Source organism: Anas platyrhynchos, chromosome 6, assembly GCF_047663525.1.
Source record: "Anas platyrhynchos isolate ZD024472 breed Pekin duck chromosome 6, IASCAAS_PekinDuck_T2T, whole genome shotgun sequence".
Taxonomy (NCBI): Eukaryota; Metazoa; Chordata; class Aves; order Anseriformes; family Anatidae; genus Anas; species Anas platyrhynchos.
Window position 1 is genome coordinate 37,595,088 of NC_092592.1, and position 243,793 is coordinate 37,838,880.

At 46.7% G+C, this 243,793-nt stretch overlaps 5 protein-coding genes and 2 long non-coding RNA genes across 17 annotated transcripts; 3 read left to right on the forward strand and 4 right to left on the reverse strand.

Annotated features, from left to right (window-relative positions):
• The first annotated feature begins 7,136 nt into the window (after positions 1-7,136).
• Positions 7,137-16,079, forward strand: LOC113844068 (uncharacterized). Its single transcript, XR_005266537.2, has 3 exons — positions 7,137-7,505; positions 12,411-12,542; positions 15,364-16,079. It is a non-coding gene; the product is annotated as an uncharacterized lncRNA (long non-coding RNA).
• Positions 16,080-111,082: 95,003 nt separating this feature from the next.
• Positions 111,083-123,243, reverse strand: OAT (ornithine aminotransferase). Of its 3 annotated transcripts, XM_072039891.1 has the most exons (11): positions 123,119-123,151; positions 122,396-122,505; positions 120,002-120,228; positions 119,281-119,505; positions 119,042-119,137; positions 117,218-117,345; positions 115,566-115,688; positions 114,354-114,482; positions 113,371-113,484; positions 112,178-112,322; positions 111,083-111,281 (listed from the first exon to the last, which is right to left on the reverse strand). In XM_072039891.1, exons 3-11 carry the CDS (start codon positions 120,198-120,200, stop codon positions 111,121-111,123), a joined length of 1,320 nt encoding a protein of 439 aa, XP_071895992.1. In that variant the 5' UTR covers positions 120,201-120,228; positions 122,396-122,505; positions 123,119-123,151; the 3' UTR covers positions 111,083-111,120. The 3 variants fall into 3 exon arrangements, with proteins under 3 accessions (XP_071895992.1, XP_027316091.2, XP_071895993.1); XM_027460290.3 differs by lacking the exon at positions 122,396-122,505 and having other exon boundaries at positions 123,119-123,243; XM_072039892.1 differs by lacking the exons at positions 122,396-122,505; positions 123,119-123,151 and adding an exon at positions 121,538-121,647.
• Positions 123,244-131,189: 7,946 nt separating this feature from the next.
• Positions 131,190-136,698, reverse strand: NKX1-2 (NK1 homeobox 2). Its single transcript, XM_038181460.2, has 2 exons — positions 133,703-136,698; positions 131,190-132,842 (listed from the first exon to the last, which is right to left on the reverse strand). Exons 1-2 carry the CDS (start codon positions 133,935-133,937, stop codon positions 132,286-132,288), a joined length of 792 nt encoding a protein of 263 aa, XP_038037388.2. The 5' UTR covers positions 133,938-136,698; the 3' UTR covers positions 131,190-132,285.
• Positions 136,689-199,730, forward strand: LHPP (phospholysine phosphohistidine inorganic pyrophosphate phosphatase). 2 transcript variants are annotated; one of them, XM_027460746.3, is made up of 7 exons: positions 136,689-136,865; positions 146,817-147,004; positions 147,297-147,450; positions 149,994-150,057; positions 150,978-151,070; positions 158,294-158,385; positions 159,053-162,658. In XM_027460746.3, the coding sequence occupies exons 1-7, from the start codon at positions 136,720-136,722 to the stop codon at positions 159,084-159,086; spliced, it is 771 nt and encodes a 256-aa protein (XP_027316547.3). In that variant the 5' UTR covers positions 136,689-136,719; the 3' UTR covers positions 159,087-162,658. The 2 variants fall into 2 exon arrangements, with proteins under 2 accessions (XP_027316547.3, XP_027316546.3); XM_027460745.3 differs by lacking the exon at positions 159,053-162,658 and adding an exon at positions 199,310-199,730 and having other exon boundaries at positions 136,692-136,865.
• LOC110353762 (uncharacterized) lies at positions 139,989-142,888 on the forward strand. The gene is made up of 3 exons (XR_011810175.1): positions 139,989-140,652; positions 140,769-141,240; positions 142,021-142,888. It is a non-coding gene; the product is annotated as an uncharacterized lncRNA (long non-coding RNA).
• Positions 199,731-203,893: 4,163 nt separating the features above from the next.
• On the reverse strand, positions 203,894-233,615 carry FAM53B (family with sequence similarity 53 member B). Of its 7 annotated transcripts, none has more exons than XM_072039896.1 (8): positions 233,340-233,615; positions 230,552-230,674; positions 229,665-229,725; positions 228,693-228,820; positions 224,133-224,346; positions 221,959-222,010; positions 214,753-215,504; positions 203,894-204,347 (listed from the first exon to the last, which is right to left on the reverse strand). In XM_072039896.1, the coding sequence occupies exons 5-8, from the start codon at positions 224,199-224,201 to the stop codon at positions 204,039-204,041; spliced, it is 1,182 nt and encodes a 393-aa protein (XP_071895997.1). In that variant the 5' UTR covers positions 224,202-224,346; positions 228,693-228,820; positions 229,665-229,725; positions 230,552-230,674; positions 233,340-233,615; the 3' UTR covers positions 203,894-204,038. The 7 variants fall into 7 exon arrangements, with proteins under 7 accessions (XP_071895997.1, XP_071895996.1, XP_071895995.1 ...); XM_072039895.1 differs by having other exon boundaries at positions 230,552-232,666; XM_072039894.1 differs by having other exon boundaries at positions 229,665-229,741; positions 230,552-232,666.
• Positions 233,616-237,523: 3,908 nt separating this feature from the next.
• On the reverse strand, positions 237,524-243,436 carry EEF1AKMT2 (EEF1A lysine methyltransferase 2). 2 transcript variants are annotated; one of them, XM_072039899.1, is made up of 6 exons: positions 243,288-243,436; positions 242,949-243,057; positions 242,404-242,518; positions 240,271-240,378; positions 239,153-239,369; positions 237,524-238,329 (listed from the first exon to the last, which is right to left on the reverse strand). In XM_072039899.1, exons 2-6 carry the CDS (start codon positions 243,050-243,052, stop codon positions 238,232-238,234), a joined length of 642 nt encoding a protein of 213 aa, XP_071896000.1. In that variant the 5' UTR covers positions 243,053-243,057; positions 243,288-243,436; the 3' UTR covers positions 237,524-238,231. The 2 variants fall into 2 exon arrangements, with proteins under 2 accessions (XP_071896000.1, XP_071895998.1); XM_072039897.1 differs by having other exon boundaries at positions 242,992-243,057; positions 243,288-243,377.
• Positions 243,437-243,793: the final 357 nt, after the last annotated feature.

The following is a 243,793-nucleotide window of genomic DNA, read 5'->3' on the forward strand; positions in this document are numbered from 1 at the left end:
CGGTGCATAGAGTGTATCTCCCAGGTATTGAGCAGCTGCCAGCAAAGTATTCAACAACAACAGACCTTACCGGGGTCCATATGTGACCACAGATTTTAAATACAGACATTTCCTTTTTCTTTTAAAGTTGAAGTTAAAATTCAAGAAATCCTTGTCTGCATTATCATGCATTCAAGAAGCAGCCTGAAGCCAAAAATGAATTTGTTTCATATTATGGGTGAAAAACAGCTTGTTCTACAGCTCAGCTAAGACAGATTGCTCAGCATAAATTCCCTATATTAAAGCCTCTGTTTCTTGCTACCGGTACAGAATTCTCAATAAGAGGAAAACATTTTTTCCTCTTCCTCCTCATTCCCACATTTCACAAGAGGTGATGCCTAAGCATATAAAAGCATTTCTATTTCAATATTCAAGAGGAAAGATTAAATGAATAGCTATTGCAGCAGGCTCCTGTAGTGGTGAAAAGGCTGGACTAGAACCACACTACTTAATTACACTCGGATATATTCACATCCTGCCCATCAGAGCTGTATAAATATTTGAGTAAGATCTTCAGTGAGTTGACCTAGCCACTGAGAGGGTGATGCCAAAGAGCTTATCTTTGGTGTCTATCCGTGGAGTATCTTCAGCCATGGGTCTGAAAAATTGTATAAAGGACTGCACTAACACGGAGATGAAAAGGAAGCTGTCTAAGTAGCTAGAGCAAAGCAATGAAGCATTCTAGGTCTCAGGATTGACCTCTCTTTAGTGCTGCTTTTCCTCTGATAAAAATTGCAACAGGTTACTTCCCCTGGGTCTGAAGAAGAAGGAAACGCAGGCCCAGTGCTCATGAGAAAGGACCTACAGTGTCACCGAGTCCTGCCATGAAAACCAATTAAAATTCCTTCATTGGGAAAACAACTATGGGTTGTTGTGGCTTTGTTTTGTTTTGTTTTGTTTTAGAGTACTATTATAAATAAGAGCAAAGAAAAACAAAGTTTTTAATTTGTGCAAATGCTTTGACAAAGTCGTGCTTCATCCTTGTATAAATATTGTTCCTGTAACACTGCCAAGAAATGGCCTTGAGTGTCTGTAGCCAAAACACCCAGATCAGCTCCCATCCAAGTCCACGAGACCTACAGATAATTCATGTTTATGGCTGGCATTCCAGCTCTTCAAAAATTGTCTATGAGCACTTCCTGACAGGGAATCCAAACTGCTGGTCTCCGACTTCTGTGCAGAATTTCAGGGGTGGCTAAGGCAAGTCTGGCAAGGAAAAGTACTTCCCTTAGACAAACTGACCAAGCTGGAGAGAAAGGGCAAGCTTTCAAATGAGCAGTTCCTTTCTGAACATTTGGCCTTGCATGCCTGGGTGCTTATTTGTTCTTTTACAGTGATCCAATAGGAGATAAACTTTCTCCTTCTAAAAGCTATTGCCTGACTTCAACCCTAGATGATCATTGTTGTAAAATACCATAGCTAACTACAAAGATGATGACCAAGACAAGAAGAGAATCTGTTTAACTGAAGAGGAGTAACTTTATACAGAATGATGAGAAATGTAATCGCTCTATCATATAACCTGGCTGTAGTCTTCATTTCAGGTTCTCCAGTTGGCTGCAGCCTGCATTCAAGTGGTGGAGGGACAGAAGCTACAGGGAAAGTCCAGTTGGAGGTGATACTTGTAGGAGGTGTCTCAGGTTTGAAGTTTCCATTAGAGCTCTTGCCCCTGTGTCTCATTCAATATGAACCCTCGCTCAAGCACGAGACTTTTTCTGATGCTTCTGGAAATTCTTTGAGGGTTCAAGTAGCTCTCACGAAAAGTGATGTGAGAATAAACAAAAGTCAGATGGTGCTGGAAAATCACAGGCTGAAGCTTGAAAAGCTGTAGGCATTTTATGATTTTCCCATTTCATTACTCATGAGTTTTAGATTTGCAGATAAAATTACAGGTGGAGTTGAAATTAAAAATCCCATTGGACTAGCTCCTTTTTTTTTTGATGAAGTGTGAGCCCAGATGAGACTTTTCATTTCAAGCTAATGCTTAGTTACACTCTAATCTAAAATTTGGAAAGCTACACATAGGGTGAACTGCCAAAGAACTACCTATTTTCCCAACCAGGAGAACTACTTTCTTGTACACATCAGAAGGCCAAGGAGAAATCTCCAATAAAGCAAAAATATCTTCTAAGTGGGGCTCCTGAGTATGCAGTGTATGGCTTGGACAGTTCTCCAGCTTATCACTGCATTTAAAAGCATGCCTTTGTACAGCAGATACATGCAAGCAGTTCATCACTCAGAGTTATCTGCAGAGGGTTTTGTGATCATAAAATCTTGAACATAGGAAGTTTCTGAACATGCCTTCTGGTGCCAAGGAAGGTAAATGCTTGGGAGCACTGTCTGCCAAGGAATCTGTAGATGCTCTGTTATAGCCAGTGCTTTTAGTATATCTGTTAAATAAATCAATAGATATTTTAATGAGCAGAGTTGGCATTACCACATCCTCCTGCACAGAAAAGTCTGTAGGCATGTAATGATGTGTTGTTTTGGTTTTGGTTGCTTTTATTTTGCTTGTTTGTTTTTGTTTTGTATTGTTTTGTTCTTTTCCAAATCTCTATTGTCCAGCTGGGGGGGGAGAGGAAGAGGAAGAAGAAAAAAAGAAGGGAAAAAAAAATGTTATGGCTCACTGTAACACTTGATGAAATACTCCTGACTTATCTACAAATTCTGGTAGTCAAAACTAAAACAGAGAGAGAAAGAGGGAAGAGATCACTGTAACACTTGATGAAATACTTCTGACTTATCTACAAATTCTGATAGTCAAAACTAAAACAGAGAGAGAAAGAGGGAAGAGAGAGAACTATTACTAGCTCTCAGGAAATCTGTAGCCCACAGGAAATCTGTACATACAAGAGAAAGACAAGGTAAAATACCCACTTATTTATTTGATTTCATATGCAACCCAGTCTCACTCACGAGTTCTGTGAGATCCCAGAGAGTCACTCCCCAGAAGCCAGGAAGGAAGGTTTCATAGCTATTGTCCTTGAACTTGTTTTCTGTGGTAGTCGCCAATTTCTGAAAAAGCAGGAGAACATACACAGGGCTCATCCCACAATCACTTCCATGATTCACATGTATAATTTTCTGATGTAATGCAGTTGGGGGAAATAAGATCAGTCAAGTTAAAGGAGTCAACTTTTCTCAGGTTAAAATGAGCTGTAAGTAATGTCTGTATGAAGTGGAAATCTCTTATCCATATACAATAGACTAGGACGAGTAAGAATATAAATGCCAGTTTGAGATCTGAGTCCTGTGCCTAATCCAAGCACTTCTGTGTCCTATCAATGGCTTTGCCATTTAGACTTGCTCCTCACCATGCTCTGTGGGCACATCCTCCATCACTGACTGGTAAAACTTGACACTCGTGGTGGATTGAGGTGACACAGAATACAGAAGTTTCACACAGAAAGGTGCCACACAACAGCGAGGTCTTTCTCTCAAGTCAAGTATTTAAAAAGAAAAAAAGAAAAAATGTTGGCAACAAAATTTTGAAATTTTGGCAACATGAACAAAAAAAAAAAAAAAAAAAAAAAAAAAAGGCCTGGATCACAGGTGCTTAGACACTGATATTGTATTTCTGAGCATATGAGGAACAGAGGCACGGGGTTTTTCTCTGTCCTGTATGAGCATACCTTCCTCTGCTACACCTCAAGCACTGAGACAGCAGTTCTGTTCACACAAACGACTCGATGTACTACTACATGTCTGACACGTCTCTGCCATTAAAAGCATTTGCTGGTAAAAGCTAGAATTGCTAGTGAGAGAGCCATGCTGACAAGCTTTAAGTGTGGGCAAGCTCTTAGCTCCAAGTTATCAGTAGACGTCACTATGGCAAACCCATTGAAATAGTTAAATTATTCTGATTTTCAAGGTCAGGAAACGGTGAAACAGTGGAACTGTTGCAGGAAAGCATATTTTACATAATGCTCTTCTCAGCCCTGAACCAAAACCTCTCAGAATAGCCTGGAGGAGATCAGAGTCTTTCATCCGCTTCCAAGAGAGTCTGGAAGCACTCACATTTAAATTTGCTAACCATCCTTTAACCTTTATTCCCATTTCATTCCATCGACTGTGGTCTCTCCACATGCAGCTCCTTCCTGTTTATTAGTTTGCTTTCTTTTAATAAAAGTCGGGGATGGCTGTGATGCCTTCCCCCGGCCTCAGTCACTTGATAAAGGATTTGCGATGAGCCCGAGCACCTCGCTGCTAGCTGCCACTGGTACTGCTCCTATTGACACGGGAACCTGCTACGCATTTCTCAGTGGGTGTGAAATCCTCTCATGTCACGCTTATTGCCGATATTAGTTATTGCTTATTGCCTATACCTGCTGCCCTGGGAGCAGGATCCTCGCTTTGCCTCCTCTCTCCCCGTGCAGCCTCGGGCAGGACTCCTATTGCCTCAGAACAATAAAAACACAAAACTGACAAAACCTTCTGTCTTCATAAAGTCTTCATAAAGGCTCAGTTTTCGGTCCCTCATGTAATTTCAATTCCAGCCTTGAAAGTGGGGAAGGAAGCTGGTTTTAGAGCAGTATTTATCCTCCAGGGCAGGGGACAGGTCTGCGGTGGGACAGAGGTGACGAGCAGCGGCAGGTCCCCAGGCTGTCCCTACACCCAGAAGTGCCAACGCCACCTTGTCCTGTCCCCTAACATGCTGTAGGTGTGCAAGCAGGGTACAACCAGGGACCGAGGGGTGACCGAGTCAGCAGCAAGCCCAGCTCGAGCAGTAAGCTGCCAGGCAGCACACCAGGAGGCATTCAGCTTGGTTTTCTTTCTCAGGTAGCACTTCCCTGCCAGGGCAGCAGAAGTAAAAATTAATTAAAAGGCAGCAGGATATTTGATGGCTGAGCTGCCACCGAATGTGTACGAGGCGCATCACTCTGCAGAAAGGGTTGCCACCTCTTACACGGCTGCTGCTCCTGGTTAACCAGCTTTTTTAACATGCTGGCACTGTTGCCATTGCCAGTGCTTTTCAGTTCCACTCATAATGTTTTGCACGTTCGTGCATACACAGGGACACTGCCCTGAGGTGCTCATCACAAGAAAGGGTGCAAGAAGTCAAGATGGTGACAAGGACAGGGAGAAAGTGTTTTCTTGTGGAATCAGGCAGACAGCAGTATTGCCATGTCCCCTGTAATTAGTAGCACTCCATCTCGCTTGGGTGTGCTCATCGGTTCTGCAGTAGGTGGGAAAGCAACAGTGGGGAAGGAAAGGGCAGACAGGGTCCAGCTCAGACCTACTGTGACCCAGCACCCATCAGCAGCACCTGAATGAGGTGGCCACATACCACAGGATGCAAAATGGGGGGCACCCAGTTCAGGGAGCTCTGGAGCTGGGAAAACCCAGCCTTATTTCGGTGCCTCTCACCCGATCGGGCAGGGACTGCTGTTGTGTCCTGTGTTTGCTATGGCAAGTTCTCAGAGCTGGATGTGCCCGTGGGAAGCTGTGTTTGCTGTGGGAAGCTGGAAGCCAGGAGGGAACCAGCTCCAGCTCCTGCCCAGGCACTTTCCGAGATCGCCCCAGGCAGCAGAGGCTTTGCTTTCAGTCGAGCCAAGCGCACTGTCTGCAGGCTGACCTATAATTAAAGACCTGCAGTTTCCTACTTACCTACTCTTAAAACATCTGTAAGCATAATTACAGTGCACCATTTAAACAGCTTAATACGAGGCAGGCACTCTTCTTCGCTGGGAGATGGCTTTTAAGGGCTGGCTGCATGGTAGGCTCTGCAGCGAAGGCCAGGAGTGCACCCAATTATCTCTCTGCTGGCAGCTGCTCTACTTAAACTTACATTTTCATAGCGGGACACGAGGCTTTTTGTTTTGCTTCATGATGATTCCCATCCCTACTAATGCTTAATACTCCATGCACCTCTTTAAAAACTAAGGATCCAGCCTTGAGCTTGGGCTCCTGCTACCCAATTAGCTGCGAATAATGCTGCAGAGCCCAGTGCCATCTCCTAACATCTTCCCTCCTTATTACCTTGATGGGCACTGACGGCACTCTGTGTGAGCTGAGAAGTATATTTAATATCTGTTTTGCAGGAATGACTCCACTTTTGCCAAAACACACGCTGTTTGCACTGATCGTGGTGTCTGTGGTGTAGCAAAGGGTATTTGGAAAGAGGCTGAGAGTGATTCCTGGCCGAAGCACAGCTCACATGTCTGCAGCCTTCAGCTGTCCTGTGCCTTGCTGCACAGCGGTGGTGGGGGGCTGTGTGATGTCTGCGTTTGCCTGAGACATGCTTCTCATTTGGGGGATTTTTCAGACTGGAAAAAGAGATTAAAAAATCAAATCAATGATGTCTAAAAATCTGAGCTCTTTTCCAGGGACTTTATGTTTTTAACTGTTTTTCTGTTCTCTTTCCTGCTTGCCTGAATGATCACCCCATCTCTGCCATGCCTCTCCTGGGGTATTTGCAACCTCCAGAGGAAATCACAGCCTCTGATCTGAGGTGTCTTTGCAATATAGTGCCCAAAACTGGGTTACTCCAGGTGGGGATCATTCTGGGGAGGAAGGAACCAAAGTTTCTCAAGATAGGAGCCCAGTTTTAATTCCAAATAGGACTGTATAACCCCCTTTATCTGTTGGGTAGACTGGGTGATCCCATGAGAGCAAGAGGATCTGCAGTGTCTCCCATGTCCCCTTTTCCTAGGCACTTATATACATGACAATAAAAAGTGGAACTGTAAAGGTTTCTTTACACACAGTCTGAAACCTTTTTTTTTTTTCATGAGAAAGAGGCAGAAAGAGAAGAGCAGCTGCCTGAATAAGGAACTAGCTAGGTGGCTAGGAGGAGCAAGTTTTATGAACAAGCTTTTGCCATGCAGGGTGAGGTCAAATCTGGGCTGGGGAAGAAGATACTGAGAGAATTAAGTCAGAGATGTTAGATGCTAATATGCATGAGCATGCAGAAAGAGAAATAAGAAATCTACACGTGAAAATGCAAGATGAAAATACATAGAGTTAGAGGGAGAGGACATAGATGGGCAGAGGAAAGAGTCTGGACACATTTCGTGCTGCTCCTTCTTGTTTGCCTGCTAGGCGGTGAGTGCTAGGCGAGCTAAACTTTGGGACTGACGTTCTCCAAGCACAACATATCCCACTGCACCCAGGAAGCGTAGGAGCATTGGTTTGGATTTACGGCTTTTTGTTCCTCTCTCATGATAACAACCACCTGGTAACAGCTTTTCCCCTGGGGACTGCGTAGACTTCCTGTGATAAGTCATCTCTTGCATCTGCTTCCCCACGTCACAGCCGAACGAACTCTCATCATCAGGAGAACAAATTTCGTAACCCAGGCCCCGGAAAAGCCATTTTTTTCCAGCTGCTCGCTCCTGGCTGCGTGTGACCCGGGGATCATAATGACTATGCACCCACCGCCTACACAACCTCCACCACCACAGTCACTGTCCCCGCTCTGAGCAAGGATCCTGATGGCACTGTCAAGAAGAGAAGTCATGTGTGAGGTGAGATGGCCTCCTTGCAGCTCTCTGTAATCAAACCAGAGCCCTCAGAGGAGAGCATCAGGGATCCTGAGGCTTTCAGCACCTCTGCTCCTCTGTGTTTTCAATATACATGATGCCCCGGTGGTCCGGCTTGTGTTCTTAGTGAATCCTTCAGGCCTCATCCAGGCCACCTGCTACAGCACGGGGCATTCCATGGTATCAATGGTCAGGAAATTAAAAACTGGGCCAGACAGTCCTGGTGCTGCCTGTCCAGACTCTCTTCATGCTCTTCTGCCTCTGGCAAGGACAAACTTCTCTCCTACTTCAGGTGACCAACACTCAGCAAAGAGTTCAGGTTTAGGCTTCAGTGGGAGATAAGGATGGTGGAAATAGCACAGGGGAGAAGTTCCTCTCTTTCAATTGTATGGAGAGCTTAAAACATGAGCTTACATACAAAGAAATATTTAGTATCTGAAGCTAAGTTAGACATGGGTTGTTTTCACTTGTGTGCAACACATTGTGTTTGCTTTGTCCCCACCTACCAAAGCCTCAAAGTGTATGTTAAAGATGTCTTTGTCCCCTGGAGTTTGGAATATCAGAACTTGCATCCTAGTAGCATTAATAAGAATATTTCTGTATAGTCTTGCATTAAGTAAATACAAATTTATTATATTTCACTGAAAGATTCAGACTATTAGAAATCACACTCTCCTGTGTCTGATGGTGAGCCACATTTCAATGTGTTCTTCCAAATAACAGAATATATAGATATTTTATTTTCATCCTAATCAAATTGGGACACTTTTTCATCGAATCATTTTTTGCCTGTAAGACCAGCAAAGGCCAGAAAGCACCTATATACATTTATCTTAATAGCTGAAGTAGTATTTTGTGCAGATTCTGTTTGGAAGCAGATGGTTAGGAAGACAGGACTTTGCAAGCATTTAAAAAGTATTTATTATAATAAATGTCATATAAATAAGACATGCTTAATCTCTTGCTGTATTCTTGCAAGATCTGAATTGTGTTGTGGTTCAAACTACAGGAAAATAAAATTTTTCAGAAGAAGACAACATGTCTTCTTCATTTCCTACTATCATTGGCATCAGAAGCATTTTTAAAATCAACTTTTCTTTTTACTAATTCATTACACGTTATTTTTTCTAAAAATGTTTTTCTGTGTCAGTTAGCCCACACTAAAACAGGATATTCTGCAGATATAAGTCCAGTTGCTTCTCCCAGGAAAGATATATAACAGTTTCAATATAGGTTTGGACACCAAGTGGTCTGAATCTGCTTCTGTACCTGTTTCTGTCACACTGAGTGACCTTATGCAAGTCAATCTCTGAAACTCAGACATCTTCCTTGAAAAATGAGGATAATTCCCTCCTACCTCACAGATAAGTTACAAGCTCTAAACAAATTGGTTGAGCAGATATCAGTTTGAAGAACAACAAAGAAATACCCATAAAAGAACAAATTCAGTCCCTCAGACTCTGGAAAAAATCAGTATTGATCTCAATATCTAAGAAATGCAGAAGGGAAATTTGTCTGTAAAAGCAGAGAAATGCATAAACATCAGTAGCAATATAGTTTCATAAAATGCTGACTGTTTTTCAAAGATGTAAAGAGAACATTCTCTGCAGATGTTTTTTGTTCCATGATTCACATTGTAAAAGGCTTATTTGCAAGCCTTAAAGAACAACTTTGCTTTATTTGCATGGTTTCATTCAGCTATATGTGAAGAAAGAATTATCATCCACCAATTTTTCTTGGCTATCTTTGATCTGGGAGCTGCAGTGATCCACAGGGTGTGCCACCTCTATTCTGCTGTAGTAGGAACAATGCTCAGTTTTGCTAGGGATCTGGGGGTTTCATCATTAAACAAGATAACATTAGCAAAAGGTTAATACTTCTAACTTATCTGAGCACTGAGGGCAATTTGTGAATAAAGACCTTCTGAGGCAAGGGTAAGACACTTGTGCCTGCTTGTGAGAAGGGTCGTTGAGAGTGATGAAACTGAGAGCACACAGGCAAGGAGTCCATGGGTGCACTGAACAATCACAAGAGAAATTGCAGTGGCTGGTAGGAAACCATGAGAAGAGAGGAACAAAAAGATGAGCAGAAAAGGGGCTGAAAGGCTTTATGGTACAAACATCCACAAAAAGTCAAATTTTAGCCATACAACATAAACAGAAGCAGCTAGATTAAGATCTGTGTCAGTTTTGCTAAGGGAATAAATTGGTCCTTGGACTTTGCTAGCCTGTACATAGAAATCAGTTACACATGCTTTATGAAAGGGAAGCTGAATAGGAACAATTTGGGAACAATTGCTTGAGCACTTTGAACTATTCAGGTTAATTGTACCTCTAAGAAATTTTTATGTTATTGTGCAACAGTTTATTACAAAATCCTTCTATGTAACTTTGAACATATACAGAAACTGCTCAGTAGGATATTTTATCAGGAAAAACAATATTAAATATGAACTGTCTTGAATTAGAGATGTTATTAGAAAGGAAATCATATCATGATATGTGATTCTACCATGAACCAATGGATTAAGTTTCCCCAGTCAATTATCTGAAGTGGGAAGTGATTAATACAGCTCACACCATGGAGATGAGCCACACCAGTGCCTGGTGGCCACAGGGTGAGCTCTGACACCAACAGCCACCGCTTGTGGCATGGCTGGTTCCCCCAGCAGTTTGCTCAGAGCCAGACAGATAATGCAGTAAAGATTTCTGAACTGGTAACTTCTTTCCTCTTGGCAGAGTTACAGTCATTCCTCTTCCTGACCAGTCCAGAGAGATTTTATTCATGACCACACGTTTCACATTAAATATTGGAAGTTATTGGATTACAGCTCTGCAGTATGAAAGGTCAGCCACAGAGTGGACTCTGAGCAGCTCTGTTTTTGTTACACGTCCACATAAGGATGGGTAATCAGATAATTGCTATGTGTGGTGCTTTTCTATGATTTCTACTCTTGCAGTTCAAAGTTATGTGTAGTTTACAGCCATATACCAGTGCTCTTGAGAAAACACTTAAAAAAACTTTCTCTAAAGTGAATCTAATATTTCCATGCAATTTTCCTTTGGGTCTGAAATGTTCTGTGGCTGTGGAGGTTTTCTTGGAAAGCCGAAGGGGAAAGTAAATTTAATTGGACTGTTTCTTAGTTACCTGACCTTTCACAGTCTGTGTGCACTTGGTCTTTCCAATACTCTAGAATCCTAATTAGCTTCTGCTCTCATAATTATCGTTTTTCTTCCTCGATCCTCCTGCAATCTGTTTGGTTGCTTTCAGAAAGCTGGAGCTGAGGTCCTCCAAAAAAAATCAAATGTGAGAAAATCTTCAGCCAGTGTAACATGAACTGTCATTTTTGACTTCATTTTAGCCCAGTATTCAAATAAAAATTTGGAAAATTCAACTCAAAAACTGCAAGTATCGTGATTTTTCCATATGTATTCTTTTAAAGTCTTTGGTAGACAGAGCTGTCCTATGCACTTCTTTTGTTTCTCAAAGTTACTGTTATTATGGAAACAGATCAAAAGGACAGTTTTTATTCTTATCTTTGTGTGCAGTAATAGTTTATCATATACTCCAATGGCCTTTCTGTTGTAGCCTGGTCTTAAGCTCTACAAAGGGCAAAACTCATTAATTTTTGACTTAACTGTGCCTTTTATCTTGCTAGTTTTCACAAGCTATTTGTTCCTTTCCAAGATAGCTTCCTCTGAGGAAGCAGATTTTTTTTTTCCTCAGAAATTAAACTCCAGTTCCAACTATAGATAGTTTTATTTCATATGCTAAATTGTCACAATCAAAGGGAGAATCTCTGCTGAACAGGTCTGAAAACATCTGGCTCTTTTCTTTCGACTTTTGAGTCTAATTATCTCGCTGCAGATCATGATTGCTAAGTATGAAATTAAGCTGCCCAACCTCAGCCATCTCAGAGAGCTCGGGGTTTTGTTTTTAGCCCCTTTGTAACTATTTTCCCCACAGCCTTAAATCATGCTGAAATGGAAACAGTAAAAATATGTACCCAGAGAGCAGTCCACATGTGCTGGCACTTTGAAACACCACCACAGGAATTTCTTGCTGTGTATTACAAGAACCGGCCTCTTTCTGCAGAAAACGAGGGTTGTGAAGGACTCTGGCATTTCAAAGAGCTGTGGAAAAGTTACACTCATGGGGAGACCTTTGGAAACAGCCAGTCTGCACAGGCTAGGGATATAGGACTACCCAGGTCAGCCCATTTTTAACACTTAGGATCAAAAGGGTGTAGGAACAAAATACACAGTGGCCAATGGAAAAAAGATTAAAATGTTACGCAGATGCTAGCACCGAGACGTTTTGCTCCTGGTGCTGTAGAAAGCTGTGGCTGAGTGTTTATTCTGTAAAAGTCTGACCCATGATGAATGGAGTATTTCTGACCTGCTGCATCTGTGGTGGTGGTCACAGGGACTTTGAAAGCTCAGGTCTGATTCCCTGCTCTCTGTCTTTAGTATGTCACCCACGTCCAGGTCTGCAAAGTGATCCCCACAGGTCCCACAGGACAGATTTTGGTCTCTCTGTAATTCGCTTCCCATCCATAAAACAAGGGCAAGGAGCTACGTGACGGGAAATATATTAGGAGCCCATGAGTCTGAGGTAACATGGACTGAAGAACAAAGGAGGGAGAAGGAGGTTTCTTTGTTAAACAGGGAGAGGGATGCCACGATCTCCAGTTTCCCCTGCCGATGAACCCATCACTCCTATCATCTTTGTTAGAGAGCATTGCTTCACTTTGGCTGCCTGTTTTGAGGACAGATGCTCTGCTTGGCAGGGTTATCCCCAGAAAATTCAATGAGAATGGTTTGAAATGGTTTGAAAATATGTCAATCTGAGACAAAAGGCTTTTTATTTTTTCTCGCTTTTCTCCCATAGGACCAGAAGTATCTGAAGGGCGAGCCCCAGGAACGGACAGTGTCCCTACACCATGCACAGCGAGTTCCAGCCTGCTCCAGCTTCACACCCACAGCCCAACCCCTTCTCCTTCCTCGCCTGTCTCTGTGCCAGGTAATGTCTAACACATACACCCACGCTGAGGAAGGAAAAAAAAATGAAAATAACAACAGTGAATCACAGTGAACCAACCAATCTTTCCATAGAGATTGGAGAAGTCTAGAGGGACTGCTGTTATTTCTATTTCCAGACAGCTCAGTAAGGAGTACAGACAAGGCGGTGAGGACCAGGTGAGACTGAAGGTTCAGAAGACGGGAGGGAAATCCTGCAGGAGAAAAGGATTTGCTCCTTGCAGGCAATCCAACCAGTGTCGTAGATGGAGGGTCAGTCAGGGCTGGGATTTCCAGGTGTTGTGCTCTGCAAAACTGCAGCAATATTTTCCAGAGATGTGCATTTCTCAGGCAAAGGCACCTGGCAGCAACACTCCTTGTTCCAGTCAACAGACAACTGACGTTTTTCTGTACCGCTTGATTTGTACATCCTGAACTGTGTCTTGGGAACCAGAAAAGACTTTCTGCCATGGAAAGAAAAAATAATAAATTCTAATAAAGGGTGAAGTCAGTTGAAAAGCCAGCTTCCCCTGTAAGTGATGGATGGGTCTTGGTTGTAAAAGGTGAGGGGAGCCATTCATTAGCACTACTTCTTATGTTGCATTCTTTGTTTTAATTGTGTAAATTACAGACACTACTGTATAAATGCAAACTTCTGGTATTATATTTCAGTACTTTAATAATGTGCACCATTGGTCTTTAGGATACTAAAGAGCCTGTGTCAGATGTACTTTATAGGAAAGCAGACATGAGCATAAAGAAATGGCACAGCCCTGGCGGGACCTGGTGTATCAGGGCATCGTGTTGCTTTCAGTTTGTAAAGTAGATCTGCACGTGCTCTACTTCTGATACATAACGCAGAACATACACATAAACTTTTTCTAATCCCATGTGTGGTTTAAGGAAGTCACTAGCAGCATTACATGATGTCATCCATACCTTTTGAGTGAGTCTGAAGAGATTTTAGTGTTTTTACTAAACTCCGAGTGTTTGGGGGCCCCTCTGGAGCCACTCAGGCAGGTCAGATTGCTTCACAACAGCTCCACACCTCAGGGTGCGTGGTTCCCAGGTACTGCACACAACTTGCAAGCAGGAGCTGTAGCCTCTTTATCCCTTCCTCTCTCCAGCACGTCCCCCCAAAATCTCCAGGCATCCCCCTGTTTGCACAAAGCATCACTTCAGTCTCAGACATTGTTCCCTTGGGCTCACATCACAGTGCTACGATCACACGCACAAGATGCAGGCTCTCCTGCTGGCCCTGCCTCTGAATAAATGCCTGGAGAGCTAACCACAGTCCTGGTTGTGATTTTGGGAAAGGAGATCCCATACTGTGTGTGGCTTAACATTGCTATGTTTAGCATTTTCTTTTAAGCTATGTAATTATAGACATGCCCCGTGATACTTTGGACTAGAGGTTTGGGATTTTCCTTTCAATAATCTTTTGGGCTCATCTTTAGAGAGAAGTTGCTAAATTACATTTTAAGCCAGAAGCTGTCTTCATCAGGTCTCAAGTACAATATAAAGGTGTCTGAATGTCATGATCTTGTGTGATCTTGCTTTGCAGATAAAACAAATGCTGCTTTCATGGAGTGCAGAAGTGATCGCATGATGCTCAAAAGAAAGGTGGGAAGAGCGGAGATGTAGTACGTGGCCCATCTCCAGCCAAGTCCCATCTCAGCCCCAGGAGCTGCTGCTTCACAGGAAAGCAGGAATCTGCCAGGGGACTTCAGCCTTCAGGATGATGTGTGGCTCCACATCTGCCCTCCCCTGGTACTTTCTCCATGACAAGTGCCACAGCCACTAGCATACAGCCAGGCTGAGACAAGGGCTAGAAATAACAGGCAGGAGACATAGCATTTCAAAACACTTCAGTGACAATCACAAATGATGTTTAATGATGTTCCTGCTGTGAAACAATTTCCAAAGATGAGTGTCTTAAATTACTGGACAGGCCAATGTTTGGATGTAGGCCTCTAATAGAAAGCCTCAAGTCAATAAAAGAAACAACCTCACTACTCACCAATTAAAAATACAAATACCAATTTACCCTATGAGCAAGCCCTGGACATCCCATGTTAATTGTTTAAAATCCTCTTATTGCCTGCTCCTTTCTGTAGCTCTGCATTCCATAATTTAAGCTAGTTACAACATTAATTTAATGAAGCCATCACCATCACTGCCATGGAGCTACTGCCTAGAAAATAAAGCAATGTCCTCTCACTAATTATGCCTTATCACTTCCCTTCATTTTCCCCAAAAAACATAATCTCAGATAGTTTAGGAGGGTAGTGCAAGTGGGCACTGGCCTAACAGAACCGCTTTCTGGAAGGAAGAGTGTAAAGGAAAATCAGCAGAGTGGTTTATAGCTTGCAGTCAAAGCCTGTGGCTTAACCAATTTAGCTGCTCAGGTATCACACAGAAAGCCAGGAGATTAAAGACTGAGAAGGCTAGAATAATTTTCTATAAAAATCTTCTGGGGATAACCAGAATTATTTGAGTGGAAGGGTAGTACAAGATGAAATGGATATATATAGGTCTTGAATACATTTGAGGGTGGAATTAGAAGGTTTCTAACCACTGTGCTGGAATTTTGCAACCCTCCATAGGACTCCATGGTGGAGGGAGGAACCTAAACTGTTTAAAGATGAAACTTGGCAAATTTCTGGGTGGCAGTTGGTAACAGAACAGAAGGAATTCTCAAGTTAGTAATTAAAGGCTCTGAAGGGTGGTTTTCCCTGTGAGAGGTTGAAAGGAGATTTGCTGAGTAATTGTTAATGAATTTTGATTGCACTGTATTTATGCTGTTAATTAATTCTGTTCTTTAGACCTCCCAGTGATTGCCTGACAGACCACAACAACTTTTGGACTTGAGGGGTTTTGCTTGCCTTCTTCCAAATCAGCAGAGACTGCTCACACTTGGAGCCGGGATGCTGGGAGCAGTGAGATGCCACCCGCAAACTGTATTCAGAAATCTTGTATTCAGGAAGAAGAAGGTGCAGTTTGCAGAAGGTCAAAGTCACCCCAGCCACCAGGTCAGGAAGGTGCACCCCTCCAGCACTGCCCTAGAGCCCTACCAGAGAGGGAGGGAGGGATGGTTGTCAAATGGGCATCTCACACCCAAACTGCTCAGCTACAGCAGGCATCCTGGGACTCAGGCACGGGCTTCATCCTCTTCTCTTAGGATGCTGGCTTTAAGGCCTGACCATAACATTTTTTACTGATCATAACAATTTATTTTTATCCATAAGGCCTTAAGAAGCTCACAGAAAGTATAATTTCCTGCTCCTCTGCATTCCACTGTAGGTGAACTGCTTCCAGCAGACTAGCCACTGGAAGACAAACATTTTAATTACATTGGTTTTATGATGTATTTTATTTAAAAGAGTCTTTCATTTTCACTTGGTATCCAGGAATTTTACTATTATGTTGATCTTGCAGGAACTAAACAGTATTTACAGGACATAGTAACTTTAATTTTCTGTTGACCTATAGTCAAGACTATCCCAGCATAGAAAAAAATCCAAGGCGAAAAGGTGCAAAGAAATAGAAGGAACATAGTCTTACATTACTAAAAAATATATATATATATAAAAAAAAAAAAAAAGTTAAAAAATGAAAATAAAAATAAAAACCTAATGTTGATATTATTTTCTCCTTTTCCTTTGGAGCTATTAATCTCTGCAGAGCTGTACCAATTCACTAATAAGTTTCTGGGAGAAGACTTGGAAAATCTGAAATGAATTCCAGGCCTCAGATAATGAAAAAGGCTGCAGGATCATTTGCTTACAAAAAGTAATGTCCAAAATGCTGCTTAGAATTTTTTTTATTTTTTTAAACAGCCACAGAGAAGTCAGACCTGCCCTGAGTGAGGTTAGACTGAAGACTATTTATAGAATTTCCATAAGACTTTGTAAGGGTTGCTGAAAGTTCATTGCAGGGAGTATCTGCTCTTTTCAGCTTTCAGCCTTCTTAACAATCCCAAGTTAATAAACTTTAGGAAAGTGCAGGCTTTGCTTCTCTGTGCAGCTTGTACTCTTCAGGCCTTGCACAGATGAAGCCATAACATAAATTACAAACTACGTATATAAACTGACAGTTCACTGACATTACTAAACCATTATGTTTTTATTAGATAAAATCTGAGAATGCTTCTTATTTTCTCAGATATTAAGATGTCTACAGTTTGTTTAATATATAACAAAATTAAATCAATTAGTACCTTGCTGTGAGCAAAAAAATATAATCATTTGAACATGGGGCACAAGAGGATTGGTGTTACAAGATCAACATCTAAGAGCAGAAGCACAGTATTAGATATCCTGCCCCTGAAAATCTGTTGAAAGTTGCTTTTCAAAACTCAGTATGGGAAGAATTGATCTTGAGGTGGACCAAAAGTGTAAGGTAAATATGAAAATTGATAAAAGTTTTTCTCTCGTCCTTACTGTGCATACTTGGTAATTTTGTGTTCTCCTGCCATAATCTGTATTTACTCCATTTACATTCAAGGGGTCTTTACTATATTTTTGCTGCCAATTTCAGTATGTTAATGCAATTCACACAACTATTTTCTTGCTTTCATTCTGAGCCATATGAAGGCCAGCAATTTGAACTCTCTAGGATTTATACGTGTCTTCTTAGGAGACTTCAGAGATGTGTGGTTTTTGATAAAAGATATCTGAGTTGTTATTTTCACTTCTAATAAGATCTGTGCTTTCAAATTATATTTTCATTTTCACAACAGAGGCTCATTTTGGCTCTTGAGTTTTGATTACAACATGCCAGAAACCCTGTGTTTTCATAATACCAAATAAAAAAAACATACATTTTAAGCATTTTTCAGCAACCAAGTGTGAAAAGTTGAAGGAATCTGTTAACATATTGATTGCTTTGAGCACTGCTTTAAATTAGCTTTCTGTTCCTCTCCATATGGTTTCCCATTAAATTTAAATAAATTAAAGTTCAATTATCTGGAAGAGAGGTGCAGAGTCCTTCTCAAGCTGCCGGATGAATTATCTCCCAGCCTCCTCTGTCAGAAATTCATCAGGACGTCTGCCTTTGGGTATTGTGTGTGCCACTACAACCAACCACCTTTAGCCAAGATTTCCACGCTGGTGCCAAGCACGTTTTCAGAAATAGCCTCGTGATTGGAAATGACTTTCTCTCTACACTATTATGTGAGTCATCCCTGTAAGAAAAAAATAAATAAAATAAAAAGTTCATCAACTGGAGAGGCTCTGCTTTGACACACACAACAGTTTTCAGTCTGCAGAGATGCAGCAGACATAAACAGGGGGATACGCTGCAGATGGTGTCTTTCGTTCTGGAAATAAAACATGCAGCGTGTGCCTGCCGTCGGGTGCTTGGCACGCAGGGAGGATGGAGGACGATGAGTAGCACCCCTGCCATTCACACAATTAGGTTAAAAAAAAAAAATCCATTTCCATCTGGTGCTTGTTTGGGAGAAGGTATTTTGCAGGGGCTTTAGAAGAACGACTGAAGGTTATGGGACGAGTGTTGGATGTCCTCTTTGGACACACAATGTGTCACCTGTTGGCTCCACGTCCTTGCACAGGGATTGTGGTTCCTGCCCACAGCACAGCACCCTGGCACCAGCCCCGCATGGGAAGCCATCTGATCAAGGGAAGGAAGATGGAAACACCGTGCCAGATCCGGTGCTCTCGTTCTTTTTTACGTTATTCTTTATGCAGAGGAGCATAAAACATATCCATCCTGCAACTGCTGTCGGTGATAGACATGATCCCTGAAGGCAAAAACTCCTCATTATAGTCACTGCCTGCAAAGTCTCATTCTCCTTACTAAAATATATATATATATTATTTATATATATATATATATATATATACACATCAGAAGCAAGAAGACCTTAGTTGGGACATGATCAACAAGGAAAATCCAGCCTTGATGAGCTGCAGAAGCTGAGTGCCATGGTGGCTACGAGCCCTTAGCTGGGGCAGTGGGTAGTGGGCACACTGGGATAAAGCTGGGGCCAGCTGATGGGGAGAGCAATGACCTCCTAGAAGCCATCAGGAAAGTCATGGTTTGGAGTGTTTGGTCCTGGGCTGATGGAAGGCATCAATTTTCCTCTTTCCTCTGCTTAAATTGTGACTCTGTGCCTTAAAAGTCTGTGCCCTGCCATAAAACCTGCCATGCCACCACCTCCCGGAGACTTACCTCCAGTGGCCCCATGCGGGTTGTTCCTTTTACTGAACGTGCCATTCATCCGTACCAGGGACTACACAGTTTTACTATGTGAAAATACATTAAATGACTGAATTATTTGTTTTCAAACAACTCGCTGTGCAATCACACAGTGGACAAGAGTCCATGGTGCTTTGCAATTTGCTCTGCACACGTGGCAGCTCAAAAGAAGCCCTCAGCAGACAGGGGTCAATGAACAAAACGCCCCTTTTAGCGAGCCTTGGCATATTCACCCCCAAACAAATCAGGAGGGCTATTGTCTATTGTGTCAGGACTCAGTATTTGTTTAAGAGGGAAATTATTCATAGTAATGGGCCTATCCAGTTGATAGTCTCTATTTTTAAAATTCCCAGAGTATGCATTTAATTTGAAGAGATAAGACAATTACAGAGGTTTTATACTAGATTTTATAGCACTATTAAATTTCCCAACAGTGTTGTAAAAAATTAATAAAATCAACTGCTGCTATTGTACCAAAATAAAATAAAATAAAACAAACACAGCTAGCATTAAGGGTTAGGGTTTTTTTTTCAAGGTTTTCCTGCTGCTGCTCTTTCTGCACATAGAGACAAATGATTTTTGTTCCCTCAAGTTGGTCTCACTCGCAGGGCATGGCAGAAACCCAGATGCATTTGGATCCCTCAAAGCTCAGCAGTGAGCAGGGCCATGGGCTGTGGGGCAGGAGGAGACACACGAGCGATGAGCGATGACCAAAATGCCAGTGCTGCAACAGGCATTGAGCAGTCATTAAGCCACAACCAAATGACACTCAGCTTGGCCAAGGTAGAGCATTGCCTCTTCTGCTCATCACAGATTTGAGTTGTGAAGGTGATTTGTTCAGCTGGGACCCACGAGGTCTTAGGATGTGAGAATCTCTGGGCTCACTCCTGCTCCCAAACATCAGTATTCATAGCTTCTCCGGCACCATGTAGATTTATTTAAATTGGGTGGATGGCTGTGCAGAGATGAATGCTGGTCTTTCTGTGTACTCCTGAAAATGAAATTTTCCGTTCTTGTAATATAGTGCTAAAAGTCTAACTCAGATGTGCAAAAGCACCTCCGAGGTAGAAGCTGTCTAAATCATGCATTGCAAATTCTCTGTTACATTACTGGGGGAAAAAATCCTTTCACATTGCCTCACTCAAGCTGCTTTAATCAATAGTTATCAGTCATTTCATTTCCCTTGATAAGTGCTTCTTCCCCTGAAACCTTACTGCTTTCTACAGCTGAGATGTTTTCAACCTGTGCTTGGAACAGAACTTATTCCCTCCAGTGTAATTTTCATTTTAACCTTTCCTCAATGGCCTAGAAATAATAAATTGCTAAAATTACTTTAATAGATTAGAAATTTAAACCTCTTAGAGATAACCACCTCAACAATGTTACGACTCAGTGATAAGGCAAAGAATAACAAATCTTAAAGGTTACTGAACTAAGACTTACATTTTAAGGCTGCTGAAACACCGAGCATTGTTATGGCTCTGCAATTAAATAATGTTACCCAGTGTTATGGTTCCATGTGCTGTTCAAAATCCTCCATTCTGAAATTGCCTTCTTAAATGGAAACTCCAAGGGCAGTAATTACCAATGGAGGAAAACAAATACTTTCAATATTCCCCCTTGGCCTTCCCAATGGTGAAAGCACTCTGGTGTTCCCTCTGTGACCTTCTGGGCTCTGGGGGAATGAGGGCTTTCAGCTTTAATTTTCAGGTCAATTACGTATCTCTATCACTTGGCATTGTGAATGTGAACCATACTGACCTATTTAAAAATTCTTGCATCTTTGGTAACAACCAGAAAGTCTTTTGTGAAATGCTGGAAGTAATGGGGTTTTCCTTGCCTCTGGAGAGACTGAAGGACTGTTTTCTACAGGATGTTTTCAAGAGAATTGCTGATTTTAACTCACAACATCCCATATGATTACCCCTCACTGTCAGCAGTAGGATCCTAGCAACCTAATCGATTTTATTAAAGTGAGTTGAAATTTAAAAAGTATTATCACACAATCTTATCTTTGCAGCAGTCTATGCATAAATAAGTGCATAATTCATCACAAAAAGGTGGTGCATTTGGATGTTTGCCTTTAAATGACCAGGAAGACTGTGAACTTGGAGAGGACAAGCCCAGAGGCAGAAGAGTGGCTTGTCTCCAAAGCTGCATCCTTTGATCGTCAGCCGAGTAGGCTCTGCAAACCCCAACATTGTGAGTGAGTATGAACTAACCCCTACTGAGACACAAATGTATTTGCAGACAGTAGAAAAACAAGAAAAGGAACACTGAAAAAAAAAAAAAGTTTTTTTTTTTTTTTTTCTGAAAATGAACAGAGCTATCAGACTGCTGGTATTCCCACCAGTGTGAAAAATGCTGCATTAAACAAGACGCTGGGCATCTCTTGTCTTGGATTCTCCCCAGCCATAGACAGAGCCAGCACAGCTCCCCACCATCTGCATGAAAACTGCACAGGGATAGAGATCAAGAGAGGCTCTTTGGGGAGAAAAGATCCAGTTCTGGTTAAGTCCAAGATGTTAAAATTCAGCATTTAACTCTGACATTCTGAAAAGCTTTGAGGGTCATTTCTATAGATTTTATAGTTTCTACTGAGCCCTCGTGATAAGGTCTAGAATCAGAGGTGACCATCATGACTCCTCATTGCCCAAACTTCAGCATTCCCCAAAAGCATCCCCTGGATGCACATCTGATAACTTAGCCCCCTAAGAATAGGCTCAAGTCTGGCTTTGTCAGCTGGCATCCTTGCAAATACCTTACTTCTAATGGGCTACTTGTGGTGCAAAATACCTTCTAAAAATACTTGGTAATTTCAGTAGTTGGGCTGAAACAGCATGGTGCTAAAGCATTGCCTCTATGTTGTGATTTTTTCTGTTGCAGCCAACAGCTACAAAGGCCCAGTAACAGCCTCCTGTAGTTAGCATCTCTGTATTTATCTGCATATGATTTATTTTTAACCTGTTTTTCTCAGATGCTAGCTGGGAGATACTTCATTGTGCTGCGTTTTCCTTATTTATCAGCCTTGAAATCGTGAAGAATCTCACTTCATTCAGTCTGTGTTCTCCTCTCATGTAAATGCTTTAGCATTGATATCCTAAGGTGGCTTTTCTGTCAGATTCAGTGTGATATTTATGACAAACTATTTCCAAGATTTGTTGCCTTGATCAGCAGTTGTCAAATGTTACTTTCCAACTCAGGCAAAGAGAATGAGGAAAACGGTATGTTTTGGTTTAAAAGAAGTTATTTTCCTCAGTTTCTTTCTTATTTTTTTTTCTTTTTTTCTCTTTTTTTGAGAACCTATGAATTTGAGGTCACTACTGGCTATCTCTTCCAAATTTCCCCCCTGCCACTAGATTAACAAAAAATATTGCACTAATTAACCTCAGGGGAGTTGCCGGAGAAGGAAAGACAAACTGTGCGCAGCTTTTAAAGCAATCATTTACAATCACACCAGAACAATTGTTTCTATCAGGGTGGGTTCCCACTTTCCCTTCCCTCTTGTCCATGCATGTCAAGCACGGAAAAGGTGCTGGATGCAGCGTCTGTTCATCCTGCACCCAAAAAGAAAGTTCTATGACTTTTTTCCCAACTCTAGAGCAGACAGCAGCCAGGGTAGGATGACTGAGAGTGGGGCTTCCCAATCCCATAAGGTCCCCATGCCATGGGTGCCCCCTTACATCGCCACATGAGAGCTGTGCAGCTGCAAAGCTCACCCACGTAGGTGGGGTTGTGGTGGCTCCTCGGCAAATAGTTAAGATGGTTGAATGAGTTCCAAAAACTAACTGCTGTGTCGTGGGTTGACCTCGGCAGAGCTAAGCTGTGACTGAATGCATGATGCATTCACCACATGGCATTAACTCATCACAGATGTGGTAGAAGGATGGGAATTTTGCAGCATGTTTTCTGCTCCCTGGACATCTTCAAGTTAATTAAAATGTCACTGAGACATTCATAACATGAGTTGTATTTTTAAAGTGAGTTCCAATTCAGTGGGTTTGGATGCTGTTCAGAGGAAGGCTCAGCATTTACCTGTGCTGCTCCATCCAGATTTGGGATCAGCTTCCCCAGAGCTCATGGGACAAGCAGGCTGCCCTGGAGCACCCAGTACCCAGCCACCAGCACTCAGCTCATCCTGCAGGCTGGAGAAGAGCTGCCAAAGGGCTTGTGTGTGGCAAAAATCCTGAAATCCCAACTATTTGAATACACATCAGCTGTATCTGATGACATCAGCTTGACAAATCCAGCACACTGGGTATCTCATGCTTGATGACTTTACAAATGTTTTTTCAGCTTGTGATAACAGAAGGCTGCCAGTCATAACTGCCTTACATGTTGTGCTCACAACAAATATTTGGCTTTAGCATAAATAATAGGACGTTATTTATTGCTCTGCTGTGATCTATCCCAAAGTTGTACCAGAAATGTCACTGTTACTAAAGTGATTATTTGGGCACATTTGTAGTCCTTGTAAAATTTATTTTAACCTTGTCCTCAGAGTACAAAATTTACTAGCAATGCAAGGAGACTTTCCTGTAAGTAAATTCTAGTTCAAGGAAGGAAAAAAAAATTATGTCTTGGGGCAGGATCCACCCACTCTCTGAGTTGCTCGTGAAACATCTTTCTCATCAAGTCTTGGCGCATAATGCAAATCCCTGTACAATAGTTGCAGGATATCAGTCAGAAAGGCTAAACATTGGCAAAACTTCTCTTTTTCCTTCCAATATGTTTACCTCAGGCATTAAAATAAATGCCTGCTGTGGAATACTGGAGATGTGTGGAAGGTAACAGAGCCTCCCACTGCACCACTCAGCCAGAGGAGGATGTAGAGGGAAGAGTTTCCACTCTCATCCCTGCTCTCCTGTTGGTTCCTCAGCCCCAGGGAACGCTAACCCACTGCAAAGGCTGAGCTTTAATGAGCCATACAGGTACAACAGCAGGTGAATGTACATCATCTAGCAAGTCTGGCAGCAGATGAAGTGCTTCACCCAGGGAGAACATGTCAGCATAGGTGGGGAACAATGGTATGTCCCTTAAACTTGTGGACCCAGACAGTGGAGACCATAGGGCTGAAATTTGGGCTTGGAGTTGTGAGCCCATGGACTCATTAGGAAAACTGTCATTAATTTCCACCTTAGATCTGCTGGCCCTTCTTGGAAAGGACCACTCTGCGTCTCAGCTTGGACTAACCACACAGCATACCAATGCAAAGAGGAATACTGCAATGCCATGGGCAAACATTATGCAACATTCAATTGCCATGCCATTATTTTTCCAGAAACATGCTATTCTCATTGAGAAAGGAGCTGCAGCTACCCAGTTTGCACTGGAGAGGGTTGGCAGCAGTGGATATATTGACCTTTCTTCCCTAAGTACGTAGTTCCTGCAAGTTCAATGAAATGTGGACTGCATGTGAAATATTTCTCCATTTCTGCTGTGTGTAAATCTTGTCCTCAGACTTGGTGAATATTAAATTATTATTCTCATTTTGATGTACACCTTAGGATGCTGATGGAGTCGAGTACTTTATCCATGTGTATGTATATAAGGATATAATGTTATTCTACATTTTATTTTGTAGTTGCCAGGCTAGAATCTTCTGACTCAACTCTACTGCCATTAAAAGAGAGGAGTGGAAGAATAATGGATTTTGTAGTTGTGTGATGGGTGGAATGGAAATGTTCAGTTTAAGCCAAAACTGCATATGGACTTCAAACACTTGTAAACATTTCTCTTGTTTATTTTCAATAACAATACAGGCTTCTTCTTCTTCTTTTTTTTTTTTTTTTTTTTATAAAAAGGAAATTCTTCCATAATAAAAAAAAAAAAAAAAACACCAAGAATTTTTGCTGAAACATGAACACATTTTGGTTGTTTTTGAAATTAGCTCAATTTTGTTTCTGAACAAACAGTTCAGTAAATTTGACTTAAATTTTGCCAGGAATAAACCTAACTTTTTGATCAGAAATATTTTATGTGGGCAAGCAATCTGCAGTCAAACAGTGAGTTTGGCCTCAAGTCTGATCTTATATAGACTAAAGCCTTGTATAAATCAGTGCTTAAAATACAATGTTTTGTGCCTGCAAGAAGCAGCACAAAGAGGGTGAGAAACACTAGCCTTCAGCTGAGGTCTGGAGTAGCACTCAGATTCAGAAACCATCCTCTGTTTCCCTTGTATCAGATGCATTCATTTATTTATTTTTTCCATTTTATATCACAGAGCTACAGATTTTTTCCTGGCCTTTATTTCTGCACGTGTCTCTTTGCTGGAGTTAGTGCCTGATACGCAGAGTGGGGAACAGATACTCATTTGGATACCTTCACAGACCAAACCCCAAAACCTTTTGGCATTTTATTTAAGGCCCTACAAAACTGTTGGTGGGTCCACGTTATTATTTGAGCAAGACTGTGGGATTGCATCCTTAACAACTCCTGTGGTTCAAGATGCAGTGTTACCACTGCTAATACAGCTTTACCACCAGTGCTTGGCATCATAACATCAAGGACCAGGCTAGGAGCAGCTGGTGGCTGTTGTTGCTGGGACCACCTTCAGCAAGAAAATTTGGATGGTGCTCAGCACTAGCAGTGGTGAGGGGTTGGCGATGGAGGATCTTCCTCCTCTGCCTAAAAGAGAGCAAACAGCAACTTAAAGATGGAAGGCTAATTTCCTAATGACTTCCACATTCCATCTGGGGATTTTTATTTAATCTTATTTTCAGCTGAGTTGGAAAGCCTTCCTTTTCCAATAAATCCATGATAGTAAGGTAAAGCTGGAAGCCTTTCTATTCTGTCAGATTTTAATACCTTTAATTTATCACTTGTGGACTTATGGCTAAGCCATACTGCAGCTTCCGTATGATTTAGACAAAATTTAAATGTCTAAAGGTTTCTGCATGCTGTCTTTAAAGAGAACAGACTGTAAGTCATGCTTAGAAGAGTTCTTGTTCAGGATTATAAAGAGTAACATGAACTATGGTTCTTTGTTAGCCTGCAAAACAACGTGCATGAGTTAAGGTTTCGTTGCAGCCCAGCTATTCACGTGTTGTGAAACGAAACCTTCATCATCTTGAACTTGAATGTTTCTACTAAGTGGGGTGATTTCTGTGAAACAGGGGGGAGCAAAATCTAGTGCATCATGTACAAACTGGGAAAAAGTGCCCTTGGGAAAACCACGTGGCCAGGCATGGCAGGACAAGGCACCACGCTGGGAGTCGCTGGGCTTGCAGAGATTCACACCTCCTTCTGGGCTCCTCTGGCTGGGACGATGGGAACAACTCCCATGTGGAGCTGTAGCAGAACCTCCCAACCATCACATCACAGCCCTCCTTCTGGCTGCCCTCCTCGTAGGTGCCTGGTCTCCAATGCTGCTCTTTCCTGCTCTGTAACAGATGGAGGAAACTGCTTCAATATTCCTCTTCTAATAAACTCAATATTTGACAAGCACCACTAGTGTCTGTCCATTTTCCTTGAAGTGCTCTCGTGGCCTCCAGGTGCCCAAATGTTTTACCTCTGTCCCCCCTGCTCCTTCCCCACTCCCCAGGGCTGGTTGCAGCTCCTGGCTGTGCAAGCACGATGTGGCTCCCCGTGCAGGACTGCGTCCCCAGCTCTTCTTGTGAATTGTGAGAGTGCCACTCTAAAACTCTCTGTAAAACTTTAATTACAGAAAAATGATGTGTCTTAAATAAAAGCTGCCCCAGAGGAAAACAGAGCTGACAAGTTATTTTGCTTGTCTTGTGAGTTAAAACTGTTTGTCATAACCAGATGTGCACCGCAGATATTGCGGCACTGCTCAGAAATTAACTTGCATTAAGGCTTTGGGCTTCAGCTTGTGCCTGCTTGCACAGGGAACCCCAGCACAGGCTGACTTTCCACTTCCATTCAGCTGTGGCCATGTTGGAGGAGGTTGTATGGCTGCAGGGGTACCAGGCACGGGGATTTTTTTACTTAATCCATTTTATTTCTATGTGCACTCAAAGCAAAACCTACGTGCTTTTAGCAACACGAGGACCCACTTTGTGGAGTTTAATTCCCCTTCAGAAAAGTCTGAGGTGTTGAAGAGATCCAGATGCTTGCTGTCTCTGGCCGGGCATGTTACAGACATGTTTTATTTGAAATTCAAAACAAAACAGAACAAAACAAAAACAGCTCTTCACGTTTTAAGAGCAGCAATAAGAAAGCTTTAAAAATTGAAGTGCTTTGGAGCTGGTGCAGGAGCCCCAGCCCAGCAGCACCGTGCGTCAGGGCCGAGCCAGGAACTCAAGAAGACCCAGTGCTGGGTTCAGTGCCAAACGCACCCAGCAGCACTGGGCCTTTCCCCGCTGCTCCTGCAGGTGCCTTACAAGACTTGGGAAAACTGCTGGTTTCCAGCAGAAGGGCTTTTAATCTGAGAGCATCTTTACTGGCCTCTTCTCTGGGAAACAGCTCAGATGACAGCTTTCTGCCGCATCGCACAGGAGGAGGGGGATTTTGGAGGTGACGGCAGCTTCACGGACCAGAGGCTGCTCCACAGCACGACTGAGCCAGGCAGGAGTCCATGTAATCTAAGCCTTTTCCTTCCTCTCAGCTACGGAACAAAGCTTTCTCCTTCATGTCAAGTGCATTTCTTACACTCATCTTTTCTCCCCTCCCCACATGTCCCACCGTCCTCAGGAGAGCGCTCCCCTCCCACACAGCTCTGCCACCACATACAGAAAGAGATTGCGAGCAGCTCGCAGGGGGTTCATCACACTCTCCTGCTCTGTTTGCATCATATTCAATGATTTTCTCCTTCTGTTCTCCTTACACACGGAGTTTCCGCTCTCTCCCCACTCCAAATGAGGATCTGAATCTCCAAAGCAGCAGCTCCTGCTCCTGCTCTCCCCTTGGTGCTCTCTGTACTGAGCAGTGATTTTGCCTCCCAACATCAGATTCCCTCATACAAACCCCCAGGCTCTCTCCTGCAGGTGGCTCTGAAGGCTGAAGCTCTCTTCCAAAGGCTGATTATCTCCTAACTTATTTTACTGAAGCCTGATAGAATTTCATCCCTTGCAGATGAGATTATTTGACTCAGCCTACTTCAGGTACAGTAACCCCAGGTAAGAAAACAAACAAAGAGAATTAAACACTGTGAAATGTGTGTGAACAACATAATTATGAAGCAAATCCACGGCCTCAGCCCTCCCCATTGGCTTTAGCATAGCTTTATGTGCATACAGATGACAACAGGGGAGGCACACCTCAGGAGGTACATTATTGATGTGTGTGGCTGCTTCTCCATGTAGCTTCAAGCAGAAAACTCACTTCTGCCTCCTGTAAGTCAAAGCACCCTGCAATGTAGCAGACCCATATCTTACAAGTCAAGAAAATGAGACGCTGAGACTTCACGGTGAGATTGAATCAATGGAGAAGTGGAAATAAAGCATTGTTCTTCCATTCCCTCTTCCCTATCCCAGTTTCATCGACCAGAGTCACAAAGAGCCTATCAAAATTTGCCTTTTTTTCTCTGCTTAAATGCTCTCTACCTCTTGTTAGCAAAGAGTACTGAACTAGAAGATGGAAAATCTCATTTATGAGAAAACTGAATGGTTTTCAAGTAGATAATGCCAAGAAGAGCACATCTCCTGTGAGGTACATCAGGGTGCCATCACTCCCAGATAAGCACACACAAACTGGTGTTTTAGCTGGGTGTAGGGAAAAAAACAAAACAAAACAAAAAAAAACAAAAAAAAAAACAAAAAAAAAAAAAAGGAAAAACAGGAATTGGTTTTGGAGGAGACCATGAAGTTCTATAAAACTAGTCTCATGGGTGAATTTCCCTGGTGAATTGAAAGCCCCGTGTTTTCATGTATCTTATGGCTTCCTTCCCCAACTCACCCTGCACACAACTCAAGGACTTTTGGATTTCTGTGTCCAAGTTTTGAGGCTCATCTAGCAGGGTTAATCAGGACTTCCATTAAAAGTCATAGAAACAATGTTGATTTACACTAGATACAAGCTTCCATTTTTACGTAGGAAAAGCCCTGTTCCCATTTCCAAGGAAAGTAGTCCTTGGCATGCAGGTTGGAGTTTGGCCAACTCTTCTCAAGAGTCCAGACCATGCACACAGCTCACACTCACCCTTGACACTTCATATGGGCATCAGCACACACCGGACAGTAGCACATACTTACGTAAAAGAGAAATTCTCTAAAATTTCTTGTAGTGGTCCTGTGTGCTCTACATACATGGGTATTGGTTTGGCAATGACTGTACTTTGATGTCCAAGGTTTCTCGAGGAAGGAGGGCTGTGAGTGTTGCTTACCCCAGCTGCAGCACAGAGCAGAGCTCCACACTCCAGAGTTCATCAGTAATACTTGAACTTTCCCACAAGAGGCTTCAAAACCTCCCTCTTTACATTCATTAGCTGTTCTTCTGCAGAGGTAATTAGCTGACTACAAATTGAATTAAAAAAATTAAGGCACTTTCAGGTTATTCACAGAGAGAAACAAAACTGAGAAATGGCAAGTTACTTATGTCAAATAAAGCATTTTCCCTTTTCCCCAACCCTCTGACATCAGTGGGAACAGGGAATTTGCGTGCTTAATTGGCTATAACTTTTTCTTCTTGTAGAAAATGGGGTATTTAATGCAAAGTTCATTTTTTTCTGAAAATCTTCTTTGGGATGTAGAAATGAATGTTAATATATGCAAGCCCATTACTGAGAATGGTAATGAAGAAGTCGTGGCCAATGGTTAAGCTGAAATTAAGCACGCTTCAGAAAACAAACACAACTCTTTTAGAATCCCCATTCAACATAAGTAACAGACTAAAAGTCCTAATAAAATGTTTTCCCTGAGAAGTAATAAATTCTGAAAACACAATTGTATTTACTTGGACCTTTAGCAATGAAAAACTTTTTTTTTTCTCAGGGAGGAAAACTGCTCTTTATAGGAAAACTCAATAACTCCCATTATGCAACTGTTTTCTCGAGACTTGTGCAAACATGTGCTGCTGCAAATGTTCCACAGGCCAGAGCGTGAGGACCCCAGTCCCACATCTACAGCTTCATTGAAGGTAGAAAAAATGTTCAAGCATTGAAAACACATATGTAGTCTATAAGTGTACCTCTGTACCTCACTTATATAATTAAAGCTTTTCCAAGCCCTGTGTAAAAAACTGAAAATAACTGATTCATATTTCACTGGAAACCACTTTGTTCATGACATAAATCTTCTTCTGTGAATTGTAACAAGTTCCTGTTCCCAACTTCTTGCTACATGTTATATTTTACTTATTTCTGAGAGAAAATAAATAGATTTAGATTTATGATTCAATCTGGAAAAAAAAATCATGTCATTACAATTGATATTTTAAGTGGATGTTGACTACCTAACTGCTCTTACTGACACCTGAATTAATATATAATATGCAATTCACATAGACGCTTGAGCCAAAGTGAGCTGTTTCAAAAAATGTATGTTGGAGTTGCACTTCAAATGCAGTGCTCATGCCTAAATTTAAATGAGTTTTCGATATTTCACTCCTACCACAGGAGCTTTCATTCCCCAGGCCTTGTATCCTGCATTGTGTTTCAGAAAGCTGAGAAGACATCAGATCACGATGATTGTTCTTTCCTTTGTGCTGAGTTTTGCTCAGGGCAATGAAAACCTTCACGTGGTTTTGGCAACTCTTTCTCTTGGCAATGTGAGCCCGCTGAGTGCTGCGTGGTGCCAGCTTCGCTGGTGTGCTCTCACCGACGATACAAAGCCGCATGCACACCTAACGTCTCAGCGTTAAGCCAAGTTTATGGCTGCTTTGCATTACCAGCACAGTGCAAAGCAGCTGGAGAGCACCACTGACTTTGATCCCAAGCTATAGAGGAAATCCTGATTATTTAGCTACGTGACCCCTGGAGATCAGACGTTGCTTTAAGCACAGAAGGAAGAACCTTGTAAGGCATCCTCACCGTGCTGCATCCAACACAGACCGTGTTTCAGAAAAATCAGAGCTCATTTAAGCAGAAAACAAAGTTAACAGCCAAGGTGGTGCAGCACTATCCTCCTGGGCTCTCAGCTCTGAAGGCTTTGCAGGATTTCTCGCTGTGCCACTCTGCTCCAGATCACAATAAGCACGAGATCAAAGCATGGGCCACACGGGAAAACATGACCTCAATCCCAGAGATGTCTCAGCTAGCAGGACTCACAGGATGGCAGCTAGCAGGTTTTGGAGGACTTCTGAGGCTGTGACAGCCAAGGCAAGATGCTGGATTCCCCCACAGCCATCACTGAGGTGAAGAGAGGAAGTCACCGGCTCCCTGGTGCAGCCACTGTCACAGATGATGAGCTGCCACATGGTTTCTATCCATTCGATCTCCAAAGCATATTTTAGGGGAGGATAAATAATGTTATAAAGATGTTATTTGATGCTTCTGCAGTGAATATCTTTTTTTTTTTTTTTCACTATGTTATATTAAAAAAAAAAATCACAGAAAATATATTTGAATTTTGTGGCACTAAGATAAGCAAGTTTCAAAATATTACCCAAACATGGAGACATTTTCTTTGGGTTTTTTAGTTCAAAACTGAAGCCAAATGAAGACAGGGCCAAGACATGCCAACAGAAAATGCTCCATGGGACAATAACAGACTGGAATGGTGACACACTGTGCAGCTCCTGTTAAAACTTTGGCTCACGACACAATTTTCCATGTATATTTTATACCTCTACTTATGTCTTTGAGAGTTAATTAGTTTCCTAACAATATTCAAAGAGGAATATTCAAATATTCAGCCCCTGAGGCAATTTGCAACAAGCTTGGCAAAAAGTACCTGCATTACTTAAGGATGATGTTTTTACCCTGAGACTAAAATACTTTTATTCCTCTCCCAAACACTTAACTATCCAGGTAATCACAGTGCCAGACTAGAAAATTATCTCTAAATATAAATGCTGGAAAATCCATCAGTTAAAGTGGTGTCATGGAAATATTTTGAAGAGTACTGTAGATAAATTCGCAAAGACAGGATACTCATTGCTATGTCTCCTAACTCTGTAATTTCTTACATTGCATTAAGCTTTATCCTGAATCTTAATCTAGCCCAAATTAGCTCTAAGCAGAATGTGAAGTACATGAGCTGCTGATTTGTATCAGCTTGTATACTCACATCTGCCGAAAAGCAGACTGAAGGAATTATTTTATTGACTTCTTGTCTAATCTGTAAACAGCAAAGGACGAAACTTCAAATTTACAAAGTATACTCAGCTATAAATATATCGGAAATCTACCTAGGTCCTTTAGAAGCTTTAATGCTACAGCAAGGCTTTGAAATTGATGCCAGCTATAGCGTAACTTACAGCAAAACCAGGCTGCAGCCTCCAAATGAGCTTTGTGTTTTCCCACGCCAACCTCCTGACAAAAGGTGATAGGATTTGTAAGCATTTATTTGAAAAGTCATTAAAAATAGAAAGCTTAGAGGAGAAAAACAGCTCCTTACTTGGTGCCACGAGCAGAGCTGTTGCTGGATTTACTTCCATTTTCTCTCAGAAGTAAAGACTGGCTCTTGAGTAGTATCATGGGCAGAGCACTGGCAGCAAACAAGCAGGCACATGCATGGGATGGACACCCCAAGACCAGCACCCATAGGCAGTGTCTGGATTACTGTTCGCTTGCAGCTGGGTTATTTTCATATTCCAAGCTCAGAGATGACCCCAAGGAGAAGCAGAACCTCATGTCCTCTTGCAGCTCCATGGGGTCTCTGTGGCAGGAAGGTTCCGGCTCTCATCCACAAGCCAGAGCAAATAACTGTGAGCCCCTGATTAATCCTGAGGGCTGATGTGCTGATGTGTCTGCTGGCAGAGCCTACAACAGACATAAAGCAGGTATTGGGAAAGAGGGACCTCAGGAAAATAAAATCCCCAGAAGCCCTTGAGATTCATTTAAATAAGAGAAACGTTCTCTTCCTGGACTATGACACCCTTTCTTTGTCTCTTTTGCATGATGTTAGTAATTCCTCCAAAGGATGCAATAGAGGAGTTCTGCCATGAAAACCAACTTGCTGTGACAATTTGCACACCAAGGTGCTCCAGGTACCTGTACCAGCATCTGTGTGTAAAGTAGTTGTACTTTCTCACCCTAGCCAGGCCCTACAAGCCAGGCAAGAGGAGAGCTTCCAGTCATGCCCATGACAGCCACGTAATCTGCTTGTGACTGATCCGCTTTTGTTGGTAGGAACTTGCTGAGCAATGTGAGCAATGCACACAACAAGCAGGGACCTGACTGCAGCCGGGGCTGGGCTGTCTCTGGAGAGCTGGAAGAGCTGAGCAGCAGGAAGCACTTCCTCCTCATCCCAGGCTGGGGGCTGGACGCACCCCTTTCTGACTGGGGATGTGCCCAGCCTGCAGTGTTTTTTTTTCACGGCAGAGCCCCAGGCTGGGTTCACCTGAATGCAGATCTCAGGGTCAGCCTGCAGATTCACTCCTTCTCCAAAGCGATCACACAGATAATTGGAAACTACATAAATAAATAAATAAACACTCATAAGACAGATTTACTTTTACTATTATTAGTTAATACTCTCAGGAAGGGAAAAGGGTTTAACACGCACGGTATCGGCACAAGGAGAAAACACGCATGTGGCTGAAATCTGAAATGTAAGAACCAGTGAAGCAGGAAAACAATAAAAAGCTGTTCCAGATGAGAAGAGATGAAGGAAGGAAAGATCTTTCTCCATCAGCCATGGCAAGGCTGTTAGGAGGTGTGCAGGGAAATACCTGGTAGCTCAGCAAGAGGGAGGAAAGGAAGCAGGGAGCACAGCCTTGGTCTCACCCCCGTCTAAAAGAACCATCCCAGCAGTTCCTCCCAACAAGACTTCAGGTTATGAAGTCAGGAGCAGAGCTCTTACATCTGAAAGAAAGAAGATTTGGGTTCAAAATCTGCACTTGAATCAGGTTATTAATCCCAAAGTTCAAATCAGGATATTTGAAGAAGGGAGGAGGGGAGAAGACATGAGGACTGCAGGGAGCCCAGGACAAAAATAACACCATAAAACACTTCATTTCTTTTCTGGACATTTTCCAAATGACTTTAAAATCTCCCTAGGTTTATAGAGAAAAAAATCATAAAATAAAGATTACATCCTTTACTGCTCCTTTATGTACCATCCTTCAGAAGATGGCTTCATGTAGTGCCGTGGTGTAGCTCTCTCTCCCATCCCTGGGCCTGGGGAGATCCCACCAGCACATCCCAACTGCGTCCCCAAAACCAGAGCATGAGGGAGGCTGAAAGTAAGTATAATAAAGGACAGGAAAAATCCCACTCAGACATGATCCTAAGGGTGGTGTCGTAGTGGGGATTATGGTAGATTTTGAAGTTAAAACAAAATGGAAGAGTAAGCAGTATTTTGTTGATAAAGGGAAAAAATGCTTACCCAACACTTTTTCTCCATGCTTTGACAGCTCTCGCTGGTGTACAGTGTACATAAGGAATATATGCAAATTTTCTCCCATTAAAAAACCCTCTGCCATTAAACATTCATTACTTGACAACCTAAAATTCACTACCTGATTTTCACAGTCCTACAAATCTCTGCGCTTTCATTGTCTCTGTGCTTGCCAAATGTAAATTAACTTCTATTTGTCTCTTTTACTGAAATACAGCTAGAACTGTGTGCTCTTGTATTGTTAGTTTTTTGCATATAGAAGCAGATGTTATTTTCAATGTTGTAAGACATGCACAAAACAGGGCAGGAAAGGACTGAAGTGACCAAGATGTACATTGACATCTAGATGAAGTTAAAGCTCAACTTTTGCACAAGAAGCCCTGCTGGAAAGATTAATTTCTATTGCAAATCAGATTTCATATGGAGATGGCTAATAGCTTCGGCAAGGCAGGTTTTCTTGGGTGTCCTGGCAAAGCCTTTTTGATCTGGTTTCTCTAACCTGGAAGGGACTGGGCTGAAACACGGCTGGATGGCAGCAAGCGGGAGCGGGAGCCAGCACCCAAATCAGATTTGTGTAATCAGCTCGGGCAGCTCGAGCCCATGAAAGCTTTTAAAGGCTCACATGATCCTAAATGGTTGACGTGGAAGTCTGAGTGTACATGTCCATAAAACACAGTTTATTTAAGTAGCTACCTCATAAATACAGTTAGGCTGGCAGGCTTGGATTGCTGGGGACTGGTAATGGACTGGAGGGTCTTTTATTTATAGATCTGCCCCAGTTCAAATCCAGTTCAGGAGCTAAAAGCCGGGGGTTTTGCTGCAGCCTGCACGAACCCAGCCCACAAATGCCACCACGGGCAGGGGCTGGCAGGAAAGGAGCAAAAAGGGGCCGACGGTGCGAAACCCTGACCATGCTTCATCTCCCTGAGGTTTTAGCTCAAGGTGCTTTTTGCAAAGTTTAAATAAACATGAAGTTGAGGATGTGGTTTAACACGGGAATGGGGTGGCTGCAGATCCGTCCTCAGTTCAGCCTGGCAGTACCACGGCCGTGCTGTGCAGGGCAGCTAAATCCATGCTTCTGCAGGGATCCAAAATCGCCGTTCCAGCAAGCTGCAAGCAGAGACAAAAGAGAAAGCTAAATCTGTACTTGGCAAAGAGAAAAAAGAAAAAGAAGAAAGGGTTCAGCTCCTGATAATCACGAGCCAAATAATTGCAAGGAAAAACAATACAGGAACACGGAACCTCACGGGGGCGTGGTGCAAAGCGCAGGGCATGGTGACCAGGTAAACATTTTAACACCTTCTAAATACTCGGGAACAGAGATGGAACAGGATCTAAAGAGAGACCTCAGGGCAAAGCCCAGGATCACCCTTCTGGCCACCAAGTATTTGGTGGGGGGAAGAGGACTCAGATTCAGAGTGGAGAAACATGAAGAAAGCTGGAGTTTGGGGGGGTGAAACACAGGCAGGGTTCTTTTGCTCCCCCAGACCCTGAGCACACACATACCTCAGTCTGCAGATACCCCACAGGTGCTAGACTGAGAAAGGCTGCAACAAAAATACAATTGTAGTTTTGCAAAGATTAAACCCTCTGTGCTTCCATCCCTCCCCCAGCTGTCATCCCCTTCCAAGGCACCAGGGCTACCCTAACTATGGGGCACAGATAAGGAAGGAGACAGGGAATGGGCAGAGCAGGGGCAAAGAGAGGTGACCAGACACCCAGACAGCTACACATCCCTCAGGACAAACCCTCGGTTTGGCCAGAGCTGAGCAGACTGTCTGGTCACTGTATATATAGGATGGAGTAGAAGCTGGCAATTACTTCCCGTTTATGTGGTTTACATATAGCCGTGCTTTATAAGCTAGCACACATCAAGGCTCAGCAGCTCAGACGGCTTTTTCCAGGGAGTTCTTATCTCCTCTTAGGAAATGAAAACATGGGCAAATTTGCTTTTCCAGGTTAAAGAAACCACAGAAATGTGAAAGACATTTGTGTAAATAACATCATGCACCAAATTCCACCATTCCTTTTTGCTTCTGGCTTCAGCTGCATGAAGTGAAGTGTGTCTCATTGGAACAAATGCGTCTTTATTAAAAAAAAATAACCCCGAGGCAAATTTACAGCAATTCTCACTATCAATAAACAAACTCACTGCAGCTCCAGGCTCCCAGTCTTGCCACAGCCAGGCACGATGGTCGTGTCATTTGTGGCCAGATGGTTTGAATTAGGGTGGCTGTATTAGAGGAGCTGAGCTCCATCTGAGCCCTGCATGGACGGGGTGATGCCCATGAGTGCCTCCTGCTCCAAGGGCATGCAGGTTACTGCAGCACCCCAGGACGGTGCCTTAACGAAGGCTTCCTCAGCCCATGCCAACTGCAACTCAAACGTTCCTGTTTTCAAAAGATACAAGACGTTTCCTAGCAAGGCTGGAAAACCAAACTAATAGTAATTCTTCGAGGTGGAAAAGGCTTACAGTTTGAATCAACAAAGAGAGGCGAGAAGATTGCCTTCACTCCATTAGCACACCGCAGGGCTCCCGTTGCATCCGTCTCCCAGTGGAAGAATGCAGCTTCCTCATTAGAAGTCGGAATAAATACAAATTACAAATAAGAGCAGCATGTGAGTAGGAGCGTTTCATACCAAACAGGTCGCACCTTGGAGTTACAGACGCACCATCCATTATCCGCGTGGCTTTACACAACAATTTCTCAAACCAGTGCAATGTGCCGTGGAGCGGTGGCTCCTGCACAGTGCGGCTTTTTCCACGAAAATAGTTCAATTAATTTTAGCAGAGAAATGAATGGTAACTTCCAGCTGGCTCCAAATAGAAAATTTAGCATGAAAAGTGCTCTTTTTCAAACAAAGACTGCAGACAACTTTCTTTGTAAGACGTGAAATGAAATGCAAGCTGAAGCACAGAAAATTGGTTACCAGATCTTCTGTCAGGCCACTCAAGGAGGTAACAGATCAGGTCTTGTGATAAGAGCAGTCAGCTTGGCCTGACTCATTCTCAGATGAATGCACAAAGAGAACATTGCAACTTTTCAATACTTAAAGGGGGCTTATGGAAAAGATGGAGAGCAACTTCTTACTCACACAGACAATGACAGGACAAGGGGAATGGTTTTAAACTATAAGAGGGGAGATTTAGATTAGATCTAAGGAAGAAATTCTTCACTCAGAGGGTGGTGAGGCACTGGCACAGGCTGCCCAGAGGAGCTGTGGATGCCCCATCCCTGGAGGTGCCCAAGGCTAGGCTGGATGGGGCTTTGGGCAACCTGGGCTGGGGGCAGGGGGTTGGAAGGAGATGGTCTTTAACATCCCTTCCAACCCAAACCATTCTGTGATTCTACGATATGATTCTATGAAACAGAAGAGAGCTGGTGAAATACCTGAAATTTGCCTAAGGATGCAGGATAGAAAACAGCCATTCAGAGGGATCCCCACATACTGGGGCTGTGGCACAGCTGCTCTCACACCAAACCAAATGCTGCATTATAACGCTACCTCAAGAATAATGTGCCCTGCAGTTGTACTTTTATCACAACTCCACCTCAAAACAGGCCATGTACAGTCTGCTTCTCGCAGACACAGCATCCTGGAAACTACTCTGTCCACCCCTGGTCATCACTTCTCCAGGCAAAACTTTGGACTTTTCGTATTTCAGCACAGAAGACTGATGCCAGATATTCTCATCCAAACAGTCTGGAAGAAAACGGAGCCAAGGCAGTTTAAATACTTTTCAAATAACACCTGAATAATAGACTTCATCTTAACATCTTCAGAGAAACTTTTTGAAGCGTGAAACGTCATCGAGTTAAATTTTATATAAGAAGAAAATGAGAACTAATCCTCCTAGTTCAGGCAAAAATTGGATAGAATAGGATATTCTATATATCTAAAAATAGGATAGCTCTGGTCTTTCATAAAACACCACAAAAGATGCACCAGAGTCACATTGTAACAGGTGCATGGGAGTTTTCAAGCCTCTAGCAAAAGGAAATGCATTTTGCATACATGATAGCCGTGGAGAGCTGCTGAAGCTGTGGCTCAGCCTTTTGAGATACTGAATCTCCGAAGAACCTGGAGCAATTACAGCTCATCGCTTCTGGAAGGGGAACCAGGGGGTGCAACCTGCAGAGAGAGCACCTGAAAGTAAATTGGAAGGAGCAGTCAGCAGGAGCCGTGGGGATGGAGATGACGTGCCTTTTCTCAGAGCAACCAGAACTCACGCAGACCTGGGAAGGGAGTTGAAGATGTGTTATTAATTGGTCTGTGCTGCTGGGGGATGTCGTGCCTGACAAAGACGTCCCAGGGCTGTGAGGAGTGTGTAAATGCTGGGGAATCATTGAAAGCCAGACCTAAATGTGTCCATGTGGACCTGGAAGCCCAACATCGTTGTGAAGCAGTGTTTTTTTCTTTGACCACACGCCTGATGTAAGAGGCTGCTTCAAAAGCCAGGCTCAGAGAGGAGAGAAACCATAACCAAAGCAATATGACTGCCAGGGAGACAAGGGTTTGGGGTGAGTGTGATGATGGATATCCAATGAGGCTGGGGAGGGGGGAGGAAGAAAAAGAATGAAATGGAGAGAATGTGTGGCATGTGGATCACCAGAGTGACCAGAAACAGCAGGGGAACAAGCAGCTGAGGACACAGAAGCCCAAGAAGGATCTGGACACGGTTTGCTGCTCTTACAGTGAGATGTTTTTCCTCCTCAAACCCATCGAACAGGCTCCATGGAGGAAGGAGGGGCAGGGAAAGACAACTCTTAGATTATCTCTAACCAAATGGGAATCTCCACTACCCAAAATGTGAAGTCCAAAAAGGAAACAAACCTAGTAAAAGCTCAAACGAACTAGCAACACCAAATCCACAGCCTCTGTAGCTATACCTCCCCACTTTCACCCCAGCCACCAGGTAAGTCCCAACCCCAAGCACCATGGGCACCCTTCAGCACGAACATCACATACTCAGGATCCCTACACTGAAGTCTCATCGCTGCAGCTTTCCTCCACCCCTGGAGCTACAGCGATTTGTGATAAATGACCGATCCCGACAGGGCTGCTTCTGCTCACGGGACACTTTCATATTGCTCAGCTATCCCTCGGCTGTGCCAGAGTACGGGGAGATTTCAGCATGTAAAGCACATGATAATTTTTCATCTGAATTACCCCCGAGCTGCCAGCAAACAGCAACGCTGCCTGAGAGAGACTCGGAGGATTGTTTTAACACATTGTTGGGTCTTTTGTATGCGGTGCCAGCTTCTTTTGCAATAAATCAGAGCTCCCTGACACACGCCTCTCGGGAGGTACGCAATCACCTGGCTGGATGTGGAGGCTGTAATTCTTTCTGAAGGTGTCTCACCACCCCCGTGTGAGGCACGTGGGGTGGGACGGGGCTGCCCACCAGCTTCAGGATCTGCCAGTGGGGTTGGCCAATGCTGACCCCAGAGAGGAGCCTCTCCAGAAATGGCTAACAACCGCTTTCATAATGCTCATAAAAGGGATGAGCTAAAGCCCGTTAAATAGCATGGAAAGGCTCCCAGTCGTTTTAATGGGTTTCATGCTAGTCTGCTGTCTCTTGGCTTCGTTTTATACCTAGAAAACTCCCTTTGTTCCTGGAAGAACTGTTGTCTGTCCTGCAGCAGCACACTGGGAAAACGCAGAAGGAACAGCCCAGGGAAAATAAACTTAATTAACCATTTAATTTTAGTGTTGGCATTTACACAGATCATTGATTATCTGGCTGCACAGACTCCTTCAACTATTTAAAATTGCAAAATGATCCGAATCTGTGATGTTCTTTGCCAAGGCCAATGCTACAACAGCTTTAGTGCTGAAATAAAGCAAGCAAACAGGCCGCTCCAACGAGACCAGCACCTCATAAATCCATTCAACAAAATTTATAGAGTCCAAAGGTGGGCAGAGGGGGGCCCAATCTTGAACTTCATTCTCACTCTTGCAAATCATATTTTTTAATTGCTCACTGGGACTGTTCACACACAAACTTACTCACACAGATAAAAATACCCTACAAGTTCCTCTTTCTCTTACATTTTTATCTTCTGACCATATCACCTATAAGATTAGGTCTTTCAAAATATTGCTCAACAGAACAAAGCTATCTCCTGCAGCCAAGTAGGTGATGCAAAACCCAGAGCTGCTATTTAGCAAGATCTGGCCTTTGGTTTTTGTGGGAACATGTTGTCTTGAGTCACAAATCTCCTTTTGTTAAGGAGAAAAGTTATTCTTAAATAAGTTATCCTTGTATATTCTTAAATCCACATCCAGTGTCACTTTAGCTTGTGTCCTCTGAAAAAGAAAAAAAAAAAGAAAAAAAAAAAAAGAAAAAAAAAACTTTTTTAGCAGCACAGTTCACGTGGCAGTTATGAAAACTGTTATGAAAATAGAGTTTCTAAGAGTTTGGTTTTCCTTTCCGGTGCTTTACTGCTGGCTAAGAAAGGAAACACCCTGTGATCCCTGGTCTATTTAACCCTGCAGAATGACAAGTGCCATTGCAAAAGGTTTTATAATTGATTGTTTCCTTACTTCCCTTCCAAATTTTGTGTTACCTGCAATAAATGAGCTAAGACAATGCAGCAGTCCTTTCTTTTAATACCCTACTTTGCAACTGAACAAGCTAAAATAATACCCTAGGAGCAAGAAGCTGCCTTAGCAGGAAAGAGAGTGCGTGCAGCTGGGGCACTGAAACGCAGTGAGACTCACAGCAGAGATGTGTCCTGAAAGCCCTCACCATCCTGACAGCTTGCAAAGGTTACATGAAAATAATGGGAATATAATTTCTGTTTGCTACCTTTCCATCTATGTCCATATCAAGGAGAAGTAAGATCTTAATTACAGGGAAAAAAAAAAAAAATCTATTAGAAAGACTTCACTCAGAGTAAAAATTAGCCTCAAGTGACTGCACAGTAATAAGTAAAATTGGTGGATTTTTCTATTAGTGTCCTCCCACAGGACACCTCAGGGAATGTGTCATTCCTCTGGTTTCTGCCCTCCAGCATCCCTGAAGGCACATGGGACAGGCACAGCCCAGCGGACAAGATGCTGGAGGTGCTCGCCAAGTCATTTCGGCACACCTGAGCGCCCAGCTGAGCAGCCTTTGTGGTGCACGGCGGCGTGAAATGGCCAATTTGTCCTCTTTGCTCACATCGAAGCAAGGTGGAAAATCCTGCAGGAGGAAAGCAGCCTTCTCGGTGGCCTTCGGGAGCTGGTGGCGAGCCAGCAGAGCGCTGCAAAAGCTTCACTGAGGAAGCAAAATGCAGCAAGGCAGAACTCAGGAAAAATGATGAACCACCACGAAGCTCAGCATGATCCACACATGGCACAACAGTCCCTCTGCTCCATGAAGATCCTCTCCCATCCCCAGAAAGCCAGCGCTGATCCTGCCCCCTGCCAGCGCCACGGGTTTCTTCCTTCCACCCAAGCTTATTTTCTCAGCCTTCGCAATTTATTCTCTGCGGGAGGATTTCACAGCCCATAAAGGGAATTCTTGTGGATTTGTGGAAGATAAGGACTTGCAGAGTGGCCAACCACTGCATTGCTGTGGGGGGAGTCCCAGAGAAGAGCAAAAGAAGAGCACAGATAAGATACTTCTCTTTTCTTCCCTCCCACGTTGGGCTCTGGAAGGCTTTGCTCCCTGACATTAACCCAAGGAAAAAACATGCCATCGTTTTCAGGCCAGACATGCATAAGTGAGATTCATGCTCTAGCCACAAATCAAATTCCAGGCACTAAAGCAAACGAAAGTGGCATTTTGTAAGCTTTAAGTTTCCAGTTCAGAAGTGGGTATGAATCTCATTGTGGCTGTTTCAAGAGATGTTTGCAGAGATTGCTGTATGGAGAAACTCGCATGTGGTCGGAATTACCAGGGCATGGATTTGTACTTATAAAAAAAAAAATCAATCATGGGTGTGGTGGAAACAACTGCTTTGTTGCAATAACCGTGACCAAGATTCAAAATCTGCTGCCCTTTCATAGCTGCAGTGGCATGAAATTGCCACAAATGGTTTTCTCCTTTTATATGGAGGTTATGAGCAAAGAGCAGGCTTGGTGTGTCACACCATGGGAGGTGTCACAGGGGAGGGTTACACACTTTATTCTTCGATTACAGTGGCCCGGCACTGCTGTAGCATGCTTTGCAGTGGGATTATTCAGAGCTATACTTGTAATACACTCACACCCATTCTGAGAGCATAAATGCACACTTTGAAGTTATTTTAGGTAACAAGAAATGGGCTGAACAGCCTCAAATAACTCCTCGCCTGTAATTAAGAGCTAGGAGTTGCTGCATACAATGTAAAGAAAACATACTGATGGCAGGAGTGGAAAACATCCCTTCTAACAGCAGCAGAGATGCTCAGAGCTTCCTTTGCTGAGGATATGCCACCTTAGGAAGATCCATTGCATGTCACACATGCGTCTGCATTGCTGCTTAACGCAGGACCATGTGCCAATTCGGCCATTTATTTGATCACACACAAGTCCAGGTGAAGAATTGGAGAACAGATGTTAATACACCAACCAAAAAAAAATAATAATACAGATAAGTGCAATAATTTAGGAGTAAAACTGTTTGAGGAACTACTTGCAAATGGCATGAGATGTCTTCTTATATAAATTGTGCTTCAGTGATAAGGACAGGACATCAAACTTCAGCAAGGTATTCACTGAAAGCATCTGTTATGTAGCAGCTGCCATAGAAAATTCACAGTAACAGCCTGATTCTCCTCCCCCTGCAATCTCAGGACTGACTAATAGTGCATCATTTTGTTTCCTCAGCTGCCATAACCTGAACGTTGTGCAGGGCTGGCAAACACTGTGGATGGAAGCACAGAAAAGCTGGAGTTCGTTTCTAATGCTGCCATGACCTGGTAATGGCTTTTGCATAAATAATTCAAACCCTTGTTGGCTTCTTTCCCCACATAGAGAGTAGAAGTAACAGGTTTCTTTTCTTTTATATTTTCATACCTAAAAGTGAATATTTTATAAGTAGATAGTTGATCATCATATTATTGTTGGAATCTGTCTCATTTATTTACTACATTATGCAAAGAATAAATTACAGCTCATGTAAAACAGTGACAAGCTGGTCCGTAAGAAAAGTACTGCAGAACACCTGAGCAGTAAAAAACAAACCTCCCTGGAACAGCTGAGCCTTGATCTCGTGCACTTTCAGCCTTAAATCTTATTAAAAGGGTAATGTGCACAGAGAGCGAATCAGGCCTTTCCCACTGCACGGCTGTGGGTTTTAGCAGTGGGATTATCATTTGTACTGCATGTTGAATGTGTGTGTTTTTCATTACTGGGTAATACATTGTTAAAGCATAAGCAGACCCAAATGTACACGTGCATCACATTACATCTGTACAAGGAAATTCTTCCCACAGCAAGCATCGCTTCCCAAATCCCCAATAATGCCTACTCTAAAGAGCCATTGCTAGGAGCACTCTTCACATAAATATTATGGGAAGTGCATTCAAGTCTGGAATTAAACGTTGCTTTTATATTTTCATTATTTTTTAAAAACTCGTGATTACAAAATTCCTCCAAGCATCAGCAGACACAGCCAAGCAGAACCTCAGGCACAGCAATCCTATAACCCACTTGATTAGTCAGTCCTAATGACAAAGGTCTGTTCTGGTTGGTTGAAAAAAAATAATAATAATAAAATAAAATGATTTTAAATAGTACAATAGCAATTAGCAAGGCTAACAAGGATTTCCATGTGGGGTACCACTAAGCACAGGAGAGCATTACCATGTGGTGGAAAACAAGGAAAGTGGAGCTCTGTTATCTCAGGACATCACAAACATCCATAGTGGCAGGGGGAAATGAGCCAAAGCAGCAGAGATTGAGAGTTAGTACCACCTAAAAGGGAGCTAAGGCAGAGAAACAAGCTCCCTTCCTTCTTCTGACAATTTAGGCTGTGCCATTGCTGCTGCTGAACCAAGCCATTGAGAAGATGGAGAATTTTCCATCTAGCGTCTCTGCTCCTCCTCTTTCCCACATATGCTCAGCTATTTCAGGGTCAGGCCAGACCTGGAATGCAAGAGTAACTTGTGCCACCAGAACATCTGCTACGGGGTATTTCCAGCCCGTCCTGTCACAAGAAATATCTGAATCATGTGAGAAAACTGGTTCTCAAAATCTTCAGGCTAAATTTGCAGATAAGCTTAGGTAAGCATTATAATTCCAGCTCAGATAGACGAGCCAGGTCCTCAGCTGCACTTCCTGGCATCCTTCCACTGAAGTAAATGGAGTTCTGCTGATCTGGCCCCGTATCTGGGGGGGCTGCCAACAGTCAGGCTGATGTGAAATACCACTGCTAGGAAGGATGGGAAAGATAATTCTTTTAGATTGTATGGGAAAAAATCATATTGGGAGGTTCTGAGCCTTGTATGATTCATTGTGTAATTCAAAGGAAATTACTGCCCGTGTCCCTCTGACAAGTGACCTCCAGGTCCCCTCCTGGCCAAAGTCCTCAGCCGGGACCAAAGGGGCTGAGCGTGGGCACGTCCTGCCTGGACAGGCTGCAGGCACCTCCTGCCAGCTCTCCCAGCCCACCCTGCCTTGCAGCCACATTAACCTCCAAAAGCACAAAGGAAAGACAAAGCTTGCACAAACGCACGAAGACATGCACCTTCTCTTATTTGCAGATCTTCTTTTGCAGAGTGAAATAAATGGCGTGAGCAAGATTGCAAAGAACTGGCAACATTAGTATGTGATCTCTTGAATTTGAAGGCATTGTGTTTGCATGGATTGGCAGTGTGTACACATGGAAAAAGCTCATGGCTGCTCTCTGCTTTCTACAGGACAAAGATGGAGCTTTCTGCCAAATGTCCCCAAAAATTACCCTTCAGGTAACAAGGTAGAGTCCAAAGCATGGCTCAGGGGGGGTGTTGGTTTTCACCTCTCCTTAGAGTTTCCTGAAAATCTCTCTATGGGCACTGGGAGATGAAATGCAGCAAAAGAAAAAAAAAAAGGGGGGGGGGGGGGAGGGCACCTCAAATTCAGGTGGCCTAAAATTCACCCACATCCCTGCTGTGTTTTCTGCTGGGTTTATGTCTTGAAGGGAAGTGAGCTACAGGTAAATTCTGGGTAGGAGGACTTGAGGTCATCTGCACCTGGCCATCAGGCTTCATATCAGGCTTCATTCCTGATATCTGCAGTTCATTCTCTATGGATCAGGAATAAAGACTTGCACAGGATCAGCACTGGGAAAACACACAGGAAAAAATACAAGGCAGAACAACATTATGTGTAATTTTGGTGAATGCAGTGGTGACTAAGCCTGCTTTGAGAATGAGGAGTTTGTTTTAGTCAATGGGACCAAAATTATCATTCCACGGGTCAATCTTAGATCTGAACTGCAGCACCTTTTCCAGCATGGGCAATGGTGGGGAAAGGACAAATTTCTTAACCTAGATATTTGGTTACACACTTTTGGATTAAATTTTGACTGTTATAAAACCAGAGGGGGTTATTCCAATGGTGGTCAGGTTTGCCACATTTCTGTGCTTGAAGTACATCGATGTCAGAGTCAGATGGATTCAGGGAGGAAGAAAAACAAAACACCTCTATTTCTGTCAAAAATCTTCCCTGTCATTTCCTTTTATTCCCAGATAGTTTATCATATTTCAACAATTGTTTATACTTGGTAACAACTCTTCACAGATGCCCGTGCCCACATTGCAGTTATATCTACACCTCATCCCTTCGACATGAGCACCATTTCTGGTAGAGGCTGCAGCAAAGCAGACCTGGTTCTGAACAGCTCATGCTGTTAGGCTGATGAAACCAAGAAAAAAAATGTAGCCCTTGTTTATTGAGGAAACAAAGCTGCTTCCATAAATAAGCAGGAGGCACAAAAGCAAAGCAAAGATGAAATAGCACTCCAAGGGAGGCATTTCAATCATTTTAGAAGGACTACTGTGCAAGAAGACAACAGGAAAAGAGCTTCCTCCTCTAAAAAGAGAAAACATTCATTTTAAGTATACTCAAATTTCAAATCCTTCTGGAGGAAGAAATATTAAAAGCGATCTCAGCTTTAAAAAGTGGCAAGGAGTCAGCCTCCTTTCTATTGGTAATGGACTCATTCCCAAGAAAATTCTATTTTAAAAAAAATGTATATATATAATAAAATTAAAAAAGGAAAAAAGAAAAAGAAAAACAGGAAGAGTACATAATTTCAGGGCTAAAAGCTTGTTTCTGAAACCATTCACAGCTCTCTGCTGCTGCACAGTGCTAATGTGTTGTCCTGAGCAGCACAGGGAGACACAGGGCCATGGTTCCTGCCAGGTGCCATCAGGTTTCCCCAGCCAGATCAGGTCAGCAGCACATGGGAATCTGCATGAACACCTCTGGGAACCTAACAGAGGTCTTGGTTTCTTTCATAGTCAGCGGCACCATGGAGCAACTCAGCTCACCAGGACCTGAATCTCTTGAGATTCCTTCTCTTTAATGAAAACTACAATTTCCCTCTTTCTGGGTCGAGCAGCCAGCAGAACTGATGGAAAGCAAATCTAGCATAAGATGATGGAGGCACAAGTAGCAACACAGACATTTTTTCATCCTCCCTTGCTGACCTGTGGCTCCATTTTTCCCTCTGTTTTCATTACTATTTCCTACACTTTTCCACTAGAAGTACCATCCTGACGAGGAGACCATTCATTCAAGTCATATTCCTGCTGCATTTTGCTCAATGAAACAGGAATGCTGTCACATCTGTCCAAGATGACTGGTAAAAAAGCGAAGAGCTGGATTTTCAGTATCCAGAGCAATGGACATTTACCGACACAAAATCAAATCAGCAGAGCAGCACACGAGCAAGTTCTCCGGTCATGCACCTAGGCCCGTAGGCACAGCCACATCGACATACATCAGGAACTTGGGCACCTATCCGGGCTACAGAAATCAGCTCCTACGCATCCAGCAGGGTTTCTGCGATGAACTGCTTCACAGCCCTGTAGTTAAAGAATTCAATTTCATCAATAGCATTGCTATACGTCTCACTTTAATATCATTTGCAAACGTTCCAATAAAATCCTCAGCCCCTCGGCAAGTCTTGCTCATAATTCCATATCATTGATTCGTTTAGGCAAGCTACAAATGGCAAGCTGTCTGACTCCGCTTGTTAATGCGGGCCTCTTCCCTCATCTGCTCTCTTCAGAATAACAATGAATGCTGCATTCTTTTGCTTGCCAAATCCACTTTAAGCTTATGAAATACTAGCTTCATGTCAAAAATAAGATCTGTGCAGGACCAGAGCTCAGCACGCAGACAAGAATATATTTGCGGCATATTTAGAAAAGATGAATCTTAGCCTGAAAATTCGGGCCTAACCTGCCCTTTTTGGAAGGACAATTTTGGCTGAGGCACAGCACAGTGAAAGAACTGATAATGAACTTTAAACTCCCCAAATCTGGCTCCCAAAAGTCAGGGCTTCAGGATCCAGATCCTCTGGTGTCATTTCCAAGCCTCCAAGAAGAAAGGGTCCCTAGTGAAGGGAGCCTGGGCTGTGTATGCAGCAAATCCCCACTTCCAATGGAGTCCACCGTGGCTAAAGAGAGCAGGACCAGGCCCAAAGGCAAAAGGAGAGAGGGGAGCACCGAGCCCTGGGAAAAGCCAATACCCACCCATAGTGTCCTGCCGTTAGCCAGACACATCTCGTCTGGCCCTGCCTCTACCTCGCTCCCAGTGGTAGCATTTTATTACTCTCCCAGGCTCCATCCACTACCATTATTGCAACAAAATGCGATGTAATCACATTTACATAGGATTTTCAGCCATCAGTAAAAAACGTTCAGACATCAGCTCCCTCCCAGTCTCATCCTGGGCTCCAGCCCCCAGCGCTGGGACATCCTGCCTATTGTCTATGGCCATTCACAGCAAACTTCAAAGAAATCCTTCTTAAAGGCTCCTCCCGGCCATCCTGCCCTGCTGCTGCTCTCCCAGGGAGGCACAGGATAACAGCAATTGAAGGCTTGCTCCTTTGTAGTGTATTGCCCGTCACCAGGACACCATTAATCACCAGTTTAGGTACTGTGAGGCACTGGACTAGCACAACAGTACAGATCGGGGATTTGTGGCTTCAATCAGTGGCACAACTAAGTAGAAGGAATAATGGCACCAGTAATGGCACTTCCAGGATAATCACAGGCTTTTTCCAGACCCTGAAAGCTTTTATAGACTTCTTCCCTCAAAACTGTGTAATGAATGACAGTGCACAGTTAGCTAATGGTTGAAAAAATCCGATACCTGCTAATGTCCTGAGATAAGGATGGAGGAAAAGGTCTCTTTTAGAAGCTTTATGCCGTGACACGCGACACGGATTCCATACATGCATTGCTTGTGCTCTTTCCTTCTTTGTGTATATTTTCCACATCAAAAACACCAGAACGAGGTTTATTTATACCCTACTGCTTACGAAACATTGTTCTGCAGCAAATCAGATCTGAGGCACTTTATGTTCAAACATTTGTATTTATGACCTGTGGGATGAGAATTGTTTGTTCATTGCTCTCCCTGTCATGCACTCACTGCTTGTTATTTTGCAACCAAATACGGAAGAGTGTCTCCAACAGGTTCCCATGGAGAAAGGCACAACCTGTGCTCAGGAGTGGTTTCCTTGGAGCTCAGCAACCCAGACCCTGACTCACGCTCTCTTTTATCCATCCCCCTGTGCCCAGGCTCTCTGCGATGTGCTCCCACGGGTGGCCATGGCCCCACATCACACTCATCCCCTCTCCACAGGCAAATGCTCAGGTTGCACAGAGGTAGCTCAGCTTCACGGTTTGTTGCCTCAAGTGGTGAATGTGCTCTTTCATAAGCATCCCTGCAGACTTGCTGACCCTTTTATGTACTACACTGGTAGATCTCACATTCGCCAACCCCTTCAGAAGATCAAGCAATAAAATCTTATTTTCTCAGGAAATTGTATTGCTCGTGTATCATAAAGAAAACGCTGTGGTTTGTTGTTTTACACTGCTGGAAGTACCAAGATCAAAGAATTAACACAAGATTCAAGATTAGATCTGGCTTTGCAAGCATGCAAGGCAGACTTTGTCTTTGATATGCAAACAAAGAATCATTAAGTAAATTTGATAACATCAAGCTAGTAAGAGGCTTCAAATACAAGCTGAGCAACCTCAAGATAGCTTGGCACGAGCATTTTGATAAAACACTTCCAAAGTTTTAAGATAGGATTTATTTCAGGCGAATCAGAAAGCCTTAGCAGCTGTGTTTCAGTATTTTATCTCCAGATACTTTACTCTAGGAAAATGTGGAAGCAGAGGTAGATCCGATGAGATCATTTGTCATATGATCATATCAGCAACTAGTTTTGTGGTTGTAGATCTATTAATATTTGGGGATGAACTTAATTTCATCTTAAACAGAGAACTGTGAGACAAGCTTTGAGATAGCGTAGATGGTGTGTCAGCTTGGTTTTTCTTTAACATATTAGCCTTCTGGAGGGGATCCAACTACCACGAGCTCTGAATAGATATACACCAAGAAAATGTGATTTGTTGTATAAAAGAAAACATTACTGCTGATCAATAGCTGCAGTGCTGTAAGGAAAAGAGAACTCTGCCTCAGTTTCTCTATCAGTGAATGAAAGACATTCACAAGGCCCAGTGGTTTAAAGAGGCAATGGTGGTGCCTTACACCCAGCTCAAAGGGGGCTTTTTTCAGCGCAGTCACAACAAGTCAGAAGAGCTTTAGATTAAGTCTGTGGAATAAATGAAGTGTTCAGACTACTGCAGCCGCACAAGCTGCCATGCAGACGAGGCTGTAATCTATGGAGTTGTTTTTAAGACACAAATGAGCTTTCATTGTTTCGGGAGGGAGACACGGAGAAGAGGGAGACTGTCACCACAGTGTGGTAAGCCCATTCTGCTCCTAGCTTTTTTATGCAAAGGCTGCCCGAGCTCAGCTGATAATTAGTGTTAAATCTCTACCTGCCTCTGCAGCCAGACCCTGTGCAGGGCTGAGCAGAAAGGCTGGGTTCACCCCAGGCCAGCAGCAACAAAAGGCAGAGCTCTTCACCCAGCTCAGTGCAGAGAGAGGCTGGGCTGTTACAGACCTCAAGGGCAAGCAGGAGCAGAGCACAAATACAGAAAAAGCATGCCTGGTCTAACTCTCCCCTCCCATACCCAGCGCTGCAGGAACCACCAAGTGCTATTTTCCCTGGGAAGACTGAGGCAGCAGTATTTCTTGCCTCTTTAATGCCTCTCTTTATTGCACACACGACTTAGGAGTCTCCTTTGCTCCTACAGTACAGCTGTAGAAGCTGGGGCACAAATACACGTTGTGAGTGGCCCACGAGCAGACAAAACACTGCACATCATGCCAGGTCTCTGCCATCGCCTTGTATTTAAGGAGCTTTAACAAAACAGCAGTGACAGAACCCAGGTAGATAATTCATCAAACTCAACCACAGCCCTACGTGCATACACTTACTGCAATACATTATGGGAAAGGCTACATCCCCCTTTTAATGCCCACATCATCATCGCTGGTCCAGAATTAATGTCCATGCCAAAAGCATTAATTACCCTCTTTGATATCTCGCAGGGAAGAGGCAGGCATGCTTCAGAAGCACTGAAGCCCTGCAGTCCCTTATTACAGCACACTCTTCTTAAACCCAGGAAAAACTGTGATAATCAATATTGATTGATCTCTGCATTTAGTCCCGCAGCTGCTTCTAAATCACAAAAAGCACTTCATCAGATAATGCATCTTTTTAAATTTACCAGAGAGGTAGTTATGCATTGGCTTCAGGGGCTAGACATGCAAGAGTGCACTGATGACTCCTAAAATAGATGGGAATAATTAAATGCCTAAAAACACAGCTCAAACCAGAGTGCTGACACAGATTCCACTTTGCTGGCTAAACAGCATGCCAAGGAGCACGGATTAAACACCTTCAAACAGCCGGGATTCCTGCCTGCCCCCCTCCAAGGCCACAAACCACTCCGGCCTGGGGTGCAGGAGCAAAGTGTGGCTTCTGGAAGAAGAAGCAGCACAGCTGGCTTCTGGGCCAGCTAATTAGCACGTGGATGATCCGCATTTAAAACCCTTTCGACTTGACACATGGCATAAAACCCTCATTTCCCCCCTCCCTCAAAAGAGCCCTAAAACACTAAAAGTTTGGTGCAAAGCAGAGCTTAGCCATAGACACCCACAGGTGAGGGTGACAGCAATTAAGGCCAGCAAGACCCACTGACATTGCTTTGTAGGCACCTGACCCTAGGTGTCAGAGACACCTTAAAAATAAGCTCTAAGATCTCCAGTCATGCACAAACTTGCATACACATTGCACCTCATTAACAGAAGTATTTATTTTGTAAACCAGCCTCAGAAATGTACCTAGCTTTCGAAGATGATGGGGAGGCTTGATCCATATAGCTTGCAAATAGTCTCAGGTTATGTTGTCAGGTTGTATGTGCAAGTGAAAAGAAAATGCCAAAAAAATATGAAACTTTTTCAGCAACGTTATCCTGAATGTTGTCATATGTAATCCAGCTGCTGGTCACATGCACTGTAAAGAAGAACTCAGATTTATAACACCCATGTGCACTTTGGGTTCATGAAGGAGTATTAAATCATTTCTCAGAAAAATAAACTTCCTGACTAACACCCACACAAAACCATACTTTAACTCTATTTTATTACCAAAATGTAAGGTGGGCTGGCACTGCTGGAAAAAAAATGAAGCCCACCTATTTTCCCCTGGCAGTTGCCTTTATGCTTGATTGTAACCTGAGAAAGACAAATAGCACTTAGTTCATCAGGGGAACGAGTATTTTCCCTGGTAGCCAATGAAGCTGCCTACTCTCACCTGGTCTGCATCAATACATCTTCACTGAAGGCTGGGGAGCCCACCAATTCTCAGTGCTGGCATCTGCACTTTCAAGGGCATCGACTTGACACTATATAAATATTATATGCTTTTCTTTCACTTTGTAGTTCAGAATTGATTCATTCTAGAGCAGTTTCAGGGCTGAGCATAGCATAATTCATCTCTAGTTGGCATTTGTTTCTGAATAACACCAAGCATCCCCGCACCCTGTGTGAAGCTTCTAGGAAAATGGTAATGTATCTTTTTCTTGCTCATGACACCGCAACCCTACTTATGACTTGCCCTCAGACATTGCCTAGTCCAGCAACATAACTTCACCTATTCCTTGCCCTCTTCTCTCACCGCTTGTTTTTGTTTTCACCAGAAATTTCTTGATGTAAAATGGTGCAGGCAGGAGAGAAGCGTATAAATACCTCCCTGGGTAATGCTATACCTGGCTGGGAGAGAAAACTGCTTGCAGCAGGACAAGCAGATACCCAGCTGCATGCTGGCTGCAGGTATGGGTCCAGCACCGAGAGAAGAATTGAGATTGATGGCTGAGATAACGATGACTTTTTCCATGGAGGGCCAGGAGCTGGGATTTCAGTCTCCAACCTTGCTCAGGACAAAGCAGAATCTGATGTGAACTGGCTGAGCTACAAACCACAGGAGAGGTAGAAGCTGGGGAAATAGGGCAGAATGGCCATGGAGCAGATGGAGCCAACCTATCAGTGCAGCATATTTTACATGTGTTTTGTTTGTTTGTTTGTTTTTTACTTCCATGCAGCATGGAAGGATCTAGAGCCCAATTACTGGCTGCTTTTTAACCTGACTAGTGAAGCATCCCTGGCCTGCCTATTGCTGTGCTAGCCACAGGATGAATGCCCCACTAGGCAAGGCACTGTGGACAGGCACAGACCTTTCCATGCTCCTAGGAGTCCTGCTGACCTCAGAGTTTGTGCAGACTTCAACACCAGTAAGCCTGTACATATAATTTGTGCTTGGCTAAAAATCTGGACTTGACAAAAATGCAGGTTTAACTACTCTAAAAGAGAGGGCATTTACTCCAGGTCTCTGAAAGAATGGGAAAGTCCTTTCACACTTCTAAATAATTCATTTTAAATTTAAATTCTGAAACTTGAAATCTACTGTTTGTCAACTGATCAGCCTATATGACTTCAAAAAATAGCACCAATCCTGACATAAAGTAGGCTATTTTATTGTACAAGAATGTGAGTTTCATGAATACCTGCAAGATGCAGGTAGAAAGACACAGCATTGCAAGAGAATTTGAGTTATTCCTGTAATAGCATTTGCTACCCCTCATTGCTCTTCCCATTCTAAGCATTTAAGTGATATTGGACTTCAGCTTTTTTTTTTTTTTTTTTTTAATACAATACACCTTTTATAAGACTATCTCAAATCTCATGTGGTACCACTCAGGGTACATTCTGCTGGAAAGTGTTCTTGGCCAAGTACTTAAATTTATCTATCACATGTTCCTATTTCCTACTAACCCAGACTAAGAATTCTTGTTCTTGTTTCTAACATGTTGAGTTATTCTGAAAGTGCGGCTCATCAAAACAATTTAGTTTTAGTTTTTTTTTGTTTTTTTTTTTTATTCATTATATTCCCTAAAGGATCGTTCTGCATTGACACAATATAGAGAGTGTCTTCTCTCCAATTCTTGCCTTCTTGTTTTCTCAGATGATTTTTTGTTATATATAAAAAAAATCCCCAACATGCCTTGCTGTAATGCGAACAATTGGGTTAACACAAATGGCAAAACAGATTTACTGCAGGAATAGGTTATGCAAGACTTCCCCATGTCCTATCTACAGAATATTTTAGTGCATTGCATTTGCAGTTCAGCTCATTGTGACAGAGCTACTTTCAGTTAGACACAGAAATCACTAGATATAAAAGCAGAAAGTGTTCTAAAAACTTCTTTAAAATGCTACGCAACTTCCACATCACTTACAGTCTTACTGTAAGCAAGAGCTCTTTCACCAGTTTGGCTCTGAACTTCCTCTTACTGGCAATGAAAATTTTGACCCCCAGAATTCAGACTTCTTAGAAGTGATTATCTTCTATTTCCACCCCTTCTCATTCTTACTCCTTCCCCACGGGACTCTCTGAAATAGATTCCTCTGTTCCCTCAGAATTTCTCCCCCATCTTTCAGGTGCCAGTGGTTTCTGGCATCTGCTCTGGTCTGGCACCTTCCTCTGCTTGGCAAGAAAATCCCTCTTCCAGGGAAGGCCTTGGCCTGCCCTTGGCCCTGCTGTTCTCAGGGCCGCCTCTCTTCAGGCCCCTCCAGGTCAGGCCCAATGACACCAAGCATCACAAGGCACTCATTCCTCAGTTTGCTCTTTCAGATGTCTTTCTTTGTGCTTGATAAAGAGAAGAAGAGGGAGTGCCAACTAGTCCCTACTGCTGGACTGAGCTTCCTCTTCCATCTCCAGTTATGATAGAAACTCTACACATACTGCCTAATAGCAAAGGTCAGCCTGTTTTTAAAATTCTAAAGAGTCATCTGTCATTTTTAATGCGTTAAATGAGGTGTGAATTGTAGAAGTTCATCTACAGATGCATGTTCAGGTCCCTGTTCTATTGCTACATATATTATAGAGGTCATAACTTGCAGATTTTTTTTCAGAGTTTGGCTTTACTCTGTCCTAAGGGATCAATAAAATACCTCATATTTCCTTTCTACTGCAACTTTGATGTTGAGAGTATCTTACCCTAGATAGTAAACTGCTGGCACCAAGTATTATATTGCCTATAGCTTTTAAAATAATAAATAGTTCCTGTACCTTAAGCAAAACAAGTGATGATTAAAATGCAATACAAGAAAAATAGCAAAATTTTCATCAGATTGACGCAAAATGTTATAAAGTCTTCTTTTTGAAGAGTTTTTATAAAATTAGTCTTCTCTCTCCACCTCAGAAAGTTGGAAGAACATACTGTTTCAGAGCATGACTAGTTTGAGGGTTACTACTTCAGGACTTCAATCTAAGCTCTCATTGACAATTACTCAGTTCATAGAACTAGGCAGAATTTGCACAAGTCAGGATTGTTTTGTTCAAGATGACCAGTTTTCTAACAGGGCTGCCTTGCAATAGAGGTCTCTCATCCCTAATTACAGCAGAGAGGCTACTACAGGAATGCCTTGGTGGTAGTTTACTCTTCTTCCTAGCATTGCTCTGAGGATTGACATCACAGAGCCAGAGAAAAGGAAAAGGAGTGTCACAGAGTAAGACTACTACAGAAGTAGATGTTTGCTTTAATCCCATTCCCAGAGATGACTCACATACTTTAACAGAACTTGAAAGTCAGTGTTCTACCCTTTAAGGCCTTCATCTTCTTGCAGCATTGGTCTCATAGCAATTTTCCACATAAACAGGAAAGTTTTAATTACATAATGGGTGATACTGTTGTTTTCATAAGAATTCCTTTAATCAGATGCAATGCTTAAAGAAAGCTGTTCCTTATTCAAATACAGATTGTTTAATATTAGGAAACATTGTTAAAAATAAGTGAAGTAGTATTGCAGAACATGTTAGTTTAGTGTAAAAATCCACAACTCCAAATAATGCCCGACACATTCTATCGACAAGCTTGGAAGACATGAGCAAGCTCAGTACTCCTTTTGCAACATACCCATGTAAAGCTGCAGTATGAGTTCTGTTTATGACTGACCTGAGATTCTTAGACATAGTTAGCAACAATAATCATCCCATTAGCCATACATAATAAGCTTAAAAAACAATAATAATTAACTTAGACCACCACAAATTATTTCTATGCTTATATTAACCCATAATGTTAAAGCATGGTGGGAGAAGGAGGTGGAGACTTTCTTATAAAATTGTCTACGACATATACATGTATTCTGCAAAGAAATGGTAGAGCTCTATAAGTAGTATTAGGTCTTTAAGCTGCAGGGTCTTTTTTTTTTCAGCTCTTTTTTCTAATGTTTTTTATGCTAGGATGAGTAGGAAAATAGCTTATATTAGGATATAAACATCTGCAGCAGTATTGTCTGTTTTCTTTTCATGTTCTTTATTGCTATAGTACAAGGGGCAGAGGATGTTCTTAATAATTGGTAGCTGCTTCTTTCTTTTAGAATCTGTATTTATCTCTCTTCCCTTTTTTTCATCAAATAATGAAAAAGCAATGGTATACTTTTTCCCATGTTGTTTAGCTACATTAGCTAATAACTTAATTCCTGTTCTGAGCTACATCTCATATAAGCTTCTCAAATTTGTTCAGAATTTCCTCTGCTATAATACTTGTCTCAGGGAGGGGCTTTTTGGAGAGGTTTTGTGCTAAGCTACTAGATCACTGTCATATAGCTGCATTTAAGGTTTAAGCTGATCAACATCCATACCTGTTACTCTTATTTGTGTATCAGTTAAGTATGCGTGAAAAAGGACCAGGTGGTGCTTACTGGAGTCTCTAAAAGGCTATTGACAAACCCACTTGTGAAAGCTTTTGTGAAAGTGAGGGACAATAGGGTACAAGTCAAAGGGCTGTCATGGCCCAGAAAAGATGAGAACAGAAGGAAAAAATATGATTACACTTTCTTCTCCTAAAAACTGACAGATCTGCCCCAGCCTGCTGAGACTACGCATTGACACGGTGTGTGATTCCAGGAGAAGGAAGGTGTCAATGTTTGTGAAAGGCACTAAGAGCAGTAGGATACCTTTAGAGAGAATCAGGGGGAACTGGTAGACAATTGACAAAGTGCAGTTCAGTGGAGAGTTCAAGGCAATTACACCTGACACAAATAGTACAAATATTTGGTGCATGTTACTCGCTGTTCAGTTGCACAAGAAGCGTGTGCTGATGTTACTGCAGGCCACTTAATCAAACTCCGTAGCAGAATTAATAGAAACAAAAGGGTGTTATACTTTTAAATGAAAAATCCTGTTAAGGACATGAAGAGGTTTTTTGGTTTGTTAGGATAACAATAATGAACCAAAGTGGAAAGCTTCAGCTGTGGTGGTTGTGCCCCCAGACCATGACACAGGAACAGTAGAAGGACCTTGGGTACTGTGATTGCTGTGAGATAAGATCACATCTGTTCTCATCAGATATCAAGTCCTTCCTCTCTGCTGGCCTCTGGCAAAGCCCAGATACCTTTTGGGCCCCTCTGCTTTGGGTGCTCTAGGGGTTGAAGAGCAGGTGATAGGACATCAGCTGAAATGTGAGGCTGCTCGGGCCTGTGCACAGGGGGAGGCCTGGTCCCACGGGACCTCTCTGCGCAGAAGAGCGCAGTTTTTCCACCTCCCTCCTAGCTCTCTTTGCTGTAGATCCTCTCACATGATATATTGGTGGTTTCATGTGCTCCCAGGGCAGCTGGCGTCGCCACAGGTCCCACCAGTCCTGCCTACAGCATCCTTCCTGGATTGACCTTGCACTGCAGGCTTGCTCCCAGTGCCGACAGAGCCAGCTTGTTAGCACCCTTGGCTGGGAGCATGAAACAGCTCCTGCCATCTCTTCCACAAACAACACTGGCTCTTGTCCTGCAGGCAGCATCCTGGGGCAGGCTGGTGAGGTTTTAGGATTCACTCCTGTCAATGAACTGCTGCCATCAGCTCACCCTTAGGTGAAGCCCTCACCCTGGGCACATGGAGACATGCAGTATAGGGACTGAGAAGAGATTCTTGATGCTTGCTTATTTCTCCTTAATGAAAACTGGGACTTTAACAAAAATTTGACACCTTTTTAATACGGTGGCTCGCTTTGGAAAATCTCACAACTCAGTCTGGCTCTTGTCCAATGTTTTTTCCTAGTGTAGGCTGGGATGAGTAGCTTCAATTTGAACTAAAAGTCTAGGTGTAATATTGGATAGTCAACACTGCGTGATTTTCAGAGTTCTGTGAGTGCCCTGAGTGTGTCAGAACATTAAATTATGGCTGATTTGGTTTGTATCTTTGGTTTGTATCTACTTAACTTCTCTTGACTACCACTAATACAGATTAAATAGCTGATAATTTAAATGTAAAATATATATAAGACTCAGCACTCAACATGAAAAAATAAGATTGTTCATGAAACAGAAACAATACTTAAAAGGTGTAGAAGAGATCAGAATAATGAATACCACCTGTTCCAAAACTGCACACTCAAAGGAAACATATTCCTAGCAGCTTTCCCCAAGCACACGTCTCTGTCCCTACAGCTGTTGCAAAGCATTTATTTTACTAACTCCTTGTCTTCGTTCTTACCACATTTTCCCACTCTCTGTAAACAAAGAGTTTACTTATGTTAATTAACAATACAAAGTGATAATGTTAAATATCAACAGAGCTGTCTTCATCATCCTAATGCTGAAAGGATGCTGCAGCATGTAGACTAGCAAAATGTAAATAAAAGCAGTCTTTCACAGCTACTTACAGCTATACCCTTAGCTTCAGGGCAAGCATGCTTGGAATATAAGGCAGGGAGTCAGTCTCCCCCTTTCAACCTATTGCTGCACCAGAGGCATCTATGAAATGTGTTGTTTAAAAAGCATCCGTAACATCAGATGTAACATTATATGTAACATCTATTGCTTTAGCAAAAATGTGTTCTCTGTTGTGTGATGTTTGCTCAGGAGAGTTTTCACGTTAATGAAAAGTTTAAGAATGCAGTTCAAAGAGGACAGCTCAGGAGATGTTTATTTAATGTTTTCCTGATGGTTGTGTTTGCACTGAATCAACTGCCTTATTAGTAGCAACCTGGTGTAGGTATGATAACAGCTTAGTTCATTTAATTTAGAATGCTTATGAAGTTGTTTTTCGAAAAAACTTCACACTCTCTGGGTGATTCATTGCTAGATAGAACAATCTCATCGTATCGCAGGTGGCTTTTGCAGCCTGCAGGTGTCACTTGCTAATGAGGCAGAGGAGAGGGGTAGCCAGCCCACCTGCCCACATACCCCTTGTCGTGTGTCGCACCCCTTTGGGTGATGTAGCAAAAAGCCAGCTCCTGGAAGCCTCAGTTATACACTTCCAGCAACAACATTTATCCATCATCAGCATAGTCGTGAGATTTTAGTCTCTCCTGTCACAATGTGTTAATTAGGGTGGGTAATACATGACCTCTACAAGCTGTACCAATAATTTCTCTACACACACAATTTCTTCTTGCCTTCTTTGTCACGTATTGAAATTATTCATTAATTTTCGCTAGCAGCTGCCTCAACAAGTTAATAACACATATTATAAGCGACAATATTCTTTTCAGTAGCCAGACTCTGAATCCTATTTTTCATCAGTAAATTGATAAAGTTCTACTTGTAGTGAAATATAACACAAATTTATATGGAAGTAAGTATTGTTTAATAAATTTTCATTCTAGTGTGAAAGATCTAAACTGACAGATGCTTGAAATATATTTGCACCAAGTAAAAGGTTAAAAAATACACTATAGATGAGGTATAGTAATCATATCAGTGAGGGGTAGGATCCTAGTAGTGGTCACTGCAATCACAGAATGGCCAAGGTCGGAAGGGACCTCTAAAAATCATCTAGTCAAATCCTCTGCTGAGCAGGATCACCCACAGCACATTGTGCAGGATGGCATCCAGGTGGGTTTTGAATACCTCCAGAGAAGGAGACTCCACAACCTCTCTGGGCAACCTGTTCCAGTGCTCTGTCACCCTCAATTTTTTTTTTATTTTTTTTTTTGTGACAGAAGATACTTTTTCCACTGATTTCTGAAGGATATGGATGAACTTTCGGCTGTGGCTCATAAAATAGAACTTCATATTGTCAGGCTTGGCTTGTCATGACATGGATTTCCTTACTCCACGGAAATCAAACAGTTTAACCTCATCTAAATGATAGGTTTTATTTGAACACTTTTAAGTAACAGAATCTAGAGCCAACTCCGTTCACAAGCATTACATTGTTCATTTTGTGAAGAGATCCAACCAGATGTGCTCTACTACTGCATAGGACAGCCCTCCCCAAAAGTCTTAGCTTTCAAACCTTTTTTCTATCTGCCAATGAACTGTCTTGGCTTTTTGTTCTTCATTGTCTTTGATTATTTGAGCTCTCCAAATGAACACTCCAATGTTATTCACACCATTTTTGCATTAAAACTATCAGTGGAAATCCTTTTGCATTTATGTGGCTGATTTCCCAACATAAGCCTTCTGGCATTCACAATTCTCTTCTTGCCTTTCTCCCAAAGGAAGTGTTTCTTTTCCACCAAAAGCCATGATTGCCAGCAGTTTGAGGAGTTCCAACTCTTTGCATTACAATAAACTGTTTTTAGTGTCAGTGTGATAGTTTAGCTGGATCTGCTCCATTATCCCAATGGGGAATATGAGATTTGGGGGAACTAACATTAGTAGACAATTTTGCAGTTTTTTCTGTAACATGAGTTCTCTGATGCCATTTCAATTTTTCAATATAGTCCAAAGGGTGGATATAAGATCTACCAAACATAAGCAATGAGTCACTTCTGGTACAAATTGGGAAAACTTACATCCATGCAACTCTACAAGTATTTGTATGTGGCTGGTTCCTACTTATCTTGGTGTTAAATAATGATCTTACAAAGTGGCCTACAGAGCAAATTTGTAAAGTAGACTGACACCTTCAGTTTCAGAGCAATCTAATGAGAAAGTGGCCATAGGGTTCTTAACGGCCATAGGATTCTTTATGTGAAAATTTTAAAAAGAACAAGCTTTCATTTAGCTTATAAAGCTCTGGAGTTGCCTTTTCTGTCTGATTTATTTATATATATATATATTTTATTTTATTTTTATTTTTATTTTTTTTAATATTGGGTGTCTTTTTTGTCATGAATTAATCTTCAGACTGAAAGCTTTTGTTCTTTACAAAAGTAAAATGGTGGTACAGTCTCCCGAATGCATCAGTAGGAATAATGAGACTAAAGTGTTTTGAGATAGTTTGATAAGTGTATAGACAATAAATGATGGGGTAAGAGTAATCTTGGAATTTCATGCTTCTTCCTGCAATAAATTCATGTATGTCTGAACTGTTGATAAATGCCTCATTTATTTGTCGATAATGTGTGTATTGTAGTTATATTGTACTAATCTCCTGTTTCAGGGCTTCTTGTGCTTACTTATAGGAGGAAGGATAAAACTTTCTCCCAATTTTTACTTTTTTTTTTTTTTTTTGAGAGGGTGGTGGAAGAGGCAGAAACCCTCTTTTCTCTGAGACTGAGCAGAAGAGACAGGATATGACATCTGCTGAGCCTCCAGGTGGCTGGTTGGTGTTCTGCTCGGGGTCAAATTGCTCACCAGCTTGCACATCAGTCACTGGGAACTCCTTCCCCTCCCTGAGCTCTGCGTGGTCGCTGCATTCAGCTGTGGAGGAAGAGTGTATCTGACAGCCCTCAAAGGTTTAATAAATGTTTGCTCTGCTTTGTGTTAGCATTCCCCGTGTGTATGTATTGTAATTGTTGCGTTTTACATGTTCTTGGCACTCTCCAGAGAGTAAAGTTTCTGTTGGTATTTCTTCAGTGAAGCATAAAAATGTCTTTTTAAAGATCTATTATAAACCAGACTGCATGTGTTTGTCCATTTTCACTCAACTGGCCAACAGTGTGTAATAATACTTCAAGATGAAATATGTTAACTTTACAGATACATACGAGTTGGAGCAATAAAGGCATTAGTCAAGCACTTTGCTGAGGTGCGTAAGGTTTCATTTACGCAAAAGCTAAAGCAAAAACTACAAAGTGAGAGAAGGATTCACTGCTCAATTTGGAGCTATCAAGAGCAAAATATTTCAAAGGAGGCTAAAACTCTTCAGAAAAAGTGTTTTGCTCCATACCTGTGGGGAAGTATAAAAGACAAAAACAAGGTGGTTGCGTTGAGGTAGATGAAATGTGGTGAAATTCTATTGAATAAAGAGATAGAGATAACAATGGAGAAAAGCCATTGCTTCAAAGCCAAATTATAGTAAGCTTAGAGACTGTAGATGTCATTAAATATATACTAGTAACATAAATAAAAGAAAATATGGATGTACTATGCGGTGCAAAAAGTAACATGAAGTAATAAAGAGGTAGATAACAGAGAAGGTCTGGAATGGTTTGTGAATGCAATTAAAGGCTCCAAAGGAATTACAAGGGAAGTAACGATATAGAAGAAAATATGATTCTACCAGAAGATGAGCAAAGAGTAAAAAGACAGGAAAGGAGACTGTGGGCTTTCTAAGGCAAAGACAATAATTTAAAGACAATAGATTCAGCCTCTGCAAGAAAAAAAAAAAAAAATGAATTCCCTTCTTCAGTGTTCATAAAGGATATGGAACAGATGCCGAGAGCAGATGTACAGTTTCCAATAGAAGAAAGAGAAACATGCAGAAAATCATCGCTATAACAGCTGATCAAGAAGTAAAACAATCTCAGCAGTGGGGAAAAAGCCAAAATTAAACAAAGATCCATCTCACAGTTCAGAAGAAATCCAAAGAGGAAACATGAGCTTGGGTAGCAAAAGTTAGAATAGCAGAGAGAGACTGAAGGGATAATAAATAAGGATAGTAAACTTAATGCCCCCAAACTCCCATCACTGGATCTGGAGAGAAAGTAATAGTACAGAGTTTGATTTTGTAGAGTTCTTATACGGGTCTTGAGGTGTTGTGATAATACAAGCATCTTCTTAAAGAGAGAAAAATAAGAATTTGTTTTATTTCCTCTGAAACCTCCATTCTGTGACTCATAGCTTTCTGGATAGTGTCTTGTCTGTACTGCACTAGATGAGGATCAAATGCATCATAAAATAATTGTTTCTTTTTTTTTTTTTTTTTTTTTTCCCCATTTTAACACGTTCCAGCCATTCAGCATTAGGTTTTCAAGATGAAGAAGGACATTTTTCCCTTGTGCTTCACAAGATTTGTAACAATAAATATGAGCTGGTAGCTGAGGGGAATTCTGATTTGTAAAGTGACCATCATAACAGTAAAGCACCATGAACTAAAATTAAACTTGAGGTTTGGGCTCATTTCCACTGGCAGGATCCTATTACTGGCGATGAAAAGAAGGAAGCAGAGTAAATCAGAACAAAGTGATCCAAACAGCTAGAGAGCCAAGGCTGTACAAAACCTTATAGATTAGGTGGGGACAGTTTTAATGTTTTGATTTGGAGCACTGTCAAGTTAAAAAGAGCACTGATGCGGTTTCTGGAAAAATGCTTTCCTGTCAGAAAACACTCAAGCAATCTCAACTGCGTATGTCGGCATTACCTGGCTTAGTTCTGATGGATTGTTTTGAATTTCTTTGGAAAGCAGCCAAAATACTTCAAGGAGTTAAATTCATAACTTACCAAGAGAAAAATAAGGTGCATTATGACATTTACTGAAGAAAAAAAAAATCCTGACAGCTGCATGTAAAATGTCTTCTGAAACAATTTAATGTATTAAGTTTATCTTCTGAAAGATGTCAAAGGTGAGAACAGAGTATGGGGAAAATGTTGCCAGGTGACATCTCTGAAAGGAATGGATTACATAGGTGTGAGAGCAGGGATTTTGGCAGAGGATTTTGAATCCAACATGTTTATCAGTGTTCTTTCCCCAACGATAATTTTGCACTCAGAAAAACATTAGGGCCATATTCCGTAGCTATGCACTCTTCCTATCTGCTGCGACTGAAACTGCTGGCTTTTTTATTTATACACAGAGCATGTGTTAAACTGTCTGTGTTAACAAGATACTAGGGAAGAAAGGAGCCTCAGGAGGATTCAGGAGGACTGGGGCACTTGCACAGGGTACTGAAACTTCAGGTCATGTTCCCAAGAAGTGGGCAGAGTGAGGGCTTGGGCATGTTCGTGAGATAGAGTGGAGATATTTTTCCAAACTTTGGCCATTTTCAAGGGATGACAAGTAGAAACCATTCATGGCAAACGAGAATCCACCCAGAGAAAGGATAAAATCATGGCCACTTTGTAAACAAGTTTTGAAAGAAAGTTGAGAGGGAATAAAAATAAGATTTAAGAGGGAGGGAGCGTATCATCAAAGTAAGTACTATGTGGGAGGAAGTCGTGTTGGTCTATTTGCTCAAAGTGCAATAACTCCCTATCATTTCCTGCACTTTATTAATAACTACTCTTCTGTTTAAAAATATTTTAATCCTTTTCATAGTTGGGGATGACTCATCAGCTCCTTTTTTTTGTTGTTAGAGATGATGTCTTCCAGTCTCAGCCACCAGAACAGTGTCCCCAGAGAGAGGAACGATGATAAACCAACAATATGTCCTATTTGTTCTCACAGACCCACCAGTATAATTATTCTCACAAATTTTAACAGGCAGATAAACATCTATGGTTGTGAAAAAGAAGTCAGAAAGCAGCACCATACTCACTGCTGATAGAAATTAATCTATCAGAAGCAATAGGGTTTCTGCTGTGTCTCCTGGAGATATGTGTTGGGAGCATGCTCAGGGTAGATGGAGGCTCGCATGTTTCATTAGAGAAGATATCTATCCACAATTGTTTTACCCTTGGTAATTTTTACACTAATGTTTTACCTCTTTTGAGGGGCGGAAAGCTAAGGGATAGGCTTTGCTGACGCATCCTCCGGGGAAGAGTGCTCAGTCCTCCTGCCCAGAGCCAAAAGCTGGGAGGGGAAGCTGCTTACAAACGTCTCTTCCCCACGATGGAAAATGTTGTCTTCCCACAAGCCTTAATTCCTTTATTTCTGTTCTCTTCATTATCCCATGCCCCACTGCAGAAAGTGATGCAAAGTTGTTTTGTCACATGCTGTTACCACAGACGACGGTACAAGACCGCCAGATTTTCTCCTGCTGTGAGGTCTCTCAGGCAAGCCCAATGGAAACCAGAAATATCACAGCAGAAGGGTGATGTAAGGACAGTCTTCTAACTGCTGGGTGTCAGACAAAGAGGCTGGGTAAGTGCAAAAGGGTCAGTTTATCCTGCTACATAAGACAGTGGTATTTTCATTTGAAAGCAACCCTTTTGTATGGTATTGAGATTATTTTCCCACTTGTTTCCTGTGCCAGTACCAGTTCTGTAAGTAGAGCAAACTGGGCATAAGGGATGATGGCTCACCACTTTTATTGTTTGAAGTCTCTGAGAAAGGAAAATGTGGTGGAGGCTCCATTTTTGAGGTCTTTATTTCAATGTACCAAGACAATAACTCCCTGAGAGATAGTCTATACTTCAAGTATGTTTTATGAGCTGCAGACAGAATTATTGGCTTGGTTTCTTTAGACTGTGCTGTGCAAGACATCAAAGAAGGTGTTCATAATTGTCTTCTAGGAACCTGACCAATGCCAATGTTACAAATTCAACATTAATAACCATATTTTACCACCCAAGAAGGAACAAACATGGTAAAAAAAAAATGAAATATATATATATATATATATATATATGACATATATTGAAAAGGGAAATAATGACTGTTTTCCAAATGCAAAATTTACTTCAGAGTAATTATGAAGAATATTACACATAGCTTGACCCATGCCAGACCTCCCAGTGAGCACACGTAGTCATGCTGTTCATGTTCCCACTTGGAAGCCATTGAACTACATAGAAATATTTCGATGTAGAGGTAGATGGAAATGAAGCCTCATTCCTTATGGTGATGAGAACCAAGGTCCTACAGCAGGAAAACTACAGTCCCACAAGGACCGAGATCATGCATGACCCTGGAAGAAGGTTCTTGAAGAAACCAATGCATTTCTTTCCTCAAATTAGTTATGTGATTATGCATAGCTTGGAAAAAGAGTCTGAAGATACCTGTTTTCACCCAGTCTGCAAAGAAAACCATGTGTAAGCTTCTTTAGGATATCAGACAATGTTTTTATTGATTGTTTGTTTAAAATTTGAACATTCCTTCTATTCAAATCTAAAGACAATGGACTTTATCTTCGAAGAACTCATGGGGCCCTCAAGTGTCAGATCTGTAACCCTGTGGAACAGATCCTCCTCACTCTCTATTGTTTTTAACCAGATGAAGATCTTCCATAGAAGCTACATAAATAGCCCATTCATAAAAGTACAAAATAAAACATAACACCAAGACAATAGCCCTGCAAGGCCAGCAGCATCCCTGGTGAAGCGAGCAGAGTTAAACATGCAAAGAATTTGCTTCTCCCCTTCTCAGGCTTCAGTGCAGAATCCTAATAGCCATCATCTCCGTCTCATCTCCATTTCTATCACCATTTCATGAAGACTGGGGAAAAAAAGGATCAAAACCAAAGGCTTCAGCTACCTGGGGAGCTCCTGTGTTCATGGTGCAAAGTATACTATGGTAACATGAAGTGAAATAGAGTCTATTATCTACTCATCTTTAAGAGGATTTCTTAAAATAAATTTCTTTAACGTTTCAACTTTAGGCAAATTACTTAATTCAGTATTCATTTTCCTATTTTTTTTCCTGGATCAGGGTTGGCTGTTTCCCTCTATACTATAGATGTACAGAAGGGAAGCAAATGGAGCAGTGATGTTGACAGGTGCTGAAACCTTGATGCAGGAATTGCTGGATGCAGTTCCTTGCTCTGCATTTATGGCAGTGCTGTAGCATCAGGACAGTACTGAGGGATTAACAAGTTTAATTAAGCCAGGAATAGGTTTCCTTATAATATTGCATGCACAGGAACTAGCATTCATATATGTTGAGCTTTCCCTCTTTCCGTATGTATTCTGCTCAGCCTAAAAATTGAAGACACACCAAATTGTTCATCACAAGATGTATTTTAAGCCTACATTTGGTCACAACAGGTAGTCCTTTGGTCCTTATTTGAAGAGAACTAAAAGTGGGCACTGTAATGAGGATGTGGACAGAGCTCTCATGCTTCCCTCTCATATCTACAGATCTCCAGGTCCTTTGCCTGGATGTAGATCCTTAGGCATATAATGTGACATTTATTATGTCATGATGTACCAGTGCCACATCGCTGAGCACATCGTAGTGGATGGCTTTGGTGACTTCTTGGCAGGCCATTTCTTAAAGTCAGCATCGGTCCAGCCTTTACATGGAGCAGAAAACTCCTTCTACCTGATTAGGCACAAATGCAAGTGAGCAGTGGGAGGCCGAGGATTCTCTAGTTAAAAGGCTGATTAGCCCGTCTTAAAATAAACTTAAATTGAACCAAGGGTGAATGATCTGGAAAATAACGAAATGCATCTAATTAGAGTGGAAATGGAACAAACTGTGCTCTGCCTTTTTGGCTTCATTTTACATGTTAATGAAAAGTGATAAGCGCTCTGCCTAATATTGTTAAAGAGCTCATGTGGATGAGCCTCTTGTCTTTGTCCGGTTGCTGCTATCGTTTGCACCAGCATAAAGAAGAAGAGCCTCCCTTGGCTTGGATCCAAAGAGCAGAGATCTGAAGCCAACCAGCCTGTCTTATATCGCATCAGCCAGAGCACAAACCTTGAAAAGCCCAGGCTTTTTTTCACTCCTTCCCATTACAGCCAGGTCACTTTGACCTCTCCGCTTAACCTTAAATTTAATTTGCCTTTGGCTTTTCTGAACTGGAGAGTCAATTTACAAAGCATTTGGAGGTACTCGGTTCTCACTGCTCTGAAGTCTGGAGAATGGCACCTTGCAGCAGTGCCAGAGATCCCAGCTTCGTACCTCTGCCCATCACTGTGTATGTGTGTTGTACACTGGCTGTGTTAAGTGCCTTAAATCGCATGGTTTAACCTGTGGCAGCTTCTAATCCTCAAAGTACGCTGAGGCTGCAAGAGGAAGCATCGCAGAAGTCTCTGGGGAACACCTGGGTTTGCAAAGCAGCACTGGATGAGAAAAGGAGGCACTGAAATGTGCTGCTGTAACAGGAATGTGATGGAAATTGTAATATTGTCTCTGCATGCTGGTGAAATTATCCAGTTATTTCAATACCATGCTATAGATTTCTCTGGTGTCCTGTAACCCCTATTCTGGACAGAATAGCTTGAAAGAAATGAAGGTGCTGCACAAGAAATGCTTGTGGCTTGACAAACATCAGTCTCTCCTGCAAATATCCCTTAACTGTGCAGCTGAGGACAAGATATTAATTTCCAAGCCTAAACTGAAATGGTTCTTTCCTGGTATAAATCCCACAGTTGTGTTCTGGAGATGCTGTATATTGCACTTACTGCCCTCGAGGGCTTGGTGTTTCGTTAACTGACTGTCAAGAACGTCCCTGACTTTATCTCTGAGGCTGAGTTGTCCCCACACCAAATGCACAGTGGTACAACATCCAGGACAGGGCAAGAACTAGGCTGACTTCTGATTTCACTTAGTTCTTGGTCAAAAGGGGAATTACGAAGAGCCAGCTCCTTGTCTTGATGCATCCTGTGAAGCTGACCGGCAGCTGGGGGTCTGGGCCAAGATTTTGTCCCTCCTAATGTGCCCATTTGGGGTGAGAGGTACTGAGTCTGGCAGAGGACTGAGCAACCCCTAGAAAGGTGCCAGTTGTGTCCTTAGAAGCTTTAAGGTTCTCAAATGAAAGGTGTTGGGAGTAGACAAATTATGAGGTCTGTTTCTTTTTTTTTCCTTTTTTCCTGAGGTGGTTTGACCTTCTGACTGCAGAGGTTTGCACACTGTGCAGCTGTACATGGTTGGGATGTCAACATTGGCATACACAGCTGCCAACATTGCTCAGAGGTCAAGCTCCTGAAATTATGAGGGAGTCCAAGGAGAGAAGGAAAATAAATCTAACGCATGGAAAAGGAAGGGAAAAAAAATAGTCTGAAGTTTAGATATTTATGGCGGATCCCAAATTATGGTGAGAGGTGCTAGTCTCTCCATAGCTGAGATCAAAACCAGAGTTTGACCATGAAGCAGGCTTCATTCCCAACTCCACCCCTCAGCTTCAGCAGGGCCAAACCAACTCTCCTAAAGCTCGACAGAGCAGACCTATCCCAGGGTACAGTTTTTCCAGCATGCTGGGAAAAAAATCTGGCAACGCCTCTGGACAGCGTCAGCCATCAAAACACTCAGGGGCCTCTTGCATTTTTTGTAAGATTTTCCTATGATTCCTTGTTTGGTTTTCTTTTTTTAGATTTTGTCCTGCCTTTAAAATGACAAATCCTACGTGTGTTTGTTTAATTTCGCTCTTTTTGAGACAGTTCTCAACTGTTTCAGCAAAGAGATGCTACCCCACAGGAGAGGCTCTGTGGAAGGTGGGTACCGATGGCCAGGTACAAGCCTGCAGCTCACGTTTGGCTCTGTCATTCCTGGCACAGGTGAAAATTTTGGGGAGGCTGAGAGATATCAGTACATCCCCTTCCTGCTCCCTTCATCCTAGTGTCTGTTATCCCAGCTCCAGATAATAGCTTAAAGGAGGAATGTCCTTCTCCTGCAGGGTTAGGAGAGCCTCCCAGGATGCTGCTGAGAGAACCAGCTCCAATAAGAATGAAAAGGTTATGAACAATTTGTCAGCAAGTGGTATTTTTATCTATATGGAAATGAAGACTTTGAAATACAGACTGTATTTCTGCATTAACTCAAAGTGAATGATATCATACCCTTGAATTAAATCACTGGGGATGATAATTGTAAATCTGGCCTTATATTGATACTGTCATCTTACTGTCCCTGCTCTATATCTCCTTCACCACAACAGCACGGCAGTGAAACTCCAGCACATCGATGTTCCAGCATCCGTGTCATTTAATAAAACCATCTCCGGCCTTATAGAATAGATGGCTCAATCCTAAACAGATTAACTCCCTTTGAGAAGCTATAGAAAGACGATTTATTTTCCCCTGGATATGCACACAAATGCACAGTCACACAAATCGGTGACTGACGTGCCCATCAAGGGGAATATATGTCCTGAGAAATCCCTCGCCACATCCAGAGACCTGCAGAGAGGAAAAACAAAGTGAGAGTGGGAAATCGATCCCTGCTCATGCAGGTTTTGTTAGGCTAAATAATATTTATCTATGTTCATTTATCTAGAGTCCAGTTCCAGGTTTATGTGGAATAAGACAGGTAGGTGACTCACTTGATGGGATTTTTCTTTCAAACATTACTAAACTTCTGGAAAGTGCATAGATTTAAACTCTTAATAATATTTCTTTTTTTATAAATACAGAATTACAATATTAAACAGCAAACAGCAGGTTCTTGAAGACAGACTTGTCCCTAGAACACAGACCTATTGAATACGAATTTCTGTTTCAACTCCTATTAATAACAGCTCATTTTTCTAAGCCAATGCAGCATAGCTTTTCTAAACCACTAACAAATTTATTCTCAATTTTCTCAAATTTATTTATTATAATAAAAATCTATATGTACTCAAGCGTTTGATGTGAAACTGCAGGAAGGCAATGAAAATCTTTCCACTGACCTCGGTATGCATTAATGTGCATCAAGAGAAACAGTGGGCTGGTGGTTAAGTACCATAGATAAGTCCATTGCCTAAAACTGCTGCAGGAATAGTATCTGTCTGATGCTTCAGTGTGATTACATTTTAAAATATATTCTCTGCATGGTTAGAGCAAGTATTTTCTTTATGTTAAAAAATAAAAAAAAATAAAAAATGAAGCTGACTTCTGTGTTTGAGTTCTGATGGCATTTTCGTTTTTATGCCCTTCTCAAGAGCTTGTCCAGAAAAACACGAGTTTTTGCTGAAGTGGTGAGGAAATTTATACATTCAGAACAGATCCATTGCATTATGATTTTAACATGTAGTGCTGAGGCAATCAAATTTATGACTTTCTTCTTCATTGCTTTAATGAGGCATTGCCAGCCACGCTGTGTATTTGCAAAAGTCTTAAGAGATAATGATTTTTAAAAGTATTGAGGTACTGCTGCCAGCACAAATGGCCATAACACCAATTAGCTTTGCAGGATTTAGTCATTATGTTGAATCAAAGGCAAAACTGAATCACAGGCCAGTTTTCTCCTCTGGTTTGTGAGGGAAGTCAAGGGAACACGCTTCTTCAGGACACATCTCCTGTTGACTTCTCTCCCGTTATGTTTCCACTGCTGACATAATCCCAGCAATTAAACTGAGCCTCCAGATGAGATTTCTTATTTTTAATCCAGCTTGTTAAAAGGCACGAGTGTAACCCACCTTTGGTATGTCTGGTTTTCCAAGCATGAAGGGAGCAAGGATGCTTTGATGGTGGCAGGCACCAGCATGTGGGATGGGTGGGATCTCCCGTGCTGCCTCTCCCCAAACATTTCCATGTTCAAACTTCCTGAATTGAGTGAGTCTGTTTGGGGAAGGAATGACAAAGTTTAGAGGGAAGCTGTTTGCTCTGGCTGGAAGGAGGCAGGAAGTGGAGGTGGGTGGGTTGGAGCAGCTTAGGGGAAGAGCCACGATGATCAGCGTTGGAATTTCCTCCTTGACAAGTTATCCTCCTGTGACAGACACACCATATTGTACATTTCAAAAGATTAAATTCAAAAATTAATTCTCATTCTTGTTTGGAAAGATCAAAGAGACATGAAAACGTTTGTAAGAAAGAGATGTGATGTATTTGCAAACGGCTGCACCACTCGCATTGTGCCAGAGGGATGCTGCCGTTGTCGAAGGGGTAGAACTCACATTGTCCTGAAAGGGAGCAAGATCTGAAATCTTCTGGCCCTTCTATTTCACTGCCAAGAGATGTGCCAGTCCCAGGAGATGGCTTGTTCAACGTTAGACCAGCTGTTCACACTACTGAAATAGAGAATCACGGGGTAGGGACACAGCGCAGGACGAGGAGCTGTGCACCTCATTTCCAGCAGAGAGATGTAGAGGAGACGTTCCTAACGCTCCCATCTGTTTTTTTAAGTATATGGGTTTTTAAGTATTCCAGAAAGGTGCGACAACTGCTGCCAATTTTATTTCCCCTAAAATCAAGGAATAGGAAGTAGCAATTCCTCTGTTTCTCTTGAGAACACAAATTGCTGCCCGTTGACCTCTTCAGCTTCCCCTGTCTGCTGTCCAGTGAAAGGAGAAACTGGGCACAAATAGTTGTAATTTGTCCCACAGAAAATAGACTGGCAGAGGGAGTTTTAGCTCCTGGGAGGAGGCAGAAAGAAGGCACCAGCCCCTGTGAATATGCACACAAAGGCTTAGCACCGTGCACCTCCAGCCCTAATGGCCTCTGAGAGCTGCCTTTGCCAGAAGGTGGAATCAATCAAAAAAAGCTTCTTCTGGTTTCCAAAGATTGGGATCCAGGCATAGCCTGCTGGCTTCTGTGAGATCTCTTTTTCGGCAGCTTTGGGTTTGTAAGATCCCAAGGGCTGCTCTCCCAACCGTTGACTCAGTTGCTTTGCCATGAAGGTCAGATGCTTATTCTCAGGCCACGGTGAAGTCATTAGTTATGAATTTCCACCAGGCTGGACTGCAGTCAAAGCAGCTCCCTTGCCCTCAGTATTTATCTGAGCTGTGCCTCTTGGCTGATATCGAGGCAAAGTCATGGGGTGACACCAGGACACCGGTCTGCCAGGCTCAGCCTTCTCTGAGGGCATCCCTCAAGCAGTCACAGCTTCTACCAGACCAAGAAGCACCTTCAGTTTGCTTTCTCAGCTGCTCCCATGCCTGACTGGCCAGCAAAGGCAGAAAACTCTTCACTAGCTTAGCTTCTAGCTCAGGTATGAAAGGGCAGGTTTGATGGATGAACTCACAGCTCAGTTGGGTGGGCTGTTTGAAGGGATGTGTTTCGGTAAGGTCCAGAGAGCATTTTATCCTGTCTAATAAAGTAGATAAATGAAACTGGGATATTTTCTTCAAAATACTTTATTGCAAACATCCACGTCTTTTCCATCTGGAAAAGATGTTTTTTGTCTTTTTTTTTTTTTTTTTTTAATATCGTGCTCTTTCACTTGGATGCATTTGATACAAACCTCCCCACTGAGTGTACAAGTGCAGCGTCCTTGGGCTGTTTGATTCCCTTTCTGCCAAGGGACAGCAGCTACATGTGAGGCTCTGAACAGAAGGACTTTGCTGATTTACATTAGCTGGAAGACCCTGAAGGAAAAAAAAAAAAAAGAAAGAAAGAAAGAAAAAAAAAGTCCTGTGGGTTACACTCAGTAGCTCTTCTTCAGTCCCACACCTTGCAATTTCTTCTTAATCTTAATTCTTCAGCAACACATCTACTTTAGTAGATGGTGACACCGGAGGATGAAGGTTGTCTTGAAATAGGTGCTGTGAAAGTACTGAAAGCAGAGGAATTCCCAATCCAACCATAAACCTGAGGTGAAACATAGGCAAAGGAACCTGGCATCTCCTGGAGGAGCAGAAGGCCCCTCTGCCATGCACATTTTGGAGCAGCAGCCCACAGACAGGTAGAAAGCGAGCATTAATTTGTGGACTGCAATATCCACTGAGGTTAGAGTGAAGACTCAGCTCTTTTATGCACTTGTGCTGCAAAGAGCAAGTGTTGCTTTCATTTGCAAACCCACAAATCCCATGTGAAGTATTATTTCTCTGTTTTTCAGAGCTAAGAAATGTGTCTATATAAAAGCTCTCAGAAATATTGCTCTAAGGACTCTGTAATTCATTGTAACTCCCAGCCCTGCTAACTACAAGGTGATTTTTCATATTTTCTAAAATTGGCAAGCTAATATTTCTCAAATCAGTCAGAAAAGAAATACTGCTCAATCCCTTGCTTATCCTTTCCACATCAACAAGTGCAATTACAAAAACATATTTCCTCAGCTCCGGACTTTAGGACTCTCTGTCAGAGTCATTTTCCCATCCTCCAGAAGTAAATCTGAATCCTATTACACCGGGGAAATGTCAACTGATTCATCTTCCACCCATGATGGCCACAAACTTCCATTTCTACCTATCAAATATACGTAACAGCTGGAGTGCATAAAAAGCAAGATAGTCCAAGAGGCCTAAAACTGGAAGGCATTCGTACCGAGGAGACAAAATAGTAACACAACAACTTAGGGCACAAAGCCTCAGCTCCAGAAATGAACTGCTATGTATTTATCAGAGGGTCTGGCTGTGGACCATCCACTCTTGTGTTGTTTAATCAGCTCAGAGGCTTACCTGAGCCAGGAGGCAGCCACGTGCAAGTGGAGACCCCATGTGCAGAAGTCATGAATGTGTCACGCAAGAAAAATGGTCTTCTGGAGCCAAGAAGAGTGAGCCCTTTCCTCACCAGGGTTATGTGTGTTTTTAATTCCAAAGCCCTGTGTGCCAGGGCTGCAATAATTGATGCTGGAGCTTGACAAGCCAAATCAATAATTAATGGGGAGTTTGTTAGTCTTGAACCGAACAACCGCAGCAGAAGTTAAATCCATCCGTACCGTGTTATGGGACCGGCGTGCTTTTAAAAAGATGAGCAGAAATTGGCAGGATGCTTTTACGAGAGGTTCAGCAGGGAGCTGGGTATTTTGAATCCTTTAATAACAGCTTAATTTCACTTAAAGCAAGCCACATAATCAGGCTCTTACAAGCACAGGGCAGCTCGTTGGAGGAGCTGAAAAGGGCTCCATTTCTCACAGCTCTCCCCTCATACAATGAACACCTCCTTCTAGAAAGGCTAAAACCACAGCTGATTTGGTGTCCTAGAGCTTGGGAAGTCGCAATTTCAGAATTAAAAGAAAAATCAGGGCAGATGGTGCTGAGAGAGACAGTAACACTGTAAGGACAGGCATGTCCATCTGCCTGGTGGCAGGACACTAGCCTCTTAGAAGATCCTCAGCCTTGTATGAAGTCTGTATTTGCCTCAGAAGACCAGGATCTTACCTGCTCTCACTGCAACCAGTATCACACCTGCAGGGCTGCTGAGCCCAGGCATAAGGGAATAGGGAGCGAATCCCCCAGTGTTCATGCAGGGAAGTTATCTTGCATCAGCAGCCGGCTCCTGCTGTGTGCAAGCAGGTCAGGATTTGACTAATTTATTGCAATACATGTTAGAGATGCAGCAGCGATAAGGTAACACGGCCAATGCATTATTAACGGGAGGCCATGGTTAATTCATCATGTTGTGGTACTGCTGATGGCATATCAGGATACTCCAGGATGGTTTTGTGAGCACAGACCCACAGTTTTGTGAGAGCCGTGGTCTAAAGCAATGACACGGGCTGTCCCAGCCAGTGGGGCAAGCACCAGGCATTCACATTTTCACCACGGGAATCTACAGCCAGAGGAATAAGATCAAGGTGCAAGCTTTTTACAGTCCATGCAGCAATTTTTGCCTGTTGCTGAAATATTTTTCAACATAGCCAAAGGTTAATATATGCATCGCTGGGTCTGCAATTAGCGCTGCCTCTCTTGCTGTACTTCACCTTTTTACGTTAGCGTTGCTCTTGTCCGTTTGTCACAGTACCTGACATTCCCCTTATTTTTTTTACATCTTCCCATATTTACAGCACAGGTCTTCTGCCCTTGAGATGGGTACGTGCAACCCCTGCCCCTGTCTTGTTTTTGAGCCCAGGCTGGTTTCCTGACCTCTGCTACAGCAACACCTTGCTAGCTATTATCCCAAATTAGCACAGTGTGTATGCACGGTGTGCTATTAATGAGGGGGTCCTTCAATTTGTGCTCAGTTGTCAAACTCCTCTTTTTTTTCCTTTTTTTTCCCCCAATGACTCCATTCATTGGAGTGAATTGAAGAGAAAAATAATCTGGATTTCAGACTCCATGCTGGTGAACATGGTAAGGAGCTTCAAAGTAAAAAATACCAGGACAGATAGGGAAAATAGGCCTTTTCGGCTGTAGTTTTCTGAATTATTTTTTTCAGCATCATAAGAAAAAATATAAGGAAGGGGAAGGCTTTTAAAAGAATCAAAGGGAATAAACACCAACTGAACTGCCTTGACTCCAGTTCCAGACACAGAATTTTTAATAACTTTAACACATCAGAAATGCCTGTAATTCTCTGGAAACCCCCGTGCCTTGATGTTTTTCATCTTTCAGTTCACCCTGACGAGAGATGAGTTTTTTCTTTTTCCAGTGTAAGACAAAACTTCTCTAAACAAGGAGGAATATCCAGGTCAATAAAGCAGGAACAGGCTGCACCATGGAAAATCCCTGTCAGCTGGCTTTCCAGAGAGGTGAGGAACCAAAGGGCTTTTTCCCTGCCAGGAATTCCTGTCTCCCAGAGACACTCAACCAGTTTGAAAAGATCAGCAGAAAACTCTCCAAAAAAAAGGTTTTTTGTTTTTTATTTCTCCCCATGGGAAAAGAGAGGGTTGCATTCTCTTCCTCTTACAAAACCTTACATTTTCTTAACTGGAAGCTGGATGTACTTCTGGTCAGTGTCCTACAAATCAGTTTGCATTTCATTCTCTCTCCTTGTTCACCAGCCAGCGGAAGGGCTGATCTTATATTTCTATTTCACAAGGGTGGGTGATGATGTTTTGCTGGCCTTGGGAAGCAGTTAGCACCAGGAGCCCCACTGGAACATCCTCCCCTGCACAACTGCCTGCTCACGGCAGGTATTTGAGGGCTGGCTCCCATCGACTGCACCCAGCCAAGATGTAGGCAGAAGTAAAATACGATCCTTTGGTCTGTTGTTTCCCTAAACCGACTATCTTAAGGCAAAAATCCTTCAGCAGGTAATTTAGCCAGGCACTAATGATATTTTATCCCATTTGAGTAATCCCACTCTCAGACATAAAAGCCTGAGGTATCACAGTAGCAGCTCTCTGGCATGCTCAGGCAGCCAAGTCCAGCCTTTTTTTTTTCTGTTCTCCTCTTGGAAGTATTGGGTGTATTCAAAAACATTATGACAATTGCACCACATAGAAAAAAAAAAAAAAAAAAATCACAATAATGAAGGGTATGTGGGAGTGAGCCGTGAATTCCTAGGAAAATTGTTTTGAGTTCTTGTGTATAAAAAAGAGCAGTTTTTATTCTAGGCATGGCTGATAAAAATGTGAGGAGTTAAAGCTGGGAAAAATGTTTTGCATTTACTAAATGGTGGCAGCTTCTCCACTTTTTTTCCTGGACCAGCTCTGTAGAGAACAACTTGTAAAAAACACTTTATCTTCCCTTTTTCATCAAAGCCAGAAGAATCCTGACTAATTTACAGCAACAAAAAAACACAGGTAAAACAGCACCTTGCCCAGTAATTTGCAGTGAAAATAATCTCAGGCTAATTCAGCAAACACATTTATTTAAGTTCCATGTATTTTTCTACATTTTAACAGTGAGCGAGGTGAGCATATTTATTTGAGGACCTGATGCTGCCACCCTCCCTTATCTGGCATCTAAGAAACTGCACATATTTACAGGAAAAATACAAGATGGGAAAGGGCTCTCCTGCCTCTGATTGAAAATTACTTTTTTTTCCTTTTTTTCCCTGTCAATGCTGCATAAACCTTTTCCTATCCTCCTGTAATTTGCCACAAGAGGAGTTCATCACTTAGTGCACGACGTCTCCTTCCCCAGATGAAGCCAACCAGACTCGCCTTGCATGTCAGCCCCTGAAGGATCAGGTATTTAGAAACTCTGGCAGGGCAAGCACTGATGATTTGTGCTGGGGTGAGTGTCCCAGGCAGGAGTTCAGCAAGAAGGGCAGCCGTGTTGTGGGGAGGCAGAGGTGCCGATACGTTTGGGATGTCAGGAGTAGCCTCAATCAACAAACTGCTCTACTGGGTTCAAGTATTGACCACTAGGATGGAGTCTGCACAAACAAGTGCTCCAAAAATAATGGGATTTTGTCCTTTTTTTGCTCTTTCTTTATGTTCTGCTGCATCTGCAGCAGTGGTGGACTTTGCAGAGAGAAGCAGCTGGAATTGTGAGAGGTGGCCTGGCAGGAGAAGAGCCTTGCAGACATGCCTTCTACAGAGCTTTCTCCTTTTGCTGTATTTTATTTTTCTTTTTTATGACACCAGCAGCCATGCTAAAATATGCAAAGGCATGAATTCTCGTGGCAACATGAGTTCAAGCAGCTTTGCATAAGGGCCAGGAAAGGGCAGGACCTCCTCCGTGACAGGCAGACACAGGGGATGCACAGAAAACCTTCCTCTCCAAAGCAGGTAACCCCCAAAATGCCACAGAAAATCCTACCTGAAGACCCCCAGACACTGCAAATTAGGAGTGAGGAGACACTTCAGCAAATTGGAGAGTTCACTGAAACAGAAAGAAGAGGGAGACTGTTTTCAAGTGGGACATCGTTATTTTTGTCAAGTGTTTACCAAACAGCAAGTTGAAATATTATTTCAAAAATTCAGCCAACCCTAACATTACCCAAGGCTCACCGAGGACAAGTGGGATGCGAAATAATTTTTGCTCTATATTAGAAGTGGCTGCAGACTGCCTGACTTTATTGGGCAAATTAATTCCATGCTAGCCCAAGTCAGATAAGGTAACTGCATTTTCTATCGTTTGGCTTTTTTACCAGAAGGTAGATGTCAGCCAGTTATTTTAAAATATTCCCATTCTTCCATAAGCTTCCAAATGGATGCCTTAGCTTTGAATTTGAAGTAGAAATAGGTCAAAACAAAGCAGCAGACGCCATTTCTCCATGCAGTGCTGCCTTGTGGGCCATTTGAATTGCAGGTGCTTTATCAGGGGTGGATGATATGTTCTGTTAGCAGTGTATGAGGGCACTCACTCTGGGATAATTACAGACATAAGCCCTGAATGAAGGGTACTTCCAATAACTGATCTACATTGGAGAGCGTGTTGTTTAATTACCTGCCACTTGGCGCTGCAGTGTGGAAAGGAGCTGTCAAGCAAACATCTCGAGGGATCTGCGGTGCCACCGGAGCAGCTTGGCTAACACTGGAGCTGTCCTACTTACGTACATGTGGTAACCCACACTATATTTATTCTGATCTCCTCTCTCACCAACTCTCTGTTTTCACTCTACCTAGAAGAGAACAACTCTAGGTCGTAACATATGGGGCTTGAAAACCACCTGGCATCTTATGTGGGAAATTCAAGAAATGAGCCGTAGTGGCACTGCTCGCTAAATGCTGCAAGGAGATCACTTCAATTCAGGGCTATTTTCATAGTGCTGTGACAGAAGAAGCTAATTCCAGACACTTTGAAAATCTAGCCGATGTGTTGTGAAGGCTGAGACAATATGGGCTGAGAGCAAGGGCCAGGAGCAAATTCTTTCCAGGGAAGCTGAGCAGGCTGAGCATGTGTTAGATATGCAGGGCCTTTCTAAATCGGAGGATAACATAACTGCAGTAGCAAACACCCTTTAACAGTCCCTTTCCCTTCGAGGATCCAGGAGGTACTGCAGTCACCCTTTGCCAACCTGCATTCCTCCGCTTCCCTGAGTCTCGACTGCTCAAGCAGGCAGGAAAATGACTTAAATCTGCAAAAACGCTGTCAGGAACCAAGAAGGTTATCAGCTCATGTTCCCTTTTAAAAGCATCTCTCTTTGGCATGGATCCTCCAGGGTTTATTTAGGGCAGCTCCTGCTGAACCTGGTGGCAGCCAGGCACCCAGATGTCTCTGTGGTAACCAGGCCCTCCCAGCAGTGCTAGCCAGGGCCTTCGAGAGGGATCAAGAATTCATTTTGAAAAGGGTTTACAAGTTGTGAACCCACACAAGGACACTGAGGCAACAAAAATCTTGCCAACATCTTTGTTCAGCCACCAAATCCGACTGCCATTTGCCTGAAACCTTCCCTTTTCCAATGGACCTTCTGGAGAAATAGCACAGACTGGGCCTTGCTTCTTGCCTTCCTCTACTTCTCTCTGCTTTCACCAAATATTCACGCTGCCTGCATTCTCCTCTACACAGCACCTTCCCCAGGCTTTCCTCATCCCCTGAAGCCCTGCTAAGTCCAAAGGAGGTTTAAAGGAAACTCCTGAATAGCCTGGCTGGGCAAGGGCTGGGAGGAGTGTGAGGCCTGCCTGCGCCTGAAAACAGGCAGGATGGAAAGGAATTATTCATGGCGTTCCAAGGGGTTATAAAGAAAAATAATGAGATGAGATGTAAGAGAGAAGTCTTAATGCTGAATATCAAGGAGAATTTCCTGACAGTGAGCGCTTGAGGTCTAATGTTTTCTTAAGAGAAGCGATGGAAAAGATATCACAGCATTAAGTGTGCTGGTGAAGGCACATCAGGCAGCGCTACCCCACTGAATCAGAATCACTCCTTTCCCTCTTTCCCCAGACCCTTTGCTTCATAACAGTCATGTTACACTAACACATGTCCCCAAACAGCCTGGAACAGCAGGGCTGCCTAATTTTTGTCACAGAAGTGCAGAAGGCTCGCAGGAGTTCCTCTGAAGTGTGTTATCTATGCTCTGTCAGGCTTTTCCTAAATTCAGCTTACTAAAAGTTCCTGAATCAGGCTACAGGGTTACTTCTTTGCAGATTTTATTTATATCAGTATTTTTAGCCTCTAGTTAGCAATTTCCATTTTACTCAGAAACCATTTTTTTGCCTAGACCCAGCAATAAGATCACAGGCCAGCTCAGACATTACTTTCTCAAGGAGCACCTAGGCATTGAAAGAAGGGAATGGCTTCACCTAGTTGAGATATTTTTACTGTTCCTAAACACATTTTTTCTGAAGTTTAGCCCCAGATAGGAGGAAAAAAAAAAATGTTTCCAGTTTTGCCACAGGCTTTTGCATGTCATCTTTGTAATCCACTCTGTGGGGCCCTGTCTCAGACGCGGGCCAGGTGATCTTTTAAAAGCTTGCCCTGATCCAACGGGTGACCCTAAACATTGTCACTCTGTTCAATAAAGTGGAGCTAATGAGTTATTTCCCTTTTCAAAGTACTGAAGTGTCTGGCCCTCAAAAATGTGATGTAAAAGCTTGGTATTAATAAATCAATCAATCAATAAATATGATAATTAACTGGATTCAGCATAGAACAAGTCCCGTGTTAAACCTAGACCCAGGTTCATGGGTTAGGTGTGTGCCTATCATTAATGGATAAATGATTTAGGGTGTTTTCCTATTAATATGAAATAAGATTGTGACTCTGATCTTTGAATCTCTTTGCCTGATCTCCTGCCTCTCTTCCTGTCGCTGTGAGGGAGGCTGGAGAGATGCAACTGTACCTTTAGCCTCCGGCACTGTAGCTGGAGCCTAGCATTTGTCATACACTGTAGGATTAGATGAGAAGGAAGGTAATTAAGCTTTTCTGTCCCAGAAAGAAAAGAAGATAGACATGCAGAGATGCCTACAAGCATCTTTGTTACCTATTTCAATGTGGAAATAGGTGCACAGGAAAAAAAAAATCAGTTTCTAAATCAATAATATTAAATTTGTGCAGAGGAAAATGGGTGCAGAAATGGGGTTTTATAACAAAGATGTGTCATATGGGCTCCAAAAAAGCCAAAGTCTGTTTTCAAAGCCTGTTATAATTGTTCTGGGTGTTGGATCTAATCTTGAAATATCCCAGTGATGAAACATATGAATATCAAAGCAGGGATTACATTCACTGTAACTTCAGAGTGTTTTTCCAGCTCCCTTCAGGTGGATTTAGAGATGCTCGTTTAGTTTTCATTCACTGTAGGGCTAAATCTCACCATACAATAGGAGCACATCACTTAGAAATTACTTCTGAAGAAGTGAAAATTTAATTTCTCCTCTCCACTGGTCCACAGCGAAATTTGTCTACAGATCAGCAATGAGGGGTTGTTGGGGGTCCCAGGGTGGGCTGGGTGTGCTACCTGTCCCTCTGCCCCTGGAGCAGGTCCCATCACGCTGAAATCACAAATCATGCTAAGATAGTATGAGTAATACAGCTGTGGGAGATGGCTAGAGCAGCTAGGTATTTTTCTCTTTTAAAACTGTACAATTCCCTTCCTGATACAAAAAAGAAAAAAAAAAAAAAAAAAAAAAAAAAAAAGCCAAAGAAGTAACAAGGCATTCGAACAACTTTACAGCAGCAAAATGCAATTCTAACTAACCATACCCTATCCTTTTCTCCAACTACTTCTAAAAGTCTGCATAAAAAGTGCGTTGCTGCACAAGATCCAGCTGGGCATTGCAATACACCGGGGTAGCTCAACTATGCACAGAGAGCTTAAGGATTTGTTCTCTGTCAAAAATCTAATCAAAATTACTCTCAGGAAAAGGATGTGAGTATTCAAACATGTAACTGGGTGCCCTGTGCATGGAAAGCAGTGGGTGATGGCCAAAAAGCAAATTCCTATACAGGGTATTGGTTTTTTTCTAAAACTATCCTGAAAACGTAATGCATCGCTAGTTGACACTTGTTGTTTTATTAGTAAATATGAATGTCAATGAAATGTTAATGTGACATTTTACCAGAATGAGTACATTAATTTAATTATGTAAAGATCCTCATTAATTAGATTCTCTAATTGCCATGTTATTTGCTTCCTAAGCCCCAAATTATTAGTATGATCTTTTTGCAATAGTTTCAACTCCAATATCTGTATAGAGCCACTAGACCCTCAGTGATCTCCATACCCATTTAATAAAATGCGTTATTTTCACTGACATTAGTGACAGAAGTGCTTTGTTTATTTATTGTGTTTATCATTATCGTAGCTCCTGGGCTTTGCTCAGTACCACCCTCCTTGGGTTAGTCGCTCTTCCTTGCTTTTGCAGGATCTTCAGAAGGGGGAAATAATCTGACCAAGAGCATAGGTGAATCTGTGGTTTGATGATATTTTATGGTTCGGTTTTGGTTATGATTCAAGACCTTTTGTCAAATATCACTCAAATATGATAGGACTCAAAATCAAACCCAAAACAGTCAGTATAATTCCTTAAGTATATACCAAAAATGTGCAGTGTCTCTGCTTCTAATTAGCCCTACTCTGTGCCCCGGTGCCCTGCCTTGTTCCGGTGTTTCTTTGCAGACAGTCATGACAGTCTCTGAACTCAAAGTGCTATTTTCCTTTTAATTACTTTATCTGGTTAATTAAAGCCAGACAGAGCTTTTGTAAGTCAGATGATAAAATCAAATAAGCTTTCTCTTGCAACCATGTTGTATTTGAACCGGCCATCCCTACCAACAGGCAAAGCCTGCACGGCTGATCCAAAAAAATTAAAATTCTGCTCAGTTTTCAAGGCCACCCTTTGAACACTCTACTTAGGGCTGATCACTCTTTCCATGTGCTTCGGTTCATCTAATACTCCAGGCTGCTGGATTTCTATCTTCTACAGCCAGCGATGTTATCTCCGTCTTGCCCCAAAGCTGCCTGCCCTATCTGCCTGGGAGCTGGAGCAAAGGGCTTCGCCAGGGTGCTTATGGTAAGCGTGTTACAAATGAGTAGTTGCTGAAAAGGTTTTCAGGCTTGATAAATGATTGTGTCATATTTTTGCGCTGGCCGCGGCTGCCAATTCAGAATGGTGAGGGTGTGTTTCTGTACATTAAGCAGGGTTCTGGCACCTGAAGTTCAGCATCAGAAGATCCCATTGCAGTCGGTGACACACGCAGCTACGAGGCTGCTGCTTGCCTTTTCTCATAAGTGCCAAGTGCTCTTTACAAGCCAAGCACCGGGGTCAAGAGCACCACCCCAGGAATAAAATATTACGCTGCACTCACTTTAGCAAATGGATATTCGGGAGGGTGGAGGCTGTCAGAATCGTTTATTTCCAGCTTATGATGAGAGAAAGCAGAGCGCTGCGCAGCAGTGACCCACCAGCTTGCTGTCTTTGGAGGAGCCCGGCGCTGCGAGGAGCTGAGGACAGCCTCAGCACACGGGATTTGCAGATGGAATTAGCATTCGAGGCTCTGTGTGGCAGATTATGTGCCCACCGGGTGCTCAGCCACACAAATCCTCTGATACACGGCTCCGTTTCAATTGTGTGCTCCGATAAGTAGATTAGCAAGCATAGAGGGAGATTTGGGCAGAAATAGCTGCTTCTGTCCATCTGTCCTGCAGGAGCTCCCTGCAGGCAGTGGTTGGGATGTGATGGGGACCGCAGAAGGGCTGTCCCCACCATCTCCAGGGGCTGCAGGAGATGGGACAGGCTTGTCCTCTCCGCATGGCTCAGAGACACCACACAGTCCCACTGCCTCTGGCTCCACAACCTTGTTTTCGTTTGTTTTCCCGTTTTTTTCGTGTTCATTCAACTGGAAATGACTAATTTGTTCCAAAGGACGCCGGTGAAGAACAACATATTTATGTCCCTTCCACAGCTGGCCAGAGTCTGTGCAGGAAATGCAGGTGATTTATCTGCGGCCTCTTGCAAGCACAGAAGGTGGACTTCCTGCACAGCACACGAGCACGTGCTGCTGAGCCCTGGGAAACAGCTCTTTCCTTATTTTATTTCCTCTTCTTTTCCACTTTTTCCGATTTGTGAGGGCTTCCAAATTCCCCTCAAAGTGCGGTCATGTTTCTGTAAAATTACTTACTCCTCTGACACCTGACAGAGTGCTCTGCCCCTTTTATTGCGAGCCTTTTTCTGCATGTCTCTGTGTTTTCTTACAACATCTTTCCTGGTTAACAGTCTGCACACTTGATCACTCCCAACCGCAGCTGCTGAGCTAAATGTAGTAGAAAAACCACATTAACGTAATCTCCATAGTGATGAAATGAATCCAGTACACACCATAAATCTTAAAAGTATTCCTAAAAGCATGAGCTCGTTATACATTGCATACATCTATTGTTACCAGAAGCTCGTAGGGATGAACCTAGAGGCTTTCTTCCTTTATGAGCAACTAGGCAAATCTAATAGTCCTAATAAGCAAATAATCTTAATAATTTAATGCTGGTGTGTTGGGAGTGGGCATCTGCAGTTAGCAGCACAAAAACATGGGACAGATCGAGCCCAGCACCTATTGCCCTCTCCTTTTCCTTGTGGCCAGCCTCTCTGCTCTTACTGCTTTCAGTTTAACACTCCCGAGCACTACGTGTTATCACAGATGTGGGGAAAAGATGTTTGTTTGGAAACAGCTCACCTCTCTGCTGCGGTGCATATTTGCACAACACAGGTAGTGCTATCCCTTATCTGTGTGCTTCCTGGCATCCTAATAAGCAGGATTACAGCCCGGCCAGGTTTCAGCATCCCAAGCTGCAAGGGATAATTCGCATATGGTTTATACACCATACCACGGCTGCTCTGGAAGCATCAGGACATTGGCAGGCAAGAGGAAAGCATCCCACAATTTCAGCGCAAGCACAATTCAAAATCTTTATCTTATTAATATTTGATGTGTTGTTCTCTTTCATCCTCGCTGGAGGAATCAGAGGAGTTAAAGGAAGCAAAACAGTTTTAAGCCCTCACTTTCGGGTCCTGGAGGACCGTGAACCCCATTTGTCTCCCTTGACGTGCCACGTGGCCGTCGGCAGCTCCCGAGGAGGGTGCTGTGCTGTGAAGCTGCAGGCTGTGCACCTAATGCCAATGTTTTAGTGCATGTTTAAGTTTGTCTGTGCCAAAAACCAGTCAGTCAGGGTGGGAAAACACAGCAGAAGGCAGGAAACATCCCGTGCAAACAAGAGGCCAAACATCTCCAATTTACATCCCCAGCTGGTTTCCGGCCATTTTTGTGGACGTAAATCAGCCCCCAAGCTTTGTGCACATAAATCATAAATCATCCTTTGTGGGGAGGCAGCGCTGAGCACCCACCTCCCTGCCAGGCTGCCGAAATCGCCAACACCTGCCTGAGAGCCATGCAGGGATGGGAGGATTGATTGCACTGGGCCCATATTCTCCATAATGTTCATATTTGTTCATGGCAGGGACGCGGATCATCATCTTTTTGCATTAATGCAGGCTGGTAATTAAAACTGTGCGACCAGAGTGTGATTATAGAAACACTGAGAACGGTAGCGAGGTTTTATAATTTACGGCAGCACACTCCTCCACTGAACCAGGGGAGCACAGATCCTCCTGCGGAGCTGTGATTTAATCGGGAAGACTTTAATTTTAGGAGCAACCAGCTGGTAGGGTTCCTGCAGCTGAGCCCTGATCCTGTACATCACTGCCGGGGGGGTCACAGGGCTCTGGGTGTTCCCAGCACCCAGTGCTGCTGCCGGACAGACAGACGGACACTGCATGGCCCCACAGGGCTCAGCTCTCTAACAGTAGCCTTTTAGGCCCCTTTTTTTCTGAAAAGCTCGATTTGAATGAGTTTTCCTTTTGTACAGGAAAAGCCGTACAAGTTTTGTTTTGTGATGCTCTCTTTTATTTTTTTAAATGCAACCAGGAGCGTATGGGAGTGTACAAACAAGGCTTTCCTGCATCTCCAGAAAATATGCTCTTCCAAACCTCAAACCATCCTTTCTTTGTGAATATACATTTTTTGAAATGATATAATTATAGTCTTATCTCAGAAAACAAGGGATTTGTGCTTGACCTTCTCCTGGCAGCTAGAGCACACATGTAAATCTCTCTGCAGATTAAGATAACGAGTTCATTTACACAGGTATAGCCCAAGACTGCTGAGCTCTTTGTGGCAGACCTGTCCTGCCTGGTGGACCCAGACACCCTGGAAAAGCCCTTGGGACTTTGCGAGTGCACAGAACAAAAGGTGGGACCCCCAGGGACAGCAGTGCTCCCCCAGGTTGTCATTGGGGCACCGAGCACATCGGCCTGGCCAGGAACTGCACGAACACTTTGAACACCATTTCCCCCACTCAGAAGCTCCTTTTCCTTGTTCCTTTGGCACAGTTGTCTCCAAAATGGAGCTGGCATGCTTATTTTAAACCAAATGCTCTCCATGTGCAATTCCTTTCTGGGCCCTGTGGTGCGACTTCCCACATGTGCATTTTTTCCATTGTCCTTGGCAATTATAGAAGTCAAACGCCAAAGGGTGGAAGATATTTTCTGTTGCCACAGCATCTAGCTTCCCAGCTGGTCTCTCTCTCAGTCGTGGAGCTACCTCTAGTCCAGTTATGTCTGTAAATGCGTGGGGTTACAATTCAGAGACACCACATATGCTTCTTTTCTTTTCTCACCTTTCAACATCTTTGAATGTTTTTCCAAGAACTTCCTTGCGTAATTTCCACATGGGTTCAGGACACAAAATTTCCCCAAATGTCTCCTCTTACACAAGGAAGGTTCTGGGTTAGCACTGCCAGTTCATCCACAGGCACAGCTGTGACAAAGCTGAGTGCTTCCCCACGGCTCCCTGATACGTGGTTTTTGCTCAAAAATAACCCGATTTTTGTTAGCTTTCCAATGCTCCACGCTGGTGATGGTCTCCTTTGGAAAAAGACGTGCCTATGCCTTCCATCCCAAAATCACTTTTCCTATAAAAAGTTTGGAGTGTTGTCCCATAGGAAATGTATTAATTTGGTTTGTTCTAATTACCAGGGGTTCTAATTACCTCGGTGAAAGGTACCTTAAAACTTGTTCACAAAATTGTGAGACACCTCTCTTCTCAGAGCATGAAACAACTGACAAAAATCATTTATTTCATTGAAACAAGTAAATATGAGTAGGATCAGACTGTGATTTTGTTTTGTTTGTTCTACATTTTTAATATATTTTATGTAAAACTGGATTCTAAACAGCTATAAATCAACACATCTTTATTGAGTCAGTTGTGACAGCTGAGGATCCAGCCCCTTGCTTTCACATCTATTGGAGCAATTGTTGTAGACGATGCTGGAAAGAAAGAAAAGGAAAAAAAAAAACTCAATAACATTAAAGTTGTGCTACCTGCCCCACAGTTCAAAGGTTGGCATTTTGGACCCTGAAAGGAAAGCTGTCCTCCTGCTGCTGCGCTCGGCGTTGCAGAGTGGAAACCATTTGGAAAAGAGTGGAAAGCAGGGAGGGCCATTTCTCTGCCTCTCATGACTAAAAAGGTCATTTCTGTGATGGTACCAGCAGCCCAAAAGGAGCTGGATTCGTGGCACCAGCAGCATGGAAGTCCAACGTGGTGCTGCCAAGCCAAAATACGCAGTCGGTAGGGGAAAAATCCCTTGGCTGGGTATTTCCATAAACACCAGCAGACCCATTTCACGAGCAATGCATTAATTGTTCTGCCAGCCTTGCAACAAGATGGAGAGCACTAAAATGACAGAAGAAATCCTTCTCCTTACCGGGAGGGTGCATGGCCAGAGGAGAGATGGTACCCAGCGAGCATTTCCCGATCTTCTCAAACTTGGCCCAAGTCCTGTTAGGAGGAAAGCACCAAACCAGGTCTTCCCTGAGGAGGAGAGGGATGCTGAGAGGACACCAGTGTTCAGACAGCCTCCAAAATTATGCACCAGCCATGAGCTGTGTTACTAAACACTCCAACTCCCACCTCCAGTTAGCAGCCCTACAGCTGTGTAATTGGTGCTTCTATTGATAGCGAGGAAAACACTGATTCACACGGGAACACAAGCAGAATACGTTTAATAAAACATCCAAAGCTGGGCCAGGGAACTCAGATTAGCTGCAGAGCAGGCAGGGAATGGGCCACGGCAGCGTCTATTTCTCCCACAACAAACCACCCCCACGTGCCACCCCATTTCGTGTAGGGGTGAGTGCTGTGGGGCAATGTGATGTCTCCTCTGAGGCTGCACGCAATGTACGAGCAGCTGTCAGACATCACAGCTCTCTGGCCAGGATTAAGCAAGAGTGTGTGTGAACTGAGGACCTAAATTAATTTTAAAAAGTCCTCAGTAAGGAATGCATGCTCCGCAAACCCGTACAGTTCTGCAAACAAGCCCAACTCTTCCACGTTGCAATTTTTTTGTTCTATTACTGCAACACGAGGGAAATTGAATTATATATAATTTTTTTTATTAGTATTTTTTTACATTACATGGCTAAGGGTTACCGTACCTTTGAAATTAAGTTTTATGCTACAATGTCAATGTTACTGCAACTATACAGGAGGAGATTATACAGTCTCAGAAGACCATCTGGTAAGAAATTGTTTTTGAAAGACATAAAAGCCAACAGATAGCACTGTTCATCAGCCTCACGCCATCAGAAACCATCAGTTTCATCTTTGTACAGCGAGCATCCAAGCCATCAGTCACGTAATTTAGAGTGAGAAATATATAAAGATTTTGTTCAGTGGCAATTACAGTTATAAAGACCGATAGAGAAATCATTTGCCGTGCTGCCAGCTCAGGGATTACAGATTTGATGTGTGGTTTCGGTGACCTCAGGGCATTAAAGGTGATATCCCTCTCAGCACTGTAGATTGAAAAGTATTGATGAGAGAGTCAAGATCAGAGAACAGCGGCTTTCTAAGACGTTCCTCTGCCTCTGCCCATTTACTGCTACATTAATCTTTCCTTGATCTATTAAATTCCATTTTTGTGGACTTTTTTTTTTTTCTGGGGACATGTAGGAAATGAGCTGAACCTATATCCCATCAACTGGCACCCTAAAAATATTCCAGATCCGAATCCAAAAGGATAGGAAAGGAAATATGTCACTTGGGAGCGCAAGAGATGAAATTTTCACCAACACATGACAAAGACCATGACTTCCTTTCCACCAGTGGTATTGCCATCAAGCATTTTTACTAAAACGGAAAACATTGCCATTTTTCCAAGTTACAGAACCACACCGTAGCCCCTGTTATCTTCCTAAAGATGGAAAAATGGTTCTGCATGGCCTGAGCTGGTCAAGAAACCCAAAACCAGGAATGGTTCTTCTGTTCCTCATCATGGCCCCAGGAGTCTTCCAGAAATGGGGATGAGGAACGTGGAGCTAGAGCTGATTTGGAGAGGTTGTACATGGGGCAGGGAACCCACTAACTTAAATATATTAAAAAGAAAATAATTTCATTTGGTAGATTCCTGGGAAGTTCTTCTTTACTGAAGTTGAAACCTTATTTCATCTCACTTTAAGGGATGTCCAACGTTCAGAATTATGCATGACTTTGCTGCTCATCATCTCAACAAATTTCAGCATTTAGAGGGATTTTCAGCATAAAGCTCAGCTCCAAACCCTACGGGAGCTGATCGGCATTGTGCATGTTGTGGTGACACGATGCCCACACCAGGACAGGTGTCATGAACTGCAGTCACAGGCTGCAAACAGCACGTAACCCACAGCCTGCTGGCAGGGAATGACTATTTCTGGCTCACAAATCCCCCCAGCACTTCACTACTAAAACATTATAGTGTAGACGTATCCTCCAGCCAAGCAACTGCATATCAGATCAGTTTGAGCAGGGCTGAATAAAATGCAAGAGGTGCTAGTATGTGCTCTGAAGAATGGGATTTCAGTGATTGCTGTATGCCCATCCATATGTACATAATGCCGTTATGGATTTATGCAATGGTGCTAAGCAAACTGAAATTAATAATAATAATAATAATAATAATAATAATAATAATAATAATAATAATAATAATAATAATAATAATAATAATAATAATAATAATGGATCTGTGTTAACCATATGTTAGACTTTCAGCATCTCTGACTATAACAAGCAACTGGCCAGAGCATTATTTGTTCTCATTCAGAGTACACCCCCTGCAATGCCAAGGGGATGCAGGGGCATGTTGGCCACATCCAGCTCTCAGCCTCAGCAGCCTCTTTGCTCCGTGGCTCAGTGGAAATTGCTCTTGATGTGTGCTGATGTTACTGATGAAAGGAGAAGAACACCACACGTAACATCCATAATCAAAGAGTAAACGTCCACAGCCATACTGTGATGACTTTGAAGGTGCTCCTGGTGCGTGTGACAGAGACCCCAAGTGCTGAGCTACAGCTCCCACCTCCATCTGAAGGTGTACACGGGGGTGTTTAGGGAGCAATTCACCTCTACGACTGGCACTTGTGCTCTGTTAACACACACGGTTCAACAATAACCACCAAGACCTGGCTTCTCACACCTCCCCAGCTATGCATCTGACCTATTTTTCTTCCTTCGAGTTATCTGATTTGTATTCTCCAGACACAGCCATAATTTAGGATTTAGAAAATAATCTACATGTTCTGGAGAAAATCAAACTTTTCTTTTTCATCTCATTGTCTCCCTCGCTGGCAAAATCTTATTTTATGCCTTTCTCTTGCAATCCATCTTAATGGTTGCGGTGGCACAAGTAATATATCTCCGTGCCTGATGAACTGACAGACACTTCAGTGCTTATATCTAAGTCTCTGTGAGGCATCTAAGAGCAGAACAGGAAAATATTGTATCCAAGTATTGTATCCAAGCAGCATCTCACTTTTTTCTCACATAAAGAAAGTAGCTCTGAAAACCGAAGCAGCCCATCCTCTTTCACGGTTAAGATCAAACAAATGAGCATCCCAACGTACTGACCCTGGCCAGCCCAATCCACCTCATCCAGGCTTATCCTCCCTCCATCTGATCTTGTGCTAGTTTTTCTTTATTCCAGTTAGGAAAGAGGAAAAACGACCTTGCCAGTGTGGAATTTGGTTAATAGTGGTCTGGAACCCCCTGGCTGCAATTCCTCCTGATGGCTCTTCTTTTTTTTTTTGCAACGCTCACATCTGTGCCAGAAGCAATGAGCCTAGCTGATAAAATACAATTCGAAAGGAAATGCAGATTTTCACAATATGATGCGTATCTGAAAATCATTACACTAAGCAACAGAAATAGCGTGTGGCCTAAATACATCTCGCATTATTTCCATACACAATGATGTTTATTATCAGAAACCAGCTTGTATTACGTCCCCAGCTGAAAGAAAAGCGGATAAATGCCCATGCTACATCACAAGTGGAGTTTTTTTATATCTTTATTATTTTGACTTAGGTTTCTCTGACTTCAGACACTTCAGCTCACAAAGGCTGAGCTAAATTTCAACCCTGAAACAAGCCACATTTCTGAGGAAGTGCCAGGGAAAAGCTACCCATAACCAGCCTGATTTTGTCACAATTTACAACATTTTTGTAAGAGCCTGAGGAGGGGGAGAGATTTCAAGAATGCTCTTGTGCACCAAAATTACAGGCTAGTCTTTGTTAAGTTAGGTGGTGATGGCAACGGTGAATAAGCATTGATTGTTGTTACCCCTAACAGTTATATTTTAAAAGACAGTTATTGCAGATGAATAATGTATAAGCTTGAAATCACTTCTCAAGGTACTTGAAGCCCTTCGCTGAGATGCAAAGCACAGCGCAGCATATTGCTTAGATTGCCTTCAAAGTGTTCTGCTTTATTGTTCTGAAACACTGCATAACCATTTCCCTTCAAACATCACTTTGTATAAATCACACCTTCCAAAAGCGGCGAGGATTTGTATGAACAAAACTCCTACGGTGCCTCTGCCTCATCACCACCTCAAGGCCAGGCTGACAGCTCCATCCAGGAAACAGACTCTGATTTTTCTGAGACCAAAATCCCATCGCTGTGTCACCACAAAGGCTGCTGCCTCCTCTCTGCTTGTTATCCAGAGGTAATGCTTTATTGATCCCCCACAAACCAATCAGGCAAATGTGCCTCCTGATAAATATCGACTTACAAGCCTGAGCAGAATGGGTACCTCGATGCTTGCTACTCAGCTGCATTTTCCTTCCCTGGGCAGCCCCTTCCAGTACTTGACCACCTTCTCCATGAAGAAATTCTTCCTGATGTCCAATCTAAACCTCCCCTGGCACAACTTGAGACTGTTTCTTTATGTCCTATCAGTTGCCACCTGAGAAAAGAGATTGATACTCTCCTTTCTGCATAGTCTTGGGTCCAAAAGAATCAAAACTGGCAAAGCTATCCTCAGCACTCAGTGTCTCTGTGTACTCATTTGTAATTACCCGTCCGTGTGATTTCTGTCCTGCCCCTCTTACACATCTGCGATGAAGCAAAGGGCTCTCTGCACTGCTGCCCTGTTATTTTCTTGCTGTTTCTTTCTCACTAAGGGCCAGCATTTTCACCTCCCATAGCAGAACTCACCGGGATGTCATGGCTTAGTCCTGTGGAGTCCTGGAGCCACGCCAGCCCCAAATTCATGCCCTCAAGGCTCAGTGTCCAGACCCTGGCAATCCAAGGGGGGACCATATGGGGAAAATTGTAAATTGAGCATGTGAGAGCACTGCTGGAGAGGGCAACCCACTGACCTGAAGACGTGGTGACTCCTTGAGGTGTGCAGAGCAAGCTCAGGAGACTACCAGGAAAAAATAAAAAAAAACACGTGTCATAAATGTACTGGAACTTGTAAACTGCCTTGGAAAAAATGGAAAGTTCCAGTTAAAATAAAATATATATATAAATTAGCAAGATGGAGCCAGCTGAAACTTGTGGCAAATTCCTGCCAACCAGCATCCACCACTGAAATTTTATAAACTTTTCATTTTCCTATACAAAAGCACTAGGGAGAGAGCTGCAGAGGTCCAGACATCAAGTGCTGTTACTGCACAGAGCCCTGCGAATGTACTGCTAACGTGTTACCTTCTGTAAGCTATTCAACACGCAGGAAAATGTGGAAAAATGGGATTTTTATTAGTGTCCCAGTTATGAATAGATGTAAAGCCAGACAACACTAAAAGCAGTTTCACAGCTGTTTCGGCATAACAATCTCTTTGTAAATAAAGTGAACATTATGTCAAAGCAGCTGTGAAAGTGATTTTATTGAGTCACTGGGCACAAATATCGCGTAACTTACCCTTTAATTATTCTGCAGTTTGGTGGATTTCACTAACAAAGAACATGTGGCAGCGAGGTATTTACGGGCTCCTGCAGATTGCTGTGTAATTACCCTTGGGAAGATTCTTGGAATAGGTAGAGGGAACTGCTCTGTCTGAGTTTGGGTATGGGGTACTTCAGTCTCAAAGGCATCCCCCACCTCATCTGTGCTTTGCATTAGCTTCAACAGAGGCTGTCAGAGAGCAGACACAAACCCCAGTGCTTGTCTTCCCTGGAAGACTTGGCTTTCGCTGTTTTCCTTATTACTCCTTTCCCTGAAGAATAATTAAATACCCCCCATCCCTGGGGGTATTTAAATGATGTGTGGACATGGCACTAAGTTTACGTAATGGCTCTCAGAAGGCCGTGGTGATGGTTGGACTTGGTGATCTTGAAGGTTTTTTCCACCCTACATAGTTCTCCGATCCCATCCACACGCTTCTCTCTGGGATCGTGTAGGACAGACACATCCCACAACGAGCAAGTGACACCAAGAATCGTACAGTGCCATAGGATCTGTCCTGGTTTTAAACATCAGCTCTGCAGTGCTTCTGCCCTTGGACGTGAAGGGTCATGAGATTTATGTGCGTTATTTACTTCTGTGTCATTTTGATGTTAAAAGTTTGGAACCGGCTGCTGCCATTAGCTATCCTGACCAAAAAAAAAATATAATAATGGAAAATACGAGGCCCTGGAGGAAATGTGGATGGGAAATTAAAAATAAACTTATGAGAAGATCGCAGTATGAAATATGTCACGGAGCGTGATCTGGGAATTGACTGAATTTGTTCATCAAAAAAAAATCTGTGACTAATTCTTCAGTAGTTTTTCCGAACCAAACTGTCCTCTGTTGATTGTAGCTTATTATTACTTTATATTTCTTTTTATGCCACAGGCCGTTCACTGCATTTCTTCTAAGTGTCCTGGGTTCAGATGGGAATATTTTCCATTAGAAATTCAGTGCTGGTTTAGCACGGATTTTCTTCAGTGGTTTCTAATAAAACACCCATTCACTAAAGGTTTAGTGGGAACGAGCATCGTGCACTCAGCTAGAGGAAGAGATCCGTGGTGCCACACCAACGCTGGCAAGGGCAGCGGAGGGTCAGTGATTGCCCCATTTCATTGAGTAAACCACACTGCTGTGGTCTTACACCCTGCATAAAACATCCTGTCCTGCCATAACAAAAGCATTATTCCTGATAAAATGCCATTTGTTGGTTTCACAATTGTTATTCTTGCTTTTTTTTTTCAACTAGATAGAGAAATTCAGCCACAAGTATGGAGCAGCTACGGCGGTCTCATCTGGTTTTTAGCTAGCCCCATGTTTCTAGAAGTCTCAAGGAAACCAGTTTAATGCTGTGTTACTTTTCCTGTTTGTTTCCAGTGGCTGGGTAAATCCAGGGAGTCTGGAAGTGGTTTCCAAAAGCCGAGGTCTCAGTGGAAGAGTGCTTCCCTAACCCAGCAGCACTCAACACCATCCCCTAGAGCCACCCACAAAGCATCAAGCCTTGGATCTCTAGAACATCACCCAAAAACACCACAGTTTTAAAAGGCTTTCTTATTAAAATAACCGGCTGAATGACTCTGAATGCCTCCATAGGCAAGATTGGGAAGGATCGTGCAAAAAGAAAAGTTACTACAAACTGCAATGAATTAGCAGATAACAACTGTTATCATCTGTTTTCTCATGCAAGAAGTTGACAGGGAAAAAAATGGGTTTTGGCAAGCCCATTGAAGGAGATTGATATTTCAGGATAATAAAACGTGTGGAAATAAGCGATTTTTTTTTTTTTTTTCAAAAAAATACTGATTTTCTGGTAACATCTCTTCCTTTCAGCTATGAAACTTGCTTAGCACTTAGTATAATGCCCAGGTCTGCACAGCCACCAGCATCCTGACCGCAGCATGGATGTGGGCGAGAGGGGTCTCATCTGTATGTGCCTCTCTGCTGAGCAGGAACACACGAGCAGAGCTATGTCAGTAACCACAAACTGCTGTCTGCAGGTCTCTATTTTCCTCTGGGATATTGGCCATGCTATCATGAAACTCTTCTTCTGCTGGGGACAAATCTCCAGGAATTAATTTGTCATTGATTTTCTCCTCAAGACTTCGAGAGGTTGTAGGGGACACGCAGGCAAGAGTTGTTATTGCCATTAGTTTGGGGCCAGAAGAAAAAATGAGATAGGAGAATGAAAAGAAGCAGAGAAGCTACGTGACATGGAGCTGTGGGGCCAGCAGATATGTGGTGAACCCTGTTATGTCTTCGACTGTGAACCTCAGTTGCTCATCTTCCAACATCTAAATGGTCAACACTTTGCTAATCCTATTTCCATTTGGGATTTCAAAAGCAGTGTGCCACTGGTCTAACCCTGTTCAGGTCACTGGCAGCAAGGACAAGCCAGAGCACTTCATAATCCCATTTTCTCTCTGGACCTGCCTCATCGCCCACGAGCAGCACCTCTGCTCACACCCCGTTAGGTGCCAGCCCGGAGCAGAGTGAGAACGGTTTTGGGAGAGATCGAGCATAACTGACAGATCAAGGCTGGGAATAAGCCCTCTTTCATCTAGAAAATCTAAAATGAAAATGATCGGAGAATCTTTTTATCGCTTCCCCAGAGGGGATGATTAGGGAACCTGAAAGTGAAGGCTGTTACATTGAATGAACTGCTTGAATTTTCACTGAAAATGCTCGGGTTCAAATGAAAAGCTGTTTTAGACAGCAGGAGGGTTTTGCCTCTTTTTTTTTTTTAACTGTTTTTATTAATTGTAGCAAATATATTTGCATAATTTTTACGTCCAAAATATCCCAGCTGGGACTAATTACCCGCTGTGTTAGACAACATACAAACACACAGCACAGACAGCCTCTGAGCGGGGAGATTCCCAACCCAGTGCCCGGCCACAGCAAATAGCACTTGACAGGCCAAAGTGTTCGTTCTCCTTTTTTTTTTTTCCCCATGTACTAACGAGGGCTCCCATCCAGCCCCTCGGCGGCCCTTTCAGGCACCAGAAGAACAAGGAAATACTGTGCGGAGGCCTGGGGTTTGCAGAGCCAAGCCAAGTCTCCTCGTTCTGGAGCAGACTTCATGTCTGACATTAATCGAGTCGGCTCAGCATCTCCATGCCTTCCTTTCCTATCTGCAAAATGGCAAATGTCCTTCCTTTTAGGGATGGGGGGAAGGCATTGAGAACCGTAATGTACTGCATAAAGAAAGTCCCATAAGTATTTAAGAGAAATATAATATTTTCAATCTTTTATCACCAGCAAGCAGTAAAACCCAACCCTGTAGGACTGGGTGGACTGGTCATTCGGTGCAGCCGTGTTTCCCAATCAAAGCAGCGCTGTTTATGGTTTCCAGCTCAGCACTTGCAAGGTCAGATGTGTTTTTCCGCAGAGTTGGCCAACTTTGCTGTTCCTGATAACATCACCGCCTCTAAACGCGTGCTCCTGCCTCGCTGTCAGGTGCTCAGTGCAACTTCACTGCATTTACCCATAAAAGCAGGGCTGCTGCTCGCCATCCAGTTCTACACCATAAGCTTGACCATCAAGAGTAAAATGCCAGCTATAAAGCTTGTTGAGATCCAGCTCCTGGGAGGCTGTAATGTGCAACAAGCTGTTGGTCAGTAAGACAAAAAATGGGCAGATGAGGCTTTTTATTGGATGCATCACAAATCCTCTGGGCCATTTGTCATCTTTATTCTCAGAGGGCAAAGCCCAGGTGCAGCAGCCAGAGCTGTGAGCCACCAGCCTTCAGGACCAAGCACATGTCCCCAACACCATCCCCAAATTCCTTCTTCCCCCCTGGGGCTGCAGGTGCTGCTCCGTGCCTCCCATGCGTTACAGATGCGAGGGGCTGCGTGCAGCTGGCCCTGCAGCGTGAGCAGCCTCTGGAGGTGCACACAGGGAATAAGAAGGTGTAATTTCCTGACCGAAATGCACAGTCTGAGCTCTGCGAAGCCCCTTGTGAGTTTTATTCCCATCCTGTCCCCTGCACTCAAGGAGAATTTTTACTTTGATTGCTGTCAGGAAAATGCTCCGGGTTATCACACGGAAAAATCAGCATTAACTGAAGCCCCCCAAGGAGCCTTGCTCCTGAACTCAAGTAGAAAAGGATCATTAACACAGGGATGTGACCCCATGGTGTGTCCAGGCACCATGGTCCATGCAGCATCATACCAGGGTTCCTCCTTGCAGTGGCCAAGACAAATACAAAGGAGGAAAAATGCATGAAAGGCAAGAGTAGTTACTGTGGCCAGGACACAAGGGGCATTTCAAAGATGATCCTTAAAGGTGGAAATACAACTTGTAGAGAGCTGCCAAGATCACAGAGTGGTGTTGGTCTGCTGAATATACCCCATACAATAACTCTGCAAACACCAGTGCTCCTGGTTTCCTCAGGCCAGGCTCCCTTTGCCTTTCCCAGCTCTGTTCATATCCACATTGCATCTGTTTTGGTGGCAAAGAACAAGCTGGGAAGTGACCAGGAACAAGGTCATAAAGCAAAGGGGTGGCATGGATCCTGGAGGGAGCACACCAGTGACAGGACTTACCACAAGTCCTGGCTTCACTTTTCCAGAGGAAAACCAGAATGTTTTCATTGCCCTGGAAAGCCTTTGGACAGGCTGTCTTATGGGATATCGTTGCACAGCAGTTACCTGGGCCCAGGCTATGAAAAGTGGCTTTTCCCTTTATAATTTGGGCTGTTTCCATCAGTGAAGGATCACAAGCCACAAGGGTGGTGGGAAAATAAATAAATAAACGAATAAATAAATAAAAGAAGCATCTTCCTGCTGTGAGATTCAGAGCACATTATTGCCCAGATAGTCAAATATTTTCGGTGAGATGTCCCCTTAGGCAGCTTCAGGCTGATTATGCTCAGACTTTCACTGTTTCTCCAGAAACTTACTCTGAAGTCAGACCATTAATAAAGGCAATGCAGAGGGCAAACACTGAGCAGGGGGCGGGCTGCTGTGGAGGAGATTGGGCATGCAGTAGGAATCACTAATCGCTCAAAACAGCAAATATTCTCAGTGCCCAGTTAGACTAATACAGCAGAAGGGTATCTAGAGACCAAACCTATTATTTCCAGGCCTAGCCAGCCTCCCACACATAGTTTGATTAGGACCTGTCTAATTATAGGAGTGTGGAAATGTACTGTCAGCAATGCCAACCTGTGAGGTATTTTACTTTGTAAATGCATTCGTTTGTTGGTGGAATGGTAACAAGCTCTGGAACAGCATATTTACATCGAGCAGGAGGATAACGGTGTAATAAGATGGGGAGATGATGTCCATGGCTGTTTGGGCAGCAAGGTGTGATTGCAGGAGGTACAGAGCTGCAGTCACACATTGCTTAGCAAAGTTTAATGGCAGCACTGGGGGCTGCACGAGGGGGTCCAGCCCTGGAAGCAAGCGTGGCCGTGGCCTTGTTCCTCCCCAGCACCTTCCCTGTGTCCCAGCGTCACCACGGGGCCAAAAACATAGTTCATCTGGAGGGACTCATCAGTGGGTGGCCCTGGGAGCCTCTGGAGTCAGTTTAGCCAGGGCAGTGGCCTCCAGTGGGGACGGCAGCAGGGTGGTTTCCCCTCCAAAATGTGTGCTCATTGCTCTGGCTGTGTCCCAGGGCCAGCCAGCACCAATGGCTCTGGGAGCAGAGCATCTCCCTGATGGCTTAGCAGCCACTGCTGCCTGCCAGACCTGGGGGAGCGGGGCCAGAGGAGGCTATGAGGATGCTCAGAGGGCTGGAGCACCTCTCCTAGGGGGAGGGAATTGGGGTTGTTCAGCCTGGAGAAGGGAAGGCTCCAGGGAGACCTCACTGTGGCCTGCCAGGGCCTGAAGGGGCCTACAGGGACTCTCTGTCAGGGGGTGTAGTGATAAGACAAGGGGAAATGGCTTTAAACTAAAAGACGGGAGATTTAAGTTAGATGCAAGGAGGAAATCCTTCACTCAGAGGGTGGTGAGGCCCAGGCCCAGAGAAGCTGTGGATGCCCCATCCCTGGAGGTGCCCAAGGCCAGGCTGGATGGGGCTTTGGGCAACCTGGGCTGGTGGGAGGTGTCCCTGCCATGGCAGGGGGATGGAAGGAGATGGTCTTTAAGGTTTCTTCCAACCCAAACTATTGTTACTCTATGATTTTGTGCCTGCCGGGGGGGCAGGAGATGCTGCAGGGCTGGCAGAGCAGGAGGTACCCAAGGGTGAAATGCTAAGGGAGGGGGAAAGCCACGCTGCTCGGCAAACTCACTTCCTTTCTTCAAGCCTTGTTAAGCTTCTGAATCTGAGGGAGAACTTAATTAAAGTGAATAAAGGCAATAAAGGCTTAGGAGGGGGAAAATAGAGCAGCAAGCACCAAGCAGAGAGACAGAGACAAGAAGAAAAAGAAAAGAGCAGGAAGAAGTAAAACACAGGCTTCATTAACTTGATTTTCAGACCTTTTTCAGCCAGCCTTATTAAGAAAAAGGGCATGTCTTGGGCTACACAATGGATCAAAAGCAGGGCATGGTGTTTTTCCTGAAACCAGTGTCTTTGCACCCTCCCAGGGGAGTTGGAGCTTCTCAATAGGTGCAGAGGAGTCAGCAGCCAGGCAAGGGGAGGACACGGTCACTGGGTGTGCAAGGCTCCGTGTTTCCCTCGTGACAGTCTCAGGATGAAAGCTTGGCAGAGTTATCTCCATGCCTGTCAGCTGGGGAGGCAATCATCAATAAACGAGGATTGTAATGGGGAAAGGAAAGGAAGAATTGATCCTGCGTGCTTTTCTGCCTGGAGCCTGTGTGCCCACATCCTAGAAGTGATTTTGAGGCCACCCTGGTACCAGTTTTTCCATTTTGGTACTCCCCTGATGGACTGCTGGATTGCAGGGATGGCTCCAGGGGAGACACAGCCCTGGCACCTTTGTGGTGCTGCCAGCCTCACTCTGCACCTCTCCTGCCCCAGAGCTACAAAATAGAAAAGGAGATTGAAACCATCAGCGTCAACTGGTCTTACGAGATGTTCGTTCCTTGCTCATTTGACCATTTCACAGTAGAAACAGGGCACCTCTGCAGTGCAGGTCCCGTAACGATAACCCAACAGCATGCTATTATTTCATAGAGGACTTTCCCAGGCCAAGGGATTCACATGCAGCCTCAAAGTCACTGCTAACTTAAGTTATACAGGACTCTTAAAAAGCTTGCCTCTTGTCTGAAAGTAGCTTAAAATCATCAGTTTTTACAAAGACATCTCATTTGATCTGGCAGAAAAAAATCAGGCACCTTGAAAGAGCATTTTTATCCCTCTTGTTAAGTTTCTGCAGAAAGCAAAGGAGGACCATCCAAAAGTCACTGAACGCAATAAATTAAAGTTCTGGTTCAGCAGGTTGAAAACATCTAATGCAAAGTGAAAGGTAATTCTTAGACGCCCTGCAAGTCGGCTGTTTTAAACGAGGGTAGAAGTAATTGGGTGTGCCGTACCACTACTGCACCAGGCATTGCTGCAGCATTACACAGGGGGCTCAGCTCAGCGGAGGGCTCCCTAAGCCAACCTGCTCCCAATATTAAAAGCACCTCAGTTTTGCACATCTCAGCGTCTCGGTTCTGCACATCTCTCAGCTGGGTCTTGGGCTGATTCATGTGATTCATGGCTTTGAAGGAAAGCTGACTCCTTGCTATGCAATGAGGGAGCCGTGCGATGGGTCTGTCGTGACAAGCCTTTCCCCTTCCCCTGCCAGGAGATGGAGATCAAGATGAGAAATAACGTAGCCAGAGAGCAGGTTTTGTACCCTGCACACAAGCACCAACATGTGGGGTGCAGTGTTTGGGTACTTAGGACATATTTAAAATTATTAAAAAAAAAGGCAAAACAGAATGGCTCTAAGATGCTAGAGCACTGAGCACTCAGATAATTTGCAAACTGGATGATAAACTGAGTGTGTTGAAATGCAATCACCAACTTACCCACTGAAATTTTATGAAGGAAATTCTAGTCCAATGCCAAAGAAACAAATGTATGTTTTCTGGGGAAAATAGTAATAATAATAATGGTTTCTGAAAAATAATAATAATAATAAATTAAAAAAAAAATGGGGAGAAGCACAGAACCCTAACGACAAAGACATAGAGCTAAGAAGCAATAAGACGAGCAGTTTTTAATGGTTGTCTCAGCATCTGGATGTTCATATCCACACTGTAGCAGAGGCTTTCTTTCACGTAGGTTTGCCCCCCTGAAAGGTTTGCTCATTCTGCTTCCCTGACTGACAGATACATTTGCTGTCCGGGGTGTTTTTTGCTTTCTTTGGGATTTGGAAAAGAAAGCCAGCTAACTCAGAATTGCAATTATCACCAGACACGTTGTCTTGAGATGGCTTCAATGCAATTTGCTTCCTGTCTGTGGGAAGGGGCTGACGTGACCACATAAAGCTGCTTCCATTTTCCTGTACGTACCAACTGCTCCTGTGCCCCTTGTGAGAGAGCGGTTGCATGAGGTTGGTTGAGTCAAACCCTGCAAGCCTGGGCATTCATCGGAAATGTTATTCATGTGTGTCATTCGTTATGTGTGCTAATTGCATGGGGCATGGCTGGCGAGCCAGGCCTGGCAAAGGAAACCCAGGCAGGAGGCTGGAGCCAGTTTTTGGCCAAGGTAATAGCAGAGGGGAGAAACTCCTGAGCAGACCTCATGGCCCAGGAGGTCAGGATCCATAACTGGTCCATCTACCAAAGCATCATGCCAAGGTATCCAGGTGTAGCAGGGAAAATAGGCCATGCTAAGCCCCGACAACAGGAGGCTGAGCCCTTTGCAAGAGGATGATGTGCCAGCTCACTGCACTCGTGCTTTAAAATCATAGAAATATTTGGATTGGAATAGGCTCAACCTTAAGATAACCGAGTCCAACCGTCACCTAACCCTGCCAAATCCACCACCTCAGCAGCCCCCCACCAGCAAAGGAAACCAATCCTATTGCTGGGAGAGCAGGGAAACCCCAACAGGGTGTGCAGACAGCGGGAGCTACGGCTCGTTCCCGGCCGGAGTCATTTGTATATAGCTGGAAAAAGGTCACGGTGAGGGAGGATTTCCTTGGGAAAAAAACGGTTTACAAATAGTAGAAATAAATACTCCTTGCAAACCACTGGAGGTGACGCAAGCCAGCTGGAGCCGGCTGAATCTGAGCAGAAACAGAGTTTTCTGTGCAGCCCCAAGAACACACGGTCCCTCCTTGCCATCCAGCCCCTGGCTCGGCAAAACTCATCCGTTGCTTCTTCCCTGTCTACACTGAAGGTCTTTTACCTTCCTTTTAAGAAAAGGCTTTTTTTCAAACCCTTTAACCATGTGGTTGGGTGAGCCAATAATTTTAGTGATGTTTGGAATAAATTTGATTTAAAAGAGCAGAGCCTGGAGTTAGGGAGAGCATCAGATGGCAGGGTCAGAGTCAGTCTGATGTGCTGGTCTTATTGCCTTTATTTGATCAGGCAAGACTGGGTCCAGAACATTATTGCTTAGTGCAATGCCATCATGCGGCACCAAACAGCTGAACTTGGTAAATGAACACGCCTGGATTATCCCTTCGCCACGCTTCTTCCCCAGATTTGGATGCAAAGCTTGCTGGGTGGGACAGGAAACACAGAAACAGGCAGAAATCCCAGAGCTGCTGGATCTGGAGGTGGGGAGGTGACACCAGGCACGTTGACTCAGCACCTGGGGCTTTCCCAGCCCTGCTGCATCCAGACCAAAACCTGCCTTGGAAATCCTCTGTAGCTGCAGCCCCGCAGCCAGCCCATGGGGGGAGGCACACCAAAACCCTCCCGGGTGCCTTCCAAGGGCCTCTGAGACACCCAGTGTGAACATGGAGATCTGTAAAAATGGGTGATGGACCATCAGCGAGGGTTTGTTTTTTTTTTATTTGGAGGTAGAAATGGAAGAAGGAAATTAGAGGAGGACGGGGAGCTAGAAGGCAGCGAAGCGGCAGCGTGCCCGGCGGCCCAAACAATTTACATGACCTGGGCCCTGGTTAAGCAGGACTGTTTTCTGATGAAATCTCCCAGCGTGATGGCCAGGCTTTCATCAGCACACAAATACTTCAGATATTAAAAATGCAAGGCATGGATTTTGGCACGGGGACCGAGATGAGTCATTGTTGCAGAGTGACTTTCAGCATGTGTGGACGCTAAGTGAATGATGGTTGATTATAATTCCTCTCCCGGGGTATTTATAGGTATAATTAGACAGACCTTTCCGAAATTAAAGGTGATGAAGTTATAATGAATGAAATTTTCATCAAAGCGAGGCTTAAAGAATACAATGACTAATGCACAGGAGGAGACGTGGGGAGAGAGGACACCCTGGGAAAGTCCGGCTGTCCCGAGGGAGAAGAGACACTGCCGGGCAGCACGACGCCCACTCCAGCGTTTCACATCCCCTGACAACGTTTGCTGTCGATGTGAAGACACGCAGCAAAAAGCACACGGCATTAATTTATGCCCTACACCTCCTAAAGGAGACTATCAGGCATCGCACTGCCAGGCTGTGTTTGCAGACGTGCAGGTAAGTGGACAAATGCTTTCAATGCACAATTACCTGTTTAGTTTCTTTATTTTTATTTATTTTTGCTCATTGTCTTGTTCACTATTTTGTTTATCGCTTCTTTTATCAGGCATGATACCTGTGCGTGGCAGCTCCCCTTCCACTCAGCTTCCCCTCGGTTTTGGGCCACTTCAACCTTTTAGCAATGACCAGAAAAAAAAAAGAAAAAGCCCTGCAGAAAGCCCTGATCGAGTCTGCAGACACCACGAAGACTGGGGAGCTGCTGAGGAGAGGACACACCACAGAGGGAGCAGCACGGTGAGCTTGGCTGGAAAAAATAACGTAGTGTAATGAGACCTGGGCAGGTGCGAGAGCCCCAGCAGCAGCAGCAGGGATCTGGTGGGGATCTGGTGGGGATCCAGCAGTCCTCTCCACCTGCAGCTTCCCCTCCTACTGCCCATAGAAAAGTCCCAGTTAGATGCCCTGAAAATGTTGTTACTTAAATCACTAAGGGCATAAGATGTTTTATTTGGACCCTGCGTATAACAAAGGCTGCTGTGCCCAAGAAATGGGACTCCCAAAAATATGCATTTTAGGGGATTGCACCTAAAGAAGGTGTGTTTGGGTGATTTTTCACCTGAAGAATTTGAAGTGGACACCAACCATCCAGCTTAGGCTAACCACGATGTGTCACAATTGCTGCCCATCCACGAGCTGGGCTGAAGCGCCGAGGTCTTGGAGCAGGAGATGGCACAAAGAGGGAGGGCAGCAGGGAGGCTGCCAGCCACAGCATCACCAAAATCCTGAGAAACGGGAGAAAGAGGGAGCAGAGAGGGACGGGGGGCAGCTACGCCACGCGGGCAGGAATAACCTCAACACACAATGGAAAAACAGCAACAGGCGCGTACAACAGGATACAAGCGAGGTGTGAGTCAGGCTGTTGTTAAAAAAAATAAGGAGAAAAAGAAAGCAAACATCCTGCTGAGCTGTCTGAATAAGAACAGCCTTCTCCAGGGGTGCTGCTGCTGCGTGCAAGCCCCGGAGAAGCTTTGCCTGAAGGTTGCAACCAGCTTTGGGCACACAGCAACGGGACAGAGGGGCTCAGCAGCGTGGAAGACACAAACCTGGTGGACAAAGCCCAGTGTCTGGGTCATTTAGCAGGAAAGGAAAGCTGCTGAGCACGAGGAAGCAGGTCCCAGCCAGCGCCGTGGTTCCCAGCCCTTCTTTTTGGTTTTAATTTGCTTGATATTGGCTGAGCGCGTGGCCACCCACCGGCCCGCAGAATAGACGAGATTAAACCAAACTGTTCCAGCTCAGCCCGCTGTCATGCGAGCCGCAAACGGGTGACTTGCAGCTTGGAAAAAAGCAGCCCCCGACCGGCTGGAGGGCACGGCTGGGGCTCGGAGCATCCCACGCTCCCCGGCTCCCCATGTGGTGCCCAGGCGAGGATCCGCACGGAGGGTGGTCAGGAACAGCCAGCGGCTGGAAAAGTCTGACTGGTGGCTGCCTCCACGCCGAGCTGGGACACCCAGCAGGATAAAAGCACCCACGTGCCCTCCGTGGGATGAAATATAACCGGGAGCTGTGCGTCCTGCAGCTCCCACCTGCCCACCGAGGTAGGGTAGCAGAGCTGGGTAAGAGAGCTGGGAACCCCGCTACAGGTCCTGGTTCATCTCTGCGGGGCCACGAAGAGCAGGGATATTTCAAAATGATGTTTTGGGGGTTAGCTCCTGCTTGGGGAGGCTGCCCTGGGAGATGCAGACAGCCCGTTACAAAGGCAGCGGCCACACAGCACCGCCTGCCCGATAGGCATTTAATCTTGTTTTCATTTTCGTGCTTTCAAAGGTTAATTTCAGAGAAGCCACACGCAGACATCAGTCCCTTCCTCACATGTTCCTCACGCTGCCTTTAACCTTGCCGTAAAGGCTCTGTTCCTGCAGAGACAACACAAAGCGCCCCTCTGGGAGCAGCTGAGATGTTCACCCATTATTGACGAACGCTCCCACAACACCCAGTAATTCATATTTAATCGTGGCTGAGTGGTGTTGTGGGTGAAAGATGAAAAGCTATGCAGGAAAATAGATCCTCTTGCCCCCAGCCAGAGCTACAGGTACAACGGGGAGGAAAGTGCTCCCAGACCTCATCTCCCTTGAAGGTCTCAAGGCTTTCGGGACATTGAGGCAGCTCCTACAGCCTCATCCTGGGTGTGTGTGTGAATTACCCCCTCCTCCGTCCCGTTCCTTCAGGTGGAGTTGTGTAACGCGGGCAGCTTTTCCCAGCTCTCCTCCATCTCTGGGTATTAGCTGCAGGATTAGGTCTCCCCCGTGTCAGACCCTGGGGAAGGACTGGGAGTTCATCCAAGGTCCAGGCCTTTGTTGGGTTTGCACATCGTGCAAAGGGTCAGTACTCCCGAGGGCCTTTATACGGAGCCCAAATCATAGCAAATTAATAGGATTTTGTGCAGGAATGAGGAGGATTTGCTTTCTCCTCGTATTTATTTGGACTAGCGCCAATAAGAGCCCGGGGATTTTCCAGACAGCACAGCCTCTGCTCAGATTTCTGCAAACAAGCCCCTGCAGACAGACAGACAGCATGGGAGGGAAACAACCACCAGGCAGGATTCGTTATGGTCACCTCTTAGCCACGCCACGTTAGCGTTCGGCACTCCAGGCTGCGGGATGCAAACAGACTGACTCGAGGAGGAAAATGAAAGCAGATTAGCTTGCACTTGAAAGAAAAACAAAGGAGTGCTTGAAGCAGCAATGCCTTGACCCCGTGAGCTCTCTGGCTGCACATGGGCTGGGGTGGGACCAAAAAAACACCCAAAACCCCAGAAAACTCCAAGAACCCCAGCTGGTTAAGTGCCCCACTCTGGGCCAAAGCACCACAGGGAGGCCCACAGAAAGCGGTTTCCTGATGTAAAGAAATATTTAAAGATTTCTCTCAGACCTCCATCTTCCTTCTACTTCAGTTCTTTGGGAAGGAAATTTCCACCCCCCCGCTCAGATGTCCCTCCATCCCTATCAGTCAAACAGGGACAGCTATGAATTACCGGGTGTTTGTCATATTAGAGATAAAGGAATTCTATTTTAGTCCCCCGCACCCAAGATTAGCCACGAGTGCACTGCTTAAATTCCAGTTTGAGATATGACACAGAGATGAGACTGGAGTTTGTGTCACATTTCTGTATCAGTGAAGACCAAAAGCGAGCCCTCAGGAGTCACAAACTCCCAAAATCCTACACCCAGCAGTAAGCTCCTAGTGTAAAGCTGAGCTTCTGGCTCCATCTGCTGCCAGGAAGATGGAAAAGATGAGAACGTGAACAAGAAACAGCCAAAAATAAATAAATAAACAAACTACAGCCTCGTCCTCTGCTCAACTAATGCCCTAACACTGCTGTTGAAAGGCAAAGAAAACAGAGGTTGCTTCATCATGGCAATTTCTAACAGGTTCAAGATGTGCAGTTCTTTACCCGGTGAAGACTGAGAGGCACTTGAGGCCTTTTAAGCAAATAACCTATTGGGGTAAATTTTAACTTTCAGGCATACTGTCTGAGTGCATAAATTCAGGTTTTTGCAGCCGTAAAGAATCCCAGAGGACAATGCCATGAGCATGGCTCCAAGATTGCCAGCAGAAAAGACAAAAACCTAAAGGAATCCTGCACTGTATGCTTCCTGATCCTCCCCACTTCGCGCTGCTCCTGCCTTTCCCTGCTTCACGTGGCGCCTTTAAACCTCAGTTTACATTTGCCCATAAACAAAGATTTATTTTTCTGTCAGAATACATATTCCATGATTTCACGCCAAGAGAAACGTCCGCGTTTTTTGGCAAAGAGCGCTGGCATATAGCACAATTCGGCATTGTTTTTGCAAACAAAGCTTCCAGTGAAGTCAATGGCAGCTCTGGGCACACGAGGAATGCTGCTTTGGCTCTTGGGTGCTTAGATTACCTCCCCGTGTTTGCACAGCACTCAGTGCACAGTCACTGTTCATTTAGGAAAGCATTTCATACACCATACCCGACACAAAGAAACAGCAGAACGCGTGCAGGCACTATGATGGAGACAGATTAAGCCTTTAGAGCCAAATGCTTGAAGTGACATCTTGTAAATGCACACGGACCTCCAGGAAATTTCATTGCTGTGGAGCTCCTGCTAAAGGAATGGACACCGTTTGGATAGGCAATTTGTGTTGAACACACAGATCCCTTTCAAATCCCATTTTAAATATGAATTTCAATTACAACAGCAGGAAGCATCACCAAAGAAGCGTCACTGCCATGCCTTCTTCCATATCAAGATGCATCTCTATCTCTATCAGAGAAGTACTTGAAAAGTACGGGGAAGGCATCGAAAGGGCATTCTCCGGGCTTGCTTTCCTCGCCTCTTCACTTCTATAATGCTAGGATGCAGAAACAAACCCATAATATTTTACGAAGCGTCTTATGTATTTTCTTTGCACGTTTCAGAGTATGTATTACACTAATTTGTAAATGATTTCCACTTTGGCATCCTTCAAATGCAAACTTTGTTCAGGAGCAGCGCCTGGCAGAGCTGTAGCACACTTGAGCAACTTGTACAACAAGCACAAACACGAAAGCACCGAACTTCTGGCGCTGAGCTGTTGGAGGCACTTTAGTTGTCTACATTTTTTTGGTAAGAGAAGCCCTGAAGAAAATTTCTAAGGCTAATTAAAATCCCAGACAACAAACCCAGAGACTGATTTACAAGCCCATTAGTTATATGAGCAGCTGCATTTGAGCTTGAGAGATTTAAGCCATGTCACTAAAATCTAGTAAGCATGAACTGGGATTTGGCCAGAAGACAGACAAAAAGACACTTTCCACGGTAAAGTTAGCCCTTGTTTTGCCCTCTCCTTCTCCAAACACACGCTACATATCACAGGCAGACGATCTTTCTTTACTCCCAAAGCAACGTATGTGGTTTCTTAACTCTGCTCCTGAATTTCTGAGCTGCTTCAGCAGGCACTACACACCTGCCTTCCTCACATGGTAGCTGTGGCTCTGGAAACAATGCAGAATTGAGGGCAACTTTCAGGTCAAAAAAGAAAAAATCCTTAATTACCCAGTCATTAAATAAGTGTAATTTGAGTTTTTGACTTGTCTTCAGAAAGGCTTTACATGCCTCAGTTTTTGTAAGCTCATCAAGGAAACAAGATTCAGGAAGCAACTATGGGATGAATAAAAAGCCCAGAGATCAGCCAGCAATGATCTGCTGTACAAACAGAAAAAAAAAAAAATCAAGTCCTGAGCAGACTTGGCCCAGTTAGTCTGCAACTGGAAAGTGGGCTGGACAAGATCAGAGCTGAAATCGATAACAAAGCCAGAGAAACCTTCTGAGTAAGAGGCTGAAAGACAATAAACCAGAACAAAATGTTACATGCGGGTTATTCTTGCTCGTTACACAAACAAACAAAATGAGGACAAACAGGTTCAAAGCTGTTCTTCAAAACAATTCGCACAGAAGGGAGCCTGCAAGCACAAGCTGAGAGATAAAAATATGCCACTGCAAGAAAACCCAAACGACAATGCTTAGACATGAAATGCAGTACAGCACACAGGCGGCACAAACAAGTCCAGCTCTGCTCAGCAGCAGCGAGGGCATGGTTGGAGCAGTGAATCACAGGAGAGCAAGAAGGATGAAGGGAAACATTACCTTGCAGGAAAAGTAATAGAATTTTACTGAGAGAAGGAGAAACCACTGAAACAGGAATGATAACGATCTTTACACGTGTTAAAGACTGTTGTACAGAAGGACAATAACTTGTTCTGTGGCCCTGATGGGCAGCAAGAGAGACACAGACAATAAATACGGTAGGAAACTTGCTAACTGTGAGGACAAGGAAGCACTGAAACAGGGAAAGGAGTCTTCTGTCCTAAAGCCCTTTCAGGCAATTATGCAACCAGTGGCATAACTGGGGCAGGGGAACGGACCTGATCATGTCCTTGGCTCCTGCCAGCCCTACTGCTCTATGAAAGTAATTTTTTTTGGCTAAGGATTTTGGAGGGTTCACCTTTTGGAAAGGACTCCAGCAATGATGTTCCCACTACAGTTTCTTTCAGTTACTTCACCTTTCCTGTTAGGTTGCAGAAGCACAGCCTGCAGAAATGGCAGCCTTCCCAGGCAACACCTTTCTGCATTTAATTCCTGAGGCTAACAGTCAGGGTGACACACTGCCCCTTGCACAAATGAGACCTTTCCAACTTGAATCACTCTTCCCCCATCCATGGCAGATGACTGCATTTTGTCTGAAACCAAGTAAGGTACACACCTGGGTAAGGCACTCACTGGGGTCCTGAAGGGCAGATTGGTTCATTTCTATGAACTGCATTGCCTTTCAAGCACCACAGCATTATTTACCATTTGCATGGTAAAGCACTCATCCTAGGGAACAAAAAAAAAAAAAGAAAAAAAGAAAAACAAACAGCAAGAGCTGCCATATAAAGAGACAAAAAGACAGACTGCTGTGGCTCTGGATAGAGGTGACTGCAAGTTTCTGTGGGGCTCACTCTTTTTCAGTAGACTGTGGATTTAAATTGCACATTAACTTTTTTTTCTTTTTAAAGCAAGGCATGTTTTAATAGAAACATCCAGATTATAGGAAGTTCTGTAACAGTAAAAACAGATCTGTATACTCAGATCTATTTTACAAGATTGCAAAGCCAAACACAGAGACCAGTCTTGAGAACAGCAACTCGAGTTATAAAACCAAAATGCTTTACACACGGAACACAGCCTGATGCTTGTCAAGATCACCAGCACAACACCCAGTTTGTGAAATCTTCAGCATTGTTTTTTTTTCTATCTGTAAATGAAAAACAGAAATTCTACCATAATGGCAAGCGCTTCCCCACTACAAGCATCTCACCAAGAGGCAAAAATACCAAATGTGATGCCTGGGAGAGTTCTGAAAGCTCAAGAGCACCCTTACTAAATATATATATATATATATATGTATATAAGTTATACTCTAAACTTTGGCCAAGACTTTCAATAATTAAGCAGATTTGTACAGATGTGCCCCCCTCAAACACTCTGACTCAGTTTGGTTAAGTTTCGACTAGATGAACAGAACCTCATCACTTCATCTCCACGTATTCCAAGATTGGAAGCTCTTTAAAATCATTATTAAATTATAATGGCTCTGAAGAAAATAAAAGACATAGCTTTTTTTTTTTCTTTTTTTTTTTCCTGTTTTTAAAGACTTAAGTCCTCTTAGATAAAAGGAATTAAAGATGCTTGCTTCACGTGCAGGCTTCATCGCACATATAACAACACACCAGCTCGGGTCAGTCAGCAGATACTCTTTAAAAGCCACATTTTCAGAAAGACAGAATGGTCTTATGAATTATTTCGATGCACTCTCTGATTTCATCCTCCTTAATCACCAGAGGCGGTGCCAGACGGATGATATCACCGTGGGTAGGTTTGGCAAGAAGTCCGTTATCGCGAAGCCGCAGACACACCTTCCAGGCATCGTAGTCTGCAATGAAAGGAAAGACATTTACACCGTGCCAGAGGAAGTGGCGCATTTTCAGCACGTGGTATGAGGAGCCAGACTGTAAACTGCTTGTCATTTAGTAGTGAGAAAAATCAAATATCATGTGCTCTTTCTCACAAATGAAGTGGTGACATCTGAGCAGCTCTCCAGAATTTGCAGTGAATATTTAAGGCCGCTGCAAAAACTGAGCTTTGCTCTTTCACAGATGAGAGCCTGCCTACTTGTAACAAGAGATTAAACAAAGAAAACTAGAAATGGAAGCCTGCAAGAGGCAGGTAAAATAAGAAGTCTGGATAGGACCTCAGACAAGGTTACTTTTATGCCTGGATTTCAGCACATCACGTGCATGACTGAAGAAATTACAGCCCTTCCCTTGCAGCATTTTGTCGCTTAGTATATTGATGACAAAAAAAAATAATTGTCTGCTCTGGCTTTTAAACCATTTTCTGGTGTGCTTCAGTGTGTTAATCCCTAGAAACTTGTTTTCAGTCGTTAACTCTTTCCTTCCTTATGCCTTCCAGTATTCATCTAATTATCCTGGAATAAACAACCTCAGCCAAACTTCCAGAAGCCAGCCTTCCAGACACAGCCAGTTATCTCCAGCTGAACACACAAAGGGGCATTTGTGGGGAGCTAAGTTCACCAAACATTATCCAGTCATAAAATAATTCGTGTTGTTAAAACAAAAGTTTAGATTGAGATAGTAAAAGCCTCCTACTTTTAATAGCACACACTCAAATTTATAGGCAGCACTACAGTGCCAAGATCAGAACCCAAACAAGATGACTACAAGCTATGTCCCTACTCCACAGATACTTGCGATTTCAACTTGAAAGTTATTTGTCATGCTACGACTCTGCAGTTGATTGTTTCCTTACCTTTGGTTTCCCGGATTACAATTGCATTGAGCAGTCCTTTTCCTCTGACACAAGTCACAATATCAGATGGTGTCTTCATGAGCTCATTTCTTAATATGTTACCCATTCTTTCTGCATTTTTAGCCAAGCCTTCCTCTTCAATTACCTACAGGAAGGTTAGAAGGTTAGTGCTGCAGTCAACTGAAGGGCACTGCATTTGTTTTAGTTGTCTACTCTCACAGGGCACACAGTGACATTACAACTGCTGAGATACAAAAGCTGACCCATCCAAGGTGCCACTGCAAACATAGCACATCCAAGCCAGTTATCATTAAGCCTTCACTCATTTGTGTTTACAAGAAACAAATCTCTAAACTGTTTTCCAGTTGTCTTTTTTTTTTCCTCCCCAAGTAAAAAATAAACCTCTGAAGGCTCAATCTCTGAGTTTGGCCAAGTCCATGTATCAGGCAATGATGAGGCTTTTTGAGTGACTTGCTTAAACGTTGTGAATTATGCAATTACAGAATGTTTAAAATATGGTATCTGGACAAGATATTTTACTAGCTTTTGTTTGAGCTCCAGTGCCATGTGTGTTATCAAGCTCACAGAGCAGCAACTCTTGAATATGGCATAATGAAATATGCTATTTTTTAAATGACTCAGTGAAATTAGTAAAATCATTCTACTGAATTTAAGTACCTTAAACCTTGTCCTGGATAATGGCTTAAATGGCAGAATAAAATTTAAGACTATAAAATACAAAGAAATTAGGGTACCGTTTCAGCTAAGACTTTAGAGCTTGTTTTGTGAACATTAAACTAAAGGAGGAGTTAGGTTAGACGTTAGAAGGAAGTTCTTCGCTGTAAGAGAGGTGAGAAACTGGCACAGGTTACCCAGAGAAGCTGTGGATGCCCCATCCCTGGAGGTGTTCAAGGCCAGGTTAGATGAGGCCCTGAGCAACCTGATCTAGTGGGTGGTGTCCCTGCCTATGGCAGGGAGTTGGGGTTGGATGACCTATCTTTAAGGTCCCTTCCAACCCAAGCCATTCTATGATATGATTCCACATGCAAGTAGTTAACTACTACCAATTTTTCATTCTTATTAAATGTAAATTTCTATTTGTATCGTAACACCAATAATGTTCCTTAATTATGCAAAGATAATGTCTGTGTGACATCTTTATTTCTTTAGGATACAAATATTAAAACACAAACCTCCAGAGCTGCTATTGCAACACGACAGGCTAACGGATTTCCTCCATATGTAGATCCGTGTTCACCAGGCTTAATGGTCAGCATAACTTCATCATCACACAGCACTGCTGAGACCTAGAACGGAAAGGTCAGCTAACTCATTTACCTACATCATTTAGAACAGAAGAGGACACATCTGACAATCACAGAACAGCTTAATCCCCTTAGATACACTCAGCTATACCGTTAATATACAGCAGCTAACTACAGCTGAGAGGCATTTCTCCAAAATGAATATTATTTCAAGAGTTTAAGTTTCATAACTCTGTTTAACAAGTCAAAACCAAGCCAAAACAGTTCAAGGCAAGCTGCAATTTTCAGCTTAATCAGCAGAAATTTATGTCACTCCAGGAGGATAAACCCAGTCATGTGGGCATGACAAACAAGGGAACTAATGCCAATTGTTCAGAAAAATGCTTTTAATAGCTGATGTTTTAGAACACGTTATTTTTCTCCCATTTTACAAAGTTAATCAGAAATTCATTAAAGCAAGACTGTGATGATCTACTGCCCAGAGACAGTGTTAGAATCACTAACTAGTGATTCCAGAATGAAAGGCTGACCACTGGACACTTACCTTTCTGATATTATCAAACTGAAGTAAACAGAGATACATCAAATCTATTCAATTAACAATGACCAAACACCTAAAAAATCCCAGAAGATGCATCTAATGATGTGCCAAACTAACAATTCAAGTATCAACACAGAAAGTTCAGTACTCTCTAGCCATTTCAGCTATATATGTAACCATGTATTCCATAATTTTCTGATGCATCATTCACAGGCTCTACTATCTGGGTCACAAATTACAGTTAATCTTGTAAACACCGATTTCCAAGCACAGCAAACATCAAATTTGTCTTCCAACTAGTAAACTTTCAGTCTTAATTACTTTAAAATTGATTAGCCAACTGATTTATTTATTTATTTTTGTTACTCACAGGATATAAGCCACCAGAAAGGGCCTTTCCAAGAAGAATTATATCAGGTCTCACATTTTCATGGTCAACAGCTAGCATTTTTCCTGTTCTGGCTAAACCTGTCTGTATTTCATCGGCAATAAACAGAACCTTTATAGAGATAAAAAGAAAAAACACACACGTTACAAAAAATGACTTTTCACTCCCATTCCTACTTCAGTTCAAACAGAGTTGCACACAGTGAAAGACCTTCCAGCTGGATTGCACTACGTGCGCTTCTTTAAGACACACACATTCTGTAAAATGTCAAAATAATGAAAAGTAAACGTACTACCCTAATTCTCTCTGACATCTTTAACAAAGATTCTCTGCTACATAAGGAATACTCTACATCTGCTTGGTCCCTGTTCAAACAGAATCTATTTACACTACAACAGCAAGTGAGATTTCCAAAAAGTTAGGATTAGTCCATCTTTTACTCCAAGCGCATTGTTTGGAAACTGACCTTTGAAAGCTTCTGAAAAATGCCACTTTAGCAACTCTGCTGGTCTCAGTCTGATCCCCAGTGTCTACATGACTCTGAGAGCCTACATGCAAGTCTTTGATCTCATTTTCCTAAGCTGTACTACTGTTGTGCGCTAGAATTCATAAAGTACCTAATTCCTTTTCTGTGAGGTACGCATCACAGTAAGAGTGCAGGCAACTTCATTACCTGTATGTCAATAGCTTCCTCTGAAGGTTTGGAATAATTTATGGGTAACATTTTCAAATTCAGAATCAGAATTCTATTAGAACAAAGAGTTTTGATTTTCAAATCAGACAGGCTTCATAGGAATAAAAAGCCATGACTCAGCAAAACTTTTGTTGTTTTCGTTACAAAGGACAAGGCCTAGACCTATAGAAGACCCTGACCAAGCTGATGCTGCAATAAGGGAAGGCAGCCCGCTTCTGAGCATTAGCAGTACCCAACAACAACAAGAGTGAAAAAGAAATGTAGAGTTCAATTAAAATAAATGCAGTTTCAAAAGTTTCCATTAGAAACTTCCATTGGTGACAGCAATAATAAACAGAGAAAAGTGAGCACTGCAGGAAATGTAAGTATCCCTACCCTAATCCACTGCAATTATTAAACAGCATTTGAAGTCCTATACCTTGCATGAGAATAACCTTACAAGACATGCCAGGAGACACAGCACGTGATTTTAAGCCACCTTGTTCTAACGAATTCCTTACGTTGTGCTTTGTGCAGAGGTCCCGCACTCCCGTGAGATAACCTTTGTCAGGAACAACCACGCCTGCTTCACCTTGAATTGGTTCAACCATGAAAGCCGCTACGTTGGGATCTTGAAGTGCCCGCTGTAAATATGATGTGCACAGAAAGAGAAAAAGAAAAACTTGTATTCAGGTCACATTTACAAAATATGGGAAGAGCACATAGCACAACCTAGCTGTCACTGTTTTCAATCCTAAATGCAGGTAACAGTATTCAGGTCAGACAGTTATCTCAGTGCCATTTCAGTTCCAACACAGAAGCCTATGTCCCTGCTTGCCTCAAAAGATCAGTTGGTGTGCTCACTCAGGGAATTACGAACCTTAAAAAACTGCAAAGCCAGACAAGCAGATTATCGGATCAGACCATAAGTTACCTCAGAAATATACTCAGTTTTGCATTACCCCATACAAGGCAAACAATTGCTCAATGCTTTCCCCAGTTCACCTCAAACAAAAAGGAATGGAGGCTCTCTAGTACAAAGCTGTCATCTTAAAGCAAAGTCCACAGCTACATTCTTGCACTAGAAGGTTTACAAGTTTACAAGGCTCAAAAGATACAAAGATTCCCAGCACAAGTTTACTACAGCTTTCCCTAATACTGCCCTGTAAACAGAATAAATTCAGTTATTAGTCTGATGGACACGGACGTGGGTTCTGGGTCTCCAGAGCACATTCAAAGCCTCAATATAAAATTAGCTGAAAGCCAGTAAATATTTACAGAGCTTTCACAATGAACAGCCTTACTTAGGTTCAAAGCTGATTTAGCTACTCCACAAAGTAACTATAACACAGAGAGCCCTTAGTTTCCCCTAAACAGACTCCTAGGAGGCAGGCATCTCTGTCCCATAAACCTCCACAGATGGCTCATTGTACTAAACAGGCGCAGCAGACACGGAGGACTGACTTGTCACTCATGGAGATGATGTATGATGGAATTGGCAATGCCAATGATCCTACTGCCTCAGTACCATTTGTGTTTAGCTGGAACCCTCCTGCCTTCCAGGTCCCAAATCCAGTTACCCTATGGCTGCTATCAAGCACCATCTACCCTTCAATGCATAAACCCAGACTATGAGTGTGGGAAGTTTTAATCAAGGTCAACACTCCCCAACAGCTTGACTGCAGAATCAGTAGTATTGCAGTAACTTGAATAAACTGCCAGCCTAGCATATTTTTAAGGATGCTAGGAAGCTCGCAAGACTGGTAAGCAAATGCAGTGAATTCTAGTTATGCAGTCATTGGAGAATACTTAGCATTTCTGAGAAAAGTAAGTCAGGATACTAGCTTCAGAATCCACACTCAACTTTAGAACATATTTTACTTCATGCAAGTGTAACATGAATCCCCTTGCAGTTTATTTGCTGTTCTTTTTTTTATACCTGAAGCATCTTCTACACCTGAAATGAAACAGATCTTGTTGTTTTCCTTCTACCTCCTAAAGTAAACTGAAAATCAAAGCCAAAGGAGAATTTGCACCCATTACCTGCAGTGTATATGTATCTAGACATATATAAGAAATACATATTTCTTAACGCATACGTTTTAAATGACAAGCTTCTGATTTTTCTGCCTTGCTATTTACCTAAGAGACACAGTAAAATAATTCCAAATACCTCAAGAGCTGGTAGGTCATTGTATGGGATCACTTCGAAACCTGGCATAAAGGGTCCAAATCCATCATAACTCGATGGGTCTGTAGAACTGGAGATAGCAGACATTGTTCTTCCCCAGAAGTTGCCAGCTAAAAATAATAATAATAATAATATTTATATAGCAAACATCTCATTGACAAAATTACAATGCATTTTCACCTCACATAACTGGCAGAGCTTCATTACAAAACTAAGAGCCAGAACGGTTTGTAGGACATCACATTTTTTAACCTGCTTATGAATTTTAAGAGTTGTCTAACATTAGCATCCTTCCAGCAATTGTTAGCAGTTTCCATTGATGCCTTAAATACATCAGGTTGCTCTATCAAAAGCACGTTGGAAAAACAAACGAATATTATGACATGACCTGGCAAGTATACAAAATAACTTCCATGAAGAAAATACCATCCAGAATTTAAATCCTATAAATAAAGCTGCCAGTAAGCCTAAAAAATATGTTTCTGTGTAGTCCAAAGTTCCAGGAAAAGCCGTTTATATTTTTAAAAACACTCTGACTTTGCACTATTTCATATAGAAACATGAGTTAAAATGGTTGGGAACTAACTATCGCCAAGACTATGAAAAATTATTTTAGTATTTCCATTGAATAAACTTACTGTCACCTAATTGATAATTAGATGTCTGATAAGAATAAGGAAGATAAGATTTCAAAACGGTCACAACAACCCCTGCTATGCTCTGGAGAGTCACTTATCAAAGTGAAAAAGCACTTACTGAAAGTTGACTGACTAAAGAGAGAAATAAAATATATATGGAAGAAAGGGAGAAATACATTTGTTTAAAGAATTCCCAGAAAAAGAAAAAAAAAATCTAATCTAATTGGCCCTAAAAAACATAACTCAGTGCTCAACTTTGAATTTCAGTTTATAAATGCAGTCTAATGACAATTTATAGTTCAGCTATGACGTGCACCAGAAGTCAGAAACAGACTACAGCTGTAGCAACCAACAAACACATAAATAAATCACTTATTAATAAGTTTCATTCTGGGAAGTTGTATAAAATACAGAGCCACTGAAAAGCAGCAGAATCAACAAAAAGCACTTCATCTACAACCAAAAAATACCAAATAGATGTTATTTGAACTAGCCCTAAGCAGTCATTTTTCAGCAAAGCACAGTAGCTTCTTCAGTGGTAGGCAACTTTTCCCTGTAATATAGCCAAGAAGAGCAGATGAAGGATGAAAGCACACCACTTAGATAGTCAGGACCCACTATCAATTTTAGCAAGACTGCTGTTACCTTTGCTGTATGATCAAGACTACAAAATGGCTTTACTGGATTAAAGCCAACTTCTGGAATACCGAATTAAAGAATGCCGAAGAGAAACACTGGTAGGGAGTGGTTAAGAAGGAAGGAGGTTATCCCAAACTTGGGATTTTTGAGAGGGGTCTCAACAGTTTAATTCAAATGAAAGGTATCACAAGAAAGAAGGAATAAAAAGATACTGCACTTTAACACCCAAGCAGCGATTAAAAGAGCGCGGAGGATGAATGCAGCTTCCATCTGACTTCAGGCAGCTATTAAGCAATATCTGACAACAAAAAGGGTTAAGTAGTACAAATAACGTCTACTTTATATATCCAATTGCTGTTTATAAAGCTCTATAAACCACTTCATTAACAGTGCTTTCCTTCCTTCAGTGAAAAAACAAAGCATTAATAATACTGCAGTGCAATCACTACAGCTACAGGACGAGTGCTACCGCCAGTGTCTAGAGCTGCCTTCTTCTCAGTACCTTACTCATAACCCACACGTAACATACCTGCAAAAATAATTTTTGCTTTGTATTTCGGAATGCCTTTTACAACGTATGCCCACTTCCGAGCCAACTTACAGGCAGTTTCTCCAGCTTCCACTCCTAAAACATAAAGCAGCACCATTATCATATTTGTACATCCAACAGGTCATCGATGCAGTAACAAACACATCAGTGCAGCACAAAAGTGTTGATTCTCATGGAAAAAAATACAGTAGAAATAAAATTATTATTTTTTCTTTTACCTGTGTTCATTGGAAGAACTTTGTTATAATTGAACATTTTGGTGACAAACTCCTCATATTCACCAAGCACATCGTTGTAAAATGCTCTAGAGGTAAGGGTCAGTTTTTCAGACTGAGCTTTCAGAGCACTCACGATCTTTGGGTGACAGTGGCCTTGATTAACAGCACTGTAAGCGCTTAGAAAGTCAAAATACTTTCTGCCTTCAACATCCCACACATAAACACCTAGAAAAACAAAAGTATGGTAAATACTGCGGAGCAGCAAATCCCCTTAAAATATAGTTAAAAATCAGAGTAAATTTAAATTACACCAAAACACAGGAGCAGTACACAAGGTTAAGTATACACTTAAACAGGGATCCAATGCAGTTTTCATGTTCACCTTAACACTGAAGATCTCCATACAAGGGAACAGAAGAAACAGAGCTGCCTGAAGCCTTCTTGCTGAGTTATTCTGAATTATGGAAATCATCAGAACTTAGACCTTTCTTTAAATAAATTATTTTAGAGAGAACACAATTCTATCAAGTGGCCTCATAAGGCTGTAGCATAAAGCCTCATAGAGAGCTATGGCCTGCAAATTAACTACCTTTACTTCATCAATTATCTCAATCTTCTCTGCTCCCAGCCCGACAAGAAAAGAGTTTTGAAACTGATTAGCTCAAAATCATTATGTACACACATCCCATCAACAGGACCCAGGGCAACCGAAATAAAATACCTTTTCCCTTCTCCAGAGCCACAGGCAGCGGGTGGTAATTGTGGGCCCCATATTTAGCCTCACGTTCAAAAATGTAATCAGAGGACGGAGGTCCTTGAACTGTTTTTTTGGTAGCAACTGAGGTAGCAGAACTCAGCGAAGCATGAACACCTCGGCACAGAACAGCGAGGCTCTGCGGGCGGGTGAGCTTGGAAAACATTGTTGACTTCAGGTATGCTGTGAGAGATCTGGAAAAAAAAAAAAAGGAAAAAGGAAAAAAAAGAGGTTAATGATTAGCACTAACAGTACTTCTGAACAAATACATGACGCGATTAAAGTGCTTCTACTGCCAGGATTACAGGTTTCCCAACCGTTCTGCGCTGCAATTAGGAAAGCTTGTATGAAGTATAAAGGAATGCAGCACTGACTTCAACTAAGTTGTTTTTTTCCCCTATTCTAATGTACACTCCCAGTAACAGAACAAAAACTGCACAACTCAGCAAGTGCCCATGAGCTAGTCCCCTAATTTTTACCTATAAAAGTACCTTTTCTTTGTGCCTTAAATTGCAACTAAATTTACTAATACAAGCTACGTTTAGCAGAGTAGGGAAATGATCAGAAAGTTAAGTTTATCAGGCCACTGGGGCTGCTGAAATGCCTTTCATCTGACAAAGACTTCCTTAAGAGAAATCTCAACACAGAATCAGAAAGCAAATAATATAAGGCTGGAAAGAAGCACCTGACCAAATAATGTTTAGCTGATAATATCAGACTGATAAAGGACAGATTAGTTTTAACCAAGGTCAGCTTTAAGAAGTCAAGCTAGTGGCTTTTTGTATAAACTGCATTCTTGATGTTAAAGCGTATCCAGCTACGGATAAAGAACTCCTTGTTAGGGGCATTTCAAGGCAATGAGAAAACGAATGGAAAGTAACAGCTAATCAAGTGTTAATCATCTTTATAGCACCTTGTATTTTCTGAGGAAAATTCATTGATTTCCCCCAAATACATAACCTTATCCTGTTAACATCTATGGATAGAATTTCATGAAACACACACACGAAAAACGTTAGGAACTTGAACTTCCACTGCATTTTTCCCCTTCCTGCTCTGTCAGAGCAACCACACAATTAAGCCTTCAAAAGTGAAGAACAGAACCATGGTCTAATTCCCAGCAGTAGGTGGCATCTTTCCATTTAAATTCCACAAGCATCTACCAAAGAGTGTAATTAATATTCCCAGACTTATATGGCTAACGTGTCTTTGGAAACAAACTTGTCAAGTCCATCAAAGCGGAAGGCAGAACTCCAAGATGTGGTGAATCTTTTCAGATTTGTATTTGACAATGGAATAGAAATTGTTTCCACAGTTCTCTGATAGCACTTCCAAATTCTGGTAAAGGATTAAGAAGCACCTGAAACACAACACTGGGACAGCGTGAAAAGAAAGCTGTGTCTTTCCATTCAGGGGAAAGCCCTAACACCAGAAAGGCCCAAGATGCCTGTGAGAGCTGGAAGGAGCAAAGGATTCTTCCACGTTCAACTTGTTCTTACTTACAGAAGGATGAGAGTAGTGACAACAGCAGAGAGCCAAGGCAGAGATGCTCACTTTAGCAAGACTATGAGCAGTCAGAGGTAAAGATTCCAGTCTTGCACAACATCACACTTACAAGCTGTAAAAAGTTATTAGCCCACAACAAAGATGACAATGACAAGTGCTCTGATTGTCAAATGCAGCCTCCTTTGCAACAGACTCCACAGCAAACTGAAGAGCTTTTTAAGGAACCTCAACACCGGCACACTACCTAACAACAAAAGTGCACTGCAAAAGATGTGTATCAAACAGAAGAACACAGGGACAGTTTATGGGAGGAGATTATTATTTCCGTTTGCTTGCAGCAGCAGATTATTCTACATTTATTTTAGTAAAGGACTGCACGCTGGATGAGTCACCTTAAAGAGGCATTTTTTTCCAGCAGATTCCTCCGACGTTATATTGCTGTTCCTCATTTCTAAGCAAAGCCAGAAAAACGATTTCCTGTATCTACCAAAATCAGCAGTCCCTGTTCCAGCAGGAGATCAGCTGCTCCTCAGCCCTGGGCATTTTACCAACTCAGGGCTGTTAAGTATTAGCAGTCTGTGTTAATACTCTTCAAGACTGTCACTCAAATATTTTACCAAAAAAAAAAAAAAAAAGGCAAATATGTCTTCATGGAAGAAAAATTTTGATAGAGTCAGCTCAGCTGCACCACTCAAAAACACAACTTGCTTAACCCCTTAACTGCCATTGGTCTGTGCCACCCTGCCCCTGACACACCTCCCTGGCAGGGCAGCTGGTTCTGTGATAAGCTCCTCTATTTTTGGACATGCCCCAAATATCCCTGAAATGAAAGCTGTAAAGGAAAGAAACTCTTACCTGCACCTCACCAGAGAGTTAAGGTTCTGCAGGGAGAGTTACAGACTACTCTTCCTTCAGGGTGCCAAACCTTAATTAGAAAGACTTCCCCTCCAGGAAGAAGAAACGACCTGCAAGGTGCAGAAGCGAGGCTCTATCATTTCAGCTGAGCATGGAGGGGGTTACCCTGAGCAAAGCAGAGCGAAACCACGAATTGCTGTTGCATCTGGAGCCGAAAAGCGAGGAGAAGCCTGCTCCTGGCGATCCGCACGGCGATTTCAGGAAGGAGGAGGGGTGCAGCAAGGGGGAAAGCAGGAACTCGTTACGGGGCAGGAGGCAGGCGGGAGGTGTTGCATCAGAAACGGGGCCAGCCCCCCCTGCTGAGCGCTAGGGAAGCAGCTTCTCCTCCACAGCAGCCCCTCAGTAACGCTGCTCGTCTTACACCGCCTTAAACCGGAGAAAATAAACCCGCCCGGGCCAGTTTTACCTCAGCAAGGCTAAAAACAACATTAAATAGATACATTTTGGGGAGATGGCCCTGCCTGAGGCGGGCGGGCTGCGAGCTCCCCTCAGGCCTCTTGCCCCCAACGGGCCCGAGGGGAGCCTGAGGGACCCCTGAGGGACCCCGGAAGGCTCCCTCACGGCAAGGCGGCCCCGCCGCGCTCCCCTCCCTCACGGCGGCCTCCGACGTGAGGCGAGAAGCGAGGCCGGGCCCGGTTCCCTCCCTCCCCCCCCGGTCCCTACCTGCCGGCCCTGCTGCTCCGCCCGCGGCCCGCGGCGTAAAGGCGGGGGCGGCCGGCGGCAGCTGTCACCGCGCCTCACGCCCCGCCGCCCATTGGCTGCCGCCGCCCGCCCCTGCCCCGCCGCCGCCCGCCATTGGTTCCCGCCGAGGAGAACGCCCCGCGCTCGGCCAATCGGAGGGCGAAGGAGCCGCAAGCCCTCAGGGAGGGCCCGCCCCCTCGCCTCGCCTCCGCGGCCGTTGGCGGCGCTGCCTCAGGGCCGCCGCCCCCGCAGGGAGCTGGCGGGGCCGGGGAGGGAACGGGAGGGAGAGCACGGGGAAAAGCGAACAGAAATGAATAAAATAAAGACAAAATGAAAAAAAGGGGTTTGGGCCAATCTGTCCCCGCTGAGCCGTGTCCCCAAGCACCACGTCCAACCCCTCCTGGAGCACCCCCAGGGACGGTGCCGCCACCACCTCCCTGGGCAACCCGTCCCAACGCCTGGCTGCTCGTCCTGAGGAGAAATATTCCCTAATTTTCAGTCTAAACCTCCCCTGGTGCAGCCTGAGGCCATTCCCTCTGCTCCTATCACTAGTTACCTGTGAGAAGAGGCCGACCCCAGCTCCCCACACCTTCCTTTCAGGGAGCTGTAGAGAGCAATGAGGTCTCCTCTGAGCCACAAGTAGTCAATGTGCACTTTTTTTAACCCAAAAGAAGAAATACATGAAAAGATACTGAGACTATTTCCCTTTTTATATAATCCACCTTATTAAAACCAAAACCAAAGCAAAGTCTCAGCAGTGCTGACTTCTGGATGCCTCTTGACTCATAAATTGCCCTGACAAGTCTATCTATGCTGCAAAAGTCTGCAGCTTTTCCACAAAGAAAACGCGGTCTATTGGGTTGACAGTACCCAGGATTTGCATATCTCCCCCCACACAAACACAACCCCATGGAGATGTCCTGGAACCCTGTCAGATCTCCTAACCAAGCGGCTCAAAGCCCGCGTGGCAGGGAGCAGCATCGCGTATGCGGTTGGAGAAAAATGCCCTCGGAGGCAATGTTCCCAGTGTGCAGTCAGCTGGGAGGAGAGCAGAGAGATGATCCCAGGCTCTTTGTAAATCCGAACCCAGTCAGGCTCGATCCTAGTAGTATATTTATGTCTCTAACTAGCCTAATTCTGCCAGGGAACAGTGCCCTGCATCTGCTGCCGAAGCTGAATGCTCAAAGTATTCAACGCTAAAAGGTTGTGCCTTTGGTGCTACGTTGCAAAATACGTTTCACAATCATGTGTGTCGAATGAAGGCATGGTTGCACTGTGCCAAGTTTCTTCTTTAAGTCCAGAAACAGTCATTATCTAGGAGCAATTGCAACCCGTTTTTTCTACTTAAAGGTATGATTTATTTGTGAGACGCCCACAATTTTAAGGCTGGAAAAAAGCAATGAACCAATTTGAGTATTATATTTTGTTACAGTTCATCTCTGGTGTAAGGAAAAAATGCCTGAGTCTAGCCTCACTCCCAGGGAAACAGTGGCCATGTATCCAAATAAGCACTGCACACTCGTGTCTGAAATGTGGAGTCTCAAAACCAACCAACCAAACCAATAACCCTGACGCAAGAAAGGGCTTGCTCTCTTTTGGATCCTGCAAGTCTGAAAGACGAGGGAAAAAAAAAGGTTACGTGCTCAAATACAGGCATAGAACAGAATGTGTAGATACTACGTGTAAATTTATTTTTTAAAGCTGGTATGGGCTTATTTTGAGATAAAAAGAAATACAAGTGTGAAGTAACTCTCAACTGGAGTCTGGTTATTTAACATCTGAGAGAGACTGACTGCAAACTCCTACATAATATAGGCTTGATCACAATTTTTTGTAGGATCATTGCAATCCTTCTGTGAATCACTTTCTTTCCTCTTTTGTTTTTGACATTTAAAATCAAGACACTGAAAATACCCACTTTTCTTGTATAAATGTTATCAAGCTGAAATTTTAAATTGTTCACATTTTTCACGGTGGTAGCTGTTACCATAGATCTTGAAGCAGCTGCTGTCAGCTAGATGTAGTATTTCTTGTGATTTAGAAAAAAAAAAAAAAGAGAAAAATAATAATAATAAAAAAAAGCAGCAGCTTAATGTGCACTGTTTAGTTACCTGTCGGTACCTAAAAGACTCCACATGACAGCAACCAAAACATGAGAAACAGAAGAGTCGACATTTTCCCATTTTGCAACAATTTGCCCCACATAAAAGAAGAAAACCTTGACCTACTTGAGAAAAGAGGGTTATTATATTCATTGTGCTTATCCAGAAAATACAGTCTGACGTCCACGCAGACCATACAGTCACATGGAGGAACAAGTTAAGTCATGCCAGTCGTTAGGCATAATGCCGCAGCTCGCTCTCTGGCAGAAATGCTCATTGAAGTCAGGGGGAATTAGGCATGTGAAGAGGCTGAGGAATTGCATCCCGGCTTATGGTTGTTATTTTCTTCCCCAGGGGTAGGGCCAACACCCTCGCCTGTTAACCACAGCCTTGGGTGCTGCCTGGGCGAGGTGGGTGCGTTGCGGGGCCAAAGGCGGTGCTGGGGGAGCGCTGGCGTAACGGGACGCTTGCTGCTCTTGCTGTTCTGTTCCTTGGTGGCCGTGACGGCTCATTGCTCGGCTCGGAGGAAGAGTTACTCACCGCAGGGCATGACCTACACCAGTCAGCAGCTTGGGTGTGGAGCCCATCCAAATCACGAGGCTCAGGGTGCAAGTTCACAATTAGCTAACGCCGGTGGAAGTCTTCGGTGCTGGCGGGCGGACAGTCCCACCCCTCTGCCTACCTCTAGGAAAGCCACAAGGGTCGTTTTCACCCTTCTCCTCTTGTCCATGACATGCCACTCAGAAAAAAAAAAAAAAAAAAAAAAAAAAAAAAAGGAAATAAAAGGTTAAAAGGTGACGCTACTCTGTGACCCTGGTCTCTTATTTGACATGTATGTCTGAACAAGACGTGAGAAGGTGAAGGGGCTTTATTGTCATCATGACAAGATACCAGTGCAGGATTTCAGGAATTTTTCTACTTGTACACTTTCTTACTTGTAGACAATCTTTCATCAGTGAGAGCTGAGGTTCATGCGGATTTTTCACAGAACCTGGTCCAGGGAAATTGCTCTCTGTGGCCCATGGTTGTGTTATTCTGGCTGTTTATGGACACTGAGGTATTTCTTGCAGGACCAGAAAGTTTAGTCTTTCCTGCAGCACAGCTAGGATATCTTACCATGCGGTGTGTCAGAGCACAGAAACAACAAATGTAATTCATGCACAGCACATCTGCCTTTCACATCGAGTTAGGGGTCTCTTTCTTAGCCTGTATTTCTCAAGATAGTTTGGCAAAACATAGCACAAACCCGTTAAAATCAGTGCTGTGTGATCGAGTGGATGTCCCTTAACCAGCTTAAAGGACCACAAACATCCCTTGGAGCTGATACTCCTATTTCAAGATAAAACTTGAGTTACAGTTAACACTGAGCCTCCCCAGTTTGCTTGCTGTCTTATTTTACCGTGATTTCAATGATACTCTGCTTGTTAGATGACAGCGTGGATAACTGAATTATAAAATCGAAATAGTTCTTGTCTTCTTTAGGCATTTTTTCCAATATCTGAATTTATATTCCACTATTTTCCTTTGCAGTTTATTGATGCTTGCGTCCAGAGCCTTCCACAAATGAGATGTGACATTTTGTTTGTGTGTGAAACCCAGATTTAAGGGTGAGCAATAAGCTCTTCTATTTCTAGAGCTTGTAGGTAATTTAATTCAATGACATAGGAAGAGAGAAATGTAATTTATTTATATATTTCTGGTGGTCATCACATTCCTTGGGCATGACACTACCAAGAAGAAACAATCTGGAGATAATCTGAGAGAAACAACTTTCAGATGCACCAACACGGATTAAAAGAGCTGTGTATCCTCAGCTCACTCAGGGGTGGATTTCATTTTTCTCTAGCTCCAACACATGACTGACAATCAAATTACCCATTTACCTGCAGTCCCAGCAGCAACATGATCCAAGAGTGAGTTCCAGGAGAGCAGCAAGAGGGCAGGAATCTGAGAATCCACAGGACCTACATTTTCTAGTATAAAAAAAAAAAATCAGAAATAGTACAAGAAAATCCAAAGAAAATGGGAGCAAGACTAAGCCAGTTTGAATTTCAGGCTTTCAAGTGCCTATCATGAGTTTGCTTCTTCCTTGTATGAAAATATTTTGATTTTGATCCTGCAGACCTTCTGCTTCTGGATTTCCATCAGCTTCATTCTTGGATTTTATCGGGACAGTGGCTTCTGGAAAGGACAGCCTGGAAATTGCTTTACCTGCTCTCCACACTCCCAAAATCTAACCAAGGTGGCAGCTGTAACTGTCAGGAGAGCACAGAAAGTGAACACAGATACAGCTGGGTGTGTAATAAGAACGAATGTTTTGCCATTTGGGTGAATCTGAGGCCTGAGCCCTGAACATCTGGGTGCACTTCATCTCAGGAACTGGGAAACTGTCCTCAAAATCCTACATCCCCGCAGGCCCTGCTGCGGTGTGTGTGCTTGGCGTTGCCCCGACAGGGACTGCTGACCTCGCTAAGTGGTGGGCAATCATCTGCTCGGGGCTACTGTGGCTGGAACTGTAGAGCTTACACAACGCCTGGCCCCAGTCAGACTTTAACTCGGCCTCCTCGCAGGGGCAGCTTAGCGAGGCGACCCATTGTGTGGCCTGCCACTTGTCCTGACCTCGGGCCGACTGCTGGCAGCTCCCGAACTTCCCCGTCCAGGACTTTACGCCAGCCTGAGATGCTCCAGAATACCAAATAATTCAGAAAATTAGAGGTGTTTTCGGCACACGTTAGAACAAACGACTTTGCTTTGAAGGCCGTTGTTTCAAAACACTTTCTTTCATAATGATTGTTTTAAAAAATCACACAAACCGAGATATTAGTACTAAGGAAAGCCTATTGCCAAAAGTGAGATCTTCAGGAAGGAGCACGATCGTGCCAGAAATGTCCTCCCCCTAAGCTGCCACGTGGCCGTCCCTTAGAAGGGGCAAATAAACCGGGAAAGCAAAGCGCTTAATCCTTTCTTTGCTCTGCAGCTCATTTATCGTGTCTTCAAACTAATGCTCTGCCCTGCCAATTCCACTGCAGTTCAGCATCCCCCGAGTCCTGCCAGGTTGTTTTGGGGGCAGGGACTGCGTGATAAGGAGCTGTCAGGCCCGTGGCAGCACGCAGACACGGCCCCAGAGGCTGTAGGGCTGTAGGGCCATGGAGTTGACCTTGCCCGAGAGGACAAGGCTTCAACTCAGCTGATTTTTTTTTTGAGTTTGTAATGCCAGGTGCCTGAAAGTCCATAGGTGCAGAACCCAATGTCTTTTAAGGTTACCCTTGCGCAACGTCTGTGCATCTTTGTAGATCCTCTCCTTTAGAAATAAATAAATAAAGGGATTTTTTCGTTGAACAGTAGCAGCAAAATTAATGATCAAAGCCACCATAAGTCAGCATGTGTGGCGTGATTTTTAAAGGAGTCAAATATTTTATTTGTGCTGGATTTGTACATAGAGCTGGTATCTTTGGAAGTGTTTCAGAACGTCAGGGGCTGCTTGGTGGAAAAGCCTGAATCCTGCACGCCACTGAAGTCTCTCTGCAGTGTTAGGACATGCCTAAGCCCCGTGAAATACCACGTTTTTAATTACATTCATCATGCAGCGTTATACAGAGCATGGAAAAGGAGACGATCAGCCTGAGAAAGAAGTTGGCTTGAGGACTCTTCGGTGTTTGAAGGGGAAAATGTGAAGGGAACTGAGTTTAATGCAACAATCCCTCGCTAAAACAGCACGCAAAGTGCCTCAGTAGGGGGCTAAAGGAAGCTCATGAATAACGAGCACACATCGCTGTCTCCCAGAAGCTTTTACTCGGTGCTCGACCAGAAATCAGCCCCACACCACGGGCTTTCTGTGGCAGGGCAGTGCCGCACACAGCTGCTCAAGGTGACTTCAGCTGATACGGGGTCACAGGGGCAAACAAAAAACTGCGTTCGGGTCTAATGATGCAAGAACCCTATTATCAATTTTGCTTCGGGAGGATTTCACCCTCCTAATGTTTTGCTAGACGTCTGGTCTGGCCTGCGAGTTGTAAAGCTGCGGGAAAGCAGACTTTGGCCTCCTGCGTGAGCAATATATGGGACCAAAGCGGCGCTGCCCCATCAGTCCTGAGCCACTTCACCACTTAGCGGGCCGACGAGGCACTCAATAGATCGGCTCTTCTATTTCATGAGGCCTTTGATAAACACACGGGTACCTTACCTTGCCTTTCATCACCTCTCTAAATGTGCTGTACAACCACGAAGGTGCTGTACAACCAGCAGGCCACCAGCCATGGGATCGGAGATGCTTTATGAAACTCTTTTATGAAACACTTCCCACTGAGGAGCTTCCTCGTCACAGCTCCCTGACAGGGGGTTAAGGACACCAGGACAACAGAAACCTCAGCTCATCCTCAGCTCAGGAAGCTGTGCATACACAGCTCGTGGCTTATAATGCTTATTACTTGATCATAGCTAATGATATGAGAGAGAGAGGGAGGGAGGGAATTAAATTTTAATTTTCCAAAGCCTTGTATTACACAACAAACACCAGTTTTCTTCACTGAAAATGCTTGGCCACCAGCCTTGCCATACACAGATTTTATCTTGGTATATTTACCAAGATCAGTCCTCGGTATATTTAATTGTTTGCTGTATTTTTACAACTTTGAAACCCATCCGTATGAGTTGCTGGTGCTGACACAGATCTAAAAGTCCGGTTCCATCGGCATTTCCAGCATTCCCCTGGCTTTGATGCCGTGGTGCTCCCCTGCGCACTTCTTTCATTAGTAGCTTAAATGAAGTTGGTTTCCAAAGTGCCTCTGTGGGGCTTGGACCACTAGTATATTTGTTCCCTGTGCAGATCAAAGGTACAAAACATTTTTTTTATTATTTTTTGGGCAAATACGAGCACTGTCTGAATCATGGCAAGGCTCTGCACAGGCTGCGTGCCCCAGGTGTCCCCAGCAGCTGCCGATGCTGCTCCTACAGGCGACACGAGGGGAATGAGGCTCCTAACTCTCCTCTCCAAAGCATTTTAATTCAAAACCCTTTTAATCTGATACAGATGCAATTTTTTTGCTCTTTACACATGGGACTTTCTTGTGATTCCTTTTAGCATCTACATTCGGCCGTGAGTAAAGCCAGTTTATGCCCGTGCTTGAAAATATTTTACAACTCCGTCTCCAGAACGGCTAGAGATAATGGGTACTCGGTGGGGCACCTCCAGAAGTGTGACTGCTGCGACAGGCACAATCCTGACAGCGTGGTGCTGGGCAGCAGTGGCTATTTCCAGGGCCGAATTTTACCTCACAGCATTGTAAGGCACCACGCCTCTAACTAGAAACCAGAGGTGCGGGAGGAGAGGAGGGGTGCGAGCAGCTTTGGTGGCCACGAGGGCCGCGGTCCCATTGCCATGCCCCACTCTTGCAGTGCAGAGGTGCAGGTAACACAAAGGGGGATATGTTTTATGACATGAATTGTCAGAGACCCTTTTCCCACAGGATTTGGGCTCCTGTTTTAGGTCTGTTGGCCAGACACGGGCCGCTGGCAGCGTTGCACCCTGCTGTGCCGCCGTAATGACCCCGGCTTTTGCAACTCCAACTGAAGTCCAATTAGAGTTAAAAAGTGACTTTAACTAACCTGCCAGTAAGTACACTCCTGCAGTAGTTATGCCTGCCAAAGTCACGACCTGAAGCCAGCCTCGGGTTTCATTAGTAGCAATCCATGTAATTGGGAAGACACTGGCTACCTTCTCTTCGGGCTGCAGTGTCTTGGCTGAGCCGACCCCAGGACTGTATTTTTGGGGCTCCCACCTCAGCCCCAAAAACTGAAGGGTGCTGATGATGCTGGCAGGGGGTCCCAGGGAGCCCCTCTCACCACCCAACCCCAAGGAGCTGGGTGCCCGGATACCCACTCACAGGGCAGACACAGCTTTGTCTGAGCACAATTAAAACCAATTCAACACAGAATAATTTAAAAAACAAACAAACAAACAAACAAACCTTTTTATTTAGACAAACACAAGAAGAGATGGACAGGATTTACAAGCTAAGATTTTTGGTTGGAGAGCCAATGTGTACTTTAAAGCAGCATGAGACCGAGGGGATGCCCTCCGGAGCAGCGTGTTGCAATAATTTATGAAACCACACGAGACGGATTTTTTTTTAAACCCAATCTCTTCCCGGCCACTCGGGGAGGGATCAGCCCCCAGCCAGAATTCCTCCTCATTCCGGTGCTTGTAACGATGAAGATGAAATATGATTTTCCTTCCTAAGAAACGCTCCAAAAAGGAAACAAGGAAAAGCCCGTGTTTCTCTGTCACGGAAAATAGGTCTCTGCATGCAGGAGATTTCTGCGTTTCACTTATTTTCTACCACAAATGCCCCGTTTTTAAAGAAATGAATAATGCAATCATTTTCTCTGATTTATGTTGGCGTTTCTGCCTCATTCAGCGCTAACGCTGTTCCTACAGCACCCGTTCTCTGCGAGGGGAGCGATCTCTAGGCGTCTCATCTAAACCCTTTGAAGTCAACGGGGATGGGCTGAAAAGAAAGGCGCAGGGGCACCGCGTGTTAGCAGCAATCGAAACCTTCCCAGCAACCTTCCCACTGACCCCGCAGATCTCGCGCTCCTCGCCCGCTGGCACGGAGCTGCGCTCCCCTACCCCTCCGGCCAAAAGAAAACCCCCTCCTCGGCCGGGTGCTGAGTCCACCGCTCGCAGTTTTTAGGTCCGCCGGGAGAAGTGGTGTAAAAAACCTCGTGCACATGGGGCACCGCCGGGTTTGGGGGCAACAGCTGAGGTTTGGGGCCGTCTTGGCTCATTCGCTCGCATCCCTAGGAGCTGGATGGGAGGCAGCAGGGTCCTGGTGGTGGTGATGAGTTCAGCAGCTCCTGGGCTCTCCAGCTCCGAGGCATGTGCCGACGATGAAGAATGGTTTAAAAAGAAACTTGGCGAAGGCTCTGGGAGGAACCGGCACGTGGCTAGAGGTTCGCCAGCTCCATCCCAACGCCTCCAAGCGCATCAGGAGCGCAACCACGAGCCCGGAGACGGTGGCACCCCTGAGGTGTGCTTTGTGGAGGACCTCAGAGGTGCGGGCCATAGAAGGGCCCGAGGTACGCGGGCCCCAAAAAGGGGGCGAAAGGGCCGGCGGCCAGCGGGAAGGGCGAGGAGGCCGGGAAGAGGAGCTCGGCGGCGGCGAAGGGGGGCAGAGTCCGGCCGGGGGGCGCAGAGGGGCGCACCGGGGGGCTCGGGGGGCCGCGGGTGGCGGTGCTGGGGGGCGCTGGGGCGGCCGAGCCGTCGGGGGGGGCCGGGTGCTGCTTCTTCCACTTGGTGCGGCGGTTCTGGAACCAGATCTTCACCTGCGTCTCGGTGAGGCTGAGCGACAGAGCCAGGTTGAGGCGCTCGCACACCGAGAGGTAGCGGGTGGCTCGGAATTTGTTCTCCAGGGCCACCAGCTGCTCGTAGGTGAAAGCCGTCCGGGCTCGCCGGGGTTTGGAGCAGCTCGCTTCGGCTCGGCGCCTCCTCCCTCCCCGCGGAGAGCCCGGCTCCTCCGGGGCTGCGGGACCGGGAGCGGGGCCGGGGGTCGTGCCGGCAGCCCCAGGGCTCTCCTCGGCCGCTGCCTCGGCTCCGCTGTCCGCATCTGCGGGGAGACGGCGGAGATCGTCAGGGGGCAGCGCCGGGGGTGGGCAGCATCCCCTGCGCCCCCCCGACGGCACCCGGCGGGGACGGGCGATGTCCTGGGACCGGGGGGGATGGAGCCCGCCCGGCGCCGTCCCTTTAGCCGGGGGGGGCATGGGGAGAGGTGTGGGTATGGGTGGCTTACCAATTAAAAGAGAAGTTATTAAAGTCCCCTTCTGAAGCGAAATAAATCCCCCTCCCCGCTCTCCTTCTCCTCCTCCTCCCCCCGCCCCCATCCCCGTGCTAATGGAGTTTCAGATTTGCGAGGGCCGGATCGATAGATGTCATCTATTAAAGGTAAGTTTTAATCGAACAATATTAGGATCAGGCCGGGGGAAGGAGGTTTGAAGTGGGTACCTGCAAGCTGCGGGCGGGAGATAGGCGGGAGCCAGTAATAGGATATCGATCAATGGGAGCCGAGGCATCCTCCGCCGGGGACGGGCTGAGCAATCCCCGGGGGGACGCCAGGACCAAAGGGGGGAGCTGGAACCGGGTCCGGGATCGGGTCGGGGCTCGGGACCCCCCTCCCTGCCCCGCTGAGGGCTCGGGGGGCTGCGCTGCCCGGAGCCGGGGGCGATTCGGGGCTCCCCGGGACGCCCCCTCCTCGCTCGGGGTGCGGAGCTGGGGGGGTCCCGGCTTGAACCAGCGGGGCCAGGGGGGCTCAGCTCGCTCCTTCCCATCGCCGACACCCCGAGGAGGAGGCAGGAAACCCCAAAAACCCCCTCTCCGCCATCCCCACCCTCTCCGGGCTCGGGGGATGCTCGTCCCGTGGCCGGCACCTGCTCGGGGGCGAGGGGAGGAACTGGGGGCGCGTTTCCCTACCAGCCTCTTGGAGCTTGTCCCAGGCGCTCCCCAGGCGAGCAGCTCCCGTTCCCACTTCAACTCTGGCCAAACTTTTCTCCTGTTCGCCCCGGCTCCCCCCCGCCGCCGCCTCCGCCTCCACCGCGTTGCGCCGGGTGAATTTCTGAGGATCCAGGATGTCGAGGATGGAGAAGGAGGAGATCCTATGCGGGGCGTGGGGGGGCTCCTTGGCCCCTCCGTCCAGGCATTGCGGCATCCCCCGCTCCTCTCCGCCTTATGGGGGGGGGGGACCCGGAGCCGCCGCCGCCGTCGCCGCCGCCTCCCGCAGCCGCCGGCGGGGCGCTGGAGCCTCGGAGCGAGAGCAGCGGGGAGGAGAAGCCGGGCGGAGGGGCCGGCGGCGGGGTGGGGGCAGAGGAGGGGGCAGAGCAGCCATTGGCAAGCAGCCCCGAGCCCCCCTCCCCGCCGCCGAGCTCCGCGGGGGCGCAGCGAGCGCCGCCTTCCCCCGCCGAGGGGCTCCGGGGGGAGCGGGGGGAGCCCCGAGCCCGGGGACGTCCCCCCCTGAGCCCCCGGGGGTCGCGGAGGGGATGGGGGAAAGGGGAGAGCCCCTCCGGTTGAGGGTGCGAAGGGGATGTCTGGAGCATCTTCGGTTTCTTAGGGGCAGCTCGGGGCTGCTCGGGTCGCGCCCTCGGCCCTAAATCCTGCAGCTCAGCCCCGGTGTGGGCAGGGAAACTGAGGCACTGCGAGCGTGCCCTGCTGCCCCTAATCCTTTTGCTGATATAGGGCTGGCAGCAGCAGGTCAGGTCTCTCCACCCTGCTCCTCGGCCACTTCTGGTCACCCACGTTTCTTAGAAACTTGCTGGCAACCTATTTCTGTACCACTGTGGCTTTCCAAGGGGATGCTGTTCCCTCTCCTTAGCATTTCTGCTTGTTGTTGGGGCTGTGAGGTGTGGGCAAGGGCTTTGTTCAGCAAGGAGAGGCACAGGAAGGTAATGCTTCTGTCTGTCCGTCCATCTGTCTGTGGGAATGTGCTTCTCCTGCTTTTACTCGAGGAGGAGGTGAAGGCCATGGCCCTCCTCATATCTGCAGGTGTCTCGGTTTCAGTTCCCTGAGATGAAAGTCAGTGACTTTCGAGGTAAAAATAAGGCACAGCTCAACGGGAACAGATGCCTCAGAATGGGAATAGGGAGCAGAACTGGGCTTTCTACCTGTCACTGCAAAGCAATAGGAATTAGGGTAATGGGGAGCTGGAAGAGGAGATGAAGATGTGCAGGGATATGTGATTGCAATTAGCTGCTCTGGTCAATTACATGGTGGCAGCATCCAGGGCCCCATTCAGCGCTGGGCTCTGGCATGGGACAGCACACGGATTGAGAAGAGAAGGGATCTGTGTCCCGGGGAGTTCACTCGGTGAGGCTGCACACCGATAGAGCTTAGTTTGGGGGATGCATCCTGCATGAAAATGAAGCCAGTGGAGAGCTGGAAGGCACTGTTGGGTGCTGGTACAGTGTTGGTTGTGCATTCAGCGTTACCTGAGGTACAGAAGGAGGGAAGGGGAGGGGAACAGTTACAGTTTCTGGACAGCACACCTCAAAAGGGACCTCAAATAAAGACAGTGGGTGTGAAACCTAAAAGTATTATCCTGTTCATATTTCTGAAACTGGATTCTTTTTGTTTGCCACAATGCTAGTTTCAAACTACAAGGAAAAATCATAGGTATTGTGATATGGTAAATAGGTGTGTGGCTCACTTTGCTTTAAGGATGCTTGTCAGCCTTTGAGGCACTGGAAATTTTTCTTATTTGGAAGGAAAAAATATAATCTGATCTGTGTGAGACTACAAATATTCCTGTTTGAGCTACCGCTGCTGCAAGAGCTTAGAAGGTAAATTGTAGTGTTGGGATTAATTTGTGAGCTAGCAGACATCTTCTTCAAATATCATCAGGTTAACACGTGCATAGAGGCTGACCTACAAACATACATGCCCATGGAAAGGCGCCCAGAAAAAGCAGACGTTCATGGATTGGTTTTAGCAGTCTGTTTGAAGTTGGTCCGTTTTCCAGCTCGAGCATTAAAATTCAGGCTGAGTGCTGTCTTTAAATTGCTTTGATGCTAGGTGGGTTTCAACCCTGACCTGTCCTGACGGCAAGTGATGGCTGTAACAAGCTGCGGATCAATATTCATAGCGGGTGTCCGGGACTGATAACACTATCCAAGACAATGTTCACTATCAGCACGGACAGCTGAGATATTGCACTATTAGTGATGTTGTTTTAAATAACCCGATCCATTTCTGGGTCTATTTAATGAATTTCACAGTTTAGATATTATCTTTAAGGAGAAGCCAAAGGCTATTCCAGATGCCGTGATGCAAATCAATGCTGCCAAGGCTCCTCGGCTTTCCTTAAAACAAAGTGCCTGTGATTCCGCCACAGCTCCTGATGGATTCCGCGCTATTGATAGTATTAGCAATAAGGCGGCGTTCGGACTTTATCAGGGGATAAAACAGTATTGTCTGCAGAGCTGGAACAGCGCTGATAGGATCTTATCCGTGACGGGAGAACATTTTGGGCGGTTTTGCCCATAATTCGCCAATTCTTGTGCTTGGTGCTGCTGGGGGGCGCGGGGCACACGTGAGGCGGCACCACCGGGGCTGGCACAGCGCTGATCGTGCTTTGGGCATGGGGAGCTGGCTTTGTGGGGCTTTTTGGGGCTTGGTGGGCCAGTTGGGTGCTTTGGGGACTGTTTTTTTTTGTTGTTAGACGTTTGGGGCTCTGAGGCGCTCAGCCACAGCCCTCGGGGGTCTCACCCCGCGCCTCCCTGTGGAAGGGGAGCTCTGCCAAGGGAACCTCGGGCCTCACCGCCCCTTCCCCACGGACAGACCCGTGGCAAAGCCCAGGATGCCCCCAGGAAGGTCTCGGATGACTCAAAATACACCAAAAACCCCTCAAAACCCCCCCAAAACCGGGCTCCAACAACGGGACTCCATTGCCCGGCGGCCCGCGGGGCGGGCTGAGGCGGGGCCAAGATGGCGGCGCCAAGATGGCGGCCCAAGATGGCGGCGCCAAGATGGCGGCCTGGGCGAGGGGTGTGAGGGGGCTGCTGCTGGATATCAGCGGGGTGCTCTACGATAGCGGCGGCAGCGGCGGCGGGGTGCCCATCGCCGGCTCGGCGGAGGCGGTGCGGAAGTAAGCGGGGCCCTGCCGGGCCGGCCGAGGGCCGTGGGGGGAGCTGAGGGATGCGGGAAGCGAGTGCTGAGCGCCGCGGGGTTGTAGCAGCGTGAGGCGAGCTCCGCGCCTGGCGCTGCTGAGGGGTTCGGAGAGCCGGCAGTAAAGCACCACTGCACGGCCCGGGGCCGCTAAGGTGTTTTTTTAACGCTAAACAACGCTTAAGTGTTAACAGTGTGATGGGTAAGAGCCGCCAAGGGTCGTGTCTCTGGGACCGCCCTGCACCAAGACACCTGTGAGGAGTGCTTGACCCAGCAGGAAAAGGAACAGTGAGAAATGCTGAAATCACTGAAAACACTCACAGGAGTCTAGCTGAACGTGCACCTAAATGCTGGAACTGAGATGGAAAAGTCAGAACTGTTAAAGACCCACATGCACCGCTAATACAAGAAGTCTTTGCGGCTTTTTACTTTTTTATTAGACCCCTATTCATGTTTCTTGAAATACACGTAGCAGGCACATGCAATGCAAATAGACAAATCTGTTTTCTTCTGCACGGTCTGATTTTGCAGCACTGCCAGAAAGCAGCGTTTGAGGCAAGTTTAAGGTTTGTTGAGGCTCTGCAGCCCCACTGTAGGGTCCGCTGGCAACACCAAGCTCAGAGGGAGCCATGGTGTTGGGAAGGCTGGTGGGGGAGCAGTGAAGTCAGTGACATGAGGAAGGGGAAAAAGTTGCTTTTATAAAGACTTGGTATTAAAATCCTGTGCTTTGTGGGTTTTCCTTGAGTTGCTTCTGTCTCCATTCCTCTGTGTTCTCTGTACACAGCATCACAGCGTGGTTTCTGTCCTCGTGCTTTTCTGTAGCCATGCTAAAGGTTCTGGATTCAGAACAGACCCTAGAAGAAAAAGATGGTAATAAAATAAAAGCTTTTGTTTCCCCTGAAGCATAGAGCAGCCTATTTGCTAACTGTAGAGGCAGGTGCTTCTGGGTGCGACCTCTGCCAGGGTTAAACTTCCCTGGTTTCCCTTCTCATCTCGCTGAAATCCTCCCGGTGACATTATTTCCCTGCCCGTGAAGGAGCTCCTGCTCTCCCTCGTGCAGCATCCTGTCACCTCCCTGTGGCAGCACTCTGTCACATCTCGTTGAGTGGCACTTTCTGGTTATTTTGCTGGGCTCCTGGGTGCTGCAGTGGTTCCCCTCTGCAGGAGGAAGAAGAGGGGCCCCGGAGTTTGTTGTAGCCCAACAAACATCCCGTGCACAGGCAGAAAACTGGCGTGGGCTGGGGTCACCCACTCAGGAGGTTGTGGCTGCTCACAGCGTGGTCAAAGCTGTGTGTTCAGCAACGCCTGCTCAGGTACACATGCCCACAGCCCTTCAGTAAGGTTGCAAGAGTCAAAGATTAATTTTGTTTTATTTTCTCCATCATCTGCAGTGCCCTTTGTCTTGCAGAGAAGCTGCTTGGGTCCTTCTGCCAGAAACTTTTTGCGTGTCTGCGACAAAATGATTTTGTTGCCCTATGGCTCGTTGCCCCCTTGGTGAAATGGGGGTTTTACTTCTTCGTTTCTTTAGACTGCGAGTGCTTCGGGGGCCTCTCTCTTGGGCTGAATTTGTGCAGTGCTTAGCAGAGGGCAGCCCTGATTGTAGCTGAGGCATTCAGGCATGGCCATAATAAACATAAATAACAACAGCCATATAATTACTGTCTGCAAGCAGATCTCTTCTTTATAAACCAGGACGTACTTAATAATATCTGTATCACAGATCCCCAGATGTTTTTGACATATTGTTTGTTTCTCCTGGGTTTTTAAACTTTATTTTTGGTCAGGTTGCAGACTGTTATTTCCTGTCACTGCATTTGCTGAAACTTCCCATATGGAGGCAACATAAACTGCAGTTTAACTCAGGGCAATGCCAGAAATGCGCTGTTGAAACAACAGGAAAACTCTGGCCTTGGGCTAAATGTAAGATATTAATGGCTTTCTCGTGAAATACTGGAAATGTCTAGCCCTCGTTGCTGTTAGGGGGTTCTGCATCTCAGCAGCTAATTCGACCTGGCTGCTCGCCTGATGTAGCTGGGGCTTCAGGGCACCTTTGAGGAGGGTTGGGAGATGCTGGGAGAGGAAAGCTGAGTTGGTTTGGGCAGGGTTTGGTGAACGGGGATGGGGACAGCACGGTGCCTGCATGTGCAGGTCCTGTTTCTGGGACAACACGAGTGAGTACTGAAAAGCACTAAGAAGGGGGAAAAAAAAAAGTGTATTTTGTTTGGGTCATTCGATGTAAGTGGTTAAGAATAATCATTTTCCTTGGGTAGAGTCAAACAGCCTTATTTATCTGCCTATTAGGTTGGTAATTGTTCTAGCTCGCACCATTTAAAATCTTTATTTGCTCATTATCCCATTACCAGGTGATCATTAGTATTTGTGTCTGCCTCATGGTACAGCTCGGTGGTTCCCTGCAAATGGGGCAAACCTAAAAGTGGCTCTCTCTTAATTAATGCATTTTTGTATCAATTAGAAAGTCATAAATGCAGATAGCTAGGAAGCTTGTAACTGATTCAGATTGATAGGATCTTTTGCGAAGAAACATACCTAAAATTTCTTAGTGCATATCTATTCTAAATGTCAGGTGTAACTTAAATGCCATTTTGATAATTCACCCTATGGATATGGACTCTCATAAAGAGACAGCTGATCTGTTGCCTTCAGATTGTCTTCCTGCATCATCTCCCACAGCATTACAGCAATTAGCTTCATGTAACAATGTATACTATGCACCAATAAAAAAGCATAAGTAAATATTTTCATTTGCTATAGGCTTCATAGTACTGAAGTCATTTCAGCTCTTCTAAAACTATATTTGCTGCGTTACTTTTCTTGTGTTCTGCCAAATTCTGCTATGCAGGGATTTCAGTTAGTGTTTGAGAAAGCAGCAGTGTAATTTTTGCCAGCAGAATTTGGTCTGCTTTATATTTAGGATGGCTGCAGGCGGTCGCTTCTCTCATTTCTTTTTGTTTTTAGCTAGCAGTACAGTCAGATGGAGCGGAACAATCATGGAAGAAGCGGATGGACTCTGAAATGCCCTGATCAAGATGTCATTCAGTAATACTGTCTGTACCTTAGAGATCCCCTGAAGGAATAGGTCAGTAGTCACTACCCAAGTTGGTATTACTTGCGAAGAAAAGAGTAGTGCTTCATTTCTCACTAATGCACCTGCATCTCTGATAACTTTTACCCACGAAATACTTTAGGATTCAACATACGCTGGGAGGAAGTTGGTGAATCAGAGGCCAAAAGGGTGAGCCATAGAAGGATTTGTTGTACAAAGCAGATGTCCTTCTGAATACTTGGCCAAACCATGGCAGATATGCACCCTTGTGGCTAAGGACATTAGCACCAGAGTTTTAACCCAGAATCCAGAGTATCAAAGATGTCATTAAACTCACTAGAGACTGCTGCTGTTAATTTTGAGTGGGGAAAACGGAGCTGCAGGGGACTAGAAAATTCAGAAAATTGCTTGATAGGATAATTTGGCCCTTTAAAACTTTCAACCCACAGCATTTCCTGATTGTTTAGCTTGCTGGGACATACATGTTATTATTATTTATTTATTTATTTGTTAAGCCTTTGTAAGAGTTGAATAAAGCATGTCTCTTCCGAGCGTGTGCGGATAGCTGGCAGACAGCGCGGTGGTGTTTGTAGCAGATGAGAGAGCCCATCGGTGACTTAAAGACTTCTGTTGGAGCCAGCCTTAACAGTGCCTCTGGCCGTGCTCTTGTTCCCTTAATTGATTTACACAGCATTGACATGAGGTGAGCCATTCGCTTTTTATCTCCCAAATAGTAGGGAGCTGGTCTCTTCCAAGACAGAAGGTGGTTAAAGAGCCATAAAAGATGCCCAGCCTGAGCTCTGTTATTTGCATTTACAGCTGGGTGCTGATAGTGTGTCCATTAGCATATCCATATGAAAAGCACGCAGTGGTTGGACATTTACAACATCCTGTTGTTCGGCCAGGATTGGGCATCTGTGAGCACAGCCTTCCTCCACCTCTTGAAAAGAGCAGCGGAAATCTGGGGCGCGGGGAGGCTGTGGAGCAGCTGGACGGCCGTGTTAAAACCAGGTACCTGGAGAGGCGAACAAGGCGAAGATTGTGAGGAGAACAAGCGGAACGGGGACTGTAAAGCAATTCAGCGTGCGGGGGTTCGGGTGGGACAGTTGTGGGTTTACAAAGAGCCATCTGAAGGGTGTGTGGGAGCAGGAATAAGAAATCTTTGTTGCAGCAGAAGATGACCCAAGCGTGGCTCAGCTTGCTGCAGACGTGCGAAGTTTCCACATTTGCTACACACAGCGGCAAAGGAGTCGTAGAAAGAGGCTTTCAAATAAACTGTACAAACTCCAGGGTAAATATTCATTTGCTTGTCTTTACGCTTAATTCTGTTAGCAGATTTTATCCACGGATCCCAAAGGAGGCTGAGTGTTATCACCTGCCCTTTCTGGGTGAAGCTGCAGAGACACAAAAGGATGAAAAAGTTCTGTGTAGTCGTGCAGCTGTTCACAGGCAGAGCCAGAAGCAGAGCCAGGAACGGATCCTCAGTGGCTGTAAAGTTGTTCGTAGCTGCACAGCAGTCTGTGGCCCCAGATTTCTTAGAGCACTGGACTTTTGCAAACCTGCGTTTTCTTCCCTAATCAGCAGTGTTCATTATTATTTTAAAAATATCTGTCCCCAAAAATGTAGAGATTCCAAGCAAGTGCTGCCTCTGGAAATTGCATGAACAAGTGCTTGCACTTTTGGAGTTTAAACATCATTAACCTCTGGGGTCTTCAGCTATTTACTGTCCATCAGCACAAGTATGTGGCATACAAATATTTTCCAATAAGAATAATAGAAGATATTACTGTGATACCTACTGAGCAACAGCACTTGTTGTTCTACCACCTCATATAAATACCAATGAATCCTGGAATGGATAAGCAGTCCTTTGCCTCACTCTGTGCTTTAGAACTTAAGTCATGTCTCAATTTACCACTGCTGTATTGTTTATTTATTTTTTCCCTGTCTTTCGTGTTTGGTGAGCTCAGTCTGGAGTCTTAAGAATCCAGCCCAATTCTTTGCATATCCTCACCGATATCACCATTACTTAGTCCTAAAGGTCTTCATTAAAATTGCACTGTCTTTGCAGGTGATGAGCTGGAAGGAGTAGCTCTTAGCTCTGCTGCTGCTTCCAAGTGCAGCAAAAGGTGCAAGAGTCAGCTGAGAGATTCAGCGGGTATCTAAGGAAGATCAGCTGTGTTTTCCTTGCCTTGGGGCAGCTTATACCTGCACGTGTTTGTGTCATTAACAGTGGATCACTTCCAGATTAAAATCACGCTAAATTTGCTGGAATGCAGTTTGTTCTTTGAACTATTGCCATGAAATAGTATGGCACTCTCTGAAGTAGTGTGCAAAGCATGTGAAAGTGAGTTCTTTCTTGATTAAAATGAAATAAAATAGACTAAATGAAACCTTTTGACAATTATTTTTTTTTCTAGACCTAGAATCAGTTATTTACCAACAGATGATATTTGTATATGGAGTAAAAGTATGATGATGATAGCTTGGTTTTGACTGAGCTTTCATTGAAATAATTAGTGGCTTCAAAGGCAAAGTAACTGCTTTTGGCAAAGAATTAAAGCTATTGGAGCTTTTGCTCCAATGAAAATGTTTCATGAGTCCATGAAAATGTTTTGCTTAATACAACTAAATGTATTCCAGACAGGTTCATGCTATCTGAACCCCCAAAAGCTCTGATTTTTTTTATTCTTCACAACTCCCAAGTGGAGAATTACCAAGTATTTTAAGCCTACCAGTTTACTTTTGTTCCATGACTCTGTAGGCCAGCCAGCCAGTGTAAGATGACGTGGAAGCCCTCATTCAGTTCCTGCTGTATGGTTGAAATCTGCTGGTTGGAATACTTTAAGCCAATTTGTTAATCTGTAGCAGTTAAATGCATTTTGTATGTGTGTGCTTATATTTCACTCTGTGCTTCCTTCCTACAAATTCCCTTCAAATTATTTCTAAATTCTAATTTCACTTATTTCTACATTTTAGTGTTGGGGCATATCGTTGTCTACACATCAGTGCCCTGTTCAGGCAGGTGGAATATGATTTATACTATCAAGTAACTTGTCCTCCAAACCTGTTGGATGACGTTGCCAGGCTCTCGGGCTTCTGCCTCTTGCAGGACGAGGCTTTCTGTCACCCTGCCCACATGCACAGGAACCTGCTGGCTGCCACCCAGCCCTCCTGGTGGGACAAACCCTGGCTGCAACTCGGGGTGGGTGGTTGGTGAGGGGATGTCTGAAGTTTAGCCTCATGCCACATCCTTAGTTTCTTCTGCCGTTTGCAAGACAACGTGACTTTAGGGAGTGATGGCTTTTCTGGATCCTAGGGCTGTTTCTCTTCCCGCTGGTGTCACAACCTCTGCGTCGTCGAAAAGAACAGCTTTTGTGTTTTATATGCCCAAAGTCTGCCCGTAAAGGTTGGCAAGGGCACTTGGTTGTCTGCACAAGGTCAGCCAGGATGTCTAATAATTGTCCTAACACTTTACCTGTTATGGAACAATAATGAGAGTTTTTTCATTATTTTCGGGTGAGTGAACCTGGCAGATGCTGACAGCCAGCAGATGTGTAAAGTTCGAGGTGATTTGTAAGGGACCGGCTCATCTGACGCACGGTAATTGCACTGCGGGACATTGTCACTCAGCGTCTTGTCCCGCTCCGGCAGGATGAGGTAAAGGTCAGTTCAAAGAGCCGAGGGACGGTGCTGGGCTGAAATTAAAAACCTCATCTCCGTATCTCCGACCTCCGTACCCTCACCACGTGCCTGGTGCTGAGCAGGAGCCCCCAGCTCTGGATTTAGGGATCCTGTGGGCGACCAAATGGGTGTTTCGGTACGGAGTGGGCTTAAATCCCTCCTGTGGTGAGGCTTAGAAACTCTCCTCAGCCACCTGTTGGGGTTTTAGTCCTGCCTGTTTGTGATTTGGGGCCTGGAAGTTGTTTGGGCTGCTTTGCTCAGTGCCCGTGTGGTGGGATCAGTGCCATGATGGGCACACGGGGCCTGCCCAGCAGCACCGGGGTGTCCGTGGGCCTCAGGAGCATGGGGTGAAGCACGGCCATGTACATCCCCCACACCTGCTAGCACCAGGCGTTGCAGGACCCTGCTCATCCGTGCCTTACACCGTGCACACCAGTTGCTGCGACAGCTCAGAAGCTCAGGGCTTGCTGTGAAGAGTTGCCTCGCTTTGCCAGGCCTCTCATCTCTGCTAGGCAGACCTTCAGGTTGTTTCTTTCAGCTTAGCAAAGCCTGGCCATGAAAACTGAAGGAGAGTTTTGCTATAAACGTGAGTGGATTCGGGATTTCCCCCACGCAGAGCTGTCGTTCAGAGCTCTCCCTGTTTCTTTAAGCCCCGAGTTAATGGTTGTTCGCCGACAGGGATGGTCTGCGGGCTCTGGTCACGGTCTGTGTGCTGAGCACTGAGGGGTGGAGTGGTCCTGGCGTGTGTGTAATCGTACTGTTGTGTAAGGATTTGGCAGAAGCCTATCAAAGTTTTTTTTGTGTTTTTTTTTTTTTTTTAAGAGATTCCAACTTTGAAAGCACAGGCGAGTTCTCATTGAAAAGGTGTTTTTCTAGAAATAACTCTTCTTTGTAGAGTAAGGAGTTTTTCTGTTGATTTTCTTTTGTTTAGTGTTCCAGGGTACTACTCGGAGTTGTTTCAGCCAAAGAACAATTTTCTGACCAACCTGGCTGATTTTTTTCTGGACCTATGACTAACTTACTGAGCTCATTTGTTGAGGCGACAGTTGCTGGTGCTCACTAAGGCTTGAAGCAGTCTGGGATGTGTTCAGCTGCTTCCACTTTGGACATGCATTTCAGAAGTGTAACTGTGGTTTTCATCTAAAATTGTGAAAAGGGAGTTAAATTTTAGTAGTATAAGAAAACCCAGTCTTTGCTTTTACCAAGCTGAGCTGTGAAGGCACATTTATTTGTCTGTGCAACTCAATGGTTAGTGTTGTTCCTGAATTCATTTAATTGACCTTTGAGAAGAGAGGGAATAGATTCTTCTTCAACAAATGTCTGTTTCCAGACGATCATGAATCGTGAGGTTTTCTACCTAAGAGCGTGGAGATAGGCTTTGCCTTTGGAATAAGCTTTTTTTAACCACAGCACACTTTGTTCAAGTTTATGTATCCAAATTACATTGCTTTGCTTTTTAACCACAGCTGAAACCGTGTTTTGAATAACAGATGTGGAATACTGTCATCTCACTGTCACACCAATTGTTCATTGTTCTGAGAAGGTCACATCATAATTCATTAACAATAATTATTCCCTGGGTACACCCTGCACTTCTTCACTCAATTGCTTCATTAACTTGTGAGCGAATCTCACATTCACTGCTCCAATCAATGAAGATATATTTATAATGTACAAGTGGATGCTATTAGTTACAATATATTAACTGCCTAATTTAAAATAGAAAAGCTATCTTTATGAAGGGCAATTAACCACTAAGTGTAATTGATAATTCACATACCTATGATTAGGAAAGACAAATAATAAGAAAGAAATGAATCACCTGTATTACTGAAGAAGACATTGGCATGCAGTTTTAATGAGCACAAGGGACTCTTTGGGTCAGGACTGGATTTCTAAGAATTGTTTGATACAAAGTTCTTCGTTGGATGTCTTACCTCGAGGTGATTTTGGTGTTTACATCAACCTGTTGGGATCCTCTTCCCTAGGAAAGGAACCCACACGTTTTGTTGTCTCGAGAATCAATGCGGGGGGTTTCCTAGTAGAAAACATTTTTTCATCCTAACACAAAGAAACGTAGTAATATTTCAGTAAGAATTGATAAGCCTCTGGACCTATTCACACTAAAACTAACAAATGTTAGGCAAAGCACTGAGATACCTTTTAAAGGTCCCTGTTTTGTCACGACTGCATTGAAACACAATGGTTCTCCAAAAGGCAGACAACTCATCTTCAGAGCAGAGGCCTTTTCGTGACATCCCCAGTGGCTCACTGCAGCTCAGTCATCAGCTTGGCAGGGTGAAGTGATTCTGGCACAATGCAGTGAAGAATGGTTAGAAATAACATTTCGTTTCCTGTATGATGACAACTAGATGAAGTGGTTAAATTTTCATCTGTAGGTGTTGAAACACGGTGTTAGCACCCGTGTTTGCAGGGGGGGAAGCAGAACTGCTGAGGCAGAGGACTTGCATGAGATCACAGAGCACTGATCCACAGGAGGGGTGTCCTTGGCTCTGGGCACCTCAGGCCGTATTTTCTTTCCTTCCTCGAGAAGTCAAAAATATTTATCAGTAAACATTTATTAATAAATCAGTTTTATGAGAGATTGCGTGATAAATGTGACCGAAGCCATCCCTGTGTTATAAAAGCATCCTTCTTGTAGCATGATGCAGCTAGCTGGCCTCTTACTTGGGGTCTGCAGAAGTGCAAAACTGCTTTTACATCTCAAACACTGATCCACCACAGCAGACGACCAGTAAGTGGACAGGTGAAAATCCCAGTTAAAATGCTTATAACCATAAATTGCTCCAGTTTCTGTACTCATGGCCGTGCAGTTCGTGTGTGTACATCCATGGACTGGTCTAACAGTAACTGGATGTGAGGGTTTCTGATTGGGAATTCTACGGGATTTCAAGAAAGGTAGATACAGATTTATGGCAGGGGATCTGCATGTGGAACTTGTAGTACTTCAGTGTATTTTAGGGATGCCTTGGTCATGGTAAGGGTGACAGAGCACTGGAACGGGCTGCCCAGAGAGGCTGTGGACTCTCCTCAGAGATATCCAAAACCCACCTGGATGCCATCCTGTGCAATGTGGGGACATGTTAGATGTGGGACAGCAAAGCTGATACTCCCAACTCTGTTTTATGTGCAGTTAACTCCTCTGTTGCTTTTACACGACAGGATCAAAGCGTCTGGCCTAAAGCTGCGGTTCTGCACCAACGAAACACAAGCGACCCGAGAGAAGTTTGTGAAGAAGCTTCAGGGCCTGGGCTTTGACATCTCCGTGGCCGAAGTCACTGCCCCGGCACCAGCAGCCTGCCGCCTCTTGAAGGAGCGTGGACTGAGGCCACACTTGCTCGTGCATGACGGTGGGACAGTGCTGCAGCACACACTGGGGCTTGGGAGGGGACAACCCAGAGGGATGTGGGGATTTGTGATAGAGCAGCTTGATGGGGGGAACTGCCCCCAGCTTTGATGCTCCTACTCTTTCCTAAGTCACGAATTTCTGTAATAAGCTTAATGACTGGATTTATATATTTTTTATTTTTATTTTTTAATGTTTCAAGCAATGAATGAAAGCAAACACGAATCCGGGAGAAAATCATCAGATCCAATGGGATATGCAGCAGTAAGAGATTTGTATTTTTTTTTTCCCTTTAGATCTTGTCCCTGAATTTGCTGAGATTGATAAAACAAACCCAAACTGTGTGGTTGTTGGGGATGCAGCAGAAAACTTCTCCTATGCAAACGTTAATGAAGCTTTCCGAGTTCTGATTGGGTTGGAGAAGCCTGTGCTGATCTCCCTTGGAAGAGGGTGAGTTGAGCACTGTTTGTTTTCTTCTCTAGTCTGCGTGTTTTTTAATTTCACCCAGTAACTTGGTACTTAGTGGAAGCCAGATGGTGGTGTGGGCATTCACACTGCCAACTTTTAAGCAGTTAGTCGATGTGTTCAGACCTGATCTGCTCAGGTATCTGTCAGTGAAAGATCCTCAGTGGGTAGGTAGTTCAGTCATCAAATTTGGCCTCCTGTCCCAAGTCACTTATCTGTAGACTTTCCAGTGATGTAATGAGAAACTCATGTGGTTATGCTGAGTTGGGTCTCTAAAACTAGGTGGTATGGATGCAGCACTCACTGGGATGAGTTCCATTTCAAGAGGAGGAGGAGGAATTGTAGCAGCCTTTAGAGAACCTGGACACCCTGTTGTATAAGTACTACAAATTCGAGCCTCTCATCCTTCAAAGTTAACATTCAAGAGTGAGCTAGACCTCAATGAAACAATCCATGCATTTGCAGGTGGTGGTGGGAAGGTCAAATAACAAGTTCTGAAAGCCACTGGGAATATACAAAGATATTTTTAATTCATACCCTTTACCAAAGGTAAATTTTGAGCACCGGTTTTCATACATAGGAAAAGTCCAGTCAGGGGATTTGGATGTTTTAGTAAAAAAATTCAGTTGGATGTATTCTGAGATTTTAAACAGGTGGTTATTAATGGCAGTGCTGAATAATGACAAATCCCCACAGCCTTGGCGGAGTTATTCTTATCTGCTGACCAGTGTATGGGCTTAAAAAAAGAATACACATGTTTAGTTGGAGGAAACCATAATGACTTTTTTTTCAGTGGTTCAATAGACCATAATGGGCATGAAAGCCCTTCTTAGTCTGTGGATTATTGATCCAGCAGGGTGGAATTTAACAGCGGGAAGGAGCAGTTAAATCCAGTGTGTTTCCATACCTCACACTTGCATGCTCTGATCCTGTAACACGGGGAAAAAATCTTTACAATTTTTTGGTGAGAAGGATAAGGAGAAAATGATATGAGCCAACAACATAATAGCTAATGTACGTAAAATAACCAAGTTTTGTGTCACATAATACTGCCTTTCAAAGATAAATGCAGAATAAACCTTTGTTTAAGATTGACAGCATGAGCAATGCAAAAATGCCTTTGTACCCCATGCATATAAAATATTTATTCCATCATTCATTGATGTAGACAGTTCTAAAACAGTATTTTTTTTTTTTAAGGATTTTTTTTTTTAATGGGAAATAACCCATGGTTGGACTTTCTGAGCTCAATTTTCATTGTGAACATCCTGTTTTATGGTCAATCCTTTAGATACTGTGAACATGAGTTCTGCAACAAATGCTGAAGAAGTTTTCAGACTTGAAGAACAGAGATTATAAACTGGATTATTTATCAGTTAATAGCTAAGAAGCATCACTGATGCCAAGGGCCATAGGAAAGACAAAAAAAAAAAAAAAAAAACACAAACCAGTTTCATTGTTTATGTATGGAATGAGTGTAATTGGTAGGACCTTAACAACACCTCTACCTTGAGCAAGCAGGTTGATTTCTGTTGAAGTTTTAGTTCATTCTATGGAAAACGAAAGTGTCAGAGTCACTGAAGCAGAATGCCCTCCTCCTGAAAATGGAGTGATTTACATTTAGCATCTGTTTTGGGCTGAGAGTGGGAATTGGCTTTGTAATTTCTTCTGTCATGCCACTGTCAGAAAATTAAGCTGTTTACGCTAGACTATAGAAGGTTAATGGCTGTTCTAGCAAAGGTCAAGTGGTCATTTTAAAGGGAAGCTGTGCTGAATAATCGAAAATGGCAGAAGGATAAGGCATAAAATCTTAACTGACTGCTCATCCTACATTTTTCTTCTCTGTCATACAGAAACCTGTCTTTGCTCTGATAAGGACGGCTTGGAAGACCCGTGTTAACGTGATTTGCTAGTCCAGAAAAATGCCAGAAAGATAGAAATTAATTGGGGAACTTTATGGCAATAGGAACATTTTCAGAAGGAGCAGAACTTAGCTTTGAGGGCTTTCTTAGTCGTGATAGCAAAGAGAGCTTAAACAGACTTTTCTTGTGGGGAAGGTTTGTGATAAGCCATTGGTGGTCGAGTGCCTGGAGTCTCCTTCCAAACTTTCTGGAGGAGGTGTTACAGCTGCTGGTTGGTGCCAGTCCTTGTGTGACATCTGCCAAAGGGTCTCTGAAGAGCGATGTAACTACTGGCCTTCATGAGAAACTAGCACTCTGTGCAGTAGAAAATGAGCCAAATTCATCCCTAATCCAAGCTAGAGGAAATCCCTTTGAATGAGTAGAATTGTGCCCTGGATGCCAGAGAGATACCTGGTCTGAAATCTTTTCCCCAGCACTGCACAGTACTCAGCCTGTCCTTTACTTAATTCCTGGTGCTAAATTAAGGCTTCAGAGTTTCTGATGACTTGCCTTTTCGGTGCAGCCATATGGACATCTGTATAGGCACAGAAATAATAAAATGTACTTTCTTTGTGTTTAACTGCCAACACTTTCATTTCATTGGAACTTTATCACTTTCATTTCCAGACGCTACTATAAAGAAACTGATGGCCTGAAACTTGATGTTGGAGCATATATGAAGGCATTAGAGGTATTTTATAGCTTGCTTTATGCTTACTCGCTCTGTGCACCTTGTTAAAGAGTAACTGGTGTAAATATGGGTTGTCTTCTGTAATTACTCACCTTGGTAGAGGAAGTTTCCACAGACTGAAACTCATTTGCTGCATTCTAAAGATGGTTGGATTTATATTATTCACTTTTTCTGTATTTAAAACGGGAACTTTTACCATCATGGTACCTTTATTGGAAGTGAGGCCCTTGAAAGGAGGAGTCAGAAAAGAAAAAATACAGTATGTTGTCTGCAAGATATCCAAGAAAAACTGTTTCTGTTTGGCATAGCATTTAACACAGCTCTTGCCCTTAACAGCTTACAGCATAAACCCCTTATTCAGCAAGATTCTTATGTGTAGTCCTGTGTTTAAGCCTGATTAAGTCTGTGCATAACTGGAACCCAATAGATAAGCCAACCTAAGGGTGAGAGAATGAGAGAATCATTATCCTTCTTTTTACAGGCTTGCAGAGAGATTTTAGAAAAGTAAATACAGAGGGAATTCAGAGAAGGAAGCAAAGTAGGGGAATATACTCACTACTCCAATACTTTTGATCGTTTCACGTGAAGGATATTTGTTATTTCTGTAAGAGTGATGCTCTTACAAAAATGAGTGATACTGGAACTGGCTAGGAAGACTGCTGCTGTGATGGAGAATGAAACAGATTTGTAACTTGAGATGTTTCAGGATGATTTTCTCTTCTGACAGAGAGCATTGAACCCTCCCATTATCCAAACCATCAGATAGCTATCTTCATCTGCTAATCCATTGTGTTATTTAAGGGCAGAGATCAATAATCACATACTTCTTATACAATTGACTGGAATTACAGAGTTGAACAAATCCTTTTCTGATCTATATAGCATTATTTGTCTCTTTTTTTTTTTTTTTTTTTTTCCAGTATGCCTGTGATGTTGAAGCTGAGGTAGTGGGAAAACCAGCAAAAGCATTTTTCGAGTCAGCCCTCGCAGAAATGGGAGTTCCGCCACAGGAGGTAATGTTGCTGATGCCATGACTGTTGACTGTGCCACGTAGTTATGCCCCTACGCTGGTTTGCTGTCTTTGACAGAAAGTTACAGAAGACATTGAGGGGAGTGTGGCCTTGAGGACATGGTAAACACTGGGTGGAAATACACTGGGTCTGGAAAAAAAAAAAAAAAGGTTTTCATACATGGTGCAAAGAAATGCTTATATTCAGGATCTTTCTATGAATTACTAAAAAAAAATCTGAAAGATTACTTTGGAGGGGAAGAAAAATGTTTTACCCATTCTATCAAATAATGTGAAGGACTGAGAGTCAAGAGGATAAATGGTAGCAGGTTGGGGTCTGTTGAATATTTTCGGCCTTGCGTGTACTTCCTACCCTCCTGGAAGGCATGGCATTATCTTTCCTCAGAACTTCTTTGCTGTCCTGAGGGTTTTTTTGACCATTTTCTGTTTCCCTTTTCATTCTCTTCTGTTTGCTCTGACTTTTACCATCTGTATCTTTACCTACTTTAGTTTTCCATCCTAATTTCCCTAATGTGGTTTCTCTCTTTACTTGTGTTCTTGTGATGAGCCTTCTTATTCACCTTCATTCTAAACCACGTAGTTCAGAAGCACGTGTACTTCTATTGAGAATTCCTTTATTTGGAGACTAAGGAAACCAATACAAAGGAATAAAGGTCAGGTTTCCCAAGGAATTATGGAAGACGGTGTGCTTCACAATGTAACAGGTGCCGTGAAGGCTGCAGCCTGGTGGAATTGCAACTAAAATGTTATTTCCTTTGCTGTCACATTTTATTTTTATTTATTTATTTATTTATTTTTAGTACAGTAAAGGGGAAAAGACAGAAGTAACGGAAGCACTGTCTGACCCCAAAACTCTTCTAATGTTACTGGTTTCATCAGGCTTTCCAGAAACACACCGACTGTGTGATGCTCCCTGCTTACTTAGCACGGCCCCCTTTTTTTTTCCTCCCTGTAGTTGTGCCCTCTTTATTGATTTGTTGTCGTGTCGCACAGGACATAGGGATGAGTATGAGATGACTAACAGACGACAGTGAATTACAAGGCAATAACTCCATCACGGGCTTTTGGTGACATCATAAACAACAGGAGTGAAGTTTGGGTGGCTTGTAGGTCCGTGGAGCCTGGAGAAGAAATTATGGCCCTGTAATTCACTATGTGCTTGGGTCTTACTTTATTATAGAATGGGAAGATGGAAAAGACCTTGCAGGCCATCTAATCCCTCTCCTTCCCCATGCAGGAGTGTTCCCTGCTCCGTGTTGATCAGTGTTTTGTGCAGAGTGGTTTTCAGTGAGCAAACAACTGGGCTTCTTTAAGTACCCGAGGGACAGTGTTCACATCCTCTAGTAGATCTCATGAGCTGGCAGCTTTTTCTGAGATCTGTTGAGATGCTTCCCATTGAAACTCTGTATCCTTATTTCTAGTTTTAGTCCAGGTAACAACCAAAATAAACTGTGTTTAGCTCTCAGCAACTTTCCTTGTGATCCAGTCGCTCTGCACCCTAACCTGCTGCAGTGCTCTTTTCGGTACTCCCTTCAGTTTGTCAATATCTTCCCGGTAACAACATAGCTCAGCCTGAGCAAAATATGCTAGGTATTGAGCAATTACTCAATCCATTCATCCAACCAACAAACCAAAAAAATCCATTTCAGAAACCGAATGGCATTTCAAGAAAAAGGTAGCTGGAAAAAAAGAACAGAGAAAAACAAAACAAAACACACAGAGCTCAGCCCTTGAATTTTATGCCTCTAAATCAGAGGTATGAAGGTTTATGTTTTCTTTCTGCTTGTATAAGGAATGAACAGTGTGCTCTTTTGGGGTTTTCTGTTTTGAGGTCCTGCGTATGGAGATTAGTTTCCCTTTTCCTTAGGCAGGACAGTGCAGTTGTCCTCAAGCTTTGTTTTGCCACCTTGCCACCGTGTCAGCCCCTGCCACTGTGGGAGAACATCATCACAGGGATGTGTTTCCACGCTGGGCTGCAACACCACACCCCATTTCTCAATGAGTTTCTTGTTTCTCGTTGCCCCAGAGAACCAAATTTGAGCAGATGATTTAATGCATCACCAGCCTGGTATAAAAATGGTCCCATAGGGTAAGCCCTGGGGGCTGGTTCTTGTTAACTTCAGGAGGATTGGTTTGGGTAGAGAAAAGTGGTTATAGCCCTTGGAGAGATTATTATTTATTCAACCTTTGCTAGATTTTCACAGCGCTACTAGTAACTAGCTTTATATTTTGACAGATATTTTCTTCCCAGATAGTTTCTAGTATGAAATGCCACCAGTTTCTAACAATAGGCCTGGTCTGTAGCTGTAATTTTTCTTACACAGAGAATGAAGATAAAGGACATATGCACCTCACCAGCAGGTCTGCAGTAGGTACCACTGCATAATGGCCCTGGGTGCCTTGTCGGTGTTCTCGGCGATGGAAAACCAGGGCTCGCTGCTGTAATTAAAAACTAGACCATGAAGAATATGTGTGGGAGGAACAAATTACAGAAGAGCCGTAATTGTAGTGTATTTTCATAACTTTTGAGTGCTTGACCTTGCAACTTTAATGTTCTTTCGAGACGGATTTGCAGGTTGTGTTGGTTGGTCATACATAATAATAGAAACGCGGTATGTGCAGTGCAGTAAGTTCCTCAGTAGTGCACCCTGTGAGGTTTTAATCTGTCTCCCAAATGAGCTTTACTTCTCTGTGCTTGTAATGACAAGATGAGCAGTGGCTGTACTTGCCTTTACTTTTATAAAATGTTTACCAGTAATTTATTCCACCTGTGGAATGCGTTTAATCCATACCACCATTAAACCATTTCGGATGAGCTGCGCATCTGAAAACATTACAATTTTCTTTTACCTGACTTCTAATGAAAAATAGCTTTTTAATAAAGCTGTCTCACCGCAGTAATGCTAGACAGTGGCAAATCTTAAATTTCTCAAGCTGCTTTAATCAATAAAGTTATCACCAGTCATTGCCCTGGGTAACTGCTTCTTACCGAGACCCTGACTTTACCTTCTGCTACTGAGATGTTTTCAACCTGCACTTAGACTAGGAGGAACTCCCTGAAGTCCAATTTTCATTTTAACCTTTCCTCAATGGCCTAGAAATAACAGATTGCCAGTATTACTTTAATAGATTGGAAATTTAAACCTCTTAGAGGTAACCAGACCTGTCTTATGATTCAGTAATATGACAAAGAATAACACATCTTAAAGGTTACCGAAATACCTAATTCATGTGTTTTAAGGCGGCTGTAACAGTGGATGATTTTTACAGCTTTACAATAAAACCTAACTAACGTTAAGGCTGCCGTACTTTTATATAATCATAAAAAGTTCTGTCTGTAGCAAATTGTCCAGCCTCAGCGGGAGTTATGGCAGGTTATACTCGAGTGCATAAAGTGCTGGTAGTTAACCAGCTCCCATTTCGGCCAGCTGCCTGGCCCAGGGGGGAGGTAGCGGTGCGTGAGAGCACAGGCAGGTCACCCTCACTGTGCCCACCAGCCCTGCTCTGCTCCTGGGGCTGACGGGGAATATTTTCCATCTCAGAGAGAAGAGCTGAGCAGCCACGTGAAGTTTCAAGCGTTGAATCCTGCTGAAAGCATATTTAAACTCAGCTGGTTCTGGGGTTTTTGGAATCTGCCCTGGAGGTTTGGTGTATTTCTGTGTTTCGCCTGCCTGATACAAATTCTGCCAGGTCGGAGGCCACGTGTGGTGCCTCGCGTGTGTTTGTGGTTTGCACAGCCAGTAGTTCCTGGATAGAAGTACAATTAACAGGAATACAGGGTCCTGAAGCCTAGGAGATTGCCACGGGGAGAAAAATAAATGTGTCATATTCATTGTGTAGTGTCTTTAATTTTAATCAGGATTTTCTGCATGCGCTTTATTTCTTTACATCCTTGGCACCTTTAACTTTGCTGTTAAGACTGTAGCAAAAACCTGCTTAGGCATAAATATTTTCGACTCTAGAAACATTCGCTGTGTTAAATACTCTTGAAGTTTCTTTTCCGATCAAACATGTTCATGTGATTTTTTTTTAATGAATACTAAAACTCTGTTTGCAGAGGAAAAAATAGCAAAGGTTCCCCTTCACCCATCTCTGAAGCTGTCCGTGTTAGTAGGTGAGAGGATTTCTCCAGCTGGGATCGTGTTGTGCCCTGAATCCTTGGAGCTCGTGTTCATCTCCTCCATTATCACTGCTGCTCTGGGTTGGGTTTGATGGGGACAGCTGAGTAGCCACGGCTTCCCTCAGCTCTGGCACACGTGTGCTTTGTGTATCGCTTGCACACAACCACGCACACCATCTCTCACCAGCTACACAGACCAGGAAAAATGTAAATTACACTCGGCTCAATTCTTTGATGATTTTCGTAAAACCAGAGAGATTATCTCAATGCGTTTTTGTCCTTCTTTTTGTCATTTTGTAGCTGATCAAAAAGAAGCAACTTCCCCGGACTAATTGCACAGATTAATGGCGTGATCCCCATGTAAATTGTGAGCACAAACGGGGATCTTTTCATTCTAGCTTTGGGGTGGGTGTATGACCTTTCAGTTTTATATCTTTCTCTTCTTGCCATATTGCAGTCAGGGAGGAAGTTAAACCCAGGTTTGACAGGTAGAGTTTTTTTTATTTCCCCTGACAGTGCACCTTTTGACCTCTATCTTCTTGCCAATGATTTTTTAAATCCTTAATGATTTGGGAATAATTGCTCCTCCTTTAGTGATTATTGCCCTTCACCGATAGTAAATCTGTGAAATCCCCGGGGGCTGGAGTACATTTTGGTATGCGTATGCCACAAGCTGGCCTGGACAGGCATCGCTGCTCATGTGCAGCTGCACTTGCAGGGCTGCTGGGTGTCTTGCAGGAAAACTTGTCTGGACGGAGTGAAATACAGCCCTGCTGAGCAAGCTTCCCCTCTGGAGGCTTTGGAGGGCCTGCCGAGCCACCCCGAGCTGCCCTTTCCTGCTTTCAGAGGAACCCAGGACTGAAAACAGAGGATGCACAGATGAGAGGAGGGGAAAAAAGGACAAAATCTGGCAAACTGCTCCCAGCCAACTCCTATTACCTATTTTCCCCCAAGCTGTTTTGAGAAACGTAATCGTTCCCACTAATCTGTTTTCTTCCTCTGTTTATACGCGCTTTATTTACTAATTACTTCAAATTAACCCTTCATTTTCCCCCATCTCATGCTGGAGTGGTAGGGAAAAGCGGGCTGTCTACAGGGGATCTTGCATCAGGTATCTTAACAAGAACACGGGCATTTCTGTGAGCAGAGTGGGTAAGGATAATGGGCCAGTAAATAAGGATGAAAAAGATCGAGCTCTCCATCACGTGCTGGCTTTGAAGCAGTTTGTGAGCAGGGAGCTCGAAAGGCAGCGCTGCCTGTCCCACAGCCTCCTGCTGCTCTTTCCCTATGGACACGTTTTCCCGAGCTGTACCCGTGTTCCCACGAATCTTTCCATCTCCTTGCTCCTTCAAAGAGCTCTCCAAGTGTGATCGCAGCCGTGTTGCTCCTAGGCAGAGTGAAGCCAGCGTGTGCACAGATAAAGCGTTGCAAAATGAGCTGCTCCGGTGTGGAGCTGGACAAATGAGCCTTGACTTGCAGGGATGGCCTATTGCATCCCCTCACCGGAGGGTGATGATAATCCCTCACGTGGATGGTATTTAAAAACAGCAGGAAAGATGAACTGGGCTGCTAACTGCTCTATTATAACCCCGTGTGCTGTACCCGATGTGTTGCATAAAGGAGGATTTGTGTTTTATCAGCCGGAGCTGTTCCAGGTATTCCTGTACACGGCTCAGTTCGGCGCATGAATGCTCTCTGAATGTCCTGCTCGGACAGGGCTTTAGGCATGTTCTGAGACTTCCTCCCCGGATCTGGAAAACTGCCACCCAAGGCAGTCCTGCCCCCATTGCCAGTGGCCCTTCTGACCCTCCCCAGCCCCCAGGCAGGATGAGGACCCGTCGTAACAGACCCTAGGCTCAAAATGTAAGATCAATTTCTTTAAATAAGCAAGAGTTCACTTAGTGATTCCTTGTGTCCGATGTGCAAACATGAAAATAATCAGTTATCAAAAGCGTATGGAAGGAGCAGAGCAGTTCAGGCAGGAATTCCTCCTAACACTGTGCAAGGCGTACTGTTGTGAAAGCCTGGCAGTAAAGTTTATGTGGTAGGGGGCTGTTCAGCAAGAGGAAAATACAGCTAATGAACGTATTTTAAACAAAATTCAACTTTGAAAAATCCCATATTAAAATTTGATAGATAAAATAGATTCTGTGTTTCCAGAGCTGATGTGTTCCCCCCAGCTTTAGGTGCTGCCTCTCTTCTCTGCAGGGTAACCTGGGGTGCCTTTGGGATGTTGAAAGCTGATTTTATTTATTTTTTTTTCTCGTTAGTTGTAGATCATGTGCTGCTTTTTGTCGAAGTTATGAAATGAAAACCCACAACCATTTTGAAATTTGAAGAGTAAGAGCAATAACTTTTATTGCAGAATAGTAGAAAGCACTTGAAATTTTGTAGGCACGGCTGTGAATGAAGTGAGCATGCACACTACTTTTTTTTTTCAGACATGCAGCCAAATCCCCTCAGCCCAGCCAAAAAGTTTCTTCTCAGTTACCTGTTTTGGTAACCTGCTTAGCTGAGGTTGTTGGGATTTGCATAGATTTAACACAGACTGTGCTGTGCCTGTCCGTACCATGTCCCACAGTGCAAAAATCAATCAATCAGATGTTACACCGACAGCAGACTTCCCAAATTTTTGTGTCTACCTGAAACTGAGTTACATGTTATGGTGATCACAAGTTTTTGACTAGCTTTTAAAATATCAATTTTAAGGAAACTTTTCAAAGATACAATCCAAACAGTTTACATTAAGGCTAACATAAATGAATGGCTAGGAACATAATGGGGATAACTTAATAAAAGTCAATGTTTTGTCTGAATTGTGTGCCAAATCACTTTGGTTTTTGTGATGGATTACAAATTGTACGGATGTCTACTGCACTAGTATATTGCTCAAGGAGCTATAGCATGAGTTATAGTCAAGGTAGGATGACTTCTAATCAATATGATGACAATATTATCTTGTTTAATTTGTCTGATGGCAGCATTAAACATCAAATCAAGCTGTTTATTATGTCAAAGGAATGTGAAGCATGGCGGAAATCAAATTGACTTGACACCAGTTTTTCTGTATTTCATTGCTTTGACAGGCCATCATGATTGGAGATGATATTGTGAGTGATATCGGAGGTGCCCAGCAGTGCGGGATGAGAGCTGTGCAAGTGCGGACAGGGAAGTACAGGTCAGTGCACGCCCTACACCCTGTGCAACACCAGGTTAACCATGGAAAGAAGGGAAATGACTGTAGGCAATGATTTTTGCACTTTCCTTTTTGCCGAACTACATGGTGCTCTTAATTTTCATACAATTCATTCATTTCTAAAAGAAAAGGAGGTGTGATTTGAAACCTGGTACACCTGCTGAATAGTGCTTCAAAATGAATGCACGAGACCTGATTTTTTTTCCATGACTTTTCCAGATCTTTTCCTGTTGGTGGTAGACATTTGCCATCAACATACACTTCCATTTGTTGACTGAACAAATACTTCCCTGGGCAGCCATTAGGCTTGGGTGGATGCTGACATTTTCATTTGCAAAACGCGTTTGAGAAAAGACTCTGTATGAAAGTGGCAGGATGAGAGAGGCTTGTTTTCTTTGATCTTTTCAAGAAATATTTTCTGCTTAATTACTGCTATAATTATGTATCGCATTTAGTGCATTGAGCTAGTGTGTTTCGTTGGTTTTTGCTTTTTTTTTACTACTGTGTGTAAGTGTTGTACACTTGATATCAGATGCGTCTGAAACTTGTAGCAGAGTCAAGATGTAAAATTAGACATCCACTCAGTGATCTCTGTGGGTCATCTCTCACAGCTTTCTGAAGGACTCCATATGTCTCCTATTTTCTCTAGATACACATTCAGCTCTGAGAAGTCTGGAATGTGAAAGCTGTTTCTCTGCTTCCCGTCTTAAACAGAGCGGGCTTCTGCAGGCCTGCTCACCTTGGCCTTTCAAACCTCTCTGTGTGCAGGTGGCTCCGTGATCCTGTGTATTCATTGACCAAAGAGCTATCAATAGCTGCTCCTTGTAGCTCTTGATAGCTGACCTGAGTGCAGTTATAAACATGGCACACTCCAGGGGTGCCCAGTGGAAAATTAAGCCACTATCTGTTGCTCAGGAAAGATAAGGCTTGAAGTTGGCCCAAGGTGACTCCAAATGCAACGCAGACATCGCTCCTTACGTTTAACATTTGGACTCCATAACACTCAAAATCTCCTTTTAGCCATACCTCTTTGCAGTAGGCATGGTTCAGTAACAGCATTTGTAATCTGACATCATTTATATTTGTAGTTTTTCTTCATTTTCAGATATTAAGACTGTAAAATAACAATTTTGGGGGAGAGATGCAACAAGTGGGAATGGTGCTTGCCGTAAGCTATCTGAAATGCTGTTTTGTTAGTTATCATGTGATGTTCTCTCTCGATTTTAGCTTATCTAAGTTGGTAAAATAATTCTGATGGACCAGTAAGTGATGATTTTGGGGAAAGAAAGTATATGGTTTGTGCTGTTGGGGTTATTTATCTGTGATCTGTGTAATCCCATTAACTGCCTAAAGGAGAGAATTAGGATTCAGCACTTGGTTTTTCTCTGATCTCGATGGCTATCACCAGACAGCATTCAGTGACTCCACGTCTTAATGTTGCACAGATACGAGTATCAGTGAAGGAGCTATCTCTGAAAACAGAGGTAAATTAGGCTCTTGCTGCTCAGCAAACATCTCCTGTGACATACGTGGCCCACTGTAAAAATAAGGCACAGGTGATGCTGCGCCGAAAGCTCTCAGGCAGTTGGCACACATAGAATCATAGAATCATAGAATATCCTGAGTTGGAAGGGACCCTTAAGGATCAAGTCCAACTCTTGACACCGCACAGGTCTACCCAAAAGTTCAGACCATGTGACTAAGTGCACAGTCCAATCTCTTCTTAAATTCAGACAGGCTCGGTGCAGTGACAGATATGAACATGTACATACACACACAAATATATAGAATCGTATGTTTGAAAAGCCTTTTCTTGTATCAAGCTTGAGCCATAATTTCAAATCTGAAAGGAGGTCACAGCTGTTACAGATGGGGGGAAAAAAAAAAAAAGATTATTTTCCATTGTTAAATGTCCTGTTTCAATGCTCAGTTGCTGTTATCCAAAATATTACCATGTGGTAATGAAATACAGGTGAGTGTCTCAAAATTGAGCATGTGGTGCCAGTCCTATTGTTAACAATTCTGAGTAAAATAAAATTGTTTTTTTTTTTCTAAGAGGCTAGAGATGCGTATGTTTTAAAGAGTGATTCATTTAGCATCCTTGGGAAATTAAAAGACATAGTGAGTATTGAAAGAGACTGAAAAAAGCATCTGGATAAAAGTTGGTAGAAGAAATTAAAAATAACAGAAAATATAATTATTTCATGGCTGGTTTTCAGTCTGATATTGGTACGTAGGTCCTGCCTTGTATTTCTTGCTGACACAGATGTGCACTGCGCTCAAGTACCTCTGGATGGCACTGTTAGTACAGTTTCTTCAGTAGTAGCTACAACTTCAGGCTGGAGCTCAGGCTGTTTTTGCAACAATTTGGGGGATAACTCGTGCGTGTCGTTCTGTAGGTCCAAGGGACTCTGTTTTACTCCTCCATTCTCATCTAGATGGTGACCCTGGCTGGCAGAGTGTCATCTGTGGTGCGTTTGGGGCAGCATGCCTTATTGCAGGAGTCGCTGCAGCTGCTACCAACATCCGTGAGATCTGCTGCCCGCCAAGGGTTACACGCCATAGCACAAAAGATGACGTGCACCAAGGCTTCCTGTAAGGTTTGTTGTATTTCAAAGTGACTGCAGTGCTTGTGTGCAGGTTACAGGCTGCAGAGTAACTCTCTGCGTTTTTTTGTTGTTAATAAGCTAAAAGAAGAGGTCCTCTTTGTCCTGACAGCCTTGCAGGTGAGCTGAGGTCCAGAAGGGGTGTGCGTGGAGAGCTGGTGTAGCTGCAGTGCTGCCTCCTTCCCTGTGCTCTCAGACTTCTGGCTGGAGCAAGGACTTGGTGCTGGCTAATCCCAGGGTGAGATGCAAGTGTGGAGTAAGCTGGTGCAAAAGCATTCAATTTAACACCACCTTACACCAGAGGTCCTGAAAATTAACACCTTTTTCTCACCTTTTTTTTGGATCTTTAGTAAAGATCCAAAATTTTACACTAAATTTTACTAAACTTTAGTAAAACTTTAGTAAGTTTAGTAAAATTAGTGTAGTCAATTCTTTTTATTTTGACAAGGTTTGGCGTCTTCTCACTTCTGCATCTGCTCTTGTTCCTCTCCTCAGAAGCACCTGATCTTCCAGCAGGACATAAGCCTTGATCTCTTCCTCAGTAGCCAAACCAGGCATGGAGTACGTTTGCCCATAAAAAGCAGTAAATCATGGAATAAAACCTCTTTTGTCATGAGTCAGGACAGTAATGGAAGGGTGTTGGTGTAAGGTGGCGTTTTGGGTTGATCTCAGCCAGCAGGGTTCTCCAACACGGGGTGAGTACTTTGCTTAGCCAAATGCAGCCTTTTTTAGGTGTGTACACTCCAGGTGGCACGTTGGATCTGGTCTGGGGGTGTCACGGCCCTCAGTCACCCCTTCCTGCCACGCTGTGCACATCAGGTGTGTGCTGCAGGCTCCTGTGGACCGAGAGGAGGCAGCGTTAGGTTTTCCAGCTCTGGGAACCGTGGTGCTAATTGAGACGTTTCTGTGCACACCTGTGTGGAGCACCTTCGTAGCCAACATCTTTCCGATCTAGGGCAGAACACGTACTCGCCTTCCTGCACAGGGTATGTGCTAATTCCACTTGCAGCTAATTGGCCTTGACATCAAACCAATAAATTCCACCATAACTATTGATCCTGCAATGCCGCCTGATGTTCTTGTTCCTCTTTGCAGTGTGCAAGTTAAAGCAGAGAAAAAATGACTTTGAGGCTCTTCCAGCTGTCTCCCCGTAAAATCAGAAACAGCTTTCAGTGCATCAGCTTGATTTGTGACAGGGCAGGAGAATCCCACCTCTCTCCTTGCTGTTATTTACAGGGTTTGATTTATAGGCAGTGAGCTCAGCAGAAAGCCTTTGCAGTGGTTACTGTGGATATCCAGAGTTTGGGCTCTTTCTGCTTCCGTGCTGTTACAGAAGTGGAGGTGTTTGGAGTACGTTTGGCTGCAGACAGGAGTTTGCAGTGGCATTTCTTGACTGTACCAGAGTTTGTGCTGTGCACTCAAAAATAAACCAGAGGTGGCAGTGTGCAGACCCCTCACAGAAGCACCTGCTGTCCCTGCTGGCCTGTGCAACATCCCTGAGCTCTCTCATAATGCTACAGGTAAAAGATAGAGCAGGGATAAAAGGGGCCCGGGACAGCTGCCATCTCCTGCTCGCTCTGCCACTGTTCTCTGGGAGAACTGGGTCAGGTTACTTCACGTTGTCCTTCTTTGGTTTCCCCACTTTGTAATCATCCACTGAGAATAATTGTCCTGACTTTATTAAGAAAGTGGTTTGTGATCTGTTCCTCTTATCTGATTGAAGAAAACATACGGAATTTTGGAGCTTTAAAGGAAATCAGCTTGCCAGATGTGATCAAGACAGAAGCCGTGACAGAGGAAGATCTTTTGGGCTGACATCATCAACTGACTAAGGATTCAGAAAAACAGGGGTGGGTCTTCATAACAACCTCCTAAATGAGGTTATAAAACGATTCTTAGAAGCGAATTTCCACCCAGGGATAAATTCACAGCTACCACAGCCTGTATAAGAGTAAATGAAAGATCACGACACCTTTCACAAAGAAACGGGCACACCTTACTGCTCTGCAAAGATCCTGAAACGGGAGCAGCATCCCTCCCACCCTCGCTTTCTTGTTCCCCGAATTGCTAACCACAGCCAAGATGAACGAATTTATTAGCTTCGTGTTTCGTGGCTCTTGATGGAGCATACCAGAAGTGCGGAATGAGAACTAACGCGCAGGGGCACTCCCTTCGTGCTGAAAGAGAACCAGAGGCATTTGGATGGCCTCACAGTCCTGGTAATTAAGCCTGTTTCAAGTACTAAATGGAAAGGTTTCCAACCCGTGTTTGCACTATAAATGGTGCGTTATAATTTATGGTGGTGTCTTAAGTAATGTTTGTTAACATCTAGTGTCAGCAAGGCAGTCCTGGTGTGGTGTGATAGCTGATGGCAGCAAATCCGGAGGCATAGGCTTAGTCACCATTTGTTACGTGTTCAAATCACGGTTTGTTCTGTCCACGTGAGGAGCTTCACGTGTGTATATCGGCGTCTTGACCACATTTGGGTTACCATAATCTTTGAATCAGCTTTGGGAAGGAAGTTCGGAGTTAATGCTGCAGTTCCTTAGCATATGCTCATCTGATGGCAGCCTTAATTTTTCTCAATATATCATAATGTTGAGACAGAAATTACAATTTAAGACTGTGGTGCTGTAGGAGTGAATGGCCTAGGAGAAGATGTAAGTTCTCGCTGCTGTAATGGGGGGTTATAATCCTGCCAGCCCCTTTTTATCATAGGATATAGCCAACTGCCATGCAAAATAAAGAAATGCACTGGGAATACCTTATTACTGGACTACAAGTGGTGAAACTGGAAGTAGAAGATTTTATCGTTGGACTCTAGAGAGCAATCTTTGCTGTGAAATAATATAAAGTGAAATGCTATATATATATATATTATTAGCAGGTTGACGTATCCATTGATACCCTGATAAACCTTGAGGAAGCAGATTGTGCTCAGGGCGTAGCCATGCTGGGTGCTGCATGCATGCTCCTGTGCTGTTCTGAAAAAAAAAAAAGAGTAAAAGAATGAAAAAAAAAATGAAAAAAGAAGTTTGTGATGTGAGTGTCAGGTTAGTGAGGAAATGTAGCATTACCCGGCAGTGTTGCCAGTTGCACTCCCTACCCAAGGACCCCTTTATCTGCAGCAGCCCAGCTCTGATCAGCGGCTACATCGCCAACCTTTCTGCGAGGAAGCAATTTGCATCTCGCAGATCAAGATGCTAGTGCCCGCATCAGCTTGTGCTGCACTTTTGCTTCCCCTCTTCCTTCACATCCCCGCGGTGTTCAGCAGGGGTTTCCAGCGAGCGTGTGCCTCCTGCACGGTGCCTGGTTTGCTGCAGCCACCCGTGGTGTCCTGGGGAGCTGGCAGGCTCCGTGCCCTGCTAGACCCCAGCCTGATGAGCACAGTTTACGAGATGGGACAGGAAGCAGGCTCGCGTTTATTTTTATCCTTCCTGGCCTCTTCTCAGTGCCTATGTAATGTTGCAGGAGTAAAAATTCCTCAGCAGAACCGTCATGGGAGCTGCTGGAGTGCAGCAGCGTTTCCCAACACTTGTCACTCGCAGGATGCCAAGCCGTGTTCTCCTGCTCAGCATTTGACAGCGGCGACGAGCACCACGCCGCTCGCTGACTGCTGTATTTCTGCACGAAAATGCTAACGAGCCCGCCGAAATGTGCTGCAGAAGCGGCAGAGCTGGGACAGCTGCACAATTGCGGTTTCCCTCGAGGTTTCCTTTTTCAAGACGCAGGTTCCTCTTCTCTGCCTGTTTTCCTCCCATAGCTAAATGTCATCCCTGCCAGCGGAGCCCTGCAGTAGCCCAGCGAGCGGCGTGGCAGAAGGGGAACTGCTCCGAGCAAACCAAAGCAGAGCACTCGTTTCGGAGAAAGAAGCAAACAAACAAGAGAGAAGCAGGCCAAACGAGCTGCTGATGTAACTCCCTGGAAGCAAACGATTCAGTATCTGAAATTTCATCTCCCTTCTGGCTGGGGCTCCTGCTGTAAACAGGCGCAGGAGCGGCTGCTCTGGGGCAGCACCTTGTGCCGGCGCCCTGCAAGCACAAAACAAGCAACAATTTGTGCTTCGCTGCCCTGCTGCCTGGCCTGCAGCTGCTCAGGGCTTACCTGGAGGCTAATTTACTGCCACTCATTTTCTGCTCTGCTTCGAGGTAGATAAGAGTGAGTTTAGCCAACAAACCCGAGCAACTGGCTAGCCCCCAGCATGGTTTTTGTGCTCTGGAGATGCTTGAAGGGCTGTGTGCTCAGGCACAGGGTCATGCAGCTGGGGGTCCTGGAGCTGTGCAGGGGACTCTGCTGCAGGCAGGTGGCCTTTTGGCCACGGAAAAACAAGATATGGGGAGTGCCCCCCTTGAGGTTGCCTCTGCTGTGCTGGGTCTAGTGGCTGCTTTTCGTGCCCTTGTGAAGACACGATGCGACTTGCCTGGAGTTAAAAATAAAGCACCCAGCGGTGCAAGCTTATAGGTCTGCAAAACTACGATGGCTCCATACATGAGAGCTTGTTTTGAAGGAAGACACAGAGTAATGTGAGAAAAGGGGGGTGGCTGAAGAGCACGGCTCCCCCTCTGCCCTCTCCAGCACCCAGCAGCGCTCGTCGGAGGAGATGAAGATAGCTCGCAGCTGACGCTTGGATGTGACTCATGTTCACACATCGCCCTGTAACTATTACGATTCTTACTTGTTTGTGGTTTTCAGTCATTGTCAACAGCGTGTATGGTTACACCTCAGCCCCGCTCGCTTGCAGGTTGCCAACAGATGGGCTAATTCAGCCTGCTGGGACGGTGCTTTGAACGGGCTCGGTGTCCTGGGCAGCCCCAGACAACATTAGGCTCCCAGGGCATGGTTCGCCTTGCGTTGCACAAGTCCCCCCTTCAGACTCCATGCAGCACATGGCACTGAGGAGGGTGCTGAGCTGTTCTCCTTGCCCTGCTGGAGGAGCCAGGACAGGCAGCAGAGCTGTAGCTCCAGGAGTGCAATTGGAGCCCACGGAATCAGCTCCTCAGCTAAATGCTCCCCGGGGCTGTGGCATTTCCTGACCCGGTGTGGTACAGACACTCACAGACAAAGCGTTTGTTCAAATAAACAAGATATATTACAATAAATAATACAATAATGATGCCGTGCCTTAAAACGCAGCTTTGTACCAAGTGACTGTATCGTGAAACTCAGGGGCTGCTGAGAGCAGGGGCTATTAGCCATGTCACAATTCTGGGAAGGGTTTTTTCAAAGCACAAGTCCATTTGCTGTGGTAAAAGAGGACTCCCCACATCTCTACAGGGTTTAAAGATGACAAATGAACCACGGGTCTGCAATCGAGCAGCTGCCCTGCACCAGGATGGGCATTCGCTGCTGCCTTACGCCGGATATACTCCAGCTGGGAAGGTTTAAAGCTTTTCCTTCACACCGTTACTCTTAACAAAAAGTACCAGGGATCAAAAGCTAAAACATTTCACCACCGAGTTACAAAGAGAGGTTGGTCTCTCAGTCACAAGTGCTTCAAATTTTCACATAAAACCAAGTGCGACATGGAAACTGTGTCCACGTCCTCCTCTGGAGGTACAGCACACGTTTAACCATGCAAGCACATGTTCTTGCAGCTTCTTTTGGGACTCCGAGACCAAATGCTGCCTGTGGTTGTGCTTTAGGCATCTTTGCTACAACAGCAGGATAAATATATAATGAGAATTTAACAGGCAGAAGGCAAACAGCTAACGGAGACGCCCGATGCAAACACCACGGGGAGCTCTCACCAGCTGAAAGGCGCGATGAATCAGTGGGCATCAACACAGAAAGCTGGAGGTGCCCTTGTCCGAAGAGCACAGGAGTCACCCGGCAGCACGCAGAGGGAAAATGACGGTAACTTTGGCAGGAAAACTGCCTACTACAGTTTTACACAGTACCATCTTTAAAGAAAAAGAAACTCAGCACATAAACGTGAGGAAATGGGTTCGAGCAATTTGGATTTAGGACAACAGCAAGGTCACCGATGCTACCTGAACACAGATTTTGGTAAAATCGGTGTAGGAATCAGTAAAATCAGTGGTAGGAATCACTTGTGGATAGGGCTTGGAATGGCCCTGGGCACCCTGTGGCCCTGCTGGAGCAGATAGGACCAGATGGAGCCAGAGGTCGCTGCCAACATCTGCCAGTCTGTTCATCGTGCTAAGGGCCTGAGAGGGACTTTTTTTTTTCTCCTCAGTCCTATCATCTCTCCTAGAGACACTGACAAGCTGCCCAGACTCTCTTCTGATCCGTGGTCTCTATCTTCCTCCTCCATCTTCCGTCCCTTCCTTCCTCGTGGCCTCCTTCCTTCGGTTCACGGTCACAGCGAATGTGCTGCCTGATTTCCAGCTGACACGAGCCTTCAGAGCTCCCCTGCAGAAAGCAGCGTTTTGAAAGCTTTTCCAGCTTCCCCTCCAGATGAAGTCACCCTGGGCGGGTGCCAGGCTGGGTTCTGAGCGAAAATTCACTTCAGGGTCAGACGCGCTCCTAATTTTAGGCCTGATTTCAGTGGATCGTCAAGTCCAAGGCCTGGCTCCACACAGGCCCACCCAAAAATTCGCAATATAAGACTGGGAGCACAGTCCAAACGCCTCTTCAACTCCTGTCCCAGTGTGTGACCACCCTCATGGTGAAAATCCTCTTCCTGATGTCCAGCCCAAACCCCCCCTGCCTCAGCTTGACCCCATTCCCTTGACGGGCTCCGCTGCTCCCCGCTGAAGAGAGCGGCACCCGTGAGGGGAGCAGAAGGACAGCTTTTGGCTGAGGACTCCGAGGCCACCTCCCGTTCATACAAAGCGGGTACAAAGGCCTATGTGGAAAGAAAAACCTGTCTGCATTTAAATCAGCCTAATTAACGTGGCTTTTTCCAGGAGCAGCGCTGAGCTGGCAGGCGCTGCCGCGCTGCCTGCCCGGGGTGATTTGTGCAATTACCGTCCTTTGTGTTTATCTGATGGGGTTTTTCTTACAGCAGGCATTTATGGGTTGCTGCTTCTGAAGATACCCACGTACCGTACATTATTTTATGTTTAGAAGTAGCGGAGTCTGTAAATAGCAGAGTGTAAGAAAGTTTGGGGGGGCTCTGCTGATTTACACCTGCCCATGCTCTGGCCTGCTGGGCGCTGGGAAACAGCTTAGCAAGTGTAAAAGAACAAAAAAAAATGATTTCTCCATCCATCTGGAACACATTGCATGCATCAGGGGAAGGAGAGGCATTCGTGAGAGTGAACGCCTCATTTATCAGTGTGGGGGCTATTGAAAAGCCTGGCTGCGGCCGGGATAATTATAACCCAGATCGGTCTTCATGGAATGGAGAAGTAACGACAACCCTAATTTTACCAAATCCTCTGAAATTTACTGTCTATTTATTTAACACCCTGGGCCCTTTCCTGTGTCAGAGAACCGGCTAGATTTATGGAGGTGCAGCTCAGTAATCTAAATACTTGGGAGTTCATCCGCGCAGGCCGGGGGCTGCTCTGGTTTTTCTCCTTGTCACCGCTCCGGGGCCGTGGGAACAGGGAATGCAGGCAGGACAGCAGCAGAGGCCTCGGGAGGCACCGGCCAAAAATCAGGCTCAGGCACTCAAAACTCTCTCCTGCCACTTGTTGTGCAGGCAAGAAGTACCTGGCCTTTGGAGGCAGCTTTTGCTGTGGGTGCTGAGGGGAAGGGAACAAAGCTTCTCTTGTCCCTGCTTCAAGGAGTTCCTATTTTCTCTCTTCTTGGTGTATTTTTGTTGTGTTTTGTGGTGTTTCTGGTGTTTCTTTTTTTTTTTTCCTTCATGCATGTCAGCGTGAGGAGAGGCAATGTGTGGAAAGGAAAGGAAAGGAAAGGAAAGGAAAGGAAAGGAAAGGAAAGGAAAGGAAAGGAAAGGAAAGGAAAGGAAAGGAAAGGAAAGGAAAGGAAAGGAAAGGAAAGGAAAGGAAAGGAAAGGAAAGGAAAGGAAAGGAAAGGAAAGGAAAGGAAAGGAAAGGAAAGGAACAGAGAGAGAAAGAGAGAGAGAGAGAGAGAGAGAGAGAGAGAAAGAAAGAAAGAAAGAAAGAAAAGTTATCAGCCACGGACCTGGACGCCCTTCTGCTGCCATCATTTAATATCAGAGGAAAATGCCCGGACTAGGGTTTAATAATAGTCGCTGGTCTCTCTTGTAGCAACTTTAGACCTTTTTGTAGACCTTTTTAGACCTTTTGTAGACCTTTTGGCTGAATGTTTCCTCTTCTCTTACCACAAAAGTAGCTCTCCTTTCCCGTCCAGCATCCCTTGCTGGCATTGGAACACATCGCCTGGGTTTCTCGCTCAACTCGAAAGCATTTTGGGGATTTTAGAGTTGTTGTAAGGACTTTAAAACACACAGACAACAAACCTGAAAGATGAAAACGTGGGTCCAAAGAGGACAGAAGGAAAATTGCCTTTGGATCCTTGAGTCAGGATTTCGGTCCAAGGGGTTTGGTAGCAATGCGAGCCTTCGTGCTTCCAGACACGGGCCAAATGCTCACTAATAAAATTTAAAAGGAAATTTTCCTTCGGGGCACAAATTCTACTGTAAAATCTCCTGCATTTTACTTCTAAACCGCTGTCAGAAACTGGACGCTGTTGAACGGAGAGCAAAGGATTAGATCAAGCTGCCTGTCTGAACGGGGCGGTGGCTCTTGTGTGCTCCTATACGAGTATAGGACCGAGGGGGGCATTGTCACCATTAAGGCCACCAGCTCAAGAGGGAGTGATGAATCGTGTAAACCAGGGTTGCAGGGGCTCAAGGAGGGTTTGAGTGTGTACCACGAGTATCAGAAAGCCTCCGTGCCCTGGTGGCTGAGTTGGTAACTTCACAGTCCCATGCTCTCAGCTCCCGTGCTGCCATTCCCATCACCTTCATGCCTCCGCAGGTTTTTGTTCCCATCCAAGTGCTGAAGAATTTGGCTGAGGAATGATGTGGGGAGCCAAGAGAGCCTCGTGCGGGTCCACCTCTGGCTGCAGCCAGGCAGTAGCCTTACCCTGGACTCCCAGAGAACTGGACAAGGTCTTGCAAATCCCACGTCTGCCTCTTCCTTCCTGTGTGGTGCTTTTAAAGCACCGCACGCCCCGGTGACGAGAAGCAGGGGCGGTCTTGAGATCCCGACCTGGGATCGCTTTCAGCTGCAGAAAAAAAAAAAAAAAAAAGAAAAGAAAAAAAGCCATGGCAGTATTCTCATTGCCATGCCTCGGGAGTGTTTCATGTCGTGTAAACACAGGATTTCTCAGAAGTTGCTCTAAGAGGCTGTTGGAAAGTCTGGGGACGTGCATTACAGATGTTAAACAGCGGGATCAGTAACCTCCTTGGCTTCTGCCAGTGTCTTGGATCCTCCTTCCAGCTGCAGCATCCATTATTTAGCCTAAAATCACTTCTTCTGGCACCCTCCTCCCCCACTCTTGTGTACTAATAAGGCCATTCCCAGGGGCTTTCTCCCTGCCAAAGCACAGCCCGTTACCAAAAGCAGCAGGCAATTAAGAGGAAGCCCTGGAGGTTGCCATATAAAACTCACCCACTGCATCGTAACACGGAGAGGAGTCCATCCAGGCAGATGCTTCCTGGATCAGCAGGAGCGCCTGGCTCTGGTGGGAACGGATAAAAGGCTTTGCTGCTCCCAGTTGCTCCAGCTCGGCTCCCTGCTCCTGTCCCAGCGGCCATCCTTGCCTGCTGCATGATCCCACAGGGTAATTTGGCTGCTGTGGGATCAGGTAGGGGCTTTGGTGAGCTGTCATCCCCTGGTGGGTCCAGGCTGAGCCCATCCCGCCTGGTCAGCAACCTGACCTGATCCCATCTGCAGAAATCCTTGCAGTGCGATGGGATTCAATCAGTCCCACTCGTTTGTACAGAGAGGCAGCTCAGACCCATGTCCCATGAACAGAGACCCCCAGATTTGCCTTTCAGCTCAGTCAAGCCCTCCCCTTACTCACCCTTACTCGGGTGTATTTATTGTTCCCTCTGAAATCTGTGGGCTCTGCTCTCTGCCCAAGCTGTGTACGGGCAATAAAGAGGGATAAAGACCAACCTGGGCAGTAGGTGTGACTGCTGGGAGATAGGACCAAAAGAGAAACGTGAGGATGTGTTGGCAGCTGAGGCATCTCTGTGTTGTTCAGCTCGCTGTCCTTACAAATAACATGGGAATTTTGTGTAATTGCAGGAGACCTGAAAAAAAAAAAAAGTTTATTCTCTTGGTTTATTTGTTCCGAGTTCTTCATTTCTTGGCATTCCAGCTCATTTTGTTTGCCATCGGTGTTACTGCTTCCTCGTTTCCCCTCTTTTAGTTTCTGTGTCTTTTGCAGAGCGAGAGGAGGAGGAGGAAAGGAGCCCTCCCGGCAGCTCAGCGCCGTGGCTGCCAAACACTAAGAGGACTCGGGGAGGAGCAGCACCAGGGGCACAGTGTGCTCTGCACCACGGCCAGGCTGTCTCGGGGAGAAACCAGGGCAGCGTCTGCAGAAAGCCACGTGGCTGCCGTGCCGTCAGGCCAGTTTCTGAAGATAGGGTGGGAGAAGTGTCCTCTGTGCTTTCCAAGCCAGTGCTGGCTCCGCAGCCAGAGCCAGAACATGCTACGGGGTTGGGATGCTTGGCAAGCCTCTCCTATCTGCAAATCGTAATGACTGGGACAGAGAAAAAAAAGCTGAACTAGGCCAGTCTTGATTTTATCTGCTGGGATTCTTAAAAAAAAAAAAAAAAAACAGCACAAGGAAACAACCGCCCTCACCCCTGGAGATTAAATGTGGCCATTAACGCCTTCCGAAAATAGCAAAAAACCACCCCAGTGTTGTCTCCCTGCCTTGCAGGGTGTTTGCATGAAGTATCCTCCGCTAACGTGGGGATTGAAACCAGTGCTGGGGCTGCTGTGGTGTGGGGCATACGGCAACCGCGTTGGGGGTGCAACAGTGTCAGCATCAAAAAACCTGAAATAAGCAGATAAATCGCTCTTGCTTTGCCTGTAGTAAGTTTCTGTGGTGCACTGAAACTCGGGGATATGGGAGGAGAACCCTGGCAGCACCAGGAGGTGGCTCGATGAAGGCTGGTCCGTCCTCAGGGGAAGATCCCAGGATCTCAGACACACTCAGAGCTCATTTCTCTCATCATTCACAGGACAACAGCTCCGTTGTGTCTGGTTTTAGAGAGTTATGCCGTAAAGGACTGCTCTGTCTCTCCTCTCCCTTCCTAGCAGGACCATAACCTTGAACCTTACACCTCTTGAACCTAACACCAGGTCTCCCTCTTCCTTCCCCTCCTTCCCCATGGTGCTGCTCCTTCCTTGGGCTCCTCCTTCCAGCCTCTCCTTCTGGACACCCGCAGGCTCATGAGACCAGCGTGCCCCCATGTGCAGAGGTGCGCTGGACCCCCAAATTTCTGGCGGTGCCTTCAGAAAGCTGAGGGAGATGGAGAGCCCTGCTCCACCTGCAGCTCCTGCCGCGTGCGTTCCCCAGCCCACAGCCATGGTGCTGCTTCTCCAGCGGAGCCACACGTCCTGGGCCACGTCTCAGCCTTGGAGCCACCTTCCCAGTAGATGGCATCAAAGACAGCGAGTTCCCCACCACCAGCATGCGGTGCTGCTCCAGCCAGCTGGGAGCAAGCCGCCTGGGGAGTGATAGCACTGCAAGGGGAATAGGCCTCTTCCATTCCCCTTTCAAACATTAAAGTAGCTCTGAACTGGAGAAACGCATATTTATTTTCTTCAGCTGGTTTGAACTACTGCAGGACCTTAAAATAAGAGCTGCACATTGCTTTTCTTCTGCCTCAGCTTTCAGTGACGTGCCCCACGTCTAATTCCAGTTCTGCTCCTGGCATTTGAATGTCACAATTCAATCATAATTGAAGACATGGCACCTTTTTCTTTTTTTTCCTTATAAACCCTGCATGTCTCTGGTAGTTGCTACAGGTCAACAGCCTACTGGGTGTGGAAGAAATCCCTCTTCTCCACTCGGACATGGAGGAATTCCTCAGATCAGCAGGTTTGGCTCATCAGGAGGCTCCCCTGGCACCCGTCCTTCGAGCATTTGATCACCACCTGACAATTATTCCTGGTCTCCCTGGGAGTGTTCCCGACATCAGGTTCCCTGAGTCAGCACAAAGGCGGTCAGGAGGAGTTGGTGGGTCCGCAGCGGGGCTTGGGAGTCAGGAGCATGCATGTAGATTTTATTTTTATATTTAAATCCTAGAGACTTTTAAATATGACATACTGTGGCCTTGGGAAGCGCATTTAAGCTGCATCCCGGCGCTTGCATTAACCAAGAGGCGTAGCAGGATTGCACGGACCTGCTTTCAATGGAAAGAGCTGGAATTTCTTCCTGCTGGCTCCGTTTTCTGCTCCACTGGTAAATTCAAAGAAAAATACACCTCCCTTGCTTTGCGAGGCCATGCATGCCATATGCACCTCGGGTCTGACTCTTCGTCCTCACACCCTGTAGGTAACCGTGGCCAGGGGGGCAGCAGGCAGGATTGGGCCGGCTGCACGATGCTGCGTACCGAAATTCTCTTGCCCAAGCAGACAGGATTAGAGAGGGAGAGCAAGAGTCTTTTGACACCATATGGAAAAATTAACGTTCAGATGGCTTAAGCTGTTGCGTGCTCAGTTTCAGCCTGAATATTCATATGCTCCCGGCTTTGAAGAATTGCCTAGCCCCAGAAGAAATCTTTTTTTATAATTATTTTGTTCCAATTACTCTGGAAGTGCGTATCAGATAACATCCTTTGGTACCAAGTTCAGCGACTGCAGAGGTCCTGCGTGCCTTTCGCAGCAGGAGCATGTGCTCACAGAGAGGGAAGGATCCTGAACGTGATTTTAGAGATTTCCCCAGCCGTGTAATGTGTAGAAGAAGGCTGAAAACCAGAAACAGAGCCTGAGCAGATCCCGATGGGCTGTCTGTGTGTGCAGATCCTGGTTTGGTGCAGCTGGAAGAAGAGCACAGGGCCCGTGCAGTGCTGGAATTGAGCACACTGGCTGCCTACTTGGAGATTATTTCCAGTAGCACAACAGTGGTACATACCCAGCTGGCATAACGGTGTGAAAAAAAAATAGGAATTAAGCCCTATCCAGATTTGGTGGTGGTGTTTTGTGCCCCAGTAGATGCCCTGACCTCTCCTGCACAAGCCCATGCCCGGTGTGCTCTGTTGAACTTTGATTTGCTCTGCCTGTGGCAGCCAGGACGACAGGATAAACTTCCAGCCGAAGCCTTGAGCAGTGGCTCTGTTGGAGCCAGTGGGATTGTGCCAGTTTACACCCTTGGGGATCTGTCCCTCAGCCTGTATTGTGCGAGCCTCAGCACTTCCAGCCTGTGCTAGCACCCAAACGCAGGAGCTACCCAGCAGGTCCACTGAGGTCCTGCCATCTCTTATGCTCCTAACAGCAATTCTGACAGCAAATCCTTCAAAACCAGGTCCCAGCTTCCATTGCCTTTTTTTTTTTCCCACACCATTGCTATGAGGAGCACACACCGGGGAGGGAACCGTTTGCACTCCCCATTTGCCTGTGTTGAGGCAGGCTCTGCCTGCCCCCTGCTAGCGCTCGAAGCAGCCCCGCACCCTGATCACGTCTCCGCAGCCGCCTTGGAGGCAGAAAGGCTCCAAGGTTTTTTTTTTCTTTACTGCAGACAATTCGTGAAAAGCGTACGGCAGCTTCTGGAGTTCGTGTCTTTTGAAAGGACTTTCATTTATGTTAATGGACGGCCAAAAGAAAATGTTCTTTTCTTCCCTGTAGACCTGCGGTCTTTGAAGTAGCACTCAGCTGAATGGCACGGAGCGAAAGAAAAGGCTCCGTGGGTACCTAAGTCTGGTCTCTGGCTGAAATCTGGGATTCGCTTTTGCGGCTGAAGGTTTTGCTGTGAAAGGCGGTGAAATTGCAGGCCACTTTTCTAACCTGAGGACTTTTATTTGAGGAGCCTTGGAGCGTGATGCTGCTGAATACAGAATCGCTCCATCTCGACTGTTTTCCTTTCCTCGAGTTATTAAAAACCCTTGTGAGGGGCTGTCCTGGCAGGCTGTGGGAGCAGGAGCACACAGCAATGGGGGGGGGGTCACATCAAAGCTCACTCTGGAAAGCAGTGCCAGGACTTCGGTGTTTTGTTTGTTTTGTTTTGCTTTAATTGGAACTGAACCTTCAGTTTCAAAAACTGTTTTGAACCTGGACCAAAGTGAAGGCAAAGAAGTACTTAATGATTATCGGGTGAGAGCAGCGCTTTGGCTAAAGGCAAACACCACCTGCCAGGGAAATGGTGCGATGGCTTGGGTTGGGTTGGGTTGGGTTGGGTTGGGTTGGGTTGGGTTGAGTTGAGTTGAGTTGAGTTGAGTTGAGTTGGGTTGGGATGGGTTGGATTGGGTTGGGTTGGGTTGGATTGGGTTGGATTGGGTTGGATTGGGTTGTGTTGTGTTGTGTTGGGTTGGGTTGGGTTGGGTTGGGTTGGGTTGGGTTGGGTTGGGTTGGTTCAGTTTGGTTAGCTTTGGTTTGATTTGGTTAGGTTGGAAAGAAGCAAGGAGTACGGGGACAGTTGGTGGCACCAGTTGGTGGCACCAGCAGCAGGCAGTGGGCATGGAGCTTGGTACCCAGGCACAGCCCTGATGGGTCTGCACCCCTCGTCCTGGTGGGGCCGGCATCATGCTCACCCACAGCAGGACCTCCTCCTGCATTAACCATTGTGCAGCCAAGAATTGGCAAAGCTTGACCGTGTTCTCCAGCTGTGAAGGTCCTGCAGCACTACCCGGAGCTGCAGTGCCAGGGAGGAGCATTTCCCTCACGGGGAAGAACGGTGGGAGCTGCCCCATGGCTAAATTTCTCCTGTGCCCTATTCCCTGGGAATGAGGTGGGCAGAGCTTGAGGAACAGGCATATTATGGGAAGAAAGGGGGATAAGAATGAAGCAAGCTGGAAAAAAACACAGCCTGATGGTTCCCAAGGAGGGATCAGAAAGCGATCAGAGGGCCTGGGACCATTCGAGTGTTATCTGTTGTTGTTGCAGGGGCTGAAAAGCTGAGAAAAGTGCCTGAAATGGGAGATTGGGGACCTCCCCGTGTGACACTTTATAGTATGATGCATAAAAATTTGGCAAGCGCATGAATTCTTCATATTAGCATTTTTTGTTCATAAGGGACAGGTGAGCATGCTTCCAGAGTGCTGCTGGGCAATGGTAAACCCCGTGTCCAAATATATTTGGAGCTTCGGGAAGGGTTATTTGCCCACCAAATTGACCTCCACCTTACAATACCTGGGGACCTTGCCCAGCAGCCGGCCCGTGAGCGTTAGCTCTCACCCGCAGTCCCATAAGGCAGCCAGAATTTGGCTTTGCACGCACTGAGGAATGAAAGGATAAATAAATAATCCTTCCTGCCCTCTGCAATTCACCATTTATAGTCATGCAACGAAATCCCGCATTCTGGTTTTCAGAGCGCTCAGGGATGGCCAGGGGCAGGGGAGGGGGGCGGCCGCCCCATCCCTGGGCTGGGAGCTTTGTCCCGGGCACAGGGCAACGTCTGTGTAGTGGGAAAAGCTAAAAGGAGCCCATTCTCTGCAAAAGCCACAGGGAAAGCATCCAAGGGCTGCTCCGTTTGGAGCCACCCTTGTCTGGTTTCCACATTGCTGATGGCTGTAGGAACCAGAAGGGCCTGGGTTTGTGCGGGGTGAGGGCAGCGGGATGGGATGGGGTGGGATGGGATGGGATGGGATGGGATGGGATGGGATGGGATGGGATGGGATGGGATGCGGTGGGGTGGGATGGGATGGGATGGGATGGGATGGGATGGGATGGGATGGGATGGGATGGGATGGGATGGGATGGAATGGGTTCGTTGCTCACATTTTGTAGGTTTGGCCATGGGAAATTGGGAAAATTTGCCCCCATAACATGGGCCCAGAGAGCATTCTGCTTTACAACCCAAGGCCCCCTGATTCCTGATCATAATCCAAGACCTAGAGCTCTGCTCTGCTGTCCCAGAACACACAGAGCTCACGTCCAAGCTGTGCTCAGAGGGATCACATCCCTGCTTGTGTGCTGTACGAAATGCCAGAGGTCTGCTGCAACTGGATGGGGTGATCCTGCTCACTTGGCCTTATATAAATTTTTCAGGAATAACATCTAATTTCATCGTTTTAGTAAAAGAAACACGAGCTCACATGGCTGTGTCACACACACTCCTGGGAGAGAGGAGCTGGTAGAGCTTTGGAGATGGCTGGAGCTGCTGGGTCTGGTGTGTACACGTGCCCAGGTTCAGTTTATCTCAGCCAAAGTGGATTTCCTTTGCTTTGCTTTGGTTTTCTTTTCCTTTTTTCATTTATGGGGTCATGAAAGCAGCCATCACGGTTAGCCGTTCCGGTTCTGTTAAACACTTGAAGGTATTTTCCAGCTCATCTGGTTTCAGTGAAGCACTTAAACACGTGCTCGGCTTTAACTAAGCTTCAGTCTTGTCCCTGAAGACGCAAGTTCAAGCACCTTGTTGAGAAAGGAAAGATTTGCTGGATCTGCGTGGAGTTTGGTGTTCAGCTCCCTGCAATTGCCAAAAGAAATGTGCCAGCCTCTGGTTAGCTCTTGATGTAATCCATCGGTAGTACAAAAGGGGAGAGCTTGAGCCTGTAGCAGGGCTGTTGAAGGAGACATCCCCAATACTCACAGCATCACCCCAGGGCTTTCTCCAAAAGCAAGCCCTGGGACCAAGCTTAAATAAATGCTGCACCGACCCATCAGAGCCAAGCTGCCCGGGTGCTTTAGCTGTCCCAAAGTGCCCTGTGGTTTTGGGACCCAGCTGCTCCATGGCAAGTCAGGTTTCCATCCCCCTGTGATTGTCCTGAGCATGGTTGGGAGAAAAGGGATCACAATTGTTAAAACCTCTTTCAGCTGGTAGCATGGAAGTTTCTGCCCAAAATCTCTATTCCAGCTATTTTTTGAGTGCACAATAAGATTATATCTGGATGCGCCAAAGTAACAGGAATTCCGCTCGGGTGAAGCAGCTAATTAAAAGCTGCAGGCTTGAGACAGCACATTAATGTTTTCAACAGTTTGACCCCACGCAACCGTTAAATCTCTTTCTGATGGCTAATATCTGCTGCACATTTTTGTTTTAATTGGAACAAGATTGTAATCCATACTGCAGTTGGGTTCATTACACTCCTAAACCTCACACAACCAACAGATCAATCGGTCGTTAGCTAACGAAGGCTGCTGTAATTAACATTTGCAGAAAACTTTTAATTGCGTGCCTGTCCTTTGCAGCAGGCAGCGAGGGAAGCGAGGCCTTTTCCCTCACAAAGGGAACGGGTCCGAGCTCTGCATTGGGTATCCCTGACTTGTGACCAGTTAAACCCAGTTTGCTAAGCCTGGTTGGAAGACCCCCACCACCCGGAGACCTCACGGTATGGCCCGTCCCATCCCAAAAGAGCCAGGTGGGATTTCCAAGCTCTGCTTTGCTGGGGCATCCTGGCGAGGAGGATCCCCCCCAGGTAGCCCACCAAAATGTGCCGTCACCTTGCTGGACGTGGCCACCAGGACCTCAGGGTGAGCTCACCAAGGGAGGGCAGCCCAAGTGCCATCAGTGCTGCCCTACCCGTGCCGTATTGGGCATCGTATGGCACAGGTACTGCCCCGTGCGCACCCCGAGCTCCGCGCCTCGCTGGCTGAGCCGTGGCAGCAGGCCGTTCCCTTTCGCCCTAGTAGCCCCCAGATCTTTTCCCAAATTGCTTCTCAGCAGATAATAATGAATAGTCCCTTTATGCCCAGCAGCCGGGTTTGCCTCCCTGAGACAAATCAGCATCCCTCCGCGAAGGGACGGGATTATGCTGCTTCTTCCGCACGCAGCCTGCATAATTCCCCGTAATTTTATTATCTCTGTGCACTCAGAAGTACACCACATGGCTCTTCTGTAAGTGGAGAAGATAAGAGGCTATACCAGCATGAATTCTCTTTAATAAGATTACGCTATGATAATAGGCTGCTGGAATAATTCAGCTCCTAATGATTTTGTTCTTTCTTGCTTCCCCATGATCAAGGGCAATATACATTAAAGTCGCAGAGGCTTTTTTAATGATGCAGGAGTAAGTGTGTATTTTATGTAACAGCCTTAATGATTCAAAGGGAACTCTTGGTTTTGTGGGAAATGCTGATTCGGTGTTGCCCCTTTCGGAGCTCTGTGTGTGAGCACACGCAGGCGGACGGGCTGCTTGCTGCCACGCACCGCCGGTGCTTTTTGTGGGAAAAATCCAAGCGGTGAAACACAACGAGCTGCCTGGAAGGGGACCAGACTTGTAACCCTTTAATCTGATAAATATATATATATGTATTTACAATTGTAAATGATTTCTTCACGAGGAGGTGCCTGACATCAGGCAATCAGATGAGGAGACGCTGGCTCAACTCCCCCGGGGCCGCAGTTTCCCCTTTGGAAAAACAAATGAAGGAGTTTTTGGGGTTTTGAACCTGCCCGAGCAAATAGCCCGCCTGGTTTGTACCACAGCACAGGTGCTGCCTGAGCCCACCACACTCCGTGTCACCTCCCTCGGGTCACTGCTTTTCCAGCGTGGCCCCATTTGGCCTTCCAGCTGGACGAGGCAGAATCGGAGGGTTTGGGGAGCGGGATGGGAGCGGGGGAGTTGTCCTTTCCGCACGGTGCTGGTGGCAAAAGCCTCTCTCTGCTGCCCTTCACCCACCTGGGAGCAGCACAGTTCCTTCAGCCGCTCCTCTGCTGCCGACTCCAAGCTGAACCCATCGGCCAGGGGCTGGTTTTTTTGTTTGCAGCCTATCTGGGAAGCTAAACCAGAGCCCAGATGGCTTCGAAAACCCCCATGAGGTTCAACCCGAGCGCGGCTCTTGCCACGCACATTCCTGTGCTCTTTCAGCAGGCTGGGGCTGCCCTGCCAAGTGTGATTTCAGAGGAAGCTTGGAAGGAAAGCCCAGCCCCTCTCTCATCCTTTCTTCAGAGGGCTTGTGGTGCCTTTGCAGCGGGCAGAACAGCCGAGAGAAAGGGAGTTCACAGAGCTCGGGGCCGGGCTCCCGCACATCCTAGGCTGTGTCCTCTTCCTCCATGAGTCACCCCTGGAGGAAAATAAGAGGACAAAACAGCAGAACTGGCTCTTCAGGGCTGTCCTTTCGCTCTCCACGATCCTCGTTTGCAGATCTGCAGGCACGTTTCATTCCCAGCCCGGAGCTTTAATCCCCGCGAGCCTGAATTATTTCAGCACCAAAGGTGCGTGCGTTTCACAAGAGGAATACTTTGTATGTATACACACACTCCGTGCCCGCAGGTGAGCCCAAAACCACGCGGGTTGGAATGTTAAAATATTCCCTGCAGTTTGTTAGGAGGGGTGGGTGCTCGAGGCTTGCAGGATTTGCCTCCCGAGCCATAAAACTCCCCGAGGAGCCAAACCTCTCCCGAGAAGGCGATGCCTCTGCTGCTGGCTATGTCACCACAGCCCAGGGAGGTGAGGAATTCAAAGGTGGCTTTCTAAAACACACGACAAGCCTTCCCCTCGACACCTGGCTTGGTGCTCCCAGCAATCCCATGCGTGCCCCGAGCAAACGCCAAGCTGCTCGCTGCAAAACGTGGCTTCGAACTCAAGCCAAGCTATTAGTCTTGGCCCCTGTTGCTGGTGTTTTGGTTTGGGGTTTTCCTTTTTTTTTTAAAAGTCCCTTGAAAATGTCTGGAGAGATGCTATCAAGGTCGATTTGTTTGCGACGGAGGAAACGCTTTCACACGGTGGCTCAGTGTTGTTGGAAGAGAGCACAATTAATGGCCGCTCACCTCGTCCCGATTAAACCGGCGGCTGGCAGCTATCGATCAGCACGCTCACAGCAAACTACCCAGCTCTAATTCCTCTAATTCGCACGGTAAACAAGGACTCCAGCTCCCTTAACCCTTCCCGTGGCCGTGGCAGCCTTGGGACAGGCTCTCCCTGCCCCGAGCTGGGCTACCTGGCTGTGCTCTCGCAGGGGAGAGGAGCGAGGGGCTGTGCCTCCACCAGGAGCTGCCTGCCCACGGTCTCAAAGCCCCGGTAAGAAAAATCAAAGGCCAGGAGATGGAAAAGAAGCCTCCTGGCTGGCAGCAGAGCTTGCAGCGTGCCTGCACACCTCGTGCCTCGTGCCGTGCCCTGCGCTGCATGGTTAGGGAAGGGCCCTACAGGTGCCTCTGCTCTGGCACTCGGGGAATTTTGGACCCGTTCCCAGGTTTGCTGTGTTTAACAGCCCTGCCGCCGCCGCTTCCACCGCTGCCGGTCATTTTCCCACCCCTCCTTTTTCTCTTCTGACGTTTGCTTTCTGGGGACAGACAGCAGGAGAAAGCAGCCAAGCCTCCCAGCCCACCTGTTTGATCGCGCTTTGACCCTCCGAGCAATAAACCAGTTCTGAGGCTGCCAGGGGAAGGGAGGAGCATGGACCGGCCCGAATTTCCAGCTCAGGTGCTTCGTTACTCTCACCAAACACATGCTGCACATCAGAGGCCGTGCGTTCTCGGTGCAGGCGCTGCCAGGGTGTTGCCAAACAAAACGAATTGCTCTGGGTCAGAGCTGGCTTAAATATCCATAAATCACTGCGTTTTTGGACCTCTCCTTCCATGCCTGAGTTAACACAGACCAGCTCTGGAAATACCCAGAGCTCTTTTTCAGCCTCTCGGGGAACAAGTAAGGCTCGAGTGGACGTGCGTTGACTCGGCAGGGCGCAGGAACACGGCAGCTTTCCGGAGGGCGCCGAGCGCTGTGCGGCCGTGCCCAGGTTTTTGGGCCAAGGGCTTTGTCAAGCAGCTCTTTCCCAAGCCATTCTCCAGAGTGGCATCTCGTGTCACATTTGTTTTTCTGAAAAGAGGGGCTATTTTTACATTGCCAGACTTCCTGTGAGGTTTCAAGCCATGGCATTTCAGCCTTTTCACAGGGCAGCTGGGAGGGGGGGTTACGGGAGCAGCACCAGCTCCGCTGGGATCGCAGCGGCCGTGCAAAGGACGAACCTGCACGGAATTAATTCCTCGTGGTGGATCTCGGCGCTGACCCCCTGCACAGTGCTTCGGGAAGAGATCAGGGTTTATTTCGTGAATGTCCGATGACAAACTGTTTTTCCACGGGGCGAGCGGGATGCACGGAGGGGAAGTGACCTCCCCGCTACCTCCGGCAGCCAGAAATAGCAGCCGGCTGCCCCGCTGCCTCCTCGCTCTGCTCCTCCTCCTGGTGCCGCAGCCCTGCTTGCCCCAGATGCGATGTGACAAGGACTCCTCACCCCCCCAGGTACCCACACGGACGTATTTCTGCGGCTGTTCCTCCTCGTGGCACGTCTTGCCTGGGTGGCCATTGTACGCTAGAATTTTAGGCGCTCCTCATCACCATCCTTGGGCAAAGGGGCTCGGGCTTCCTGCACTCGGTTTGGAGGCTTTGGAGGCTTTGCTCTGTTCTTTTCGGACACACCCTCGAGTCACAGAAGTCGCCCCGTTGGCAGGTGTCCCTTCTGCCCTTCCGCAAGCGATACTTCAGCGTATTTGCAGTTGGATTTTCTTCATTCCAGCCCGGGCATGTATGGCTTTTCTCTGCGGGCTGTGCAGTCCCCAAACCCACTCGTAGCTGACCGCGGCGCTGTTTTGCCTTGCAGAGCTCTCCCTAGCCCAAGGAGGGCCTTTTTCACACCTTTTGCTTGTCTTCACCTCTGAGCGCAGGGCCAGGGTTGAACAAGAGGCTGTTTTTTTTCCATTACCTCTGCTAAATCTTGGTTCTTCCTTCCAAATGCTGCCTTACTGACCCCAAAGGCCACCCCTCACTGCTTCTGTGGGCTTTGGGGCAGGTGGACATAACCGGGTGTGTAGGAGCTCCGTGGGGCAAGAAAGAAGATGAGCATGGTGCATCTCAAGGGAGACATCTACAAGTGCAGGCAAGGCTTTTATCATCATGTCCTGGAGTACTGGCGTTGCCCATGGGCAGTTTGGGCACCAAGCTGATGCACTGTTCTCCTATAAGTTCAGCTTTTGTTTCCCTCTAGTTGCTTATAAACACATTTTCTTAACGTTTGTTTCCTGCGTTTTGTGTGTGATTTGAGCAAATAAATGAGCACTTGGGCAGCCAGGTTGTTACTTTAACATCTCGGGGCACAGTGAAATGCTTCCTGGTCTCGTTGCCATTTTTCGATACAACAGAGTCGAAACTGCATGTATCTGTGCCAACTTATGTCTGGAAAAATTTGGGGGAGTTTATTCGTAGTAAATGAGGCCGTGGAAGTTGTGGGTAAATTACCCATCAGGTAGGGTAGCGGGTCTGTGAGAAAATAAAGAAGTTTCTGCAGTGCCCGAAGCCGTTGTGTTATTCCTGCTTGTTTTACTCGTCTGTACCAGGGTGGACACCACCGATCTCTCCTCTGCCGTGGGCAGCACGTGTTTCACAGCCATTAGGGGAGAGCAGCTTTGGCTCTCGTGTCTCAGCGTGTGCGTGCCTTTCCCCCTGCTCCGTCTTGCAGGCTCGGTGTCCCTGATATTATGACAGCGAGCGCTCAGCGCGCAGAGCTATTACAAATGTGGCTCAGATGGTGCTGATGGCAGGGTGACATCTCCTGAATAATTTATTTTAACCGAGGAGATTTGTAACGCTTAAGTATTAGCAGAACTCTCCCTTTTAACTCTTTCGGGGGCGGCTGCTTGTTGGGATCCTGGCTTGCACCATCGTAGCCCTAATACTTCAAACGTCTTGAGTAGGTGCAAGGGATGTCTAGGTGGGAAAAAGGGACTTGGAGGGGGATTAGGTGTGCCAGAAGGAAGGCAGCAGTGGCCCCGCCGTTTATTCCTGGTTCAGTGGCAGCTTTGTGCAGGGGACATCCTCGCGCACGAGCCAAATTTCCAAGCTCAGCCTGGCACGAGGCCAGCAGTGGGGTAGAGATCAGCTCCGGAGGGGTTCATCGGTTTTATTCTTGGCAGCGGTGCTAAAAAAGGTCAGGATCATTTTTGTGCCAGTTATCTAAGAGGTCTCTTCCTCCTTCTTTGTGTGCTTACAGAAAGGAGCCAAGTGCTCGTTTCAGAGCTGGGGAAACCAGCAGAAAGGCGAGATGACCTACCTGGGTCATGCACCTGGCCGCTGCCGGAGGCAGGGGTTTGTCCTGCATCTCCTCCGGTCCTTCCTAGCTGTTCTCATAGACCCCGATGGGAAAATAATGGATGAAATACTGCTTCGTGCCAGGAAAAGCGAGATTTGGAGCTGCATCAACCTCCAGGTCAGCGTGGCTTGGTGGGAGTGCTGGAGGTAACGACCACCAGTGTCTGTGCATAACTAAACACCAAAAAATAGCGCCTGAATTATAGAGCCAGGAACTAGCAGAGAAGAGCCAGAGCCATCAGGTCAGGCTCATCTTCATCTGCCACCAGGCCCAGCCAAAATTTGTGTTATGAGTAGCCATCCCCTATAAACGAGTCCAGCATTTTTTTTTCCTATTGAAATGAGTTGTCTTCTGATGTCTCATTTCAAAGAAAGGTACTTGGACATGGATTTTCTTCTTTCGTCTCTGTTTAAGCCGGGATTGATAGAGTTCTCCAACCTGGGCCAAATTTTCCTCAGTTCTCATTTCCTCGTGCATGAGCAATTGCTTTCAAATGTTTCAAGCTCAGCAGCAGCTTCCACAGCCTGTTCTGCCTTCAGAGGAAATGTTTGTAATTACTCCGGGCTCAGATGCCAAACGCGTGGCTGAGCTAAGCCCGATGGTTAAGGTCTGGTTTGGGGCAGGTTGTGAGCCCGTTCCCAGAGCTGGTGCCTGGGTTGTGCTCCCGGCAGGGACCAGCTTGTGCTGGCTCTGTTTGGGGAAGGACAGCTCGGGGATGGCAAAGGACACCCATCCTTTGCTCCAGTGCCTTCGTGTTGCACGAGGGGTGGCTGGCGGCACTGTTTTTCTTTGGGCAGTTAAGTCGTAATAGCAGAAGGATTATTTACGAATAAATTTGCACACACACAAAAAAAATGAGACTAATCTTGGTTCCATTTCCTGCCGTGGCTACAGGTGATTTTCGTGTTGTTTTGTTCTCTGCTCTCTCAGGGTTTTGACTACTCATTTCTGATGCTGTCTTCAGGCAGGGATTTTACAGCCTAGCGTATTGGGTACGTGTAAGAAATGACTGGCTGAGTAAGAGGTTTCTTGGTTTCAGCCAGAAAAGAAATACTAAAAAGTCTCCAGAAAGTGGCTTTTATGAAGAGAAGCTCACGCATGCCATAAGAGCAACCAGAGGGGTCTCTAAGCGAGATTCAAAAGCGCTTGCTGTAAGCAGAAGTAAACTGGGAATGGGCCTTCCTCGCTGCTTTTAGGATTTGTGCTTTAATACACACAAAATACAAGAGCACGTGTGCAGCTGGCAGCTTCCCCTTATGGGTTTAGAGCTCGGTGCAGTCTCAGAGTGTCCTAAAATTGTCAGATCTGGGACTGGTTCTTGCAGCACGGCGTTGGGGCTGAGCACCAGAGGTGGTGGAGGAAGAAATGGGGTGAATTGAGGGCTATGAAAGCAGCCTGCCTGTGAATCCCAGATGCGAGCCATATGACTGCGAAGCTCGTCCCTTTGTCCTCGTCTAAATCATCTCGATCCCAAGCCCCGTTGGCAGCTGCCTGCCCTGGCTGCTGGGCTGTCCCCGCGCTGAAGCACACACACCTTGTGCCGCGAGGAGAAGGGCTTTTGAGAAAACATTGTGCTGCTGGTGAAGTGCTTGCTCAGGATGAGGTGCCACGGCTAACATACGCATTAAAAAGTGTCTCTGGCCACTGTCCTGCACCGCAGCTGCCTCGTGTTTCCTCCCTTCCAACCTGGAGACAGATGTTAATCTGATCTGAGTGGCTTTTGTCCTATTCCCAGGGAAGGGGAAAAAAAAATAATGAAGAAAAAGGAACCCTGCGCTTTTAAAGGTGGGAATTTATTTAACGCAGCGCTGCTAAATATATCGGTATCTGTTGGTCAGGATATGCTGTTCTAGCAGCACGTCCAGCACAAACAGTGTGGGGTTTTGCTTTGAAGCAGGGAAGTGTCTCCACGTGTGGGGACGGCGGCGTTAGGGGGGCTGGGACGCGGCTCCGTTTTGGGAGCCTGCCTTCCCGTTGCTGGGCCGAGCCTGCCGGAGGCGTTCAGCCGTGTGTTGTCTTCCAGAGGACGATCGAGTTACACGCCTTGAGCTTTGCCATAGTAGCAGAGGAAGGGAGAGTACAAAGGTTATGGAAAACAAAGCATTAATTTCCTTGACCAGCTGCGTTACAAGCAAAGGGCGGCTTATTTATACCCGTCTCCGTAAATCAAGGCTGCTCTCCAGCAACGCAGTTAATGAGAACTATTAAACGATTTCGTGATGCACTCATCATTGCCATCTGATACAAACCAGCGCTCCCTCCGAGGACCAGGACTTTCCAATTGCAGCTTTTTATACTCGGGGCAGGAGGGATGGAGGGGGAAACAAAGCCCTCGGCAGCGTCAGGCGTGTTCTGCAAACCTCTCCCCGGGCACATTTGTCGTTGCCTTGGACCGAACTCGGATGCTTTCAGCTCTCCGTTAGGGAGCTGGGCTGGTGACGTGAGTGGCCATTTGGGTTTGCAGAATACCCGGCAGATCTCCAGCCACAGCAGAGCCGGAGCTGGTTGCAGAGCAGAGCCCTGGAAGGACTCCTTTGTTAAGGGCACGCCGGAGCATTAAAATCACGGGGACGGCTAATTTATGTGGGAAGGCTTCATAGGAAGCAATGGGGAGGGTGCTGCTGCCCAGGGGCTTGCCCTCCAAGTGTTTAATTAATCCCTGGTGGCAGCTCAGCAGGCAGAAGGGACCCACAGACATCAGCCGAGGCCTTTCCATGCACGAGGTGTCCTCGGTGCGTGGAGAAATCGCCCCAAGTGAGGTCATCTGCTGAGGAGAGCAGTGCTGGGAAATGCACACACCAAAAAAAAACACCCAAGGCAACAAAAACGATGAGAAAACCCCCAAACCCTCAATACAAGCCGTGCAATGACTTGTGGCCGTGACCACCCAGAAATATCGTGTTCTCCTGAGCCTGAGGCTGGGCATGCCCTGGGGATCGCACCGCCGTGGTAGCTGAGGGTCTATCACCATTCCCCTTACAACCTGCAATTTTCACGTTAGTGATTTTCCCCAAAACGTGCACCCTGGGCAGAAAAACACAAGCGGGTTCCCAGCTCCACTTCCCAGACACCAGTTCCTATGAAACGGCTACAAGTCTTTTACCTTCTTCATGCATAAAAAAAATAAAGTAAAAATACAGACTACGAGCATAGGTCCCCTACAAGAGGCTCCACCAGCGGGGTGTTTGCTTGCGTGGACGGATGCAGTTCTCACCGTGCCATCAGTTTTACAGGAGCTCCCTCCGCACACCAAACCCTGAGAGGTTCCCTATCCAAAGCCTGTAAGGAATATGTCATTTTTGGGGCAGATTTGGGGCTTGGTTTGCACAGAGATCGTTCGGCCAAGCCCTGAGGTGTGTGTGCGTTTGGGGTGGCGCAGAGCGGTGGCTTCACGGAACAGGAAATGAAAAAAAAAAGCTAATCACTGCCGGGAAGTTAATTAGGTGTTGGGTAATTGCACTGTGCTACCAGCAGTGCTGCCAGGCTGTGCTGTGGCAGTGCCGAGTTGCTGCTCTGTGCTGACTGAAGGCTGGGCTTGGTCAGCAAATAATGCTCGGTGGCGTTGGGATTGACATCATTTCATCACAGTGCTTGCAGTGATCTTCTGTGAGCTACCTGATTTACCCCAATTTACTCTGCACAAATGTTAATTAAACATTTTGCAGAGCCTCCCTCATGATACGTTTCCCTGGGATTTCCAGATCTCGCACGTTCTCTGGGCGTTATCTGTTGGGTTAGATGCAGAGGCACAAAAAGTCTTCACCTGGAGTCCCCGTGCTGACCCATAAAATACTGCTGTAGGGTGCAGGCTGCCGCTAGCCAGAGGCTAAGGAGCTAAAATCAGATTTCAGTGATGTTGGCAGAGATAGCTTTAGAAACTGGGAGAAGTCACAGGCTGGATGGAAACATTTTCCTAAGTCCTAGGCAGAAGACGAAACCAAAGCCTGTTGGTAGGATGTACAACGGCGCCATCTCCCCGTTTCGTTTTTTTCACCGTAGAAGATCTCGGTTTCAGATTCCTCCTGCTCAGCCCTGAGAAGCGATGGCCTGAGCACGTCCCATCCATCCCAGCACGGTCGTGCTGAAGCCAAAGGCACTGCTGAGACTGCACGGAGGAGCGTTCATCGCCGAAGCATCGCGGTGCTCCTACAGGCTGGGGAGGGGACCTCCAGAGTCAGAGGATTATCTCGGAGCTCTTGGAGCCAGGACTTGGGCAGATGCCTTTCAAAGTCGGAGTTTATGGATTGCCTCTGGCAGTTCCCCATCGTTGTGCTTTGTAATTTTAATCTCGCCGCCTCTCCCACACTCCGTGTAACCGGAGCTGAGGCCGGTGGCACAGCAGAGCCGCTCTCCCAAGCCACGTGCCTGCTGTTCCCTCGGGTTTTTCATTCATTTCCCTTGTTTGTTGTGTAGGATTTTAAGGCTGGCTCATGCTGCCCTGTTTACCATCCGCCCAGTTTTTTCTTTCTCCTTTTTCTCTTCTCTCACGTTTAGGGAAGTTATCGATGTTTTCACTTTGTTTTAACTTCAATTTTCTACATCTCCATAAGGGGAGGTTTGAGAACGACCTCTCGAAGGATTTGCACAGCCTGTGGATTTTAGCCTCGATTTTGGGAGCTGAATCAATATTTTGTTAGGTCTCGTGGCGGAGGAATGCCTGGGCAATCAGCACGCTCTGTTCACACTGGGGTTCTTCAGCCTCGCCTGGGCCAGGACGGTGATATTCCTTGGGATTTGCCCAGTCCTGTGATCCATAAAATTATTTTACATCTGATTTTATAGAGCAAGGAGGCTGGCCGGTGGAATTTTGTTAGGAGCTGGGGCTGGGCTTTGAGGGATGGGAAGGAAAACACCTTCCCTTGGCTACCTCCCCTCGGCTGTGGTTGTGCTGGGGCACGTGCAGAGCTTGGGAGAGCTTTTTAAAAGATATTGGAAATCCCAAGAGGATGTAGAAAGGAGGCAGTGATGTGATTCGAAGATTGGAGGAAATGGGAGACTTAAGGAGCTCAGTCTGGTCAGTTTATGGGAAAGGAGATGGGGATTCGATTACCGTGTCCGAGCCCTGTTGTGGGGAGAAGCAGAAGGGAGCCAGAGGGATCGAGTGGGAAAAGGCAAACCAGGGGCCAACACCTGTCCTAAAGACAGGAGAAAAAAGGTACAGCTGTTTGCAGTGGCTTCCCATCCGTGTGGGAAATGGGAAAATCTCCATTTTCTGATATCTTCATGCTTTGGGGCAAGGCGTGTTAGCCAAGCACGCGTTATGGGGCTCCGCCGAGGGATTCCCCGGGACATTTAATGGCATGCAGTGACACGGGGACACATGCCAGCACCCACCTCGGGTACCCCTGGCCTCGAGGGGAGGCTGAGCACACAGTGGGGCTGCGAGAAGTGGTCCCCAATGTTGGGGGACCGGCACATTGCACACCCACCCCACGGGGGCATTTGGGACCCACATGGGCATGTGGCTCATACTGACCTCACAGAGCCCCTGGGCAGAGCTGCACGTGTGGTTTAGGGTCACTCAGAGCAAATAATAATAAAAAAGAAATGTCAAGTGAAAACTTGTGTGGCTGTGGGCATTGTTCAGCTGCAAACAAAGAGCGCCGATGGATCCATCAAGGTTCGGTCACCGCAGGGCATCTGTCACCCCTCCCGGCTGGTTACTGAACTCAGGTATAAGACCTGCAGAGGATCCCACACGTAACGAGCTCCTGATCCAGCTCATATGAAATAGGTGAGGGTCTGAAATGTTCGCTGCCTTCTCCAAATGTGCCCATTTCCGTGAACAACTTGGAGCTGCCCCTCTGTTTCCACCCCAGTGAGCGCCTGAGATGGGAGCGAGGTGCAGGAGCAGGTCTGCGAGGAGGCTTTCCGTGAGCTGCAGGTAATAATTTATGGTGGGAAAGCAACAGGCAATTAAACCCCTTACACTGCCGAGCATTAATGTTTGGTGCATTTCCTTTAATGTTTCACTTAATGAAGCTGAAGTCTCGCTCCCTATGATCTACTGAAGTCCTTTCCACGCAAGGGCTTGAGTGGTCTGCTTCAAACGCGTCTTTAGTGCGCATTTATGCCCACATACCACACACAGCCTCCGTTTCAAGCTGCTGCTTAATTGCAGGCTGGGAAAAAGCAGCACAAAGGATTGATCAGCCCTCCCCTGATCGCTCTGTGCCGTTTGAAAAGGATCGAGTATTTTATTTGTTACTTCAGAGACAAATACCTCCGCCCTAAGATGCCTCGCAAGGATTTAGCAATATGTGCCGAGTGTGTGCTCCTCTTGGCTGTTCCACCTCCAGTACAAAGCAAGCCTTTGAAGTATTTGAAGTAGCAGATTTTCTCAAAGGTATCGAGCACGCTATGTAAATAAATTTCATTTCAAGCCAGGTCGGGTTACAGAAGCAACTTGTCCGCAGCTCAAACCAGTATTTTGGGCCTTTCATTCTCCGGAGGATTACTCCTCGCTTGAAACTGATGCAAAGGGAAGAAACCAGTCTCAACAGAGATGCTTAGATAAAAAAGCAAGAACTGCTGATACCGAGAAGGAGAGGCAGTCGCAAAGCCATTGTTCTCTTCATTTATTTATTTTTCCTGTTTTAAAAGCGTATGGCTCTTTTATTGGGTTAGTATTTAAGGAATGCAACAAGTTTGGTCCCATCCAGAGAAATATCAGCTAAGCTGGGGAGGTCCAGCAGTGCAAACTGAGCTGCTGCCATACCCCTGGTAGGGCTGGCTTTGGGGCCAGCAGGAGAAATGCAGTTCTGTGCGGGCTTCCCATTGCTGCTTTGCACAGGATCGCATTTTTTTGTCCTTTTTTCTGGCCTTCCCAGGAGCTTGCAGGTAGAAAAGCAATGCTCCTTCATCCAGAAGTTCACTGCCCTTAATCCAGGAGGTGCTGCATGGACCCATCAACAGGTTTGCAGGTATTGGGAAAGAAATTTCCTAGGTAGATTGAGTCTCATCCCCTCAGCACTGGGAAAGTGGAAGGAAAGGTAGGCAGACACTGAGAGCATGCAGCCATCCAAAGGGGAGGTTATGAACATCTCATTTACAGAGTGATGCAAGGACATGAACCAGAATATATTGGGATAACCGTAGCAAAGTTTACTCTTTAAAAAAGGGCAGCAGTTTTTGAGAAACATCCCCACATTGATTTGGAGGGCTGTAGGTGCTCAGGATGCTGTGAGCCATGTCAGAGGGGACACATAAGGCTATACAGGTGTGTGTGGAAGAGGACTATGTGTAAGCAGCACCCAAAACTTGGGCTGAAGGCTTACAGTTAGTTCAAGAAGTTATTTCCCTATGCTGTATCAGTTAAAAGCAGGAACATGTTTAGGGACAGCTGGGTTTCTGACATCCCTGAGCGCAGTGAGGCTGGATGTAATACTCCTTCCCCAGGTGTAAGCCCCAAGTGCCTGATCCTGCTGGCTCCCAAGCACCTCTCCATCCCTCGGGGTGTCTTTGGGGTGCTCAGAAGCAGGTTTGTGCAGCGATCTCTGAGCGTGGTGCACGCTGTGTCCTCCATTGGGGGCCATCACCTTCCTGTTCATCCTGTGGTCACCGCTACCGCCTCCTCTCCCAGCCATCACAGGCCAATGAAGCCAAACCCTATTCCAAAGATGTAACCCTACAAAAACGTGTCTCCTGTGCAGGGTGCTGAGCCTTCCCCTCGTCCTGTGGGCAGGGAGGAGAGAGGTCAGACAGAGCCCACAGCAGGGTTGTGCTCACTCCTTGCTGCAGCTCTCCTTGTCCACACTACGTGATTTTGCAGCCAAAGACCTGGAGCGTGCCTTCATTTTCCAGCTTAAGTGCTATTTTGGCTTCTCACATGCAGCATGTTTTGAAGCAGCGAGGTGCTGGCTCCTCACACGTGAGCAGTTTGGCTGCTGCTGCCTTGGAGGAGCGACTGCACGCGTGCCGGCCCCGCCGTCTGCAGGCCCTGGGAGCTGCATGGATGTTCTCATGGCTTCGTTCTCGTTTCAGATGAAGGCTGTGTGAATTAGAGAGCACCATGTGATGAGAAATACTGCTGTCCTGAGGGTAGCTCAGATTCTGGTTTGGTGAGAAGCCGTCCTTTAATGCTTCGTCTGTGAGCGTGTCTCATTCAGAGGGTTATATTATCAGAACAACCAGAGTTAATGCTTGCATTTCTCCAAACCTAATTCCAGATCTTAAATCGTGACTCCTTTCTCCTGCAATCTGCAAAGCTCCTCTCTTGCATGTACCTGGATCTGCCAGGTTCGGTGTCTTTAATCCCCCTGCAAATGCAGGAGCCAGCATTTTACACCTTTAGTCGGGATTGTGTGAACAATGTGTTAAAGGAAAGCAGTGAAATGTTCTCCTAGGCGAAGGTCTTTAAAAGCACCTAACACAGCAAGACGCTGAGCTTCCAATTCAGCCCCTGCAATCGCTCATTCCCACCCCTGTGTGACATTAGGTTCCTTTACTGGCGGAGGCACCGGTTGCGTTTCAGGCGCACATCTGCTCGTGTGTGTGTGCACAAGGAGCTGTTTGTGTCCACATTCTTTCTTGGGGGCGTTTAAAATGATTTTCTACCGAATTGAGTAAGGTCACTTGGCAGAGCCGCTCGGGTCATCAATAATTAAACCGAGCAGGCAAAGCCGAGTCTCCCGGTGCTTGCAAACACCCCGTTAGGCCGTGTTGTTTGGCAGAGCAGGGGCAGCGCCGCGATTTTCTCAGCAAGCAGCAAACCTTCCCTTTACTTTTGAGGGGGAGAGGGAGACTTGCTTTTATTGCAAACATCTGTGCAGTGCTTGTGCTGGGGCACGGGGTGTGCCCCCATGCAGTGCCTGATCCCATGGCTCACTGCTTTTTGGTGCCCCTTCGTACAACTGCAGAGATGCTCTGGTGAAGGCAGTGGAGTTAAACTCAGAGCAATAAATCTCTGCTTCCATTCACTGCACCCCGGAGATGTCACCACCAGGGACGGGTGCACAAGCTGCAGTCATCGAGGGTTTGTGGAGTCACTCAAGTAGTGGGAGAAGGTGGTTTTATATATTGCTCCGTCTGTATATGTCCTATCCAGCCCATACAAAGTCTTTCAAAAACTTTTAATCTCCAAAGCTCGTAATCTTGCACGTTCACATGTGCTGTGTTTCCTGAGAGAGCAAATAAATAGGGGTGGGTGCGTGGGGGAACTCGGCTGCCTCCGTCATCCGCTTCCTCGCTGTGTACTCCGAGGCTGGTTGGTGCGGTGCATTGTACGGGAGTGCCAGGGGACTGGGGTTATTCAAGGGATAATTTACAAGTGGTATGTGTAGAGGTCGTGCCTGTAAAGAGAAATATTGGTAAGAGTCGTGCTGAACAAAGCTCAGTGCAGTGCCTGCTGGCAGCCTCCACTCTGTGGTCTGTCCTGGTCACCTCTGCTCCTCTCACCTCCTCTTCTCAGCATCCTTCAGGTGAAGGTGTTCAGGCACCACCCCAGATCTTCTACCCCAGCATCTCTGCCTGTCCTCAGCTGCCCGGGGGGAGAAATGATGGTGCTGAGTGTGCCAGGACAGCTGGCTCGGTGGGACACGGAGCAAACTGCAGCATGGACACCAAATGCGCCCCCACGCATCTATTTCGGCCTTCCAGCATTCACAGCCTCCTGTTTTAAGCTGTTATTTCTGGAGCTGTGTGTCTGAGCTCATGAGTTACAGCATCGCCGTGCAGCCAAGTGATCAGAAACAAACAAATTGCCACAACACGACGAATTACGTTTTCAGCACGTGTACATTGGGGAAGTACGAGTGTTCCCACCAGGAAGTGCACGGACATGCAGAAAACAAAAAACAACACCTAGGCAATGTTTCCTAGCGTTAGCCAAGCTTTTTATTTATTTAATTTTTTGCAGGAAGATAACTCCCTATCCACTCCATCTCGGAGTGTCGAGGTGCATCGCCTGAAGTGCTGTACCTAAGCTGGTTCCTTCTGTTGGGGTGAAGCTGCAGCAGTTGGACTTAAAAGGGACCAATTAAGCGGCAAGCCCACAGACTTCCCTCAGATGTTAGCGAACAATTTGGCTGGTAATTTCTACCTGTTTGTGGATGCTTGAATTTAAACGAGTTGCAATTAAAGACAATTAGCTTTGTGCACTCTTCTGGGAGGCAAGAGAAGAGCGGTGGAGGTTGCTGGATGTCTCTGGAAGGGATTTGGTCTCCTGGAGCTCCTTGGCTCCATGGGTTATGGTCATGGCTTTTTGTTGAAGGTGCCCACCTCTACGTGGAAAATTGTCATCCCAAATGACAAAGGAAGGTGTTAGCCACTTCTCTAAGTCATTGCAGCAGGTCTCCAAAATAAGCATTTCAATGAGAAAATCCTCTCTTTCTGTTCTGGGAGACATCTGGGTGTGACATGAAATACGAGGGTCGAGGCACAGAGTTCCCTCAAGTTTTAGGACCTGATCCAGCACTGGACGCGTTTAATCAGGTGCCTTTGTGGCAGGTTTGTCTCATCATAGCGTCAGGAAACGTGCTGTACAGACATTCATCAGCTGCTCGGTGGTGTGCTGTCAGTCATCGTGATTTATCTGGATGTTCGGTGCTGAGCTGATTAAATTGCTTGTTCAGTGAAAGCGAGACTTTCACTTGCAGCCCTGACTGAAGTTATTGCATCTGTCCAAAGAGACCAGCAGAGGTTAACAGTGTCTGTTTACATTCCTCATAAAGAAAATCTTGTTAAACTCTGGCTCACATATTTTACGGCCGTGGTAAGAGCCCCCGAAGAATACATTGTCAGGAGGAATGGTTTTAATCTTTTTTTTATCTAATTTTATGCAGCGGGAGCGTTCTCTGCTTAATTGGGGAGTTAGCAGGAATTCGGTGTTGTGACACAAAGAGATCCCTTGTACAAACACAGGGAGATTTGGGGGGATGATTTCTTGCTGGCTCTCACAGAAAGCTGTGCTGCTGGAAAGGTCAGCGATCGTGGGACATGCAGTGTTACAGATCAGGTTTGCCAAATGACTGCAGCTCTGTACGCTGGAATGCGAGCTCATTTGTCTCTTTCAAATTAACTTCTGTGCCTTGCTTTGGCCCTGCCTGTTGTTTTTCCTACCCGTCCCTATTCTTAAAGAACTATGCAAAAGCTAATTTTAGTCTGCGATACTGATCGTGCGTTGATCAATTCCCAGCTGCTCGTCTCCGAAGTCAAGTTCCTGCAGGTCTCGGGTGGATCTGAGCGGTGTAGCTGCTTCCACCCCCGTGGCCATGACCATCCATGTCAGCCCCCTCTGTTGAGACTTTCATCCGCTAAACCTCTCCGATGTCGTCCACGCCGTAACCCAAAAGGATTGGTCCCCACATCCCTGCTGTCTTTGGCATGTCTTTGTGGAGCTTCATTCTCTTTCCAGACCCCTAGGAGCTCTCACAAAGGGACACGCAGGCCAGATCCCTCCATCCATCACAGGCACCCCGTTATATCCCCGTTATATCTCCGTTATATCTCCGTTACACCATCGTAGCTGCTACAGGGCACAGAAGATGGCAGAGCACGTCGGGGCAATTCAAGACCATCCTGATAGCTGCTGGGCCTGCACAGGGCAGCCAGCTTGTGCGAGCAGACCTGTCCAAGTGGAAATGTCACCCAGCCAGTCAGCAAACCTTCTTCTTCTTGCAGGAGCTGATCTTTCACTGCCTCTTTGGACCTGGGAGGTGGTTTTGTGCTTCACCAGGAGGAAGCCATCTCTACCTGCTAGCCCGTAGCCCTGATACCCTGCTAGAGCTTTTTGTACCAAGTGGCCGAGTGAAGAGTTAAAATTTCCAAGCCAGCTTTCTGCAGCAGCCTGCTCCTGCTGTTCCCTTGATGTCTGGCATGGAAGCATTGATCTGAACTAACCAGTTTAGTATGGGCGGAGGATCTGGCTCCGAGCACATGGGGCTATAGATAGCTGCTGAGCTTCTGCGGCACTGACAGTGACAAATGGTCCTGGGGAGAGGAGGGTGTTCAGTGCCTGGCTGGACATGAGGAACTGCCAAGTCTCAAGACCTCTTTCCATGTTGCACCATGCTGAAGATACTTTGATCTTTCATGTGTTGTAGTGTACTGATCATTTTGGGCTTCATTTTCTGTGTAAGAATGTATTCCACCTTTCTGCATGTGCTGGGGAGCAGGCATGGATTGTGTGTCCCCAAATCCCACAGATTTGGTCCATGACAGTGCTCCCCTGTCACATTGTCACCTCCAGGTGCAGGGGGTGACGGTGTCCTACCTGTGGCACCTCTGGTACCATGAGGGCTTGGTCAGGCAGGTGGCACTATGGGCCCCCCAGGTTGGGTGTCTGACCATGGTGAGGAGACAGAAAGCTCCTCACCAGGCCTCAGCAGAGATCTTCTCTGGAAAAAGAGGAAAGAGGCTGCCTCAAAGTCCTGAAACTGCCCCGTCACAACAGGTTTTCTCTCTGTGGCTTGAGAATAGGATGACCACACAGCCCTGACCAGAAGGAACCACCCCGGATTTCAGGCAGTGCCCGTGCTAGGCCGCTTCTTTCCCTGACCGTCTCCTCCACCAGCAGGGTGGCCGCAGAGAGTCCGTGAAGAAATCCACTGCCAAAAATTCATTTCACAGCCAGAGCAGGGGCCGTCATGACGGGCCCGGGCTGCAAAACGTCCCACGTGTGTGTGCCCAGGCCGTGGTGCTACACCGCCCCGAGGAGCCCGGGCTTCCCTGAGGAGAGGGTTTCCCAAGGCTGTAGCTGATTTTTCACAAGGCAGTTTGTGCACCGGCCAAGATTGCTGACAGCTCAACATCCAGCTCGAGATTATAATTTTCTGTCAGTTTGATTTATGTTCTTCTCTGCAACCAGAGTCCCGTGTAAAACGAAACCAGAAGGAGTTTATCTCCAAGTTAGCTCGATCTGAGTTTATTCTTCAATTTCCCTAGCAGATGAAACATTCTTTTAGGTTCTTGTGTTTCTGGAATATGAAAGAGGACAGTGCTCGACGATAACCTTCACCGTCAGTTTTGCCACCTGCCGTTGCGATGCCTGCCCTAGCGCAGCTTTTCATAAAGGCAAAATAAAAAAATATCACTGAACGAGGAACCAAGCTGAAGGCAGGAGGGCAAGATCTGCTCTTGGTGAAGTTCCTGCCTGGCCCTGGCCTGTAAGGCCCATCCAGGCCCAGGGGGTTTCTCATCACAGCCTTCTGGTGCCACATTTCTGACAGGCCCCAGGTTCATTTGGCCGCTTGTGTCTCAGCATTAGTGCTTGGGGGTTATTGCTTGCAGGGTCCTTTTGACTCTTTTCCCCTTTTTTGGGAAAAAAAAAACAATGTTTCTTGGCTATGTGTTGCAGTTGTGAGTTACAAAGCACTCTGCAAGACAAAGGCCGTGGCCACAAGGATCGGCTCCTGGGGTAGCGCTGAGAGGAAGACCAGCTCCTCGGCTCAGCCTCAGGAGAGGCAGGAGAGCGGGGAAGTTTGTTTTTGGGGCTGTAACGTAGAAGAACAGGCATCAATTTAGGTATATAGAGGTACATATTGGGTATGTATGAGGAATAACAGGGGTGCAGCGGGTGGCAATGCAGCCCACGGCTGGAGCAGGATGCTGCTGGGCTGGAGGAGGTACCCGTGGGCTGGCTGCAGCCCTCCAAGGTGGCCACGATGTGCCTAGCACCAGGAATGTTTGCAAGTTTCTTGGCCTGAATCCACAGCGAACTTGTCAGAAGTGTTGTAGCACCTGAGCCTGACTTCCCAGCTTGCTCTGTTCAGGTCCGTGTACCCACACCCAGCCCTTCCACAGCACACCAGCGCGTCTCCTCGCTCACCAGCATTTACAAGCTGAGCTCCAGGTGGATTTCGGCATCGTTAGCACAGATACCAACTGCAAAGCCCCGGTAATAGATCAGAGTGCAGTGTCACCGACAATTTTTTGAAGCTTTCCTTTCAAGCACATCTTAAAATTTCCTCTTAACATATAAGCAAGGAAAGAAACATTTTTCAGTGTGTAGAATTAGAAGTTTTGTTCGTTATCTGTTTTTTTGGATCCCCACTCAAATTAGAGGATTATTGCCAAGAATTGAGTATTTTACCATATCCAAAATTTCTGTATTCATAAAAGACTCTTGGTTAAGTCAGGGAGTGAGCAATAATTGGCACATGAAACTTGTGCATGTACTGGATTTTTACTCTGTTTATGTTTCAAGGTTTTTCTCCATTGCATTTTATAACTTGCTTTACTTTCTGCAATACAAATTCTTCTTTGGTTGTAAAAAAATTAAAAATCATCATAATTACTGCTCATATTGCACCCTAGACTCGTAACAAGATAGAACTTGGGGAATTAAATAAAGACCCGTGGCATAACCTTCCACCTTTTAAATAAAATGCTTTCACAGCAGCTGGCACCAAAATCTGCCTCCCTGTGTCGGACGCCACTCTGTAGGTGACACAAAGAAGCCTGGCCAGCAGGGGCTTTGCTCATTCCTAGCTGTAACTTCCCAGCAAACAAAATCTGGAGCAGCGTGGGCTCCCGAGAGAGGCTCTGCCTTTGTGAGGAGCTCGTGGAGGCAGGAATGAGGAGCGCAGCTGAGAAATGAGCAGAAGGGAAACAGCCCTGGGGAGCTTTAGTGCTGGAACTGCAGAAATAACTTGGTACTTGTACAGACAAGTGCTCAACAAATCCTGCAGATCGTAAATAATAATAATAATCATCATCTCTCTGCTCCCATGCATCCGATGGGAAACGTGTCTTCCTCGCTGAGAAAGCGGCCCTTGCTAAATAAAGTTTTGCCCTTTACAGGAACCAAGAGAGATAGGAGCTGGACACGAGGGCTCTCCTCTCTTTCCCAGAGGAAAGCCATTAAGCATATAAAATGCATATGGTTTCTGTTCAGCAGCTGCTGGCTTTCTCAGCCCCAGAGCCAGAAGAGGGCCATGAGGTCTGGAAGAGCTGCTCAGGCTGTTGCTGCCTCCTGTGTCCTCTCCTCTCCCAGCCAAATCATTAAATGGGACAGAGCCTCTGTGCCCACAGCCACTGGTATCTGAAATTGCTGCAAATGTGGCTTCAAGCTGCTCCGCTTTGGGGTTGTGATTTGCATGGCGGTGTGAGTCTGACCCCTTTCGTGGCCACAGCGGGAACCACCACCACTAGGCTGACAGCAAGGTGGTGATCCTGCAACATTCAACCCCAGCTGAGCCTTCCCGGTCATTAAAACTGCATTCAGACCTCTCATGTTTCTGGGTCAGAAGTGAATTCTTCTTTTCCTTACCTATTTAAGAAACAGGCGGGGAGTCTGCCCTCTCTCACTTGTCCCTTCTGTCTCTGCAGGCCTTGTGATGAAAACCACCCGCAGGTGAAGCCCGACGCCTACGTGAACAACCTGGCCGAGGCGGTCGACATTATCCTCAGCCAGCTGTAGCAGCGGCGCGGTGGCAGAGTTATAGGATCGAGGACATGGAGCACATCGCGCTGCCACCAGCTCTGTGCCTTTTGGGGTGCCTGAGGCGGGGTGAGGATGTCCTTGAGGGTGGGGGAGATGAATATGGTGCCAGCGCACTCCCACAGAGGTACGGGCATCACAAATCCCTGCTGTGGGAGCGCTCCAGGCACATTCGGCAGGCTGGCAGGTGGGTTTCTGCCCCGATTATAGCTGCTGTCTGGGTTAGAGAGCAGGAATTCAGTAATGCTGTGACAAACCATGGAATAATTGTGTCCTCATGTCAGTAATAAACGCAGTCCTGTGAAGCTAGCCCTGGTGGTACTGTGTTCAGTTGGCTCAGCACCAGGAGGGGTTTCTAGGGGACCTGAAATGCTTTCCTAGGAACAAGCTGGCACGCAGCACCTCACCGGTGGGGACACGGGGCCGATGGCTTTTCCTTCCCTTCAAAGGAACCTGGCAGGCAGACGCAGGTTTCAGCAGGGCGCAGGTTTCCTGCCTTCTCCTGCTCCAATCCTGGTCGGCTCTGACCCACACTTGGCTCCAGACACATCCTGCACCAGCACCGTGTGTCCGTGGGGCACCTGCACCCCCAGCTCGGCCACGTCTCGGCGTGCCCGAGGGGATGTGCCACTGAGCAGTGATGCCCGGGGATTTGTTTCTCCTTTCTCCAACAGTTTTGCAGCCTGCCTGCTCGCACCTGCACGCTTTGCACCTGGCAAGAAGGGGCGGGGGCTCAAAATGGAGAGAGGAATTAGAGATTTGGGATGGCTTCCTCGCACCCCCTGCCCCCGTGGGTGCCTGGTCCACCTTTGCAGGTCACCCTTTTAGGGGCAGAAGTCCCCTGTCAGCCCCGCACCCCCTTGGTTCTCAGCCTTTGTGCTGTGGAGTGGAAAGGAATGAGGCCGCTGGAATTTTAACCTGCTTCAGGCCTCCCGTGGGACCTCTGTGCGTAATTGTGCGTGCGTGTGCACACATACACATCGCTTGGGCAGCCTGCTCTGGCTGCATTCGGCTCCTGCTTTTGGGGTTTGCGAGGAGGTGAATGGCAATTCCTGCCGTGTTTCCGACCGTCTGAGCAGCGTGAGATCGCACCAGGCGCTGAAGGACCCCGAAATGTTGCTCTGTGTTTCTGGAGGAGCCTGCGAGCCGCGGCCGGGCGCGTTGGAGATGCTCATCCTCCGCGCTGCACCCCGTGGGGACAGAAAGGGACAGTGGGATAGGAATCGAATTATAATAAAGTGAACTGCATCTGGGAAAATGACCTTAGTGCAGTCCTTCGGGCTGTTTTTGTATCTTTCATCCTCCGAGCAGAGGTTCAGCCAAAGACTACAGCGCTGTGCGCGTCCACGCACACATGAAGGGCGCCTTAAAGCCCGGTCCAACATCAGGGCGGCGATGGGGCACTGAGCATTTTATCCTTTTTATTCTGTTATGCTAAGCCTGTGGCTTCAATCGGATTAAATTTAGGCAGATAAACATCCTGCCGTCTGTCCCGAGCCTTTTTACATGGTTTGCTCCCTGGAGGAAGCGTGGCCCTACAAAGGGCGTTACTGCGCACGAAGGCTGGAGGTGGCTCTTGCCCTATTTCCCCGGGGAGTTCCCCACGTGCCTTTACCCCGCTGCAGGTTCCCGGTCTCGCTCAGCTTTCGGGTTTATTTTAGGGGATGGGACATTATCCTTGACCTTAAACACGGAGCATGAGGTGCCGATCCAGCTTCCAGGTGCGTTTCACCATCACATTTTTGGGCCGCCCTGCAGCTGAATGACAACTGAGACACCTGCATGGAGCCAGGGGGATATTCTCCTGGAAAGGATCCCCTGTTTTGGGATGCACAGCACCACAAAATGTCCATTTTTGGGGTCTAACTTGGGGTAGGGACATCCATACCCAGCACCGACCCCCCGAGAGAGCCCCCCACCCCGGCTGTGGGAGCACAGAGAGAGGCGAGACACCGGCCGGGGGTTATTGAACCAGGAAGCTTTATTTACACAGTAAAAGTAACAAGCAATTTCCTGAGACTGAGCTGCTCTAGTGCAATCAAGTCATGGAGAGGGTACAAATCAGCAGTCTTCTCGCCCGCCCGGGGAGAGGGCAGCCTGCAACGGCGGGGGCACCTTCGGCAGCCCCTCCCCGGGGGCACGCACAGCCCTCTGCGCTTGTGCAAGTGACAGGGAGGCTTTGCTACTACAGGTCAGAGCTTCAGAAGGCTTTGTTTTATTATTTTTTTTACTTTTTTTGGCCATCCTCTTCTTTCGGATTTCTTGAACATCAAAACCATAAACTCCGTCAAAGCACTGCTACAATCCTCTAATGTCCTACGTCAGTCCGTTATCCTGTTCGGCCAGGAGCTTTAAACAATGCACTTGAAACACGACTTCATTGGCCAAAGAGGCTATGCTATAACATGGAAAATTACAATCTATGTTACAAACACTTCTTCTTGTCTTTTTTTTTTTCCTTTTAAGACGTAATCTTTCACAGAACAGGCTCAAAGAGCTGCATCTGCACACACCCAGCAAGCTCCCCGCGTGTGTTACCGGTGCTAGGAATTTTCCCGTTCAAATCCTGTGGGTTTTCTTTTTTTTTTTGCAGGAATCGCACTGATCAAACCTTATTGCTGCTGCTAAAGCTTGTCGTCGCCCTGAAACGGCTGCTGTGCGGGTTGGGCCGTGCCCTTAGCGAGTCCCCAAATATCTTCCCGAAATATCTTCCCGATACCGAGCCTGTGAGCTACCTAGCAAAGACTAAGGTCAGGTGTCTGCATATTAGTTAAAAAATCACATTCTGGCAGGCGGCAGGGATTTGCCGCAGGGGTTCCCAAAGGGGTGAAGTCCTTTAAAAACCCAAAGCAGCCCCCCGGGGGGGTGCCCTGCTTTTCAGCTGGTGCGCGGAGCGGCTCTCGCCCGGCTTCCAGCGCGTGGCGAGGAGCAGCCGAGCTGCCAGCTGTACAATCAGCGGGATGTCCCCTGGATCTGAGGCACATACTATATTATATTTGATACTTTTCACTATTTTATTTATATATATATAAACCCACAAATGTCTTTTTTTTTTTTTTAACCTCTAAAGAGAGAGAGAGGGAAAAAAAAAAAAGAAAAAAACTTCTTTTTTTAAAAGTAAGGCTTTCTTAAACTGAAAACGAGTACATGAGCTCATCCAGCACCGACAAGGGAACACCCAGCCCACAAACCGAGGCGAGCTGCAGCCTGCGTCCAAGCTCGCGTGCCCGGGGTAAGGCCACGACTCACCGGGGAAGCGTCTTTAGTAAGGCAAAGGGGTTGTGCTGCATGTAAACTGTGTGCTACGGCTGCATCGAGCACGGCTGGGCAGGTCCCTTTGGTCACCCTCCCAATGCCCGGGGGGGAGCACGGCACGGGGAGCAGCCCTTGGGGAGGAGAAGGAGCCCTTGTGAGTTACAGTCCCCGGTGTGCATAGGCAAGAGAGCGCCCTGGGTCCCACGGGAGGCAGGATCGCCACGGTGTGGTGCTGGACACGATGGGCAGCCACGGCTCTGGGGCATTTTCGGGTTTGGTCGGTGGGGATCTGGCTGAGGAGGTGCCCGAGGCCACCCTGAAGCCAGGACGGTGTCGGTCGGGGTGGGGTGGGGACAGCCAGGATGTCCTAACAGCTCAAAGTGGGCCAGGAGGTCCTAACAGCAACGCTTTAAGGAGCTGGAGGGTTCCCCGAAATGAAAAAGATCCCAAAAATAAAAAAATAAAAAATAAAATTGGTGTCCTTCTAAAGCTGTCAGCTGATTTTCCCGAGGAGTGTCTGTCGCACACACGGCACGGTCGCCACTTTGTCTGTGCTTCCAAAAGGCACAGGGAAAGCTTTCAGTGCTGCTACCTGAAATTTCAGCATTTTGGCAGCGTCCTGTCATCAAGTAATCCCATGGCACCGGGCACGGACACACCTCACGGGTGCGCTACCCCCGGGGGTCCCAGCGGGTGAGAGAAGGGCTGGGAAGAAAAAAAAAAGCACGGCAGGAAGGCAGCCGGGCGCTGCTGGGGTGGCGGGGGTGAGGCAGCCCATGAGCTCCTCATTGGGAAAATTAAAAAAAAATAATAAAAATTTTAAAAAATCCAGCTCTTCCCATTATTAAATTTCAGCCAAGGATTCGTGGCTTCCCTCCGACGGCACTGCCAGGGACGGGAGGGTTGGGTTGGCAGGGAGGGACGGGGCCGTGTGGGATGGGGACGGCTTCGCTTCGGCACCCGGCACCTTCCCCAGGAGCAGATGCTGGGGATCCCCGGGCATCTCCTGCTTGGCAAAGCTCAGCCGCTGCCCGACGCCTGCAGGAGTTGTTTCCTCGCCGGCGCAGAGCCCAGCAGAGAGAGCTGCGAGTGTCCTGCACATCTCCACACCTCACCCCCAGAGCCCGACGGGCACTCGCTGATAGCTGGCTACAGTAGTTAGAAGGGATTTCAAGATTTACACACGCACGCGCACGCACACACACACACGCCGTTGCTCTAAAATACCTGATGAAATTTTGGCAAAGCTGCTTCGCCCCCTCCGGCTGGCGGCAGGAGGCCGCCGACCCCGGGGAGAGCGTCGGGGCGCCCTGCCGGCCACCCCACAACTGAAGGGCCCCCTCGCTGCCGTCCCCTCGCCCTTCAGTTGTTCTCGATCTGCTCGATGTCCAGCTCTCCACCCAGCTGGAAGGGGCTCTCGGCGCCCGCCCCGCCGCCTCGCCAGGGCTCCGTGTCCTCCTCCTTCCCTCCGCCCTCGTCCTCGGCCGCGCCGCAGTCGGACTCCTCGCAGGAGAGCTCGTCCCGGCTTCCCCGGCGCTCCGAGCCCCGCGAGCGTGGCTCCGGCACCGGGGTGCAGGCGGGGGTCCTGCCCGGCATCACCTCCACGGGGCCGGGGAGCCGCTGGGCGCCGTCCTCCGCCGCGGTGCTGAGGCTGTTGAAGGCCTGGCGGTTCTGCGGGAGCAAGGGGAGAGAGAGAGGAGGATGAGACGGGCGCAGGAAAGGACCCCAAAAGGATCCTAGAGCTTTGGGTTCTAGGCTGAGCAAAGCACCACGGTAAAACGGGTTGTAGCAGAAGATGAGGCAGGGACTGGCCAAATTTTGGACTTTTCCAGACCCTGAGCACGAGCTGCCTCCCCGGAGGCTTCCCGCAGAGAGCCGCAGGCTGGGCAATGGCCAAGCCACCGCACCCGGAGGAGACCTGAGGCCACGAGAGGCATTTTCGAGGCACTTAAAGAGAAACCTGCAAGCGTGTTTCCAAAAGTGATGTGGGCACTTCAAAGCCCAGGGATCCTGAAAGTCAACAGCGCGCTCCCAAGTGCAAATCCCGTTCACAAATAAAGCCCTGGCGCTTCCCGAAGGTCGTTTCTTCCCGCTGCTAACCCGGTGCCGGCACTGCCCCGTGCCCCGTCGAGAGGAGGTGGGCACAAAGGGCAGCCACAGACCCCAAGGACCACACGCAGGGACCCAGACACCCCGCTGGGTTCTGAAAAACCACCCAAAGACACAACTGAGACATTTTTGACCTCCTGAAATGAGCCGCCGAGCTGCCTACCCCAGGTTTTATTCGGGATTTGGGGGGGCAGGAGCTGCAGGAACTGCTCCACCCCCCCACATCCATCCTTTTCCATAGGTTTTGGAGCAGGTTTCCATCGTTTTTTCCTTCCCTCTGCCCGTACGGGAGGGGTGCAGGCTGAATGCTGGCAGCCCCGAGAGCGAGAGAGCTGGAGAAATTCCTCGGGAACGCTCCTTCGTGAAACTCTTCCCCTCATCAAATAACCCACTGTGAGTTTTTCCCCGACACGCTTCTCCCTCAAACAAGGCGCCCCCGGTGCCTGCGCTAGGATAAATATTAGCACACCCGTGAGCCTCGCGGTGAAACGCTTGGGGATGGCTTTTGCACCACCCCTTTTTATTTTATTACCGTTTTTTTTCCACCCCTGCCAGGTCATTGCCGCAATTTTCCCCGCGGAGGTGCGACCCTAGGAGCTGTCAGCGATCCCAAGCCCTACCTGCCCGCCCGTCACCACCTCCCATCAGCACGCTGGGCTCTGCAGTTTCTACAGAAAGCTGGAAACGACCCTCAGGGAGCTGAGAGCTCGCACAGGGCTCGCCAAGTGTCCCCATCCCGGCCACCTCACCGCTTCCTCACACTTTATCCCCAGGCCGATCTCTCCCCGGGGCTGCTTTTAGGGTTTTTTGCCTCCCCCCGAGGCTGAGTGCTGCCAGCCCCCGCTTCCAAAACCAACAGCGGCGCCGGGGGCTGCGGGGCTGACACCCGGGCTCTGGGTGATGGATGAAGTGCCGGGGAAGGCACGGCCGAAATACCTGAGGAGGGAAAACACAGGAGGCAGTTATAGGGGAGACGAAATGCAAACGGAGCCCTGGACGCCTGCTGCGGGGCCGGAGCTGGGTTATAGGTTGGGGAAGAGGCCCGGGTGCTGTGTCAGGAGCCTCAAACCCATCCACGTTTTTTTTTTTTTCCGCGGGTATCTATCGAGGCATTGAGCTGCCGGCGGGCACGGCTCCAGCTCCAGGGTGCTGCTGAGCTCACGGCAAGGGGAAGAAGTGGAGGAACATTTCCATCCCGGATAGCCGGGGCCACCCCTTGGGTATTTCTGACCCCAAAATCATGTGCGGGTGCCCAGCAGTGACTCAGAGCAGCCACCCACCTCCTCCTGCTGCCAAACAAGTCCTGGGGGCCCGGCCAGCCAGGGGAGGGCTCACCCCTTAACAAAAAGAAATATTTACATGTCCCTGATCCTAATTTTACAATAGTGGCTGCTCTTGTAAATAGCTGTCCGTGGGGGTGCTGCGGGAAGGTCTACAGCTTTCGCAGCCAATTCTGCTTTTATTCTGCTTGGTGTGAAACACAGCTCTCAACGAGCAGGCTAAGGGATATCTGTTATCCCAGCAAGTTGCTTCACACCACAGTAATAAAAAGAAAAACAACAACAAAAAAGAAAAAACAAGAAGGCAGCTTTGATTGAGTCTTTAGCATTAACGCTGCCTTTGGGACTGGGATTGTTCCTCCAGTTCCACTCGCAGTTTTACTCTTGTCTCTGGAGCTCTGGAGCTGCCCCAGCCGCAGTGAGTTTTTTTTGTGGGTTTCCATCGATGCAAAAGTCAAAAGGCGCTGCGAGAGCCCTCGGCAGGAATCCCCCTGGTGCTGCACAGCCCCAGGGAAATGCAGAAGAGGCATAACCCCAAAAGCCAGGAGGCAGAAAGCAGGAGGGGAGATGCATGAAATCGAGCAGAGGCGGTGCTCGGCGGGGCTCCTCCATCCCACCCGTGCCCAGCATCCCGCACGCTCGGCTCGGTGTCCATTCAGGATGATAATTGGAGGAAATCCTCGTTTCCTGCCAAGAACGAATATTTTCCCTCACAGACACCGACCAGTAGAGAAACACGCTCGCTCGGGGCGCTGCACAGATTCCCTTCGTGCCCCGCTTGCCATGCCCACGGCCCCATCCCCGCAGGGCAGAGCGGGGATCCCGCAGCTCAGGGCTTTGCCCCTAAAGGGCTCCGTGGTGGAAACCTGCTAAAAATCCTCGCTGAAGTCAGGGCTGGTAAAGCTTCGGGGGCTGGAGCGGCTCAACTCTGGGGGAGTTCAGGGATGCAGCCAGTCCAACTTGTCCCAAGTTGGGGTGAGGCGTCAATAATAAGGATTTCTTTTGGTAAAAACATGTTTTTTGAGAGTTTCAGCTCTATTCCTTTTCATATTACTTGCATTATGTGCAGCACAGAAGCGCTATTATTGTACTACAGTGGTCTCACTTCGTACCCTTAGTCATAATGCACAACATTATGGAAATTAAAAGCAAACTTCCAAACCTCTCCTTGAATTTCTCTGACAAAAAGCTTTCTGTGGGACTTGTCATTCCCCTGAGAGCCCACCACAGTGGAAACCTGCTCCAGCCGAGCATTCCCACCTGACTTTAACTCACGTGGTGGTTCCCCCACGTGTCCTTGTGCCGAAGGACACAAGGATGCTCCAGCAGAAGCACCCGCAGCCCACGCTTGAGGGGCCAGGGAGGAGGATGTGCCAAAGGGGATCCTGCGGCCGCAGGGCCAGGAAACATCTGCGCGAGGGTACACGGACGCGGGAGCGAGCGGCGAGCTGCCCTGGGCTGCCAGCCCCCTCGCTCGCAGAAAAGGAAGCTGTGGAAAATGGCTCGAGAAAGCAGAACGCGTTCCAAATGAGTCAACGGCGCTTTGTCCAGGGCTATATTTTGCACAGTCACGTCCCGTCGAGGCGGCGTTTGCCAAAAAATCAGTGAAATGGAGCAAAACTGAAGAGGAGGACGACGGGCTCGTTTCTGTTCCTGGCATGGCCCCGAAAGTCCTTTCCCTGGCTGGAGCTGCCGCAGCTGCACGGCGCACAGCGCATTGATGGCACGGCCAAGGTTGTCCTGAGCTGCTGAAAACCTTCAACAGGACCGTGGTGGTGGGGAAAACCCTTCGAGCATCTTCCTGGGAAGATGGAGCAGGCTGGGACCTTGCCGCAGATGGGACCCGTGACGCCCGGTGGCCCTTTTTCTGCACCGGGACTTGACACGGAGCGATTTACAGCGTGCAGTCAGCATGTGGCAACTTGCTGTCGTTGGCACCATAATAAAAAGCCACACATCAATAACACCCTCGAAGAGCTGAGCAAATAATTTATCCGCGAGGCAGGCAGCAGCCCCACGAAGTTCCTGGTCGTCAGAAACGTGGAAGCGGATGGCAAGCCCAGCAATCCTTTGCTTGTGTTTTTTTTTTTATTATTTTTTATTTATTTCGGTGTTTTTCTTTTCAAGCAGCACACACAGCCGCTTTTGGCTGCCACCGTGGAGTCTGTCAGTGCGTCGGGGATCTGGCAGGAGCCGCTGAGGAAGTGCCGCACGGCCTGGCCCGCGTGCCAAGGCAGCCAGGAGAACAGACACGGATTAAAGTAAGCGTGGCTGGAGCTCCCAGCCCCCTGAGCACGGGAACCTTCATTATTGCAAATCCTTTCACCAAAAGTTGCTTTTTTTTAATGCAACCACCTCTCTGCTGGCTTCTGCTGCAAAGACTTCAGCAAGCAGGAGCTCAAGATGGGTCATGTAACGTGTTGGGCTTGGCAAGGAAACGGTACCTGAGGTCAAAGCCGGCATCTGTGGGTGCTGCCGGGGTCTCGGACCCCGTCCTGAGCACAAAGGTCTCCAGGAAGACTTGAGAGGCTTCATCCTGTGCCTAGGGATGAATGTGTGGTAGAAAAGCTGTTCTTGAGGTCTGCACACAACACGAGCCCAGACACCGGGGGTGAAAGCAGCCATGTGATGCATCAGATGCACGTCTTCGGGACACAATCGGACCCTGTGTCCGTTCCAGACAGACACTGCCAAGCTCTGTTTGCGTTTCCAGCCCCGTCCTCTCACGTGAGTGCACACAAGGCCCAACGCCTGACCCTACAGCCCCATGCCGGGGATGGAGCCAGCAGCGGGGACAGGGACGGGCTGCATGGGGCAGTGGGACACAGCCCTAAAATCATCGGGGTGCTGCAGGAGGCTCCAGTGTGTGCTACAACATCGATCTCACGGCAGCAGCGCCCATGTCCCCGAACGCTGCCCGCTTCTGCTTCCACAGCAGACCTCGTTTTCCGTCAGTTCTCCTCAGTGAGTCACAAATTCATAATTGAAGCAGATGGGACTACTTCTACTGTAAAATCAAAACAATGTATGTCATCGCATGCCATGTCATGCTATGAAAAGCTCCGTCACGCCGCTGAGATAGAAGCCCGCTGCCATAAATCACCCCCTGCGAGTATCCTCTTGCAGCGCCCTGCCCGAAATGGCCGCCAGCAGGCCGCACGCACTTTGACTTTCACACTAAAACCCTTGGACTAGGCCCACCTAGAGCATAAAGGTGTTCGTTTTTAGCGCAAAAATAAAGGGGAAATCTGCAGCAAAGCACCCAAACAGCCACAGAAACACCTCAGGGTGAGGCTGCCCATGAGGCGAGGGCAGCAGCGTGGGCGGACGGCCCCAACCCAGCCTGACAGCGGGATGGGGAGGGGAAAGCTCACAAGCACCCTCATGAACCTAATCACCAATATGGACTTTTTATTTTTAAAACTATGTGTCTTTTTAAACTAAAAGGCAAAAACACAGTGGCGACAAGACCCCACGGCAGCGTGTGTAGCGGCCTCCGAGGCCCTGTGCCCCTCCAAGCCGCGTCACTCACGTTTGATCCCGAACCCGCGCTCGGCTCCAGCCCTTTTTCCCACAAGTGACCTTTGCAGTCTCCCGTTCGTGTTTATTTAAAAAACACTGGGGCTTGGAAGCTGGAAGCTCTCCCCGAAGTTACATCAGTAGCCAGCTATTTCCTGGGATACGGCCGGCATTCAAGGCCTCCATTTTTTTTGCCCGTCCTACCTTTGGGCAACGCTCGCCGCTGGCTCGAGTGGGCGCTGAGGCGGCCGGCCCCATGCTGCCAGCAAGCCACAAAGCTGCCAAAATTCACTCAGAAAACCTCCCGGGGAAGTGTAGAGGGCTTTCACCCCTCAAGGGAAGAGCGGGGTGGATGGGGAAGAAAGGAGAGGATGGTGCAGGACAGATTGGTTCTCCCACCCTACAGCTTAAAATACTTCCTGAGGCAGCAGCAAGGCCAGCCCGAAGAATTGCTGGCTGTTGGGCTCTTTATTTGAGCTTTGGGAGCATACGAGCTCCTTCACGTACTGATCCTCACTGAAACGGTCCCTTTCTCTTGAGTTCTGGGGGAAAAAGGCAGGGGCAGCCTGCCCCCGGCCAGCAGGGACATTACACGCCCCGCTCTGAATTTGCAGCCCAGGCTGAAGCCCACTTTAATCCTAAAAACTGCAAGAAGCACCTGGCAACGTTTCAGGAGGCCTCTCATGTGATTACCGGTGCCAATGTCTCCATGCCCGCGTGTCCCTCAGAGGACAGCGAAGCCACCCCATGAATGGCACCGTCTGTCCGCAGAGCCTGTGAGCGCCATGAACAGCCCCATTGTGTGCACCCACCCCACAACAGGCAGCTCTCAGGCACAAAATCCTTCCCACTGCCCTTCCTTCTGAAGGATTTCATCCTCGTCACCTTCCCAGCTGGTGTCCACCACCACCAGTAGGGCCCCATCCAACCTACACAGCCCCCTCTGCCCCACCGGGGTCTGCTTATGGGGTTGCAGCACCAGGGGGATGCCCGAACACATGGAGATGGGTGTGCACAGCTCACCTGAATCCCCTTGATTGCTTTATGGCACTTTGTCCCCTATAAACATAATAAGGTGCTGCACCTAGAAGTATTTTGCCAGCTGTTAGGGACTGCTCAGTGTTCACAGGTACAAACCCTGCGGCACATGGGAGCTGGAGAAAACGTGAGGAGAGGATCTCCGTGCTGTGACGGAGGCGGCTCCTCACACTGGAAATGGTCGGAAGAGATGAAATATCTCCTATAACGTCCCGCTGGGATTGCCCAGAGGTGCTAAGGCACATAGCACACAGACAGCTGGGTTTTTCTGTGCCTTGGTGCCTTGCACACAAGAGCTCTCTCCCTTGCAGGCCGGGGCTACCTCTCCTGGGGTGGCTGCTGCAGGGAGCGTGGCCGATGTTGAACAAACACACACAGAAATGCTTCACTTTAAAAAAAAAAATCTATAAAAAAGGTCAGCTGTGTTTGGAAACGTGCTAACACAAATTAACATCGCCCCATAACAGCCCTATCTGCATTTCACAAGGCAGGAAACAGAATGGGCGAGAGATAGCCCGGGCTATCTGCCACAACCGGGGATGATTTCGGGCTCCATCCCGGGGTGCTCACCACGATAGATGTGTTTGGTCTCCATTGCAGCCCCCGCCGTGCCCACCGCCCCTTCCTGATGCCCTCTGCCCCGGGGGATTCGGCCAGACCCCAAAAAACCCCTCAGCATTGCCCCTCTCCCCGATTTGTCACTGCACCCAGCTGGCAGTATGAGGAGAAATGCTTGAGAAACCACACGGTTCGTGGAAAAATACGATCCCGACCGTTTTGGATCCCAAATTGTTATTATTCCAAGGACGGTAGTTTCCAGGGGTTGATTTCTGAGGCTGATCTTATTCGGGGCCGTGTCAGTACGGAGACACGGAGTGATGTGGGGCTGCCTCCCCTCGAAGGGAAAGGCAGAAAGAAGAGGCAAAAACAGGCAAGGGGGGCTTTGAGGAATTAGAGGCACTGTTTTTCCAAGTATGCTCCCTCCCAGAAGAACTTTAACATTTAGAGCCCTTTCTTAATTAGCCCAGTTATGCGGCCATGTAATTGCTTCCAGGAGCAGCTCCCTCCCCTTCTGCCTCAACGCCTCCTGCCTGGCCCAAATAGCCCTCTTGGTATGAAGAAAACATTTCTTTCAGGTCAAATTATTTTTATTTTGATTATGGTGCCGGGTTTATGGCCTATAAACACATGTGGTTACCAGCACGAGCAAAAATTTAACTGCTCGGCTGCCAGAGCCGGGTGCTGAGCAATTACCCGAGGGAATTTCGAGCCAAGAATCCAAATCCGCGTGGTTTTCTCGAGCACGTTGGTCCCAGCGCCTCCCGCTGCCCATGAGGAACCAGCTGGCATTCACAGGGCTCCCCTCCTGCCCCACACCCCAAAAAACGGCCCCACCAAGGGCAAGAATGCTCACCCTAACCTGCCTCATCTTGCTGCGTCCCTCCGTGCCAGTCCTCCCACGTGGAGGCAGCCTGTGCTTGCACGTGAAAAGCTTTTCACAACCCAGCTGAGGAACGAGGAAAACCCCGGCCCGTGAGCAGACACCGGCTTTATTTTCACCCCCTTCTGCTGCTGACACAGAGGGGGGGACGTGGTGGAGGTCACCCGCAGCGTGGGGCTTCCTTCCTTGATGGCATCGCTCCTCACCCAGCACGAAGCACGCTGGCAGCTGGCTCCGGCTGATCTTGTGCTGGAGGGGAGCTGAGTAATGCAGGTTGCTCGGGCGGCGCTTCCTCGGCTCCGAGGATTTTTTGTTTGAGGTGGAGGAAAGCAGCCAGGGAAAATAACAACTCCTCCTCGAGCCTACGGTTTTCAAGGAACACGGACCGAGCTGCTTTTGGACGGACGAGCGATTAAATTTTGTCCTTCTCTGGGCCCTTTCCTGTGTCAAAGGCAAGGAAATGCCAATTGTAAGTGTGTGCCTGGGCTGGGCGCCTGCCAGAGGGAAGGGGAAGCTCCCCTGGCTCAGCCGGGGTGCCCATACACAAGCCCTCCGCAGCCTCGTCCAGCTGACAAACTTTCCCCCTCAGTCTGACGAGGGAAAAGCTCTGCCCTGAAACCACCCACGGCATCCTCGGAGGATCCTGGGGACGTTTCCCCGGGTTGTTCCCGCAGGAAGGGAATTGCCTCTTCCCCCACTCCAAGGATCTGCACCTCAGATCCTTGCAGGTCCTCCTTCAGGGGTGTAGTAGCCTATACCCTGGTGTGGCTCACAGCTCCAACAGCCAGGCTGGGGTTTGTTGGCTCGTTTCGCACTTCTTTTGAAACCCCAGCATCACTTTTCTCCCAAAAGACCAAGCCAGCACTTCGCGCCTGTCACCAGGAGCAGCTCACAACGCTCGTGGGCATGACCCGGCTGGGGTTGTGCCGCGGGTTCATTGTGCATTCAGTTATTTTTACCACTTAAAATGCCTGAGGGAACCCTTCCACCTACTCCTTAAAAGCGAAAGGGCTCAGCTCATGGCAGCACGCACGGGATTGCATTTCCAGGACCGTTAGGGCTGTCATCCCGCAGCAGGTCTGCGCCTCGCTGGGACACGTAGCCCCCTCTGCTTTCAGCTCAGCAGAAAAATGTCACGATTCTGCCACGAAGACTTTTAGAGAGGGCGAAGGGACGCCTTTGGAGGCTCCTTCCCCTGCTTTTTTCCTCTTTTTCCCCCCTTTATACAAACAACCACAACCGCAAGGGCCCAGGACTGTGACTTGCACCCAGGAAAACTGCAATAGGATGGCAATTTTTAAAAATAACGTGTTTGGTAAGGGAGTTCTGCTCCTTTTTATTCCTTCCCTAGCAATCCCCATCCTGCGGCTTGCCCTCCTCCACCATCTGCAGAACCCCTTTTTTTGCTCATCTCCCCAAGCGCCGCCCCGAGATGGCAACCAAGCGCTGCGCAGACTCTCCAAAAAGCAAGGCTAATAAAAATAGTGCAGTTCCTTTTCTCTCTTCCCTTTGTGCACCACCGAGCACTCCAGCAGATGCAGCTGGGCCACACGTGCAGCAAGCCACCACCTCCTGCAGCTCTGCAACTCCTTCAGCATCGTGGTTTAAGCCCGAAAGGTCTGGAGTACCTCGAGTACCTGAGGAGTACTTTGAGTACCTGAGGAGTTTTCAGGCAATTTGGGCTTTTTGCAGGCTTTGGGTTACCACGAAACCCTCCCGCAGGCCTGTGGGACGTTCGGCTCTGCACGTGCAGATGAAGCAATGAGCGGCTGTGCACAGAGAGAGAATAAGGAGGAGGAAAAGGAGAAACAAAGACAAGAAGACTGAACTACCACCACCATTTCCACCTCATCTGGGGTGAGAACTCGATGATAGGACAAAATATTCCAAGCCAGCCTGCTGCAAACACCAGCGTTGCACCCGGATCCTGCCCCAAACACGACCCCAAAAATCCCTCCTCCAGCCTCAGGCTGCACCCCGGGCACGGCAGCCCCGTGCCTCCTCCCACCACCCTCATCATCACCAGCTCCTCCTGGAAAAAGACCCGCAGGAAGCAAAGCAGTGCTGGGAATGACACCAATGAGCACAGCCACGTAGTTTAGGAACGTTTCCACCGATGCCAGGAGATGGGAAGGCCTTCGGTGATGGCAGTTTTGTGATTGCAGCTGGTGGCTAGTAAAATGGAACAGCAAGTGTCAGCCGTTTTACTGCCTGTCCGGCTTGTTAGCTAATAAAATGAGCTTAGCATATTAAATGTTACTGCTGGGTTTATCAAAAGATGACTGCAAGCCTTGCGTTTTGCCCCTGCAGTCACCCAAACATGTAATTCCCCGGCCCTTTTTATCTTTTAAGCTCTTGTGGAGAAGGAAAAGCTCATCGCCTCCTCCAACACGAATGAGCTCACTCCAACACCCGTCGAGCTGCCAGGCATGAAGCGCCATAAAACATCCCATCCTTGCAAGAGGGGGGAAAATGGACATACAGCATGGGATAATCATGCTGTAAGGCGAGGGGAGAAAACCCCAGGATGTTTTTCAGCCTCACCTGATGAAGCACAGCCGGGAGTTTTAACACAAACAGCACAGCCAAGCGCGTTGGGACGCCCTGCGTTGGGAGGTCCAACGCGAAAAGCCCCAAGCCCCCATCCCAAGGGGATTCATCCTCCCCGCAGCCCCCTGCCCGCCCTTACCTGGGTCATCTTGGCCAGGTCGAGCGACGGCCGCTGCTCCTGCGCCTCCTGGGGCCTGCGCCGCTTGACGCCCACTTTCTTGTCGTTGAGGACGCAGGGCTGCGAGCGGCTGCGGCACAGCCCCGTGGCGCGGCGGCTCAGCTGCGGCGTGGAGGCGGGCGTGCTGCTGGCCGAGGGCGGGCCGGGCTCCGAGGAGGAGAAGCAGTCGTGAGAGCAGGACAGGGACCTCTGCATGTCTGCCCGGCCGCCCTCAGGGCTCCACGTCTCACCTCCCGGCCCCCCGGGTCCCGTTTTCCTCGCCTGGCAGCCCAGGCGGCTGGCGAGCGCCGGGTGGTCGCAGGAGGAGGCCAAGGGATGGGAACGGGAGGGGAGGCTGAAGCTGGAGCTCCTCTGCATGGTGGCGGAGGCGTTGGAGTAGCGCTGCACGCTGCCCCCGCTGTAACACCGCCTCTTCTCCACCGGCGTCCAGACCTTGGAGCCCAAGGGTCTCCACGACGTCCTGCAGCCGGCCAGCTCGTCCGAAAAGGAGAGCGAGCGGCACTGGCGCTTGCTGGGGGGCGCCGAGGGGTGGCCGTGGGGGTCGCTGAGGCTGAGCTCTTTGATCAGGTTGGTGACCGAGCAGGTGCTGGAGGCTTCCCGCGGCCACAGCGAGCTCTCCTCGCCCTTGTCCGCCAGGCAGTCCCAGATGCTGGCGCCCGGCTGCTCGATCTGCAGAGGGCACGTCCTGCTGAGGTCTCCCCATCTGTCATTTTCTGGGGCAGAAATGACAAAAACACACACACACACACACACACACACACACACAAGCGCGCAGGCATTAGCGTTAATTAACTCTGCGACTCGCTCGCCGCGTCCATAAACAAAGAGTAGCATACGGGGTGTTTTCCAGTGCAAATTAATTAATTTACTCTTGCAATATGGTTTCCCAAACCGCCAGCAGCACGGTTGCTGTGGTGGAAATGGAGAGGGAGAGCCCAAAATGAGGATTGCAGCAGGAGCGAAGCTGCTCGGAGCCGATACAAATCGGAGCCCCGATATCCAGATTGCACCACCAAGGGGAGGGCAGCCCCACGAAACGGCACGGGCACTGCCAGATCGCTGCGATAAATCGTGCCTCGGATGCATCCCTTTCACCCCAGGCTCTGCAATCAACCATTGCCCGGGAGGTTCACAAAAATAAAACAAAGTGAAGAGCCCAAAGGTGATGCAATGTTGGGGCAAAACGGGTACGGGGGCACTGCTTCCCCGTGCCAAGGACATCAGAGCCTACAGGGAGCCAAAAGCCACCCCTACGGCCACCGAGCTGTCTTGCTCCCAGCCACGCTGAATGTTTTACATTTTCTCCCTCTTTTTCCATCAGTTTGCACGCTGAGGAATTTGCCCACCTGCAGCTTTTCCCACCTGCTGCTTTGCCACCTGCTTTCGGGCGTTCATTTCATTTGGGGTTTCATTTAACCGGGTGCATTTGGGGACGCCCTGGGCCAAGCCCCCAGACACCCACGCCTCCCAGATCCACGGCTCCTTCCCTCCCCATCCAGGATGTGCACGGCAAGGGGCCGGCAGCCCCTTGGAGACCGCGAGCCCGGCTGCAGCTGCAGGCGGGGATCCCCGCCACGACCGTGCAGGAGGAGGATTTAAGTGCGGTGAGCTCATTCCCACACACGGTTCCCTGCCTAGAAAAGAAGAAAGGGGAGGCCCATCGGGGCCTGGCTCCTTGGCACGGGCTGCTGGGGCTAGCAGGGCTCTGTGCAGGCTTGCAGTTGATGCTCGACAGGCAAACCCTGGTGGGGCTGCAGCGATGGAAAAAAGTCATCACCCGACAGCCCGCTGGGGCTGCTTTCGGCGGCGGCTGCTGCAGACAGAGGCAAACCGTGCTGTGTGATCCTATCTAAACTGTGCAGCATTTTTTAGAGTTTTTTTTTTCTATTTTTTTTCCACTTAGACAGCTGAGCTCTGAGTTCAAAGCCGTGCCCGCCCCACAGCTGTAGGTACAGCATGGTGGTAAGGAAGATGCGCTGGAGGTCACACCCAGCGCCTCTCTAAGCTGCTGTCCCTACACCACTCTTGGCTCCTTTTCCCATTTTCCCCCCAAAACCAGCTCCCTCCACGAGCAGCCTGGTGCTGCACCGAGCCACTGCGCCGTGCTTTAGCCCTCCTCATTTCAACAAGCACAATGCAAAGCGAGAAACCCGTGCTGCACAATCACATCTATGTTTAGATCTGTATTATTTCCCCCCCCCCCTTATTATGCTGCCGGCAGAGAGATTTCTCGGGTCAGGTCACCAGACAAAAGGACCAGAAATAGAAGCTAATTTTTTATGGCAAGCTGCCACGACCCCCGGGCCCAGACGTCACGCCTTACATCAGGGCTCGGTAAGCTTCTATGAGAGGATACAGGACACCTTCCTCTTCCAACGTGACTCCTGCACAAACAGCCATAAATCTTTAAAAAAAATAATCACGAGGAAACTTGTAAGCGTGCTGTTAACCCGAGCAGCGACTTCGGGTTATTATTTGCTTCTTTCCTTTGTGCTCAGCACGTGCTGGAGGAAGTCGGGTGCCTGGCGGGGCAGCTCCCATCCAGGAGGTGCTTGGGGTGCTGGTGCCCCGCTGCCACAATAGCCCCCAAAATGTATTTTCGAGGCAGAGTGTCTGCCCTGACACCAATGGAAACACAAATCCACAAATCCAACACAAAATGAGGGCGGTCTAGGGGTCGGGGGTGTGATGAAATGACCCGGGAAAGCCCCGTGAGGAAACCTGGCTGCTTTTCTCTTCAATTTTTTAAGACCAAGATTCGCGTCCCGAGAACGCTGATAACGATAATTGCAGCGGAGCCATTAATACTGCTGCAGCTAAGCCTGTATTAATTTTCTTAAATTACAAACCTCAGCTTGGTTTACCCAGAGGCAGCAATTTGTTCCAGGATAAAATCCACCGAGAGAGCTCCCCGGTTCAGAAGTAAACTGCTTTGCTGGAAAGCACTCGTTTGCCTCTCGGAAAATGATGGAGAACGTTTGCAATAAAACTCCGATGCAGCTGTGGCACGTGAAGCTCTTCCTCATGGTTATCCGGGTCCTTCTTGGCTGTCGCTGTCCTCAGATGAGATAGCCTGAGCCTCCGACTTCTGGATTTTAACTTAAAGCTACCAAACTTTCAGTCACTTGCTGAATATGTCCATTAACTAAACGAGGATGGCTTTATGGGGTTTAAAACATGCTACCTTTCAAAGCCTGCTACCCTTTAATCTAGAGCAGGTTGCTTTATTTCCCCTTTTACCCCCATTTTACCCTTTCCTAATTTACTTGGAACAGCGTCCATCTTTTTCCCTGGGTGACCTTCAAACAAGTCCATGTCCTGAGGTCTCAGACTGGTGTGGTGGTGTCCTCCGAACAGCCCCGAGATCCTCGCACAGCTGGCTCCCATCGGATGAAGGCACCAGGTTTGCTGTAGCTGTACTGTAACGGCACAAAGCTGAGCCGGGTGACGTTCAGACTGGATATTAGGAAACATTTCTTTACCTTGAGGGTGGCCAAACACTGGGACAAGCTTCCTGAAGAGGTGGTTGATGCCCCGTGGCTGTCAGCGTTCGTTTGGATAGTGCCCTCAATATCACGCTTTAACTTTGGGTTAGTCCTCAAGCGGTCAATTGGATGATCTTTGTAGGTCCTTTCCAACTGGACTGCTCTGTTCTGTTCATAAAGATTAGTCGCTGATGAACCAGAAAACTTCACCCAAGGGATTTGAGGTGAAATTGCTGCCTGAAGCCAGGAGAGATGAGGGATGAACCTCTCCATCCGCAATAAGCAACCACCGAAGGGCCAGACCGATGGCGAGTTTGACAGCAAACCCAGCGTGGCACCCCAAGCCCTGCTGCTACCTGTGCCCTGCTGCAGCCCTTCCTCCAAGATTTGGGCACCGGGAGCCCTGAGGGGGATCCCATTCCCTCCAAGTACCCCAAAGACCTGAACCCATCCGTGACATCCCAGGCCAGGTGAGCTTTGTGCACACACCACCAGACCGAGGGCAGGCATTTAATTTACGAGCACCGCAGGTGAAGGAGGTCCTGTTGAAACTTCGTTGGAAATAACCAACCTGATTTAGGGTCTCGGTACCCCAAAACAAGCCTGGAGCCCAGGGAAACATTTGCATTTCTTCCCCTGCACCTTTGGGATGGCCGGCGGCTGCCGAAACGCCTGCTGAGGGGCTGCGTTCCTCCGATGACACGGAGTAAATTTTAACAGCCATGCTCATAACCACAGAGAAGAAGGGTGTAAAATCAAAATGCTGACACAACTTTAACCATAACGGCACAAATGTGCTGCTATAATATTTTTACAGCTCCTTTTTATACATAATGCATGATCCTTCTGCTCAAGTTTCCTCCACGTTCTTTCCCTGTGAAATAATTTACATTCATACATAATTTATTACAGCAACTTGTAAAGTAATTACGGGTTTCAATCACTTTTTTTTTTTCCTCCTTTTTGGCAGATAAATTCTGTTTGGATCCTAACCCAAACATTTCTCTTCGTGCGGGTGCACATCCAGCTCCCTTTTTCGACGTGGTGTCCACGTTGAATTTTAGTCTCCTGGCCCCGGCGCACCGGGGAAAAGGCGGACCTGTATTTTCCACTGCCCCTTGTTTATGTTCAGGAGATGATGATTCCTCGACGTGGAACAAATCTGATGGTTGCAATTAGCTGGTGGCAGTGCCATGGAGCCTGACGGCCCTCCTGCTTTCCCCTGGCACAAATCAGATTTAAAAATAATGCGTGGAGCTGGGCTTCAGCAAGTGCGAGCCCCCAAACCTACTGCTTGAGAGCAGGCAACGCGTGCATGCTCCTTGTGCATGGGGGGGGAAATTCAACACCGTTTTGGTAAAAACGTGCCCGCTCCTCCGCTGCTACCCACTGAGGTGCCAAAAAACTTCTTACTCACCACCTAAGGAGGAGTTGGTCAATGCTGCCAACGTGTTGTTAGAACAGCGTGCAGCTGCCACTGCCGTCCACCCGCAGATGGAAAATTTCCAACAGGGCAAGCCAAAAGTAATACCCAAACTTTCTAAAACGCTCGCTTCTTTCTCTAACACGCTCTTTTACTGGAGGGCATGCGATGGAGACCGCAAGGAAAGAGAAGGAAAAAAGACTCCATCCAGGAACAGAGCAATTCCTACACTCCCAGGTGTTTCGAGGGCCCATCAAGGAGAAGGGGAAAAATGCTTTTTTTTATTTAGGTAGCCCTTTGCTAGGAAGATTAAAGATGAAATGCCTAGAACTATAAATTCAACAGTCTTTTAACTAATATTTCTGTCATCCCACTGACAGAGTATTACCTATAAACCTAAAAATCAAAAAAAAGTGGATCTACCATTGTACCATCTGACATATCAAGCCTTTAATAATGTTTGCTCATATATCGAGTAATAATAAAACCTATAATCAATTTTCAGACCCTTTCAGAGTTCAATACATCCTACATCTAAAATGTGTGGGACTCAGTTTACCCCTGTCCCCTTCACAGTGTTTTTCAGAGCTTTTTGCAGGCAATGTTCTTGGCAGAGTGGCTCGTGCTGCCCGTTGCGATGCTGCTGGAGTGCCCATTGACCAAGACATTTGTGACATTCACATTTTGACTCCTTTAGATTTGGTTTGAGGCCACCAATACTGAATTTGGCAGTGGGAGCAATCCCTGGATATGGCATCCCCTCTGGCAAGAGACCTCCCTGCTTTCCCTCTTGGCCTCCTGACCTGAAATATTTACCCAGTTGCCCTTTTGGGGCCGTCGTAACCCTGGGATTTACTTAAAACACTGAGCAAGTTTCAGCATGGAGTTGGTTTGTGACCGTGGCCCAGGTTTGGAGGCATCAAGAAGAGCGTTCGGGAAAGACGCCTGAAAAATGGAGCACAAACCACACAATGCTCTGACATGCCAGGGACTCGCTCCTCTTGACTGGGCATGACAAAGACAATTACATGGTAAGCCGTGGTCAAGGAGGTGAGATTGGGTTCCCTTGGAAACAGGATAATTTGGCAGCCCAGGAAGACCAGCACCGCGCTAGGAGAACGCAAAAGGCTTTGTAAAAGCTATTAACACCAAGCTGGTTTTCAATTAGGCTCAGGCTCTTCATATTCGTGGAGGAGCCTGCCAGTGCCACAGCACAAGACAAAACCATCTGATTGGGTTTCTTTGTCCCTTCCTCATTTCTGACAGGCAGGAGAAAGGGAACGGACTGTTTCTACCCATTCTTGACTTAGAAGCTTGTGACTTTCATCCGAAAAAAAAAAATCAAAACATTTTCCATCTTCCCCCCCCCGCCTCCTCCAATTGACTCAAGTTATCAGGGAGCTTGGGAAATATCTCCCCTCAATGCATGTGCTCGGCTCCCATTAACGCTAATGAGAGTTGTGTCCACGAAGAAAAGGGGCAGCCTCTTTGTCTGCAAAGCATTGGCTTTCATACCAAGTAGCTTGGCTCAAACTTGACCTACAATTTTAATTGGGTTTTGAGACTTCGCCTAGTGACTGGCTCCCCGTTACAAAACCCAAAGAACACAATATAGGGGCACATCCTCCTGCAGCATTGGTTTTTCGGGATCGGGGGCCAACGCACCAATCCCCCACCAATTTCAGAGGCTTTCCAGCATAACAGATGACAGAGAGCTCTGCCACAAAAGGTGTTAAACCCCATATACAACAGCTCACGTTATTGTTAAAGGCAAAAAAATGATATTTTCATTATTGTCTGAGGCATGATCAGACACATCATGCCAAGCAGCAGAACATTTTAGTGATAATATTCATATTTATTATTTGCATCATGCAGAGTCATGGGCGTGGGCTGGATACGCAAAACCATGAGAAACACATTCTTGGACCCCAAATGCTTATAATCCCAACAATACGAGTAATTCTAAAAATAATCACATACATCAAAGCACTGGGGGGTGGGAGACAAGCAATTCACCCAGCCTAGATGGGAGGACAGGAGAGCACCCCTCAAAAAGAGGGTGGCCTGGCTGTGATGGTCACCACTAAGGGGTTCCCACACCGGGTGACACTGCACCTTGTGGCACTAAGGGGCTGCAACCCGGGGACATGATGCATTTTTGGGAGGGCTCCAGAAGGTCAGGACATCTCCCCGCACATGGCCGAGGATGCGGGAGCGGAGGTGAAGGAAATACAGAACGAAATTTCAGCTACTTACCCATAATGCCACAAGAGAAGAGCGTAGGTCCTTGACTCATCTTTGGAGTGTGCTGAAAATAACCAAAAAAACTGTTCATGTCTCACGTGGAGAGTCGGTGTGGAGACCTGAGCTGGCAAACCATCACTCCTACGGCTAGTCCTGGCCCACGGGAACAGCTGCAGCCACATCCCCAGCCCCTGGACCCAAAAGTGCAGAAACTAAACTGGGAATTCAGCAGTAACTCTGGACGGGGCAGGACAGGAGCAGCAGTGGTGGTTGACCCCCTCCAAGCTCATGAAGGTCTCCCACCTAGACACAAAGCAGCTATGTGTTTTTTTTAACACATTAGCATGTTTCTGAGATTCACCTCAGCATTTTTCCTGAGGATTCTGAATCTGCATGGTGCCCATGTGCACTAAAAATAGGGAAAAATGCCACTATACGGGCACTAAATAAGCCCAGTTGGGTTTTTATGCTCCTTTTGTCCAAGAATTTTCCTCTTGACTGTGTATGGCAAAAAATCAGACTTCTAAAAATGGGCATGGACAGTTCTATATACAATAAATCAGTATGTCATCCGGCATCGCATGCCATTTCAGCTATGCCCGCAAAAACACACTTTCATACTAATTGTTCTTTTGTTCTCCCCCCAAATACCCACATTCTGCTTTCAAACTGCCTGTCCTGGCAGCTCCATCCTCTCTGAACGAGGCTTTACTTCATCTGAGCAAAGCTCTGGCATGTGATCCGCGTCCATCTGCGCTGCCACTGCTGGGTTTTACCTGGCGTCAGGCCACCACAATCACACCTTCTCTCCTGATTCGTCTCTTACACCTTGCCTGCTCACGTAATAATAATAATAATAATAATAATAATAATAATAATAATAATAATAATAATAATAATAATGTACCATCTTATTAGGTGGCAGGTAAAATTAATCAGGAGGCAAGGAGGACGGGCAGCTCTCTCCAAAGAGTGGCCAAAGTGGAGTGACCATGGAAATGGGACAAACCCCAGGAAAAGCAGCATTTTTGACAGCAGCTCAGAGCTTTATTTTATTTAGCTCGGGGGCCCCAGGAAGTCACTGGAAACACTCTTGCTTTCTTTGCTAGCTCAGACTTCTTGTGAATGTCTTGCCAGGACCAGCCGGTTGCCCCACAGCAGCGGGAGGCACCCAGCAAGCAAGGGAGGGCAGGGTTTGGTGGTGCAGCTCCGCAGCCCTCCCAGCAACACGGAGAGGAAACTTTTCGGCCTTTCTGCAGCCAGCTCCCCTACTGCACAGGCAGCAGCCCCCTAGGGAGATGTGCAGGGACAGGATGCTTGCCCAGGCTCCCAAATCTTCCTGGGGCATGGCCAGAGCTGATTCTCAGCCTTCCCCCTCGCAGGAGATGCTGCCTTCCTGGCAGGAGCCAACAGTGAAGTGTTGACACTTTCCTAATGTATCAACAGCCTTCCTTCCCAAATTTCACCCCTTGAAGCCTCTGGCTTGGTCGCCTCCTCCTCCACCACCCAGCACCCTGCGCTATCTGCCCAGGAAGCCTGGCCAGACAGACCTTCATCCCCAGCAAAGTCGGGCATTTATGTTGTTTTCAGGCTCAAAATGCCCTTTTATGGCTAATCCTGCCAGCTGCTTCCTGCCGTGTTCCTGAGCATCCTTATCTGGGGCTCTCTGCACCCTGTGAGGAACCATTTTGGTCTATTTTCTGTTCCAACCACGACAATTTCTCCTGGAGGTGCAAAAACCCATGGCCAGCCCTGCATTCTGCTTTATAGGATGGCTCCGTGTTATCCCATAGGGATAACACAGCCTGACCTCTGCCATCTCCCCCTTAATCCTGCTCCCCACTTGCTCATCCTCCTATTAATGACGAGCATCTGTTCGCTCTGGGTAAAGCAACTTCTAACCCATGTCATTCATGGCATTGATTTTATTTCTTTACTTTTTTACTTTTTATCCTAGTGCACGCTTACTGAGATGCACGCATGCAAAAGGTAAGGCACTCCAATCATTTACCACTCGCCTGCTCCTTGGAAATTAATGCAGCCCAGTAGAAACCGTTGGAGCACTACTGATAAAACCATATAAAAAAACATATAAAGATCTAAAGATCTGGTCCTGCAGCACGAGAAGAAAGCACACCATAAAGCTTTGGCAGCAGAGCTGTCAAGGAACACCCCACAAGGCTTACCAGCTCAGTCCTGCATGTTACGGAGTCAGCACCTTTGTTTTCCCGGGTTTTGGTTAAGATCATCACCATGGTAGTGCAGTCCTGTGTCGGAGTCCATCAGGGTCCAGGCAGAGGTCGCCGTCAGCCGTGGTCTGGCGAAGCTCCCGTTTCAGTGCATTTTCCCCCAAAAAGGGCCGAGCGCAGCAGGGGGCTGCGGCCGAACGCTGGTGACTCCCTGCAGGCACAAGGGAGAGAGGAGGTTTAGAGGAGGGCTTGGAGCACCCTTCCTGGCCAAAGGCACGGGGCGAAGAGGCTGCGTTAGGAGAGGGGCGAGGAGTATTTGTTTTAGGCTCTTCAGCATTGCTGGCGTTCCTCAGCACCCGATCAGCTCAAAGCTGTTCTGTGCCACGGCACTTGCAGGAGCTGCCCGGAGCACATATTCCTGAGGGGCAGGAGTATTTCAGACAAGCAAATAAATACAAATTCCTCTTTAATTCTCCCTTCTGAAAAAGGGAACCCGCAGCCCCTGTGTCGGAGAGGCTGAGGCTGCAGAACAAGGACCCACTAAAGCCCCAGAGGCAATCTCACAGAAGCCCTTGCCTGCAGAGCGACCAAGAGCAGATTTCCAGCAGAAAAAAAAAACATTTCCACATTGTTATCTTTGGGAAACCCCTTGGATGTCCAGTGCCACCCCAATATCTCCCTGGTTCCTGGCTCAAGAGGAGCCTTTTGGCGACAGAACAAGGCACGGAGCTGCCTGCAAGGAAGGAGAGGGATCCCTGCCCATCAACCTGAGGGCCACACAGTGTCTCCTGATCCTCCCATACCTCCTTAGCAGCTTTAGGCAGTAAAAGCTAAGTCAGGGCTGCACAACGAGGAGCCCAATTCCTAAATATCGTAAAATGTAGGCGGTGCTCACATGGCACTGCCCAGCCTCAGCCACGAGCACCCGGACCTGCCTCACCTCCCGGCATCCTCTCCCCGCATTGACCCCCCTGCAGAAGCAGCCAGCTTGCGACTCAAATCTGATTAGAGAAATCAGTGTTTTTTTCCCAAATCGCCCCTCTAATCCTGTTTCCCCATTTCGTTGCCTTGCAGTCAACGCAAACAAACAAAACCAGCATTTGCATGATCCGAAGAGCAGGAAGCACTCATCTGGGGCCACGCAGTCAAAAGCAAGTCGCAGCGTTTAAGGACAAAACTTGAGAACACGCTGCTGGGCGTTAAACCTCCTTACAAGCTGATACGGATCCCCTCTTTACAGCTCATAGTAAATTCATCTTTTTCCATGTTTGCCTGGATTGGAGGTCGCGCCGGTGTTAGGCACAGCTCATTGCAAGGCCAGCTGGCTGGTGGGGAGCAGCCACCTCCTCTGGGCTCCTGAGGACAAAGTTCACCCCGAGTGCAGGGCCGGGATGGGGAATCCATGCAGGTTTCAAGGATTTATCGTTCCAGGTGGCACCTGGTATGGCCTCGGCCTCTTCTAGGGTAACAGACCCCCAGGCTTGGGGCTGTGCAGGCCAGGGGCAAACACAAGCCCTCCAAAAAGGGCTGCCAGGGCCGGCACGTAGCAGGGGACACACCAAAGGTGCCTGGCAGCAAGGAAAGATGGAAATAGAAGCACATGGGACAAAATAAGCAACTCTGGTGGTAGACTCGCTGCCAAAACCCTGGTGTTTCACAGCAAGGTCACCACAGCCTTCATGGTGCCTCATGGCCCCGTCTCTGCAGGCCCATCTCTTCCTTGGGACCACCAGGACTGTCCCCAAGGATGGCACCAGCAGCTGAGCCACAGCCAAGGCTCATCCCCACCTCTGCCTCAAGCTTTTTGGGGCCATTTCTGGCCACCTCTGCTGCTGGACCTGAGGCAGGGCCCGCAACGGCCTTGAGGTGCCTTGGAGCAAGGTGGCAAGGTGGCCACAGGGGAATTGGAGCTCAAACGAGCGCTCCCAGCAGCAGGGAAGCAGTTAAGCACGGCTCCTCATTAACGGGCTACGATTTCTCCACAAATAATTATCTTTCCCCAAGGTAATGATTAATGCTGCTGCAGCAGACTGCTACGCACGCCCGGGCGCGGCGGCAAGCCCGGGCAGCAGCTCCCACGGCGGCACCAGGCCCACAGCATCTCCACCAGGAATATCACCACCAGTAGCCCACCAGTAGCCCACCAGTAGCCCACCAGGAGTGGTCCCACCAGGAGTGGTCCCACCAACACCCCCCAGCAGCAGTCCCAGCACCCCACCACCATCAGGACATGCCTCCAGGCCCGGGCTCTTTATTCACCGCTGTTCAGCAGGGTTTTTTAAGCACCCCCCGACAATAAATGGTAATTATAATTAAAAAAAAAAAAGGCAGAAATTTCCACTGAAATGGGATTTTGGAGCTCCGAGGGGCGGCACCCCGTTCGGGATGGTCTCCCTGTCAGCGCTGTGCTGTGAGCAGGAAACCGCCGCGTATTTATAGAGCAGCAGCTTTCACACACACGGATGCTAATAAAAAGATACTCTTCAGGGACCATTAATTATTTTAAGAAATGTATTTCCTCGTTTGCCATCAGATAAAGGGACTATCTTCAGCTTTCAGCCAAGGTTAAGTTTAGACTTGGGCCACAGCCATGGGGATGACACAGGCTGGGAGCTGCCGGGGGGGGAAAGGCACCGATTTCCCCCCAAACAGCCCCAAATAACCAACTGCATGGAATATCCATGAGCAGGACAAGTGTGGAGAAATTGTAAAATGTTAGCAAAAGGCGCTTCTACCATGGAGAAAAAATATGGACCAAGTGGGAGCCTCTGAGACCTCCGCAGCTGTGGAGAGGGAATGAGGTTTCCCTCGGCTCCGATCTACGGGCAGCATCACAGCACCTGAACGCTGGTCTTTGGAAACAAATTACAGTGGGAAAGGAATAAACCAGCACTTCTAAGTTGTGCTTAAGGATATAGAGTCCCATGGTCCACCTAATTGCACTTTACAAACACGTTACGCTTTCATTGAACGCGTTTTTAGACCCACACGTCTGAAGAAGCCAACCTGGTCCCTCCAGGCCAAACTCTGAGCACATCTCCGGCACGCTCACACCTTCCCATTCGCACCAGTCAGCCTCCAGCTCCCCTCCCGCTGCACACAGAAGAATTTATCTCTGTAAAGCAGCTGAGACAAAGCCTGGGGTGCCAGCACAAGGCAGCGGGCAAATCCTCTCCGCAACACCCCGGGTCTGGCGGTGACTTACAGGAGTTTGGGGAGAGCCCACACGGCTTCCTGCAGTTAGAAAATGTTTTAGGGCTTTTTACAGAGCGGAACCAACAACCCTGCAGAAGGTTTCCATGGGACAACTGGTACATTTTAAAGGGCAGAATTAAATCTATAAATATTTTTTTTCACCAGTCACTGGATGGTGTCCATATAATAAAACTCTTCGCTCGGTGGAGCTGACTGTCCTCTATCCCCAGAACACCACCCGATTAAGGTATTTTGGGGTTATGCTGAATCTCCCTATCGCACAGTCTGCCTCAGCCTGCTTTAAATAATACCAGCAGGTACAGTTAAATAACAGCAGCAGGTACATTTTCAACTTGTACATTTATTGTGTTACAAATTCAGAAAAAATCCTTGCAGCCTGGCATTTCCACGGAGCCAAGTTTGGGCTCATCTCCTCTCTCGGGCAGTGCCTTGACTCCTGCAGCAAGGCTGGAGGGGCTCAGCTCTGGGCAGCTCGCTCCCCTTCCCTAAAACATCCTGTCCAGCTTCTCACTCCTCCACATCACCAGTAAATATTTTTATTTACAAGGTGAAAACATCCAATAAACGCAAAAGATCCCATTCAGGACCTGACAATCAGTCTTTGCTCGCCAAAAGCCACCTGAGGACTGTGCACGGGTAGCAACAAGCTGCCCCAAGTTCTCCAGCCCTGGAGCGAAGAGTTAGCAGCATTTCCCTGCCTCGCCCCATGTCCCTGGCTCAGTGGGGTCTCCACCAGCTCCCAGGACCCCAGTCCTCACCCACGGGTCCAAAACACCAGAAAACAGCAAACACGGGAGCACGAGCAGCCTTCCTCTGCCGGCTGCCTGTACCCAGACCCGTCTTTTTTAGGATTAACGAGACAACGATGCGCGTTCACCATTAATTAATAGGTAAAAGATTTGCTGCCCTCCAAGTTTCTAATCACCAGAGGGGGAAGCAGAAATTGGTGGTGTTTAGGGTGTCAGGAGCTTGGTAGATCTTCATGGATCCATGATCCACACGATCTCTGTGCTTATTATCAGCAGACCACCGCCAGAGCCCAGGGCACACCATGAGCAGCGAATCCACCCTGGCCTGAGCGGACGCGCACAACGAAGAGCCACGGCTGTGCCAGGTGCTGCCCACAGCCACGAACGAATCGCTGAGTGAATAAAAAAAAAACAAAGCAGCCGGAGCCCAAAGCCAGGAACCCAAATACGTGACGGGGGGAGCCCCAAGTCCCACACGGAGCTGGGATCGCAGCCCCGTGTGTGATCCCACCAAAAAACCAGAAGCGATTAATGAAAATTAAACATCTCGTTGAGTAAGGAACCATGAGTTTTATTGCCCCCCTGCTCTTACGGGGTAGGAGTGGCAGGGGAAAGACTCCCTTACAACGCAGAGGAAGGACGGGGTGGCGGGGCCTGGCCTCAGCATCTCAGCTCCACCAAAGCGCCGTCGCGGCGACTTCGCCTCCTCCTCCCTGGCGGCTGCGAAGGAAAAAGAGAGCAGAATTACTCACTGCCACAGCGACCCGCAGGGGAGAGCTGCAAACCGGGGGACTGGGGGACTCAGGGAGAGAGGTGGCAACTGGACGAGACCTCGTGCAAAACCCCAAAGGGCCAACTCCTGCATGCGGGCTCTTCAGCACCGCGTGGCATGGAAATTTTGGGGAGGGGACCAGCAAAATGCCTGCAGAGGGACAGGCCCCAGCTGGCACAGCCCTGCACGGTGCCACGTGGGCCTCTTGGATGTACCCTAAAGGATGCTTTTAGCCCCAAAAATGGCTGTAAAGATGGCACGGCCCCTTGAAGCGAACCCACAGCCGCTGCCTAACGCCTTCCTCGGGGGCTAATTTTGAGCAAGCCCAGGGGGCCGGACCGAGGTGGTCTCTGCAGAAGAGCAGCTGAAGCGGGAGCAGCCCGCAGGTCCAAAGAACCAGCTCACCTCTCCCATTGGATTTTCTTTTCCCAATCGTGAGCTTTATTACAAGAATGTGCAATGGGCTGGGAGACGCTGTGAGTGTTGGCCACGCTCCCGAAAGTCGAGGAATTGCTGAATTGAGGATTGCTTTGGCTGCTTCACCTTAACAACCAGGGGTGCTGAGCCAGCCAGCGGAGCCCAGGTTTACTTTTAATTACTGCTCGCAGCAAGCTGCTCGGGTAAACAGGCACAAAAAGCACTTCTTGTTCCTTCCCCGTGCCGTTTGCCCCTGTACAACCCACACGGCTGGGACAGAGGTGCTGAGCAGCGTTCCCCCCGTGCCATTTTTACAGAGCCACTCCCCAAGCATAGCTGGTATCAGACAGGGTGAAAGCCCACCTCAATACCTACCTCCGAGCACGACGTCGCCTGCTCACGGCCAGGGCGAGCGGGGCTGCAGAGCTCCTGGTCCCTACGAGAGGCACGTCCTGCACAGCAAAGCCAGGGCAGCGGGGGCACCGTCACGACTCCAGCGCCTCGGGGACAGCCGGAGAGCCCCGCACGGTGCAGGGACCCCCGAGATTTGGGACCCCTGGGCAGCAGGGGGAGGCCAGCATCGCTCAGCACTGAGATGTGGGCAGGACGGTTTCGTTTGGCGATGGGGAACAGTGCAGGATGCTTCCCCTTCCCTCCAAAGAAATCCTTCCCTTGGAGGAAGAAGTCGAAGCGAACACCCACTCGTGGTGCTTCCCTGTTTCAATCAGAGCCCAGCAGCACCTGAGCGCGCTCGGCAGCGTCTCCACGGAGCCATTCATGGAGAGCTGGGCCTTAGGTTTCAGCCGGTGCTTTTAATATCTCCGGGAGACGTTCACGGAGCTGGAACAACACCCGATCTGTTGCTCTACCACACTCCCCGTTCCCATAAGGTGTCAGCAGCACGTACAGCCCACACCTCGGGTAGCTTTGGCTCCTCCAGCGGCTCCCCGAGGGCCGGAGCGGGGAACATTTCCCCGCTGCCGCCGCACGCACGCTCGTGGCCCCCCCTAGGAGCTGCTGCCAGCGTGGGCACAGCTTTTTTTGGGGTCAGCTGCCCAAAAGCAGCGTGCCCCTACACACTGCAGTCCCCTGGAGAAACAAAACCTACAGAGAATTTTCCAACTGGCAGGAGGAGGGATGCCTCATCCAGTGGGAATGGGAAGAGCCCCACTACAGCCTGGCACCTGTAAAAGCCCTGATTTCTTCAGCCCTGAGATGAGAGAAAAAAAAATACTACTCCAGCAGTAAATGGAAATGCAAACCTGGTTTTATTTCAGCTGGCACCGACGGCATCCTGCTCAGCCTTCCTCGAGCTCTGCGGCGGGACGGGGCATGACCGCTCCCCTCCCACTGGGTGCCAAGCCATCTGCGGCGCTGTGAACAGGCTGGAAAGGGGAAAAAACCCTGCGGCTTTTCCCCCTGAAGCCTCCAGCACCGTGACACCACCTCAAACACACGAGATTGCAGTTTAAGCACCGTTTTTTGTTTCCCCAAACTCTTTCTGGCAGCCCTTTTCCTTCACGCCAGGCACCACCAGCATCAGGAGCACCACACCGCGTGCAGCCGGACCCGCGGGTGGCCCCGCTCCCAACCGAAGCTATCGGGATCTGCACATCTCCACCAGCCACCAGCCGGGCCAGGAACGAGGTGGGCTTTCCTCTGAGCCACCCTACATTTTTTATGGGGCCCACCACCACTGAGGGTCCCCTCAGACCCTCCCCTCGCCCCGCTCTGGCGCAAAGGCTCCAGCCCTGGCTGCTGACAGCGAAAGTTGTCTCCGAACGCTGCAAACTTCACAGCTCGCGGGTCAGCTGCCCACAGGCAGACGAAATTCCGCGTGCTTTAACTGCGTGACCACGCTGTAATTCCCAGTCCCTGCCTCACCTGCCCAGGAGGAGAGATTTACGCAGCCCCTGCCCGCACCACCTGCCTGGGAACTTGGGCTCCCCGAAGGAGACCGCGCTCCGTGGCACAGCCCGAAACAGCAGCGAGATCCAGGACCCAGAGACTTGTTGGGGGGTGGAGGAAAAGGGTGAAATCACCCGAATCTGGGCAGATTTGGGCAGCGCCTCACCTCCCTCCCCGTGCCAGCAGGGTGGCCGCGCCACAGCCCCCCAAATGGGGTCCCACGGGGCAGCCGCTCATCAGCCCCCCACCAAATGAGCTGCTTAACGCCCTGTGGAGCAGCAGCGGGGCAGAAAACCCCCTTTTCTTCACCCAGTTGTTTTAAATTTAGCATGAGGACGGGATACCGGTGCCACAAACACCCAAAAAGCAGCGATTGCTGCCCCGACCCGCAGCATCACAGCAGGCACGTGGGATCCCCGGCAGGCGCAGCCTCCCAGCTGTTTGTCTGCTGCTTCCCCACGCCGGCAGGCTGGCTTCCTCTTCCTCCACTCTTTCGGGAGGGAAAGGAGCAAAAAGAAATGTAATTAACTCAGCCACAGACAGCTTGGCCGAGGAGTGGGGCAGGAGCAACTCCGTGCACCCCACGAGAGCGGCCGGGCGAGCACGAAGGGCTGCGAGCATTACAAGACAGGAAAATAAAACAGCCCCAAGCCACTCAGCTGGCACTTGGGAAATCAGAAGTGGACCGGCAGCCGCAAAACAAACTGTGCAAACCCTCTTCTCCCTCCTCTGTCACCTCCTCCATGCACCCCCAGCACGGGTTCTGCGCCGAAACGCAGGGCTTTGGGCACAACGCCGCATGCCTCGCTCTGCCAACACGCCTGCTGCAAGCGAACCAAGCCTCTGTGACTCGGAAGAATTAATTGCCCGTAATGAACTGCGGCAGATTTGGGGCTTTCTGTTGGGATACGTTCACCTATTTGCATGCGTGCATATTTACACACACGTATTTATCAATTCATGCATCCGCACTCGAAAGCCAGCCTAAGTCGGTGCCGGATCTGCCTGGCAGCCTGCTGGATCTCCAGGTATAAAATCCCAGATCCTGTATGCAGCACTGGGTTTATGCTTGGTGCTGATTCACCCCGCTCCCACATGTGAAGAAGTTTTGGATGGGGCAGGCTGAGCTCTCGCCGATCATCCTCCAGCGGGAGCCGGAGCCAGAGCCGAGCTCTCGGCCACACGCAGCACTCCCCGAGCCGCCCTCCCTGCCTCCTCCACCTCCATCCTGCAAGCACCGAGCTTGGACACGGGGATTTAAGGCAAAAAAGGTGGCTGGATAAATGGGCACCACAGCGTGACACCTCCCCAGCCCTCCAGGGAGGCGAGAAGGGCACAGTCCCGAGGCTGACGGCTTCGGCTGGATTCCTCTCGCTGCTTTTTCTCCTCGTTGTCTTCTTCCATGTGTCCCGGGCAGGACGAGGGGACCGTGCGTGATGCCAGGGACATTTGGCTGCCTCCGAGACCCGCTGGGGACACCGAGCGGGGCCTGAGTGGGCAAGGAGGATCCGCAGCGGGGATGCTCGGAGCCTGCGGTGCCCAGGAGATGCCCGGGGGGGGTTTTTTACGCCCCAAAAATCCACGCTGCCATTGCTGGGGGCCACGCAGCCCTTTCGGCCAGGGGGTCACCGGTGCTGGGGGGCTGCTCGGCTCCTGGCGGAGGGCTGAGCCCCTCTGGGGTGCCCAGCAAAGGGGGGACGGGGCTGTGGGGCTGTAGGATGTGCGCCCCCAGACCCCACACAGCTCAAGGGGGGGATCAGGGGTCCTGGGGTGCCAAAGCAGGGGGGGCTCTGGGGTGGCAGAGAGGGGGTCCTGGAGATCTGCCACCCCCCCAGAGGGGATATACATGATGGGGAGGGCGGGGGGGGGTTAATGAGGCTGATCAGCAACCCGAATTAATTAACCGAGGCTGGCGTGGGGAGCCGGAGAAGCCGGCCCTACACATGGGGGGGCTTCCGAGGGGCCCCCCCTGCGCATCCCCAGCGCCGTGCCCGCCCTCCCCGGGGACTGAGGCAACGGGCAGGGTCCCCCCTGTCCCCCCATATCCCCCCCTGTCCCCTAATATCCCCTAATGTCCCCCTAATGTCCCCCCAATGTCCCCCCCCCCCCCTCCCTTTGTGCGCCCCCCGGCCCGGCTCTTACCGTGGCGGCGGGGCCGCTGCGAGCCGCGCTCCCTCCTGCCGGGGAGACGAAGAGGAGGAGGAGGAGGAGGAGGAGGAGGAGGAGGAGGAAGAGGAGGAGGAGGAGGAGGGAGGAAATGCGCTTGTCACTTCCTGAGCCGGGCCCGGCCCGCACCTTGCGGGGTCCCCCCCGGCCGCTGGAGCCCGGCTCCGGGTCCCTCCCCCCCGGGGGCTGCGGGCACAGCTCGGGGCCGGCTCCCCGCAGCCCCCCGGAGCCTCCCGGAGCCCCCCGAGCTCCTCGGAGCTCCCCAGAGCCTTGCAGCAGTCCCCGGTGCCCCAAAGGAGGCCGAGGCTGCCTCCTGCTGGTGCTGCTCCTCCTCGGGGCCAGGCGCTGGACAGCGCAGGGCTGCGGCCAGCGGTAGGCTGCTGCACGGCTTGGCCTGGCTCAATTTGACTCAATTTGGCTCAATTTGGCTCAATTTGGCTTATTTTGGCTTGGTTTGGCTTGGTTTGGCTCATCGGCCCTCCCTCCATCCCTGGTGGCACGCAGGGCGTGCGGAGGGAGCCTGGCGCTGGCTGTGGAGCCCGGCACGCAGCAGATGCACAGACAGCAAAAAGGAAAGGAGAAGAAGCAGAAGAAGCAGAAGAAAAAGGAGAAGCTTCCCTGGATGCAGGTGGCTGGCAGCTCGGCTCACACATCACCCATCAGGAGAAGGACGAAGCGGTGGCGACACGAAGAGGCTTTTGAATCAGGCTCCTGCTGCTAAAGCTGGGTGCAGACCGCCTGCAGGAGCCATGCCCTGGGCTCAGGAGACATCCTGGAAGTCCGAGAACTTCAATTTTGGCAAGCAGAAGGCTTTTAGCAAGCATCCCGTCCCCAAGGAGCAAGCACGGCTCTGTGAGGCCATCGGGATCTTCTAGCCTGAGCAAGGAGAGTGGCACCCTAAATACATGCAGACAGCGCTGTCATTCGGAGGGGGGTTCCTACCACATGGGGCACGTGGTGGGATTTGCACCAACCCTAAAATTCCCTCTTTTATTCCCCAAGTAACTTGTGCACACAAGGAACAGCGTGCATGTGCCTGCGTGTCCGTGCTGCTCATGGAGGTCTCCGCTCACGACCCTATCAACACTTCGAATCAATAAACACCAATTCTTTCCACAAATAAATAAATCCAGGTTCTTCTGCCTGACATACAACATCGCCCACAAGAACTAGGATGTTTGAGCGGCTGTGCCGAGGCTCGGTGCTGTTCTCTCACTGCTGTTGGTTAGCTCTGGCTTTCCAGGCCAGGCTCATGCACTTGCTGAAGTGCTCTGCCTGCTGCTGCATGGAAATTGTGCTGCAACAACCCACAGAGCTCTGAAGCTGGCCATCTCCACCCCGCAGGGAGCAGTGACCATTAAATGAGCGTAATTCTGTACAGATACCAGCTTGGTCACCGAGAGGGAAGGCAAGGAGAGAGGGAACGTTATCCTTCCTTCCGACTCTCTGTCTTCGTTCAGTTGTGTCGCAGTTTCCACGTCTGGCATTTCTCACTGTTAAATTTCTATAAACACGATTATCGGAGGAGTATTTGCTTCAAGGAAGTGCTGTGACGCTGGAAATGCAAAGGCTTTTTGTCTTGAGAACCTACTTACCCTACTCCTTAGCAGGATCCCATGCGTAAGAGCTCCCCTAGGTCTGGCTCCTCGAATCAATGCTTATTTCATTAATTTCACTCGGTCTCCTCGGCCAGATATTTCATCCTGACAGTTCACTTCCCTGACAGAACCCATAAAAATCCAGCAGTCTGCTCTTCTCTGGGTAAAATGTTCCCAGCCCACTCAGCAGGACAAGGCCCACAAAGGCCTTTCCCAATAAATTCCTCATGAAATAACCTGTAAAAGCCACTTGCTTGGCAATAGCAGGTAGCAGGAGCCAGGAATTAGGGGCAGAGCTGCACCAAATGCAGCTGGGGCTGCTCGTTAGGGCTTAGGTACTAAAATCCATCCTGACTTCGTTGCGTTCACGAAGACACCCACCTTACAAACCACCTTAAAACTCCCCAAACCACAGGCAAAGCCTCCCTGCTCCTTACTCTCCGCTTATTTCTCTGACTCTTTTGAAAGGTTTTTCACTGAAAACCATAAACGTGATCATACCTATATACTAGAAAACTTTTTAGTGAAGACCTCAGCAGTAGACAGGCACATGAATTCTGCCTTAAAGCAAGAATAATGTGAAGCCAACGAGGCTCCTGCAATAGGCCTGCGACACCTTGGGGCAGCAGGAGAATATTTTAGAGATGGCATTAGCTGGTGTATCTCCTCCTTACGGCTGGATCCCGTAATCCCAAAGGGAAAGCAGAGGAACCACGTGCCATCCCTGAAGGCTTGCTGCCTACACATAGCCTGGGAGCAGGAGGAAAATGCTTTGCAAAGTGGAAGCCCTCAATAATTCATGCTAAATAATGAGGTAGGCAAATTGTGGGCTGGAAGAGGAGACAGGTTCCCAGCCTTTCCCCACCACTAAGAAGCTTCCCTGGTAGAAAATGTATTCCTTTAGGTGGAAATAATTATGTAAAGAAATACAACAGTTGTCCAGAACAACTGAAAAACAGCTCTATAATAGCAAGAGAAAATGCTGAATGACTATTTATTGCTACCATGACTATGAATTGCTTTCCAATGCCCAGCTAAAATTACTAATAGAAAGTGGTTGATATATTTCCATGTATCTGATGCTAGAATTTCTGCTTAACTATATTAGGAAGCTAATTTTTATCTTTAAAAGTGACATAAAAATATTACCTAGTGAACAAAATCTAACAATTATCTAACCTATACAGAAAAGAAAGCAATACTTGCCCTGAACCCTACGTAACTTATGCAGTATGGATCTATAGTTAATGCCTCTAAATTGATTAAAAGGAAATCCATGACAACCTTCAGTTCATCTTCAATCCATACCATGCCTTCGTTACCAAAGATTACAGATGGGAATAAAACAGATGCCCCAAACACATCCTGATAGAATACTTGCTGATTAATATTGGCTTGCATTAACTACACCTGATGCCAAATTTGCTACAAAAATGTCATAGCCTTTTTTTTCTTGAAGTTGGTTTCAGTAGTGCACTTTGAATCCTTTGTACTGCTTCATCAAAAATATTCTGTGTCTGAATTACCACTTATATTTCGCAGCAGTCCTGTTGGGTAGATGCAGTGCATCACACTACAATAGCTCCCCAAATGGTAACTTGGCAAGTCACGGTTTTGGCACTCAAGTTAGGAACACCAGCCTGTCCAAACATGCAAAGAGCTATTTACCTGGGACTAAACTTCCTTCCCAATGCTCTTCGACCATTCTTCTAATGCAATCAGTGTATTCCAGTTAGAAAAACAATGTAGAATTTAGGATTCTTACCTTGGAGACATCACCAGGTGGATCATGGAGAGAAGACCTACCACCACGCAAATCTTTTTTTTTTTTTTTTTTTTGCCTTGTTTTCTATCTAGAAATATTTATTTTCTATCTAGAAGTTGGTGTTTTTTGTTTTTTGTTTTTTTTTTTTCTTCTATCCAGAAGTACTAGAAGTATTTCTTGACCTTTAAAGATCTGAACCTTGCTTGGGCTGGCAATGAGGAGAAGCATTCCTCTGATACGCAATATGACCTAGTCTGTGAAACACAACCAGCCTCCTAATGGGACCTCCCCGATGCTGGAAAGAACAAGGTTATTGTCACCTGGCAAATGTGTGTGTCAAGGCAAAAAGAATTTGTACTTCCCTTTCTTTTAGGCAATAGGAGTATTCTGATAGTACAAAATAACAGAAATAAAGGCAAATAAATTAAAAAAGGATCACAGCACAAGTTAAAAAAAATAAAACAAAAAATAAAAAACAATGTATAGTTATGCTTTGAATTCTTTTGTATTTGTACAACTAGAATTATAGAATCATATCACAGAAACTTAGAATGGTTTGGGTTGGAAGGGACCTTTAAGACAACGTCATTCCAGCCTCCTGTCATGGGCAGGGACAGCTCCCACTAGATCAGTGCCATCTGTGCCACGGTTTTCCTGATCCCGTCCCTACATACCCCGACGGCACCCCTATACTCCTCCCAGGTCGCATGTCCTTGCTTCCCCTACTGCCATTGTTGGCTTTTAAGACATTTTTGTATGGCAAATTAATAATGAAAGAGGCACGTGTCACAGGCGAGTGAGATTAGAACATCGCATCTTTATATATTTATGGGATCAGTGGAAATAACTGACAAAGCAGGCAGACATTCCTGCAAGAGAGAATTCTGAAAACACTCAGTGGTCTGCCTCTATGGGAAAAGAATTGGTGGAGACAGAACTGTGCTGAGTCTGAGAACTTCCAAAATTCTGAATTTAAAGCACTGGCTGGTCCTTCTTTTTGCACAAGATATAGCTTCTATATTCGTTTCCCTCTTTGACAGTTATATTCATGTTTTCCTAAGAAAAAAAGGTCCAGCACCTACATCCGAAGAGTTTGTTCCCAATTACACTACAGCAGAGAAACGAGATTTGTACTTTGTTGAATACCTTTGCTATTGGTTACTGAACCAATACTGAAATGAAACACTAGCTGACCTTTATGTTCCAAATGCAAACATCGTGTGGCTATGTTGGTCTTCAGATTTGGCACGCTTTGTTTGTCTCTCACAAACTCACAGCTTCCCTAAAACAAGCGAGGTTGTAGCAAGGACAGAATTTACAGGCAGGTTATGCAAAGCTGAAACGTTTCTAGGGCAATGTTTTATAGCCCCTTAGAGTTCCATACATAGTATTTTACTGTGTACTCAAATAACATTTATTTACACACGTGTCTGAGGTTTTTTGTCAGGTTTGCTTTAAAGTTCAGGCTTTTCTCAGCTAATCTAATTTGCCCGAGATGGATGGCCTCACTCTTTTCGTTGGAAAACCAATGCTGTTACGCTGTTTCCAATTCTTCCTCCAAAGCAAAACTTGGGTGTTGGCAGCTCCTCCAGAATTTCAAATCCTGCCAGACAGAAATTAAAATGCTTTTGTAAGAAGGAAGTCATTTCATTCTCCTCTTGGATAACCCTTTGCAAACCATTCTTTATTTGTCTGGAAAACTTGCAAGGCAGTTACTTTGCAAGTTTATAGGACTGTATTGTTACACTGCACCGCTGCTCTACGCAGCTGAAAACCTTCCATGGATAATAAAAACCTTAGATGGCCGAATCGCACAAATTAATGGCAGAAAAGATGGTTGCTTGCCAGTAATTTTAGTTCCCCAGGAGGGATGGTTGTTTTAGATCCACAGTCCTGGAGTTTCAAGCCTCAGGCATGAGATCCAGGAGCTAACCAGCATATAAAAATAAATAAAAAATAAATAAATTAAAAAAAAAACAACCTTAAGAGAGGATCAGAAAGGTGACTGAGGGGGTGACATAAAAGGTCACAGTCACAGACTTGCCAGTTCCCCTAAATATGGGTAATTTCAGGATCAGTTGGATGGGTGAACCAGATCTGTCTAAATAAAGAGCCAAAAGAGAAAAAAAAATAAACTGAAATTCACATGGGTACAGAATTCTCTCCTTTCCCATGGAACTAGACTGAAATCCTTGTTCTCCAGGGTATAAAAAACCTGTGCTCCCTGGACAGATTGGCAAATGTAGAAGCTGGAATTATTGAAGAAAACATATTGAGGATAGGCTAAGGCATTTGCCAGTTTTTCTTATTACCACCTTGTCTTATCCTCATCTAATTTAGTAAATATGTTAAGACAAACATTAAAATTTACCTGGTGCATCCCTAAACAACCACAAATTGGCAGATGGATCTGTTCAAGTGCTTACCTTCTCTGAACTCCTCCAACAGCTCCTCCTTGGTCCAGTTGCAGGATGTTATGAGGAAAAAGCCCTCTGGTTTCAACACGTTGCGCAGAGATCTCACGTACTGCTTCCTCTTCCCGACCGCGTTGTCAGGGTTAAGGCTTATGGCATCGAAAGTCCCCTTGTCAATACAGATCTGAAATCCTGACAGATCGGCTGATGGAGCCAGGAAGTCTTCCACCTAAACCAGAAGTCTGCAACTGTGAAACGATCTTTACTGAAGAGCTCCTGAATGTTTAATGCAAACCAATGCTTTAAAATAAAAAGCCTCAAACCTGAGGATAGGTGTGCTTAGGAAAGGGTAACTCAGAGGGTTTTCAGTTACATATCAGCTTCTTTTTTCTCTACATCAGACATTATATGCGTTACAGACGTAGTAATCTATTTGCTACAAAGCCCACACTTATACCTATTCATCTAAAACTCAAGCTAACGCACCTGGAAGTTCATTCTTTAAATCCTCATTTGTACTTTGATCCCTGGCTTCCTAGCACTGCGGGCTATGCCCTGCGCAAACAGAGGGCAAGACAGTGCCTGCCACAACGAGATCACAACGGAGGTACAAGAACAGAGACAGCCTGCAGGTACAGAGCTGGAGGGGCACAGAGCACAGCAGAGAGCGCGAAGGGCAGCCGGGGGATCACAGAGTGGCAGAGGCTGGAAGGGACCTCTGCAGGTCAGCTCAGGCAGGGCCTCTCAAGCTTCCTGCTGCACAGCTACTGGTAGGCATTCTTCCACATCAGGATTTAATTTTCTATCTCAAATCTGAAATTCAGGATGTATCAGCTCAAAGACAGACCTTCTCAAATGGCTATCCACCCCGCTAGAAGCAGGGAAGTCTTTTTAGTCCTGATGACTGTCACAAACACGACAAATAGACCACAAATCTTCTCAGAAGTACAGATTTATTCGGTTAGAGTTCTCTCATGAGATATAAAAGACAAATGAATTTCAAAACACATCATTATTCTATTGGCTTGTATTATTCTATTACACTGAGTGCACTTGAATATCAAGCAGGCCGTTTAACCTTGGGGTCAATTGCTTTCTCTCTCCTTAATAAAGCTTCTCTCAACACTTACCTGTAATTTGATGTTAGGCATCCCTTCCTTCTCCCTCACTTTTTCTGAAAGTTTTATTGCAGAAGGTGAGTAGTCGATCCCAGTGAGATTAGTGTAGCCACTTTTTGCCTAGGCAGAAGCAGAGAATCTTCATCAGTGTGCTAGCAAATGTTGTGTTCAACAGGTATATTCCCCACATATAATCCCTCCTCTCCTCCTCTTAATGACAGGGGGACAAAAATGACTCATTTTTATTCCTGTTATCACCACCAGAGCTGAACAGCCAAGGGAACGAACTGCAGTAACTCCGTTCTGCCTGATGCCTCATCAAAAGCATTGTTGACTGAAAGCTGGTTTATGTCAACAAGTGGAAAACTGAGCAGAGCTGTGAAAAGAAACACCCTGGTGGGGAACAGGCTCTTATCTGCACCAAAAGTAACCTAGAAACGAGGAATTTTCAGCGATGAGAACATGTGCCAACGCCAGATGCTTCACAATAAGAAAACCTCTTTAACACTTGCACAACATATGAGATTGAGCAATTATTTGGTTTATAACCTAAACGGCAAGAGCCAAACTATGCAGCACATTATATTAGTACAGAAAACCACTGTAAAAAACTTACTTTTCCTAATTTCTCATGCGAACGTCTATCTGAATGCAATTATTTGCATGCACTGAGGTCTCTATCAGCAATTTTCAGGTAGGTTATGAAGCATGTAGAAGGGCACAGAGACTTTCTGTCAGTCTAACTCTGAACCAGATAACGATAACCCAGGCGGTCCGAGTCAGGCAACGAGATCCTAGCAACCCTTCTGCAAAGCAGATGGGCTCATACACCGGGCATCAGCTGGAGCTGGGCACGTGGGCGGGGGGCAGTGACACGTTTCCACGCCTCGCTCGGAGCAGCTGGAGCAAGCAGCTCTGGCATCCCGTGCGCCACTCAGCCTGGCTGGACCCAAACCCAACAGGAAGAGCTGGGATCTTAGGGCCAGCTGCAGGCAGTAACAGCAGAGGGAGGAGGTGGGTGGCTTGGGTTTGGCTTTTTGAACACTACATGGAATTTAACTAGTGTTAAGCACAACGCTGCCTATCTATTTACTCCAAAGGCTGATACCTCAACGGCACAGAAAACTACATTATTATTTTTTTTTTGAAGTCCTTCCTCCTTCAGTCCGTGTGAGCGCAGTGCTAGCCAGCTGTTCTTAATTGAGGGCTAATTTCGGCTAGACACAAAGACCGTGTTGTTTGCATTTGATGAAGAGCAGCAGATTGCTCAGGCTTCTGCCCACGTTCCTCCCCAGAGCTCCAAGAGCGACCCAAGCTTCCTGAGATGCCTGCGCTGAAGGCTTGGGGGTGGAAGAGCAGTTTCCACAACAGCTCCTCTGTTTGGAAGCGAAGAGGTTGAGTCACTGCAGGGAGTTTCCATTCACTCCTGGGGCAGAGAAGGAAAGTTGAAGGCTAAACAGCCTTAAATGCTGCTAAACCTGTACGGCCTGACTCCCTACGGACAGGAAGGGATCGTTCAGTCAAGCGTCAAAAACAACCGCACCGCACGCTGGAACTGGATTCGTGGTGTCCTGAAGGTGGTGTTTGCAAGCATGTTTCTGCTACTTCCTGGAAAAGCTGGGTAAATAGCAGAAGGCAGCTTGTAAAGCTTTGGAAACCTGCAAAGTTATCAGCACTGTGCTGTGGTTGGGTTTCTGGTGTTGCATGGCAGACACCTGCACTTGGGCAGTGAAAGCCCTTTGCTCACAGAAGTTTGGTGGTATTTTTTTTTAAAAAAAAAAAACAACAACAATGGCACTGGTTCAATGAGTTACATATCCAAGTTGCACAGGCTGTCTGGCAGCCACTTGCAATTCTGACTTGTTCTTGTCCTAGAATATTCTGTAAGGTCTTTCAACAGCTCTGAAGTATTTCCACTTGTCCTCTTAAACCAAGTGGCAACGTAAGACCTCATGCACAGGAACCAGTGTTGTGCTGATGGAAAACCCAGGACACCGGCCTTAGTTTAAGCTGTCTGCTTTTTTGTCTTTCACGTAAGTTACAGCTGGCCATGACTTCTAATGTCATTTGTGAGAACTGTACTTAACCAGCAGTGCTCTGAGCACTGATTTTGTACCGAGCACACAAACTTTGCAATATACCAACCAATTCCACCAGTAAAACACCATTCCCGGTTCCAATGTCAAGCACAGGGCTGTCATGGGGGACCTTCTGTTTTTCCAGCCATCTGATTACGCGGACCATGCTTTCTTCTCCAAACCTGTTAGGAAGAAAGGCTCAGGTAAGCACGACAGCACGGCCATACAAAAGGTTCCTCAGAGCACTTCTTACTGCAGCTCTCAGGCAGCAAGCGACATAACTCATTCCGTATTTGCTTTAAGTGTAAATGAATCAAATGGCCTTACAACCCACAGAAACCCCAGCTCTGGAAGGTGAAGCCCTCCAAATATGATAAAATAAAGACTTAAATCTGAGCACAGTGATAAAATGAACGTTTATCGCTAAAACACACGGCCAGTCCCAGCTCCCTTTCTGTGCAATGCCAGTTATCTAAGTGCAGCTTATAAATTTACACTGCAAAACCGGGCAGGAGAGGAATGGGTGGCTTCAAGATTAAAATTTCTCATCATTTTGCCATCTCCCAGAAATATTCACCAAATTGTGGGGTGCCCTTTTGCCACCCCCATTACCCGAGGGGCTCTGGGGCTCGCTCCGGTGGGGTCAGTGATTTACCAAATTTCCCCGGCATCTCCGGTGTCCTGAAAAAACCGCAGCTCCCTCTCGTACGCAGCATCCCAGCTAGATGGGGAAGGAGCAGAAATCGCGATTAAAACTGAGGAATCGGGAAAAATAATAATAATAATAAAAAAGGAGGCATCACAAGTGCCCGCTCCACATCCAAACCGAAAGCTTTGCCAGCGGGGAGGGCACCCCCGCGGGCTGCCCCGGCTGCTCCCTGCTCCCGACCCTTTCCCCATCCCGATTCCCATCACGATCCCGGCTCATATCGCGGCTCTGTCGCGACTTACTGCGGTTTGGTGCCCAGTGCCGAGGGCCCGAAGGCCGCCCCCCCCACACCCGCCATGCCGCCCCCGGGCGGGCCGCCGCGGCCGCCGCCCTGGCGGAGCGGAGGACCAGGAGCCGGGCACGAAAAGTCGCCAGCCCGGGGCTGTTCCCTGCCTCTCTTTCCCTTTTTCAAGGCAGCTTTTCGTCCTGCTGCTGGCTCCTCACTGCCATGTGTTATCATCCTACCCGTGTGGGACTCCGTCCCATCAGTAGGTTTGTCCTCGGGAGCAGCACAGTGCCCAACAGCCCCAGTGTCATCATTTTAATCCATATCAATTGCCTCAAATTAGGGCAATGTGCAAAAGGAAGGCTTGTTCTGTTTCTTTTGGTTCACTAGCAAAGAGAATCTGAAGTTATAAACAGCCACAGCTGATAATATAAACGCTACATATCCTAGATGGGGAAAGGGAATCTGATTCATGCACATCTTTCCAGTGTTTCCTTTCATCAGGCTTTTTCCAAGAGATCT

Bases quoted from the DNA above. Each gene is read 5' to 3' on its own strand.
- EEF1AKMT2 (XM_072039897.1), bottom strand. From the start codon at position 243,343: ATGGCGGGTGTGGGGGGGGCGGCCTTCGGGCCCTCGGCACTGGGCACC. The intron at 239,370-240,270 runs GTAAGTGTTGAG...CTTCTGGTTTAG, and splicing joins TGCCTAACATCAAATTACAG to GTGGAAGACTTCCTGGCTCC. The intron at 238,330-239,152 runs GTAAGCACTTGA...TCTGTCTGGCAG, and splicing joins GTTGGAGGAGTTCAGAGAAG to GATTTGAAATTCTGGAGGAG.
- FAM53B (XM_027460737.3), bottom strand. From the start codon at position 224,201: ATGGTGATGATCTTAACCAAAACCCGGGAAAACAAAGGTGCTGACTCC. The intron at 222,011-224,132 runs GTAAGCCTTGTG...GGTTATTTTCAG, and splicing joins TAACATGCAGGACTGAGCTG to CACACTCCAAAGATGAGTCA. The intron at 204,348-214,752 runs GTAAGGGCGGGC...TTGCTCCCGCAG, and splicing joins ACCTGGCCAAGATGACCCAG to AACCGCCAGGCCTTCAACAG.
- NKX1-2 (XM_038181460.2), bottom strand. From the start codon at position 133,937: ATGCCGCAATGCCTGGACGGAGGGGCCAAGGAGCCCCCCCACGCCCCG. The intron at 132,843-133,702 runs GTAGGGAAACGC...GTCTCCCCGCAG, and splicing joins GGACAAGCTCCAAGAGGCTG to ATGCGGACAGCGGAGCCGAG.
- LHPP (XM_027460745.3), top strand. From the start codon at position 136,720: ATGGCGGCCCAAGATGGCGGCGCCAAGATGGCGGCCTGGGCGAGGGGT. The intron at 136,866-146,816 runs GTAAGCGGGGCC...TTTACACGACAG, and splicing joins TCGGCGGAGGCGGTGCGGAA to GATCAAAGCGTCTGGCCTAA. The intron at 151,071-158,293 runs GTAATGTTGCTG...TTGCTTTGACAG, and splicing joins TGGGAGTTCCGCCACAGGAG to GCCATCATGATTGGAGATGA.
- OAT (XM_027460290.3), bottom strand. From the start codon at position 120,200: ATGTTTTCCAAGCTCACCCGCCCGCAGAGCCTCGCTGTTCTGTGCCGA. The intron at 119,506-120,001 runs GTATTTTATTTC...TTGTTTTTCTAG, and splicing joins GGCTCTGGAGAAGGGAAAAG to GTGTTTATGTGTGGGATGTT. The intron at 111,282-112,177 runs GTAAGGAAACAA...CTTTCATTGCAG, and splicing joins TGTAATCCGGGAAACCAAAG to ACTACGATGCCTGGAAGGTG.